This window comes from Sorex fumeus, unplaced genomic scaffold (genome assembly GCF_029834395.1).
Source record: "Sorex fumeus unplaced genomic scaffold, SorFum_2.1 ptg000037l, whole genome shotgun sequence".
NCBI classification, from domain to species: Eukaryota; Metazoa; Chordata; class Mammalia; order Eulipotyphla; family Soricidae; genus Sorex; species Sorex fumeus.
Window position 1 is genome coordinate 44,493,053 of NW_026606094.1, and position 288,358 is coordinate 44,781,410.

Sequence of the window (288,358 nt, forward strand, 5' to 3'; positions counted from 1 at the left end):
ACTGTGTCTGGCATAGCAAATACTCTCGGTAGCGGAGGAATCGAACTCGGGTCGGCCATGTTGGCCGCTTGTAAGGCGAGCGCCCTACCCGCTGTGCTATCGCTCCAGGACACTTGCATTGGTCGATCTTATTATCACAAGCCTGAAAATGCACAGTCCTTGCAAAAGGTGGCCTTTCTGTGCAAACAAGTCATTTTCTAAAAGGAGAGGACAATATGAAGGACTGAAGTTTGATCATCAAAAATGAGCACAATGAAAATAAATGATAATGAATAATGGGCATTAGAATTCAAACTACCAGATGTTTTAAAGAGACTGGGTGGCTGTTCTCAATTCTTTTTTGAACACCACATTACAAAAGAACTATTTTTAAAAATAAAAAAGGATTGAGGGAAAAGAAAAAAATAAAAAGAATATCTAAACCCTTGAACGACCCCCTGTTTGTTCTTGATAAACTTCAATCACATCTTCTTCCATTCCCAGTTCTTTTGGAGTGTGATTATCAGCAATTCTCTGACCTTCAAAGAGAAACCTGAGCGAATTCATTGGAATTCCCTGTCTTTGACAGTAAGATTCTTTTTGTTTTTTGAGATGTGTGGTCATTTTCATTTTAAAATGAATCTCAGTGCTATCCTGTCCAATAACTTTCAGCTTTATTTATTCTCCTTCCTTCTTATCCCCCAAGTCCTCAGTTGAAGGTTTTGCCTCCTGATCCGACATGCTTATGGTGGCTTGCCCTGGGGTCTCTGCAGAACAGTGGCCTCAGTAGGCAGGACCTTGCTCCGGGGTTTACAAGCCCATCTACTTGATTATTTTTTTAAAAATTAAAATTTTTTATTGAGGTCTCATGGTTAATAAAGATTTTAATAAAAGTATTTGGAATTTAGTGTTCCAGCTCCAAATCCACCAGTACCAGCATTGTTACACTAATGACCCAAGTTTCTCTCTTTCTCTCTACCCCACTCCTTAGCAGACACATTGAATACCTAAAATAGCTATATTATGAACAACCTTGTAAATCATGGTGTTTAAATAATTTTACTTTCTTAAAATTATTATAATTTGTGTCACTATGCTTGCAATAGTGATGACTCATGTTTCTGTTTGTTTGTTTGGGGGCCACACCTTGTGGTGCTTAGGAGTTACTCCTGGCTCCCGATGGTGCAGGTAAACATCTTGCCCACTGTACCATCTCTCTGGCCCCTGGCCCTCTTATGATTTTTAAGTCCTGGAGTGAGCTTAAGGAAAACTACTGGAATACTTACTAGGGAGGAGTTTGGCCAATAAGATAATGAGTAAGAATGTTAAATTATTCTGAAGTTTGCAAGTGTTTTACTCAGTGATAAGGCCATTTGGGTTTGCTGGTTGACATCTAAGTTTGGTTCTCATTCTTATACATAAATTTGCAAACACGTGTGCTCATTCCTCTGATTGATGCATTTCTAAGACATGGTTTTCTGTTTTCTTTTGAGAAAAAGGAAGCGTGAGTTGTAAAACTATTAACAGTCTAGGGAAATATTTATGTATTTTTAATTTTTTATTAATTCACCATGAGATAAACAGTAACAAAAATTTTATGTTTGAACTTCGATCATACGGTCGTCAAACACCCCTCCCTTCACCAGTGCACATTTTCCACGACCAAAATCCCCAGTGTTCCCTCCCACCTCCCATTCCACACCTTCCCCTGCCTGTGTGGCAGAAAATTTGAAAAATATTCTTTCTCTACTTTGGTTACCTTCAATATTTCAAGACCAGTCCTACCATCCCTCATACCTGCCAAAAATACAATTGCTAGACAATGTGTTTTGTATTGCTTGTTATGGATATAATATAATGTCTGGTGGCCGCAAGAGCAGCCACGGTCTCTAGGAATTCTAAAAATTTAATAATTAGGGTATGAAGAAATCGCTGCCACAAGTTGCTCGGGATCCTAGATTCCTGTGTGTGTCTCTGGATCATGGCCATGTGGGAGTTGGTGCTTCCTGCTGGCTTCTAGAAAATGGTGACTGCTGGAGCTCTTAGAGGGCAGGCGGTGGGATGGCGCCTGTCCCTGTCTGGATCGGCCCAGCAGAGAAGACCTGTTGCAAGGTACCGGGCCACCTCTGCCACAAGTTGCTTGGGTCTGAGATTTCTGTGTGTGTGTCTCTGGACTGTGGCCATGTGGGAGCTTAAGTCAATGATAGGCAGATGTTGCTTCACCTCTGTGTCCCATCTTGGCAGAGGGAAGGACGGCCCATTCCTCCCCTGTCCCTCGAGACTTGGGATTTACCGTCACCCTCGTGCTTCTGCTGGCTTCTAGAAAATGGCAACCACTGGAGCTCTTAGAGGGCAGGCAGTGGGATGGTGCCTACCCCTGTCTGGAGCGGCCCAGCAGAGAAAGCCGGTTGTAACATCCCAGGCTATCTCTGCCACAAGTTGCTCGGGTCCAAGATTTCTGTGTGTGTCCAAATTTATGTATATTTTACAAAGGATAAAGAAGAAAGTGTCACAATTAAAATTTTCCAAATTGAATTTTGAAAAAGAAAACGGGGTCTTTAGTCAGGGACTTATAGTCAAAAAGAAACATGCCCCAATTTAGAAAAGCTCAGGGTATTCTTTAAGACTGTCTAGGTCAAGAGTTAGAGTCAGAGCTTTGTGGATTCAGTAGGGCATGAGTGCTGAACAGGGGAAGCACTCCAATAGACTGAGAGAAGAGGGTGGAAAATTCCAATATCAATAAAACTAGCTAACACTCAACACTTGGCTTCTAAATCAAGCTTTTCCTCTATAAAGATCCCTGTCTAATCCCAGGGGAAAGACAGGGATATAATTAAATTGGGAACATCTTTTGTGTTAGAAAACAAAGAAGGGCATAAAGAATAATGGGTAGATGGCAAAAGGTCTTAAGGATAATTTGAATTTCATGAACCAAAACTTAGATAATTTAGACATTAAAATAGAGTAAGTAGAGATTTTAGTTCACTGAATAAAATAGGAAAACCATGAACTCACAAATAAATAAATAAAAATTTAGAGTAGAAACTCTGGAAAAAATAGCAAATTTATACCTCAGATTACCTTCCCACAAAATACCTACTAATGGCCAAAGGGAGAACTAACATTCTAGTAGAGAAACTTATTTGTCCCATTTCAGTGGCATATTTGTTTTTGATTTTTGGGTCACAGTTGGCAATACGCTGGGGGTTACTCCTGGCTCTGCAGTCAGAAATTACTTCTGAGGTGCTCAAGAGACCATATGGAACACCAGAGATCAAATCCAATTTGACTGTGTGCAAGGCAAACAACCTACCTTATTGTACTATCACTCGAGCCCCTCAGTGGCATTTTCAAGTCATTGAGGTGAATATCATTATTATAGGGCAAAGCAGAATCACACTCTGCTTGATGACTATAATGATAATATATTTCACTCCTGTGATTTCCTTGTCAACATGCATAACTTAAATCAGTTATTTTATAACACGGTACAAATGTGAATTGAGGAACATTCTATATATAAGTGACTTAAAAGGTCATAAATATATAAAAAGGCTGAAGAATGTTTCAGGACTAGACAAAACTAAAAGGTAGATGCTATTTTAAAGGTGATCTTTTTACTATAAAAGACATTGTTGAGACAACTGGTAAAAGCTGACCCAAGTATGAGGATTAAATAAAAACAATCAACATTGATATTGATGTCAGTGGACCAGTGGACCCCCAGATGACTAAGAGTTGGGATTGGTTGATGGTTTCTTTGAAATTAATTTGTTTGTCTTTGTTCCTGGTGGAGCTTCTCTCCGAGGCAAGTGTCCAACCTTCTCTGGTCTGTGCTGGTGCCAAGTAAAGATCTTATCAGGTCTTAGTTCTTGTCACAAGCCAGGTCCTGACATTCTTAGGGCCAGTTGGTTATTTTTTCCCAGGAATTCCATTGCCATGGGAACCCTTTTCTATCTACCTGCTTACCTCATTAACAACATTGACTTCCTGGTTTTGATGATGGATGGGGTAGTATTTTCTTGGATTGTGGTTACAATTTCCTTGAAGGGTTGCTGATCATCCTACTCAGAGTGTTCTTTTAAAAATTAAGACCTAGTGCTGAGGCAGTTGTATAGGCAGAGTTCTTGGCTTACATGGGACCAAACTGGGTTTGAATCCATATCCCCAATCCTCAGCACCGTTTAATGTTCTGCCAAGCTTTACCAGGAGTGATCCCTTGAATGCAGGACCAGGAATGAACCCTGAGCATAGCCAAGGTGTGGACAAAACAAGACAAAACAAAAAATCAAAAAAACAGATAAAATTTTATGTCCTAGTATTCCCTACTAATCTACAAGTTTATCATCTGTGGATTCCATGTTTGTTATTATTAACAATATTATTCTCCTAAGTCTACATCTTACCAATTTTTGGTTTTATGGCACTAATTTTTTTTTTTAGATTTACAATATTTTGTGCTTGGGTTTGATTATACAATGATCAGATACCCATCCCTCCACCAGTGCCCATTTTCCACCACCATGGATAGTATCCCCCCACCCCCATCCCCCCATCCTCCCCTGCCTCTGTGGCAGGGCAATCCCCTGTGTTCTCTCTCTCCTTTTGGGTGTTGTGGTCTGCAAAAGAGGCATTGAGTGGCAAACATGTTCAGTCCATAGTCTACTTTCGACATGCATCTCCCCTCCTGGGAGGATCCTCCAAACACCCTTTATTTGGTGTCCCCTTCTCTATCTGAGCTGCCCTTTCCTCTAGAAATGGCACTAATTTTTGACATACAGTTGTGTGTGAAATTGTATGTGATTGAAGTCTGAAATTCTTTTTACCCCTTTACTGGTAAATTTGAAATATTTTTGTATCTTTGGGTTATTTTTGCTTCCTCATATTAATTCCTGCCTCATATGTAATTTTTCTATGAGTTTGGTCATTTTTTCTACCTGCTTCAGAATCATTTAATATTCTTTGTTTTTTGTTTCTTTATTCAATGTATGTGCTTCAAAAGTTTTCTAGATTTTAGTTTGTCTTTTCATTTGCTTTGTGGTGATAGAGGTAAATTCTTAATTTCACGTGGTTAGTTACATTAATGATTTTTTTTCCTTTGGGTTTTTTCTTTGTGTGTCTTATTCAGAATATCCATTAAAAACCTTGGAGTTATAAATATTTTTCCATATTGTTTTACAAATAGTTTCTAGATTTTTCTTTTGCCACAATTGATTTATTTGTTGGGCATGAGTCCAACGGTTAACAAACCTTATCAGAAAGTGGATAGGGCATTTTTCACTGAGCAGAGAGCCAAGAGTTAGCCTTGAGCACCACAGGGTGTGACCTGAAAACAAAACAAAGCAAAAATTGATGTTTTTAGTATGCAAAGTGATACTGTACTTCAAGGATAAAAATATCCATTGGTCTTTTCTGGCTCCATAGTTTGCTTCTAATTGCAGAGACTACATGGGAAAAAAACTGATTTTGATAACTTCATAATAAATATCTTAAAGTCAAGTAGGGAAAGTCCTTCACTTTTAGTTTTTTAATGTCTTGGCTATCATTAGAATTTTATTCTTTGTGTATGTAAGATGTTTTAATCCAAATTCAAGGATTTTCCTTTTCAAAGGTTGATCAAATGAAAAAGAGAAGATAATATTCAGAGGGAAAATAAGGTCTAGCCACATTCAAACAAAGGAAGTGATATACATTCATTCCATAAATTTAAACTAAGTGTTAAATGGAAAGAAAAATCAATTTTCCAACAAATGAGAGGAAGCATCCATTTCACAAATCAAATAAGGAAAAGCGAGTAAACTAAATTCTGAAAAAATTGAAATACCCATAGATTTTGGACAAAAAAAAACAGGACAGTAGGCTACCAAGAGGGAAGATACGACACTTCAAACCCCTTCACTATCATCTTAATGTTTTCATCCCCTCCCTGTTCACAACAAAGTAGTAGAGAGATGGTAGAAAATCAGCTTCCTTCCTTCCTTCCTTCCTTCCTTCCTTCCTTCCTTCCTTCCTTCCTTCCTTCCTTCCTTCCTTCCTCCCTCTCTCCCTCCCTCCCTCCCTCCCTCCCTCCCTCCCTCCCTGCCTCCCTCTCTCTCTCTCTCTCTTCTTTCTTTCTTTCTTTCTTTCTTTCTTTCTTTCTTTCTTTCTTTCTTTCTTTCTTTCTTTGTCACATCAGGTGATATTCAGGGATTACTCTTGGCTCTATGCTCAGAATCATCCTGGTGGGATTTGGGGGACTATATTTGGTGCTGGGGGTCAAGACTTAGTTTGTTGTGTGAAAGGCAAGCCCTTCCCACTGTACTATCTCTCTGGCCTAAAAAAGTAAATTTTCTTAAATTAAAAAATATTCATTAGTGAAAGCCAAAAAAAAAATCAATAAGATTCTTGGTGCTAGAGACATCTTTCATGAATGAAAATATTTCATGGAGTGCCTAGCATTGCTTACTTTGATAGACACCTTTCAGAGTTTCCAGTATTCTTGACTAATGGCAAAGAACCACTTGATATTTGAAAAAGAGCCTTAGCAAAGATATCAAGTTCTGTGTCACTAGATCTTCATAATTAAGTGGTATATTATCATACTCAAGGAATCATGAGGTCAGAGGCTCTAGCACTCTGTTAGATGACGAACAGCAAATTCAGATTATATCTGAGCCATTCAAAGATCAAGTTTATTTACATAAATCGGTAATCAAATTTCTTTACATAACTAGAATTCCACATTATCTAGTTGCAGTTTTGCTTTTCTCTATCTCTGTCACTATTTTATAACATTATGGATATTACTAATGACCATTAGAGATTTTTGTTGTTCTTGATAGTGGTGGTACCAGGGATCAAATTCAGGACCTCACATATCTGAGGCATGTGCTCTACCACAGAATCACACCCCTAGACATTCTATGTCATATCTTGAAGGAGTGTGGAAACCATTAAGAATTTGAAGCTGTACAGGGGTAGGTGAAACCATTTTTTAAAGTTACCCTTCTTTGAATAAAGGCTGTCTATGGGTTTAGTGGGAAAGGGTGACTACAAAATGAGCAGCAGGCTTTGGAAAAAGGAGCCTAAGACTTTCTCCAGAGTGTGAATAAAGGGCCAGAGAAGATTCCGTCTTCTACTTCCTACATAGCAGAGGTGGGCCACAGGGGCAGGGCATGAGATAATTAATAATCAGGCTTGGAAATGCTCTGGTTCTCAGTAGATCATAAATTACGAGTTATGACCTGAACAAGACAAGTCCATTTGGGGATTGCAGGGAATGGGCCAGTGGTAAATTAACAAGAGGTAGCAAGTTCAATCTCTTGTGCTGCCCACATGTAGTAAGCACCAGCTCAGAATTTTTTTCTGTCTGGGATTCTATGTAGTGCAAAAGAGTGTGAGATCTCTAGAAGTCTATAGTCAGGCATGTGGGACCACTGCAACAAACGTCTATGACTCCTGGAGAGCACCACAACTAAAGATGTGCAAGAACTGTGTGAAAGCACTGGCCACAAACACAAGCACTGTAGCTAACAAAATGTGAGTGTAACCCCTAGCAAGCTCTGGGTCAAGTGCATGGACATCACAACCAAGAACATGTCAAGTCATTGCAACAACAGCAGTGAAGAAAATGGTAGGGGAAAAGAATCTAATGTACCCGTTTTGGGAGGTAACTTGGGTTGGAGGACAGGCGTCTACTGTTTACCAAGAAAGAGTAAGGTGTTTCTCTGACTCTTCATGATGACTCCAGCCAGGGAATTATGAGGCCACTTTTCAATCAGCACTGAAAATCACTGATGAAAAGAACATGTGAAGGCAAACAGAAGTAATCTTTGGATAGTCACTGTAAATTAGGCAAGCTGTACATGGAACTAGTATCTGCAAAATTTGGCCTTTTGAGGTGTTGGGAGAACCTGGACATAATTTCATAGCCAAGAGACAATGAATACATCTAAACAGAAACTCCAACAGAGACAACTTCAATATCACCACAGTGGAAATTTTGATTGGGAGCTGGGGGAAACTGTAGATCTGGCAAAGTAGGAATTTCTTAGGGCCTTACCTGCTGCACTATCTCCAGCTCAGTATGGAATACATCTTAGATGTAATCTACAAAATAAATCTGACTTCTGGTTTCAGTTTTGACACGTATAGGACTTGGACATAGTCTTTCCCATGCTTATAAAACTGTTGAAGGAAATGAAAGTCACTCTTATCAGGGACTGAGGTCACAGAGCAAACCACTACCTGAAATCTAGAGATGTAAGCAAATACAGAGAGAACCAGTTCATATCAGCTGACTTGGAGTAAAAGTGACATTTCACAGGTAGTTTTGACAAAGTGCTGGAGGGTGAGAGTGGAATAGCATGAAAATAAAACTCTTTGTCTTAAGAGGGCTGGGATGTTGATTAACTTTGCCTCTAGAAAACCCATAAGAAAGAACCAAGAAAATTCTGCCGTGAGTAAGAGCAGGAGGATCAAACCTCTTTTCCTCATTACCAAAAAATTAACAAACAAAACCAGGCACTTCAAACTGCAAAATTTATTAAAGGAGAATATAAGGCAGTGCAATAAAAATGGAGGAATTTTAAAGCCTACCAATGCTCATGTTTTCCTAAGACCCAGTGTGTTTATTTTCAGGGTTTCCAAAACAAATTGCCAGGATCTGTCATACTTAAATGTTGAAATTCAGTCTTATAATTATTGGAGTTTAGAGTTCAAAGTCCAGATATTGTCGAGAATTTATTACTAAGAGCTCTGAGAAAAAAACTATTTCATGTGTTTCTCCTAGATTTTTGTGGTATCAGGCATCTGTTGCCCTGTATATGGTGTCTCCTTATGTGTCACAGAACAGTATGTATTTCTGTTTCTTCATGTGGTCTTTTTTCATAATTTTATTATTTTTTCTTCTTATATTTATTTATTGAATCATTGTGGGAAAAGTTACTAAGTTTTCAGGTTTAAGTCTCAGTAATACAATGATCAAACACCTCTCCCTTCACCAGTACTCATTTTTCACCACCAAGAACCCCAATATACCCCCCTCCCACCCCTCCCTATGCCTGTGAGGCAGATGATTTCCACTTAACTCTTCTCTACATTGAATACATTCATTATTTCGACAAAAGAGGCACCATTATTGTTTAGAATTTCCCCCCCAACAATCAGACATGCTGAAAAGGCATTGTGAAATACTTTGTTTTCTATAGCTGGTTATGAGAATCATATAATCTTACGTGGCCACAATAGCAGCTTCAAATTTTGGATTTCTGCAAAAAGCCAGATAATTACGAGATTGGTTTCTGTGCATCTGGTGTTATGGCTATACTGGAGAGCTGCTCGTGGGGGGGGGGGGGGGGGGCAACTCGTGACCTAAGTAGGGCATGAAGGACGAGCCGGTACTACCCCCCTTCCCATGAGACTGCAGTTGCCCCGTCAATGCCGGCTCATACCTGGCTTTCCAGTAAGCTCTGAGGCAGCAGCCACCTTGCTGCAAGGTGGGATAAAGGTGGAAGGGAGCAACACTCTTTCCCTCCCAGGGAGGAATGGTGCCATAGTTTAACGCATGGTCCATTCACTTTTCTGCCACAAGCTGCCGGGCTCTAGATTAAGTCCTTTTGCCTCTGTAGCCATGGCCATGCCAGAGAGCTGCTTGTGGGGGGAAACTCGTGACCTCGGTAGGGCATGAAGGACGAGCCGATACCGCCCCCCTTCCCATGAGACTGCAGTTGTCCTGTCACCGCTGGCTCATACCTGGCTTTCCAAGAAGCTCTGAGGCGGTGGCCACTTTGTATGTGGTTCAGATGCATTTCTGCCAAAAGCCACTGGGTTTCGAGGTTTGTTTCTGAGTCTCTGGGATCATGGCCTTTAAGCAGCTTGATCAGAAGCCAGAGAGGCCATTTGTAGGCGGCGACTTGGGGTCTCACTGGGATGGGGAGGAAAGGGCTGGTTCCACCCCCATCTGGTGAGGCCCAGCATGTGTCGTCACTGCAGACCCAAACCTGACTGTCCAGTGGCCTCTGGAGGATGGTGGTCATCAGGCCACCATGGGGAACAAGCCAAGGCACGAAACTTATTCCCACCTAGAGTGGCCCAGTGCCAGTAATCTACTGCAGGAATAGGATGCATTTCTATCAAAAGCTTTGGTTCCGAGATTTGTTTCTGAGTCTCTGGGATCATGGCCGTTAAGCAGTTAGATCAGGAACCAGAGAGGCCATGCCTCCAATTATATAGCTGAGCCGGAGGTGGTTTGTGGGTGTATCTCCCACATACCTAACTTTTGGTCGTTTACTTTCTTGCTAAACTTTGCCCCAAGTTTTTGGGGTCTAGCCAAAGGCACAGCAGCAATTTTGGGCTATCTGAAAGCCTGACGGTGCCATCAGGCTGCTGATTCACTCACCTCACAGGTAAAAATTGACCTGCTGGGAGCATCATACCCACCATGTGGTCTTTTTTAAATAAAGAAACCAGTCCTATTAGAGTAAGGGGTCATCCGATTTCAGTATGACCTCACCATAATTAATACAATTTGCAAAGATGCAATTTCCAATAAGTCTTAGGGGTTTTAAGATTTCAGCATATGTAAGTGAAATGAGTCAGAAGGAGAGGGACATACATAGAAGGTCTGCACTCATTTGTGGAATATAAAACAGCATAATATGAGACTAACACTGAAGGAAAGTAGACACAAGGGCCAGGAACATTTCCCCATAGTTGGAAGCCTGTTTCATGAGCTGGAGGAGAAGGCAACTGGAATAGAGAAGGGATCACTAAGACAATGATGATTGGAGAAAATGTTCGGGATGAGAGATGTATGCTGAAAGTAGATATAGAACCAAATATGATAAACTCTCAGTATCTATATTGTAAACCATAATGCCCACAAGTTATACTGGGGACACAGGTAGTGGAGAATATGCACTGATTGAGGGATGCATGTGAATCCTGGAGAGTGGGAAGGCCAATTCAGCCCTTATCATAAACTAACAAATTAAAACAATATGGGGGCCAAGAAAGTAGTTCAAAGGACTGGAGCTCATGCCCTGCATGAGAGAGGCCCAGCTTCAAACTCCAGCATAGCATGTTTCTCTCAGCACTAACAAGAGGGATCCAGAGCACTGAGCTGGGAATTAGGTCATAAGAACTAATGGATGTGGCTCAAAAACAAAATCCAACATAGATTGATAGCGCTGTAGCACTGTCCTCCCATTGTTCATCGATTTGCTTGAGTGGGCACCAGTAATATCTCCATTGTGAGACTTGTTACTGTTTTTGGCATGTCCAATACATTATGGGTAGCTTGCCAGACTTTGCCGTGCAGGTGGGATACTCTCGGTAGCTTGCCAGGATCTCTGAGAGGGGTGGAGTCATCGAACCAAGGTCTGCTGCATGCAAGGGAAACGCCCTATCTACTGTGCTAAAACGGCGATTACAATATGATGTTTAAAAAGATAATAGAATATGAACAACTATGATCATAAATTTATGATCTTTTTTGTTTGTTTTGTGGTCACATTCAGCAGTGCTCCAGGAACCATGTGGTGCTGAGAAACCATCCTGGTTCCTAATTGTGAAACATGCTCTCCAGCCCTTTGAGTTAACTCCTCAGTCCTCATATTTATATTTACATAAAGTATCAGTTCCTTCCAAGACACAAATTATCAAAACTCAAATAAGAAGGAGCAACTTATCCTCAAAGGCCTATATATTTAAAGATATCAAGTCAATAAGTTACCTTCTATATAATACAAAGATGTTCTCATGATTTATTTCTACCAGACATTTACATAAGAAATATATTTATTGCAATCTCTTTCCAAAAATAGAAGTCAATGAAACACTTGAAAGAATTTATGAGTTTGTATAACCCTGATATCAAAACCAGTGAAAGACATATAGGAAAACTACTAAATTATCATTATTTAGTGAAAATCCTTCTAGGTATGGAAGTCTTAAAGTTCATCTCAACATTTGAAAACTAATGAAATATATCTCTTTGGCAACCTAGTTAACAGAAAGGGGTTACAGACAAAGCAAGGATAAAGAAATCAGGCCCCTTTATGATAGTTAAGAGAAATATAACAGAATAGAATCACACAGAGTAATATGGTACTAATTTTGAACTAAGAGTCCCCACCTAGTGACTTTTGTTTTCTCTGCAAATACAGACTTTATCTTACTTGAGTACTGTATATACAACATTATTTTCTAGGCACATAGGTTTGGTGGTTATGGGTTATGTTATTTTTGGTCTACTTTGCATGACTCTTAAGGTAGTTTATAAAAGGAGAAAAATTATTTTACTGTAACTAAAGGTAATTTTCTCTTCTTGGACAATATTTTTAAATGGTAGTATAATATATCATGCTTCAGATGCAGTTAATTATTCGAACATTAAAATCATTTAAAGTGCTAACTATTCTTACCAGTCTTTGCCTCATTTCCTAAACATGATATTACTGAATTAAAGAATATAAACATTTTAAAATTTCATAATACATATTGTTATATTACTCTTTAGAAATATATTTAGCTCATTTGATCGAACTTAACTGGGAAAATGTATTGAGTAATAAAAATGCTCATTTTAAACAGAGGACCATAGGTGGCACTAAAGGACCAGAAATACAACCATCTCAGAATCCTAGGTTGAAAGGAATTATAAGCAGACATTTTAGTCACATTCTTTTATAGCAACAGACTATAAACAATTCTAAAAAATAATCTTTCTATACTTATCATTATTTGTAATTCACCTTGTTTATACATTCTAAGATTTTATTCTTAATATTAGCTGCCCCTGATGCCTAAGAATTGGTAACATAAAATCCTTTTTTTTTTTGCACTTACTTTATCCTCTCATTAACAGAGTATATGTCATCTTGCATTTTCAAACTAGTCTTTGAACATTTCTTTTATCAAGAAGAATATATATATGCCATGAGAACAATAGGCAAAGAAATATTACAGGATTTTATCCTAAAATTTAACACTGTAACACCTTGGATGTGAATTGGTGGAACTTAATTTACTAAACTGAAGAGTAACCTTTAAATTTTTAGAGTGGAAATTGTGTTTTAAAAATTTTATAATGCCAAACTGATGTATCGTAATAGAGATAATTTTACATGTACCCACTGTCCACCGATTACATTGTTAGTGGGAGTTGTTCAACTATTCATGCCCTTTTTGTTACTTCTGCCCAAGACTTCTTGATTTCAATATACTTGAAACAGAGAAGCAAACAGGCTTTGCAATATGTCCACTTTTCTTAAAGACCAAATGGCTCCTACTGTAAAGGATGACACATGTTATTTATTTGTTTCAAATTTTGATTAAGGCACTGTGGTTTACAAAATTGCTAATGGTAGGGTTTGATGTATAAAACAGTCTAGCATCATGACCTCTATTGAAGTTCCCTTTTCCCTAAATCATTGTCTTAGAGATGACATATACTCTATTAGTTTTTATTTTATTTTAGTGAATCATAACAGATTTTATTGAATTAATCTTACAGATTTTATTGAATTAATCTTACTTAGGAAGATGTGAAGGGAGAGAAAGAGTGGAAATATGTGTTCAAGAGAGAAGAAGGGCTTAAAGAACAAGCCTACATATATAAGAGACTTAGAGACAAGAAGCGAGATACGTGTTCAAGTGAACAAGGGCCTGAGAGAGCAAGCTGACACGGAATTTAAGTACTTTGTTCCTTCATTTAGTTGGAATAACAACCTATACATTGGCATTCTCTCCATAACTTCCTTTAGTAACAACAGTTAAAATACTGTTAGTCACCTCAGGTTAGGGTTGAAGATGCCAGGGAGAGAGCAGAGAGATGGAAAGTAAAGATATGATGGAAAGCATTAATATCAGTCACTTTAAAAGTACTTCATTTAAAAAAATATTTCGTAAAATTTTAACCTCTTACTGCTTGCCCATCACAATCACAATATTCTAGATACAGAGAGCAAGAAAGAAGTGAGTCTGTCCATCAATACTAGTTTACTCTGGTCTAAACAAATGCCCACTACTCCAAGCCACATTGAACATACACACACACCTTCTTCATTTGGCCTTTTTTGTTTCTATAAAGATCAAACTGACACCTTTCCAAGAACAGCTTGGTATCAGAGATATGAGTTGTGATATTCGGTATCCAATTTTAGAAATGTCAAAAATACTACTTTATCTTTCTTTCTCTGTAAATAAAGGTTGCAACCTGTCCCATTACAAAGGAAAAATTGCCTGAGTAATATATGTTAAAACTTCGTATAGAGCAGTAAATTGATGTATATAGTTGATATATACTGAGAGACATAAATTCCTAGTTCTAGCTAATTGATTCTTGCTTTTAAAATATTGTTGGAGGTTAGGGGAGATAGCTCAAGGGACTGCAGTGCGTGATTTTCGTACAAGCCCAATGTTTGATCCCTGGTACCGTGTGGTCCAGAAGCACAACTGGGACAGACCTCTGAACAAGCAGTAAGTAGTCCCAAGTGTTCTCAGGTGTGGCTCAAGCAATGCAACAGAAACAAGCAAAGTGATTGAATCTAAAGATTTGTATCAAAGATAGAATACACACCTTCAATGTGTGTGGCCCTTGGTTCAAACCTTAGCATCAAACACATACAATGCACATACACACGTACCCTCCTTCCTGCTCCCCCAAACAATTTTTTCTAACTTCCTTCTACAAAGTGGAATTCTTCAGTTCATAAGTACTGAAGAAATTAAATAGTCTATGTTGACAACTGTTTTACTCCAGAGGGCTTTGAGGTTTTAGTTGGGAACACCAAGCAAACTCATAGCTTCATGAGCATCCTTCCCATGTCATTCCACAAAGCAAGCTTTGCTGGATTGGGCCCATAGTGGGGTGAGAGAGGCACAGAAATTTACCACTCATTGATGACTCTTTTGAAGGGGTGGAACAAACTTCTTTGAAGAAGAAACTTGATTTTTTAATCTAGAGTAGGAAAAATGTCTGAGTTATTCTGAGAGCTAAGAGAGAATAACATACTGAAATACCTAGCAACAGTTGGCTTGTTTCATATACATTTCTAATAAGAAATGAAGTGCACCCAGGATGATTTCCACTTCACTTTAGTCTTTGTGTTTCAATTCAATTCAATTCAATTCAATTCAATTCAATTCATTAACTTCTATCCATAAGAAGCAAGCCTCCTACACCCTGCTCTGGGCCACCCTCCTCTTCTGTCAGGAGATAACTTAGAGTGTGGGGTTCAAGCACAAGACCAGATGTTCTTTAGCCAGCACTGCCAGGCTCCAGGACATCATCAGGGATGGCTCTGGAGGTGACACCGAAAGATCCCAGCAGCATGGCCTGGTTGGCCAGAGCACTGAGCCTCTGTCTGACTGAGTCAGCAGAGTATGATCTGGAACGGTCCTGCCTCCTTAGCACTGATTTGGGGAAATTAAAATTTCCCCCAAACCCCTGCATAAAAGAAGCAGGATTATCTAATACTTTAACAATCTGCCAGTTAACTTGGAAGCAGGTAACCATCTAACAGGCCTCTCTTGACAACAGAAGCACCTCACCCCTATGCACCCTTATTTTTTTCATAAAAGTTCAGTTGGAGAAAGGGCCAGGCTATTGAATTAAACTTTCTACATACTTTGCTGTAGATGGACACTTATGAATTTAAGTGATGGAATTCTGTTTAGTGTCAGCTTGCTTCTGCTGCCTGAAAATAGGGCATTACTGTGAAATGGTTGCTCATGATCCAAAATAGTACAAAGAAGTGAGTTTTGCTTTTTAGTAATAGAAGTTAAAGTCCTCAGATTAATGAAAACAGGCACTAATTAATGAAAACAGTTACTAATGTAGGTCTTTGTTAAAAGTGAAGTAGTGTATTCAAACTTTCATCAGGCTGGGAGATCTGCATCTTACTTCTGAATCTTCTTTTTTATTTGACTCACCATGAGATACAGAGTTACAACCCTGATTATAATCTGGTTTCAGTCATATAGTGTTCCAACACCCATTCCTCCACCAGTGTAAATTTCCCCTCCACCAATGTGCCCAGTTTCCCTCCCGCCACCTCAACCCAGTCTCAGCCCCAGCCTGTCTCTATGGCAGGAACTTTCTCTCTCTCTCTCTCTCTCTCTCTCTCTCTCTCTCTCTCTCTCTCTCTCTCTCTCTCTTTCTCTCTCTCTCTCTCTCCCCTCTCTCCTCTCTCTCTCCCCTCTCTCCTCTCTCCTCTCTCCTCTCTCCTCTCTTCCTTCCCCTCCCCACCTCTCCTTTTAGGCATTATGGTTTGCAACACAGTAATAGTCATTTCTTCTTTTTTTCTTTTTCTTTTTTGCATTTTGGGTCACACCTAGCGATGCACAAGGGTTACTCCTGGGTCTGCACTTAGGAATTACTCCTGGCAGTGCTCAGAGGATCATATGGGATGCTGGAGATCAAACCCGGGTCAGCCACATGCAAGGCAAATGCCCTAACCGCTGTGCTATCGCTCCAGCTCTCAATAATAGTCATTTCTCTTTTTATCCTCTTTTAAAAATTTTATTGAATCACCGTGAAATAGTTATAAGCTTTCATATTTGGGTTACAATCACACAATGATCAAACACCAATCACTCCACCAGTGCACATTTCCCACCACCAATATCCCCAATATACGCTCACTTTTTCCACCTCCCACTGCCTCCATGGCAGACAATATTCCCCATACTCTCTCTCTACTTTTGGATATTATGGTTTGCAGTGCAGGTACTGGGAGGTTGTCATGTTTGATACTATATCTATTTTCGGCACACATCTCCCATCCTGAATGATTCCTCCAATTATCATTTTCTTAGTGATCCCTTCTCTGTTCCAGTTGTCCTTTCTTTGTCCGCTCATGAGGTAGGCTTCCAACTATGGAGCAGTCTTCCTGACCCTTATAACTACTGTCCTTGGGTGTCAATCTCATGTTATGTTATTTTATACTCCACAAGTGAGTGCTGTCCTTCTATATCTGTCCCTCTTTTTCTGACTCATTTCACATAGCATGATACTCTCCATGTCTATTCACTTATAAGCAAATTTCATGACTTCATCTCTCTTTTTTTTTAAAAATTTTTATTAGTGAAACACCATGAGGTACAGTTGTAGACTTACAAATTTTTGTGCTTGGGTTTCTATTAGAAAATGATCAAATAACCATCCCTCCACCTGCCCATTTTCCACCAACATGGATCCCAGTATCCCTCCCACCCCTATCCCCCCCATCCCACCCTGCCTCTGTAGTAGGGCATTCCCTTTTGTTCTCTTTTGTTCTCTCTCTCCTTTTGGGTGTTCTGGTCTGCAAAAGAGGCATTGAGTGGCAATCATGTTCGGTCCATAGTCTACTTTCAACAGACTTCATCTCTCTTAACAGCTGCATAGTATTCCATTATGTAGATGTACCAAAGTTTCTTTAACCAGTCATCTGTTCTCGGGTACTTAGATTGTTTCCAGATTTTGGCTATTGGGAACAGTACTGCAGTGAACATATAGGTACAGATGTCATTTCTATGTGCTTTTTGCACCCTTGGGATATATTCCCAGAAGTGGTATTATGAGGTCATATGGAAGCTCAATTTCTAGTTTTTAAAGGATTGTCTATATTGTTTTCCAAAAATGCTGGACCAGTCAGCATTCCCACCAATAGTGAAAGAGTGTCCCTTTATCCCCACATCCACACCAGCACTAATAGTTATTTCTTAAAGATCAAGGGATCCTTTGTCACCTCTCAATATATCTGCCAGACTAAATCTTTAGTCCTTTTTTTCTTTTTAAATTTTTTTTTCATAATCTCTGCAATGAGCTGCTCGGTTCTGAGATTCTCTTGTGTGTCTCTGGAGCATAACTGCTAAGGAGCTTAAATAACAGCCAGAGGCAGTTCATGGGCATGACCTCCAGGATTCCATAGGGACAGGGAGATGAGAAAGGCTGGCCCATTCCCTATCCCTTGAGGCCTGGAGTTTGCTGTCACTGCTCCTGGGCTTCTCATTGGGTTCTAGTCCCAATATTCCTAGGGGGCAGGTGAAGGGACAATGCCTACTCCAGTCTGAGGCGCCCTGCTGAAATACTTTGAGGGAAGAAATGAAAGAGTACTGTATATTGGATTTTTCATCTCCCCCCCCCCCCCCAAAGCTGGATGCACATTCTTCTCCAGTGCACAATGGGACATTCTCCAACATAGGCCACATGCTGGGCCATAAAACATGCTCTAAAAATTAAGAGAATGGTAATTGCATCAACTATTTTTACAGATCATGATGCATTGAAAATATAAGTGAATCACACACAGAAATGGAGAATCAAATCAAACACCTGGGAATTAAGCAGCTCTCTACTGAACTACCAATAGATTAGAGAGGAAATTAAAAGACTCCTTGAAAGAAATGAGAATGAGGACCCGAGCTACCAGAACTTGTGAGACACAGCAAAAGCAGTATTAAGAGAAAGTTTATAGTTCTTCTGCAAGCATTCATCAGGAAGGAAGAAAGGGTCCACATAAAAACTTAAACTCACAGATTAAAATCTTGGAAAATGGCCAACAAAAGGACCCCAAACCAGGAAGGAGGAAGGAAATAATAAAATAGAGACGAAAACAACAAATTGGAATCCCAAAAAGCTATTCAGAAAGAAGATGCAGCTCAGTGGTAAAGCACTTGCCCTGTGTATGTGAAGCCTCGCACCTTAACAAAAATAAGAATGTGGGTGTATATATGTATATGCACGTTTGTGTGCACATGTATATTTATATTTGTGTGTGGTGTTCTAAACCTCAGTTTGAGGAACTTAGGGCCATCCAAAGTAACTACTAAATATAAATTGACACCAATTGACATTGTCAGATTTTTATCTTTCAAGGATCTAGCTTGGGGCAGGAAGAAAGAAAATCAATGCTAGTAGAATGTGGTCTACAGCTCAATGAAGTAAAGGGGGGAGAGAAAGAAAATCAGAAGGAAAAGGACAAGAAGAATGGGAGAGAGAATAGGAATGTACAATAAATGAAATTTAGTCAACCATGTGATTTGTATTGTTAGGTCCACCTTATAGCATTGCTTCTTTTATTGTTTAAACATATTACATCAAGCTGAAAAAATTTCTTCATTGTTAATATGAAACGTCCGATTCAGGTTGTTAGGCATTCGAATGAATCAATGCTCTTGGCCAAGTTTGTGTTGACAAGGACACCGACGCCTCCAACACCTCTTTTATCGCATGTTCCGAGGAACAATTCTTCTCCGGTGTCGAAAACAGCATGGTGAGATTCGTGCCTTCTTGTCTCGGTCAGACCAATGATGTCGTACTTGATCATTCGCGCTTGTACCATCAGGTCCTCGATGGATGCATCTGATGCTAGCGTACGTGCATTGAAAGTACAGACGATCATTTTTGTCTTCCTTCGTTGTGGCAGCCTAGGTCGGCCTTGAGATTTTGTCGGCCTCTCCTTTCTCATCCTTCTCAGTGCTGCCATGTCGGTGAAGCCTTCAGGGTCAGGTGAATGAGACCAGTTGTAGTTACTGGTTTTGGCATATCGAATACACAGCGGATAGCTTGCCAGGCTCTTCCGTGCGGGCGGAATACTCTCGGTAGCTTGCCAGTCTTTCCGAGAGGTATAGAGGCTTTTGGGGTGGCCTCTAATCACCCTTGTAGGTGTTACCATATTTGAACCCTATCAAATATGGTACGACAATTCCAGAAGATGGGTATTTAGTGTCTTATGATGTGTCGCGCGGCCGCTTGCGGCCGCGCGGGTCCGGAAAGCGTCCTGGAGTGTGGCGACGGCTGGGTAGTGGAAGTAGTGTCGAGAGAGGAAATCTGCCAGTGGGGTATTTATCTGGGTAGGGTGGGTCTCCTGTGCACAATTCGATCCCTGGGTGGTTGATGGAAGCAGACAGGGCAGGGTAGGGTGGGGCTCCTGATTAGAATCCCTTTGTCACCTGTGGTGGTGGGAGCAAGCAGAGAAGCTCTGTCCCTGGGTCCGCCGAGCCTGGAGTCCAAGGTCTCAGAGAGTTCCACTTACCTTGTTCTGTGGGTCTTCAGTTGTGCGTGGGTCTCGGCCGGAGCTGCCGCGCGGGTCCGGAAAGCGTCCTGGAGTGTGGCGACGGCTGGGTAGTGGAAGTGAATAGATGTGGCTCACTGCCTGCAGTTTCTATCTTCGTTGTCTACGCACCAACATCTCATTATGATGAAAGAGAAATCGAGAAGTTCTACATGGAGCTAGAGAAGTTCTATAAAGAAGACCACACCTTCTACAAGATCATTGTGGGTGATTTTAATGCCAAGATAGGACCGAGAAGATCAGCTGAAGAACTTCACATCGGGACCCATGGCCTAGAATGGAACGAACAGGGTGAGAGACTGTCTGAGTTCATCATGTCGACCAAGACCATTCATGGTAACTCACAGTTCCAGAAGGCAGAATCTAAACGATGGACATGGGAGTCTCCCGGTGGACGATTCCACAACGAAATAGACCACATCATATTCAATCGACGGTTTTGCCTGACTGATGTCGCTGTTGTCCCAAAATTTCGAACGGGATCGGACCACCGTCTCCTTCGTGCAAAATTCTACTTCACAGAGCGGGGAGAAAGGGCTGCAAAGTTCAAAAAGAGAACTCCCAGAATGACCACCAACTGGGAACTCTTTGGTACTATTGCGGCAACATGGGAAGATGCCATTGTTGACAACATTGATGAGGAATACGATCGACTGGTTCAGCACCTCCATGAATGTGCGAGGAACGCCAAGAGAGAGATAGCCACAAAAAGTCGCCTATCTTCGAAAACTCTTGAGCTAATTCGCCAGCGTGGTTTGGCGCATGCCTCAGGCAACCGCAAGCTAACGTCCGAGCTTGCAAAGCAGTGCAGAGATGCGATCAAGGAAGACCTCAAAGAGAGAAGAGCAGAAGTACTGATAGATGCAGCAGAAGCCGGGAAAAGTATTCGTAACGCCCGCCTGTCCTTCGCCAACTATAAGACCAAGATGACTGCCCTCCGACGTCCTGATGGATCCATCACATCCTCCAGAACGGCAATGGAGAAGATTATCCATGACTTCTACTCAAATCTCTTCGATAGCCATGTCCACTTGCCGACATACCAAATTCCACAGGATGGGTATGTCGTTCCTAACGTTCTCCCTTCCGAAATCCGACACGCCATTTCGTTGGTAAAGAAGCAAACAGCACCCGGCCCAGACAAGGTCAGACCTGAACACCTGAAGAACCTGCCGTCAGTACTCATCAATACACTGGCTCGGCTCTTCACTCGCTACCTGTCTGAATGCAAGGTTCCGTCCCAATGGAAAACCAGCAGGACCGTACTACTGTTCAAGAAGGGAGACATCCATGACATTGGCAACTATCGCCCGATCTGCCTATTGTCTGTCATCTACAAGCTGTTCACTCGAGTCATCCTGAATAGGATTGGCAGAACACTAGATGAAGGACAACCATGCGAGCAAGCAGGGTTCCGCAAAGGATTCAGCACCATCGACCATATCCACACGGTAACCAAGCTCATTGAGGTTTCTCGGGAGTTCAAGATGCCGCTCTGCTTAACGTTCATTGATTTAAAGAAGGCCTTTGATTCTGTTGAGACGGAAGCGGTCATTGAAGCCCTAGCCAATCAGGGCATTCAAGCCCAATACATCAGGATCCTCCGTGAGCTGTATTGCGGATTCACTACCAGGATCTCACCATTCTACAAAGAAGTGATCGTTGATGTCAAGAGAGGGGTGCGGCAGGGTGATACCATTTCACCGAAACTCTTCAGTGCCACCCTCGAGAACATCATGCGACGACTGGAATGGGAAGGAATGGGAGTGAAGATAGATGGTCGGCAACTACACCACCTCCGCTTTGCTGATGACATTGTTTTAATAACACCAAACATCAGCCAAGCGGCACAAATGCTGGCCGACTTTGACCGTGAGTGTGGAAAGGTAGGACTACAGCTGAATCTTACGAAGACAATGTTTATGAGAAACAGCCTTGTTCCTGACGCCCCATTCGCTCTCAATGGAACGACCATCTCCGAATGCAACAGCTATGTGTACCTAGGTCGAGAGGTCAACGTGACAAATGACCTGGCACCCGAGCTGCGCAGGAGGAAGAGAGCGGCTTGGAACGCCTTCAAGAACGTCGAAGAAATAGCTAAGAGGACGAAGAACCTCCGGCTCCGGGCACATCTCTTTGATTCCACTGTTCTTCCTGCATTAACATATGCCTCAGAGACCTGGGCCCTACGCAAACAAGATGAGAACGCCATTCAGGTCTCCCAAAGAAGAATAGAAAGAGCTATGCTTGGAATAACACGTTTCACTCAAATGAGAGAACGAATCCGGAGTTCTGACATCCGTCGACGATCAAGGATCAGGGACGCTGTCTCATATGCCAAGGTGTCGAAAATCAGATGGGCTGGTCATGTAATGAGATTTAAAGACGACCGTTGGACTAGAGCTGTTACTGATTGGATTCCACGGGATGTCAAGAGACCGCGTGGCCGCCCACCTACCAGATGGTCAGACTTCTTTGTCAAGATCATGAACGATCGGTTTGAGGCCCTCCATGTTCCCGGAGCGAAGAGATGCCATTGGGCTACACTAGCACGCGACAGGGACAAATGGAGACGTTACTGGCGCCCGCTCGAGCAAATCGACGACTAACGGGAAGTTAAGTGATAAGTGATTAATATGAAAGTGCTGAAGCAACTGTACAGTAGGTAGGGCACTAGTCTTGAATGTAGCCAACCCAGGTTCAAGCCCTATATGGTCCTCTAGGCTTGCCAGGATTGATCCCAGAGCACAGACCCAAGAGTAAGTCCTGAGCACAGCTGGGTGTGGCTCCAAATAAAAAAAAATAATGACAGCAACAAAATGAATTGGTACTGGAGAGAGGGCACAAAGAATTGGAACACATGAGTTAAGCTCTGGGGTCAATTCTAGCACCACATCGTCCTTTGCAGGCTGCTGGGTGTAGCTTCCAAGTACTACTATATAAAGCCCCAAATAAGAAAGAAAAGAAGAAAGAAAGATTGTCTCCTCACTCACTAGTTCTTTTTCCCCCAGTGTTTTTAGCCACCAACAGTTAGTAAGTTTCCCATACAATATTTTGTTAGCATAAAAAATTCCATGTAAGTAATCTTATTATGAAATGAAATGGTGACATTGTTTTCAGCTAATAAAATGTGCAAAAAATTATCCAATATTATTGAAGTTAGATTTTTTCCTTACTTTTTAAATGTTTCAGAGTTCCTTAACTCAATTACATAAAACTGTTTCCCATTGGTTTTTAGGGTGAATTCTTTTTCCCTTTCTTACATAGATAATTTGAAAAGGAGAGAAAAAACCCAAAAATACAATGAAAAAGTTTGGATGTTTTACTGACATAATAGTTATTTAGCAGCACTGAACTGCATGTGTAATTACTTACTGGTGCTTATATTAAGTTGTGCTGCACAAAAGTGATAAGGGTATAAGTGAGGTGCAATGCTGAGCTCTCAAATGAGAAAACAAGCCTTTTATATCTAGTTCCTGGTTGAGTTATTTAAGCAGTGCCAGCAGCTTGGTTCAAAGATAGGCAACTTATAATGTGTCTGCAAAGAAGTTATAAATGTTTTTAATAAATTAATAAAATCAGAGGCCATGAAATTCAAAGAAATTAGAGAACTTGTTTGATCCTACCTTCTCATTATAGATTAATTAAGCAATCAGACTGGGCACCCAAAGTAGTTTTACATTATTACTAGCATTTTTCTAAAACCATTTCTAAGTTTGTACTCTAGTAACTGAATGTTGTTTTACTTATTTAAAATTATTTTAATAAGAGTTTTTAGATTACTAAAATTTGTGGTTACCAGAAGAGATACTACTAAGTCATGTTCTGGCAATGGCTGTGGTGACACATTTAGTTGCAGTCACCTCTAGGGACTGCACACTTTAGCTGTGGTACTCGATCATCTTGGTTGCAGTGTACAGAAAGCTCACATGTTCATTGTGATATCAGGAATAACAATGATAGTCCACAGAGCATGCACAGCTGTGCTGGGGATTGTTCTTGCGACCCCATGCCTGCAAGGCAGGCCCACAATAAACTGTCTCTGGATCCCTGCTCTATACTCTACTTTCTATTTGTTTTTCTTGTAGTGGAGACAATGTTAGAGCTCACCATATTATGGTCATATTGTACACTAGACACAGAACTTGTGTTGGGAAGTCATATGTGAAGGGAGGGGTGGCCTGTGAAGCCACAGCGGTCATTCTGTTCTCTGTTTCACTACCTTGGCGATAAGTGTCCCCACATGACTGGTGAAGCATGCTCTAGCGCTCTGCTGGTGGGTCCTTCTGCCAGAGAAGTCTCCCTCCGGATTGAGGGTGAGGTCGGGCCGAGGTCATGGTGGACTCACTGTGGTGTCAGCAGCACTGGCTATAGACAGAGCTCTGAGGGGCTTTTCCTTAAGTGACCATCTCCCTGGGGAGCGGAAGGAGGGTGGAAGGAAGGGTGGGTAGGTAGGGAGTTAGGAAATTAGGCAATGTGTGCATGCATGTAACAGTTGGTATGGTCTTCATTGGCAAGAGCTATTCCCACTTTTAAAACTATTTTTCTACATGATTTTTTTTCATCCTGTGTGATGGTGTAATCAAGCAGTCAGGACAGAAACATAGGAATTATTCATGATTTTCCCCTGTGTTTTACCTTCCACCTCCAGTCACTGAGTCCCTACAAGCTTTACCTTAAAATGTATATTTGGGGACTGGAGAGATAGTACAGTGGGTAGGACACTTGTCTTGCACATGGACAACTGGGGATTCTATCTTTGGCGCCTCAAACACTACCAGAATTTCTGATCCCAGAGTGTTGGGCTGGGAGTAAGCCCTGAGCACCACTTGGTATGGTCCCAGAACAACAATGACAACTACAACAGCAAACTCCTCAGAAAATGAAAATGCATATTTGCTCCACCTTCTTAAAGCTCATTCAGAGCTTCATTTTTATCTTTGTAATAGCAATATTGTCCAAAATTATTTTAAATTATTTCCAAGTTGCCTTAGCATATTCATCCAAACTAGAAATCTGATTTGATTACTCACCTGCTTTGAAGTCTCATTATTAGGTAATAAAAGCCAACATTCTTGGCTTGCAAGTTCATTTTCACAGTGACTCATATCCTGTGGCTCTTTCATTAATTTTTTTCAGCAGGCATTTATTTATGCAAATATGAGAGTCACTTGGAACATACCTTAAGCTTACAGTGATGCAGAGAATTTCCTTAATAAGTAAGTATTCTGTGCCACAGAGGCAGGGTGGGATGAGGGGAATGGGGGTGGGGAGGGATACTGGAATTTGTGGTGGTGGAAAATGGGCACTGGTGGAGGGATGGGTATTTGATCATTGTATAATTGAAACCCAAACAGAAAAATTTGTAAGTCTACAACTGTACCTCATGGTGTCTCACTAATAAATTTTTTTTAAAAAAGTAAATGAATTCATACAAAAAATAAGTATTCTGGTGAGGAGAACTGTAAGGAAATGCATGCTCACTTCTTTTCCCATTGACCATCCTCTACCTTACTTTCTGTTTTTTGTTTTTCTTTCTTTTAGCATTGCTGAAATCCTTCTGATAGATCTTATTGTTTCTTGCTTGTCTTTGTTCACTTTGTCCAGTTTTTTTCATTGAAATACTTCACATTTCATCATCTGGCTAGCTTCTTAATGTCCTTTGGGATTCATCTTGTCTTATACCAGGAAGTAAAGTAAAAAGTAAAGTAAAGGCCCTCCCATTGATCATCGATTTGCTCAAGCGGACCCAGGCTCTGCCGCGCGGGCGAGATACTCTCGGTAGTTTGCCAGGCTCTACGAGAGGGGCGGAGGAATCGAACTCGGGTCGGCCATGTTGGCTGCGTGCAAGGCAAACACCTTACCACTGTGCTATCGCTCCAGGGCTGGAGCGATAGCACAGTGGTAGGGCATTTACCTTCCACGCAGCCAACATATACCAGGAAATGTTCCTGAATTCTAGACTCAATGGGATTCCCTCATATAAGCATTCATAGCATACTCTGTATTCTTCTTTCATAGTATAATTTATGCTAGAATTATTACTAAATAATGTATAACTCTTTCTTACACTAGAGTGCAAAGTTTTAGGTGAGAAAACTGAGTTATATTTGATTCTTCACTTAAAATTTATGAAATATAATTAGTAAGAACATTAAGTATATATGGACTGACATGTCCAACAGAATTGATTTTCCAAGCATCAGGCACTTTGTATAATTTTAACAAATAATTTCCTGTATATTTCACATGTGTCTCTTTATGAATATTGCCTTGTCTTACTTGCTCCACCTCATGTATTACAGCCACTTAATGTGTCCTATTATGAAGCTATACTAATCTTACTGTGAATTTTAATGGTAATAAAGTTAGTGGACTACTCTTTACCCTTACATCCCTACACGTTGAGTAAAATCTTGAGCTTTCAGCTATGAGAAGTAATGAATTACTTTTACTCTTTGCACACTGAATTTTCACACGCATCAATACAGTCACTGTCACTGTCCTCCCGTTGTTCATCGATTTGCTCGAGCGGGTCCAGTAACGTCTCCATTGTGACGCTTGTTACTGTGTTTGGCATATAGAATACGTCATGGGGAGCTTGCCAGGCTTTGCCGTGCGGGCGAGATACTCTCCGAAGCTTGCCGGGCTCTCCCAGAGGGGCGGAAGACCTAACTCCAGTCGACCATGTTGGCCGCTTGCAAGGCAAATGCCCTACCCACTGTGGTATCGCTCCATTATTTATTTATATGTTTGGTTCATAATATAGTTATACCGGTATGACAAAGTTTTTTGTAGACATGCAATAAAAGTTCAGGAGAAGTCTGCTTAAAGTGCATCACTGCAGTGTAGGTTAAATCAGTTAAGTTAAAGGAATAAGGCACTGAGTGTACTTCCTCCTGATCTGATAGGAAAACTATAGTCCAAAAGTCTGAATCTCAACTTCTTCATCTGTATTTAATTATTTACTTACTTTAGTTTGGGGCCATTCCTAGTGGTGCTCAGGGATCACTACTGGCAGGATTTGGGGGACCATATGCAGTGCTAAGGATTAAACACAGCCTGTTACTGGGCCCGCTCGAGCAAATCGATGAACAATGGGAGGACAGTGCTACAGTGCTACAGTGCTACCTGCAAGACAAATGCCTTACCTGCTGTACTATCTCAACAGCCCATAAGCTTCTCCATCAAAGTGGATGGTGATAAAGGATCTCTGAGTAACAAATGAAGGTATTTTGTAAGTAATTAGGACAACATTTTACCAATAGAGATCAGTCTGATGGCTCTCCATTTTCTGAAGGACATAACAGTTTGCTAGGATTTCAATTATCAGGAAAGAAAAATAATTCTCATAATTTTCAATAGCCTCTGAGGATCCATTTTCTCTAAACTTGGTTATTTGAGACAATATTTTATTTGCTCCAGAGGCTGTGCCTTTATTACATACAAGAGGACTAGTCATTCAATTCACTATAAATCAAATAACAATTCATTTCTCTATTCAGCTGGTATATGCTGAGATGTTTAATATGAAGCAATGGGAAGAGCTGGTTGTGTCTGAGGGATCAGAAGCCACATCCTCTGGAAAAATAGTTATTGTAGAATTTAAGGAAGTGACTTTTTCCCAATCTCAAAAGTCCCTGTGGATATCATCTTATGCCACAGAGACCAAACTCATCAGAAAGAAGAAGAACCACCAGTGTTGGCGTGGATGCGGGGAGAAAGTGATTCTTATTCACTGCTGGTGTGAATGTCGAATGGTCCAATATTTCTAGAAACCAACATGGACATTCCTAAAAAAATCCAGGAATTGAGCTTTCATTTGACCCAGCAACCCCACTTCTTGGATTATAACCCAGAGCCCAAAAACAAAATGGAGTAAAGACATTTACTATCCTGTTTTTTGTAGCACTCTCCACAATAGTCAAACTTTGGAAAAAAGCCAAGTGTCCAAGACTAGATGACTGGTTAAAGAAACTATGGTACATATACACAAAGGAATATTACTCAGCCATAAAATAGGTAGAGCCATGAAATTTGCTGCTACATGGAGGGACCTGGAGAATGTCATGTTGAGTGAAGTTAGAGGGAAGGAGAGAGATCAACACAGAATGATCTTTCTCATATATGGGATGTAAATAAACAGAATGGTTGAATAATGAATACCCAAAGACAATGGAAACTAAGAACATAAGAACTGGTATTCAGTAGGAAACATGGCACTTAGCTGGGGGATAGTCGCTGATTAAAGGAAGTGTTCAACTGGGAGTAGGAGGTGGTGCTGAAAAATGATAAAGAGTTATGTATGAAATCCTATCAGTAAAAATACTATAATTCACAGTGTACCACACACATACATGCACACATAATCTCACATACACACATACACACAATATTAAGTGCCTCTCATAGAAGCGGACTAGTAGGTAGTGAGTGAGGTGGAGGGCATTAGTGGAGAGAAATGAACACTGATGAAGGGATCTGTGTGAAACATTGAGTGTCTAAAATCTAATCATGAACTTTTGTAACTTTGTAATTTTTTGGTGACTAAAAAGAAGTCTCTGTCATAAGTCCCTGGGCAGTATAGGTATGGGTCTGCTGTGGGGAAGAAAATGTCAGTTGGTGCTATTTATGACAATCAGTTGGGAAGTGGTCTTCCCTGCGAGTGTGTTTGAGACAATTATCAGGCACAAACCAAAAGTAGACAAATTGTTTGCTGGGGAGAGCAATAGTATTAGAAACTACTCAAGTTCCCAAGATAATGCTGTCAGAGCAAAAACTTGGGTGTACTCTATTCCAGGATGCCTGAGAAATAGTGGGGTACATTGGAATAGGCTTTGAATTTCAAGTAGTGGTATGCTTTAAAGGATTTCACTGCCACTCACTCCTGGTGACAGAGATTTTTAAATTTCTGTTTCTTCATTACTCCATCTGTAAAATGGGGATGTCTGTTCTAGCCCACAAGGTTCAATAAACTTAAAAGTTACCATGGTAATCACAATAAACTGTTTGGGAGATAAGAAAGGAGAAACTGTGTTAAATCCAATGGTTGTGTCAAATTTCTGTGTCTGTTTATGAGAATGAAAGCTCTTTTCTTCTCTGGCTCATGAAATTAAGACACACATAGATATACTTTAAAAACTGTGAGGTGAAGTTACAGACTTGCAAACTTTTGTGCTTACGTTTCAGTCATACAATGATTGAGTACCCATCCCTCCACCAGTGCCCATTCTCCACCATCAATGATCTCAGTATCCCTCCCACCACCCCCACCCCAGCCCCCTCACCCCACAACACCTCTGTGGCAGGGCATTCCCTTTTGCTCTCTATCTCCTTTTGGGTGTTGTGGTTTGAGTGGTTTGAAATATAGGTATTTAATGGTCATCATGTTTGGTCTATAGTCTACTTTCAGCATGCATCTATCATCTGAAGCAGGCCCTCTAAGCACCCTTTACTTGGTGGTTCCTTCTCTGTCTGAGCTGCCTTTTCCCCCAGCATGTGAGGCCGGCTTCCAACCCATGGAGCAATCCTCCTGGTACTCATCTCTACTATTCTTGGGTGTAAGTCTCCCATTCCACACAGGTATACTTAAACATAAAACTTAGAGGAATATATACAACACAGAAATTTACAGAGATACATAGCAATAAAGAAGCTGAAAATTAGAACTTATAAAAAAATCTTTAATAGTATGTAGTAAAATGTCTCCCTACATGTTATGTTCTATTTTACTTCCATTCTTTTATTTTGCCAAAATTTTCTAAGGTGCATGGTCTTTTTTTTGTTTGTTTTTTAAATTTATTTTCTTTTATTAGTGAATCACCTTGAGGTACAGTTACAGGCTTACAAACTTTCGTGCTTGTGTTTCAGTCATATAATAATCAAATACCCCTCCCTCCACCAGTGCCCATTTCCCATCACCATTGGTCCCAGCATCTCTCCCACCACCCCCACCCCGTCCCCTCCACCCTACCCCACCCCTGTGGCAGGGCATTCCCTCTTGCTCTCTCTCTCTTTTTGGGTGTTGTAGTTTTTTAAGGTGCATGGTCTCTATTTGATAACAGCTAAGATTATGTTTAGTAATAGGTAATTTTAGGCTGGTTTTGAAGATTATTTTGTTAAATAGTTGAATATCTGAGGTTTGGCTGATCACTTCCTTGGGAACCTTGATTAGTTTATGATATTTTTATCCCCATTTACTAAAAAGGCATCGAGTGATCCTGTGTCACACGCCAATGATGGCAAGAGTTAATTGGATTCTAGATCCTTTTTACATTTCTCCCTTCAGCAATTCCTTGCTGCTTTGACTGGAACCATGCTCAAGAGTCTGTGTATTTTTGTGTGTCAGAGCGACTCAGAAATGAGAGGAACTATAAGTGATTAAAAATGAACTTGAAAAAATGAAAGACATGTGTTTGCATTTTCTACGTGTTGTGGTAAGAAGCTCTGGAGAGATACATAAAATGGTCAAATCAAAAATCAAAAGAAAAACTAATACATGCGGCTATTTTGGTTTGTTCTTTTAAAATATTTTCTAGGGATCACCCCCATGGGAGTTGGTGGTGGCCTGGGGCAGTTCTCAATAATGCTCAGGCCAGGATGCAATGAAGTTCAGCCTGCAGGACTTGGGGCACACTGGGTGGTGTTTAAGGAGAGGTGGCAGGGTGGGGATGAGGGGTGAGGAGGCAACTGGGCTACCTCTGGTAGTGCTGGAGTGGGCTGCACACGGTGCTGGGGATTGAACTCAGGCTGCTGTACGTGCTAAGCATGTGCTCTATTATTTGAGCTATTCCCCTGAGACAGGTGAATTCTTTGTGAGTCATGTAAAGAGAAGGCTGTTTAGGATTGTGGTTCAGTGTTCTGGGGTTGGATCTAAGAAAGGGCACATAGATATTCAGCCACAGTTCCCTGCAGTTAGTACCTGTTCTCCAACTAAAAGGATGCAACAGCAAAGAAGCTGGGAGAGAAGAAATTCAAGAGATAGATAGGGAGATAGATGTAGATAGACCTGGAATACCAAAAAGCTGACCTGCTCATTCCTAGCCCTGCAATGGGATTGCAAACTTTCTTCAGCCCTGAAAGTTAAATTGGATTCAGCTTGGATATTTTTCCTTATATGCCTGTATGTACTGCATAATCTCTATGGTATGAATAATATAGATAAAGGGGAAGTCATCATACTGATTATCTATCTCATTTCTGCTTTCCTCGTGCCTTTGTAAACTCTCTTTGTTCCTTTTCCCTGTTTTCTTTAGCCACTTCAATTTGCAGGGTTATATTCTTATTGTTATCTTACTCATTTATATGTGCCACCATAAATAATTTCTGGAACTGAAAGGAGTTTGAATAAAAAATAAGCATGGAAAGTGCTATTAGGTTATTTCTAAGAGGAGAGAATTAGGTTATTTCCAAGAGGTGAGAGTACAAGTGATTTTCTTTTACCAACTTTATTGAGCTATAAGGACATAAGCATATCTTAAATCTACTTTCTCAATAGTTGTAATGTGAACCATTGGATGGTTCTAACCATTTTGCTTTGTTTTTACAGTGCAAATTGAGCCCAGGAATTCATGTTTGCAAGGCATGCACCGAGCCACAACCCGAACCTTCATTGTTCAGAATGTATTTCTAAGGTGGGATTGCAAGGTTGGACTGTTTGTCGCTAATGTTCTTGAAAATAAATATTCACTTAAATTTTTTTTTAAGACTTATAGGACTCACCAGTCTGTCTCTACTCCAGGAGTCTTATTTTATTTTAAAATGTTACCCTGAGCCAATTTGTCTACTGAATTCTCTTCAGGCCTCAGATAACTTCAGCATTTTTGCACCTCAGGCTCTTGATCAACTAATAGTTTTGGGTTTTTTGTGTTTTTGTTTTTTCCTGGAGGAAAATCCACTGTAGCTGAGAGTTTACTCCTGACTCTGTGCTCAGAGATCACTCTTGGTGGGACTCTGGTGACTAGATCATCCACATTCAATCAAGGCAAGCACCCTACACATTATCACTCTGGTTTCTCATTAATAGTTTTAAATACTATTATTTTTTACTCTAGCAATCATGGGCTGGAGCAATAGCACAGCGGTATGGCTTTTGCCTTGTGCCCAGCAGAGCCGGGTTCGATTCCTCCACCCATCTTGGAGAGCCCGGCAAGCTACTGAGAGCATCTCACCCGCAGGGCAAAGCCTGGCAAACTACCTATGATGTATTTGATATGCCAAACACAGTAATAAGTGTCACAATGGAGACATTACTGGGCCCACTGGAGCAAATCGATGAACAACGGGAGGACAGTGCTACAGTGTAGTGCTACTCTAGTAGTCATAGCTAATGATTGTTTTCTGAATCAGTTATTCTATTTGGGTGTTATAAGAAGTATTAGTACTTGGTCTGTAACTGTTTTACATATTATGAGAGAGATACCTTTCCCTGAATCAATATTTTAATAGAGCAAATTTTCAAACTTGAGAGAAAATAGGTCATGAGAGAGCAAGATTTTCACTTTAATAGTTCTCTATAATTCATACTTTATTGCATAAGGGAAATAAGAGCAAAAAAATAATCCAAATCTTCAATCTCACTTCATGTAAAATTTTTATTCTACAAGACAAATAATCAAGGTCATATAAATGCAAAACAAGAATAATTTATTTGACTCCAACTTCCCTTACAAAATAAAAATAAGACTTTAATAAGTCATCCCCCCTCAGCACTTCACAAATTTTTCAAAAATCCTAATTATGTTTGAAAACCATAGAGAAGGCATAGAGTTGTTTTGGTGACACCCAATCTAATTAATCTATGTAACAAACAGCAGGCAAGAAATTTGGAGATTAAAAAAAAATATATGTATATTTCTATCTTAACTGTCATGAGCATTTTATAAAACAGCTTGCTGAAAATTTTACAAACCTGAAGTTTCCACATTTGCTGCTTAGATAGCAGAATGATGTTGATGAAAGAGAAAATATAGATTAGAAGAAATTGTCACATTGTAGACAAAGTTGATACAAAAAGAGTAACTCGAATGCCCTGTGTTCTTTCTCCCAGTACTGTGATTGAGACTGTCCACTTCGGAATATTGTCCTACCACACAACTCGGTAGCATGGTAGATTGTGTGTATGCTGCAAAACTGCAGCTCTGATCCTTGAAAAGACACACTATTCTGCATGTTAAACAAGCAGTAAGTAAGAGGTATGAGGCTGAATTTCTTCACTGACTCCAGATGAATATACATTTCCACCTTTCTCTTCTCAGAGAATTCTTCATTATTTACTCTAATGCACTGCTATGCCCACAAATGGTCACCTGGCAAAGAGAGGTTATAAGATACATAAATTGTTTTATAGACTTCTAGTTCTACAGTTATAAGAAATAATTGAATTTCTTTTTGTAGCTGCAAATAATTTGAGTGTTGTTTGAGCTAGTACAAGAAAATTGCATGAATAAACCAGTAAGTATGAAAAGTAAGCAACTACTAAGTTCCGTAGATAATTTCCCGTTAAACCATTGAAACATTTCCTAACTTGCATGTCCTGTCCTTGAGGCTACAAATGGTGTTGGACTCAAAACAAACTGTCTAAGGAGAATTTAATAAAACCAACAAACAAGTATTTAAATATACATGTATATATAGCTATACGTTTAATCAACAAATAACTGGACCGAATACTAGAATATGAACAGAGTCCAATTTACCAATTTGCTCAACACCAGCTCTATTAGGTAACAAACACTTGAAACAACAAAGAAATCAGTACTACAATCGTCTAAGAGCCAAAGAAATGTTTTGGATGTCCTTTGTATGGCAAAAGCAATTGTGAAACAGGTAAAAGGAAGCAGTTTAGTTCCTATTCTTTAGCCAGCTTTGACACATTTACTTTGGGAATAACACATGGGAGGGATTCACTAACCACCTGTAACGCTGCATTATTCATGACATTGATCTTTGAATTTAATTGGACGCAGAGAATAAAACCATAGGCAATCAGGAGAGAAAAATGATCTCTGCATGTGTAGGCAATATTTACTCTACTGAGGCATATTTATTCTACTAAGTACCACTAGTCTTTCGTTAAAATAAGCAAACAGGAACCCACTAAGCTATGAAATCCTTAAAAGACTAAGTCTTTTTAAATCTCTATCCCTAGCACATGGTTAATGTCCTGGAAATGTTTGGGAATGGATTGTAAATAACAAATGCAAAACAGTTTCTGATGAAATAAAAAGAAAACATACTACTTATTTGTTTTTAAAATAGAGACTACGAAAGGGTCAATTAAAAATATTTCCCCCTTTTACCCCCTGTCTTCCTCCCCCACCTCAGGATAAGTTAAAAGACAAACTTTAAAGGGTTATTAGATGGAAAAGAGACAGTCTCTTTTTTTGTTGTTGTTGAAAAGATAAAGAAAAGAACAGATTCATAGAAGGAAGGCATCAACGGATGGAGTTAAAGGAGATGTAGTCGTTAGAAATCAGAGACACACAAAGAGAAAGGCCAAAGGGAGGTGACGGAGACAGAGATCAATGTCGTTGGACATGGTCTGTGTCCTTGGGTTGACTGCCCTTCTAGGGGGCACATCCTCAACAGCAGTTCTGAAAAGTCCTTTGTGTTCTTGATAATTTATCCTTTATTTCCAACCTTAAAACTTTATAAAGTTTTATATCCCCAGAAGTTCTAAAGATAATGCCCATGTTTAAAGCTGTATAGTTGTAGAGGGTAATTTTTTAAGGGATTTTTTTTTTACTCAGCAGAAGAATCTAGTCACTTTACTTTGTGTTCTGAAATTGTAGCTACCATGATCCACAGATTATAAAACCAGCATGTGTCTCATTACTGGGAAATTTAAAAGATAAACTATAAGATTTCATTTGGTTTGTTTGCTTTCTTTTGGGAAAACACATTCAGAAATAAGGAGACTAGAAAACCAAATGAACAACTGAAAAAAAATTTTAATTGAATATAGTCCTAGACCTAGGAAGTGCACATATTCTCAAATTTCTTTCTACTCTTTATATTTAACAACAAAACACTCTTTATGTTCCATTTGAAAAGTGAGCATGGTTAGAAGTCATTTCAAAGTTTTTTTTTCTAACTGCAAGGAATAATAACCACTCTTGTGTGTTCTGTTTAGTTAATAATAAATTAAATTACTTAAAATTTGGGGGTTTTTTGTTTGTTTTTTGGGCCTCATCCAAAAGTAGTGTTCAGAATTTACTTCTGGCTTTCTACAGACCAGAGAGTTAATACAAGGGTTAAGGCACTTGTCTTGCATGCAGTTAACCCCACCTCAATGCAGTGCCACAATGTCCCCTGGGATCTCCCAAGAGTGGTCCCTGACTTCAGAGTCAGGAGTGAGCTCTGAACATGGGTGTAACCCAACCCCAACCAAAATACTTTAAAAGTATTTTTCAAAAGCTATAAGAAGAGCTTATACTTCTATCAGGATATGTCCCCAATTTATCAGTGTCTCCTTTCTCCTGGGATCAAGGAATATCATGATGGGGGCTCCGAAGTTCTCTTACCACTTATTTGGCCCTTAAATGACTACATACCTCCCTTTCAGGACTGGGTCTCCTTCCCCTAAGACAACTTCTCAAGGATCCATTTACTTCTAGCTGTTATTTCTGGTATTTGCCCAGGGGTTGCATGAATTACTTTGCTGGAACTATTTTCTTTTGCCAGAGGGGGAAGTTCCTGTGTGCAGTCATTGATGTTCTTTTCAAAGTCAATAAATGACAAATAAAGAAATGATGGGAGATGATTTGTGGCAGTTTTGCCTGCAGGCAGCTGCAGTCTCCCGGAAGGGGAAAGTTCATTTAATGATTTCAGAAGGGTTCTGGCTTTGTTTCTCAAGGGCAGGGAAGGTAGGGAAGAGAAGGCGCAATCATGATGGGAGCCCAAGATTAGCAGGTAAGTGGTCTCCTTAAGTGGGTCTCACTCACCTCTGGTTTCACCCCTGTGGGTGTGAGGCCAACCTCCCTGCCTCACCAGGGTGCTATTCATTTGGGAACAGACTGCTTGAAATTTCTGAGTCTAGGCCCTTGATGCTGACTGCTACACACTACAAGGTCTATCTCCTAAATTGTAGGTCGAGGCTTCATGGGGATAATCCATTGAGTTTCTGGCAGTGATCACCTCTACTGCATTTCTGGATTCAGGAGTGGAAGTTTGAGAAGCCTTGTTATAGGAAACTTCCCTCTTTTCACCACCTACTACCACCTGGTCCTATTTGTAGTGGTGTATCATTTTGATTCTAAAACCACCACATTCACGGGAGAAATAAACAACACAATTGTAAGAAGTAATCTAAAGACCTTTATTTGTTCCAAGGTAAGAATTTCTTGTGGAAAAAGTTGGATGCTAGATTCTTACATCTTCACTGCTTTACATGTGCATGTCCCAAAAGATAGTTGTAGATGTTAATTTCGGAAAAGTGTGATCAAATCCTAAAGCGCTATAAATTTTTTTGTTTCAATTTTTCTTCTAAGCCCTTCAGTGATTTCTGGAATAAGCAGGGGCTGAGTGCTGAGTTTCTACAAAGTGGCATCAGCAAAATGCAAACTCATACTTACTCTGGATGGTCCTGCGGTTGGGCAGGGATGTGCTGAATAACTTCATAGATTGTGCCGTGCAAGTCTTGCCCTGATACACCATCTGAGACCGGAGAAGACCTACTTGACATCTGGAAATATGACACATTAAAAATTGGAGCAGAAAATTAGTCAACAGTATGTCCCCCATGTTGTATAGCTGAAAACAACTGAAAATGGTGATGACTAGAGAATTAGTAAGGTCTTTTTCCTACAGTGTACATATCTTCCTTGCTACAGTTCCCTGCACTTATGGTAGTTTATGCAGCAGCAGCATAGCTATGAGGTGAGAAGAGAACAGCTTGACAAAGCTAAAACTTTCTTTCTTCACCTAAGAAGAAAGTTGGCAGCACTGTGAAGAAAATATAACAGAAAGAAAACACACACGCACACACACACAGAGCAAAATAGGAGATATCAGGACAGCTTCAAATCAGAGAGCATATATAATTATCTTGTATATTACATCAGAACCTTTCTAGAATCTAATTGCCAATTACATGTAGGAGACTAATTGCCTGTCATTGCTTTTTCTATCCCGCTTCTGGAAGAGGTGCTAAATGGACATGAAATGTACAAGCAAAAGGAGGAAGAGTATTCCCTCTGTCCCTGTAGCCCAACAACCTAAGAGATCATTCTGATTTATAAAAACTCAAACAGGCCCAATTAATTTTCTTTCAACTTCAATTTGAAATCTTGGTTTCACCCTTTTCTGCTTTTGGCCTGCCACTAACCTGCACCTACAACTACCCCTCAGGCTTATTCCTCTACAGATCCTTCCACAGAGGCCCTGGTTCTCTTCCTCTTTATTCTCCTGCCATTGTAGCTGTTAACTGTAGCAAAGCCAATGAAGGATCTCAGCTGATTCCTCAGGAATTTTCGGAGTTCAAGAGAGTCATAATTCCAAATCAGCTTTTCTGCTTATTTCATAAATAAGCAGAGCGATTGGTAAGTGATCAAGACTCTCATTCCTGTGCCTCAAGTTCTTAAGGATTATAGCATTTGGAGAAAATGAAGGTCCTTTCAAAAAACACCCATAAAACTGAGTATTGATTTACTCAGTTGATTTACTTTACAAGGTTGACTTTGATGATTCTGCTATAGATCTTGTTCTATGTAAGATCCAAGAATTAGCTAAGAATTATGAAAAAAAATAAAGAGACACTTCTAGGGCTGGGGATGAGGCTCAGTGGTAAAGGATTTTCCCTGTGTGTGTCTCTAGCATCCCATGAAAAAGAAAGAAAGGAAGAAACACTTGACTTTAAAAATTCACTTCAATGTTTTTCATAAAGCTCTTCAATTTTCTGCTCTCCTCTTAGTCACACTTGTGGGGGGTGTAGGAGTGCTCTCTGTCACCATGAAGAGCTGTTTGAAATCACTGGTCCTACAAATACTTATTTTTGTTTTTTTTGTTGTGGATGAAATTGAACCAATTTGTCTGGGACTGAATAGATCATTGCAAAAGTTTTGTGGTGCAGTTCTGCTCTTTATTTGCAGTGATGTAGGATGGGTGCCACTGACTTACCCTTGAGAGGATGAAGTCCAGCCAATCTCCCTCCATTACTCACATGGTATTTATGAAAATAAAATCTGTGGCCAGAAAAGTTTATTGATGGAATTTACACATTGACTGCTCTGAATTTCTGAATAAGTGAGTACCCAATTCCTAACAGAAAATAGTTTAATTTTCTTGAACAATAAAAGAGAATATGAAAATTCTTGGAAGAAAGTAATTATTTACACCTCCATCCTCAAACTGACTGACAAGTCAAAGCAGAATAAGGAAACAGAGGGAAAATGGTCTTATGCAAATCTATAAAAAATGTTAACAAGTAGATAAGCACAGAGAAGCATTCTGTATGTCTGTGAAACAAAACTTATTGATTTAGGAGACTTTGTCTATCGGGCTGGAGCTATAGTACAGTGGGTAGGGTGCTTGCCTTGGTTCAGTCCCTGATACCCTATATGATCTCCCAAGCCTGCCAGAAGTGGTCTCTGACTACAGAGACTAACTTGTGTGAGGCTCTGGGTTTGATGACTGGTACCACACATTCAAAAATAAGACCATATCTTTGCAGACTAAAATGCAGTTTCAGCTGTATAAAGCACCCACTCTCACTGCATAGAACAATATCATCTGTCCAGTCTGGTCCTCCCGTTGTTCATCGATTTGCTCGAGCGGGCCCAGTAACGTCTCCATCATGAGACTTGTTGTTACTGTGTTTGGCATATTGAGTACGTCTCGGGTAGCTTGCCAGGCTCTGCCATGCGGGCGAGATACTCTCGGTAGCTTGCCGGGCTCTCCGAGAGGGGCGGAGGAATCGAACTTGAGTCGGCCATGTTGGCTACACTACCGCTGTGCTATCGCTCCAGCCCATCCAGAACAATATCATATACCTTCAGAATAATAAAAACAATTTAACTGCATACTTTGGGTTTATATGACAAATTTCTTCTGAAGATCATAAGGTACCTTCAAGGGTAGGGTATAATTAATTATCTTTGCAACGCCTTCTAATGATATGAGGAAGAAACAAAAGGAGAAACTGAAGAATGGAGAGAGTTTAGTAAAGCAACAGACTGCTCATCATCAAAGTGATGCAGAATTATTTAAATCAAATCCCTATTTATTTAGTCCTCTTGATATTCAACCTAGTTCTCTCCTCATTGAACTTAGCAGGTAGGGAATGTTTATAATTAGCATAACTTTCTAATAGTCTTATTTATAAAGGCTAAGGAAGATTCTATATCTCTCCAGATCCCACAAAGTCATTTCATAGAGGGCATGTACACATGGCCGAAGGGAATGTAGTCATTTGACTATACTCTCCATGTGCTTAAATGAACGCTTATTACACCTCATAGTGAAGCAGAACTCTAGTTCATGGCAACCAGTCATTAGAAAAACCAACCCTGGGAACACCAGATGCATCCGGAAAAGCAACAAATTCATATATCCCGAAGTCCTCCAGAGCATCTTCATGTCCTGAAATAGAAATCAAATACTACTTCAAATCAAATGCCTTGAATTGCTATTGATTTTCTTAAAAGTAATTTAGAATTTCCTAATCTCATCATTATGTGCTAAGATGAGAATTGATGAGAATTGATTCTGTACTGGGACAACGATTCTTAAAAATTGATATGGAAACAGTGTGTTATACATTCAAACAAACACATGTGTATGCTTGTTCTTTTATACCTTCCTTACTAGAATTCACCAGGTTCCAGTGGGGAATGAGGAGTAAGGGAAGAGCCAAGCAGTTCTTAACTACGGCACCTGACAGCTCTGAGATCACTAGTAATAAAAGCATCGTAGAATAACTGTTCTCCTGTTGTTCATAGATTTGCTCGAGTGGGCACCAGTAACATCTCCATTGTGAGACTTGTTGTTACTGGTTTGGGCATATCCAATACACCACGAGGAGCTTGCCAGGTTCTGCCATGCATGCGGGATACTCTCGGTAGCTTGCCGGGCTCTTCAAGTGAGACGAAGGAATCAAACCCTGGTCGGCCGTGTGCAAGGCAAACGCCTTATCTGCTGTGCTATTGCTTCAGCCCACCAGGAATAATAAGAACAAATAAATAACTATTGCAGCCCATATTTTCACACAAAATTGAAGTCACCTAAACTATCATCAGTAAAATGCAGTGTCAGGGCAGCTGGGAGGAACGAGATATTCTCTTGGGCTCTTTCCCGCTGTGACATTCTGTCTTTTGTGAAAGACCAGATAAGAAGATACATATTTATCAAGCACCTAGGGATCATATTAGGAATTCCACCTACATTATATTTAATTGCAATTAATTGAATTGAATTATATGAGCAATCCCTGGTGGAGTGAGGAGGGGGAAATAATTATCTTTAAGTTCACTGGTGAGGAAATTCATGTCAGAAATATAGTTAATTCTCCCAATGTGACATGGGGGAAGTAGTATATGTAGGAGCAAAGACCAGTTCTGTTTGACCCAAGATCTACACAAATGTCCCATTGTTAATTTACAACAATTCAGTAGGGACTTATTAGTAATAGTGATGAGGGAATACCCAGTCAGATTTCCCTTTCCTTTTCTTCTTGGGAATGAGTGTTTGGCATCTTATATAGTTAAGGCATTAACAAGGTTAGTGAACCCTATGTACTTCAAAGAATCAATGAATTATGATTTTGTAGAACTTAGTAATCGGTTTAGTTTTTTAAAATAAACTGATGAGCTTCAATTTTCTTTCTAAGAAATAGGAGTTAAAGGGATCTCTCAGGGGTTTCAGTTTGCACAACTTGTGGATTTACATAAAACCAATACAAAGGATAACACATAAAATAAAAATATTATTCACAGGAAAGGGGTAATTTGTAGCATATCAATGTTATTTTATGGGTGAAGCACACAATTGGTGTGTGGGAGCTGGATTCATTCGTTCTTTGGCTCTGCATTGTCCTTGAGAACCCCATATGTAGCCCCCAAACAAACACATCTCTGGATCACTTCTGCAGCTCATTTACAAACACCCACATACAAAGTCCCCCCAAATCAGTATTAGCATGAGATGCCTATTATATCAGTAGTGCATTATAGGAATTAACATAAGATATATTAATTAGTATACATCATTTTTATTATACCCTGCTCAATTTGGACATTACCTGAAAATGTTTGTGCTTTCCTGTATTCTGTTTCTGGCCTGAAAAGACAGATATGTATTCTTTTCAGTGATAACAACTGAGGAAAAGCATTCAAGGCAAAGTTATTTTCATAAACATAGCATTACCTGCTTCTTAGCTTCTGCTTTATAACTAAAATCAAGAAGAAAAAAAAACAGAGTGAGGTAATTTTTGGTACATAAGGAAACCATTCACTATTCTGTCACTGTTCTCCCGTTGTTCATCGATTTTCTCGCGTGGGCCCAGTAAGTCTCCATCATGAGACTTTGTTGTTACTGTGTTTGGCATATCGAATGTGTCATGGGGAGCTTGCCAGGCTCTGCTGTGTGGGCGAGATACTCTCGATAGCTTGCTGGGCTCTCTGAGAGGGGCGGAGGAATCAAACTCGGGTCGGCCATGTTGGCTACGTGCAAGGCAAACGCCCTATCCGCTGTACTATCGCTCTAGCCCTAGGAAACCATTACAATTTAAAAAAATTTTTGACCTACCTTTATATGGTTGATATTTTTTCCATAAGAAGAGGAGACACATAGAAATAATCAAAAACAGAGATATTCCAGTTATACTTGCTAAAGATGACAACGATTTCCCTTTCTGTGCAAGCTTCTCCAGTCCTAAATAAAAAAACAAATAAAATGTATTTTTAATGTTTTGAGTAAAGATCAGTAAATTAGTATACAATTTTATCTTCTTATGCACTATAATAAATGAGAAATCACTGCAAATATGTGCATTTGAAGAAGTATGTATATCTATCAATCGAAATATATGTACATATATATGTATGTATGTACATATGTATATTATGTAAAGAGGGCTAGATGAAGGAGAGATCTCCTTAAGATATTCAGATAGTCTACCTATTTTTTCTGAGCAGGTATTTCCAAGGTATGTCACTTTGGCATGTGGATTATTTCTCATTTCATATTAGCAAAACTGAGAATCTGTGGCTCACAAAACACTTTACCACTTCTTTATGTCAAAGAATGAAATTTGGAAGATTTACTCACAATTTAGTATTTTTATAAAAAATAATCAGACAAATCTATCTCTATGGCAAGGCACACACCTTATTCATCTTCATCATAGGAGTCAGCTTTTCATTGTCATGTGAGTTCTACTCCTCTTTCCTGGAAGGCCCAACCCTGTGCCATTCCTATGCCAGGATATATATCACTATCACTATCCTCCCGTTGTTCATCTATTTGCTCAAGCGGGCCCAGTAACATTGTGAAACTTGTTACTGCGCTTGGCATATCGAATGCGTCACGGGGAGCTTGCCAGGCTTTGCCGTGTGGGTGAGATACTCTCGGTAGCTTGCCAGGCTCTTTGAGAGGGGTGGAGGAATTGAACTCGGGTCAGCCATGTTGGCTGCGTGCAAGGCAAAAACGCCTTACCTGCTGTGCTATGGCTCCAGCATATATCTATATATCTATGTATATATACGTATATATGTACGTATATATGTGTGCATATATGCATATACATGTGTAAGTGTATATATGTATATATATACACTTTGCATTACTTCCTTTTTTATTCTATTTTAACACAAATTAATAACCATGGAAAGGTTAATACCAGTTCCATGTGTTTATGTGTATACACACACATATATATATATATATGGAGAGAAAGAGAGGGAAGAGCTTATTTAATCTAGAATCTTAGTTCATCTTGATTCACCAGACAAATGGAATCAAACTTGTTGTTTTTCCTTACTGTTCAGGCCAATGTTAATTTAACTGTTTTACCAGCACAAGAAAAATACAAAGGGATGGAGAAACATTTTTGTCTGTGCCTACAAGACCAATTGGAAGAAATGCATTTATTTCATAACACATGTTAAATTATCAATGGATACTTGTGATTGGAAATATGATAAGTTATGCAGGGTGATAGTGTATGCTTTATTAGTAAAAATAATGCCTGGTGTAGTAAATATCACACCAGACTTTAACAGTATTCACCACCACTGAATTTAGAGATTAGATTCAACTGCATAAAATATGGCCCAGGTGTTAGGTTGTTCTCTTTCTCCTTTCCTCCAATTCACTCTTTTAGACTGATTTAAGGATGCAAATTAGTTTTCTAAGGAGGTAATATATGATTAACAATGTGACCAGAGAAGTTTTTTATTTCAATTATACGCTACTAATTTTTGACCCTGAAAGTCAATTTAAATCCTAAAACAGAATATATGCATTATATTTTGTGAAAAAATTAGATTCCCTTCTTGTAACTAAAATTCACTTTAATTTCTTTCCTTTCCAGATATTATCGTACTAAACATAGCAACACAGCTAATAGCTAGCATCAGCTAAATCACCTAACTTTGCTCTAAAAGAGTTCATGATTCACAAAACTTACTGCATGATTCATGAAAATATTTTTTATTAAAAATTTCTATATATATTTAATTGAATCACCATGAGATCAGCCAGCCTGGCCGAGCTGGGTTCGATTCTTCCGCCCTTCTCGGAGAGCCTGGCAAGCTACCGAGAGTATCTGATTGCAAAGCCTGGCAAGGTACTTGTGATATATTTGATATGTCAAACACAGTAACAACAAGTCTCACGATGGAGACGTTACTGGGCCCACTTGAGCAAATTGATGAACAACGGGAGGACCATAACCGTGCCCGTGACACCATGAGATAGTTACAAAGCTTTCATGATTGAGTTTCAGTCATACAATGATCAAACAGCCATCTCTCCACCAGTGTACATTTTCCACCACCAAAGTCCTCAGTATCTGTCCTGCCACCCCCACCCCACTCCACTCTCTGCCTCTATGACAGGCATTTTTGTTTTCATTCTCTCTACTTTTGGGCATCATGGTTTGCAATAAAGTACTGAAAGGTCATCATGTTTGGTCCTTTGTCTACTTTCAGCACACATCTCCCTCCAAGCGATCCCTCCAATGTCTCCATCATTGACTTAGTGGTCCCTTCTCTTTCCCAACTGCCATTTCCTTCAGCACTTTAGGCAGACTTCCAAACCGTGGAGCAATCTTCCTGGCCCTTATCTCTGCTGGACTTAAGTGTTAGTCATATACTATATTATTTTATATTCCACAAATAAGTGCTGTCATTCTATGTCTGTCTTTCTCTTTCTGACTAATTTTCACTCAGCAGATCATGAAAATTCTAATATGAGATAATTTGTAATCCCCTATTATAGATGAGGAATCTGAGGTTTGCCCAGATTATTCAGATAATAAGAGGAAGTGCCAGGATATTGAAACTCTGCATGGCTTCCTTTTTGATTCTAGTTCAACACTACTTAATAACCATGGAAATGTTAGTACCAGTTCCTTATATTTAGAAACAGGTAGGAATTTCCTCCAACAAATGCAAATAACAAATTTTTCATATTATGTGAATCACTGTCACTGTCACTCTTCTCCCATTGTTCATCAATTTGCTTGAGTGGGCCCAGTAATGTCTCCATTGTGAAACTTGTTACTGTGTTTGGCATATTGAATATGTCACAGGTAGCTTGCCAGGCCTTACTGTGCGGGCGAGATACTCTCGGTAGCTTGCCGGGCTCTCCAAGAGGGGTGGAGGAATCGAACCTGGGTCTGCCGAGTTGGCAAGGCAAACGCCCTACCCGCTGTGCTATTGCTCCAGCCCATTATGTGAATCAGACATTGAAAATAAAATGGGACTCTAGAGAGACAGTACAATTGGTAAGATGCTTGCCTTTCATGCAACCAAGCAGAGCTTGATCCGTACTATCACATACGGTTGCCCAATTCCCACCAGGATTGATTCCTGAACCTGATCAGAGCCAGAACTAAGCCCTGAGCACCACTGGGTGTGGCCCAGCCCTCCCTCCCCTTAAAAACAATGAACCTGGCAGTTATCTATCTCTGTCTAGTTTAATGTGGGAGTGGAAGATATGGGACATCATTTCTTCAGCAGTGGAAAGCAGCCCAAAGATTTTTGGGGAGGTGAGAAACATGGACGCCTATCACTTCTGCAATAATATTCAACTTGTACCGTGTCATGGTCCATCATAAAACCTCTGCTGAGATTTTCAATTGCTGAGATAAGAAATAAATCTTATTATTTCCTCATTTCCATTGTAAATCATTATATCTTACCTAGAATGTTTCTATTACATAATGTAATGTGGCTTATGTATACCAAACTCTAATTAAAAACTCATGAAAATCGGGGCTGGAGTGATAGTACAGTGGGTAGGGCATTTGCCTTGCATGAAGAGACCCGGGTTCAATTCCCAGCATTCATGTGGTCGCCTGAGCACCGCCAGAAGTGATTCCTGAGTGCATGAGTGCATGTTTATGTGTTTGCATCATCGGGTGTGACCCCAAAAAGCAAAAACAAAAACAAAACAAAACAAAAAAAACTCATGGAAATCATGTTATCTCTTCTAATGTTCTATTATAATGCTCTTAACATTCCCCCTCAAGTCCTTAAGAATCAAATATAGATGTTTTTAATTATCAATCATTAACCACATCTGAAGAAACAATTATACTTTTTTAATATACTTTCAAAGAACTGTGCTATTAAAATTTTCCTGAAATAAGATTATAATGCCTGTGTGAAACTTATTGGTTTGGAACGTATTTCAAAATTAAATTCCTTTAAACTTCAGTGGAAAAGCTCTAAACAAGGTAACTTAAGATGAATATTGATGGCATTTTGGTGGCTTCGATTTCAACTAGAACTTGAGAAAACTTATTTGAAAGATTGTTTTTCTTCTCTTTTGGTTGATAAGTTATGTGATGTTCTCCCACTGTGAGGAAGCTGGTTGTTTATTTTGGAACCACCTCAGCTCTTAAGTCATCGCTTTGTGAGGTACAGTCGGATTTTTTCAAGCATTGCACTTCTGTTTCACCAGCTTGTTATTTCTAAAGAAGTGGTAACTTTGGGTGAGACACTTGACTTTAATTTTAAGTTGCATGTGCTGGATCCTGGCTTGGATCCTGGCTTGATCTCCAATAAAATATAGGCCCTTTAAGCACTGGTGACAGTGACTCCTGAGTACATGTCAAAAGTATCCCCTCAGCACCACTGGGTATGGCCCCAACACCCTCTTCTTATCTCACAAAGGGAATATCAGAATAGTCAGCTTTTAATTTGTGGCAACTAAGGGAATTAAAATAAAATTTATTATGTACATAAACACTGTACCTAATGTTATTCTAAAATTTAAAAAAGTATATGTACACAAAAATTACACATTTTATAATATAAAGGATGCATATCACATACTTAGAAATAATAATAAACCATGTAATGCTCTGTTGTTAAATCCATATAACTGGTTATTATGAAATAATTTTGCTGATTTTTGATGAATTCATATTTGAAGTTAATCTATGGATAAAATTCAACTGTTCTGAAAAAATTGATTTAAAAATAAACATTTGATAGCAGCAAGGAAATAGATCACAACACAGAATAACAACGTGTTGTTTTAACATGAAATCTGACTGACATTTGATAAGATAAAATTTAAACCGCAATAATATGCATTGGTATTTCATCAATTCATCAATGACATGAAGTTTTTGTAAGTTAGGGGTTCCAAGAAATGTAAGGGAAACTTTGGTACACCTACAAGATGGAGTACTATGTAGCTGTTAGAAAAGATGAAGTCATGAAATTTACATACAAATGGTACTACATGGAAAGTATCATGCTAAGCAAAATGAGTCAGAAAGAGAGGGATAGACATAGAAAGATTGCATTCATCTGGGGAACATAAAGTAATAAAATAAGAGACTAACACCCAAGAATAGCCGAGATAAAAACCAGGAGGTTTACTCCATGGCTTGGAGGCCAGCGACACATGCTAGGGGAAAAGGGAGCTCAGATAGAGAAGGGAGCACCAAATAAAGGGTGTTGGGAGGATCCTCCTAGGACAGGAGAAGCATGCTGAAAGTAGACTATAGACCAAATGTGATTGCCACTCAATGTCTCTTTTGCAAACCACAACACCCAAAAGGAGAGAGAGAACAAAAGGGAATCCCCTGCCACAGAGGCAGGGTGGGATGGAGGGCATGGGGGGTGGGAGGGATACTGGGACCTGTGGTGGTGGAAAGTGGGCATTGGTGGAGGGATGGATATTTGATCACTGTATAATTGAAATCCAAGCACAAAAATTTGTAAGTCTACAACTGTACCTCATGGTGTTTCATTAATAAAAAATTTTAAAAAAGAAAGAAATGCAAGGGAACCCAGAGGTTAATGATACTCAGCAACCAGAAAGATGGATGGTGATGCAGTGCTGCTTGGGTCCTGCTAGAAGTCATCTGGGCTACACCCAGTAGTGCTCCACGGCTCTTGTTTAGGCGCCACGGGGGGCTAAACAAGAGATGCACTCCAGCCCTTTGAGCAATCTCTCTGGCTCTGAAACAAAAAACATTTTTGCTGAAATGGGAAATAATTTTTGAGTACTGGAAGAGTATTTCCTCATTTTTCTAGAAGATTACTTTCTCATACTTTGGTTACCCAACAATATATAATAGCTACAGACACAATACACTTTAAAATCTAATCTGTATCATTTTATTCATTTCTTTTTTTTTTTTTTTGGTTCGGGCATGTCAAGTGGTACTCGGATCCTGGGAGTAAAGTGTGTACCTTAACCTTTGTACTATCTCTCTGGGGCCTTCATTACTGTGTTAAGTAGAGACAATTGGCAACTTCCTGTCATTTTAAAATGTACATAACTTAATTTAAAAGCAATATTTTCATTAAGTTCAAAATATTTCATCATTTTCGTGGACTGAAGTAATAGTATATCAGGTAGGGCACTTGCTTTGCACAAGGCTGACCCAGGTTCAATCTCTAGCATCCCGTATAGTCTCCTGAGCCTGCCAAAAGTGAACCCTGAGTTGCAGAACCAGGAGTAAGCCCTAAGCAGAGCCAAATGAGACCACCCTAAAAAAAATATCATTTCCATTGATAATTGTTATATGTCTTCTGGTTAATTTTGGAGCTTTTCAGAATTTTTGGGGAAGAGGCTGGCTTGCAGTGCTGGCAGGTTATACCCAGGGGGGCTCAGGAGGTCAGATGGAGTGAGTGATTGACCCCAGGGCCTCTGTTCATGCTAGGTTTGAGCTCCCCATGCCCAGTTTCTCAATTTCCTTTCTTTAATTAGTTTAATTCCACTTTAAAGTGTAATTTAATTTTAATCATTTGAAGTTAGCTGAAAATTTTTATAAAATGACCATATATATGGTGAGATTAAAACAAAGTTTAAAAAAAGCTGTTGAAAATTTCAAATAAGTCATATTGGTTTTTTCTATTAATATTTAAGTATTTTATTGCTTTTTCTATCAACAACTTAGAAAGATATGCTACAATCTTCTGCTGTGGTTTAGGATTTTTCTACTTTTCATTGAGTTTTTGTGATTTATTAGATATATCTTTGAGAGCTCTTTCTATGCTCATACAAATTCAACATTTTTATATCTTTATGCTGGGCTGGAGCGATAGCACAGCGGGTAGGGCGTTCGCCTTACACGCGGCCAACATGGCCGACCCGAGTTCGATTCCTCCGCCCCTCTCGGAGAGCCCGGCAAGCTACCGAGAGTATTCGATATGCCAGACACAGTAACAACAAAGTCTCCAATGGAGACGTTACTGGGCCCGCTCGAGCAAATCGACGATCAACGGGAGGGCCTTTACCTTTACCTACCTTTTATGCTGGATATGTATACACTTTGTATCACTTGTTGTTCCATTGTTCATCAATTTACTTGAGCAGGCACCAGTAACGTCTCCATTTGTCCCTGTCGTGTGATAGTGTAGCCCAATGGTGTATTGGGGGCTCTTTCAGTGTCAGGGGAATGAGACCTGTTATTGTTACTGTTTTTGGCATATCAAATACCTCACGGGTAGCTTGCTGGGCTCCTACTGTATGGGTAAGATGCTCTCAGTAGCTTGCCGGGCTTTCCAAGAGTGAGAAACTGCATCACTCTCTTCTGGGGGCTTTGTTTTATGGTCTCTGGATCTTAGCCATTGATAAGATGACATGGTGCCCAAGGCAGTTTGTGGGTGTGACTGCCAAGCTACTGGAAAATGGGGGATCTATTTGGAGGAGGCCCAGTCCCCATCCAAGCAGGCTTGGAGATCTCAGGCCCAGGTCCCACATACCTGGGTTCCTCTGCAGGTTGCTTCATGCATGAGGCTCATTTGAGCATGTGGAGAGTGGCCTTGAGCATGGCTGTGGCTGGGTTTTGGAGGTTTTCAGCTTCCAGGGCTCTGCTTGGGGTGGGGAGGGAAACTCAACCCGTCCCCCTCCAAGGGCCCTGATGAAGACAGTCTGGTGTGGGGGCAGGAGATTCTGCCGTATACACTTTATGTATATATATTTTTTTATTGTTTTGGGACCATACACAGTGGTACTCAGGGCTCACTCTTGGCTCTTTTTCAATAGTCACTCCTGACAGAGCTCAGGGGACCCTATGTGGTTCTGAGGACTGAATTTGGGTGGGCATGTGTAAGGAAAGCACCCTATCCCTTGTACTATTTCTCTGGCCCATTTTATTCTTTTGAAAAACAGAAATATATTGTTTTATTTCCACAAACCACTAACATAAATAATTCTAAATAAAGGAAGCTAAGTGCATCTCCCAAAGATTATATAAGACAGTATTGTGAAGCAGCTGTGGGTTTCCAAAAGAACTCTGACAAATGGGAGCTCAATTTTTAGTTTTTTGAGGAATGTTCACATTGTTTTCCAAAAAGGCTGGAACAGTCAGCATTCCCATCAACAACAAATGAAGGTCCTTTCCTCCCTGCATCTGGGCCAGCACTGGTTGTTCTTGTTCTTTTTAATCTGACCAGGCAATGCCACTACTGGGAATATACCCTGGGGGCCTAAAAACATACAGCAGAAATTCCATCTGCACTTATTTGTTCACTGCAGCATTATACACAACAGCCAGAATCTGGAAACAAAATGAGTACCCGTGAACAGATGACTGGAAAAAGAAACTATGGTGCATCTACACAATGGAATACTACATAACCACAAGGAAAAGTTAAGTCATGAAGTTTGCTTATAAATGGATAGACATGGAGAGTAGTATCATGAAGAGTATCACTCTGAAATGAATTAGAAGGAGAGAGAGAAACATAAAAAGAAACATAAAAATATTGCATTCATTTGTGGGATATTAAAAAAACATATTATGAGACTAATGTCCAAGAACAGAAGAATCAGAAACCAGGACTCTTCAATGGCTGGAAGTATGCCACAGTTGTGTGGGGGTGGGGGACAGTTAGAATAGACAAGGGACCACTATGACAATAATAGTTGGAAATGATCACTCTGGAAAAGAACTGAGTGCTGAAAGTAGGTAAAGGGATATACATGTATTGCATACCTGTATTGCAAACCATAATGTTCAAGGGGGTAAGATGGAGAGAGGGAGAGAGAAAGAGAGAGAGAGAGAGAGAGAGAGGGAGAGAGAAACAGAGAGAGGGACGAGAGGGAGAGAGAGAAACAGACAGAGAGGGATAGAGAGAGATAAAGAGAGGGAGAGAGATAGATAGGGAGAGAGATGGAGAGAGAGGGAGAAAGAGAGAAAAGAAAAGTGCTGTCATATATACAGGTGGGTGGGGAAGGTAGGAGGGAATCTGGGAACAATGAGGGTGGGAAATGTACACTGGTGAAGGGATGGATGTTGGAACATTATCTGATGGAAATTCAATCATGAACAACTTTGTAACTTCGATTAAATTTAAAAAAAGAAAAAAAAGCAAAAACATTAACTTTGACACGTGACCATCTATAGAAATTCTACTTTAATCTTTGTTTTTTTTTTTTCGCTTTTTGGGTCACACCTGGAGATGCACAGGGGTTACTCCTGGCTCATGCACTCAGGAATTACTCCCTGGGATGCTGGGAATCAAACCCGGGTCGGCTGTGTGCAAGGCAAATGCCCTACCTGCTGTGCTATCACTCCAGGCCTGAAATTCTACTTTATTCTTATGAAATATTCCTTTTCATTTAAAAGTACTTCTTGTCTTAAAGTTTTACCTAATCCTTATACTATCCATCTGATATTAATATCACTATACCTGATTTATTTGGGCTATTTGAATAATTTATTTGTTCACCTTATTAATTGTTTTCCTCTAGTATCTTTATATGTAAGATATACATAAGTATCAAATAATATTTTAAGCCTAGTCTCACAAATACTTGCCTTTTAGTGTGAATAGTTTATCCATTAAAATTCATGTAATTATTAATATGATTTATTTATATATATTTTGAAAAATATATTTTTAACTTTTTTCATTTATTATGTTGTGTTGGGGTTTGAGCCATACCCATCTGTGCTCAGGATTTACTCCTAACTCTCTGCTCTGGGGTCACTGTTGATACTGTTTGGGGAACTATCGCAGTGTCAGAGATTGAACGAAGGTTGTCCATATGCAAGGCAAGTAAGTATCTTATCCCTTTTACTATGTCTCTTGCATTTTCTTTTGGCCATATTCAGTGATGTTTGGGGCCTCCTAATAGTGCTTGGGATAATGCCACGGGGCAGACTGAGTCCAAAGCTGCTGTAGGCAAAGCATGTACTCCAGAACTTTGAGTTATCTCCCATGGTTTTGAGTCATTATCTTTCTGCCTTGCACGCAGCTGACCTGGCCGAACCCAGGTTTGATTCTTCCTCCTGTCGGAGAGCCTGGCAAGCTACTGAGAGTATCTCGCCCGCATGGCAAAGCCTGGCAAGCTACCCGTGACGTATTTGATATGCCAAACACAGTAACAAGTGTCACAATGGAGATGTTACTGGGTCTGCTCGAGCAAATCGATGAACAAAGGGAGGACAGTGATCTTTCTCTAATTGACCGGGATAGACACAGATTTTATTTCTGTCCTTTCCTCTCTACTTGCTTGTTTGTTATACAGTTTTCATTTGTCTTTTACACTTTAGAGATTAAAAAAAAAAAAACCTCATCAAAATCAATACCTGTACCTTTTCCAAAATGTCAGACTTAGTTTCATACGGGAATTGGGAAAGCTAAGATTATGGGATTCAAATCCATATATGGTGATTATTTCTGACTAAAATTCTATGCTTTTTCTACCTCTCCAGCCTGACCATTTTAAAAGAAATATAAACTCTTCCATTTGTTAATATTTAATCTATTCAGTTTTATCAGTGGGACTACCACAGATAAATCTAATCCTTTCTTTGCTTGATTCAACTTAACTTTTTAATACAATTTGCATCTTCTCTAAGAATTCTCTTATTCAGATTCAGCATCCCCAGATACAATTGTTGTTCTTTACACTGACATGTTATCTACTCTGTCATAGAGGGACAAGTTTGGAAGTTCTACAAAAGCTACTCAATTTACTTTTAAAATATAAATTTAGAAAGAACCAAACTATGGTATTGTTGTCAGTAAGATAATATAGAAGACTCTCTTGAGAAACCAGCAGGAATAGTAAAGCAAAGTAATAAAGAAAAACTGTTAAGAAATATTAAATAGTAGAATGACATTATATAATTTTGGTACCACTTTAGCATACAATTTGTCTATTTCCTCATTTTATATCTAATATTAATATCAAAATTAGCCAAGGGAATTTTCGGATATGCACAATTATATATGAGCATTATGTGATGTAAATGCAAATATACATTTGTTTCCCAGCAGTGTGGTATAAATAACACCAGTAATAATGATGAATATAAAGCATTATTTATGGGTACAGATAGTTTCAGAAAAACAAGTATTTGCTACAGTCAGTAAATTCTAGAATAGCAACCAGAACATTGGTATTTGTTTCTAACTTTGTTTTGTTTTGCTTTGTTTCTGTTAATTTATTGTCAAAGAATGGTTTTTGTAATTGGCAGATTGATTTCTATCTATCCAGTATTTTCTCCAACCGTTTCTAACACTTAACATGCTTTGATTCTTTTACTTTTTGGTAGATATATTGCCTTCCACAAAATTCAATAAGCTTGACAACTCAAACATGTACTTAGTGCTAATTTATCCCAGCTAAATCTCTACAAAACACATTGCCACGAGAAAAACTATGCTTTAATGTATAATCTCAGTGATTCCTTTCTTCCTTACACTTGTAAATGAAACCTATGGATGTGGCTCTGTAGTATGGAGCACATGCCTTGGTTTGTTCAGTGGCACCATAAGAAACACCTTGAAAACATGCCAATAATTATTATTTCATAATACTTATCCCAATGTCAAAGTTTCATCTGGAGTATATCTGTTCTTTTTCAGAAACTTCCATGATTTTGAGGTTAGACAGTAAGTTTAACATACTGTGTTTGGATGTCCCATAGTAGAAAACATACATTTCCCCTTTCCTTTTTTAGTCTCTTTTTATTGATATTTCATAAAATGACTGAATTTGCATTATTTTCCTACCCCTTCCTTTCCTCCTTCCCTCTCTCCCTTCCTTTCATTTTGGGTCTAACCCTGGCTGTATGTTTAGAGATCATTCTTGGCAGGCTAGAGGACCATATGGTGTGCTGAAGATCGAACCCGGGTAGGCCACGTGTAGAGAAAGTTCCCTACCTGCTGTACTATCTCTGGCCTCTTATTCTTTATTTCTTTAGACTCCTTCCTTATAGTGAGACTTTCTTTCTCCTTATGACCTCCATATGGCCTATATCAGTGAACCACCCTGTAATGAATGACCACTACCTGTCAGCTCCAAACTTTGGATATGGATTTTTGGATAAAGCATTCTTCCCTAAAAATGTTAAAATAAGGATTGTCCTTTTTCTCAGAACAAAATGTCTTTTGTTAGGCCTCCTTCTCCAGAACCTTCTAATACATCTCTATCCTCCAACACACAATTTGCCAGGTTTAGCGTTTGAAATTAGCTCCCTTTCATAAAATCAAAGTGCCCCGTACAGTGAGGATAAAGTTGAAGGGCACAGCTACTGTTGCCTCAGCTCTATGCAGGTATGTTTAGAAAAAAAACACCTAACACACCTACTTTAAAATAAGACAGTGGGGAAATTCTGGTCTAGTTGCCACCTTGAATGCAGCCAGATTCTGAATGTAATTTCAGATTTTAGCAGAAACTCCAGTGTTTCTTCTTTCAGAAAGTTTTCTCACTTTAACATATAGCATGCCATTCTCATTATTTAAACACGATTAACTCATCAACCAAAGCCCTAGTGCAAATGCTATTTGCCCCCTCCCTAGGCAAACAAATAAAATGAAACAACATATGAAGAGCAAATATGGGCAAGAGGTGTGGTATCCATGGTATCATAACGCTGTGGCTGGCGACTGTGCCCCAAGCAGGATAGCCATATGCTGCCAGCCAGCATGTCTTTTTCTCTAGATCAGAATAGAGCTCAGAGATATCTCCCATCCTATATTTTTTCTGAGTACAGCAGACGATTAATTTCCTTTTGAAAACAAAAGTGCCATACTTAGGAGCATGCTATTTTCACTCCCCAGCAAGGCCTCTCCTGGAGACATGATTATTCTGAGTTAGATATTCGTGGGTAAGTCACCTAGGTCTCAGGGTCTGGAAGAGAGTGCTATAGTTCTATCACAGTTATAATCTCTGGTGGCCCAAAAGAAATTTCTAATAGAAGATATGTGTACATTCATTTTTTCTTTTCTTGGTCATTTTCCTATTATCTTTATGAAAAGATATTCAATAAAAATTAAAAGTCACATATTTCTCAGGGCACAAAAAAATTAAACATATTTCTTTTATGTCAAATTTCAAACAGTGGCCAGGTGGCCACTGAAAATTTAATAAGTAATTCATCTGAATATTTTCATTGAATGTAAATATATGAGTTCTTAGTGCATTTTTTTTCATTATACATATGTATAATTTCATGTCACAAATGTAATTTAGACCCAGATACATTTTACAGTAGGAACAACTATATACAAGCAAGTTCCTGTGCATGGTTTCCTGAGAAGCATCAGTAATGATGCCTGAGGACTGAACTGGGAATAGCTTGTGAACATCAGCAGTATAGTCCAAAAATTAAATAAAAAAAGATAAAATTATTTGAATTTGTTATTTTTTGAAAACATAAGTATTATTTTTAGTCAAAGATGAATAATATCTCATTTTATGGCAGCATACACACTTATGGAAAAACTACAGCATAAAATAAGCACACCATCCTATATATGTGACATAACTTTTACTTCTTTTCTTCTCTCTTTTTTAATTTTTTTGGCTTTTTGGGTCACACTCGACAATGCAAGGGGGTTACTCCTGGCTTTGCACTCAGAAATTACTCCTGGCGGTGCCCAGGGGACCTTATGGGATGCTGGGAATTGAACCCGGTTGGGCCGTGTGCAAGGCAAATGTTCTACCTTCTGTTCTATCACTCCAGCCCCAGTGACATAACTTTTAGAAAGAATATAATCTACTGATGTTTTTTAGTCCAGGGAGTTAAGATTTTATATAATGGTAAGAACAAGGGCATTGATTTAAGATACTGTTTTATCATTTCCTAGTTGTATGACCTTGTTCATTGTCCATTTTCTTTAGGATATCTCTACAGAGATAAGGAAAGGCCAATTAATATCTCAAATTCAATATCGGAGATCACAGAGGTGTTAGGCACCATCTGGTCTTGTCTTACACAGACAAGAAAGCACAGCACTAATGGTTACATTCTCCAGCATTCCTTGAACTAAATGGAAGTCCCCAATAATATTTTTATTATTTCTTGACATTGTTAATTTCTTTTCATATTTCTGACCATGTTTCTTCTTTTTTGTTTATATTTCACACTGAATTGCTGGGATATTTTGGTCTTTCATATTCTTTGATTCATAAATGTGGGAATTTTTAGCGGGGGAGTTTCCAGGGATTAAACGCAAACATGCAAAGCATGTGCTCTATCACTGAGCTATATATCTGACTCTCCTTGTCTCAAAAACAAAGAGGCTCATTCATATCTTACAAGTTGACTTTGATTATACCAAAAAAAAAACTTGGTTAATATAATATGGGTCTCGGTTGCACCCTATGAGCAGCTCTCCAGCACGGCCATGGCCCCAGAAGCACACAGACCTAATTCGGAACCTAGCAGCTTTTGGCAGAAATGTGAATGGACTATGCATTAAGCTATAGCGCCATGCCCCCCCAGGAGGGAAAGGGTGTCTATCTCTTCCACCTCTGACCCCCCCCCCCCCCACGGCATGGTGGCCACCGCCTCAGAGCTTATTGAACAGCCAGGTATGAGCTGGCAGTGATGGGCAACTGTGGCCTCATGGGATGGAGAGCGGAATCAGCATATCCTTCCCGCCCTACTGAGACCACGAGTTGTCCCCCAAGAGTGGCTCTCGGGCACGGCCATGGACACAGAGGCACACAAACCAATCTTGGAACTCTGTGGCTTTTGGCAGAAATTCCTCCAGACTTAATTAGTAAAATATCAGAAATCCAAAATTGCAGGGCTGCTTTCATGGCCATGCAACATCGTATAGTCTTCATAACCAGCAATAAAAAACAAATTTTCAGCAGGTCTGATTGTTGGGGTAAAATTCCAAATAATAATGGTTCATCTTTTGTCAAAATAATGACTGTAATCAAAGTAGAGAGAGGGTTAAGTTGAAATCATCTGCCTCACAGGCACAGGGAAGGGTGGGATGGGGGGTATATTGGAGTTCTTGGTGGTGGAAAATATGCATTGGTGAAGGGATGGGTGTATTTTTATTTTTTTTCTTAAATTTTTATTAGGGAAACACCATGAGGTACAGTTGTAGACTTACAAATTTTTGTGTTTGGATTTCAGTTATACAATGATCAAATATCTATCCCTCCACCAGTGCCCATTCTCCACTACCACCAGTCCCAGTATCCCTTCCACGCCCCATCCCCCCATCCAACCCTACCTCTGTGGCAGGGCATTCCCTTTTGTTCTCTCTCTCCTTTTGTGTGCTGTGCTTTGCAAAAGAGACATTGAGTGGAAATCTTGTTCGGTCTACAGTCTACTCTCATAACTCATTTCCAATTCTGAGAGGAACCTTCCAACACCCTTTATTTGGTGCTCCCTTCTCTATCTGAGCTGCCTTTTCCCCTAGCGTGTGCGGCTGTCCTCAAAGCCATGGAGTAATCCTCCTGGTACTTATCTCGACTATTCTTGGGTGTTAGTCTCCTGTTTTGTTACTTTATGTTCCCCAGATGAATGCAGTCTTTCTATGTCTGTCCCTTTCTTTCTGACTCATTTCGTTTAGCATGATACTTTCCATGTAGTACCACTTGTATGTGAATTTCATTATTTCATCTTTTCTAACAGCTGCATAGTACTTCATTGTGTAGATGTACCAAAGCTTCTTTAACTAGTCATCTGTTCTTGGGTACTCAGGTTTTTTTCCAGATTCTAGCTATTGTAAAGAGTGCTGCAATGAACAAACAAGTGCAGATGTCACTTCGACTATACTTTTTTGCTTCTCTGGGATATATTCCCAGGAGTGGTACTGCTGGGTCAAATGGGAGTTCAATATCTAATTTTTTGAGGATAGTCCATATTTTCCAAAAGGGCTGAAGCAGTTGGCATTCCCACCTGCAGTGAAGGAGAGTCCCTTTCTTGTCACATCCGCGCCAACACTGGTTGCTTTTGTTCTTTTGGATGTGGGCCAGTCTCTGTGGTGTGAAACGATATTTCACTGTGGTTTTGATCTGCATCTCCCTGATGATAAATGATGTAGAGCATTTTCTCATGTGCCTTTTAGCCATTTGAATTTATTCTTCGAGAAAATTTCTGTTCATTTCGTTGCCCCATTTTTGATAGGGTTGGTTGTTTTCTTCTTGTGGAGTTCAACCAGTATTTTGTATATTCTTGATATCAACCCCTTGTCGGATGTGTATTCGGAGAATATCCTTTCCCATTCTGTAAACTGTCTATGTATTATGGTCACTGTTTCTTTTGAGGTGCAGAAGCTTCTTAGTTTAAGATAGTTCCATTTGTCTATCTCTGTTTTCACTTGCTTGGCCAGTGGCGTGACATCTTTGAAGATACCCTTAGCTTCAATGTCATGGAGGGTTTTGCCAACTTTTGTACCTTATGGATTCCGGTCTGATGTTGAGGTCTTTAATCCATTTTGATCTTACTTTTGTACTTGGTGTTAGGGACAGATCTGAGCTCACTTTTTTGCATGTAGCTGTCCAGTTTTGCCAGCACAATTTGTTAAAGAGGCCTTCCTTGCTCGACTTCACTTTTCTTGCCCCCTTATCGAAGAATAGATGATCATATGCTTGGAGGGGAGATGTCAGTATATTCGACCCTGTTCCATTGGTTTGCAGCTCTGCCTTTTTTCCAGTACCATGCTGTTTTAATTATTACTGCTTTGTAGTAGAGTTTGAAGTTAGGGAGGTTGATTCTTCCCATTTTCTTTTTCCCCAGAATTGCTTTAGCTATTCGTGGGGGCTTACTGTTCCATATAAATTTCAGGAGTGTTTGCTCCATTTCTTTGAAGAATGTCATGGGTATCATAACAGGGATCACATTGAATTTGTACAGTGCTTTGGGAAGTATTGCCATTTTGACAATGTTAATTCTCCCGATCCATAAACAGGGGATATTTTTCCATTTCCTTGTGTCCTCTTTTATTTCCTGAAGTAGCGTTTTGTAGTTTTCTTTGTACAGGTCCTTTACTTCCTTAGTTAAGCTGATTCGTAGGTACTTGATTTTCTGGGGCACAATTGTTTTCTTCATGACACTTTCTTCTCTTTCACTATTTGCATATATAAAAGCCATGGATTTTGGGGTATCGATTTTATAGCCTGCAACTTTACTATACAAGTCTATCATTTCTAGGACTTTCTTGGTAGAGGTTTTAGGTTTCTCTAAGTATAGTATCATATCATCTGCGAATAGTGAGAGCTTGATTTCTTCCTTTCCTACCTGGATGCCCTTAATATCTTTTTCTTGCCTAATCGCTATTGCAAGTACTTCCAGTACTATATTGAACAGCAGTGGAAAGAGTGGACATCCTTGTATCGTCCCTGATCTTAGAGGGAAGGCTCTCAGTTTTTCCCCATTGAGGATGATGTTTGCTGTAGGCTTGTGGTAGATGGTTTTAACTATATTGAGGAAAGTTCCCTCTATCCTCATTTTGGCGAGGGTTTTCATCATAAATGGGTGCTGGATCTTGTCAAATGCTTTCTCTGCATCTACTGATATGATCATATGATTTTTATCTTTTCTTTTGTTGATATGATGGATTATGTTGATTGATTTCTGAGTGTTAAACCATCCTGGCATCCCCGGGATGAATCCCTCTTGGTAATGGTGTATGATCTTTTTGATGAGTAGTTGAATTTTATTTGCTAGTATTTTATTGAGAATCTTCGCATAGGGATGGGTGTTTGATCATTGTATTACCAAGACTTAAACCTGAAAGCTTTGTAACTGTTCTCACGGTGATTCAATAAATAAATTAAAAAAATCTATATGTACAAAATAAAATACCTGAAAAATATATAATATGGGTCTCAAAGACAGGTGTACCATCCTTCTAAATTATTTCAAATTCCCCACGGATCTTAGCATAGATTGCTCTTCAAAGTGTATAGTCATTAAGCATTCAACTGGTGGTTATGAGAGATGTTAATTTATTCACTGTAGGTTGGTATACACATAGTTTGCACTTCAGATATTCATTAATTCAGATAACAAAAATAAGACACCAAACAGAACACGTCAATCATATTCTTTGCCACTTTGCAGTGGCTCGATTCAAAGTTCTGTAGACATATGGGGGTTGCAAATAGCTTCAAAAACCACAAAAAGATCACTGATGTTAACAATCCTGATTCCCTCTGAAAAATAAGCACCTGCTCTTCTTATTTACTATTACAACAAATGTCTGTCCTTGTACAGGTCAAGCAGGTTTTTGTGATTTGCAAAAGGCAATTATGTGACAAGAACGCTGTCGCTGTCTTTGGGTTTTGGTAATAAGATCTTCATCAAATATTGGGGGTTTCTGATATTATGGAAACATATCATGGCTAAATATTAAGCATAGGCAGTAGGATTGTTTCTTACTTGCCTATTTGTTGGCAGTGCTATATAATTCTACTTATTATAGCCATGTTTCCACTTTGAGTGAACATGGGGAATATAACAGCGAGGTTGCTAATAGATACTGTTAAAGGCTTAATTACATCTTGCTTTAAAATTATGTCTTTGTTAGCTACTGAGGTACAAAAAATATGAGGTTATGCATAGTAAAAAATATAGTAAACTACAAAGCAAAGGATGGTTACCTGCCTTTCACAGTCACAAGATTGTAAACACCTTGTTAGAGGATCTTATTTTTTTTCTGTATGGCATTCTCAGTGTCCACCTTAGTATCTGGTCTACAATGGGTGCCAAATAATAAATTAATGAATGTCCCCTATTTACATAACCTGAAATGTATGTATACTTTTGGGATCTACAAGTGAAATAAAGTATTGTCTATTAACCATATGAATATTCCCTCTCATCCATAATGTAAGTGAGAAAAATTTAAGACTTGTGCTGTTCAATATTAAGTAGTATAGATATCAGACATTAACTTAACTGTAGAAAGTTATATTCGACAGTACTCATCTAGGCAGTGTGGCATTTTCTTCACACATTCAAAAACTCACCATGTCACTATATAAATTACAATCAATTTAGGTGGTTTAGTAAGTAAAAATATAATTAGATTTAAGTACTTCTAGAAAGATCCCATTTATTATATACGTCTTCATCAAATTGTAGTTGTGAGAGCTTTTAATTCTCAATGTCTCTATAAGCGGTATTTAATAAACTTTAATGACTATAGAAAAACATCCACCTTAAAGATTTTCACACTTGCGCTTCCTAAGTGTAGAATTTCAGACCTACCTGTAGATCCTAATCCTTAACCAAAATACATTAGACCTGTCAGATGATTTTGATATATAGCGACCAAGAATCACCTACTGAAAAAATCTAATCTAAGACTCATAAGAATTTTATATATAATTGCCTCATTTACTCAATAATACATCTGATGTAGTGAGGTCGCAGTAGTGACTGCCTGATTTTGGAATTCCAAAGTTTTAACAATTAAACCTGGAGGAATTTCTGCCAAAACCTGCTGGGTTCTAAGATTTGTTCCCGAGTCTCTGGGATCATGGCCGTTAAGCAGCTTGTTCCAGAGCCAGAGAGGCCCTTTAGTGGCAGTGACTTGGGGTCTCATTGGGGTGAGGAGGAAAGTGCTGGCATGTCTCATCACTGCAGACCCAAACCCGACTGTCCATTGGCCTCTGGAGGATGGCAGTCATCAAGCCACCAAGGGGGAGCAGGCAGAGGTACAGCACCCTTTCTCCCCTAGAGTGGCCTGGCACCTGTATCCTATTGCGGGAACCGGACACATTTCTTCCAAAAGCCGCTGGGTTCCAAGATTTGTTTCTGAGTCTCTGGGATCATAGCCATTAAGCAGTTTGATCAGAAACTAGAGAGGCCTTGCCTCCAATTATGTAGCTGAGCCAGAGGTGATTTGTGGGTGTGTCTCCCACATACCTAACTTCTGGCCATTTACTTTCTTGGTAAACTTGGCCCCAAGTTGTTGGAGTCTGGCCAAAGGCACAGTAGCAATTTGGAGGTATCTGGAAGTCTGAAGGCACTATCAGGCTGCTGATTGTAAATAGAATTTTAAATAGTTATAAAGCATGATAATTTCCAGAATTTTTTTGCCACCATTTAAACATATTTTACATCACCTTTTATTTATTTATTTTATAATAATAATATATCAATATTGTTTTATTGACTGAGAGAGATGTAGCATGCTGCTATAAGATGTTAACATTTAAAAAGCTGGATGTGTAAATATTGAAATTTTGAAAGCATTTTCAGAATTACCCTAAAATATTTTACCCAATAAGATGTTATTTATGTCCTGACTTCTTAGAAGTATTTCTCTGTAAAATTAAATCCTATTCAAAATATCAGTTAATTTGCTCGAGCTCGAGCAGGCCCAGTAACGTCTCCATTGGAGACTTTGTTGTTACTGTGTCTGGCATATCCAATACTCTCGGTAGCTTGCCGGGCTCTCCGAGAGGGGCAGAGGAATCAAACTCGGGTCCGCCATGTTGGCTGCGTGCAAGGCAGACGCCCTACCCGCTGTGCTATCGCTCCAGCCCGATAAATACATTAAATATACCATTCAAATAAAACAAGCCTATTACTTGTTTCTATTTCCTCTGGAGAAGAATGATACATAGAGCACTTTTGTTAAGGTCACCCTTTAATAGTTGTTACTCTACGTTTAATTCTTTTCTTTTTTTATTTATTTTTTATTATTATTAGTGAAACACCATGAGGTACAGTTATAATTACATCACCTTTTAAACATTCAAGTGTTCCTAATTTTATTCCCATCATCATCATCATCATCAATTTTTGACAAAATGAGTAAGCTACAGACTCTTTATATTGGAAATATAGATTTTTGTTTGTTTGTTTTCTTTAACACTTCCTTTCCATGTAAAGACTTTTATCAAAATACGCTACATTTTAGTACTTGAAATCCTTATTTTAATTGACTAGGTTATCATGTTTTTATTACTAGATACATGCCTGCACGACAAAGCCTGGCAAGCTACCCGTGACATTTTCGATATGCCAAACAAAGTAACAAGTCTCACAATGGAGACGTTACTGGGCCCTCTCGAGCAAATCGATGACTAACGGGAGGACAGTGCTACTCAATAAAATATGTCAACCCCTTCTATATAATGGGGTCCATTCTAGGGAAGACTGTAAAGATTGAGGAAGAGAAAACATAAGTCGAGAAAAAAAATAATGGGCGATAACTGTTACAAACTGTTCCTCTCCCAGTTAAAAGCAATATGACAGACACTTCCTGTCAAACATGCCACAAGCTTTCCCCCAGGTCAAATTTTGCCTGTCTTTTTCTATATGCAAAAGTCAGTCCAGGAAGGACTTTCTAGTATTTAAAAACAATAGTAGAATAGAAGATGAACCAATAAAAGAAAAGGTGGAAGAAAAGATATTGGAAGAGAAGATGGGGGAAAAAGAGAGAAAAGAAGCAGAAATAAATTGAAAGGAGAATAAAAGAGAAAGGGAGAAGAGAATGGATGTAAGATACTGGAAGGAAGGAAGGACAACACACAAATCCTGTTAGGAGATGCAAGAGAAAAGGATCTGCATGACATTTAGCTTTTCTCACTAGGTTTTGACAATATATATGGGCATTATTTTAAACAATTAATTTGTCTAATGCAGAAAAGATTGCTGTGTGAGGCAGGGAGAAGATTTGATATGCTGATCTCTGAAGAATTTCTCTGATACTTAAAAATAAAGATATCTGTTTGGAGCAATAGCACAGCAGGTAGGGTGTTTGCCTTTCACACGACTGACTTGGGTTCGATTTCCAGCACCCTATATGGTCCTCCGAGCAAAACCAGGAGTAATCCCTAAGTGCAGAGCTAGGAGTAACCCATGAGCATTGCTGGGTGTGACCCCCCAAAAAAGCAAAAACAAAAAAATGAAGATATACAGAAGGTAACTGTGTGTACCATTGCAGATTTCTAATGAGATAGATTTGGAATGCAGCATTGTTATATAAAACTATGAAAGTGAAGGAAGTCTGTAGGAGAAAGAAATTATGCAGTAGAGATATAAGAACAGGTTCAGAAGGATGGAAACTTGGTGAGCATAAAATTTTTAGGTGGAGTGTACCAGACATTGTTGGATTGGTAAATTTTTTGACAGTAAATGATTTCTAGAGAATATCAAGTTGCTGACTTAAAATCTGAGTTTCTAAGATATAATCCCTCATGGAAATTTCCACCAATTGAATATGTTTAAATGATATAAAATGAAGGGACGTTTATAAAAGACAGTGAGAAGGGAAGTCAAACAGTAGTAGGAAAACCAGATTTCCAACTTATGGGAATATATTCATCTGATCTAATGTAAGAGTTATTTTTGTTTGTAAAATCAAATAATCAAGAATACATACTTATAATTAATATACTGGATTCTTCATGGTTCTGACAGTAAGCAATTAAATTCCCCTTACATTCTGGTTTTCTTTTTCTGACTCAAGTCATGGCATAGTTAACTCAGGAAAGTGAGTTTAATGGCATAGATCAACAAGTGCACAAGCTTTCTCCTTCTTCTACAAAGGTATAAAAGAAGAGCAGAATACATCATTAATCATCAGGGAGAGGAAATCAAAACAACAATGAAATATTATCTCACACCACTGAGACTGGCACGCATCCAAATGAATAAGAACAGCCAGTGCTGAAGCAGATATGGGGAGAAGGAACCCTCATTCATTTCTGGTTCAGCCTTTTTGGAAAACAATATGGACATTCCTCAAAAAATTAGAAATAGAGCTCCCATTTGACCCAGAAATACCACTTCTGGGACTATATAAGGGGGTCCAAAAAACACACAGCAGAAACACCATCTGTACTTTTATGTTCACTGCAGCACTATTCACAATAGCCAGAATATGGAAACAACCTGAGTGCCCGAGAACAGACCAATAGATAAAGAAACTATGGTACATCTACACAATGTGCATCTACACAATGAACAAACTTCACAGCTGTTAGGAAAAATGAGGTCACGAAATTTGCCTATAAATTGATGGACTTGGAGAGTATCATGCTGAGTGAAAAGAGTCAGAAGGAGAGGGATGGATATAGAATAACTGCATTCATTTGTGGGATATAAAAAAGTATGAAACTAATATCCTAGGGAAAATGGGTCAGAAAGACTGGTCAATGATTGGAAATTACACAAGGTTATGGGCAGTGGATAGTAGTTAAGAGAGGAATAGAGGAGGGTCCATTATGACAACATTAGTTGGAAATGATCACTCTGGACAAGAACTGAGTGTTGAAAGTAGGTAAAGGGATATACATGATAACCTTTAAGCATCTGTATTGCAAACCATAATGCCTAAAATGAAAGACAGAGAAAGTGAAAGACAGAAAGAGGGAGAGAGAGACAGAGACAGAGAGAAGAGCAGTGCCTGATAAAGAGGCAGGTGGGGGTGGAGGGTGGCTTGGGGAGGTGGAAGGGAAACCGAGGACATTGGTGCTGGGAAATTACACTGGTGGAGGGATGGATGTTGGAACATTGTAATACTGAAACCAATCATAGATTTGTAATGCTCTATCTCACAGTGATTCAATTAAATAAAAATTAAAATGAATGAATAAATAAATAAATAAAATGAGAGCAGAGCAAGACCAGCATGCATTTGAGTTTTACTGGACCTACCTATTATGTTGCACCTACCTGTTGAAGTGATGATGACTGTAAATTGGGTTTCATCTTTTCTTCCAGTTACATTGTTGTAAGCACAGCACACGTAGTCAACTGTCTTCTGGGCTACTTTCTCAGATGCAACTTCCAAATGAGGCCCGTACTTAATGAAATGTGTGGAATTGTCATTTCGTTGGATCCAAGAGTAGGTATTGGGAGGATAAGAATCAGCAGAACAATCAAATAAAATGGCTTCTCCACTGTCAATAGTAAAAACTTCACCTACTTTTAGTCCTTTATCAGAATTAACCCGAAGTCCATAAGGTCCATCTGCAATAATTGAAAAAAGAAACAAAAGGTCAACAGGTAATCATGAGGTTGTTTTTTGTTTTGTTTTGTTTTGAGAGAGTTTAGTGGCATTTATTTCTATGGAAGTTTTCATCTTAAACAGGCCTTAAATGGTCACTCTGAACAAGAACTCAGTGTTGAAAGTGGATCAAGGGCTATACATGCTAGCTTTGTAGTATCTGTATTGCAAATCATAATGCCCAAAATGAAAATGAAAGAGAAAGAGAGAGAGAGAGAGAGAGAGAGAGAGAGAGAGAAGAAGAAGAATAAGAAGAAGAAGAGAGAAGAGAGGTGCGGTATGGGCCATAGCGGCAGGCTGAGGCGAGATAGGGAGTTTGGGAAGTGGGAGGGAAACTGGGGATATTGGTGTTGGGAGTTGTACACTTGTGGAGGGATGGGTGTTTGAAAATTATATAACTGAAACTCAATCATAAGCAGCTTTGTAATGCTCTATCTCATGTGAATCAATAAAAAACATGAAATAAAGTGAAAATTCCACAAAACAAAATAAAAAAATAAACAGATCTTTATTTAAACTCCAGTAAAGGATAAGGACCATTGGTGGAGGCTTCTGGACACTGGTAAAAGGAATCGTGTTGGATAATTGTATGCCTGAAACCCCATCAATATCTTTGTAATTTTATAATTCACAGTGATTCAGTAAAAAAATTTAAATAGAATAAGAAGCTGAAATAATGAAGCCTAGAAGTGGTATATCATTGTTAAGACAATCATCATAAATGTATTGCTAAGCTTTTGAGTAATGTATTGATAAATCTGTATTCTTGTGAGATAAATTTTATCTTACTGAAATACAATTTTACCTGAAATTATTAAAACTAAATTATGAACATTATCTTATTTCTGACAAACACGTTTTGAGTAGTTAGGACTCAAAACTATTTATAAAACACATACTTCTGAATGAAACACAAATTTGTGTATAAAGGAGTGTTTCTGTATTTTTATCACACTTCTTATTGGGAGACTTTGGACCCCATCTGGCAGTATTCAGGGCGTATTCCTGTCAGGAGTGCCAGAAATCACTCCTGGTGGTGCAAGAAAGACCATATATGGAGCTTGAGATCAAACCTGTATCAGTTGCATGCAAGGCAAATATTTGAAACCCTATAATATGTATCAGGGTCAATGACACTTTTATAGTAAAATAATTTTAAAAATTCCTCTCTAATAGCCAAACTTAGAAATTCATTTGGCAAAAAAATTTATTATCATTAAAAAAATTCATTATCGAAAATACTGATTGTTTTTCTGTTTTTCTCATACTACGACTGCAGTATTTTACATAGCATCAGATTGCCAGCAGATAAAGCCATGTGTCCAATTGCTTTATTCAGAGATAGAGAGATTAAAAAATATTCCTAGCTAAATAAATACTTTTTCTCATTCAGTCTTATTCCTAATTGTATGATCAGAATTAAAATATATTCGATCTTTGATAAAGGAAGGCACTTTAAATGCAACGAGCACATTAAATCTTTAGAGGAACCATATAAGATGCTACTATTTCCTTTATCTGATTAAGGTAAAGAAATTTTAAAAATTGTTTCTTATGGGCTGGAGCGATAGCACAATGGGTAGGGTATTTGCCTTGCATGGTTGACCCAGGTTCGATTCCCAGCATCCCATATGGTCCCCTGAGCTCCGCCAGGAGTAATTTCTGAGTGCAGAGTCAGGAGTAATCCCTGTGAATCAACAGGCATGACCCAAAAAGAAAAAAAAGTGTTTGGTTATGTTCATATAGTTATTGACAGCAGAGCCAGTATTTTTTTAGAAGAACTTTTTTTTTTTTTTTTGCTTTTGGGTCACACCCGGAAATGCTCAGGGGTTACTCCTGGCTCTGCACTTAGGAATTACTCCTGACAGTGCTCAGGGGACCATATGTGATACTGAGAATTGAACCCGAGTCAGCCTCGTGCAAGGCATATGCCCTACCCACTGTGCTGTCACTCCAGCCCCAGAGCCAGTATGTATTTAATCATTTATATTACCTCTCTAAAAATATAAATATATAAGAAAATTTTTATAATAGCATAGTTTCTTGTTAACTATATTGTTACTATAAGTTGTCCAAATTACATATGTCTTTACACAGTTAAATGACCTATCAATAAATATTCATATGAAATATCAAATATAAATAACATTTTAGCTCATGAGAGAAAAATACATATATTATAGTTCCTGCTCTCAGTAATTTACAATTACAAGCCATAGATGGTTTGATCAGAAATAACCTAAAGGTTATGACATTTTTGGTAAAAGGGATTTTTATATATTTCTTATAGTACAGAGTAACATACTGATTAAAGAGTTGGATAAACAAGATGAATCCTGATTTGGTTAGTGTTTTGTTGTTATTTAGTAGTTAAACATTCATGTCCCATTTGTCAACCTTTACTATAAAAAGGTTCTCTATATCAGTGTTTCTCAATCTTTTTCTAACTGTGGCACCTTTCAAAATCTTGTTTCCTTCATGTGGTCCCTTGTCCTACTGGTTTGCATTCTAGTCTTGTTTTATTGTCTGCCCACCCACAACCCACCTCCATTTATTATTTTTTCACTTCTGGCCTCAGATAGAAATTAGTCTTAATTACTGATTGCCAAGGTTCACTCTACCTTCAAATCAATATGATACATGCCATGCTAAAGTTATTTTGGATACTGGGAAACCAATCTTAAATTTGCAGGTGATCAGAGTAGTTCTTTACTATGTCAGCATTCTCTGATCTACCCTTGATGAAAAAAAATTCTTGAAGGTATAACAAAAAATAAAGATGTGAAATTATAAAATTATCTTTCAGCTAGTGACACATTTAGCTACTTTATACATATTTGCTTCCTGAAAACTCAGCAAAACATGAAGGACACCTATTTATTTATATTAGTGTGCATATGTGAAATGATCCTATATTCAGGAAGCAAACGTAAAAGCAGTATATTTAAATCTGAAGTAATCAAAAACTGTAGATGAGAACTAAAGTGGAGGATCCCGAGATTGCACTAGAATGCTGTCACACTTTTCTCATATTTTCTTCTGTGAAATAGTCTTGGTGAAAAATAATCACTGGTTAAGATCTATATACTGTCAGGTAAAATCCTCTTTTCTGTATTCTCCTAAATAGTAAGCTGGTGATGGGAATGAAAAGCTGTTTTTACTCACTCAATCAAGATTAATATTGAGTGGTTCCTGTAGCTATAAGCTTGAGTACAGTGTACAGCAATAGGGTCTGTCCCTTCAAGTAGTCAGCATTAATATCAGAGTAGTACAGAAGACCACCAACTGTGGGGAACTAGTTATAGTTGATAGAAGACAATCAATTGGAAGAAACAGTGTCAGTTTGTGAAAAAAAATTAATCTGGAGGCCTTTCTGAGAACAGAGGAAGGCAGCATTGATAAAGAAAAGAAGAGTGGGTATACAAATGTAGCCATTCAGCTCAAGTTTCTGTCTTCCCAATGTTTTTTTTAGAATATGATTATAAAAGTTTCCTGATAATTTAACACACAAGAAAATGTATAATCCTCCTTAGAAATAAAGATGATATTATTCAAAACAATTTTGTGGAGCTAATTTAGAATTGCCTTCGATCCTTCTGACATGATTGAGTATTTTCGGAAGTAATATTTGCAGAATGCTACTTCTGTTTGCAGAAGAATTCCAGTCACTTAGAGTAAGAGTTAGTGAATAAGGCTGGCCACGTAATTTAATGGGGTGACTCTAGTTTAAAGTAAAATATGCCTTTAAAGAGAGAACTCTTATTGTCTTAGCTTCTCATCCTTTATGCTTAATTTGATTTTGCTATTCCTCCATGTTGGCTTTAATAATTGGCACAATCAGATCACTATATGAGCATCACTTCCAGTTCTTGGACCAAATACCTTGAAGCTTTTTAATACTTGCTTATCATACAGTTTATAAAAATTAATACATTTGTATCTGATCACAAGGGCTGGAGCGATAGCAGAGCGATCGGGCGTTTGCTTTGCACGCAGCCGGCTAGGCTGAGCCAGGTTCGATTCCTCCGCCCCTCTAGGAGAGCCCGGCAAGCTACCAAGAGTATCTCGCCTGCACGGCAAAGCCTGGCAAGCTACCTGTGATGTATTCGATGTGCCAAACACAGTAACAACAAGTCTCACAATGGAGACGTTACTGGGCCCGCTTGAGCAAATCGATGAACAACAGGAGGACAGTGACAGTGATCTGATTACATAAGATACGCATTTTCAGGGGTCTGAGGAATAGTGTAGTGGGTAATGTACTTGTGTTTCATGTGGCTGACCCAGGCTCAATCCCTGTACCACATATAGTCCTCTCTAACCTGCCAGGAGTGATCCCTGAGTAAAAAAGCAGGAGTAAGCCCTGAGAACTGCCAAGTATAGCCCCCTACACCCACACAAGTTCATGTCTAAACATTCTAAAATTCAAAGTGTACAAAGATAAAAATTCATTTGTCATTTTACTAGAGACCTGATATCCATGTCAGTGGAATATTTTTTCTAATCTCTTCCTTTCCCTCACTTTCTCACACAATGATCTCTCTTTTTAATCTAACTTTCACACTTCTTAGGATCTGTTCTCTTCTTACTACTCTATGATGTTATTTCCTTTCTCATTAGCACTCCAGGCTGACTATCCTTTTTACTCTGAAGCACAGCCTAGTACATTATTCACGTAGAACAGGCAATTCAATTGAAGACATTAGGAGTGATTCAACCAGTGTGGCCTCTGACATTGAAGATGAAAGCAGATGGATAATTGTATTTTGACTTTGGATTATAGTTCAGTTTCCTGCCTTTGGCAAAGAACTCCCAATAGAAATGAACTCTTTGCCTCAGGAATGGCTGTTAACTAAATGACTTGTAAAATCACATATCATCTGTTCTCTTTAACAATTTATAGCTGGGTGGAAACCATCCCTAAATTTCCATCATGGTGCTGCTTGCCACCCTGCTTGGGAGCAGATGGTAAGTATTTACTGTGAATGACCTTTTTTCCCTTTATTTTTTATCAGAGTACTTCCCTGCAGCAGTGCCATATGTTGCACACAAAATGCAGTGGTTATCAGGTTATTATTTACAACTGAAGCTGGAAGGCATATACATTGCATGAACTACAAGTAGATATTTGTCTGAATTACACACTTGACACTGTATTTTATCAAGATTAATACAAAATTATGACATATTAAATGCATAAATATATGGTCAGTCTTGATAGATGTTATATATTTTTATGTCCCCCCAAATATATTCCTACTTTTAAGAAGGAAATTGCCTTAGAAACAGCGCCTAAGAAAACAGAATAGGTGATTCATGCTGAAATTCTCAATTACAATATAACTCTCTATGGAGAAAAATTGGAATATGACATTCACTTGATCAATGAGGAACTTTTCTAAAGGTCAGGAAAAAATAAGGGCCGAATCATTATAACTAAGAAGCTGTTATGCTATAATGGGAAATTAACCTTTCTACAGCATCATCAAATAACACTGGAATCTGAAAGGCTTATGAAGAAAGCAGATCTGCTTCATTTTTGTTGAGTTCAAGAAATCTCTATTGAGTTCTTTCTTTATGTCAAGTACAGCCTAAGGGATTTAAAGATGAATGCAGAGCTTCTATTTAAGGTTGAGGCACTTACAAGAGACTCAGGAAAATATAATGTAGTAAGCACCAGGGCAAAAGGGGTATGGGTTGTTGCAGGAGCACAGAAAGACTCAGTGACAATGAAGAGGTGAGGCAAAGGTGGAGCCTTTCTAGAGAAGATACTGTGAAGACTAGGGTGTCAACCAGGAAAGAGGAGGAATGGGAATGAAAATGAAGTCACATATTCTACCAGTTACCCCAAGAGCAGATTGCAAGGAGTTATAGGATATGTTGATGCCACATCAGTTGAAAGGTAGATGGCAGGGGCAGCATGAAAGATAGTACAGTAAGTGGGGCATTTGCTTTGCACATGGATGCCTGAATTTGATCCTCAGCACCCTGAGCTCCACGAGGAGTAATTCCCGAGTGCAGAGCCAGGAGTTAGCTTTGAGCATCAACGGATATGGCTCCCTCTCAAAGAAATATAAATGAGAAATACTCATATTTTATCCGTTAGTGGGCTGGAGCAATAGCACAGTGGGTAGGGTATTTGCCTTGCACACAGTTGACCCGGGTTTGATTCCTCCGCCCCTCTCGAAGAGCCCAGCAGCTACCGAGAGTATCTCGCCTGCACAGAAAAGCCTAGCAAGCTACCTGGACTTATTTGATATGCCAAAAAAAAAAAAAAACAACCCAGTAACAATAAGTCTCACAATGGAGACATTACTGGTGCCTGCTTGAGCAAATCGATGAACAATGGGAGGACAGTGCTACAGTGTTATCTTTTAGTTAAACCTTAAAATTGAAAATAAAACAAAATGAAAGCAAACAATAAAACAGGGCTAAAATATCAATAACAATAAAGATTAATGAATTAATGAGTCTGGGTTGTGCTTCTATGCTATATGATAAGTAATAATTCTGTAGCACAAGGAAGACCACGATGTTTGGCTTTCTTTAGTCAAATCAAACTATGAATAAATAAATATACGACTATCAATGAGATAAGAGGTTAACGAAGACTTTTGTACTTGAATGTAAAACGATCAAGAAAATAATTATATATTCATCATTACCACTTAGTCATAATTAAATCTTTCTTAATTCATCTTAAAATGTGTAAATGGACCCACACTGCAAATTTCCTAATTACAATTCCTTCTACTATTGGTCATTAGTCTTTATTTGTGTGAAAGACTACTCCTCTCTGAGATTCCCGTATCACTGTCCTCCTGTTGTTCATCGATTTTCTCGAGCTGGCCCAGTAACGTCTCCATCCTGAGGCTTTGTTGTTACTGTGTTTGGCATATCGAGTACGTCTTTGACGTGTGGGTGAGATACTCTCTCAGTAGCTTGCCAGGCTCTCCAAGAGGGGTGGAGGAACCGAACTCGGGTCAGCCATGTTGGCTGCATGCAAGGCAAATGCCCTACCCACTGTGCTATTCCCATAGACTAAAAAAAATCTAAAGACGAATATTGTCTCTCTCTAAACAATATGCTCTGTAAAATCTTAATCACTAAAATTGGAATTTAGCATGGAAAGGCCATATGCAGGGACCTCTCCATAAATACTTATGTGATAAATGTGCGATCAGCCATGGGCAAGGCAAGCACCTTAATACATGTTCTATCACTCTCTCCAAGTCCTGAAACTAGGATATTTAATTTTTTCAACACAAAAAAGGAAGATATAGAAATTTAAATCATAATATGTTTTATTATTATATTTATTATATGTTTTATTATTATGTTTTATATTATGTTTAATACAATGTTTAATATATTAAACATATAATAAAAATAACAAAAATAATAATAAAATGAGCCTGACAAGCTACCTGTGACGTATTCGATATGCCAAACACAGTAACAACAAAGTCTCCAATGGAGAAGTTACTGGGCCCGCTCGAGCAAATTGATGATCAACAGAAGGACAGTGACAGTGGCAGTTATATTTTATACATGTCACACTGTTTATCACCCTATTCTGTCAAGATAATGAACCTGGGTATGAACTGACAGACTGTGAAAGATTCTGTTTTTACTTTGCTGGATTAAAATAAATTATATATCCAACAAAGGTAAAGGTAAAGGTAAAGGCCCTCCCGTTGATCGTCGATTTGCTCGAGCGGGCCCAGTAACGTCTCCATTGGAGACTTTGTTGTTACTGTGTCTGGCATATCGAATACTCTCGGTAGCTTGCCGGGCTCTCCGAGAGGGGCGGAGGAATCGAACTCGGGTCGGCCATGTTGGCCGCTTGTAAGGCGAACGCCCTACCCGCTGTGCTATCGCTCCAGCAAAGAGAACTAAAAATATAGTTGATGTGGGGCTGGAGAGATAGCACAGAGGGTAGGGTATTTGCCTTGCACACAGCGGATCCGGGTTTGATTCCCAGCATCCCATATGGTCCCCTAAGCACTGCCAGGAGTAATTCCTGAGTGCAGAGCCAGGAGTAACCCCTGTGCATTGCCCGGTATGACCCAAAAAGCAAATATGCATATATAAATATAGTTGACGGCAGAGCCTGGCAAACTACCCATGGCATATTTGATATGCCAAAAACAGTAACAACAAGTCTTACTTCGTGTTCCTGGAGCTAGCAGATGCCATTGGGTTACAATAGCATGTGACAGGGATGAATGGAGACGTTACTGGTGCCATTTGAGCAAATCGATGAACAATGGGAGGACAGTGCTACAGTGCATATCTAGTTGATGTTATTATATGCCTGTAGCACTTTAGCACTGTCCTCCCGTTGTTCATCGATTTGCTCGAGTGGCCCCAGTAATGTCTCCAATGTGAGACTTGTTACTGTATTTGGCATATCGAATACATCAAGGGTAGCTTGCCAGGCTTTGCTGTGCGGGTGAGATACTCTCGGTAGCTTGCCGGGCTCTCTAAGAGGGGTGGAGGAATTGAACTCAGGTAGTTCCGATTGGCCGCGCACAAGGCAAATGCCCTATTGCTGGGCTATCGCTCCAGTCTATTTTATGCCTATCTATCTATCTATCTATCTATCTATCTATCTATCTATCTATGGTTGATGTTATCATATGCCTATAATGGTGTATTTAATTTCACCCAGAATTTTTTCATTTAAGTCTATGGTTAGTACTTGAAGATCAATAAATAGATGGAAATACAGATCTACAAGTATAGGAGAGAATTCTAAGCCAAATTAATCTAGTGGTTATATTGTTTAGTTCTCCTACCCCAGAACAAAATCGCTCAATCAATATGTAAAATATTTTTCTATTTCTATATGACATTACTTTTACATTAAAAATACTTTCAAATTGCTCTAGATATGATTAATTACTTTATAGAGCCCCAAACTATTCAATTTTTTTTCTATATTTCTTGGTTTAATGCAAAATATCCTACTGTCCCTTTTTGCTTTCTGATATACATTTTTACTTGCATGACTTTTTTATTTTGTTTTGAGTTCAGACCTTACTGTTCTCAGGGTCTACTCTTGGCCTTGAGCTCAGGGTCATTCCTGATAAGCTTGGGGGACCATATGGGTTTCTGGGAATAGAATCGGGGTGGCTGTGTGCGAGGCAAACACCTTAACTGCTGTTCTATTTCTCCATATGACATTTTTGATGCATCCTGAAAATGTGTTCTCTTTACAAATATTTCTTGATTAGCCCAGATATATGCATGTGTCTTTATTTATAAATGATTCTTTAGTATTTTTTATAAGGACCTTTGCTTAGAAAGAAATTTTCCTCTTTCTTTTCCAAATTCAAAGAGGAATCAAAAGAGCTATGCTTGGAATATCACGATTCACTCAAATGAGAGATAGAATCCGGAGTTCTGATCTTCGTCAACGCTCAAGAATCAGGGACGCTGTCTCATTTGCCAAGACATCAACAATCAGATGGGCTGGACACATAATGAGGTTTACAGACAACCGCTGGACTAGAGCCATTACTGATTGGATTCCACGGGACATCAAAAGATCACGTGGACGCCCACCTACAAGATGGTCAGACTTCTTCGTCAAGATCCTGAATGATCGGTTTGAGACTCTGCATGTTCCTAGAATGAACAGATACCATTGGGCTACGCTAGCACGCAACCGGGATGAATGGAGACATTACTGGCACCTGCTCGAGTAAATCGATGAATAATGGGGATTAAGTGATTAAGTGATTAAGTGACTTTTCCAAATGATGAAAGGTTTTCAAAGCTCTTCACAATCTTACTTAAATGCAGCTGTCTATCTGTCCTTCAGTTCCCCTCATAGCAAAATCCTTTGTAAAATATTTTGAACTTTAATATACTTTTAGACTCCTATTGTTCCCAATTGACTAAAACAGCATTTCCAGACACTGTCATAACCATTGTTCAATCATAACCATTGTTCAAGGTTCATTTCAAATGTCATTTTCTTCAGTGAACCTTCTTTCCATCCAGAAGTAATGTTTTACTCCCTGAACTGACATAGGCTAATAGTAATATAGTGATAACAACAGCTAATATTCATATGATGCTTTCAACAAGAAAGCCACTCCTCCGAGCAATTTACTAAAAAAAACAAAATATTTCCTATCATAGATGAAGAAACAGAAGTACAAAGAGATAAGGTAGTAGATTTAGGATTTGAACTCAGTCTAGAGACTCCAGACTTCTTGTTCCTAGCTTCTATCTAATTTGTAAATTCCCCTGTGCTAACTATGAACATCTACATCATATATTTTATAGTGCATATCTCTATTCTACTAAAATATAATTTCCAGTTTCAAGATTGCATTTTCTTTTGCTTAATTTTGCTGTTGCACAAAAATTTATTGTATACCTATATGACTCTACTGTACTCCTCTTGTTAACATTCCCCTTTCAAATGCCCCTTATAGGAGTTGAATTCTATAATTAAGCTTATCCAGTTGGGAATACCTACATTTTGTAAGTATGATAATGCACTTTTTCCTCAGAGAGTTAATAATCATACACTTTTCAAGAGGGCTGTCTACATTAAAGAAAATAGAACACAGATATTGATAATTAAAAGCAGTTCAACTAAAATAAATTGAAGTTAACTTTAACCACAGCCATCTATTAAATTATTTTAACAATTCCCATTTTACATAGGGCTCAAAAAAGTCAAGGGATTTGCTTAGGGATAGTCACCGAACTAGTATCACACTTACCATCTGATTAGTCCTAAGTACTTGAACAGTAGGTATTGTAGACCTCTTCCAATATTATGTTGGTAGAACTGACAAATAAGCTAATGTGCATAATTATATTTACCAGGCTTAATTCTATGTTTATAAATTCTATCATCCAACAGTTGAAACCCCTATTCTCAAGTCACAGAAGAAAAGTTTTCTTTTGTAATGCTTCACTTTCCTTAGTAAGCTACTGTATGAACTCCAGGGCATCTGACAGAAGATGTCCCAATGTGATGTGTTACAGGTTCTTAAACAGCAGAGATATTGTTCCCTTTAACTCATTTCTCCCTTTTAAAGACATATGTCATGTCTAGAGACATTTTAGTTGTTAAAACTGAAGGGGTTGCTACTTTGCATATAGTGGATAAAGTCCAAGTATATTGGACAACCTCCACAAGAAAGAACTGTCCAGGACAAAATGTGGGTAGTATGGAAGTTAAGAAACTCTGCTTAAGCTAAAATTAGAGTGAAATGTTAAACATGGTGAAAAGGAGAGTAATGTAAACAACCAAAGAGAGGAACCGTGTTTGGTCTAGCAAATAATACTATGGTATGAACTGAAGAATTTGATGAAACTAGCTCTGTACATGAGGTTAAACCATAAAAGTAGCTACCACAAAAACAGAGTCATAGAAAATTGAAATTTAAAATAATGACAGAGTCCCCGGAGACCTCAATGCCTTACTGCAGAATAACTGTTTCTTCTGAAAGTAGTCTTGATGTATTGGTCCTCTAAAAATGGTACTTCAAGGCTCTTGAAATTGAGGTTCTGATTTTCCATTGAGAATAAGTTAACAAAATGGACTAAATCACAAAATGTGTCCTAAGAGGCCTTTAGTGGGCATATCAAATTGAACTTTAATGAACAGGCTTGTGGACATAGATCATATTTTATGACAAGACATTGCTAGGAAAAGTAATTACAATGAGTTGTGCACTAACAATAATGGTAAAAATCAAATAGCAAAAACTATCTGGTGGATCTTCTCAGTGAGCTTTGTGAAACTACCCAGAACAAAACTCATAATATATATACAATATTTTTTTAAACTTACAATATATTGTCGGTGTAACAATGTCACTTTCCATCTCACTGACAGGATTCTTCACCAGGCAACTGTAGTTCCCAATGTCTTCTTTGGTTACTGGAGAAATGTGAAGGGTATTGTTTTGTGGAGAAAAGGAGTTGGTAGCTCTGGTGTGGAGAGGCCTTCCATTTTTTAGCCACTTGTAGAGGAGTCGGGTGCCGCTTTCCACTAGACACATTAGGCTGATGTTTCCCACGTACTCCACAGCCCCAGAGGTGGGCTGAGACTGTATCACTGGTTTTGTGACAGGATCTGCAACATCAAAGGAGAACTGACTTTTTACACCATGGAATTAGATGGAATAATGGAATAATATGAGCTCTTTCGAATATTAAGTCGCATGCTTGGTTGCAGAACTTATATACTTTGTTATGATGCTTGCTGCAGATGGCATAATTGACTGAAATTTGCTCATACAAACTCAGGATATGTCAGAGATGACACGTCTTAATCTAGCACTGTGGTCCCAAGTGATAGTGCAACTGAGATTGCACTCAGCAAGGGGTGGTAGCAGTGGTGGAATTTGTAGCTTCATGCCTGCAATGTAGGCATTCTATCTCTGATATATTCTTGGGCCCTCTATTTTCAAAGTTTTATGACTTATAAAAACAACTAGAGCAATTGTAAAAAAAATTAAATGTCATTGGGAAAGTAAAGTGAAAAATATAAAATATATCATTTATAGCAGACACTGCTAAATTATAGAGCTCACTCTTTATTTTGGGGTCACACACAGCAGTGCTAGGGTTACTTTAGCTTGGCATTTGGAAGTAATTCCTGGTAGTACCTGGTATGCTGGAAATTGGAAACAGAGCTTTACTATGCAAAGTGTGTTTCCAGTCCTCTGAGATACCTCCCCAAACTAGACATTATTGTTAAAGGATTTTAAAAAATAACCTTTATAGATAATGTAATTAGTAGAAGAGAACTCCAGTTTCCTTTCTTCCTATTCATTGTGCTTTCCCAATACAAGACACAGAGAAATACATATGTATATACATTTATATATATTTATATAAAAATGCCAAAACACAGTAACAAGTCTCACGATGGAGATGTTACTGGGCCCGCTCGAGCAAATTGATGAACAATGGGAGAACCGTGACCATAACTTATATTTATAAACTTTATGCATGACAGAGCCTGGCAAGCTCCCCTTGGTGTATTCGATATGCCCAAAACAGTAACAAGAATGGGTCTCATTCCCCTGACCCTGAAAGAGCCTCAGATACAACAGCGTTGGGAAAGACGAGTAAGGAGAGACTGCTAAAATCTCAGGGCTGGGACTAATGGAGATGTTACTGGCACTCCCTCGAGCAAATCAATGAACAATGGGATGACAGTGATACAGTGACATTAAGGTAAAGGTAAAGGCCCTCCCGTTGTTCATCGATTTGCTCGAGTGGGCCCAGTAACGTCTCCATTGGAGATTTTGTTGTTACTGTGTTTGGCATATTGAATACCAAGCCACCCATGATGTATTCGTATGCCAAACACAGTGACATTATATTTATATATTAATATGTATTCATTTATGGGTGTATTTGGTGGTGATTAGGTCTTATTCTTGTCTCTGAACACAGATACCACTCTCGGTGGTGCTCAGGAGACTATATAGAATGCTGGGGATAGAACCTGGGTAAGCCATAAGCAAGGTAAATGCTTTACCCACCATATACTATTCTTTGGCCCAATAAGGTGCATTATTATAATAAAATCGACACGGTCGGGGAAGGGGAGCTAGCTCAAAGAGCTGGAGCACATGCTCTGAGTGTGCTCACTTGGTTGGATCTTTGCTACTACATGGTCTTTTGAGAACACAGGGAGCAATTCCCAGCGCCACCAGCTGTAGGCTAAAATCAAAACAAAAAATTATTCAACAATTCCTGCTTTAAAAAATTTTGAATAATGTCATAAATAGTAGTTGGTAAAGGTAAATGTGATTAATACAAATTTCAGTCAAACATCTGCAAAATATATACTTATGGGGAAACAAGAAAGTTTTTGAGAATCACATTATGAACATTTACTTTTCTTTTTATAGAAGTGAAAATTACACATTTCAATTGCTTTGAATTTTGTTACATTATGACATTATTACACTAAAGCCTACATTTCAACTTTGACTCAATCTGAAAATAACATCAAATGTATTATTTGGATTACATCACATTAAAGATAAGAAAGACAAACTCAATAGCAATTTCTGTTTTACCTTCAAGTAATAGGAAAAGAGTTTTATTTCATGAGTCTTTTACACAGTTGGCAGTTAATGATGTTTGTCAAATGAATACATTTCCAAGAGAGAGTAAATATTTCCTCCCCAAGTTTTAAGTCTAAAATAGTTTGGCAAAGGTGGGGATTATATGAGTATCCACAACCATTTTCAGAAACCCTTATTAATCTCTGAAAGTCCTAACGCTGTTTAATAAAGGTTAGTGACTGGCACAGTGAGCAAAACAAAGAGGACTTTAAATCTGGTGGTTTTTCTCTCCTGAATTTTAGAGAAAGTGGCACTCATTAATTTTTCATGTAAGATTACAGGACACCAAGAGGGAGATGTTACAGAAAGGACAGACTATTTGGCTCCAATATTTAGATTTTGCTTTTCTATCATGCTTATTAGAACTGACTCATCTTTGTATGTACATTTTGCATACAAACAGAAACGAACCATCAGCCTATAAAAGAAAGGGGGAAAAGAAAGTAAAGGAAAAAGAGGGATGGAAGGTAACTTGCAGAATGTCAAGGAGTTCTAATGCTCCAGGTTTTCTTAAGACAGGTGCAATCAGTTGGCCTGTTGACTTAATTTAGTCTTTTATCTTAACCTAGAACGAACAGAGAATTTTGAATAGCTTTTGTTTACGCTGTTAGGATTCAAGAAGGAAACAGGAGTTTATGTGGGAAAAAAAAAAGGCATATGCATCAAACATGTCTGTGAGTGTAAAGATATATGATTTGGGCAAAGTTAAAAAAACATGACATGTGGCCAAGTCTCACTGAGATGAACATATCTTTAGTTATTGGTACGCAGTATATGACTGAGGTCATATACTTGACTGAAATAATTTAGCTCAGATGTCAAAGTTTCCAGAGATTTTTTTAAAATGTAGGTCCTAAATTCTTATTAAAGGCATTTTGGGTTTTCATTTCCTTAAATAGATCCAATTTTACTACATGTTAACAAGCAATGAATATTCAATTAAGACTTTTGTGGAAATATCAAATACTATGCAGGAATATTTCATGAAATTACCCTTTAGAATGTTCTCTCACTTGTCTTCAGAAGCATCTGGCTCTACCTCCAATATCTTTATCCCTCACAGTTCTTTCTTTCTTTCTTTCTTTCTTTCTTTCTTTCTTTCTTTCTTTCTTTCTTCTCTTTCTCGCTCTCTTTTCTTTCTTTCCTTTCCCCTCCCTCCCTCCCTCCCTCCCTCCCTCCCTCCCTCCCTTCCTTCCTTCCCAATGTCATCAATTTATTTATTTTTTAAAATGTTATTTTATTAAAGCATTGTGAATTACAAACTTATTCATGATTGGGTTTTTGACATACAATGTTCTATCACCAATGCCATCACCAATGTCAACTTCCCCCTAACAACTTCCCCCTAACAACTGTGCCCAGATTCCTTCTCCTACACCCTCCCTCCTCCCCCAGCCCCACCTTCAGTCTCATTTATTTACTACACATAGAATTACTGAGCACCTTAATAAAAGGTTGGCAACAGGTTTTAGACACTGAAGACAAAGCAGCAAACAATACAATGTCACTGTTGCCATGGACCCTGTATTCTAGGCAAGAAAAAGATTGAATAAGCAAATAAAAATGCATAATGAAAAAAAGTAGAAATTAGCACTGTTAAAAGAATAAAGCAGAACTCAGAGAGTAGGTCACTCCCTCTTTGCATTGTGTGTACATGTGTGCTTGCATGTGTTATGTTTAGGGGGATGAGGTATATTTTATATCAGGTGATCAGGAAAGACTAAAAATAAATGATATAGTTTTTCCTAAGAGCTAAAGAAAGTAATGGAGGGGATAATGTTGATATTAATGATAGAAGGAAACTATATAATAAGCACATACAAAGGCCCAGGGGTAAGTGTTTTGAAAAGAAAATAAAAACAGTATGACCAGAATAGAGTATCTGGAGGGAAATCGGATCAGACTGCTGTGGGATAGCTAGGGATTCTGTGCTTGACCTTTTAGATAATTGGAATTTACTCTGTATGTCAGAAATTTGTAAGAGAATTATAAATTTCAGGTAGCAAAAGTAGATGCAGAGAGACTGACTGAGATGTTATTAGGATAGTTGAAACCAGAACTAATAATAAAGTGGATTAGAGTGTTATTTGAGTGGTGAGAAGTACTTGATCTTGGTCTATATTTTGAATAAAAAGCTGATAGTTTGGAGCACTATGGGTACTAGATGTGCTTGTGAGAAAAAAAAGGGTCAATGATGATTGAAGGTTTGGAGCTGATCAATTGAACTGGAAGTTACAAAAATACAGGGAAAGAGTTAAGCAGGTTTAGAGAAGAGAAATAAGGAGTTGGGCCTTAGGAATAGTATACTTAAGACATGTCACTTATATTCTTCAATATGAAAAATAAACATTGAAAATGATCTAACCCTACTCTCTTTGAGCGGGCATTTTCAACAGATTTGATTATTCTTTAAGTATGATTCATGAGCAAGTCTTATCCTCCCCCAGACAGCGAACCAAAATAGAAATCTTTGTATTATATAAATAAGTTTCTTTGTAAGGAGCATTCTAATATTGAGAGAAATAAGATTTTCTTCACTGCATTGTTTCAGCAAGTTTATACTTCATAGGTTCAAGAAAACAAAGAGCATTTAATTCTTCATTTTATCACCTTTACCTGGTGCCTTCCATATATATATATATATATATATATATATATATATATATGGATCATTTAATCCTCAGCAAGCTTCCTAAAACAGATGCCATTCATGTCATAAGACACTGAGGCTTTAAGGGCCAATCAATTCTTTTTCCAAAGCCTACAAAGCCAGAACACAGTAAATCTACCTATCAAGTTGTCAATCGCAACCATGTTCCCCAGCTGCCCAGTATGCGCAGAAAATACTCACCATCAACAGTGACCTGTATCTTCTGACTAGCTGAAAGAGTTCCATTTCCTTGGATGTTAACCTTTACGATGTAACTGCCTTCATCGGTGAAATTCAGTGTGTTGATGAGTAGAGAAGCATTGGGTGGCATCATAGTAAACTTGTTTAGATATTCCAAGTCGGGGACCACAGATTTGTTCACAGAGCTCAGTAAGTATTTGGGCATCGTGTGAGGTCTTTCAAACAGCCATATGATCTGGATGTCTGATGCTGGAGTGTGGAATCCATAGTGCACAGGGAGGTAGAGGGCCTGACCCCTGATGCCATGGACGGTATGTGATGGTACTGCCACTTTTAGCCCCAAGCAAGAGCCTGCTACAAAGGAAAAGAATGCTATGAGGACCTCAAGCCACATTTCAAAATATGCTGAGGAAATAGAGAGAACTGAATGGGATGATAGTCCTTTTCAAAGAGAGTGAGGCTCCTCAACACTGACCATTCTATTTATAATTATTTGCAGAACTAACCATTAATATCTGAAAACTTCTGCATTTAAAAACTTCACCCAATGACTACGGACTGCATGCCATCTTTAGAAGTAAAATAAAGAGGAAAAGCAGAAGTCATTGATTATGACTATTATAGAATGAAGCAAAATGGAAGAACTGGGAAAGATAAGTAGTAGTAAAGTCCAAAGAACTTTTGAGTGCAGTTGACATTGTAAGTGTATGGGTCTATGAGTCATAGTTTATTCAAAGAAGACAATATGACTTGAGAAACGCTAATGGGCTAACTTCAGCAATCTTTCTGTAAAGCTTTCTGAAATGTCATACAATTATATAATTGGATTTTTTTCACTCAGGCCAAAGTCTTTCCAAATGCAGATATCCCAAGGAGAGAATGATATTAGATCACTATCGGTTGTGAATAGTTCACCCTGCTTAGACGCAGGGATGTCGGTAGAATGTTTGAGGAAAAGTAAGAAGCAGCAGCAGTGGAACAGAGTGAAACAAGAGCAAAATAAGACATGAGGTCAGTAAGGTGAGCAGAGTTATACAGTATGAGGCATACTAAGGCAGTATCTTAGGACCATTGCAGAGACTCAGAATTTTATTTAGTGTGAGATGGGAATGCAACCAGAATTTTGTGAATACTGATAATATATATTTTTTCTTCTTTTAAAAAATGTGCACTCTAGATTCTATGAAAATGTTTCAAGCTGGAGTATGAAAAGGTTCATGGGTTACTCTGCTCATCAATAGCCACAATATGGAAACAACCCAAATTGACCAACTACAGATGAATGGATCAAAGAGTTGTGCTACACATATACAATAGAATACTCTGAAGATCCAAGAGAGAACAAAATCATGCAATTTTACATGATGTAACTAGAGGATATCATGCTGAGTGAGATCAATCAGAAGGAATGGCTCTCAGAATATCTCTCATCTTTGGGACTTAAAGATACACAGCAAAGTAGCAACAAAGGGCCAAAGACAACACAATGGGAGAACTGAGCCACAAAACTGAGTTTTGGGGTAAATTGAGAGGGGCATTTGGAATCTTGAATGAGGAAGTGGGGACACTGGTGTAAATATATATATATGTATATATATATATATATATATATATATGAAACCATCATTAACAATATTTTAAATTGAAAACAAAAACTAAAAGAAAAAAAGATGCAGGGAAACCACATAGAAGTTACTGCAATGACACAGCACAACATGGTCATATTCTATAATCAGGGTGGCAGTAAAAGACAAATTGTGAGAAGTCTGGAGGTGTTAGCAGAGTTGATTGACACACTGGGTGAGGAATTTAAGAAACAAAGGGTAGTAGAGAATAATTTCACGCTTGCTGACCTGAGCAAGTAGAACAAAGGAGATGTCCTTTAGTAGTAGATGGTAATTTAAGCAGAGGAAATACTATAGAGACAGCAGGTATTAGGGGAAGACCAAGAAACAGTTTTAAACACATTAATTTTAGATGCCCAATAGACATTGGATAGGCAATAGTCAAAGTATATACTGGGCATAGCAGGCTTATTAAAGTGGATTTAAGAGAGATGAGGGCCCTGCAGAGCCTTTGGTATATAGGATTCTTCTCAGTGGATAGCCATGGCTCCTGGCTGTCCATGTGTTTTAGTTCCACAGACTCACACTAGGTCTGTAAGGTTTCTTCCAAGTACTGGCATTGGAGATTTCCCCATCTTTAGCCTGATGTATGATATATATTTTTCAATTTTTTGAAGAAATTATATGTATCTATAGGGAAGAGAATTCTCCCTTGAACAGGCAATCATATTGCTAGAATCCTTATTAAGATTTCTCTTTGCTTTGAGGCCTTCATTTGAAAAGAAGGAAGCACAGTCTCAGTGTCATATAAAAATTTGAAACAGGGATATAATTTGAGGAATTAAATGTTAAGTATGTCAAATAGATAAGGAAAAAGGAAAGAATGGAAAGTGGGAGACAGTGAGTATGAACAACACACTTAGGGACACTATGAAGGGGAAGAAGAAACAGCATTTCTTCCTTTGAGTGAACGTTTAAACAGCATATTCATAGCTTCTGGAAGTGGTCCACTAGATGGATTAAGGTAAAGTAAAATTCTTGTGTAGGTGAGAAGAAATGAAAATTTTAGCACAAATGCAGGTATAGAATTTCAATTTTTCTCATATGCAACATAATTATCCTTTTATTTTCTTTTTATTGCTACTCAGAAGGGAGTGTTTAAGTTTTATCCAAACAATTTTATATTTGCTATTAAGGTGTCAAGGCGGGATGGGGATGGGAATTGACATCATTGCCTTAAGAGTTCACTTGAGGGGCAAGAGAGGTAGTGTGGTGGGTAGAACATTTGCCTTCCATGTACCAGACCTGGGTTTGATCCCTGGTACCACATATGGTCTCTGAGTCCCACAAGGAGTGATCTCTGAACACAGAAGTAATCGCTGCTCCAAAACAAAAACCAACCGACCAAGAAAACTCTGGGAAAAGGTGCATGGTTGCTAACATAAAACTGGACCAGTATGTTAGTGCCCAAAATGCCCACTGTCAGTTGTTATCTCTGATAATGGGCAGTTTGGTTAATAACTTACCCTTACCGCTCCATTTAATATTGGTCTCAGCTTAAACTCGAAGACACTGCTTGACTGTGATATGGATATTAGCCTAAATACAACATGGTTTTATAATTCTGTGGTCACTGCAGAAGTTCTTTTCTGAAATGGGGATGAACACTTTTTTTAATCTACCTTTTTTGTAGTTGGAGTTGAAAAATTAACAGATCATAATATTGTAAGAATGAGTGGAAATCAACTTAATTACTTGATTCTTATTGAGTGTTTGGAAAGTTGGTGAGTTTTAGGTTTTGAATCAAATGTTGACTCAATATGGAAAAGGTTGGAAAGTCTATAACTGTGGTTATGAGAAACAAATGTCATTTCATAAAATATTAAATGCAACACAAAGATTTCATTCCAGAGGAAAATGAAACTAGTAGAAAATAATATTTTACATGACACAGAAAAATTGTTTAAGGAGAGCGAACTAGATATTTGGCTATTTTAGAAATGGCATCACATAATAACACTTTAAATAATACAGTTCCATCAATATTTCTGAATAAATTCAATGTTTCTTGCACATCAAACAATATGTAATCACATCATATGTGACAGTGAGAGACACAGTAGCGATTTGCTCAGATTGCTTACACTAGTTTTATCAGATACATTATAGGTTGCAAGCTATAAGAATGTCAGCAAAGAATGAACTTTTCTCTATATAGTTCTCATCTCAGTCACCTAAAATCTTTCCATTATACAGGAAAGGCATGAACCTATTCACCTGATGCAATCTTTACATGCAATGAACTTTGAGAAGAAATGAATAATTAGATGTTTCTGTTACATTTTAGGAACACAAACTCTTCTGCCATTGCCATTGCTATACTTCTCATGGCAGTTAAGGTGAGTTGTGCTGTTAAAACAATAGTTTGCAAACGTAAAAAAAATAACCTTATTTGAGAGGTTTTCAAGAGCTCTTTCCTAGCTATACGAGAAAATCCAAGTTTCTAAAACTTCTGATATTAGACAGTCAACCTTGTATGAACAAACTTCAAGAGAATGCAGTTTAAGGAAATTTCAGTTTCCATTTGATATTTCATATACTCAAACTTGAATGAAAATCCAATTATATTATCACAACATTAATAATTTTGACTAAAAAAAGGAAAACTGCTAACTTTTTTTGTTTTACAAGGCATTACACTAATCTGGAGAAACACTGATAATACAACTAATTAGCACTGTCCTCCCATTGTTCATTGATTTGCTCAAGCGGGCCCAGTAACAGCTCCATTGTGAAACTTGTTGTTACTGTGTTTGGCATAGCGAATAAGGCACGGGTAGCTTGCCAGACTTTGCTGTGTGGGCAAGATACTCTCAATAGCTTGCTGGACTCTCGGAGAGGGGTAGAGGAATCGAACCTGGGTCGGCCCAGTAGGCTGCATGCAAGACAAATGCCCTACCCACTGTGCTATCGCTCCAGCCCTATACAACTAATTATCAGATATAAAAAAAAATAACTGGCAGGCTACCGAATGTAGCCTGCCCACACGGCAGAGTCTGGCAAACTCCCCGTGGCATACCAAATATGCCAAATACCAGTAACAATGATGGGTCTCATTCTCCCAAAGAGCCTTGAATATAATCTCAGGGCTAGGATGAAAGAGACGTTACTGGGGCCTGCTCGAGGCAATCGACGAATAACAGGATGATTTGTGATTTGATTTTGTGAAAAAAAAAATAGGCAACAGTCTTCTCTTTAGAGAGAGTCTCAAGCTGTGTAAGAGTAATTAAAAAGGAGTAGTAAGTGTTAAGAAACAATTGAAGTCATATTGTAAAATTTATCTCTAGTCCAACAACAAAAAACTCCCTAGACCAGTTTCATTGTGTTTAATATAAACATCAGACTTTACAAAGTGACCTCTAGTTGTAGCTGGAAATAGTTGACATTTACTTCCCCATTATCATATTTGATATTAGCAAACATAACACAACTATTGTTGACTAAAAATAAACCCTTGCATCATTAGAGAAAACAGACAAATAGTTATTATAAGATTTTAACCTGAATAAACTTTACAAACTGCATTTTTGGGCTTCAGATTTTTGGATTAAAAAAACCCAGAAATTCAATACAGATTTTCATATCATCAAAGGTCTTTGCAGCTCCCTACCAACAGAAAAAAAAGTACATTTGCAGAAGGAAGAAGGTTTCAAGGGGCAAAACTGTTTTAACTACTTATAAATATGCCTTTTCTCTAAAGTTAAATTCATCACATTAGCTTTTATTAAATTAATTTATTCATCTACTTTAGTTCAGTTGAGTTCCTGAAATGAAATGTTTCTAAGTTTCTCTCAAAACCAAATTGCAAAAACATTATTTTTAAAATAAGAGTATTGGTGTTACATTAAAACTATGGGAGGCACGGGGTATTTTTGAAGCCCAGAAAAATACACCAAGATAAAAAGTCAATTGTGGTGATTGCTTAACTTCTTTAAAAATAACAAATACATATGGAGGATGCCTGAATTTGATAATATTGTATTAATTACCCATGGTCAACTCATAAATGTTAAAAAATATGAACAGTACATTTCAAATATGGAATATGTACAACACTAGGATAAAAACCTTCATAATAAAAGCTGTAACAAACTATTTTAGGCAAAGAAATTATCTGAATTACTGAATATTAAAACAAATTTCTAATTTAGCAAGTTCTTAAAATTTAAAGAATAAGGTCTGTATTTAAACTTCTGTCTGTTAAATATACACTAAACTGGAAACTAAATAAGAATAGAACATTTGTTGAAAATATTTATGACAGATGTATAGTGGCAATGTAGAAAAGCTTTGTAAATCTACTTGAATGGGAGAAAGAGAGAAAATAATTAAAAGAAAAAAATTAATGGAACTAGCCATTAGGCAAAGAGAAATGCTAAAGGCATTTTGGAGGAAAAAACACATTATTTGAAACACATTTTTCTCTATTGCGTATAAAATCTTTTTGGACACTTGGGAACCTCAACCTCTTCTCTATTTCTTAGAACTAAGTAATTTAAGATAAAGCTGAGCTAATAATTTATAGCAATGTTTTGAATTAAAACAAATTTTTTACAAGTTGCATTGAATTTCACTATAAATTCATACTCTACAAAATATTTGTGAAAATAAATTGCATTAAGGACTATTGGATCTTTATATAACTGAAATTGATGAAGTTTTTGGAATGTCTTTATTCCAATGAGTGCTTTAACAATAATTGTTGCAGTAGGAAGAAAACAATAGCTATCTACTCATTTAACATCATTTCTGTTTAATGCTGTTGCCTCTTTGCTTTCAAGTGCATTGCTGAAAACTGTGCCTTTGAGTGACTTATCTGAGCCTAAGACAAATATTTGCCTTCTGCCCACAATCTGGAAAAAACACAAACAGCTAAAACAAAATTCAGGCAGTGACTTACCTAGGAGAAGGAGGTATATTTTGCATTGCCAGACCCCAGTTGTGCTGCTGAAGGGCTCCATCAAGACATCCTGCCCCATGTAATCAGTGTCCTGTTCGTAGTGGTAACTTGGTTCATGGACCTGCAGCTGCTGGTTTATTTGCTAGGGAAATTAGCAGTGAGGTAACAGACCCTATCCTGCCTTTGGCTTCTGTGATTTGAATACAGAATGAATGTGTATACAAAAGACACAGGGAGTGGGAACACCTGTTATACGCTCTGTAAGAATACTGGCTTAGGACTCTTAGAACAGCTTTTAGTGCTTATCAGAAATTGTCAGTATATTTTATGAATTATTCTTAGTTATCAACAATCACATGAGGGCGAACATAATTTTGGGAGAATGCAGAAAAACCGTTGGTTTTAATCATGGGAGATGATTAAAATGTTCTTAAAAACAAAATGTGGTTTTCTATCATGCAAAACTATGATTTTAAAACTGTATCTTTCTATGAAAATATCTCATATATCTATGGCGAGTAGTTATAAATTATCACGAATTTTTAAGTAGTATGCAAAACATAGAGCAAAAAGTTAAAATATATTTATTTCTAAGTCACTTTTTAATTGAAATGTCACTTTTCTTACAATGAATGTTTGCTATGGTTGAGCCTATGGATCCATGTTATTTTTAAATGCAAACCACAGGTGTGTTTCCAAGTGAAGCTGAATCATGGACCGTGTATAATTATAATGAAAAGCCTAATTCAACAGATATTATCAGAGGCCAGTTTCACAGCTGAAGCAAGGAGGAAGTTAACCAATAGTTCAAAGATCTTGCCTTTGCTGTCCTACTGGGCTAGAGCCTTTTGTGTTTTGGGGAAAAGAATGAAGCAGCATTTCTTGCACAAATAATTCTTTTTTTCTTTTTGGGTCACACCCGGTGATGCACTGGGGTTACTCCTGGCTCATGCACTCAGGAATTATTCCTGGTGGTGCTCAAGGGGCCATATGGGATGCTGGGAATCGAGCCCAGGTCAGCCACGTGCAAGGCAAAGGCCCTACTGTTGTGCTATCGCTCCAGCTCCCAACACAAATCATTTTTAATACTGATGACTCACTAAAGATAATTGGAGAGAGAGAGGGGGGAACGAAAGGGAAGGGGAGGGGAGGGGAGGGGAGGGGAGAGGAGAAGAGAGGAGGGGAGGGGAGGGGAAGGGAGAGGAGGGGAGGGGAGAGGAGAGGAGGGGAGAGGAGAGGAGAGGAGAGGAGGGGAGAGGAGAGGAGAGGAGGGGAGGGGAGAGGACAGGAGGGGAGGGGAGAGGAAAGGAGGGGAGAGGAGAGGAGAGGAGAGGAGGGGAGGGGAGAGGCGGGGAGAGGAGAGGAGAGGAGAGGAGAGGAGAGGAGAGGAGAGGAGAGGAGAGAAGAGAAGGGAAGGGAAGGGAAGGGAAGGGAAGGGAAGAGAAGAGAAGAGAAGAGAAGAGAAGAGAAGAGAAGAGAAGAGAAGAGAAGAGAAGAGAAGAGAAGAGAAGAGAAGTATTCTTCAAGTATCAAAGTGCAAAATGATAAGGGCCAGGGTGATAGTTCAAGCAGCGCATCACATGTATAACATGTGCCATGCCCTGAGTTTGATTCCTGGCACCACAATGTCCCCTGTCAATCCACAGTCCCCGAAGCATCCAGGGAGTGATTCTTGGGCTCCTAAGATCTCTAAGGGTGAAGAATGAGAGTCTGGAGACATAGAACAGCAGATAAGGAACGTGAGGGACTTGCCTTGCATGGTCAACACAGGTTGAATCCCTAACAGTGTGTATCCCCTCAGCACCACCAGGAGTAATCCCTGAGCAGGGAATCAGGCATAAGCTGAGCATAGCCAGGTGTGACAGTCTCCCCCGCCCATCCCGGACCTAAAAAAATGAGGGTCAAATATATGGCTTGCAAGAGGAAGATCCGGATTTGATACCAGACACTGCATTACTCCCAACCTTTGAACTGATCACAGAGCCAGAAGTTCCCAAACACAACTAGTGAGGTCCCCCAACTAACAACTATAGAGATATTTTCTAATCCAGTATGGGAAATACTTTTTGCATGCAGACACTCAACTCCTTCATTGGTAAGAAAAATAAGAGACTACAGAATAACCCTGAGATGTTTTCAGCGGTCACTTTATGATCCATGTTTCAGAAAAATGGCAATTAGCACCTCTACTCTTCACAAGTAATGAATGTGTACTCTCAGAGCTGTCTCTAAATCTTGCACATGTTTATTGAAACACTTATATAATTAGGTCCAATCAATTATATCGAATACTTATTCTTCCTCTGGACTTGTTGAACAGAGACTGGTTCTAGATAGACATTTATGAATCCTTAGATTCTCAGAGTTCACATCTTATATTTTGTTAAGTTGTTTCCCTAGAAATAAAGCCCAGATATTCTGTGGGACTTTTCTTCTGATACTTAGTTGATGCTCAGAAGTACGTATAAATTTTAATATGTATAGCAAAAAGCACACTTGGAAATTAATATAGAAGTTCTATAGTACAGGGCTCCCATCAAATCTTTAAAATCAATATTTATTGTCTTTACTCAGTGTTTTTAAAACAGAAGACCTCAAAAATCTGAAGTTTGTTAGCTCCTAAACAAAAAGGAGACAAAGTCAATGTAAGTTTTTTCTATCGTTAAATTTACTCAATTTAAAGGACTGATGTTTATTGATGGGCTGGAGCGATAGCACAGCGGGTAGGGAGTTTGTCTTGCATGCAGCCGACTGGGGTTCGATTCCTCCACTCCTCTCGGAGAGCCCGGCAAGCTACTGAGAGTATCGTGTCCGCACGGCAAAGCCTGGCAAGCTACCCCTGATGTATTCGATATGCCAAAAACAGTAACAACAAGTCTTACAATTTGCTGTGAGACGTTACTGGTGCCTGCTTGAGCAAATCGATGAACAACGGGAGGACAGTGCTACAGGGCAGTGCTACAGATGTTTATTGATATTTTTGTTGTAACTGCAATAAGTCATCTATTTTATGATTTATGTAATTAAAATTCTACAAATATTAAAAACTGAAGTGAATTATTGTTGTGATCTTTTAATGCCATAGAAAACATTAAAAAATAACATCTGAAATGACACATCGTGGGAAAGTGCTACCTGGCATTCTGAGGACAAACTGCCCTCTAGTGTCAGATAATAGGCATACTACATTTTTCTGATTTTTTTTTTTTTTTTTTTTTTTTTGCTTTTTGGGTCATAACCTGGTCTGCTCAGGGGTTACATCTGGCTTTGCACTCAGGAAACACTCCTGGTGGTTCTTCGGGGACCATATGGGATGTCAGGGACTTAATCCGGGTAGGCCGTGTGCAAGGCAAACGCCCTACCCTCTGTACCATCGCTCTGGCCCCTATCTTCCTGAATTGAGTATTTGGTTTTGGTTTTAGTGAAGTAAATTTAAAGAAATTTACTTAGAAAAATGTGAGAAGAAAGAGAAAGATATGTGTTCAAGAGATAACAAGATTCTCCAGAATGGGAAAAATGTCTGAGTGAGATTTTTAACACAGGAAGTCACACAGCAAAGTTAAAATTTAACTTCCAACTGTTGCCAGCTTTTACTTGATTGTTTAAAATGGTTAAAGTACATTATTATTGTAAGCACTATCCTACTATTGGGACCAGAGTGATAGTTCAGCGGGTAGGGCGGTTGCCTTGAACGAAGCCAGCCTGCGTTAGATCCCTGGCATCCCATATGGTCCCCTGAACACCGCCAGGAATAATTCCTGAGTGCACAGCCAGGAGCAACGCCTGAGCATCGCCAGGTGTCACCCAAAAAGCTACCTCTGTTCCCTTGCAAAAAAAAAAAAAAGAGAGAACTGTCCTACCATTGATATCTCATACTTCATCTGTAACCTACTGGGAAACTCTGCTCTACTCTGTTCAGGAACCTAATATTTTTCAACCTTAGTTATATTAACATTTAAAAAAAGGCCCTGATTAATTTAAGCAACCTATGTATATGGTGATTCAATTTTAAATATGCAAGGAATCACTGGGTGTTTGTATAGGGAGGTGAGGGTGGGGGGTGGGGGAAGGACACATTTTTTTTTCCATTTCCTAATTCACATTGTAGTCTATTTTTTATTTGCACAGCTGTAAGTTTGTCTTGCTTTGTATAGTCTACAGTCTGCTACATGCATTTCAAAACTCAGAAAAGTTCAGCTATTAACATCTTGGAGGAACCACATCTTTGTAATACTTTGGTATTTAGAGGATGATTAATAATTTATGTCCTAATCAAACCAGGATGTCAGTTTTTATTTATGCTTCCAGATATTTCTCCTGTTCGGCCATCTGAAACATTCCCTTTCCCAACTTCTCTGCTAATGCTTCTACTCTGAATCAGATCAAGTTATTCAATTCAGCATTGATGCTGCAATCCACAAAAATAGTTGGCATCCTTTTAGTAAGGGACCATCATCTAGCACCTAGTTTCTTACATGTGGGTTGCACTACATCGCAGGGTCACAAATATGAATGTGGAAGTCAGTGGTCTTTGAATGTACAATGATCAAAAGTATATTCAATATCAGCCTCTGAAATCCCAGGTGTTTCTGGCAGTGCTAATCCATGTTGCATTTCTCAGAGAAAAGGGGTTACAAGTGGAAAAAGTGCAAGAATTTTTGGTTCTAGCAAGCTCTTTCCTCAAGACATGTTGGCATGCCAAACACACTTTGCTGGCTTAGCACTAACTACCCTTGGGGAAGTATGGATGCCCTAAATACATCTTACCTGTTCTTACCTGTGTGTTTCTGAAAAGTGATAGTGAAGTATGTTCTGATCTTTTGTTGTGGTTGTTGTTTTGGAGTCATGCCAGCTGTGCTCAGGTCTTACTCCTGGCTTTGCATTCAGAGATTACTCCTGGCAGAGCTTCGGGGGACCATATGTAGTGCTGAGGATCAAACCTGATCAGCTGAGGGCAAGGCAAGCGCCCTACCACTGTACTATCTCTCTGGCTCATGTTTTGATCTTAAATAAAGAATCCATAAGAGAACAGTAAAAGTTTAAAAACCACACTTCTCTGGCAAATCTGCTCAGGTTTGAGAATCACTGGACTTGGATCACCCATATCATATGGCTGTTAGCTAGATTGGAAACTCCCTGAGGACTTATTACCATATCATTTAAACAGGGAATTGTATATTGTTACCTTGTGCCCAACAATCATAGTGAATTTAGTTTCATTTCTTATTCTAACGCTTGCTTCTTTTGATGCTTTTAAGGACTATTTTCACATGCACTTAAGATTAGAACAGATTCTAAATGAAACTAGAACTGCCTTCAAAAGCAACGGAAATTTCTTTAGAAGCATAGAAATAGCAGATTCAGAGGAGCATATAGAAAGCATATAATTTCAGAAGGAATCCTTAGGTACAGTGACAGAAGTATGCACAGGGTGGTTTTGTTGGAGCAGAGAACAGAGCAGAATTATGACTAAATATCTCATAAACACAATTTAAAATTTAAATTTAAAATTTAAAAATTGCACTGGCCCACACTTAGAAAACTGTAGGTGAAAGATTACCACTCAATTTTTTAAAATTAGTAAGATTTTGAGAGGTCAAATAATAAAATTTCAGAGGATCCAACCTTCATATTAGTGTCTTCAAATTTCCCTCTTTTACACTCGTTTTATTGTTTTGCCTTATCTGACAACTCCCATTCTTTTGTTTACCTATTATTTTTTTCATTAGCGTGCCATATTATAACATTTCTTAGTTATCTTAGATAATATTTTTGAAACGATGGATCTTTATTTCCTAATAAGTGTTCATTAAAAAATGTCATTGGTAAAAAACTTCAGGATTCGCCTTTAAAACTGTTACTTAAAACATCTGGACAATTGACCCTTCAGTTTCTACTGCACATCTGCAATTAGTTTGGGTAGCACGTCAATGTAGCACTGTCCTCCCGTTGTTCATCCATTTGCTCAAGTGGGTCCAGTAACGTCCCCTTGTGAGACTTGTTGTTACTGTGTTTGACATATCCAATATGTCACGGGTAGCTTGACAGGCTTTGCCGAGTGGGCGAGATGCTTGAACCCTGCTCCGCCGGGGCCGCCGCGCTCAAGGCAAACGCCCTGCCGCTGTGCTATCGCTGCAATAAGTTTAGACAAATTATTTAATTTCTCTGCACTTCAGTTTCCTCACCTTCTAATACAAATCATACCAGCTCCATAGGATATTATTGTTAGGTGAGACAAGACATATCTAGACTTTATGACTTCTTGACATGTATTTCACTTTTAATAAACACTTGCAATTTTCATGAGCTCTGGGCCACTTTTTCCCCTGGCATTTCTTCATAACTGGAAATTTCTTAAACTGAGCCTCAAATGACAACTCTATTACTTTCATCAATTTAATCAGTTAGAAGTTCAGCTTTAAAGAGATAAGCTCATAATTGGATGTTTCAACCTTGCTTTAGACTCAGTAAAAAAAGGCCAAAAAGTAAATCGGTGGAAATTTAAATCTATGGGGTTAGAATTTTTTTTTGTAACCTAAGGAAGAACGTCAAGACTGAGGAAGAACAATCGTGACCCTGGCCAGTCGCCTTTTGGATAACCTGAGCCATATCCTCAGGACGTCCTAGCCCGCCGCTTTTGCAGCCCCTCGAATTATCAGGTCACGGACCTCCCACGATAGATTTCCACTAGGCGTCAGTCTCCTGCGCTCTCGGCTCGGCCACTAGATAGGTGAAGAGTTTCTCAAACACACTTCCGGGGGTATCATGTCAGTCTGGTTTATACACAGTTGACTCCGTGTTTTTTCTTGTGCCAGCTCACCTAACAGTAACTTTCGACTGGTGGAAGCAGAGTTCCTGAAAGCAAAGATTCCTGCACAGAGCGGCCGATGGCCCTGATCCCTCGGCAGTGCACAGGTTGAATCGAAGCAGTCAGAATTTTGCTTGCTGGGAAATGTAGTTTTTGCCTGGCGTTCTCGTCTCCTTTGTAGGTACTCGGAAGACTACAATTCCCAGAATGCCTATCGCAAGAAAGGCTGACCCGGGCCGGCAGCTCCACGTGACCATTCACTATGGCTTCTCTGTATCGGCCCTGGGTATCTGGTGGTTTAGCGTGATTTGTTAGTTGTTTGCGGCAGGTTACCGCCTCCTCAAGGTTTCGGCATGCAAAAAATCAAATCTCTTATGACCCGACAGGTAAGTTGCAGGGGTTGAAGCAAAGATCATCTTTACGCTAAGAGAGATGCCGAAATGTTCTGTGCTGGGCCGTGGAGGATGAAGACCTGTTACTGAAGGTGGCAGGTGACAGTGGCACCAGGAAGCTGGGGTACACCCTGGAAAATTCACTTTAGTCTACCGATCTCCAGGGTAGTGGTATCCCGGGCACTCAGACAACGTTGATGAGGATTTTAGAGGCTACCTTTGTTACTTTTCTCCCCCTTTGCCATCTTTGTGTTGACAGTCCCTTTTAGGGTCTCCTATCGGTTACCTGTCATTTTTCAGTGGATGATTTAGATAAGCAGGGGATGACTGAGCATTAGAGATGGTTTGGAATGAGTGATAAAAAACTGAGCAAAACAAAACAAATTAAAAAAACCCGATAAATTTAAGAGAGTTGGTAGCTTAGAGGACTTTGAGAAAGTTCCAAAATCTTGTAACCTGACTTTCGGATGTGAAAATGATAATACTATTTATTTTGTTTGATCTCACAAATTCATGTGACTTATGATGTGGTTTATGTGTAAACGTTTATGATGTTTTGGGGAACATCAATAAGCCAATAATATTAGAAAAATTCTTGTGAAATGCTATGTTTAAATACTGTTATTGTAAAACAGTAGTCTTTTATTTATTACAGAATTATAATTTGTGAATGTAAACTTTGGCTATTTTCTGTCCCATTTTATTCAGATTAGGGACTTCCTAAGAATGCCTCAGCTTCCTTCACACATAGTAGAAAGTTCCTTCTATAGACTTTTCATGGCTTGCTTTATCTTTATTTTAACCCCTTTTCCTAGACTTGGTCACTCTTATTAGTATAGCACAGCGGGTAGGGCGTTTGCCTTACAAGCAGCCAACATGGCTGACCCGAGTTCGAGTTTAATATAAATGGAGGATAATTTGGAATTGTAGAGCAGTGTGGTTTGAGAACTTTGGAGAATGTGAGGATTATCTTTGAAAGAAATGTTTATTCATAAGGTGTTTTTGATTAAAAACTGAATCAATTCAACTTGAATTTTAATTGAAAATTTATAATTTGAGAAATATCTGAAGGTTACAGATTTTAGATTTCTGGCGAACATAAATAAATATTACATGATTACTTAGTGCTTGTCAAATTATATTGTTCATGTCACTAGCTATGAATCATACATGATTTAAGAAAATGGTTAGTAACATTTGACAATCACATTTGTTGAGTACTAGTGTTACATTTTATACTGTATCTTATCTGAGAGTGACTTTTCAGCCTGCTTTGTTCTTTGATGACTGGTAATCTTGAACAAGACACTTGACTTCTAAAGCATCTATCCTTAGATCTTAAAAATAGGAATAATAATATACACCTCATGGGCTTAGCCTGGTGGTGATGTTTGTAGGATATAATGAAGGGAAAGAGATAAAGGGCATAACACAGTTCCTGACCTTCTAAAGTTTTTTATTGTAGGAGTGCATCTCAGTGGCTAAATTAAATGATGGTAAAGCAGGAAGATTAGAACAGGATTTTGCAATGATTTAAGTAATAGATCATTTCTGACTACCTTTGATATCTTTAGCTTTTTAAAAAAAACAATTAGAAAGCTGGATTTGGACTTGTATCTCAGCTAACTTTGGTTCTCTCTCATGTTGCTTGCTAGGCATTTTAGTGTAGTCATATATTGGTTCATAGTTTTAAAACTATAGTTTTGTAATAATAAATGGGAGAGAAAAATTGTAAACTACTGATGCCAGTGATAATAAGCTTTAACTTCTAAATATACTAGATTTTAGTGAAAATGTTAGCTCTTTGGCTATTATCATTTGTTTATTGGACTTGAGCCGGAAAATCTATCCTTATTTGGATTAGTAATAACTATCAAGAACCCATATGATAAACTGACACTGTGTTTTATAAAAGTATAGAAGGAAATTAGAAGTTTTACATTTTTTTTGAGGGGGGAGGTTATGGGTCACACTGGCAGTGCCCAGGATACTTCCAACTCTGCTATTTCCAGTGCTGCTCAGGGGACCATGCAGTGCCAGGAATTGAGGTTTATTGTATAAAAGACAAGTACCTTAAGCCCTGTACTATTTCTTTGGTTCTTTACCCGCAGCATTTATTTCTAACGTTTTTATTTTTTGAGGGGGGGCGGATGGTGGGGTCATATCAGGTGTTGCTCTGGGCTTGCTCAGGTATCACTCCTGACAGTGCTTGGGAGACCATATGCAGTGCCTAGGATCATACTCAGATTGGCAGCATGCAAAGCAAAGGCCTTAACCACTGTATTCTCTCTCCAGCCCTTTTAAAGTTATTGTTGTATTGATCCCTGAGTGCAGAGCTAAGAGTAGGCCCTGAGCACCACTGATTGTCACCTCAAAACAAAGAACAGAAAGTTGTCATAATTATATGTTTACAACATGGCTTCCACATATTTGATTATTATTAATATACAGTTATCATTATCAAAACACAATTATGAACCCAGAAGATTTGGTAGTAGGGCATTGCTTAGAGTTATATTAAGAGTTTTGTATTTAATTTAGTCATCATGAAATTACAAAGTTATTCATAATTGAGTTTCAAGCATATGGTGTCTCAACACTGATCCCTTCACCAGTGTCCACTTCCCTCCACCAGTGCCCCTCTCACCCCAGTTTGCTGCCCACCCACTAATCTGCTTCTTTGAGAAATGCTTTTAAAATATATATGTAAGTTTTTGCATTGTAGTTTGCAGTACTGTTTTATATTTGGATTTTATTTAGTATTCTACTGATAAACCACATGTAGGAACATTACAAATACATATATACAAAGATTTTATTTGTTCTGTTTTGGGGTCACACCAGGCAGAGCTCAGCTTACTCCTGGTTCTGTGTTCAGGAAATCACTCCTACTAAGAGGACTGTATGTAGAGCTGGGATCAGTCAAGGTTGGTAGCATGCAAGGCAAGAGCTTTAAACTGTCATATTCAGCCCAACGAAGATTTTTTTAAATGAGACTAGGGAATGCTATTAATTAACATTTTTGTTCTCTAGGCAACAGAAGTTTTGATAAACTTAAGCTTTCCCTGAAACTTGGTTTGGAAAAGAATGGGGTAGGGTGGAGAGTGGGTTTTGTTAACACTCTTATTTAGATGAGATCAATTGTTCAGCTTTTTCTGTTGTGTTTTTTCAGTTTTTTTAACAAGTGTTTGTCCAGCATTATGTGCTAGGCACTGCTCTAAGATTCAACTGTGAACAAAATGGACAGCTGTATGGCAACTGTACAGATAAATGCCTGGGAGGAGAAGAGGAAAGGGACCTGGCCCTGGAGCAAAGTCAAGAATATCAAACAGGAAAAAGGGACTGGAGAGATAGCCAAAAAGACCAAACATGTGCATTGCATGCAGGAAGCCTCTTTTCTATAACTTTCCCTGCACGGTACCCTGAGCATCTCTCAGGATAGTAGCTGAGCACTGCCATGTGTGACCCATCACCCTTGCCCCCAAATAAAAGAGGACGGAGTTTTATTTTTATTATGGACCTTCCTTCCTTCCTTCCTTCCTTCCTTCCTTCCTTCCTTCCTTCCTTCCTTCCTTCCTTCCTTCCTTCCTTTCTTTTTTGGGTCACATCCGGTGATGCACAGGGGTTACTCCTGGTTCTGTACTCAGGAATTACCCTTGGTGGTACTCAGAGGATCATATGGGATGCTGGGAATCGAACCCGGGTTGCAAGCAAACGCCTACCTGCTTTACTATTTCTCCAGCCCCTCCCTCCCTCCCTCCCTTCCTTCCTTTGAATCACTATGAGATAGCCCATTATGAACCTGTGCATGATTGGCTTTCTGTAATACAGTGTTCCAACACCCATCCCTTCACTAGTATACATTTCCCAGCACAATGTCCTGAGTTTCCCTCCCACTAACCCCCAACTCCTCCCCCACCACAGCATGCCTCTATGGCAGGCACTTTTCTCTCCTCTCTCTCTCTGAGTTTTAAACTGGGTTATGTACTGCAGATGGGCCATATAAGATGAGTATGAGATCAAGACTTTGAGCAACAGAGAGGTCATTGTTGACCCACACCAGCTCTTTGCATGAAGTGGTAGGAGGAAAGGCCTCTTCAGGTAGGTTGAAAATAAATTAAGGATGAAGTGTAAATTTTTGAGTTTTGCTAAAAGTGAAAGGAAATGCAGATCATCATCATGCTCCTTTGTATCATTTAGACATGAGTTTCTTATAAATGGAAAGTGAGGATTCAGGTAGACCCAACAAAAGCAGTCTGAAATGTTAAGCAGATTGGAACAAAACAAATACAGACAGTTGTTAATTATGTCAAATTTTGTAAAAATGTAAACTAAGAAAAGTATCAAAATCAAATACAGCATCAAATCATGATTGTTAATGATTACAGAGAAAGTTTCAATATTAAGCAGAAATTCTAGAGCATGACCTTGACTTTCTGTTTCAGAGAGTGAAGATAAAAATGAAGGCTTAAGTATTTGTCAGAAATTTTTTAAATTGTTAATAAAAATTTCCAAGATACATAATCTTAAAATATAGGTGTCAGATATCCTTTGAGGCATCAATGTGATTTTTCCTTTCTTTTTGATAAAATAAAAATGAAATGATTACTGTGATCACCGCCGTGCTTAGGATAATGGCTAACACTTGAAGAATGGTAATCATGCTCCAAATGCTCTTTTTGGCCCCTCATATATATTATCTGCCTTCTTTATTACTTATAAAAGCCTCTTGAGTTATTGTCACTATCACTAAAATATTATGGTAAGTTGTCTAGGTACATTGTTCAAGGTTAGGTAGCCCATTCCTTGAATCTCTGAACTTCCTTAAAACATATTAGGGTGTCTGATTTTTATTGCTTATACTTTTTGGGGTCCTCTCCTTGATAGCACAGCGGTAGGGCGTTTGCCTTGCACGCAGCCAACATGGCCGACCCGAGTTCCATTCCTCTGCCCCTCTCGGAGAGCCCGGCAAGCTACTGAGAGTATTCGATATGCCAGACACAGTAACAACAAAGTCTCCAATGGAGACATTACTGGGCCCGCTCGAGCAAATCGATGATCAACGGGAGGGCCTTTACCTTTACCTTTTTGGGGATATGAGCACACATGCTGGTGCTCAGGGTATACACCTGTCTGTTCTCAGGGATTACTCCTGGTGGTGCTCAGGGGACCAACTCAGGTCAGTCACTTGCAAGGCTGATGTTTCCTTGCTATATTATCTCTTTGACACTTTTGCTCTTATTTTGTATTTCGTGGAAAGTTCTCATGTATTAATAGAAAGTTATAGTGCATGATGGAGGTAAGGACTTTATGGAGGTATTATCACTTACTTACATATTAGGTTTTTATACTCTGGGGAAAACAAAAATTACACATGATTTATTTCTCCAAGGATTTCAGTTGGATTGGTTAAAGGTTGCTATGCTTTAAAATATTTTAAAGGTATGGGAATTATGTTTTAAAAGTGTTTTGGGGACTTTATACTTTAGAATCAAAGTAAGTTTTATTTCACATGTATGGTGTGTGTGTGTGTATGTATGGGTGTATGTGTATATATGTGTGTGTGTGTGTGTGTGTGTGTCTTTATATAATGTATATAGAAGCTTTGTTCTCTAACCAAGTTGTGCTGCCTTCTCCACTTCTATGACTCTTGGTGAGAAATTGGGAAAGGAAGAACAGATGCATAGAGTATTTACGATGAGTGAAGAAATTAAGGTAGATGTTAAATCTCAGCATGATTTCCTTATTCCAGCAGACTTCCCTTGAAATTTCATTTCAAAGTTAATTGCATGTTCCCGTGAGCACAGCGTTCCAGTTAGTTGGAGATTGGAGCCAGACCAGAGACTTCTACCAAATAATTAATTCATTTCAGTGATAGTTGCTTCATTATTGGAACTTTGCTAGCCACTGGTATTAGGGGAAAATAACATTTGGTCTCATTTTTCTTGGGATTTAAATTTTGGAGGGGAAAAAGGGGGTATTATATATATATATATATATGTATGTATATATTTGAGTATATTTGAGACTTCCAATTTTGTTTGTTTTGGGGGCTATATCCAGTGGTGCTTAGGGCTTTCTCCTGTCTCTTTGCCCAGGGATCACTCCAGGTCTTGCTTATGGATTTATATGCAGTCGGTGCTGACTAAAACCAGGGTCAGCCACATGCAAGAAAAGTAGCTTATTTCCTGTCCTGACTTTCTGGAGCTCAATTCTCGCTTTTCTTCCAGAAATACCTGTTCATTAGATCTTTGGTGGAACGTGAGCATATTACTTTTTTTTTTTTTTTGGATACACTGACTATTCAGAGCTAACTCCTGGCTCTGTCCTCAGGGATCACTCCTGACAGTGCTTGAGGGACTGGACCCAGGTCAGCAACATGCAAGAAAAACTCCTACTCACTATACTATCTCTCTAGCCCTGTAGACATCTTACTTCTGAAAAGTCCATCGTTATTATTGATATAGATGATCCATTCACCATACTGAGTGTGTTCTTTAAGTGTAGAGAGAAGTTAATTTGGAAAGGGGGAGCAGTACTGGTTGTTTTAGGGCAGTCTTTAACTGTCAGTCCATGGAGCGGTACAGTCCAAAGGCATAGAGTTGATGAAAGCTACATTAGAGGATGGTATGTATGTATAAAAGAGAAGCTAACTAGAATTTTCTGTAATTAAGCCTATAATAAAAGGGGGCTTGGGGTGAGACAAATTTTGTTTTCATAAAAATTGAAGATAACATCATATTGTTTTTATAGCTGGCATGATAAAATACATGCCGCTGTAGTAAAGAAAAAGAAATGGGCTACTTTTTTGTTGTTTTAAATTTTTGGCCACACCTGACTGTGCTTAGGGCTTACTCCTATCTCGGTTCTTACGGATCACTTTGGGAGAGGTTATGGTATCTGGTATTGAACCTCAGTGGCTGCATGCCGTTCAAGTGCCCTACCCATTGTATTATCTCACTGGCCCTGCAAGTGCCACTCTTGAGTCTCAAGTATTCAGTCTAAGTGTCAACAGAAAATTTCTGTTATCAAGGACATTATTAAAGGGCACTCTGAGCCACCTGAAGTAAAAAATTAGACTGTAGCAGAAATCATGCCTTAAGTTTGCTTGCATGGACTTTTGGTGTCTGTTTTAGAGGGTCTTCCCTGGTTCACCATGTGCAAGGCAAGTGTGGCTTACCCCCTGTACTCTCTCTTCGGCCCCTTTAAAATATTTAAGTTGGTAACTTCTGTCTTGATAATTCCACAGTGTATAAGACTTTTAGAATTCCTCAGTTGAAGTGAATGTACAAGAATCAAAGAGTTATAAGGAACAGGTGAAAGTTGTGAAAACTGAGACTTGAGTTTCAGTTATGCAGTGTAAATTTGTTACACTGGTGAAACATAGTCTGATAAAATCTAGGAACTATTTATATATTAATTAAGCAATCAGTATTATTGTATAATCTGTGATAGACTCGGTTGGAATATCTGTCAATCTTTATACATGAGCCTTTTTACCAGGTGAACTTGGTAATGATGAATAGATACAGCTTTGTGCAATGTTTTTTGTTCCTTGTTCTGTGTGTGTGTGTGTGTGTGTGTGTGTGTGTGTGTGTGTGATTTCAAATCATGGTTAAGTTAGACTTCAACTAGCTAGAAAGATGCCATATAATGTATTTTAAAGTACCAAAAGTATGTCTAGTCTTGATAGGACTGAATACTTTCAGTCATAATTATTTTTAGAATTTATGTTTTATATGTTGGAAAGTAGAAGAAACACCTATTTTTTAAAATGTTAATTCTGAAAATTGGGGTATTGATATCTTTAGCGCAGTGGTTTCTTCAATGGCCAACTCATGGTATGGATTTCTCATTTAATAAGTATATTCTGTCATTTCGTATTTCTTTACCACAATTTAAACTTTCTCTTTTTTTTTCCCTTTTTTTCTTTAGGGCCTGAGAAGCCCTCCAGAGAACATCAGTGATCTCGGGGCCATTGAGAATCTTCGAGTTCCTGGCAAGGTATTGATCGTCTTATGGGAGCATGCCCTCACTTCTTTAAGAAAACAGTATTGCGGGGCTGGAATGTAGCACAGTGAGTAAGGCATTTGCCTTGCACACGGCCAACCCGGGTTTGATTCCTAGCATCCCATATGGTCCCCCGAGCACCACCAGGAGTAATTCCTGAGTGTAGAGCCAGAACTAACCCCTGAGCATCTCCGGGTGTGACCCAAAAAACAAAAAAGAAAAGAAAACAGTATTGCCTTTAGATGATCATTGATTCACGGAGTGTTTTCCTTCCCACAGGCAGATGGTTGTTATGATAAGCTAGGTAAATTTTTATAATGCAGTGGGCTTGGGGCTTGTTTTTGCTTCTATTACTCATTATGATGCAGTATGATTCATTTTAGCCAAGTAGAAAATACCAAACAGATAAATTTAGAGATTATTATTGTATCAGATTCTTAGCCTGGAGACAGTTACATATGAAATGCATTGATTTATCTGCTGTGATATGGAGAAATAAAATGAAATAATTGGCTTTCTGTGCTGTAACTCTCCAGTCAAAAATCCTGGCTAATTAGTATTTGGTATGGAGCAGAGTTTTGAAAAATTTGCTAAAGCCTAACTTATGCTACATTGTAGATAACTTAGAATTTAAGTCCATCATATTCATGTGAGCTTTTCAGTCTACAAATTTAATGGATGTAATTTGAAAGCTATCTGGCTTCTCCTCAGGAGAATTATTAACCAGTGTTAATAAGTTCCTGCTGCTTTTCATTCTGGGGTGTTGCCACTCCGAGCTGTTGCTGTGGATAGTGGCTCCATCACAGATCAAAGCCTGCACTTCTTAATGCCTGCTTTTGTGATTTTTCAGTTTGAGGAGCATATCTGCCACCACTGTTTGTTTCCTGTTTCTGGCTTTTTGATACACAGGGTTTGTTCTTTTTGATCCCTGCTCATAAAGTATCTGTAACGCTGCAGCATCAGCTCTTTAGGAGGGCAGTTTCTCATGTTTCTGGGGTCTGGCAGCCCTCATGAGTGAATCAGTGGATTCTGCTTTGCCTGTATTTTAGGTCAGACCCAAACAGATTCTTTAATCATGATAAAAAGATTTTAAACGACCCTTTTGTATGAAATATTTCAGACAAAAACCTTACCAAGAGCAACAAACAGTTGTTTGTAATGTTATAATTGGGAACAAAGAGATAAACATAATTTCTAGTGGAGAAATGATTCTGTCTTGCTGATTATTATGCATTATGAACACATCTTGAATTATATTGTTTTGAATTCTTTTTAGATGTTTCTGAATCAATATAAAATTAATGAATGAACCTCTTAAAAAAATAAAGCATACCTGAATAAGAACTCTCTGTTGTCTTTGAAGCTTTAGCTGTGCTGTGTTTTCCACTGTGGTATGCAGTGAATTTGTGATTTCTTTTTGTGGCCTTTTTTACTGACACCCCTTCCTCACCTCAGTGGTGGCCAGTGATTCTTTTGGGATTCTGAAAGTGGGTACAGAGGTTGGTCTGGTCCTATAAGATCAGCAAATGTTAGAGGTTCAGGTGAGGCTAAGCCTGGGCATTGGTCTCATTTTCACACACCTAAAAAGCTAAATAAAAACTTTCAAAAAGTTAAGAGCATAATGACTGTTAATAGTTTAAGCTTAAATGTAATCCTGCACCAAGGAAACCTGATTGATTTTTTGTGCTGTTTATCTTGTATCTTTGTTCTCTTGAAATATTGCAAATGCCAAAGGACCAGCACTCGCTGCAGTTTTCTCTCGTGGGTGGTTTTGAGATGAGCATTTCCGGTTCTAGTATAAAGGATGAGTAAGAGGAAAACATTAGGATGACGTCAAGTGGCTGTTGGTAGGTCAAAGATGGTCAAATATTGGCATATTTTGTATGATTCATCTCGCTAGAAAAAGAAGGTCAGTGAAGGATAATTGAAGAAGGGCACTAAATAAGCTTGATAATCAGAAAGCAGTCTTTTGTTTTGTTTTTTAATAAATGTAAATTCTGATTGGGGATTAATCTTGAAATCATCTGGTACAATTTCTGTCTTTTCTGGGCAAGATGACATTGAACCTCATTTTAAGTAAGTGCGTCAAATCCATGCCCTACAAATTTAGGCTTTTGTGGAGAAAGCATGATAGAAAAGTCATAGCAATTAGGTTTCTTTTCAGAACTTTTTGCAGAAAGGGAAACAGATATTTGGAAAAAAGCCCAAAGGGGCCAGAGAATTAGAGCAGGAGGTAAGATGCTTACCATGCGTGTACTGGACCCCAGGTTTTTTTTTTAAAATTATTATTTTTTTTTACAAAGCAGTTCATGATTGAATTTCAGTCATAAAGTATTCCAACACTCATCTCTCCACCAGTGTACATTTTCCAGCACCAGTGTCCCCAGTGGACCCCAGTTTAAATCCTCTGCATCAAATCTGGTCTCTTGAGCACCGCCAAGGGTGATTCCTTAGCACAAAACCAGAATAGTTTTGAAGACTGCCGGGGCCGCAGCCCTCAATGTAAAAGCCAAAAACAAAACAAAACAAAACAAAAACAAAAACAAAAATCAAGGAAAGAGAAAAGAAAACCTCATTAGTTCTGGACAAATCTTTGCTGCATTTTAGAATTACCAATACCCAAACCACCCCCCCCCCCCATTTTCCATTAAATCTCAGTGATGTGGGCTTCCCGCCTGTTATTGTTGAAAGATTTTCAGGTAACTGCAGTGTGGAGCTAAGTTTGGGAATGTTTGCCAAGTTGAAGATGTGAATACAAGAGTGGAGAGAGGGCAAATATAAGAACTATTCCAGAAACATTTTATTTTTTAAAAAAACTATTTTTTTTTACATATGAGGCGTTTATGATGACTAAAAGTTTTTTCTGTATAAAGAAAATTAAAAATTATGTTAGACTTACCCATTTATACAATGATGAGTAAAATTTGTTATCGTGCATAATATTGTTAACCATTTGGTTAACTTACTAAGATTGTGTTTGAGATAGTTTTTGAAACCTGATTAAAAAAATTTTTTTAGTACCATATAAATCTACACTTGGACTCCAAAGAAATACTTTTCTTTTAAATTAAAAAAATTATTAAAAATTACAAAAAAGAATCACAGTGAGATACACAGTTATAAAGTTATTCATGATTGGGTTTCAGTGCAAGTGTGAGAGAACAGCAGAGTTGACTGCAGAGAATAGAGGACACTCCACGTCTGTGTCAGGTGCACACAGTTGCCGTGCAGCTCAGAGTGGATTAGCAGCAGGTAAAGTGGGTTCAGCATCTTGGAGGGAGTACCCATAGGTTTAGTAGGTACGTGATGTAAAATTGGACTTTTGAGTGGAAATCCTGGGCAAAGAATACTGATGAAGAACAGAATATGAGGTTTTATTAAGAAACGGAGAAGTGTTAGAGAGATTTTTTTTTTAATGTCAGACTTTATAAGTGGGGTTTAAAAATTTTGTATTGATTGTTTTGGTTTTGGGGCCACCTCTGGTGGTGCTCAGGACCTTCTCCCATTTCTCAGTGCTTAGAAGTCACTCCTGGTGGTGCTCCTAGCAGCATGCAGTGCTGGGATTCAACCCGCAGCATGCCATGCATTCTGTCCTTTAACCCATCACCCTCATCCTGGGTGAGAACTGTGTTGGATATGGAAGGTAAAGAAATTGCGAAAAGTTTATAGACATTGAAATGAAAGGTTTTTGGTTTTTTTTTTTTTTTTTTTTTTTACTTTCAGAAGATCGTGTTTCTGCCAGTGAAGTGTTTCAAAACTAAAAGAAAAACAGTATTAATATTTTTTTTTATTGTTTTTGGGTCACACACAGTGGTGCTCAGGCCTTAGTCCTTACTTTACACACAGGAATCACTCCTGATGGTGCTCAGGGGACCATATGGGGTACCAGGGATTGAACCTGGGTCAATTGCTTGGAATGCAAGTGCATTACACATTTGTACTATCTCTCCGATCCCTGATGTTAAAATTCAATGCACTAAAAGTATACCATATTTTTCTCTACATACTTTGTTACGTATCTTTTCTTTAGATTAGACTTCAAATTAAAAAAAGCTTGATGTTTATTGTAGTTTTGTAATATTTTTAATGATAGTTTAAAAATATTTGAATGTCTATAATAGTATTCTTTTTGGTATCTTTTTCATAATAATAAATTTAGGAAAATACTTGTAAAATTATAATCATAAATGAAAGAAGTAAATAAAAGTTTGGCAAAGTATTCAGCACGAAATATTTCTTAATCATATGATTTTTAACATCCATTATTATCAGTAAATTTTAGGAATTAAAATATTTTAATTCATGATCATATGTGTGTGTGTGTAGAAAATTAGTTCTATTGAAAACACGTAGAGAGACATGATAGGAGAGAGAGAGAAAGAGAGAAAAAGAGAGAGATGGAAGGAGAGAGAAAAAAATGAAAGAACAAGAAAATGGGCTTCCTGAGAGTGGAAAAAGCTCACGATCTGTTTTTTCATTGTAAACATATACTTTAATACATTAAAAAAATTAATAAAATAATATTGATACCAAATAAACAAATAAAATATGGTTTGGGTAATTATTTTATATATAAAGCTATTAAAATATTTATCGCTTGTGTGTTGTAATACAGAATTAAAATGACACTTCAATCTAAAAGTCTATGAATTATTTGGCTGAAACCTTTCAAACAATATTATCACCACGGTTCCACTAGATGGCACTAACAGCCTGAAGAAAAGCTGTAGAAAATACAAAAAAAAAAAAAAGCTGGCTTTTATCTAAACCACAAAATACAAACTGGTGAACTGACTGTTTCAATGGATTATCATTGTTACTCTAATGGGACTTTAAGAAAATATGCCATTTCCCCATGTAATCAAACATCTGGCAATTCATTACAAACTTAAATGAAGTGTGTATGGTTTTAGGGTATCTGATCCTATTTCAATTAGAAACAAAAAATAATTTTTATTCAGTGATTTATGATTTTAATGACATAATTGAATGTTGAAAATTTCATTTTCATTCTTTTTAGTTATGTACAGATTTTGGTGGCTCTCAGTTATAGCTCTAGTGTATTTTAAAACTTTTTTAAAAAATAACACTGCTGTAGAATAGCTTCCCCCCCAATTTTAATAAACATTAAAAATGTTTATTTTTAAACATAAAATAGCTTTTATTTTTATGTTTGCTAATAAAATATAAGCATTAAAAAAATGTTGAGATTTGCTTTAGCAAATCCCCCAAATTCTTCCTCTTCTCCTGTATTATCTCTTAATTCAGAAATGGAAGTTGATTTGAATTTCATTTTTGATTTTACTGTAACTTATATGTGGGGTTTTGAAAGCTGAGCATTGAGAAATAGAAGAAGATTGTACTTTCTCTTTTTGTTTGGGTAAAATGTAATGTTCAGATTATGGCTTTTTGAGAACTATGGGTATAAAATTGGGTTAAATTATTTTCAGAATTAAAGAGCATATTGAGCTTAATGACAAGGAGAATTGTTGAGCTGTCATTCATAACTAACATTTTACACTTAAAAAAGTGAATAGAAGTCTTGAATGTGGGTTTCTGTTAGGTTATTGTTTTATATATAATTTGAAAATGGTGGTTAAATGCAACTTTCTCCCCCTTTAAACTTGTATGCATTTCTTTAAGAAATTAACTCTTTAGCTTGGAAATTATTTTATAAAATTAGAGCTTAGTTAGAAACCATAGATACACTGAATATTTTCTAATAGCTTCCATTGGAGGGCTCCAGTTGTTTTATAGACTGGAATCTCCCTTTCTCATAAAACCTCTGTTGAAAGGAAAAATCACTTGACTGAAAATAAAGGATGTTTACTTAAATTTCTATTATGATTTTTTAAATTTTTTCATAAAGTTACATTTATGATGTACATGTAGCTTTATCTCTGATCACAAAATAGAAAAAATAGACTTGGTATTGTGTTCAGCCTTACAGTGTATTGTTGTTTTTATAAAAGACAGTCTATGAAATATTGAATTACTTCTTTGTGATCTACCACTTTCTTAATATAATCTTGCTTGGTTTATTATGTTAAGAAAATATTGAATATGTATGCTAACTTTTTGATACAGCATCTTACACTGTGATGTGTGTTAAGATATTTTTTAGTAAAGGAAAGATAGGGTTTGAGTACAAATAAAAACATTTGTACTCAACATTTCTCGAGTCTCAGTTTTGCATTTTATTGCCGAGGCATACATGCAGACCCTCTGCATGTCTTTTTTTTCTCCCTTGGGGGACCAAACACTAACTGTTGTTGAATCTGCTTTCCCACTATACTGGTTTGGTTATGCTCTGCTTTATATTTCTCAAACTTAAAATTTCACCCAGTCTCTTATTTTCCAAATACCATGTCTCCTGTCAGGTGGGAAATCACTCCCCTTTTGTTGCTCTTTATCTTGTTTCTACCTCTCTATGTTCTTCCTGCTGTCAACATCGTTTATTCATCGGACCCAGCCTATTGCTTCAGCAGCTAGTTAAGGGAAGAGCTTTATTTCAGTCATTGTTGTTTCAGCATGACCCAGTATGGGAAATTTTTTGTAGTGTGATATATTTATTTAAATGTGAAATTGATGTATAGCTTGATTGGGGGAAGGTACGGCAACTCAGCTTTGAAACAACAGGCTCTTTCCTAATGACATTATAGAAGAGAGATTAATTTGTTCATTTTTGCCATCTGTCCTTTTGGGTTTAGACCTTTATTATTAAATGCATTACTTTAATTGTAGTTTTTCTCCAGCTTTAATTCTGGAGTGATTTTGACTTACTGTTCACTTATGTTTGGTGCTGTGGACTGTCATTAGCAGATAAGTTGTGCACATTTGATGTTCTGTAGTTTTGACAAATTGGTTTTGGTTTTTCAGGTTTCATAAAAAATACATGTCACTATCACTCATAGTGTATGTATATGTGTGACATGATTTATATTATAAAATTAAAGTTGAAGAAATTTATTAATAAAAGCAGTTTTAAAAACTGAAATAATTTTTCCCCAAACTTGGACATCTAAATACTCTTCTAATTTTTTAAAGCTACATTTTAGTATGGTCTAAAAAGTTCTGTTTGCTCTTTTGTCCCGCATATTTTGCCATTTAAATATTATGTTATTATTATTATTGTTTTCACATTATGGGGGAATGGACCTAAAGCCTTTTGTATGCAAGGTGTGTGCACTGCTGCTGAGACACATCCCTTGCCACTTTAAATTTTTTTTCTTAAAATCTTCTATTCACTTTGTTTATGCAAAATTTTGCTTCATACGTATAGATTGGTATGCAAAATTGGTTCTGATTTAGGTGAGGAATTATGTATTTTGATCTTTGATCCTGGAAAACTAGTTTCTATAATGACAAAATTATCAGTGTAATTGTATGAAAAGTATACAGTCTGTTCCAGTTTATTTTTCTAGTTTGGATTCAGAAGATATCTTTAGAATAATTTAACATTTATTGTTATTTCTAGTTAGAAAAAGAAAATGTTTTATTAAGAGTGAGCATAAAATTTTGACATCAAAACATCAAACTGTCTTTTTGTAAATACAGTTTACTGTGTAAATTAATTTTTATTTGGTTAGTTATTATTATCAACAGTACGGCTTGGTACCACGGACCATAGAAATGTAGAAAAATGAGCACTTTTAGTCCTCAAAAAGTGTATAATCTAATTGAGCAGGCATTAGTACTGACGATGAAACATTCAGAAAAGGATGAAATAGAAGCAGAAGTATTTTGGTTATTGCTGTTTTGATTTGGTTTGGAGATCACACCCAGCATTGTTCATGAATTTCTCCTGGCTCAAAGCTTAGGGATCACTCCTGGTGGGACTTGAGGGACCATATGGGATGCAGGATATTGAACCTGAGTTGGCTGCGTGCAAGGCAAGTTCCCTACCCTTTGTACTATCTTTTCAGCTCAGAAACAGAGTTTTAAAGCCTAAAAATGCAATTGGGTTATCACAAGGATCCCACAGTATATGAGATAGGACCACTGTGGATTGGTCAGGATTCTAATTAGAATGGAGTTTTGAGTGAGTTTGTTTATATGTTTTCACACAGGAGCCATACAGTTGTCTGAAAGCAAAAGAATATGTGATAGAGATAGTATTGCACATTTATTTTATATTGAGACTTTTGGATTGTGTGTGTGTGTGTGTGTGTGTGTGTGTAGTTTTTTTCTTTCTGTCTTTCTTCATTTTAGACCTCTCCTTAGTCCAGGATATTTACACTGAAACTGTCAAGCATTCTGTATCAGTTCTTTGAAATTATACAAGTTTGTCCTTTTGTGATATAATTGCTTAGTTCTTTAGGAAGGAATGGCATTTGACCTTTTATAAACAAGACAGATTGTACTCTTTTTACAGATTCATCACGCCTGTGAAATGTACGTTTGCGAGAGAGATTTATAAATGGTATCCTGTTTTCCTTTGGCATTCTTAATGACTTTAGATACTTGTTTCAATGTTGTTTTGTGCATGTGTGAGCACGCATGTGTGTGAATTTGCAAATGTCTGCTTACTTTTTAGGTAAAGAACGTTGGGATGTGGAGAGCCTTAGTAAGTTACTCAAGGTTAATAGCAGAGTTGAGGCTGAAATCTAATTGTCTTTTCTTTCAGACCAATCAGTTAGGTACTATGTACAGATATTCAATACTTACCATTTTTTCCCTTTTACATTTCAGATGAAAGACCTCAATATTGCTTTGATTTAAATTTTTGGCTTGGTTTTATAGCTGATGGTTTTCGATCTTAGCAGTTTTTGCAAATTTTTTTTCTTTACCCAGCTCTTTCAAATAATATTTTATTAATTTTATTTTTTATTACAGCACTGTGATTTACAAAACTTTTCGTAGTAGAGATTCAAGCATGTGATGCTCCAACACCAATCCCACATTTATTTATTTGCAGTGCTGTGGAATTCCTTGGAGATAAGGAATTGCCGTATCCCTTCTGACTCCTGAATTGTGTGGCACTTGAAGCTGCTATTTCAAGTGCTTGTGGACTTTTAGGGGAGATGGCAGGAATTTCTGACTCCTTTTTCCATTACTTGTGCCTTACTGTCATTTCAGTTATCCCCCACTCCCCCTGTTTTTGTTTGTTTGTTTTTTGAAGTAAAACAGATTTTAATTTGAAGGCTTTCTGGAAGGAAAAGGAGGAAGAGGTGTGAGTATGTGAGAGAGAGAGGGGCAGGGGGAAGAAATGTATCCAAGAGAGAACATGGGCTTCTCCAAAGACACAGAGAGACTTCCAGTTTTCTTTTATTGCTTTCTTTTTCTTTTTAAAAATTGAGCTACCATTGGTTTAGCAGCCTGTAAATGTTTCTAGGCTTCAGGGTACAGTGTTAAGGCATCATACTCACCACCGAAGTGGCACAGCCCTCTACCACAGTTCCCTAGGCCCTTTGAGCTTTTCATTTGATGGAGGAAAGTTGCCTGTGGATAGTCTAGCTGGGAAGCTTTCTCCTGTGTGGATTTTAACCCTGTTCTGTTCTTCTGTGATGTATTCCAGCTTCTAAACTGATTGGTGTGTCATAGATAAACTGCGAACAGGATCCCGATATTCTTTTTTTCTTCGTGGTGTCTAAGTGTATGCAGAATTACAAATGGTTGTATCAGTGACCTTTTTCATTTGTATATTTTCTAAGTTGAGCTTTAGAGCATACAGGCATTTTCCATACGGTTATTTATGCTATTTTGACTTTGATATGACCTTGCCTTTTTTTCCAATTTATTGAAACTTTAAATTTAAATAGCCAGTTATTCTCCAGAGTTTCAGATTTATTGCTCTAATATTTTCTTTCAGCACAAGTCTACTAAGAGGAGATAATTTTATAGTTAATAACTTTTCAAATTTAAAATATAAATTAAAGCCTAAGAGATACACAAGCTAGACTCTTTTTATAACCCAAAACGATGCCCTGCAGTAAAATAGTCTGGGGCATCTTTATTTGGAAAATATTGTCTACTACTTGACTGTGTAATGTTTGTATATTTAATAACTGCCAAGTTAGTGTCATTAAGAATTTTTGTCAGGTATTATTTAATGAGTGAAAAATGATTTTAAATGCTAGTTTCTTTTCATGTACTTTAATATATTTGAGATTTATTTGAATGAAAATACTTCATGGTAAAATTATATGTCTATTATATATAAATATATATTATATACTATATATGTATACGTATATTATATATAAATATATATTATATATATATAAAGGACTTGTTGGTCAAGCTCTTTTCTGTTCTGTATATCCATAGACCTTCCTTATTCTATATCACTGGAAGGAAGCGTTTTATCACCACAGAACTTTATGTTCATCATGAGACTATTAATTGCATGCAGTACACTTGAAAAGAAGCCTCATGAAACAGTACCTTTCTGAAGCCAGTGTTTCTTAACCAAGTAATGGGATTTTCAGCAGAAGAATGCTTGCAGCTTAGGGTTTCAGTGCTGAGACACAGGAGTTGTTGCGATGGTCTCTTGTCATTTGTGATGAGGCAGATTCTAGAAGGTTGTTCAGGGGAGGACATGCTTTTGTCTTATGTATGTACAAAGTTACGTAGTTACTTTGTTTTCCCTTTTATTTCATATAGCTATTTCTGTTTTGCATATAAGGTATTGAAAATAAAACATTTTTCAAACTGGCAATTTTTTTTTTCTCTAGTAGATAAGTTGTTTGAAGGTATTTGGTTGTTTCTTGAGGTTTTTTGTTTTTAAAATTTTTTTTTTTTGGTTTGTCTGTTTTTTTAATCAGTTTGTCTCCAAGGAAAATTGTTTGTATATGATAGGTGGTTATTAAATTCCATGTAGATAGAATTCTCATAGCTATAAGAACTATAATCATTATTTTTTTTTTCTTAAAGGAGGAATTTCGAGAACTTCGAGAACAACCCAGTGACCCTCAGGCTGACCAAGAACTAATTAATAGTATTGAACAGGTGTACTTTTCTACAGACTCATTTGATATTGTTAAATATGAATTGGAGGTAAATTTTTTTTCTGTATATTTAAAATATATTGTTCAGTGACTGAATGTGTAAATGAAATTTGAATGCCTTTTATGGGGGTTATATATTTTTGATATGGGCAGAGGTCTGTTATGATCATGGTAAAGGAACTGTCAGTTTTGCTGAAAGATGAGATTATTTCTTTAAGTGTAAAGTGATGGGCAACGCTAGGTATAACTTTCTGTACCTTTGTTGTCAACTCTTAGCATATAACAAATCAGTATGTTGCCTTTATCTTCTTTTATATTGACTAGACAAGTTTATAAAAACCACTGAGAATTTTAAGTCATAAGTAATATATTTATGTAATTAATTAGCCATGGTAAAACTCATACCATAATGTTTACAACAGTGGCATTTAAAATTAATAAAGAGGGGCTTGGGCAATAGCACAGTGGGTAGGGCGTTTGCCTTGCACGTGGCTGACCCAAGTTCAATTCCCAGCATCCCAAATGGTCCCCCGAGCATCTCCAGGAGTAATTTCTGAGTGCATGAGCCAGGAGTAACCCCTGTGCATCGCCGGGTGTGACCCAAACAGCAAAATAAATAAATAAATAAATTAATAAATAAAATTAATAAAGAATAAAAAAGAGTAATAGTTTCACATCAAACCAAATACAGTATGCATGCACTGTTGATATTTAGTTCATAAATACTGTCAGTCAGTTCCCAGCTCATTGTTTGTTTGGGGGGGAGGTTGTTTGTGTCATACTTAGGAGTGCTCAGGGCTTACTCCTGTATGGGCTTTTTTTTTTTCAATAAAAAATTTTTTATTTTTTTAATATTTTACCATCAGATTTTCTTTTTTTTTCTTTTATTGAATCACTGTGAGATATAGTTACAGAGCTGTCATGTTTGAGTTTCAGTCATACAATGATGAAACACCCATCCCTCCACCAGTGCACATCCTCCACCACCAATGTCCCCAGTATCTCCCCACCCCATCCCAACCCTCCCCCTGCCTCCATGGCAGACAATTTCCCCCATACTCTCTCTCTACTTTTGGGAATTATGGTTTGCAATATAGATACTGAGAGGCTATCAAGTTTGGTCCTTTATCTACTTTCAGCCCACATCTCCCATCCTGAACGATCCTCCAACCATTATTGACTTAATGATCCCCTCTCTGTTCCAGCTGTCTTCTTCCCCAGCTCATGAGGCAGGCTTCCAACTATGGAGTAATATTCCTGACCCTTGTATCTACTATCTTTGGATGTCAGTCTCCTATTGTGTTATTTTATATCCCACAAGTGAATGTAATTATTCTATATCTGTCCTTCTCTTTCTGACTCATTTTACTCCTGTATGGACTTTTGTGCTTAGATCTTAGAGGGAAAAGTAGAAAGACCAGAGGAATTGCTGGGGATGTGATATTACACCTTTGTGTCAGCACAGATTCATCAGATTCATAAAACAGAGGGGTACAGGTAAATGAAAGCTAAACATTATTTTTTTTCCTCATTTATGGATTTTTCTTTCTTTAGAAACTTCCTCCTGTCCTCAATTTACAAGAATTGGAGGAGTACAGAGACAAATTGAAAAAACAACAAGCAGCAGTAAGTTAAAAAATAAAAAAGTTGTTTTGACAGAATTGTAGATGAAACAGAGAGAGATATAATAGTTGAGATTTTATGGTTTAATATACAGTCATGTTAAGCAAATCTTGTTATTAAACACGATTGACTCCAATTATATATTCATATTAAAATTCAAGTATATTTACGTATGCACTTAAATACATTCATATTCAAATTAAAATGCCTATTCTGTTTCCTTTGCATTAGATAGTTTGCTGTTGTTTTGTTTGTTTTGGGGTCATATTTCATGGTTCTCAGGAACTATTCCTGGACTCTGTGCTGGGGTTCTCTTTTGGCAGGCCATCCACAGTGCTGGGGGTTGAACCTGGGTCTCCTGCCTGCAAAGCACTCTGCCTATCGAGCTCTCTCTCTGGCCCTCACATTCTCTCTCTGGAATTCTAAATGCGATCCAAGAATTTTGAACTTTTTCAAAATTCTTTCAGCTTCTAGAGTGCTTGTGGGCGCCTTGCCATATGTATATGACTTCCCAACCACCAGCTGTAAAAGAGTAAAAGTTCAAAACTCCGTATTAAAATAAAAGTAATTTTATATATGTGTACATATATGTGTATATAGGGCTAGAGCGATAGCACATCGGGTAGGGCGTTTGCCTTGCATGGCCAACATGGCCGACCCGAGTTCGATTCCTCCGCCCCTCTCGGAGAGCCCGGCAAGCTACCGAGAGTATTCCATATGCCAGACACAGTAACAACAAAGTCTCCAATGGAGACGTTACTGGGCCCGCTTGAGCAAATCGACGAACAACAGGAGGGCCTTTACCTTTTTTTACCTTGGGTCATGCTAAACAGTGTTCAGGGCTTATTCCTGGCTCTGTGCTCAGGAATCACTCCTAGAGGTGATTGGGGACTCAGTATTGCTAGGAATTTCACCACAGTCATATACAGGGCAAGTGCCTTTGCACCTGTTCTATCTTTTCACTCTGAAGTCAACGTTTAATTGTGTGATGTGATATTGACCAAGTCACTTGGCTTTAGTCTGGCTCAATCTCTCTCTTTTTTTGTTAATTGCTGGTTTAGGCCTGCGTTTTTGCTAATGTAAAATTCTGTAATTCCCTATTTTTTTTCACATTAGCCTGAATTTCTTATATAAAACTGCGAATCTACTGTAGATTATTAAATAATGGTAGTTTGTGGTTTGATTAATTCATTTTAATACTTAAGGAGTAATACTTGTATTTGAAATATGATTTTTGCCTGGCACCATATATGGCACATGAAGCATTGCCAGGGGTAAGCTCTGAGCATAGTTGGGTTTGGCCCCAAAAGTAAAAGTGAAAAGAGATACAATTTTTAATTTTTTTTGTTTTATAAAGAATTTCGCAATATTTGATTAAATTTAATATTCAAACACCAATCCCACCACCATTACACCTTTCCATCACCATATTTAAGATGCTTCCATACCGAACCCCAATCCCTGCCCCAAAGCAGAACCAAAATAATATATTTTGTATTGTTTGTTATGAAAAACCACTGAAAATGCTACAAAAAAGTATCCTTACAGGGAAGAATGTGAAGATTGTTGTATTTCATTCAGGGGCCATTAAAGCCCTCCTATAAGAGATCACTAACATGTGAGATACACACACACACAAACACACACACACACACACACACACACACATACACATGTGTCTAAAAAAATATTTCCCTCTAAGATTGGTTGCCTCCTACTTTGAACCCCATCAAATATGGTGCAGTACTCTTAGAGTATGGCGGGGGGGGAGAGGGTGAGGTATGAGGCATTTGTGGCCGTGTGGTCCAAGTTCACTTGTGGGTGTGGCTTGGTGGAGCATGTGGAGAGCGGCCGTGAGCATGGTGGTACTTGAGTTCTGGAAGTTTTCTGTTGCTTGGGCTGGGTCCCTTGGGACGGGGAGGGATCTCACCCGACCACCTTCAGGGTGCTTCGAGTGAAGCAGCCTGGTGCAGGGTGCTTCAAGTGAAGCAGCCTGGAGCAGGGTCCAGTGGCATGGTTATAGCAAGCATCATGTTATGCTCCCTTCTGAGAGAGAAGGATTTGCGATCTGGATGTGATGGCTAATGACGAGATTATCTGGCACCAGTCAGAGGTGGTTTATGGATGTGACCAATGAGTTTCTGGAGACAGGGGGATACAGGTGGAGGATCCCAGTTCTGTTGAACCCAGAGTTCTCAGTCACAAAGCCCCGCATACCTGGGTTTTCAATGGATTCACTCATGGGATACAAGTTTTTTTTGAGGGGGGCACAACTGATTATGCTCAGGGCTTAGTTCTAACTGAGCTTAGAACTCACTTAGAGTTAGCTTAGACCATTACTCCTTTCAGGGTCCAAGGAACCATAATGGGTGCTGTGGATCAAACCTGTGTCAGCACATTCGAGGTTAGTGTCCTGTCTGCTGTACTCTCTCTCCAGGTCTAAATTAGTTTTTAATAATATATCTGACAAATAAGGAAGATATGCTTCTCTTTTTTTAAACAAAATTATACCCAAAGTATCAGTATTTCTTTGGGGGTAACATTGGTTTTGTAGGGAAGACCCTGGGCACTAAAGGATTGTGTAGTGAAAATATGTTTTGCAGCTGGGAATGTGGCTCTGTGGTTAAGTGCATACCTTGCCCTGCATGCATGAGACCTGAGACCTACGTTTGATTCTAGGCACTGGGGGATTGGGGGGGGGGGGGGGGGGAGGTGTGCTTGTGCTTTTGGAGAATTGCATTTCAGTAGATGGTTACCTCTTCTACATTCTGTTGGCTTTAGCATGTTCCAATAGGTTCATAGCCATCTATGTGCATTGTATAGTAGGATTCTTTGGGAAATAAATCCTGTCACAAGGACAACAACTTTTGGAAGTTAATAAACCTGGCTTTGAATGCTGACTTTGCAGTTCACTAACTAGGATTGTGAGTGAGTTACTGTTATTTTAAGGTTGCTCCTGTGGAGGGTAAGGACGCCTGTAGTTCATCACAACAATTGTTATATATGCTAATTGAGAGAAAAAAGGAAAGTATTTTCAGTACCTGGCACAAAATCAGGCGAATAATAACTACATCATCTGTTTATTTTATTTTATTTTACTTAAATGTAGAAGTACTGCTATTCAGCCATTCATCATCTAATTTTTAAAAACCCACTTCAGTCAGATTGGGTGGGTTTCTCACTCTGCATGTTTATACATCTTTATACTTTTGTACTTGTCTATAACATCCTTATATCAATGGAAAGATTAATTTGATTTTAAGTTGGTGTGTAATATTTTGTTTTTACTTGGCTTGCAAATGGGAACTAATTATGTTTCTGAGCTAACATTCAACTAGTACCTTCCAAATTGTTATGATTATAACTAGTATACATTATTATTCATGGAACTGATTAAGAAAGAAGTATTTTATGTCTCCATTAATTCCAAGAAGCACATGTTCACTTGTTAGACTTGTAGAACTAAATTACTGTTTGTTTTCTCATGTACGGCAAAGGACCTAAAGGATACAAGAATGTCATTATTCAGATAATCTATACATTCAGTTGATTAAACATTTCTAAATATTCACACGTTCATCTTTTTATATCAAATCTGTACCCTTAAGGTTTGTTAGGTTTTTGGACTAGAGGATAGTACAGTGGGTAGGGCTCTGCCTTGCGGGCCATTGATCCAGTTCAGTCCATGACACTGCATATGGTCCCCTCTCCCCAAAGGACTGTTAGACTTTTACATATGTTAGTTAAATCATAAAATGATATTCGTATTAATATCATGAGTATAAATATATTAACAGTAATATAATGACCATTAATTTTCTGTTGAGAATAAAATATACTGTGCTCTATTTTATATTTCTTTCACTAATTTCAAGTCCAGAGACTTATGTGTAGTGACCTACATTACATGTCACTTATTACATGTCAGTAATATAAGTAATATTACTACTTATATTATAATATGCTTATAATGGAAATAATAAAGACTTAGATTACATGTCAGTATTTTCTACAGAAATTATTGGGAGAATCAATGAAATATCGCAACAACTTTAAATGTAAAATGTAGTAGGAAGCATAAGTTTTTTCTTTTACTTTGCTTGTTTTTGTAGGTCTCTAAAAAAGTAGCAGATTTAATCCTTGAAAAACAGCCTGCTTATGTAAAGGTACGATAATTTTTATTGTTAATAATAAAAGGTAAAGGTAAAAGACCCTCCCATTGATCATCAATTTGCTCGAGCGGGCCCAGTAACGTCTCCATTGGAGACTTTGTTGTTATTGTGTTTGGCATATCGAATACGTCACAGGGAGCTTGCCAGGCTCTGCCATGCGGGCGAGATACTCTCGTAATACTCTAGATACTCTGTTAATAATAAAATATAAAAAAATTTTATTGACATCTACCTAACACTTGAAATATTTTAATGTTTTCTTTTTATAGCTTTGTAACAGCATATATCTTTGTGTGTTTGTGTATGTGTGTGTGTGCATGTGTGCGTGTGCATGTTACCCTTTATCAAACTAAAGAAGTAGATTATTTCAGATTTTTAAGTAATATTTTTTTTTCATACTTTAGATGATCCAGTGAAAATTGGCTTTATTTACTTTTTAAGCACATAGATAACTGATAATGAAGCCTAATGGCGATGTATCAATATATCTTTAAAACTTGATTAAATTAGGGCTGAAGAGGTAATACAGCAGCTAGGGCACTTGCCTTGCATATAGATCACCCAGATTCAATCCCCAGCACTGCTAATAGTCCTCCTTGCCCACCAGGAATGATTCTTGAGCACAGAGCCAGGAGTGAGCTATGACCCTTGCCAGGTGTGGAGTCCACCAAAAAAAAAAAATAGAAAAGAAACTGTCTAGTTGAATCTGTGTTTTCACTGGAAAATCAGACTGTAAAATTCACTGAAATACCCAGCAGTGTTCAAATGAAGGTGTTCATTGTCACAAACTATCTTAGCTAACAAAAATTATATTTTTATCTTTGAAGTTCTATTGGCAGGGATATTTAAATAGATTTATTATTGGTATCTGTTTATGCCGATTTAGTACAGGTTGGGTCTAGATTTCCTTATAAGCAATAGTGAATAAATATTTTGTCACATGTCATTGCTGGAAATCAACCAAAAGTGCTCATATTAAATGGTTTTTTGAAAAATATGTCAACAATTTTCAATTCTCAGATTTTTGTTGCTAACTTTTTTTTCCCAAGCTGGCTTTTCTTTGAACCCAATAAAGTTTTTAAGGATCATGTTAATATAAAGGAAACTAAAGCGATAGCACAGCGGGTAGGGCGTTCACCTTACAAGCGGCCAACATGGCCGACCCAAGTTCGATTCCTCCGCCCCTCTCGGAGAGCCCGGCAAGCTACCGAGAGTATTCGATATGCCAGACACAGTAACAACAAAGTCTCCAATGGAGACGTTACTGGGCCCGCTCGAGCAAATCGATGATCAACGGGAGGGCCTTTACCTTTACCTTTTAAAAATTCCTTAAATATATGTATTTATTTATATATTTATATATTATATATTAATATACATATTTGAGGAATTTTATATGTATGAAATAACTTATGTTTAATCTTTCTATAGGAACTTGAAAGAGTTACTTCATTACAGACGGGTCTACAATTAGCTGCTGTTATCTGCACAAATGGGAGGAGGTATAGCATTTGGTGATATTTTTCTTTCTTAACTGACAAACATATTTAAGAAAAAAAATTATTATTCATTGATAATTTTTTTACTATAGTTTCTAGAATTCCAAATTGAAACTATGTCATGATACAAAAATGGTACTAATAGTGGGAATGTCTATGTAAAATTTTCGGTGTTTGTTTTGTATGCTTAAATTATTGCCTCAAATTTTCTTTGGTGGAGAATCATTTCTTTTTTTTCCAACTTATTGCTATAATCTTTGTAAAATGCAATAAAAATAAGTTACTAAGATAATAAAATATAGTTATATAAAATATAGTTCCTTAAGCTAGAAAGATAGTTCTAAGAGCAGAACTCATGGTTTGCATTTCGGAACTAATGGATCAGTCCTCACGCAGAATGATCCACCAAGCACTCTTTGCTGTGTGTGCATACAATTCCACCCTTCCACCAAAATACAGCTTCACTGCCTTAACCTTTTTTTTTTGTTTTGCTTTTTGTGTCACATCCAGTGATGCTCAGTGATTAGTCCTGGCCCTGCACTCAGGAATCACTCCTGGCAATGCTCGGGGGACCATTACATATATTTTTAAAAGGTGTCTCTTTTGTACTGTTCAGGCTCAGGAGCCCAGAGTCCATGCCAGGGAAAGTGCTTAGGATTGTGATGCTGGAGGTCAGCAGGGTTGACATGAGGGTGCCATGTGGTGTCAGGGATCAAACTTGGACCTTGGGCATGCAAGGCATGTGGTCCTCTCATTTGAGCTATATCTTTGGTTCTCATAGTTTCAGTTCTTTTTTTTCATATAAGATTTACCAATGTAGACTTATTTTGTTAGCATTCATTCTGAGTGTTTTTTAAAGCTTATTTTCAATTCCTGAAATTTTCTTGTTGTAAACCAGTAACAGATTGAGGATTGGTTCCAAACTACTCATATTTTGAGTAATTCTGGTTCAGATTGAGCTCTTGAGTAAATTTGCTAAATACTACACACAGTCATTATTTTTAAGAGTAATTGATGTCTAATTGTTCTTTATGGATAGTATTCTTCTTGTAATAGAAAATATTATTTACTGTTAAATTTACTTTTGCAGGCACTTGAATATTGCAAAGGAAGGCTTTACTCAAGCTAGTTTAGGCCTTCTTGCAAATCAAAGGAAACGTCAGTTGCTGATTGGACTCCTGAAGTCTCTGAGAACTATAAAAACACTGGTATATACAGGCCATTAAAAAAAATTGATACCTAATTTTATGGTTGAAACAGGTTTCACATTGATTTTTTTTTTTCAGCAAAGAACAGATGTCCGCTTAAGTGAAATGCTGGAGGTAGGTTAACATGGATTAGAAATTTGGTGATTCTATTAATATTAAATACGAAAAGTATAGTTAAAATATTCCATTGTGCATTGTGTATAGTGATACATGGTATAAAGAGCATTTTTAAACCTGTAAATTACTTGCTCTAGAGCATTTTTTTTTTCTTTTATTATTTTGTCATTTGGGCCGGAGCGATAGCACAGCGGGTAGGGCGTTCGCCTTACAAGCGGCCAACATGGCCGACCCGAGTTCGATTCCTCCGCCCCTCTCGGAGAGCCCGGCAAGCTACTGAGAGTATTCGATATGCCAGACACAGTAACAACAAAGTCTCCAATGGAGACAGACGTTACTGGGCCCGCTCGAGCAAATCGACGATCAACGGGAGGGCCTTTACCTTTTACCTTTTTATTTTGTCATTTGGGTCACACCTGATTACAGTGCTCAGTGATTACTTCTAGTTCTGAACTTGAGGGTTGCTCGTGATGGTACTTGTTGTACTAGGACTTGAACCTTGACCTCAAGAGTGCAAAGCATGCCCTCAGCCTGTTGAGCCTCTCTCCTGCCCTGTCACTTTTGTGACAGGGACGAATGGAGACGTTATAGCACCCACTCGAGCAAATCGATGAGCAATGACTGGGATGACAAGTGATACAAGTGATAATTCATTTGGAAAATTTCATTTTGGAAAATGTTTATAATAAAGTAAATATGTTAGCTTCAGTATCTTTGGATTGTATTTGCACCTAGAGAGCATTACATTTATCTTTCACATCTAAAGTCAGCAGTGATATATGGGCTATTTCATATTTCACTTGTTTGGCATCACCTATATTGGTTAGTTTATCTAAAATCAGTATTGATACATGGGCTATTTCATATTTTACTTTTTTGGTGTTGCCTATATTGGTTACTGTAAGCCATCTCTGTTCTCTTTGACACTTTTTTAGCCTTTTTTATCTACTGCTGTTAGTGAGGTCCATCAAAGCCTAATAGTATACATGTTTGACCATATTACTTGAGCTTTTTTTTTCTTTTTCTTTTTTTTTTTTTTTTTGTGAATTGAATCACCATTACAGGCTGTTCATGATTGAGTTTCAGTCATACAATGTTTCATTCATACAGTGTTCCAGCACCTATCCCTCCACAGCTTTCACACTACCAATGTCCCCAGTTTTCTTCCTGCCACCCCTCCCCAATACCCCGCCCCTACCACTTGAGCTTTTTTAGGTAGGTACTTTGTCATCATCTCATTACCATCAGTTATTTCAATCACATTTATTGAGTTTAAATATAAAAAGATATTTTATTGCTTTTTTATGATTGCCATGTTACTTTAGAACCATTACATACAGCTAAGTAAAGGTTTGAGAAATCTATGTAAAAAAATTCATTTGTCACTAAATTGTATTTTAGGTAGTAATATTACTCTTGAGGATATTTGTGACTCACTTTTTCTAGAATTTGTCTACAAATATTTCTTGATTTCTTACTGTTAGAACTGTCTACTTACAATTTTGATTATAAGTAGAGATTATAAGTTATGTTGCAATATTTGATATATAAGCTTATTAGCAGAAGACATATTAATTAACAGTTAACCACATACCCTGTGAGGCAGCTCCTAACTCCTTTAGGCTTTATCCACATGACATGGTCTTAGTTGTAACTATGTCTTTGAGGGAACAGAGTGTTTTTCCTATGAGAACATATTACAATTTTATTCTTTATTACCCATATTAAAGAAGATTAAAAATGTTCTAGTTCTGTAACTTTTGGAGAGCAAAGATGTGTTTGTCTGAAGCTTTAAGGAAAATAATGTTTCCAATTTCATGACTTCTGTTGTTATTTTAAGGAGGAAGACTATCCAGGAGCTATTCAGTTATGCCTGGAATGTCAGAAAGCTGCAAGCACTTTTAAACATTACAGTTGTATAAGGTAAATCATAGAAAATGTGTAAAACTGACTTAATTTTTAAGTTTTGTGTGTAGGCGTTATATAACATCCAGAGTTCATAAACATAGGAAATTAGTATTGTTTTCTCTGTTAGAACTGTTTTCCATAAATGGGCAGTACAAGAAAGTTATAAACATTTACCTATAAGGTCTAAAAAATTAAATACTTTAAAATCCAATTCTTTCTTTTTGGGGAAGTGACGGGTACCAGGGATTGAGCCCAAATATTGTTTGTGCTCTAAACTGAGCCACAATTCCAACCTTTTTTTCATGTTAAAAGAAAAAAGCTTTATTAAAGAAGTATCAGTTCATGTTCATGAAGGAGAAGTACTTTTATAAGTTCTACAACAAACAGATTTAAAATGATTAAAATAATGCTTCATAATGTTAGAAATGATTTGCTGATAAAAATGCAGTTATCTTTTCTTTGAAGTGAAGACTTAAATTTCTTGGCCTTTATTATTAACAATATTAAATAGTGTTTTTTTTCCCCCAGCACTCTCTATGTACCAGATTGGTCCTTGTTAGCTTTATTTTATTTATTTATTTTTTAACTTTATTGTCTTAAAAGTGATTAATTGATTGATTTTTGGGTAACATCTATGGGGATATGGCTAGAGAACTCATACTTGGGAGTCATGATATGTCTGGCATGAACTGGGCTCCAACATGCAAAATATACTTCTCAGCCCTTGAGCAAATTACCTGGTCCCAACTTCACTTAATTTTCATGAACACAACTACTAACTATTCCTTACACCAGTCCTATCAGTAAGTCTGAGATCATCTTCATTTTACAGATGAAAAGCATAGGGCAGAGTGAGATGATGTAGGTAGTTACTTGAGCTTGTCCAGAGTTGAATCCATGATATTTTCACTCCTTGTTGTGACCTCGTTGGTACTTTTTTAAATGTTCTTTCCAATCTGACAGATTCCATTTTTATAGCTAGTCGAGAAGAAAAAATTTGTCCATTTTCATTTCCATTGTATCTCTTGGGAGTTTTTCCTCCTTCACTCAACTTATAAACATTGAGAATGTTATTGCAGTTTGTTTCTGTTATTGCAGATGGTTCAAATATTTTTCATTCTTTTTGAAAATTTGACTTTATTTTAGGTAATATTAATGTTTGTAATACTTAAGGGATCATGGATTTAATGTATTAGATTGTTTTGTTTATTTATAAGCAGTGCGATGTAAAAGGGCTTTATGAATGGATTTTGGTCTGCTTAAAATGAAGCCTCTGCATTACTGGTGACAGTACCTTGGGGATGTGCTAATCCTCAGGTGTAATTCCCATCATTCCTCTCAAGCCTTCACAAATAAACACATGGTCTTAGAAAATAGTGTGCTTGCTGACCAAACTGTATTTGAAATTAAATCTTACCAGTCCTAAAAGATAGTTCCCTTACCTCTCCTGTATGGAAACTCAGGCAGTCAGTGACCATGATGTAGATACTACTTTTGAGTATCTGATAAATAAAAGGATTATGGTAAAACAATATATTAATGCAGGATTAAATTAAGTTTTTTCCTCTTAATATATTCTCATACCATGGGTTTTTGCTGATACAGACTAAGGGCTAGGCATTTTCCCTCTCAGAGATGCTTTTTAAATATTTATGGTATTGATTTCTTTAGCAACATGAATACTGAAATAGCACACTTTTTTTTTATTAGGACACACATAGTATGGTAGTGCCAGTGATGTCAGTTTCATCTATTTTGAAGAATTGTCACTATTAAAAACTCAGATGTCATTACAATTTTTTTTTTATTTAGTGACAGAATTAACTCTCGTATGTTGAAAATTTCTAACAGTGCCTTCTCAAACCTAAAAAGAACATAGACCTCATCATTTTATTTTATTTTGTGGTGATAAATCTGAATGAGAACACTTGTTTATGATTCGGTGAAAATAACTCAGGCAGTTATGATTATACTGAATGTTTATTACCTGCAAAGTGCTTTGCTCTGAAATTGGCTATGCAGTGATAAACCAAGCATAAGATAATCAGCTTTAAGGAAGCTGAGATTGAAGAAAGTACAAGTGGGATGGGACCTAAAAGAGAAGGAAGTTGAGCATATAGTGGGAACATTGGGATCAAAATCTTAGAGGATCAAGACTAAAGAGGATGGAAAGAGGGACAGAAGGAATTAGCTAAGCCAAGGAATGAGGGATTATGGGTAGGAAATTAGAGGTACCATGACAGAGTCTTTGTTACAGGAACACCTAGCAAAAGGACAACTGAAAAATAATCTAGTTGACTTACAGCAACAAAGAAATCGGAATAATACCTTATTGGGGACAGATTTAAGTATATGTGAAGAAATTTTCTTAAGTGGGTACATGTGGAATTGAGAGGGGAATATTTTAGCATTTGAAAATGAGAAAGTGAGAGATTGAAAGTAATATGAAAAACACAATATATTTTGTATTTTACAAGGAACAGGGATATAGTATGGAAATTTGTTGGCAAAATAATTTGGTGGAACAAGAAGTTTGGTAATTTGGTGGCAGAAAATTTGAGGGATAGATAGGTAATTTTTATGACACTTAATTTTTCCCATTTATTGCTATTTGAATTTTAGCTATTCTAAGGTAAATATTTTACTTATTTATTGGGGATAAATTGGGGACTAGGGATATAGTGATGGTGATAGGGGAGGTTGGAATAAATTATTTAGTTTTTAAATTTTATTGTTTTTTAAAGAATAGTTTACCATACCCAGTGTTCTTGGGGCATGGGTACTGTGTGGTGCTAGATAGAACTGGCATCAGTTAAAAGCAAAGCAAGTGCCTGCCTTAACTTCTTTACTGTTTCTCTGACTTCAAATTTTAGTCTTTTTAATGTTAACAAGAAGTAGCTATTTAAAAACTAGAAGGGAAGTGGCTACTAAGTACTTTTTCATTCATGTTTATAGTGATGTGTGGAAGTTTGACTAAAAATGTCTGAAATTCAAGAGATCTGTTACTGTTTCGTACAATATGCTTATTTATGTGATGTATGAAATAATAGGATGTATTTATTGTATTATCTGTGAATTTGTAAAAATACACAGGCATGCCCAAGATATTCTTTCTAATGAAGCTTTTCCTCAGGTTTCCTACAAAAACCTTCTGTGTTGTGTTTTTTTACTTGGTGATTTAGGGACTATAGATTGTTGTTGAGATTGTTTGGTGGAACTGTCAGCGCTTCTGCCAGCATCTTTTCTCTCTCATCTCTCATACTGCTGCTGTTGCCTCTGCTAGACACCATTCATCCCACCAACCCAGTCCCTTTGCCCTTCACTCTTTACTTTACTCTTTGTTTTGAGTTGGAAGAGTGAGAAATTTGTTCATTTCCTATGGAAAAGGTGAACTGAAATATAGCTAAAGTATTGGTCACCAGGTGGAACAGATTGCTACCACAAATATGAAAGGAGTTTTATTGTAACGTTATTTTGGGGGGGGTCTTTATTAAATAGATAGACTTTAAAATAAAACATTTATTATTGTTCTTTCTTTTGCTGTTTTCTCTGGTTTCTGGAGCACAATATAGTCTCTGTTCTTGAACTCTGTAGTTAAGCCTGATTCTTTAAACATCCATTTAATTTACCTTACATTTTGGAATGTAGCAAAAGGCATGGTTTAATCTTTGCTTGGACCAGATTGAATTAGAGTGAAAAATCATTTGACACTCTTGAGAATAGTAATTAATTTCCGACTGAATTTATGCTCACATTTTATCACTTAATAACTATTTGGTCTTAGGAACTGATTACACAGTATAGCTGAGAACTGATTCTTATGACTATAAAGGTAGTAAACACAGGACCCACATATTTGCTTCTGCATTAAGGGGCACTGCTCATTAATCTGGTAAGTCTCAAGTTATATTACTATATAATTTAATATGTGAAGTATCAAGTATGCAATGCACCCAGTTCAGTTAGTTGAAAAATGAGAGAAAACTGGTGCATCTCCAAGTACTTGTGTTTTTCCAAAGATATGTTGTTTCCTCATCTTTAATAAAAGATACTGTAAAATGAGTTTTGTTCACTTTTGTTACTGACAGAAAACAATTTCTCGTGATTTGACTTTCCTTGCGTTGATTGACAGAGTCATATAGTTGGGGTTTATTGAGGGAAGAACTGGAGAGAGTTTACGTTAAAGCAGGTCTGTGAATGAAGCTTTTAATTTCTTTTTCACTTCTCGTTTGTCAAAATTAGTTTCAAGAAGTTTTGTTTTTTCTAAGTCAAAACTCTTATATTTTATTTTATTTGAAAGAAACCTCTTGAGGGAACCCAAGAGCATTCTTGATTATATACTGAAAAGTTTCTTATTCAAACTAGTTTGTTGACTACTTTCACATAGATAGATGTATGTAGTTTCTCATAATCTTTAATTTTATTTCCAGAATGATATTTAGCAGTTAAATGAAAATTATTGGTTATAGAACTTCAAATTGTGAAGTAATCACTGTCACTGTCCTCCCGTTGTTCATCGATTTGCTCGAGCGGACCCAGTAATGTCTCCATTGTGACACTTGTTACTGTGCTTGGCATATTGAATACGTCACGGGGAGCTTGCCAGGCTTTGCCGTGTGGGCAAAATACTCTCGGTAGCTTGCCAGGCTCTCTGAGAGGGGCAGAGGAATCGAACTTGGGTCGGCCATGTTGGCTGTGTGCAAGGCAAACACTGTCCCGCTGTGCTATCGTTCCAGCCCTGAGAAGTAATAAACATAGCTTTTAGGTACCAAGATAATAGTTTTGGGGACTCCTTACTCCTACTCCCCACTTCTTCCTAGCAAATTCTATCTTTCATCTCTTACAGTAGGCTCAGACCTGGGGAACCCAGAAACCTGCCAGAAATAGTGTTTGATGAGTATTTCCCCCAGCTTGCCAAGTGTGATAGCAAGAACCAAGTTAAGTTCAAGATCCTTGGTTTTTTCCTCTGCACAGTTATTGATACCATAGATTCTGAAGCCATTTATACATATATATATATATGTATGCATACACACACGGGGGGCCTCGTCCTCGCCAGGGCCCCGTGGAGGGGAGTGGGTTGATTTTCCCTCTCCGCTCCAACCAGGGCTCCGACATCCGAGACCTCCAGAACCAGCCACCACCATGCTGAGACCACTCTCCATACGCATAAAGGTCAGCCGTATGTAGGCCACATGGCTTGTCCCCTGTTTTATCTCTTTGACCATCATTTCTTTATTTTGTTTTTGTTGTTATTTTTTGTGGTGCATACCTGGCAGTGCTCAAGGCTCAGGGATCATTCATGATGGGCTTGAGGGAACCATATGTGGTGTCAGGAGCCAATTCGAGGTTGACCATATGCAAGGCAAGTACCCTACCCACTGTATTATCATTCTGATCCCTGGCCCTCATTTCTTTAATTTGAATTTTATTTCCTCTGTCTCTCTCCCTTCCTCTCTCCCTTCTGCATAGAGTCAGTTCTTTTTTGAACTGTAAATTTTACCTAAAGGTACCTTTTTTAAAAAAGGTGGGACTAGAGAAATAGTACAGTTGGTAAGGCTCTTGCCTTGCACACACGTGACCTTAGGTTCAATCATCAGTGCCTGGTATGGTCCCCCGAGCTTGCCAGGAGTGATCCCAGAGCACAGAGCCAGGATAAGCCCTGAGCACAGTGGTTGTGGCCCCAAAACAAACATAAAAGGTAAAGGTTTCTCTTCTTGGGCCACTAGTCATTCTCTTCTCAAGGGTTAGCCACATTTACAGGTTGTAAAATTTCCCCTGGATTTTATTGTAATTTAAAGTGCAACATTGAAATATCTTTTTCCTGATTTTATTTCTTTGAGTAGTTTTCTATTGATCTGTTTATTCCCCACAATAAAATACCAGTAAGAGATAGGAATAGTATTCTTTTTTTTTTTTTAATTTTTATTAGTGAGACACGGTAGGGCATTTGACTTGTACGCAGCAACATGGCCGATCCGAGTTCAATTCCTCCTCCCCTCTCAGAGAGCCCGGCAAGCTACCGAGAGTATCTCGCCCGCACGGCAGAGCCTGGCAAGCTACCGGGATGTATTCGATATGCCAAACACAGCAACAACAAAGTCTCCAATGGAGATGTTACTGAGCCCACTCGAGCAAATCGATGAACAACGGGAGGACAGTGACAGGGACAGTGATTAGGGAGACACCATGACGTATAGTTGTAGACTTATAATTTTTTGAGCTTGGTTTCAATTATACAATGATCAAATACCCATCCCTCTACCAGTACCCATTTCCCACCACCACAGATCCCAGTATCCCGCCCTCCCCCCATCCCCTCCATCCCACCAAGCCTCTGTGGGCAAGGCATTCCCTTTTGTTCTCTCTCTCCTTTTGGGTGTTGTGGTTTGCAAAAGAGGCATTGAGTGGCAATCATGTTTGGTCCATAGTCTATTTTCAGCATGCTTCTCCCATCCTGGGAGGATCCTCCCAACACCCTTTATTTGGTGCTTCCTTCTCTATCTGAGCTGCCTTTTCCCCTAGCATGTGTGGCTGGCCTCCAAGCCATGGAGCAAAATTTCTGGTACTAATCTCAGCCATTCTTGTGTGTTAGTCTCCTATTTTGTTATTTTATGTTCCCCAGATGAATGCAATCTTTCTGTCTATCCTTCTTATTTTGAGTCATTTCGCTTAACATGATACTTTCCATGTAGTACCATTTGTATATAAAATTTCATAACTTCATCTTTTCTAACTGCTACATAGCACTCCATTGTGTAAATGTACCAAAGTTTCTTTAACCAGTCATCTGTTCTCAGGCACTCAGGTTTTTTTCCCAGATTCTGGCTATTGTAAACAGTGCTGCAGTGAAAAAACAATTGCAGATGTCACTTCGACTATACTTTTTTGCTTCTCTGGGATATATTCCCAGGAGTGGTATTGCTGGGTCAAATGGGAGCTCAATTTCTAATTTTTTGAGATCGTCCATACTGTTTTCCAAAAGGGCTGAACCAGTTGGCATTCCCACCAGCAGTGAAGAAGGGTCCCTTTCTTGCCACATCTGCGCCAGCACCAGTTGCTTTTGTTCTTGTGGATGTGGACCAGTCTCTGTGGTGTGAAATGATATCTCATTGTTTTGATCTGCATCTCCCTGATGATTAATGATGTGGAGCATTTTCTCATGTGCCTTTTAGCCATTCAGATTTCTTCTTTGAGAAAGTTTCTGTTCATTTCATTGTCCCATTTTTGGATGGGGTTGGATGTTTTCTTCTTGTGGAGCTCAACCAGTACTTTGGATATACAGTACTTTGGATATCCTTGATATCAACCCCTTGTCGGATGTGTATTCGGAGAATATCCTTTCCCATTCTGTAGACTGTCTTTGTATTTTGGCCACTGTTCCTTTTGAGGTGCAGAAGCTTCTTAGTTTAAGATAGTCCCATTTGTCTTTCTCTGTTTTCACTTGCTTGGCCAGTGGCGTGACATCTTTGAAGATACCATTAGCTTCAATGTCATGGAGGGTTTTGCCAACTTTTTCTTCAATGTACCTTATGGATTCCTGTCTGATGTTGAGGTCTTTAATCCACTTTGATCTTACTTTTGTACATGGCGTTGTGCAGAGATCTAAGCCCACTTTTTTGCATGTAGCTGTTCAGTTTTGCCAGCACAATTTGTTAAAGAGGCTTTCCTTACTCCACTTCACTTTTCTTGCCCCCTTTTCAAAGATTAGATAACCATATGCTTGGGGGGATATGTCAGTATATTCAACCCTGTTCCATTGGTCTACAGCTCTGCCTTTGTTCCAGTACCATGCTGTTTTAATTATTACTGCTTTGTAGTAGAGTTTGAAGGTAGGGAGGTTGATTCTTCCCATTTTCTTTTTCCCGAGAATTGCCTTAGCTATTTGTGGGGGATTATTGTTCCAAACAAATTTCAGGAGCGTTTGCTCCATTTTTTGAAGAATGTCATGGGTATCCTAATAGGGATCGCGTTGAATTTGTACAGTGCTTTGGGAAGTATTACCATTTTGACAATGTTAATTCTCCCTGTCCATGAACAGGGGATATTTTTCCATTTCCTGGTGTCCTCTTTTATTTCCTGAAGTAGTGTTTTGTAGTTTTCTTTGTACAGGTCCTTTACTTCCTTAGTTAAGCAGATTCCTAGGTACTTGATTTCTTACTTCTCTTTCTAGGTTTTGTTAGTCAAACTGTTGTTTTCACCTGGTCAATTTTATTACATTTTACTAAAATACAGTTTAACTTAACCTACTAGAAATCATACTTTATTACGATTATATATGTAGTCATTATCTGCTAAACTGAGTGATTGGACAACAGGTAAAATGATCATTTTTAAGGGAAAACCAAAGTCCTTTGGTGTTTTTTCAATTTTTGTTCAACATTGTTCATATTTCCTCCCCCCCCCTTTGGGGTTGGGCTCTCTGGCAGTGCTCAAGAAACCTAGGGATCCACTCCCAGTGATTCTGTACCAACTGGGCTGGTGTTTCAGTGGCATGATCACTGAAGGATGCAATGGTGCTCAGCCCTACAGTGCTGCGGGACCACTCGGACCACCGCACTAATGCCCAGGAAGCCTCCACCCTGATCACTGTACTATCTCCCAGACCCATTTTTATTTTTTTTTAATAAGCTCTGTTCAGCTTTTATTTTTGCATATTTCTTTGTTTTATTTGTCATGGTTATCTATTTGAACCTTTTAAAAAATATGGGCTACAAAAGAGGTAAAATTCTAGAAGTTGAGAACAAAAATTTAGACCATACATGTCACTTGATCATTGATCACTTGACATCCCGTTACTCATGGATTTGCTTGAGTGGGCACCAGTAACGTCTACATTTATCCCTGTCGTGTGCTAGTGTAGTCCAATGGCTTCTGCTCATTCTGGAACATGAAGAGCCTCAAACTGATTGTTCAGGGTCTTGACAAAGAAGTCTGACCATCTCGTAGGTGGGCGGCCATGCGATCTTTTAATGTCCTGTGGAATCTAGTCGACAACGGGTCTAGTCCAGTGGTCGTTTCCAAATCTCATTACGTGTCCAGCCCATCTGATTTTTGACACCTTGGCAAATGAGACGGCGTCCCTGATTCTTGATCGTTGACAGAGGTCGGAACTCCGGATTCTTTCTCATTTGAATATTCAAATACATGTCACGAAAAGAAAAATATTCTTTTTCTTAGAAACTAAAAATTATTACCCAAGTGTCTTTAATCTTCTGTTTTGTAGAAAAGAGTCATACTTTCCTTGTACCTTCTTATTTCCATCACTTGATCACTTGGCATCCCGTTACTCATCGATTTCCTCAAGTGGGTGCCAGTAATGTCTCTATTCGTCCCTGTCGTGTGCTAGTGTAGCCCAATGGGTTCTGCTCATTCAAGCAACACGAAGAGCATCAAACTGATCATTTATGATCTTGATGAAGAAGTCTCACCATCTGGTAGGTGGGCGGCCACGCGGTCTTTTGACATCCCGTGGAATCCAGTCAGTAACTGTTCTAGTCCCTCGGTCGTCTCTAAATCTCATTATGTGACCAGCCCATCTGATTTTTGACACCTTGGCAAAGGAGACAGCGTCCCTGATTCTTGATCACTGAAGGAGGTCGAAACTCTGGATGCTTTCTCTCATTTGAGTGAAATGTGATACCCCAAGCATAGCTCTTTCAATTCCTCTTTGGGAGACCCAAATAGCATTCTCATCCTGTTTGCTTAGGACCCAGGTCTCTGAGGCGTATGTTAATGCAGGAAGAAAAGTGGAATCAAAGAGATGTGCCTGGAGCTGGAGGTTCTTCATCCTCTTAGCTATTTCTTTGATGCTCTTGAAGGCATTCCAAGCCTCTGTCTTCCTCCTGCACAACTCAGGTGCCAGGTCATTTGTCATGTTGACTTCTCGACCTAGGTACACTTAACTGTTTCATTCAGACATAGTCTTTCCATTGAGAGCAAATGTAATGTTAGGAACGAGACTGTTTCTCATAAACATTGTCTTCATGAGATTCAGCTGTATTCCGACCTTTCCACATTCACGGTCAAAGTCAGCCAGCATTTGTGCCAATTGGCTAATGTTCAGTGTTATTAGAACGATGTCATCAGCAAAGTGGAGGTGGTGTAGTTGCCAGTCTTCTATCTTCACTCCCATTCCTTCCCATTCCAGCCATTGCATGACATTCTCGAGGGTGGCCTTGAAGAGTTTCAGTGAAATGGCATCACCCTGCCGAACCCCTCTCTTGACATGGATGATCACTTCTTTGTAGAATGGTGAGATCTGGTAGTGAATCTGTAATACAACTCACGGAGGATCCTGATGTATTGAGTTTGAATGCCCTGATTGGCTAGGGCTTCGATGACCGCTTCCATCTCAACAGAATCAAATGCCTTCTTTAAATCAATGAACGTTAGACACAGTGGCATATTGAACTCCCAAGAGACTTCAGTGAGCTTGGTTATCGTGTGGATATGGTCAATGTTGCTGAATCTTTTGCGGAACCTGGCTTGCTCGCATGGTTGTCCTTTCTAGTGTTCTGCCAATCCTATTTAGGATGACTCGAGTGAACAGCTTGTAGATGACAGACAACAGGCAGATTGAGTGATAGTTGCCAATGTCGTAGATGTCTCCCTTTTTGTACAGTAGTACAGTCCTGCTGGTTTTCCATTGGAATGGAACCTTGCATTCAGACAGGTAGTGTGTGAAGAGCCAAGCCAGTGTATTGATGAGTACTGACGACAGGTTCTTCAGGTGTTCAGGTCTGACTTTGTCTGGGCCAGGTCCTGTTCATTTCTTTACCGACAAAATGGGGTGTCAGATTTTGGAAGGGAGAACTTTGGGAATGACATATCCATCCTGTGGAATTTGGTATGTGAGCAGGTGGACGTGGCTATCAAAGAGATCTGAGTAGAAGTCATGGATAATCTTCTCCATTGCCCTTCTGGAAGATGTGATAGATCCATCAGGACGTCAGAGGGCAGTCATCTTGGTCTTGTAGTTGGCGAAGGACAGGTGGGCATTGTGAATGCTTTTCCCAGCTTCTGCCATATCTGCCAGCACTGCTGCTCTTCTCTTTTTGAGGTCTTCCTTTATCACTTCTCTGCACTGCTTTGGAAGTTTGGACGTTCACTTGTGGTTGCCTGAGACATGTGCCAACTAGGTTGGTGAATAAGCTCAAGAGTTTTCGAAGACAGGTGTTTTTTTGTGGCTATCTCTCTCTTGGCGTTCTTCACACAATCATGGAGGTGCTGAACCAGTCGATCGTTTTCCTCGTCAGTGTTGTCAACACTGGCATCTTCCCATGTTGCAGCAATAGTGCCAAAGAGCTCCCTATTGGTGGTTGTTCTGGGACTTCTCTTCTTAAACTTTGCAGCCCTTTCTTCCCACTCTGTGAAGTAGAAATTTGCACGAAGGAGACGGTGGTCCAATCCCATTTGGAAATTTTGGACAACAACGACATTGGTCAGGCAAAACCGTTGATTGAATATGATGTGGTCAATTTCGTTGTGGAACCATCCACTGGGAGACTCCCATGTCCAACGTTTAGATTTGGTCTTCTGGAACTGAGAGTTCCCATGGATGGTCTTGATAGACATGATGAACTCAGACAGTCTGTCACCCTGTTTGTTCCATTCTAGCCCATGAGTCCCGATGTGGAGTTCTTCAGCTCTTCTTCTCAGTCCTATCTTGGCATTGAAATCACTGACAATGATCTTGTAGAAGGTGTGGTCTTCTGCATAGAACTTCTCCAGCTCCATGTAGAACTTCTCAGTTTCTCCTTCATCATAATTGGATGTTGGTGCATAGACAACGAAGATAGAAACTGCTCACAGTGAGCCACATCTATTCAAGTGTAATCATCCTATTCGGGTTGTTAGGCATTCAAATGAATCAATGCTTATGGCCAAGTTCATGTTGACAAGGACACAGACAACACTGACGCCTTTTTTTTTTTTGCATGTTCTGAGGAACAGTTCTTCTCCAGTATCGAAAACGGCCTGATGTGATTGATGTCTTCTCATCTCGGTCAGAGCAATGATGTCGTATTTGATTGTTCACGCTTGTACCATCAGGTCCTCGATGGATACATCTGATGCCAGCATATGTGCATTGAAAGTGCAGACAGTCATTTTTGTCTTTCTTCGTTTTGGCCACCTAGTTCGGCTTTGAGATTTTATCAGCCTCTCCTTTCACATCCTTCTCAATGCTGCTGTATTGGTGGCTCCTTCAGGGTAAGGGGAATGAGACCCATTGTATTTACTGGTTTTGGCATATCGAATACGCAATGGATAGCTTGCCAGGCTCTGCCATGTGGACGGAATATTCTCGGTAGCTTGCAACGCTCTCTGAGAGGGATAGAGGCTTTTGTGGCAGCCTCTAATCGCCCTTGTAGGTGTTCCCATGGTTCAAACCATATTTGAATCTATCAAATATGGTGCAGCAATCCTGGAAGATGGGTATTAAGTGTCTTATGATGTGTCGCACAGCCGCAAAGCAGCCATGCGGTCCAAAAAGCATCCTGGAGTGTGGCAGCGGCTGGGTAGTGGAGGGAGTGGAGGTCTGCCTGTGAGGTATTTATCTGGTACCGGTAGGGTGGGTCTTCTTGCGTGATCCAATCCCTGGATCAGTGTTGGTTGGTGGAAGCAGACAGAGCAGGGTAGGGTGGGGCTCCTGGTTTTAATCCCTTCCTCACCTATGGTTGGTGGGAGCAGGCAGAGGATCTCTCCTCAGGTTCGGGGTTCGGGTTCGTTGAGCCTGGAGTTCAAGGTCTCAGAGTTTTGCTTATCTTGTTCTGTGGGGCTTCACTCGTCCTTGAGTTTCGGCCTGAGCATCTGAAAAGCCCTGGAGAGTGGCAGTGGCTGGGTAGTGGAGGTAGTGGTGGTTTCCATAAATGGTGGTTTTTCTTTAGCTGTTTTTAGTATTTTCTACTTTTTGCTTCATATAAAATTTCACCAGCCAGCTAGAAAAACCTGGATGCAGAGACAAGAACAATGTACTGAATGCTTATCTGCATGAGGTGTTGTGTTACTCATTATATCAAAACTTTTAAAGTGTATTTGTCATCCAAGTTTGTAATAATAGGCAGTGAATGTAGGACTGTGACATAATATCTGGTAATGAGCACAAAGTGTACAAACAAAAGACCATCAGATTGCTGTGGACTGCTGACTTCTGGCTCCCATGCAAAAGTGGGAGCTATTAATGTTAATAGAAGTGGAGCATTGGGTTCTGTGAGCTGGGGCAGCACTGACTGTACACTAATTCTAAATTAGTCTTAATGTTCTTTCACTAAAGCTTATTTTTTAGTTTTTCAAAACTGAATCATGGTGATGATGATTGGAGATTATGATGGGAACATTTGAATTTTTTTTAGGTGTTTTCTCAAGGAATAATACACTAATTACTTCTTAAATTTAACATTCACAAACTATTCTTCAGAGGACTTGGTAATATTTTTACCTTGTTCTGTGCCGGAGAGATAGTATAGTGGGTAGTGCACTTTGCATGTGGCCAAACCTAGTTCAATTTCCAGCACCCGATATTGTCCCCCAGGCACTGTCAGGAGTGATTCCTGAGCTCAGAGCTGGGAGTGATCCCTGAGAATCTCCAAGTGTGGCCCCCAAGAAACAAAAAATTTAAAACAAAATTTCTACTTTGTTCCTTTCCCTCCCTCACCTTGGGCTCCCAAGAGTTGCTCAGATATTGGGAGCCATTTTTGGTAATTATTTCTGTTTTTTAGATGAGAAAAATTGATGCGTTCTAAAATAAATGGCACACACAGGATTTAAATGTCGGTCTGTTGGAATGCAGAGTATGTTCTTAACCACTACTACCCCATACTGTCTCTTAATATAATAACTATTTATTCAGGGAAAATTCATGACTTTAATGCCAGTTTTTAATATTATGCACCCAAATTGAGTTTTGTACTGAGTAGAGTTAATTGTATTTTTTCTAAGCCTTTTTCTGATAGTTGCGTTTGTTTTATATTTCAGTTATTAATGTAAGTAAAATTATGAAATGTTTTTGAAAGTTACATGAATGCATTGGAAAGGCATACCATCTAGTTAAAAAAACATGGTCAGAGCCAGAAAGATAGTGTAGCATGTAATGCATTTGCCCCACATTTGCTTGGGTTTGATCTCTGGTACCCAAGATGGTCCCCTCGACACTGCCAGGAGTGATCCTTGGAGCATAGAATCAGGAGTAGGCCTGTGCACCACCAGATGTTGTTGCCCCAAAACCAACAGAAATTTTGAGAATTAAAAAAAAAGATTAAAAGAAATTCCTTCTGAACTTGTAGTTGAGACAGTTCATAAAAATGGAAGGATATAAGATAAAATCTAAAGTAATTTGGCATTCCAGTTGTTTTGTATTTTCTATGATTACATATTAGAGAAACTGAAACTTGAAATTGCAGTTTATCTATGAATTGGCTCATGTGAAACTAAATTAAAACTCCCATCAGACAAGAAAAACACATTGGTTCTAAAAAGTGGTGACTAAAGTATATTTCTACAATTTGAATTAAACATTCTCTAAACATATACATACACATATATGAATATTTCTGTTTGAATGTTGATCTGTTAATCAGCTAAAATGTCTCCTACTGAACCTGTAGGAAAGGATTGGCATGCTTTATCCTTTTCATTAATTATTATTAATGACCAGATCATTATTATTTTAAGCATAGAAGGTTATTAAGTCCTCTTTTGTAACTATTTAGATCTGTGTTTGTGACCTGAAAGCAGTTATACAAATTATGTAAAGAAATGTATGTTACTATGTTTACTAATAGTAAAACTATTTAGAAACATAGACTGCTGATTGGATTTTTCTTCTAGATTTTATCTCTTCTGTAGAATTACAAAGGTTGGGATGGAGGGGGGTGGTCACACATTGCTTGGGTGCTACTCCTGTGGCAAATAGGAGATCGCTCCTGACTGCTTAGGGCACTATGTGGTGTTGGGGTTTGAAGTTGGGACACTAGCATTCAAAGTACTCTCAGCTCTCTGAACCCTCTCTCTGTCCCAGGTCTAGCCTACTTGTATAGGAAACTGATGTCTAATGATTTTAGAGAGTTGATTTAAGTCATATGACTCATGGATAACATGTTGGGAAAAATCATTGATACTAATTACTCCTGTACAATCTTGCCTTTCTGTATGGTCAGATTTAAAGAAAATTTGATTTGATAGATTTATAAGCAACCTTTCTCAGAATCATTTGGCCCTAGGTCAACTCTTTAAAAGAAGTTAGTTGTTTATGGATACATTATCTTTGTTTTTATTTTTTGGGTCATGTATTGCAGTGCTCAGGGAAAACCAGGCCTCCAATATGCTAAACATGTGCTCTGCTGATAAGTTGAGCTATCTCTCTGGCCCCTGCATAACTTATCTTTAATATCTCCTGTAATGATAAAAATGCTCTGAAGAATTCTTTGATTTGTTTCACTCAGCTTGCAAATAGCCACTAATAGCTTTTAGCTTTTCATCATAGTAATTCTTTGGACCGTAATAAGTTTTGGACCATAATGTATCTTTTATTTATTCCAGTGTTTATAAATAGAACCTTTTAATGTATTTTAATTAATTGACTGAAATGACTTGAATTTATTTCCTGCATGATGGGGAGGGTTTTTTTTTTTAAATCTTCAGTTAAAATGCTCACTCCTTTATTACATTATATATATGTATATATTCATTAGTAGCAATTTGTCAAAGTTCAGTTGTAGATTTTGAAAGCATTTTTAATAAAATCAGAATTTTTGTTTATGCCCTTTGTAGTTAAAATATTCTACTTAGTCTTTATATTTCCAAGCTTGCCTTAAGTATTTAATCATGAAATAATAGAGGATAAAAATACCTGGATTTTCAGTATTAATAAACACTATAGTCTAGTCTCTTCATTAATTAAACTGAAGCCATTACTTTTAGCTTTGAACGATTTTGATATTTTTTCACCAAATTGAAATTATTGCCTGAAAGAATATTATTGTTCCACGTATTATTTTGTCCCCTTATCTTTCTCACTTCAGTCTTTGGGGAATGCCCCAGATCCAGTGTGAGAGAGGAAAGGGAGCATCAGCTCTGTTTGTCTTTTCTCTTGCTAATACAGCAATGGGTCCAGTACCCAGCATGGTTCTAAAACATTTCCTTTCCTTTCCAGCTACTTCTGTAATTTTACTTATTGAGTTAGAGAATAAGGGCTATAGTAATTATGGCAAATTCCTGCCATTATTGTTTGAATTAAAAGTTTAATGGCAGATGTTTATTACCATCCTGAGTGAGGTAGTGTGTTTAGTTAGTCCTGTGGAGTCACTAGAAAATCAGCTGGTCTCTGGTTGGGGAGATGGGAAACCTTCTCTTTACAGGGTGCTATAAACAGAACATTGATGAGTTGAATTTTTTTTTTAAATTGGTTTTTCAACATAACATGACACTGACATCTAAGGATAGTAGATATACAGGACAGGTAGATTGCTTCATAGCTGGAAGCCTGCCTCATGAGCAAAGGGGAGAAGACAGCTGGAATAGAGAAGGGATCACTAAGAAAATGATGGCTGGAGGAACCGGTTGGGATGGGAGATGTGTGCAGAAAGTAGATAAAGGACCAGACATGATAACCTCTCAGTGTCGGTATTGCAAACCATAATGCCCAAAAGTAGAGAGAGAGTATGGGAAATATCGTCTACCATGGAGGCAGGGCGAGGGTGGGAAAGGGGGAGTATACCGGGGATATTGGTGGTGGGGAATGTGCACTGGTAGAGGGATGGGTGTTTGATCATTGTGTGGTTGTAACCCAAATATGAAAGCTTGTAACTATCTCATGGTGATTCAATAAAATTTAAAAAAAAAAATTTTTTTTTTTAAAATTTGGAGGTTATACCTGGCTCTGTTTCTCAGGGTTCACTCTGGCAGTGCTCAGAGGGCATATGTAGTCCTAGTGATGAACCAGGGCTCATCCACGTGTAGGGCAAGTGCTGTTACTCCTGTATTATCTCCAGCCCCTGTAAACAGAACATTAAGGAAACTTCTGCCAGCAGTCAGCAAGAAAATCTTCCCAGGAAAGATGATCTGCAAATTGGGCCTGGACAGATAGATGTGCATTTCCAGTGAAAAAAGATGAGGGAAGGATTTTCTAGTTATTGTGAACACATGCAAGCACAGAGGGTGTGAAAATCTGGATTTTGGCAACACAAATAGTTGATTTATCTAAAACATAGGTGCTAAAAAATGTGAATGGGAAGTTAATTTTTATTTCAGTTACTCAGAGTTACAGACCATTCTAATTTGGGTATTTCCTCCAGAGCTACCTAAGACTTTAAAGCAGTGAATTTTGGGGCTGGAGTGATAGCACAGTGGGTAGGGCGTTTGCCTTGCACGTGGCCAACCCGGGTTCAGTTCCCAACATCCTATATGGTCCCCTGAGCACTGCCAGGAGTAATTCCTGAATGCAGAGCCAGGAGTAACCCCTGTGCAATGCCGGGTGTGATGAAAGAAAGAGAGAGAGAGAGAGAGAGAGAGAGAGAGAGAGAGAGAGAGAGAGAGAGAGAGAGAGCAAACAAGCAGTGAATTTAATGGGAGTTTAGTTTTGCTTCACTTTGGAGCTGTAAGCTCAGATGTCTTTAGAGGCCAAGCAAGTAACAGAAATATGAAATTGTCAGGTATCAGACCAAAAGAAATGATTAGGCCTCTAGACTTACTCTTTTCCTAAGGCCTTTCCACACATAAGCTATTTGAAAATCCTATAGCTGCCAAATCAAATGGAATATTGACCACTTTTAATCTGAAGTTAGACATACTCTCAAAGACACCTCTGATAGCTTTTTTTAGAGAACATTTTGCAGTGGTGTATATAGTAGGTATATGATATCTGGAAGATAAATGGTTGGGTGGCTGGATAGATGGATGCAGGGTTGAGTGTTATGTATGCTGAGATTCATTAGACTATTGAGATAATTAAAGCAAAAGTTGATAATGCCTGAGTTAGACACAAAAGAAAGGAGAAACAGGTGGCTGGTGAGTATAAAGAATATTGAAATAAAACTTAGCAGTGACACATAAAAGAGGAAGGAATTAAACATGAGATATTTTTCGCATTGGATTGAATGGGAACAATTCTGAGAGAAGATAATAAAAATTTTTGGTGAGTGAAGTAGAATGAGGAACTTATTCTTTTTTAATGCTGAGACACTGTTATAGGTGCAACCTTTAACTCTCATTCTTCTAAAATTAATCAAATAATCCTTTTTAGAGGATAGGAATTGCTCCAGAATCATTTAAAAGGAAAATTTCAGACCTAACTTGATGTATTTCTCCTCCAAGTATTGTGTCTGTGACTCTCTTCACGCATAAATACTCGTAAAAGTTTTTAATTTTACTCTGTTAATTGTTGACAAACACAGTTTTCTTCACTTTCACCTTTTGAAGGGGCCTGGGAACCCTAAAACTCACCCTCCACCAGTCAGCCAAAGGAAAGAAAAATAGGATGACTAGGATGCTCTGATTGATGTTGGAAACTGGCCAGCGCAAGAAGTGGGAAGCTCTCTGGATCAGGCCTTGGGTTTTTTATTTTACCATTTCACTTTGTTCCCAATTTTGGGCAGGAAGTCCTGGCACCAGGTGGATTTACGTCCTTAGGGTGAAAGGCAAATGGGACCCACTCCTGATTTGGTTTGGTTTGTTCTTTGGCCTATTTGGATTTTGAGATTCCACAGTCGAGGCTGCTTTGGTTCTGGGCAGTTTCTCTGTGTCGGGCTTCTGGAGTTCCCCAGGCAATCCCCTGGGATTGCATAGGCCTCCTCCCACACCTTCTGATGCCTCACTGAGTCCATTTATTCTCACTTGCATTTTTATTGATAGTTTTCTGAAAAATTGCTGTATGTGTTTGTCTACACTTATCGCTATGTCTATGTGTATCTATAACATTTCTCTGATGTTCTCTCTTCAACTTGAGTTTAAGGGCACTGTTAGAACAAATGCAAGAGGGGGCTGGAGCGATAGTAGGGCGTTTTCCTTGTACACGGCTGACCAGGTTCAATTCCCAGCATCGCATATGTTTCCCCAAGCACCGCCAGGAGCAATTCTTGAGTGCATGAGCCAGGAGTAATCCCTGTGCATCGCCGGGTGTGATGCAAAAAACAAAAAACAAGAACAAATGCAAGAAATCCAGTGTATATGTTAAATGTATATGCAATAAGAATATTTCTGTGGACATGCTACCTCAGGAGATTAGAAGGTCACCCCTCTATCACAATTTTCTCTGAGAACTTAATGCCAGCAGACATATTTTTGTTGGTCTGTTCTGTTGTATTTTTTTTCTCCCTTGAATTACTGGTATATTTTAATTTTTGTATGCTGTGGCTTCCCTCCCTATTTGCTTTAGTAGATGTACTAATTTTCTAAATAGGTAGGAAACAGATTTTCTTTGTTCAGCATTGAATTAACTGTTTCATTTGGTCTACTCTTAATATTTGTTGATGTATTTTTTAATAATTTCTTAATTCTTAAGAAAATGTTTTTAGCTGCAGGTGTATCTTAGTGTAGAAGCTCAATGAGGCACTGGCTTTAATTCCAGAGACTGCAAAAGAGAAAAGGGTTTTTATTTTGATTTTTTTTTTGTTTGTTGTGTGTATATGTGTGTGTGTATGTGGGTGTGTGTATGTGTATTGATCCACACTCTGTGGTGTGGTGCTCAGGGCTAACTTCTGGCCTTGAGCTCAGGGATCACTCATGGAGGGCTTAGAGGTAAATGTATACACAGTAAGAGTGTTTCTGGTGACATACTACCTCAGGAGAGAAAAAGGACATACTACCTCAGGAAAGAAAAAGGTTCACCCTTCTATCAGAATTTAAAAAGTGTGACGCTTAAAAAGTGTCAGTGATTGAACCTGTGTTGGCCACATGGAGGGCAAGTGCCCTACCCACTGTGCTATCACCTAGTCCCTGTTTACTTATTTTTATATTAACACCACTCTCTGTTGATTGCTGTTACTTTTATTATTTATTTATTTATTTATTTTGGATTTAGTGCCCACCTAGCTTTGCTTACTCCTGGCTCAGCATTCAGGGATCATTTGGTGGGCTCATGGGGCCACTTGGGGTGCCAAGGATTGAGTCTAGGTCAGTCAGGGACAACATAAATGTCTTGCCCATTATACAATCCTTCTGGCTCTGCTGTCACTTTTCACACGCCTTTTCTGACTTTCAGTGTCTGTCCCATACCATTGTTCTTCAAGATTCTCCTGACTATACTTGGCCCTTTGGGTTGTCACATACATCTTATAAATACCTTTTCAATTTCACCACAAAGGAAAATCTGCTGCAATTTTGATTGAAATTTTAGTTATTCTAGATTGTTTTGTTGAGAGCTAAACTATATTGAAGGTTAGCCTGGAGAGATAGTATTGAGGTTAAGGTAGTTGCTTTACACATGTCAGAACTGCATTTGATCTCTGAACATGATGTATGGTTTCCTGAGTAGCACCAGGAATGATCTCTGAGTACAGAGTGAGGAGTAAGTCTTTAGCCAAAACAAAGTGCATGGGATCTGAGAGTTAGTACTGTGAGTAAAGGCACTTGTCTTGTAATCGGCTAACCCTGGTTCAGTTCCTGGCACTGCATGTGGTCCCCCGAGCACAGAGCAAGGAGTAAGTCCTGAGTAGTGCCAGGTGTAGATCAAAAACAAACAAACCAAAAGAAAACTATACTGAAGGTTTTAATCTGTATACATGTTATATGTCTCTCTGTATTTAAGTTCTTTAGCTTTATTTTGTAATTAATGTATGTTTTTATTAGCTTTCGATCACGATCATCCTGTTGTTCGTTGATTTGCTCGAGCAGGCACCAGTAACATCTCCTTCTTCCTAGCCCTGAGATTAGGAGAATGAGACCCATCATTGTTACTGATATTTGGCATATTGAGTACAACACGGGAAGTTTGCCAGACTCTGCTGTGCGGGCAGGATACTTTTGGTAGCCTGCCAGGTTCTCCAAAGAAAAAATAAGATAAGATGTCACGCGGCCGGAGTGCGGCCGCACGCTTCCGGGAGCTGGATTTTATAGTCTCTGCATCTTGGTCGTTGATGGGACCAACCTGGTGCTGGCAGCAGTTGGTGGGTGTGATGCCTACCTACTGGAAAATGGGGGGGTCTGGTTGGAGAAGGCCCAGTCCCAATCCAAGTAGGCTTGGAGACCTCAGCCCCAGGACCCGCATGCCTGGGTTCCTCTGCCAATTTTTTCATTCATGAGGCCTGTCCAGATGTGTGGAGAGTATTAGCTTTATTAACTTTATTCCCAGATAATTGTTTTTTTTGAAAAGAAATTTTAAAATTTTATTTTATATGTTCTTCATACAGAAATTAATTTTATTTTTAAAATTTTACTTTTTGAAATTAAATTATATCATTAAATGTGTGATTTTGAATTCCTAAATTAAAATTATTTGTATACATATTCTTTAGGATGATTTTCCCATGTAATCCTATTGCTGATAGTAATGCTTCTGTTAAAGTTTTTCCCCAATTCTTTTCCTTTTATTTATTTTCCTTTATTGTTCCTATTGCATCTTGTTAGGATGAACTGCATGACTTACTGCTCATACTATTTATAGCAATAGGTAAATATTATACAGCTAGCATATATTTATTTAACACTTAGGTTGTTTCTTAGACATAGACATAACTAACTCTGTTCTATTTAATAGTGAGCTGAATTCAAAGCTGCAAGATACTTTAGAACAAATTGAGGTAAGAAGATCATATATAATGTGCATGGTCAAATTAATATTTTTTAATCTAATTTCATTGTCAATGATTTTGGAATTGTGATATCTATAAATGGTGTTTGAAAGTAATCTCCATATCCAGAAAGATCCCCAAACTGTAATTCATGGGTATCTTCTCATGTTAATTATAACCAAAATCTTTACAATGTATTGCTTTTTTGATTATTAACCACTCTTTCTTAGTTTATTCATTTGAATATATATATATATATGTATACACACACACACACACACACATGCACACACACATATTTTGGTTTTGGATTCACACCTGGTGCTGCTCAAGGCTTACTTCTGGCACTGAGCTCAGGGATCACTCCTGCTTTGGGCAACCATCTGTGGTGCTGGGGATTTAACTCAGGTCTGCTGTGTGCAAGGAAGCACCTTGCCCACTTGTACTATTTCTGACTCCAATTAAGAATAATTTTTTGGCCGATGATAATTCTCCAAAATTCCTAAGCCTCATATAATACCTCATAGAATTTTTTTAAAAATGTGGAAACTGGAGCCAGAGAGGTAGCTCAAAGAACTAAAGTATGTATTTAGCATGTGGGAGCCCGGGGTTTAATTCCTAGCACTGTATGGTCTCTGGACACTGCCAGAAACACCTCCTAGTGAGGAGTAAGCCAATAGTAGCCCCCAGGCCCTTCCTTATGTGGCCATTCCCTCCCTCCACTGTAGAAACTGGATATGTTATTGTGAGCATGGAATCTTCTCCTCCTTTACATATAGTCAGTGATCATTTCTTTCCTTGGCACTCTTTAGAAAATGGGGTATTCTCTTCAGTAAACGCAATAATAATAATTTATGTACACGAATATTTTAATTTCTTTTTTTTTAAGTAAGAGTACTTAATAAAAGTTGAGGCTGGATTTTCAAAATATTGTTTGTGTGGTATTTGATCACAAATAAAATTTTTTGCTTACTGTAAGAAAGCCAACTTATTTCCTAAACATTAAATCTGCTTTGAGGGGCTGGAGCAATAGCACAGCAGGTAGGGTGTTTGCCTCGCACGCGACTGACCCAGGTGTGATTTCCAGCATCCCATATTGTTCCCCAAGCACCGCCAAGAGTGATTCCTTAGTACATGAACCAGGAGTAACTCCTGTGCATTGCTGGATATAACCCAAAAAAGAAAAAAAAAATCTGCTTTGAAAAACCCTTCCATGTACAACCTCTTGAATAATTCAAGAGGAATTTTTTGTAGGCACGGATATGTAGTATAATTCTGACATATTGAAAATTATGTTAGAATAAGTCTTTGAAATATAAATTCATAGTTAATGTGTAGGTATACAAGCTTAAATCTCAAGGTATGTTTGAGATCAGTCTACTTTTTTTGAGTATTGCCTTTAGTGATTACAGAAAGAATGTCATTGTTTTTAAGTAGTTCTACAAAATTAGTTCATTTTAGCAAATGCTTGAGCAGATATAAAGTTAGTGTAAGTAGAATTTATATAGTAACTATTAGATTATTATATGTTCCTTGAAACAGTTGCCATGCTTTTAATACAACATATATTAATATCTCAGTAAACTTGATTCAAAGGTGAAATGCAGTTTATTCATAATCTCATTTAAATTCATTTTTGACTAATTTAGTGTGATAATAAATGTATTTAGATAAACATAGTCGCTTCCTTTTTTTTTTTTTTACGACCCAGGAACATAACTTCCAGCTAACAGATGTAAAGCATGCACTCTATCACTGAGCTACCCTGTACCCCAAAACATAATTTCTTAACCAACTCTTGCCTCCCTTTCAATTACATAGGAACAGTTGGATGTGGCTCTTTCCAAAATATGCAAGAATTTTGACATTAACCATTATACCAAGGTTCAACAAGCTTACCGACTTCTTGGAAAAACACAGGTTAGTTTTGAAAGGATTTTTTCCACCCTTAATTATGGCTTCTGTTGAGCTTTACCCCTGCTTAAAGTCTGAGAATTATTAATGTAGCTTCCATTTAGGACTTTGTTAGACAAGTAAAACTATTTATTATTATATTGACAGTAATAACATGGTTGTTTATATAAATTCAGAATGTATGTAATGTGATTGAAATATTACAGATGTTATTTTTCGAAATACGGTTGCTAGGCTTCTACAGCTTACTGTACTCTGTTGAGGACTATTACATTAATTTAGTGGGAGAAGGTGCATAATTTTTTATACATCAGTGTTTGGTCTTGAATGAGCACTTCTTAATTTGAACCTTCAAGTTTCTTAGATGAGCTAACATGATTTCCATAGCGTACATAAACTTTTGTGCATTGTGTACATTTGTCAACATAGCTTTATTGTGTTTATCACATTCTTCAAAGGGTCTTTTAACAGGAGAATGTCATAACTACTTCTCCGACGCATGGCTTTACATATTTCCCAAGGACTTCTTTGAAAATCTTGAAACAGGGCCTAAAGAGATAGTATAGGGTGCCTTGCACTTGGCCAACCTAGCTTTGATCCCCTAATATAAACATGTTTACAATATCTAAGCATGTTTTCCTTAAATGGTTTTTAGTCTTAGAAGACAAGAGCAGCAAACCTCATAAACTCTATTTGCATTTTAAAATTTATTTAAAAAAATGATAGTTTATTGTACTTCGGGCTGGAGCGATAGCACAGCGGGTAGGGCGTTTGCCTTGCACGCAGCCAATATGGCTGACTCGAGTTTGATTCCTCTGCCCCCTCAGAGAGCCCGGCAAGCTACTGAGAGTACCTCGCCTGCACGGCAAAGCCTGGCAAGCTACCCGAGACATATTCGATATGCCAAGCACAGTAACAATAAGTCTCACGATGGAGACATTACTGGGCCCACTCGAGCAAATCGATGAACAACAGGAGGACTATGACCATGATTGTACTTTATTATTTTTATGATCTAAGCTGTATGTATGAAAACAGTAAGACAATAAATAAATAAAAAATAAAGGATTATGATATGAGATGTCAGCACTTCTTTACAAGTGCCATAAAGAAATATATATTGATAGGAGTGGATAAAATGATGGGAAATCCTGAATTATATAAAACAGTTAGGGAAGACTTCTTTGAGAATGAGACCATTACGACGTACCCGGTATAGTGTAAGGGATGCTGTCTGTTGGCAGATCGTTTTCCAAGTTTTGGGAAAGAGCAGAATGACTTCAAGTCATAAATACAGAGCAGTGTTGACAATTTAGATTTATCCTTAGCGGTATAACATTGAGGCTAATGAAATTATTTTTTTGTATAATAAGCAGTACACTTTCAATTCTGAATAATAATTGATTTTCGTGCTGTAGATTCAATTGGTAGATTTTTTCCCTTTTTTCAATATGATGAAGTTTTATTTTAATACTATGAAAATTGGACTGTATGTTTCTTCTCTTTCTGTAGACGGCAATGGATCAACTTCATATGCACTTTACCCAAGCCATTCACAATACTGTGTTTCAAGTTGTTCTCGGCTATGTGGAGCTTTGTGCAGGAAACACAGATACAAAATTCCAAAAGCTGCAATATAAGGATCTCTGTACAGTATGTAGTAACTTAATTCCTATTTGTATGTCTTTATTTTTTGAATTGATTTGCTCTTTTCCTTAGCACCCATTATTTGAAGATGCTGTTTAAATTATTTGACAAAAGTTTTATTTTTTTTCTCTCATTATTGTTTTTCTAATAGATTGTTGACTCAGTCACAGAAATTGTCAAAGTTGATTAGATGGTACAGATTTAAAGAGTACTTTTGCTTTTGAATGGACTGTTGAAGTTATCTAGGCATCTTTTACTTTTCTATCTTAGAATCCTTTAATTGAAATCTCAGTTTTTAAATATGTGAGGAAAGGAATTGTTTCAACTTTATTTTCTTTTTTAAGTAACAAAACATTTTTCATTCTAGAGCCTGGCAAGCTACCGAGAGTATTCGATATGCCAGACACAGTAACAACAAAGTCTCCAATGGAGACGTTACTGGGCCTGCTCGAGCAAATCGACGATCAACGGGAGGGCCTTTACCTTTACCTTTTTTATTTAAGCATTGCGATTTATATTATGGTTAGTAATAGAGTTTCAGGCAGACAGTGTTCCAGCTGCACATCCACCATTAGTGTCAGTGTCCTTCCACCAGTGTCTCAAGGTCCCGTTCCACTCCTCCTTACTCCTCACCACCTTGGCAGTTGCAGTTATGTAGGCTATCTCTCAAGGTCTTTTACCATTGACTGCTTGTTAATTCTTATGTAAAGTAATCGATAATAATTATTGAGATGTACTCATATGAGAGCATATGTGGGCTTGGAGTAAGAATGAAGCAGCAGAGCCCTGGGCAGACACGTTTAATAGGTTACTGATTCTCAATTTGGAAGGGAGACAAAATAAATATTTGGGCAGTTGGTTTTCACTGTTTAGTTGCAGCATTTTGAAGGAAGTTCTTGATCATAGTTTAGAGTTTAGATATAAACTTGAAAAGTGAAATAATTGTTATGGCACCAGTCCATAGTTAGGAGAGATGGAATTTCTGTCATCAGGGAACAATTGTGCTCCTTTTAAATGGTAAGAGATTGGAAATGAAGAGGTACTTACTCTTCATCATAGTACTATTTGAATCAATATCCATTTGTTACTAAGTGGACTAGAATGGAATTCAACTTAAAGAAAATTCCTTTATAAAGAAATCTGGGACAAAAAGTGTTCTGTTTTTATTTATCTGGAAGCAGAACCTCAAACCTTTTAAAGCCAGTAGCAGCTTTTAAAGCCTTTTGAAATGTCCCTTGTCATCTGCCACCAATGTCCTGGGCTTAAAATTAAGTCTAGTTGACCTTGAGTTTCTTGAAGTTATTTTGCAATTAAAGGTACAGTTTTTTCTATTTTTCTATGATAGATAATGGGTTGGTTTTTTTTTTGTTTGTTTGTTTTTTTGTTTTTTTGCCTTTAGGGTCACACCTGGCAATGCACAGGGGTTGCTCCTGGCTTTTCATTCAGCAATTACTCCTGGCGGTGCTCAGGGGACCATATGGGATGCTGGAAATTGAACCCGGGTCGGCCACATGCGAGGCAAATGCCCTACCCGCTGTGCTATCACTCCAGCCCCTAGATCATGTTTTTGAGATGATGAAGTACAGTTCTTTTGGTAGTGTAGAGTTGTCTAATTTTCACATTTACCTTCAATGTATTGGGTTATAGTTTTTAGAACATTAGGCTCTTTAAAAACACTACACTATTTTAAAGTGTAAATTTCTGGTTATTACTTTGCAACAGAATTTTGAAATGATAGTTGAACCTCATTCATTTCTGGGAAGAATCACTTAAAGGGGTATGGTAATCATTTTACTTAGAAAATTAAACGTTGGACTGGAGCAATAGCACAGTGGGTAGGGCGTTTGCCTTGCACGCGGCCCACCCGAGTTCGATTCCCAGCATCTCATATGGCCCCCTGAGCATTGCCAGAAGTAGTTTCTGAGTGCATGAGACAGGAGTAACCCTTGTGCATCACCGGGTTTGACGCAAAAAGAAGAAAGAAAAGCTTTGAGGGCTGGATGTGACTCAGTGGTAGAGGACAGGCTTTTCATACATATGTAAAACCCTGACTTTTTTTGGCACTGCCAAAAAAAAAAAAGATTTGTTTATAATTTAATTTTTATTTTTGTGTATTTTACTTATTCTACAATAGTTTATAATATAAATAGATTGATAGACACCAAATAGAAGCTCTTTTTTTTTTTTTATTGAATCACCATGAGATACAGCTACAAAACCTTTCTGTTTGAGTTTCAGTCATACAATGATAGAACACCCATCCCTCCACCAGTGTACGTTTTCTACCACCCATGTCCCTAATATCCCCCTGCCTCGATGGTAGGCAGTTTTCCCCATACTCTCTCTTTACTTTTGGGCATTATGATTTGCAATGTAGATATTGAGAGGCTATCACGTTTGGTCTTTTATCTATTTTCAGCACACATCTCCCATCTTAAACAATCCCTCCAACTATCATTGACTTAGTGATCCCTTCTCTATTCCAGCTACCTTCTCCCCCAGCTCATGAGGCTGGCTTCCAGCTATGGAACAGTATTTCTGGCCCTTGTGTCTATTGTCCTTGGGTGTCATTCATCCTATTATGTTATTTTATATTCCACAAGTGAGTGCAGTACTTCTTTCTGACTCATTTCACTTAGCATACTCTCCATGACCATCTACTTATAAGCAAATTTCATGACTTCATCTCTCCTAATAGCTGCGTAGTATTCAATTGTGTAGATGTACCAAAGTTTCTTTAACCAGTCATCCATTCTTGGGCTCTTGGGTTGTTTCCAGATTCTGGCTATTGTGAATGTAATGAACATACAGGCTTAGATGTCATTTCTACTGTGCTTTTTTGCACCCTCGGGATATATTCCCAGAAGTTGTATTGTGTGGTCATATGGAAGCTCAATTTCTTATTTTTTTGCTCATATGTTATAGACACTCTTAAAAAAAAATGTTTCTACTACTAGTCTGGAAGGGCTTTAATTTTGTTTATTTTTATTTTATATTTTTGGGCCACACCCAGCGGTGCTCAGGGTTTATTCCTGGCTCTGTGCTCAGGAATCACTTCTAGTGGGTTCAGGGGAACATATGGGATGCTGGAGTTTGAACTCAGGTTAGCTGCACCCAAGGCAAGTGCCCTAGTCGCTGTACTATCATTCGGGCCCCCTGTTTGAAATTTCATTTTTTTATTGAAGTAAAATTGGTTTAGAGCATTTTATAAGTTTCAAATATATAACATCTTAAGTCAGCATCTCTGTATGTTATATTTTACCAAAAGAAGTCTCATTTTCATCCTTCATCAGACTGTTGACCCCTTTCATATGATTGACTTATTAAGTCACATTATGACTTAATACTTACTTTTTACTTACTTCTGATAACCACTGTTTTGTTATTATACTCTTAAAAGTTTTTTTGTTTTTTAAATTTGTTAGTTTCATGTCTATCAAATGTCACGAGTCATACAATGTTTATTTTTCTTGGACTTATTTCACTTGGTATAGTACCCTTTAGATTTGTCCATGTTGTTATGAAGAGCAGAATTTTATTTTTTTATCTTTTTAATGTTGGAACAATATTCCATATTTATTTTATCCATATGTTCTGAATCTTTCTCCACTTCTCTGACAGTGGGCACTTAAGTTGTTTTCAACTCTTGGCTATTGTGAATATTGCTGTAGTTAACATGAGGCTGATGCACATATATCTTTGAATTCACATGTTTATATTTTCAGGCAAATACCCAGAAGAAGAACAACTGAATTTTTTGGAATTTTTATGTTTAATTTTTAGAGAAATCCCCATTTTTCCAAATGGCTAGGGTTTCTTTTCTCTGCCTGCTTTTCAACACCTGTGTCTTGTGTTTTGGATTTGATAGCCTTTCTCACAAATAATGGAGCAATGCCATCTTTGATTTTCATTTCAGTAATGTCTATTTGAGTTTGAGTAGTTGAGCTGCTTAGTGCCGGGATACAGTAGTGATAGTAAGTTGCCCATACAGATTGAGTTTCTTTGGAAAGCTTATTTCTAGATGTTAATTGTTATTTTATGATAATAGAGCTGGCTAAGCTAGCAGAAGTTTTTCCAGCCGTGTTTTTCTTTGTTTGTTTGTTTGTTTTTTTTTCTGGTTGTTCCTTTCCAAATGAGTTCTGGTTTGGAAATTAGCTGAGTAACATAATAATACCTTGGGGGAAGAATGCAGTGTTCATCTTTGAGGAAAAAACAGTTTTTATTTCAGTATGTTTATTCACAGTGTCTAGTACTTTGGAGGTGTCTAGTAAATATTTCTTGAGTAAATCAAACTGTACTCTTTGACTCTTATTGGTGTGGTGATGACACATTTGAAATTTGATTAAATTAAGTAGGAGTGAAGGGAAGCCAGTATAGAGTATCTTATCTGTGTCAGGTCTGTTTATTGATGCCTCCTGTGCATATATATAGAAAGATAAATTAAACTTGAATGTTTTGTTCTTCCAAACTTTAAAAAATTTCATTCTCATAAATAATATATCTCGATGTTGAATTATAATGTCAGCTTATATTGACACTTAAAACAGTGTTGTCCTATTAAGACGTGTTCTTAAATTCTCGGGGTATGTTTTGTTGGAAAATTAATTTATTTTCTCTTATCAAAGAGTGTGAGAATAGAATTACTCTGATTGTTACTTCCCAAAGTGTGTAAAACTGCTTTCCTGCTGCGTTCTGGGCCCCACTGTATGAAAGTGGGGTTGGTGGTGATAGTAGCCTCAGGTGCAGTTGGGTGCTTATGTTTGTTTGCTTATAGATTGTTTTTTATTTGTTTGTTTGTTTTGCTTTTGAGGTCAAACCTGATTGTGCTTAGGGTTTATTACTTCTGGCTCTGCACTTAGGAATGACATCTGACATGGATCAGAACACCAGGGCTTGAACCCAGTTCTTCAAGCCAACTACCCTAGCTAATGAACTATTTTTCCTGCCCTAAAAAAAGTAGGGATACTGAATTTTTTTTTTTCTGGGAAGGGAACTGAAGGCCAAATAAGTTTGGGAATGTCCGCTAAAAAGGCTAAACTGCCAGGAAGTTCATGTGTATTAGCCACCGTGTTTTGTGTTCTTTATAAAATTATATGTTTTTTTATAAGAATTATTTTTATATTTTGGTTGACTCCTTAAAGTAGTCTATTATTTCAATACTTTTGCATCAGAGTCTTTATGGAATTACAATATAGACTATATAAATAGTTTAAATTAAGCAATTATTAATATATTTACTTTAAAATATATACATTTTGAATTCTGTAACTCATTAACTGTAGTAAAATACAGTAAAAAGAAAATAAAAGTACCCACTCATGCAAAGCTTTAGTATATAATAGGCAAATAGCTTTTCAAAATAGAATTATGCTATGTACAGTTTTACAGCACTTTTCCCTCCTTGCTATATTATAATCAATTTAATATTTTAGTAAATATTGTACCCATAAAACTTTTAATGGCTTGAGTGTATTTCAGTATAAGAGATCCTGTGGATTAATTAACCAGTTTCTTGTTCTTAGATTTTTTTGTTGTTGTTGTTGTTCCAGCTATATCATGAATAGCACTTTAGTAAATTTTATACAGCTGAATCTTTGTACACATCTTTAGTTATTTCTTTAAGAGAAATGAAATTGCATTGTCGAGTGCTTTGCATTTTTAAGGCTCTGGCTCACATTTTAAAATTGCCCTTTAGAAAGTGTGTTTCAATCTACAGTGCTTGCCAGCAGTGTCTGCTTTTATCCCTTTCACTATACACACTCATGCTGATTACTTTTTATTTATTAGCTTAATTGTCATCCCGGAAGCTACTATGTTGAGAATAATTTTTTTCAGGCATATTTAGGAATTAAAGGAAATTAAACTGGTCCATTTCATGAATTACTGAGATTGCTCTGATTGGTTTTGTTGTATAGTTAAGTGTATGGTGACTTTTCTTGTTGGAAGTTGTGGGTTTGGCTGTTTAGGCAAAGCGAATCTTTTTTGTTAAAAAGAGTGATATTTAGGGGCTGGAGCAATAGTACAGTGGGTAGGGTGTTTATCTTGCACGTGACCCATCTGGGTTCGATTCCCAGCATCCTATATGGTCCCCCTAGCACCGCCAGGAGTAATTCCTGAGTGCAAAGCCAGGAATAACAACCCCTGAGCATTGCCAGGTATGACCCAAAGAGAGGAGGGGAGGGGAGGGGAGAGGAAAGGAAGGAAAGGAAGAGGGAAGAATAATATTTACAGGTTTTCTCAGATCAGTTTTAGAATACTCTAAAGAATTCAGTTGTTGGCTGGGGAGATAATACAGATATTAAGACATTTGCCTTGCATGCTGCTGACCGTTATTCTATCCTCAGTACCGGGAATGGCCCCCTGAGCAGTGCTAGAAGTGATCCCCAAGCACCAAGCCAAGAGTAAGTTCTGAACATCACTGGGTGTGGGCCCAAAACCAAATAATAATTTTTTTAAAAAAAAATTCAGTTGCCATATTTACTTTTTCATATGTATCTGGAGCTTAACTAATTTGATAGAGGTATGTAGCTATTTCTAAATATGTAAAGTAAAAAAAAAGTTTCTGGTAGGAATTTTTATTTTTAAATTATTTCTAGCTTTGATAATTCTCTAAATTCAAAACTAAGGTGCTGAGGATGTGGCTCAGTGGTTAAGCACGTAATGTCTTATATTTGTGAGGTTATAGTACAACTCATGGCACTTAAAAGATAAAAGACAGCAAAATATATAGCTATCTCCCTCTTCTTTATTTTTTGACTTTTAAATATAATTTTTATTTTGGCGTCATGTAGAATGTCTTAGGCATATGATATTCCAATGCTGCACCCACCACTGTGATGCAGTGACCCTCCACCGTTGTCTCCAGGACCTCTCCCAGGCTCTGTGCTCCATCACTTCCGCAAACTCAGTTCTGCAGACCATCTCTCAGGCTTTTTAGTTAATAACTGGCCATTTTTAATTCCCTTACTATGATTCTTTATATTCTACATATTACTTTGGAGAGCTGGGAAGATAATACAGCAGGTAAAGCCTTTTACATAGTTGACCTGGGTTGGACCCCGAAACTCTCTGGTTCCCAGGATACTGCCATATGAGCCCAGAGCACAGATCCAGGGGTAAGCCGTAGCCTTCATTCTCTTGGTGGCATGAGAGGGATTTCTTATCACATGAAAAACCATGGTTGGTGAAACCTATTTGCTGTCCAATAAGACTTCTATACTATAGATTGCTGTTTTTTTTTTTTTTTTGTGAAGAGGTTCAAGAATTAGAGTTAAAGGACCAAACTGTTTTAAAGGGTACGTAACTGTCAACAGAAATCGAAAGTCAAAGAAACATTACTTATGATTAGGGAAATTTAAATAATTTAAAAAGTGCTACTTAGCTTAACATTACCTTCATTTATAACATAGCATATCTTTATTTATAGCACTGTAGCACTGTTCATCAATTTGCTCAAGTGGGCACCAGTAATGTCTCCATTGTGGGACTTGTTATTACTGTTTTTGGCATATCGAATACGCCATGGGAAGCTTGCCAGGCTCTGCTGTGCAGGTGGTATACTCTTGGTAGCTTGCCAGGCTCTTGAGAGGGACAGAGGAATCAAACCTGGGTCAGCTGCGTGCAAGGCAAACATATTAATGATACAGTTTATAAATGATAATTTTTTGTGTGTATGGCTAAGTTATATCCAATCTGTTACAAGTAAAAATTTTTTTAATTCAGGACTTTTATTGGTATTATAGATATCTAATAAGAACATAGAAATGGAATTATATATATTTTTATTTATGGATGATCATAAATCATCCATAAATAAAGAAATTTTATTTTTTTATGGGAGCAATAGCCCAGCGGGTAGTGCATTTGCCTTGCATGCGGCTGACCTAGCCAACCAGGTTCAATTCCTCCACCCCTCTCATAGAGCCCAGCAAGCTACCGAGATTATCTTCTCTGCATGGCAAAGCCTGGCAAGCTACCCGAGATGTATTCAATATGCCAAACACAATAACAACAAGTCCCACAATGGAGACATTACTGGACCCACTTGAGCAAATTGATGAACAACAGGAGGACAGTGCAGTGCTACAGTGTTATGGATGATTATAGTTTTTATTTAATTTTGTTTTTTGGGTCACACTTAGTGGTGCTCAGGATGTACTTCTGGCTGTATGCTCAGGGTTCACTCCTGATGGGGCTCGGAAGACCATATGAGGTGCTGAGAATGGAACTCGGTAGGCCACATGTAAGGCAAGCACCCTGCCTATTGTACTATCTCTCTAACCCCAGAGTCATAATTTTTTTTAGAGTCATAATTTTTAAAACTTCTGAGAGTTATTTGCTTTAGGTTATTTGCTTTACCCATTGGACTTGACTGGCCCCAGAATCATCGTTTCTAAAACTTCAGATAGACTCTGAGTTATTTGCTTTATCTCTCGGACTTAGCCACATGATGTGATATGGCTGGATCCTGACTTAGTAAGTTGTTAAGGCAGAACTCCAAGTCCAAACCAGTACCATCCACTCTGTTGTATAGTGCTCCTTCCTGAGTTCCTATGTTAAAACATTTTGTTTTTAAATTTTAGACAGTTTGGTCTTTCCAGAAGTAACGAGATTGGACACATCTTAAGTTGCTTGGCCCAGAGTTCATCCTTCCCAGAGATGTCATTTATCCCTGAGTCTAGTGCTGTTTTGACCTGCACCGTATTTCTAGAAGCTTTCTGATAAGCACTTTTTGGGGTTTTTTTTCCCTCATCTGTTTCTAGTGATATGAACTTACAGCACTAAAAGCATTTATCTAAAGAGACGTATAACACTTCGTTGTTTCTGAATTCCATCTATCAGTGTGGATATAGTGTGGTACTGGTGGGGCTTGTGTGGAGAGAGCTGGCTAGTGTCTCTGGGCGCTTTGGATCTGTGTGAGGATGACAGAACATCTGTTCACTTTGTGTTTGCTCAGCATGTGATTAGAGTGCTAAATCAAAGTAAAACAGGAGCATAATAATAATGTGAAGGATACTCCGAAGTATGTTGATTTTGGTGTTTTAATGTAAAAATCATCTTCCTAAATTTTTATAGGGACTGGGTAATAGATTCTTCTGATGACTATAAAAGCAAATTAATAACATTTAAAAGACTAAATATAGCAGCCTCTTCTTTTGATGGTTACTTTTAAATAGCTATGAGAAAAATGACTCTTGGGGACTGGGGATAAGACTCAAGTGGCCTTGAGTACTTGCTGATGTGAGGCTCTAGGTTTGATCTCTGGTTTCGTATGACCCCCTGAGTACCCCAGGAGCTTGTTCCTGGCACCTGAGCACAGCAGTGTGGACCCTCCACCCCACACTGAAGCAGCAACCACCAACAAACAACAGTAATTAACTTTTTTTTTCTTTCAAAAAAAAGAGGTAAAATCTTCTTTCTTCATTTCTGGATTTATACTATTCTTTAGAAGCAGCCTCTAGATTCTTGAGGATTTTTTTTTATTTCTGTTTCAATTTTTTACTTGAGATTGGTCTATTCAGGTTTTCTGTTTCCTCTTGGTTCACTCTTGGAAGTTCATTTCATTCTAAGAATTCATACCTATCTTTTAGGTTCTTAAACTTGGGGCATGAAAGTTGTTCATAATTAACTCTTTATATATATATTTTTATTTCTGAGGTTCCTGTTGTAATTTCTGTCTTGTGTCTGTCCTATTTATTTCTTTCTTTCTCTTCTTTTCTACTGAGTCTAGCTACATGTTTGTCAGTCTTGTTTCAAAGAACCAGCTCCTGGTTTTGTTTACCCTTTATATGCTCTTTTTTCTATATCATTTATTTCTGCTTTGGTTCTTATTATCTTCTACCTTCTACTGTGTTTGGGATTCATTTGTTGTTCTTATCTAATTTTTTTCTAGCAGAGATGTTAGACCATTGATTTGAGCCTTTTCTTTCTTCCTTGTTATTATTTTTCTTTCTGATATGTTCTTGAATAGCTATAAACTTTCTCCTTGGTACTGCTTTCACTCTTTCCCATAGATTCTGGTAGTTGGTGTCTCCTTTCTCATTTGCTCTGAGAAATACTTTGATTTCTTCTTTTTTCTCATTCACCTAATTGTTTATAGCATGTTATTTAGTTACCAGGTTTTTAATCTTTATTGCCACTTTGTTTTTATAATTGATTTCTACTTTTGTGGTCTGAAAGACACTTGGTATGATTTCTGTTTTTGTGCTTTTGGGCATGTTTGAATTGTGTCTCAGCATGTGATCTGTCCTGGAGAGTATGTACAATGGAAAGTATATTTAGTATTTTGGAGATATCTTTCTTCCTGATGTGTTCTTGAATAGCTATAAACTTTCTCCTTGGTACTGCTTTCACTCTTTCCCATAGATTCTGGTAGTTGGTGTCTCCTTTCTCATTTGCTCTGAGAAATACTTTGATTTCTTCTTTTTTCTCATTCACCTAATTGTTTATAGCATGTTATTTAGTTACCAGGTTTTTAATCTTTATTGCCACTTTGTTTTTATAATTGATTTCTACTTTTGTGGTCTGAAAGACACTTGGTATGATTTCTGTTTTTGTGCTTTTGGGCATGTTTGAATTGTGTCTCAGCATGTGATCTGTCCTGGAGAGTATGTACAATGGAAAGTATATTTAGTATTTTGGAGATATCTTTCTTCCTGATGTGTTCTTGAATAGCTATAAACTTTCTCCTTGGTACTGCTTTCACTCTTTCCCATAGATTCTGGTAGTTGAATGTTTGTTAGACCCAGTTCTTCCAACTCCTCATTTAGGGCTCTTGCTTCTTCATTGATATTTTCCCTGGTTGATCTGTCCAGTGGTGAAGGTGGTATATTTAACTCCTCCACCACTGTGGTGCTGCCATTGATGTATTTCTTCAGGTCGCATAGATGTTGCTATGTAAACTTTGCTGTCCTTTCATTTGGTGCATATGTGTTGATGAAAATTAAATCCTCAAGAACTCTTGATCCTTTAACCAGTATTTAATTCTTTCCTTGTCTTTATATCGTCTACTGTAGTTTGAATGCTATTGATCTAAAACCTGTATGGATGTCCCAGCTTTTTTCAGTCTTCCATTAGCCTTTATAATTGTCTTCCAGCCATTGACTTCAAGCTTGTGTTTATCATGGGAGATTAAATGTTTATCATGGCAGTTTTTATCATGGGAGTATTTATCATGGGAAGTGTATCATGGAAGTTTAAGTTACTTTCTGCTTTCTGGGGAGTGTTTTTCTGAATAACATGGCTTTGTTTTCTTCTTGCTTTACAATTTCCACTGAATAAATTGATACTGCTAGCTGTTAGTCAAAGAATGGCAGTGAAGAATACTTTAGAACACTTACAAAAGAAATATTTTGTAATTAAATTTCTGCTTTTTATCTGTATATACCTAATCTTGAAAAGATATCATATTGAATTCTTGGGGTATCTCACTTATGAGAACATTTTCTAAATTAATTGAAATCTTTTGTTACTATTATAGATATCTAATAAAACATAGAAATGCAATTATAATATAGTACTTCTTTGCTTTGGACTCCCTCACTTTAAATGAATCCACCCAGTTCCTTAATTGGGACTTATCTGAGTTGCAGTGTTAGGTAATTAGTAATTAATAAATGGATTAAACTAATGAGATGGTCTGATCTGAAAATTTCTACCATTGTTTTATGAACAGTGAAACTAAATCTATCTAGATTGGTTTGCTGTCTAAGACTATATGATAATTTTGGAGCTGCTGTGGATTGGCAACCTGAGTTTCTGCTTCTTGGCTAGAACTCTTGTTATGGATTACAATTGGGAACAATTTCTCTCTGAATAAAAGTTCTGTAGGCTTTAAGTATAGAAATTCAGGTTCTTTTCTTAAGTCAGGCTTTTACTTTTCTATTTCTTATGCAGTTTTTTTTTCCTTTTCTATTAGTTTCCTTGAATAGCTTTGGTTATAGTTGTGGTTTATATAATTGGGTTCTTATTTTTAGATTTGCAGGTGTTTTTGAAAATGAATGATAGATTACAGATTGCAAATGGTAATTATTTGTAAGGTGTTAAAAGCATGATAAACATTTGTTGTTATTACATGAGTTGGTTGTATGTTACAGTGAAAAGTGGCCTCTCGCGTCCAGTTTTCAAATTAAGTGGCTCAGTTTACTGCCAACATCGTCTTCAAGCACAAGGATTAGCATATTGGGGCATACTTTTATTGAAAACAGGTTTATAAATCTATCCTACCTTCAAATTATTTACTATGTCTTTACAGTTACTACATTTGTTTCTATTTAGAATATAGACAGAATCATTTGTAGAGTGATGCTGTGTTTCATAGTTTTATGTTTGTACATATTTGGTAATAATGCAGTTTTAATTTGTCAGGGAATTTTGTAGGCATGTGCAGTAGTTTAGGCACATGTAAATCAATTTATGTTTGAATCTGGTGAGAAAAATTTTCCTATAACTTTACTATATTGCCAACTTTTTTTGAAAACACTTTACATATCTCTTATAATTTCACATCTCTTATATCTCATCCAAAGCCACAAAATCTCAGCAAATACTCCAAAAATAACAAACAACCTCTTTTCCTTAAATAGGCATTAATATAGCTAGATAGTTGTTGGATAGAGAATAGAAAGCAGTAGTTCTAAGGTTTAATTTTCTGGTTTGTTAAACTGTGACAAGTATAATAAAAATTAATTGGCAAATTCTAAAAATTATTTGTACAGTCATAATTTTTCTTTGGGGGACAATATAATTAAAATGGTTTTCCTTTTCTCTCCCAGAAAGAATATTGAGATATAATTAGATTAAATTTATTTGCATAACATAAATATATATTTATGCAAAGTTGCACTTACAAAAGTGAGAAAATTGACTTGTAGGTAAATGATTGCTATATTGCAATTCTGAACTTCTTGTTTTTTTTTTTTTGCTGCCTGCTATTAAACTCACATCGGGAATCAGTGTTGATTTTCATCACGTGTGTGACATGAGATATATCGGGTACAATATGTAGTAAAATAAGACCAGGGGGAAAAAATCAAGCCTGGTTCATTGTAAACGTAGTAATAAGCATAATCATGAAAATTGAATGAAAAATTATTTCAAATTGTGATATAAGTTTAAAAAAATAATTTATATTCATTCTATGTGTAAATTTGGATAGCCTTTCTATTTCTAATGTAAATAGTTAGCTAAAGCCAGTATTTCCTATGGTCTGTTCTTAAAGTATGGAGAGATTCTTGGAAAGTACAATTTTTGGAGAAGCAACATATAAAGAAATCTACCTTACTATTTATTATTGATATCAACAGGAGTTGAATTTCTTTGGTATATTTCTGAGTCACAAAAAAAATCACCAAACTTATAAAGCCTCTAACCACCTTCTGACATTGAATAATAGTATTTTTCATTCATACTTTAATTCTTCAACCTGCTTATTCCCTGTAAGTGTCCTGATAGTCAGAACCTATTCCTGTTGCTCACCAGACTCTGGCCTGGACCCTCTATTGCAGAGTACTCAGACTAGGCCACTTTAGATAAGCCATTTAACCTAATGTACACGTCTGTGTGATATGGGAGAAATGCTGCACAGACATGGGGAGTACATCCACTTCAACACAGGAGTGTTTTTTTTTTTCTCTCTTTTTCTTTTTAAGTCATTGGCTATATAATGAAATGATTTTTGAGCTAGGCAGCATTACTTAAGCACCTGCTGTACTCAGAGAAGGGTTTCTCTCAGGGTCCTTCGTTTTATCTCTCACTCCACATCCTATAGGTAACTAAATTAGACCTTGTCTTCCCTGTTTATTTTTGTGAAAAGCATATGCATTAAAACTTTTCTGTTATTATTTATATATAATTAAAAATTACCACTACGGGAGTTTTCATAAATATATGTTTTAAGTGCATATAATCTGCTTATTGTTTTTCAGTTGCATAATACTTTTATATGTATGAATAGTAGTTTAGCAAGCTTATCTTGTGTTTGAACACAATATTTTGCAATTGTAAGTAATTCTCTGACAACCTCGTGCACACATATTTTACATTGTTAGAGATACATTTTCGAGATAAATTCCTGGAATGAGAAATTATTGGGTTGAAAGAGGGATTACATGTGTGGTTGCTAGTCTTGAATTTCCCTCTGTAGGTTGTATCATTTTGTTTTCCCACCAGAAATATTTGTGAATGCCTGTTTTCTTGTAGCCTTGCCATGAAAAGATAATAGTCTGTCTAACTTTATGATAACATTAGTGCTAAATGTTTAATATTAAATATGTAGCACTATAGCACTGTCCTCCCATTGTTCATCAATTTATTCGAGTGGGACCAGTAACATAGCCATTGTGAGACTTGTTACTGTGTTTGGCATATCGAATACATCACAGGTAGCTTCTCAAGCTTTGCTGTGCGGGTGAGATACTCTCAGTAGCTTGCCAGGCTCTCTGAGAGGGGCAGAGGAATCGAACTGGGGTTGGCCAGGTTGGCTGGGTGCAAGGCAAACGCCCTACCAGCTGTGGTATTGCTCCAGCCCTTATTTTACTAATTATCAGGTTGTACCAATAAAGCTGGATGTTAAGATTGATCATTACAATTTTATTTTGGGATTGATCAAAAATTCCTCGTCATTGGTTGTTCCCTTTAAATCGATCAGTGGAAAAAATTCTGAATTATCTCTATTTCTGGAGTGAAGTTGTATGATAAATTTAACATTTTACCTTGGTTAAATATGAAAGTAAGCATGATAATTTGAAATTCAACTCTTATTTTCTTCAGCATGTCACCCCAGATAGCTATATTCCATGTCTTGCTGACCTCTGCAAAGCACTGTGGGAAGTTATGCTCAGCTATTACAGGACTATGGAATGGCACGAAAAACATGACAATGAGGATACTACTTCTGCTTCTGGTATGAAATTATTTTGTTTTCATTTTAAAATCTGAACTATGCCAAAGAGAAAAGAGACATTGTGGTTTCAGATTTTTAGGGACCACAGTGACTTTGGTTAAATGTTCACTATAGTGACTTGGGCCTCGAAAGTGGTCTGCAGCACATGTAGAGGCACGACCTGACTTCAGTTCCTGAGCACTGCCAGGTATGGACCTGGTGGCTCCCACTGCTGGACAAAAGCATTGCCAGGAGTGGCCCTTCTGAAAATAATTTTATCAACATTTTGTGTAGCACTGCACTGGAGCACTGTCCTCCTGTTGTTCATAGATTTGCTAGAACAGGCCCAGTAACATCTCCATTGTGAGAGTTACTGTATCTTAACAATTCTGTCCATTGTGAGAATTGTTAACATACAGTAAACACAGTAACTCCATTGTGTTACTGTGTTTGGCATATTGAATACATCACAGGTAGCTTGCCAGGCTTTGCCATGTGCGTAAATACTCTCAGCAGCTTGTTGGGCTCTTTGAGAGGGGCAGAGGAATTGAACCTGGGTCGGCCGTGTCGGCTTCGTGCAAGGCAAATACCCTACACGCTGTGCTATCGCTCCAGCCCAACATTTTGCGTAATGTTTCAAAAATTAATTAAAGCACACTCAAGTTTTTTATATTACATGCAATTGATTTAGCTTTTTTTCTGTGGTATGGGAGTGGAGGAACACCCATAGCTTAGTCTTTGATTGAATACATGCTTTGAAAGTACAGAATATCTGTCTTGATTCCTCAGAAGTTTTTAAACGTAGACAGCAACAAGTGGAAAATCCTATTGGGAATTTTATTCTTTTAGAGAAATATTTGTGGGGGAGCATTTGTGTGATGTGGTAAACGATAGGAAACAAAGTAGAAAGCAAGACTCTGAGCCAAGAATCTTGACAAGACTTTCTACCCAACTCCTGTGTTATTCTCTTCCCCAGACTTCCTCTTAGAGCATGGTCTTTGCAGTTAGAGATACCAGGCTTCAGATTTTGACTGCCTTTACATAAGGTGATAATGTGAAGAGGTTACTTTAGCTTCTTCTTCCTCAGTTTGTCTTTAAAGTGATAAGTGAAAAACAACGTACACTCTGCTAAAAATCCTGTAAGATAAATAGATCTACTGCAGGGTCTCTGTAGGCTTAGAGAATATATTAAGTTTTTGTTTTTGTTATTTATACCATCAAAGAAAATGGATGAAGGAGATAATTATGATAGAATGTTCTTAAGCTCTTAAAAAAATCAAGTTAGATAAAGATTTCTTCATTGGGTTTACTTATTGGGATTCTAGTTTTCCACAAGTTTATCCTATTTCAAGCTCCTTTATTTCTGGCTGGGTGTGGAAATTGTTAAGATATTTTATCATCTCTTTTTCCACTTCAAATACATTATTTGGAGAGAAATCAAAGAAAATTTGACAACAAGATTAACAGATACTTGAGATGTAAACTAAAAGCTGAAGGGATTCTAGGTGTCATAGGCACTTCTCTGAAGGGTCTCATTCATACAAGAAGATAGGGCCCAAGAGATAGTACAGGGAGTCAAGGTTGCTTTATTCCCGGCAGCCAACCCAGCTCAGCCCCTGGCACCCTCTGGTTCCCCGAGTGTTTCTGGGAGGAACACCTGAGCTAGGAGAACCCTTGATTATCTGCCAGGTGTGGTCTCCAAACCAAAAAAAAAAACCAACCCCAACAATGATCGCAGAAAAATAAAAGTTACAGGACAGTAGATATTTATCACGGTGAAACTTACTTTATGCTAATGGCTAATATATGTTTTATGATGCTGATATATATGTATTCTATTGCAGTATTGAGACACATGTAAAACTCCATTTGAAGCGCATATACTTGGTCCTCTTTCCTAAAAATTCCTGACCTAGTCTATACTTTATAAGAAAATAAAGGATTCTGGTCAGCTGAAAATATCTAGATTTCTAAAGATTATTTATTGACCTGAAATTATCCCTTTCACATTCATATTAAGGAATAAAAGTTAGGGACTTAGTTATTTGAAAATTATTCTTCACTGAAAAGCTGAAACGATCTCTCAAGTTCTTTGTCTGCTGGTGTCCTAACCTGTCCCACTGTAAGATGAAACTGTAAAGCTAGCATGTAGGTGCCCTGCCCTAGGATGTCAGTTCCTGAACCAGACCAAATTGATAATAAAGCTTCAACTGTAAAAGTGGTCGTCAAATGTAGGATGTAGACTTGGGGTCTGGTCTACTCAAGGGCCTTTTATTGGTGAATCAGTTCAAACATGCTGTGTACCTGAGACAATATCCTCAGTTATTCTAGTTTTTCACACAATGACAGTAATCTTTGAAGTATAAATTTATGTATGGTGTTTCCATTATATCTAGGGTGGAATTTGTTTTGAGCCAGGCTATTAAGTTTACCTTTAAGTAGACATCATCAGAATATCTTGACTAGAAACAACTATTCTGAATCTTGAAAAATGCAAAGGCAATTCATTACTAGTTCACTGGATAGTTCTGCCATCTGTATTCTTGTTAACATTTGTATATTAGTTGGTAATTGAATTAATTAATTCTGTAATGAAGTATGCAAAATGAACCTTTAAGAATCCGGTCTCTAATATCAAACTATCCTAGTTGTAAAACCAATTCTAATCATGTATGACATGGATATTAAATGTCCCTTATATACTTAATATTTCATGGTCTAAGTTAATTTTCTTTGTCAAATAGATTTTATTTTAATGCCTTTTGACATTTGGTTATGTAAATATTGAGTGTATTTTCTGTTTTTTATATAAGCTTGTAGTATGTAGAATCCAAGTGTGTGAATTTTCTTGGAAAGCAAAACGTGAAACAAATCTAAATATGTATGCATCTTTTAATTTTAGAAGGGAGTAATCTGATGGGTACCGAAGAAACTAATTTTGATCGTGGCTACATAAAAAAGAAATTAGAACATGGACTTACACGAATATGGCAGGTTTGGTTTTTTAATTTTTTTTTAATAGAAAGGAAATAGTAACTTTCATGTCAAAGTTGATGTTAAATTCAATGTTTATACTCCTATGAATTTAACCAAATGTTCTTTTTTCTTTGGATTGTCTCATTTAATTAATTTCTGTAATTCTGTTGACATTTAGATTCTACTACAAGGGACAGTAGAAAAAATGTACTTTAATTTGAAAATGTACATTATAATGTTTATTTATTTCTGATTTTTTTTTTTTGCTTTTAGTGTCTTAGCAAATTTATGTTTTCCTAAAAATGCTTTCTTAGTAAGATACTGTTTGTTTTAATTTTATTTGTATATTTTCACTTTCCTTTTCTATTTAAATTTTCTGTTTAATTAAATTGAAAACATGCTTGGGTCAGAATCCCAAGTAGAGTGAGGTGGATTTTTTCTGAGTCAGTGACTGGTCCCTGGAGGGAATCTTATCTGTTCATTAGCTAACTGTATCTTCTGAAGATTTTGCAGTTTACCAGCTCAGTTGTCAGATTTTTAATTTGTTTGGATTAGAGAAATAGCTCAATGAGTTGAGCACATACTTTGCACACAGAAAACCCAGATTCATTTTGTGGCATTGCAAGATCCCTGAGCACTGCTGAGAATGAGCCCCAAATACCAATTGGTATGGCTCAAAACTAAGCAGATTATTGATTTATTAAAATTTTGTTCCTTTTTAGGAAATTGTATAATTTCCTTCTTGATTTTCTTTATTCTTTCTGGACTTTTTTGAACAATTTAGACACCTTAAACATTTTAGGATTTTTTTTCCCCCCTCCCCATGTTATGGTCTTTTGAAATATTTGATTTTTCACTGAGACTGGTTTTTAGTTTGGCAGTCTTCTCTAGAAACCTTTCTTTGAAAAAATATGTCTAGGAATATATATATTAAAAACAAATTTCTTCAAGAATCATAATATTCTTCTAATTTTTGATAACTTTAACTCTTTAAATTTATAATTTTTAAAAGAATTTAAATAATAGCTTTAAGAGTTTTAGTTTTTCTGACCATATTAATCTAATATTTCATTTGCTGTTATAAGCGTGAACCTACTTTTTACTGAATATTGTATATAATGGAAGGGCAGTTTCTTATATGAATTATATCTGATTTAATCTCCTAATAGACTGTAGTTGTACTGAGTTAAATTTATGGTATAATTTATGGTAATCCAATATTGGCCTGGCATTTTATGTCACTTGTTTTCAGTCAGTCAAGCAACCTTGACATTTTCTCTAATATTTGGAAATCCATTAAATTTGGCAAAGCATTTCATATAGGAATTTGGCCACTTCAATGTAAGTCACCATGCTTTTTAGTATAGATTATTATATTGTTGTTTTTGTTTTAGAAGATTTTTATCTCTGCCTTTCCCAAGTTCCCTCTGTATTTCCAACCCTACTTCCCAATCAATTCTAGAATAGACTGCATATTTTAGGAACTCACTGATTATTTAACTGAAACTATACTAATTGAACAATACAATTGTAAAACAAAAGCAAAAACTCTGAAAAGCAGAGTGTTATTAAGTGTTATGAAGTGTTTTAATAACACTTTTGCCAGTATTACCTGACATAAATTTAATTTTGTTGACAGCAGAATTTTACGAGTTCCATTATTTAGGATTTTGATAGTATTTATTCCACTGAAGTAAACATTCAGTATTGCAGGAATGTTAATGTGTTATTTGGGGGAACAGCTCTTGAATGCACTGGGAGTATTTTGTAATATATTCTATATGTACTGTAAAACATTTCTAACTTCTGACATCTCAAATTTCAAAGCACAGATGACTATGTGAAAATTTATAGTATTTATCAGAAATGTATCAGTTATAGAGATAATTAAAAATGATGATTAGAAAGCATAAGAAGATATTTAACCTTCTTGTAGGAAGGTGCAGTGAATAGAGGAGACTGAAGGCAGATAGGCCTGAGTTCAAGTCTTAAGTATGTCATGCACTGTGCATGAGGATTTCACAAATACTTGACTCTGTGTTGTCTCTAATATTAGAAGGGTAAAAAATGCCCACCCCTAGAACTACTGTATTTAAGTATAATATATAAATCTTAGTTTAAAATGTCTTATGCATTGATTTCTCTGTATTTACTAGTGTTCTTTTTAAAATAGTTTTTATATAAGAAATGATGAAATCATGCAGTGCATACCAACACAAATGAAACTGGAGTTATCATGTTAAGCGAAATAAGTTGGGGGAGAATAATTACTGGATAATCATCTGTAGTAGAGAGAGAGACACCTAACCAGGGAATAGACAGTATAAAACAATGACAAACCTTGCCCTTGGCATATAGAATATTAACAAATATGGGTGGATGGATGTGGGGGAAGATCTCACTGGAGGTGACATAAGGACACTGGTAGAAGGTCTGGGACATATTGGTGGTGGTGGAAGCAGTGATTTTGTACGTTGATATAAAAAACTTTAACACTATTGTGTCAACCTAAAATATAATAGTAAAATAAATAAATAATGATATAATTTCTAGTTTGCTTATAAATAATAGAATTTACAATTTGCTTATTAGTATAGTATCACAATTTCTACTTCATCTTTATAAAGCCTCATAAAATTATTTTGCCAGTTTATTATTTCTGATGGATTTTAGAATGTGTTCAGAAGAAACATTTTTGCTGTAATTTTGATTAGGATTTTATTGAATCTATGTTAATTTGAATGAGTTGATATCTTTGCACTGTTTATTCACTCAGTTGGTCCTTTGTTTATTGAAATTTTTTTATATCTAATTAGAATGGGTTCTTTTTTCCTATATCTCTGAAACTTCTTACTAAAATTATTTATAAATATATGTAATATTTATTTGAAATGGAGACTTTTCATATTAAGAACTACAGAAGCTTCACTGTATGAAAACTATTAATTTTAATGTATTATATGAAATCACAAAATTATCTGATTAATTCTAAGTGTTTTTTAGTTGATTAGATGGGATTTCTAACCTGCCAGGCAATAATAATAGCTTTCATCCTTATATCCTCTATTAGAATGTAATCTAGTATTACGTGTGTGTATATAAATGGTGATAATTGTGGTTTATTTTTAATATTTGATGTTTTTAATATTTGTTGTCTATTATATCTACCTATGTATGTTCACTATTGGTGCAAATTGTTATAGATATTCTTTTCATCAAGTTAAGAATGGATTACTCTCTAATATTAAGGTACAGTTATAGAAAAATTTTGTAAGATTATTTTCTATGTTTTTGATTTACTTTAATTTCTTTTTTTTTTTGTCTTATAGGATGTTCAGCTAAAAGTGAAAACCTATTTGCTTGGAACTGATTTGTCCATATTCAAATATGATGATTTCATCTTTGTTTTGGACATAATAAGCAGGTAGTATTTGAGATTTTCTTTTATTCTTTTGTTTTATTCTTTCAGCTGTGATAATGAAATCATAAATCTGTGAATTATCATGTAAATTTTTTTCACGGAAATGAAGATAATAGATATCCCTAGTCCATTTTTTGCTAGATTTGTCACGGTCCGGTCATGGTCCTCCCGTTGTTCATCAATTTGCTCGAGCGGGCCCAGTAACGTCTCCTTTGGAGACTTTGTTGCTACTGTTTTTGGCATATCGAATACATCATGGGTAGCTTGCCAGGCTCTGCCGTGTGGGCGAGATACTCTCGGCAGCTTGCCGGGCTCTCCGAGAGGGGGCGGAGGAATCGAACTCGGGTCGGCCATGTTGGCTGCGTGCAAGGCAAACGCCCTACCGCTGTGCTATCACTCCAGCCCGCTAGATTTGTGTATGTGTTAAATATTTCTGCCTTTAAATGTTTTTAAACTATACTGGGTTTGTGTTCTTTCCAATTTCTTCAACTATCAAAAATTTTTTGATTGTTATCTTTATAGGAAGTGAATATGGACTTCTTTTTTTTCTATCAGAATATTGCAGAAATACATATAAATTTTTTTTACAACTAGGTTGATGCAAGTTGGAGAAGAATTTTGTGGTAGCAAGTCTGAAGTTTTGCAAGAATCTATTAGAAAACAAAGTGTCAATTATTTTAAGAACTACCACAGGTAAGAATTCTAATTAAATGAGTAGATTAATGTAAATGATGAGAATACATTTATATAATGATTAATTCTGCCTAATATTGGTTTAAAAGTTACTTTTGAATTTGAAAAAATGTTTGTAAGTTTTTAGATGTTAAAGTTTTTTTTATTACAAAATTAGAATATTCTCATAAGTTTGAATATATTTGCTTTGATGTCACTCCAAACTGAACTATTTATTGAGCTAAATATTGAACCGCTTTTTCTAGTATGAAAGGTAAACGTTTTCTCAGCATTTATGAGAAAAATTTAGCCACTTAAAAAAAATTTAAATTCATGGGGCTGGAGCAATAGCACAGCAGGTAGGGCATTTGATTTGCATGCAGCCAACCCAGGTTCGATTCCCAGCATCCCATATAGTCCCCTGAGCACCGCCAGGGGTAATTACTGAGTGCAGAGCCAGGAGTAACCCCTGTGCATTGCCAGGTGTGACCCAAAAAAGCAAAAAAAAAAAAATTTTTTTTCAATTTATTTTTTAATTGAATCACAGTGAGATACAGTTAGAAGATTATTCATAATTAGGTTTCAGTTATATAATGTTCCAACATCCATCCCTTTACCAGTGTACATTTCTCACCACCTATGTCACCATTTTCCCTCCTGCTCTCCCTACCTCTGAGACAGGCATGCACACTCTTTCTCTCTCTTTCTTTCTTTCTTTCTCTCTCTCTCTCTTTCTTTCTTTCTCTCTCTCTCTCTCTCTCTCTCTCTCTCTCTCTCTCTCTCTCTCTCTCTCTCCCCAACCCCCCTGTATTGAAAGGTTATCATGTATATCCTTTTATCTACTTCAACACACAGTTCCTGTCCCAAGTGATCATTTCTAGTTATTATTGTCATACTGGTCCCTTCTCTCTCCTAACTGCCCTTTGTCCCCAACACACTTGTGGCTGGCTTTCCTTTGGTATATATTTACACAATGGAATACCATGCAGCTTTTAGGAAAAATGAAGTTATGAAATTTATAAATGGGTGGACATGGAGTGTATCATGCTGAGTGAAATGAGTCAGGAGAGGAACAGATATTTAATTACTTCATTCATTTGTGGGATATATAAAAAAAAAAGTATGAAACTAATATCCAAGGTCAGAAATTTAGCCACTTTTAATAATTTTTTTGATCAAATCCAGGTTGAATACAGATAACCTACCTGCTGTACAAGCTCTTCGCTATTTTTCTTAGCCTGCTATATGATATGAACTAGTAAGGAAACTAAATCAGTTGAGACTGCTTCAAAAGAAGAAAGCATGGTATAATAACAAACCTAGCAAAGTATTTATGTCTGGAGATATTCTCAACTACCAAACCTATTCAGGATAATTTATTGCATTGCTTTGCAAACCATTCACTCCTGATTTTGATACAGGGTCTTTAGAATTAGTTTTGGGAGTGAAAAAGTCAGGAAAGAATTTTCATGTAGCATTGTGATTGCCTTTGTCAAATAGCTTTGAGAGTGCTGTTAGACCTTTCTTGATAGAAGCTAGACTCACTGCTGTATCCCTTACATAGGTTTAATTTGAATTTAGTTACAGTTTTTTTTCTACAGTTTTACGTTTAAGAATTAAGCTTTGTTTGTGTTGTCAAAATGCTAAGAAAAGTTGAGAGTAAATGCCCTTTCTCTCCTTGTTTTGAGTATACATGTGGTCACAATATGTACATATGAAAAGAGATTACTGGGCATAAAACACTTCGTTAATTAGTAAAATTATTTAAATGTGAATTTTCTAATTATAAAACCTATCCACGTAAATTGTTTTGAAGGATTATTTAAACCAAACCTGTTCCAAAATAGAGCCTTTAATTTTCACTATTGAATGAAAAATGTTTTAAAAACTAAAAAAATTAAATGCTTAAACCTCAGGAAAACTGTGATAAGGGAAAACATGAAATCCTAGCATTGCCTTTATTTATAACTCCTTTTTATGCTAAAACTTAAGCCTGGCTTTAAAACAGAGGCCTGGCCTGTACACATTCTGTGTAACACGAGGAGAGTCCCTTTTAATCAGGGAGGGAAAGGGTAAAGAATTGCGTGGGATGGAAGTCTCCTTATCCTGTCAGAACAAATACATACTGGGTGTCTAATTCCCAAGGATTGTTTTATATTCAGCAAGACAGCTCAGAGACCTTTTAGTGTTCTTATTAACTGCAGAGTGTGTGCAGTGAAAAACCATGGATTTACTTAATTGTTTATATTTTACATTCTCCTCCACTTTTGACTGTCAGAGGTTTCTGCCCCCTGTGGTGAATATGTCTGGGGTTTGTTAGTCTCTGACCAGATAGAAACTCCTCATAGAAATTTATTCTCATAAAATTAGAGAATATAGAAGTGACTTACTTAAATATTTTCAAAATACTCAACCTCTTAATGTACATAATTACGAAATTTGTTTCCCACTGAAGAGGCTGTAAATACTGTGTTATTAGTCAAACTGGGAGATAGCGGGCTTGAATTCTTACCCTGTCTGCAAGCTGTCTGACATTGGACAAATCATTTAACCACTCTGGGCTGCTGTACAATTCACTCTAAAATGAGATTGGAACCCCAAATCTCTGTGCCTGGTGTTTGCAGATTTCACCCCTTTTTCTTACATTTTTATACATTGCAAGTGTTGTACTAGATTAAAAGTAAAGATTCAGTTCTTTTTAGTATTCTCATTATCTTAGATTTGAAAAAAGTGGCAGATTTAAAAAAATAGCTTATATCACTGCTATAATCATTATTTCTGTAATAGTTGTCATTTGGAAAATTGTAATTAAAGTCATTTTTTAACACAGATACTGACCATAAATGTGTTCAGAAGTAGGTTGGTGGGCAGCGAGGGTGGGAGGTGGGGCACAAAATTTACTAAAGTCACTACATTAGCCAGTGATGAATCTAGATCTAGAATGTTTCAATTTATTTTCCACCAAAGTATAATGTACAAATACTGAAAAACACTACAAGACAGTGAAGTATAGATCAGATGTATCTTAATTTTGCTAATAAAAGTGTTTAGATATAGTTGGAGTTTTTTTTAAGATTTTCTACTGACAAATAGAGCTCTGGAGAATAAAAAAGTTCTTGAGACATATTTATTCTGACTTTGAGACCACTTTAACAATTGGCTTGGATATGTAGCTATAATAGAACGGTGAAAATACTCTCCCCATCTCCCTCACTTCTCTCTCTCTCTCTCTCTCTCTCTCTCTCTCTCTCTCTCTCTCTGTGTCTCTCCCCCCCACCCCCCTTTTAGGCATGTATTTTGCAGTACAGGTACTGGAAAGTTATCATGTATATCCCTTTACCTACTTTCAATACTCAGTTCTTATCCAACGTGATAATTTCCAACTATTATTGTCATACTGGTCCCTTCTCTATCTTACCTACTCCCTGCCCCTACACACTTGTGGTAGATTTCAAGCATTGACCAGTCCTCCTGGCCCCTTTTTTCCTTCACCTTGGATATTAGTCTCATACTATTTTTTTTAAATATAACCACAAATGAGTTGTATATTCTATATCAATTCCTCTCCTGACTCATTTCGCCTAGCATGATACTCTTCATATTTACCCATTTATAGGCAAGTTTTATGACTTCAGTTTTCCCAACAGCTGTATTGTATTCCGTTGTGTATATGTGCTGTATTTTCTTTATCCAGTTACCTATTCTCGGGTACTCGGGTTGTTTCCAGCTTCTGGATATTGTGAATAGTGCTGCAATGAACATAGAAGTGCAGGCGGTGTTTCTGCTGTGTGGTTTTGGTCCCCCAGGGTATGTTCCCAGTAGTGGTATTTCTGGGTCAAATGGGAGCTCAATTTTTCAATGTCCATATTATTTTCCAAAAAAGGCTGGACCTGTTGTCATTCCCACCAACCATGAATGAGAATCCCTTCTCCCTGAATCTGTATTAGCACTGGTTGTTCTTGTTCTTTTTTTTTTTTAAATACCCATCCCTCCATCAGTGCCCATTTCCCACCACCATGGATCCCAGTATCCCTCCCACCCCCCATCCCCCCAACCCCCCCTGCCTCTGTGGCAGGGCATTCCCCTTTGTTCTCTCTCTCCTTTTGGGTGTTGTGGTTTGCAAAAGAGTTAAGCTTGATTTTCAGGGAGAAATGTTGGATGATTTACTTTCCATTGATCACTTTGTATATAAGGAGATGTTGCAGAAAAAATCGTGGTTCGGAAAAAATGTCCTGGTACCCTCATGCCAGAGCTATGCTTGTAGAAGCTGATGGTCACCGGGGTTCCATCTGGAAAAGGCAGGACAGCAGCACCTACCCCATTTGGAACCTCCCAGTGATATCGGCTCTGTTTGGGACCTGGAACATTCTACTGGAGCTGTGGGACCCTCCAGCCAGTTTTCTTCTTTGTTTGTTCTTCTTCTTTTGAATGTGTGCCAGTCTCTGTGGTGTGAAATGGTATCTTACTGTTGTTTTGATTTACATCTCCCTGGTAATTAGTGATGAAGAGTATTTTTTCATATGCCTTTTGGCCATTTGAATTTCTTCTTCTTTTTTTTTTTTTTTTTTTTTTTTTTTTTTTTGCTTTTTGGGTCACATCCGGCGATGCTCAGGGGTTACTCCTGGCTCATGCACTCAGGAATTGCTCCTGGCGATGCTCGGGGGACCATATGGGATGCTGGGAATCGAACCTGTGTTGGTCATGTTGGCTGCGTGCAAGGCAAACGCCCTACCCGCTGTGCTATTGCTCCAGCCCCTTGAATTTCTTCTTTTAGGAAGTTTCTGTTCATTTCTTCTCTCCATTTTTTGATGGGGTTGGATGATTTTAAGTTCTACCAGTACCTCCAATATCTTTGATAGTAACCTCTTATTAGATGAGTATTGGGTGAATAATTTTTCCCATTCCATGAACTGTCCCTGTATCTTGGTCACTGTTTCTTTTGAGGTTAAGAAACTTCTTAGTTTAATGTAGTTCCACTTGCTTGGTCAGTGATGTTTCATAGTTGAAGATTCCTTTAGTTTCAATGTCATGAAGGGTTTTGCCTGTTTTCTTCCATGTACTTATGAATTCAAGTCAGATGTTTAGGTCTTGAATCCTTTTTTTTTCCCTGAGAAAAAGAAACTTTATTTATTTATTATTTATTTATTTATTTATTTATTTATCTTCGGTCTTTGATCCTTTTTGACCTGACTCTTGTGCATAAAATTAGAGAGGTCTAATTTCATTTTTTTTCATGCAGCTTTTCAGTTTTCCCTGTACCATTTGTTAAAGAGTAGCTAATACAGTCCTTGAGAAAAAGAAGGGAAGCATCACCTTCCCCAACTTTAAACTGTACTACAAAGCGGTAGTAATTAAACCAGCATGGAATTGGAATAAAAACAGACCTTCAGACCAATGAAAGAGAGTTGGATATCTTACACATACTTTCAAATATCTGATCATTTAATCTTTGATAAGGGAGCAAAAAAATAAGCTCATTTTGCTTTTATTTCTGGACCAAATGATCTAATCATCTTTTCTTTTTTACAGTAGTGGGACTTATATATTTTATAGTAAGTTATCAGTAGTTTTAGCTTTAAATTTTATTTGAGTAAGAGTGATTTATAATACTACTAATAATGGGGTTTCTTGAATGCAGCATTTGAATACCACACTATCCATCTAGGGAGTGTTCACTTTCATCAGCCATTAGACAATGTCTCACTGTTCCCCACTCCGTTTCCCATCTCTCACCCTTGATGAATAAGTTCAGTAAACCAATTCTCATGCGTTGTTACCTTTGGTCATTTGTTGTTGTTCCCTAACCATATTCCTTTATGTCCCACAAAATAACAGAGGTCATTCTGTTTGTGTCTTCCTTCTTATAACTTTACACAACATGATATTCTTCACACTCATTCACATAGCACAAATTACAATAGTCCTTTCTTATAGCCCAGTGGTACTAGTTTCTTTATCCAGTCATCTCTTCTTGGACACTTGGATTGTTTCCAGATTTTGTCTATTGTGAATAGTGTTGCAAGGAACATAGGAGCACAAATCTCTTTTTGGAACAGAACAGAGTTTTTGGGCTCTTCTGCAGATGCCAAGAAGTGGAATTGCTAGGTTATATGGAAGCTGTATTTTTTTTGGAAATGTCTCCATATTATTTTCCAAAATAGATTCAGAAAGAGACTTTTTAATAGGGATATCTCCAGTGATATGAGGGCTATGGGCTCTGCAAAGTAGCTCTGCAGGGCGGGAGGGGGTGTTGTAATCCCGAACATTATGTGTAACTCTTCTTCTAACAAGTAATGAAAACCTAAGAGTAGGACAGGCATGGATTTTTTATTTCCTGGATTAACCAGAAGTATTTGTTTTTCTGGAACTTCTGGTATTATATCTTACCTATTCAGGAAAGACAGCCATTATGGTAAAGATAAAGATCGAGAGAGAGAGAGAGAGAGAGAGAGAGAGAGAGAGAGAGAGAGAGAGAGAGAGAGAGAGAGAGAGAGAAAGAGAGTGCAAATGAGGCATCACAGTGGGTAAGGCAGTTTCCTTGTGTGTGACCAACCTGGGTTTGATCTCTGGGACTATATATGGTTCCCATGAGCACCACCAGGAGTGATTCCTGAGCACAGTACAGTTGTACTATTGGTGTGGCCCCCAGACCAAAAACAAAAAGAAAAAAGAAAACAGTATATGAAAAAAAAGAAGAGTATGACATAAATGGTTAGTGCCATGTTAATATGTTAATGTCACGCTTGCAAATTTAACTCAGAAAATCCTGTGTGGAGATAAGTATTGAGATAAATATATTTGGAAATAACTATCACCTAATATTGTGTTTCTTTACTATGACTATGCAGTAAGGCACAAAGCATGTTAGTATATATGATCTCATAAAACATATAACACTACATGACACTACTCCCACTACCCAGCCGTCGCCACACTCCAGGACGCTTTCCAGACACATCATAAGACACTAAATACCCATCTTCCGGAATTGTCGTACCGTATTTGATAGGGTTCAAATATGGTAACACCTACAAGGATGATTAGAGGTCGCCCCAAAAGCCTCTATCCCTCTCGGAAAGACTGGCAAGCTACCGAGAGTATTCCGCCCGCACAGAAGAGCCTGGCAAGCTATCCATTGTGTATTCGATATGCCAAAACCAGTAACTACAACTGGTCTCATTCACCTGACCCTGAAGGCTTCACCGACATGGCAGCACTGAGAAGGATGAGAAAGGAGAGGCTGACAAAATCTCAAGGCCGACCTAGGCTGCCACAACGAAGGAAGACAAAAATGATCGTCTGTACTTTCAACGCATGTACGCTAGCATCAGGTGCATCCATCGAGGACCTGATGCTACAAGTGCGAATGATCAAGTACGACATCATTGGTCTGACCGAGACAAGAAGGCATGAATCTCACCATGCCGTTTTCGACACTGGAGAAGAATTGTTCCTCAGAACATGCAATAAAAGAGGTGTTGGAGGCGTCAGTGTCCTTATCAACACAAACTTGGCCAAGAGCATTGATTCATTCGAATGCCTAACAACCCGAATCGGACGTTTACATTTGAATAGATGTGGCTCACTGCCTGCAGTTTCTATCTTCGTTGTCTACGCACCAACATCTCATTATGATGAAAGAGAAATCGAGAAATTCTACATGGAACTAGAGAAGTTCTATAAAGACCACACCTTCTACAAGATCATTGTGGGTGATTTTAATGCCAAGATAGGACCGAGAAGATCAGCTGAAGAACTTCACATTGGGACCCATGGCCTAGAATGGAATGAACAGGGTGAGAGACTGTCTCAGTTCATCATGTCGACCAAGACCATTCATGGTAACTCAGAGTTCCAGAAGGCAGAATCTAAACGATGAACATGGGAGTCTCCCAGTGAACGATTCCACAACGAAATAGACCACATCATATTCAATCGACGGTTTTGCCTGACTGATGTCGCTGTTGTCCCAAAATTTCGAACGGGATTGGACCACCGTCTCCTTCGTGCAAAATTCTACTTCACAGAGCGTGGAGAAAGGGCTGCAAAGTTCAAAAAGAGAACTCCCAGAATGACCACCAACTGGGAACTCTTTGGTACTATTGCAGCAACATGGGAAGATGCCATTGTTGACAACATTGACGAGGAATACGATCGACTGGTTCAGCACCTCCATGAATGTGCGAGGAACGCCAAGAGATAGATAGCCACAAAAAATCGCCTATCTTGGAAAACTCGAGCTAATTCGCCAGCGTGGTTTGGTGCATGCCTCAGACAACAGCAAGCTAACATCTGAGCTCGCAAAGCAGTGCAGAGATGCGATCAAGGAAGACCTCAAAGAGAGAAGAGCAGAAGTACTGGTAGATGCGGCAGAAGCCAGGAAAAGTATTCGTAACGCCTGCCTGTCCTTCACCAACTACAAGACCAAGATGACTGCCCTCCGACGTCCTGATGGATCCATCACATCCTCCAGAAAGGCAATGGAGAAGATTATCCATGACTTCTACTCAAATCTCTTTGATAGCCATGTCCACTTGCCAACATACCAAATTCCACAGGATGGATATGTCGTTCCCAATGTTCTCTTCCGAAATCCGATACGCCATTTCGTCGGTAAAGAAACAAACAGCACCCGGCCCAGACAAAGTCAGACCTGAACACCTGAAGAACCTGCCGTCAGTACTCATCAATACACTGGCTTGGCTCTTCACTCGCTACCTGTCTGAATGCAAGGTTCCGTCCCAATGGAAAACCAGCAGGACCGTACTACTGTTCAAGAAGGGAGACATCCATGACATTGGCAACTATCGCCCGATCTGCCTATTGTCTGTCAACTACAAGTTGTTCACTCGAGTCATCCTAAATAGGATTGGCAGAACACTAGATGAAGGACAACCATGCGAGCAAGCCGGGTTCCGCAAAGGATTCAGCACCATCGACCATGTCCACACGATAACCAAGCTCATTGAGGTTTCTCGGGAGTTCAAGATGCCGCTCTGTCTACGTTCATTGATTTAAAGAAGGCCTTTGATTCTGTTGAGACGGAAGCAGTCATTGAAGCCCTAGCCAGTCAGGGCATTCAAGCCCAATACAACAGGATCCTCCGTGAGCTGTATTGCGGATTCACTACCAGGATCTCATCATTCGACAAAGAAGTGATCGTTGATGTCAAGAGAGGGGTGCGGCAGGGTGATACCATTTCACCGAAACTCTTCAGTGCCACCCTCGAGAACATCATGCGACGACTGAAATGGGAAGGAATGGGAGTGAAGATAGATGGTCGGCAACTACACCACCTCCGCTTTGCTGATGACATTGTTTTAATAACACCAAACATCAGCCAAGCGGCACAAATGCTGGCCGACTTTGACCGTGAGTGTGGAAAGGTAGGACTACAGCTGAATCTTACAAAGACAATGTTTATGAGAAACAGCCTCGTTCCTGACGCCCCATTCGCTCTCAACGGAACGACCATCTCCGAATGCAACAGCTATGTGTACCTAGGTCGAGAGGTCAACATGATAAATGACCTGGCACCCGAGCTGCGCAGGAGGAAGAGAGCGGCTTGGAACGCCTTCAAGAACGTCGAAGAAATAGCTAAGAGGACGAAGAACCTCCGGCTCCGAGCACATCTCTTTGATTCCACTGTTCTTCCTGCATTAACATATGCCTCAGAGACCTGGGCCCTACGCAAACAAGATGAGAACGCTATTCAGGTCTCCCAAAGAAGAATAGAAAGAACTATGCTTGGAATATCACGTTTCACTCAAATGAGAGAAAGAATCCGGAGTTCTGACATCCATCGACGATCAAGAATCAGAGACGCTGTCTCATTTGCCAAGGTGTCGAAAATCAGATGGGCTGGTCACATAATGAGATTTAAAGACGACCGCTGGACTAGAGCTGTTACCGACTGGATTCCACGGGATGTCAAAAGACCACGTGGCCGCCCACCCACCAGATGGTCAGACTTCTTCGTCAAGATCATGAACGATCGGTTTGAGGCCCTTCATGTTCCCGGAGCGAACAGATGCCATTGGGCTACACTAGCACGCGACAGGGACAAATGGAGACGTTACTGGTGCCCGCTCGAGCAAATCGATGGCTAACGGGAAGTTAAGTGATTAAGTGATTAAGTGAAAACATATAAAGTGTTTTTCTTTTTTTTTGGCATTGATATATAATTAGTTAAGGATTTTTCAAATATATGAGATGGTGAGTAGCTTTTAGTTTATTTCCTTAATAAAAATGTTTTTCATGTGCATTCATTATTTTTTCAACATAGTAATAATAAATATTAGAATTTTTTCTTATAAAGGTCATGTGATATTCATAAGTTACTGTGTTGCTCTAAATATGTTTTCAGAGCTCATTATGATCATGATGATAATCCTCACATTGATTATGTTTTACATTTTTTGGTTTCTGTATGATGTGCATTTTCTTCTTGCTTAATTAAAAAAAATTTTAGAACACGGCTTGATGAACTGAGAATGTTCCTGGAGAATGAGACCTGGGAGCTTTGTCCTGTTAAGTCAAATTTCAGTATTTTGCAACTTCATGTAAGTGTTTTTTAAGAACAAATAATCTGTGTTTAATTTATTTGCCTTTAAAAAAGTAGATACTTGGCTGTATTTATAATATAAATAATTAAGAAATCATGACTTTTATTTCTTAAAGATCAGTAGTTGCAAGTCTCTTAAGTGGTTTTAATGAATGTCAAACTATATTGTAGAATTTTATAAATTCTTTTCCTATGACAGAAAAACTTTGTCTAAAAAGAAATTATAATTAGAATAATATTTAATATATTTTTTATTTCATAGAAGACGCTTTTTTCTTTGTTTGCTTTATTAAGCAATATTTAAGTTTTGCAAAAATTAATCAACTGTATTTATTGTCTCTTATGAAATGGTTCATATTTTTATAATATTTTCATTTCTTAAAGAGACTAATAGTTGCATAGTTCATATTGTAAGTCATCAATTCACCTATAATAAGAAAATTCCTCAAAAGTAAAAATGGTAATTATAAAAAGTGCTCTGAACTAGTTTTTATTGGTACTTATAGAAATGTTTTATTTATTAGATGAGTTTTTTGAAATCTTATGCATAAGGAAATAATCCTGTTGCATAGAAAATAATGCAAGCAAATATCTGTATTTGATTTTTTCTCTTAGTTGGAACACATTATAGCTAAATATTTCTTGTGTATTAGTTTATTTTCTGCAAATACCACATGTCAAAATGTAATGCTTAAACTTCAGTTCATGTTGAGCAGTTCATTAGTGTTTAATTTTGCCTTTGGAAGGAATGGCTGGCTAGAAGCAATGTTTTCACTCTTAGTAAGTATAGGGAATACATAAGTCAGATTATTTTTTTAAAGGAAATAATTTTATTTATGTATTGCCAAATAAAAATAAAGCTCACTACTGGATATAGTCCCCAAAATATAATAATAATAATTGTTATTTTAAAATAATAATAATAATAATAATTATAAATCAACTCAGGGATTGAATTTAATAAGTCATTAATGTTCACTCATATTAGCATGTTAGAACTAAGCCATTTCCAGTACAATATTATTGACAAAGTAGGAAATTTTCAATATTTAAATATGTATGTATTTCTTTTTCTCCCAGACCCTAAATCCTAAGAGAAAGGAGAGACCAAGTATTATTTTCCTCTGTTACTTAGTGGCTAGCAAAGGTCTGGTAACAAAAGCAATATTTATAAATGACTTCTAAAACAAAAACTTTGTCCTACTAGGACTTTTGCTGCTATGTTAACATCTTTAGACCATAATGTTCAAATTTTTTAAATTATGTTTTAAAAAATTATTTCTGTGCTGTTTCATAAAATAAGTCAGAAGTAGCATGATATCAATAATACTTTTTTATATAATCAGTGATGACTTGTCTTTTGGAAACTTTTCAGTGTATCTATTCAGGTTTGTGCTTGCAGACAACCTGAAAACTGAGGATTGTTATTTTAAAAAATGCTATACATTTTTGTTGATAGAATATGTTTCTGTGAAGATAAGTGATGACTTCTCTTTTGGTAAACTTTTTAGTGATGTTTCACTAAAAAGTGATCTTCACAGAATATGTTTCTGTGAAGATAAGTGATGACGTCTCTTTTGGTAAACTTTTTAGTAAAGTTTTTGGTAAACTTTTTAGTAATTTTTCACCTATTCAGGTTTGTGCTTGCAGGCAACCTGAAAACTGAAGATTGTTATTTTAAAAAATGCTATACATTTTTGTTGATAGAATATGTTTCTGTACTTTGTTCCTTTTATGTACTTTTGTTACTTTTTTTAATATCTAGGAATTTAAATTTATGGAACAGTCTCGTTCTCCATCAGTTTCACCTAGTAAGCAGTCAGCCTCATCTACCTCAAAAACAGTTACTTTGTTTGAGCAGTACTGTAGTGGGGGAAATCCATTTGAAATTCCGTCCAACCATAAAGATGAAGAAACGGAAGATGTCCTGGCTTCTAATGGGGTATGTGATGTTTAAAAACATGCTGTATTACATAAATGAGATTTTCATATTGCTAAAGTCTTCTACGTGATCAATAAGGTAATTGGCTGGATTGACTTGTTCATTTGCGACCCATCTTCTTACCCATATACTTAGTTTATTGTTACATGTAGGGATAATGACTTTACAATAAGCATTACTGACTTTGCTTTTTTGAATGATAAAATTTGCTTTTATGTCTACTTTATTTACAATGTTATTAATCAAATAGTAGAATGTTTTGCTACTATATCTTTATTTATTAGATAGATGACCGCATGATCTATGCTCTTTTCTCAGCTCAACCCCTGGGTAACAAAGAGAATTACTTTGTTCCATGTCTCTTTCTCTAAAGAGAGTAATGTCTTGCTAACCTGCTTGGTAGGGAATCTTTTAGAATTTAGAATTATGGTGTATTAATTGTGTTTTGGGTTGTACAACAGAAAAATATAGCAGTAGTGGACTTTGAGGAAAAGATTTGAAGTCATATGAGTGAAGACCACTTTAGTAATTTATTACCTTTGTAGCCCTTCCCTTGATAAATTATTTTAAGTCTGTCATCCTCAGTTTCTAAATATTCACAGTAAGGGGAATTCTTATGTAACAGTTACGTACCAGCTGTTTTCACTATATTACTTTGGTTTTGAAATACGTAAAACCTCTGGTTTTTATGCTTTCCAGTATGACTTTAATTTTAGATTCGATGGAGATAGAGTTAAAGCTATTCAGGTTTGACAAAAATCTGTTGAATTAATATCTGTATTTTAACTAAATGGGAAGCCCACTCACCCCTAAAATATTATAAAGGAGGTATGTGCTTATAATAATGGATTTTAAATACTACTAGTGATTATAGCACAGTGGGTAAGGCATTTATTTACCTTTCACACAGCGGACCCAGGTTCGATTCCTCCATCCCTCTTGGATAGCCTGGCAAGCTACTGAGATTATCCTGCCCGCATAGAGGAACCTAGCAAGCTCCCTGTGGCGTATTCGATATGCCAAAAATAGTAACGACAAGTCTCACAATGGAGACGTTACTGGCGCCCTCTTGAGCAAATCAATGAACTGAGACAACAGTGCTACAGTGATATTTTTTTGCTTTAGTTTTGATTTTTTTTTTTTTTACTTTTTTGGGTCACACCTGGCAATGCACAGGGGTTACCCCTGGCTCTGCACTCAGGAATTACTCCTGGCAGTGCTCAGGGGACCATATGGGATGCTGGGAATCGAACCCCTGTTGGCCGCTTGCAAGGCAAACGCCCTACCTGCTGTGCTAGCGCTCCAGCCCCAGATATGTTTTTGAAGCTTTTTTGAAAGTATACCATTATTGTGCTTTATATGAAGCACAAGTTATTTCATAGTAAGCTATATTCAAAATAATGACTTAATGATTATGTGTGCTATTTTGCTTTTATGAAATAGACACATATTTCTCAAAGATGCACATAATGGGTACTAGTCTATTGGGAGTTGGGTGGGGGGAACAGTACTATCCATAAATGTAACTGAGAGGCACTTTTTTTGCTTAATGAAGATAGATTCTAGGGAGTTGTTAAGTACTTACTTTTCTGAAAAGAGGAAGTAGGGCAAATCAATTTGGAACCTCTGAAACAGATTAAACTCAAAGGAATTAAAAGGCATTTCAATGTGTGTTTGTGTGTGTGTGTGTGTGTGTGTGTGTGTGTGTGTGTAACAGGCCCAGGTATATGCTTTACCACTGAGCCATATACATGGCCCTGGTCTCCTAGTGTAAACAATAATATAAACTTCTGTGTGGTGATTTTGTTAAATCTCCTGGAGTGTTAAGTTCTCATTACTTGTGGCAATTATTTTCTATTAATTTACCATGAACTCTAATGTTCCTGGGGTAAATGTCAACTTGGGTTCATGTGAGCCTTTAGTAGCTACATTTTCTCCGCAAATCAGTGCCAAACCTTGGTTTATGTGTGTTTGTACTCAAAGACATCTATTGTAAGTCATGTTGATTCCATTGAACACATGACCAACAGCAGTATCTTCCTGGCTGATCATGCTTATGGAACACATGCCTCCCAGGACATGACAGTCACGTGCTTAGGAGCACCAGATACCACATTATCACTGTGCTTAGTGGTTATTAGTCTATGGTATGAAATCACATAGGGAGGACAAAATAAGTTTTTCTAAATAACTCTTAATTTTACAATAAGAAAGGTGCTTTTTAAAGTGTCACTGTCACTGTCATGCAGTTGTTCATCGATTTACTCGAGTGGGAGTGAGTAACATCTCTATTCCTCCCAGCCCTGAGATTTTAGCAGCCTCTTCTTACTCGTCTTTCCCAATGATTGGAGGCTTTTTCAGGGTCAGGGGAATGAGACCTGTTATTGTTACTGTTTTTGGCATATCAAATATGCCACGGGGAGCTTGCCAGGCTCTGCCCATGTGGACGGGATACTCTTGGAAGCTTACCGGGCTCTCCGAGAGGCATATATATATATATATATATATATATATATATATATATATATTTCTCTCTATGATTTGTTGCTTACTACCTGAACCATGATTACCACACATCAAATAATATGGTGTGTTAGTTATGGAAAATGGGTAGGAAGTGTCTTAGGATATCTTGGCCATGAAGTTCAGAAAGTGGCCTGGAGCATGGCGGCAGTTGGATAGTGGAGATTGGCTAGGTCCCTTGGAGTGGGGAGGGCTCTAACCCGCCCTCCTCTGGGACGCCCTGATTGAAAACAGCCTGGCGCATAGTCAGGTGGCATGGTTATGGGAGCCTCATTTTATGCTCCCTTCCAGGAGCAGCAGCTGAGAGGTAGCCATGAGTTCTGGAGGGTGGCCCGTGAGGAGGTTATCTGGCGCCCCCAGGGAGTAGCTTATGGATGTGACTCCTGGATCGCCAGAGACTGGGGAAGCAGGCAGAGGATCTCTGCTCCCCGGTCCCATTGAGCTCAGATTCTAAGGTCACAAATTTCCACATTACCTGGGTTCCGTGGGACTTCTCTCCTGTGTGAGGCTCGGTCCGAGTGTCCTGAAAGCAGCCTGGAGCATGGCGGTAGTTGGGTAGTGGAGGTCGTCTGCCAGAGCTGGGTCTCTTGGCGTGGGGAGGGCTCTCACCCGCCCCACTCTGGGTCACCCCGAGTGAAAACAGCCTAGCGTGGAGAAAGTGCTTTTTAGAATGAAAGAGCAAAAACATGAAGTTAGTGGACCACATTGTTTGCCCTCAGTTGGGATGGTCTTGCTGGAAAATTTTGGAAGACTCACTGGAAGCACTTAGCACAATCCTTGTCTCCTGCTCCGGAGTCATGTAATTTATTGGCACTAGTAATAACGATAATGATAACTGTCACTTCTTTTACTGCCATTCTCAGGCTGGCCATAGGTTAGAGTGTCATAAAGATGATGGTGATATTAGGAAGGACCCTTCCTCTCAAAACCAATTCCACTGCTTTGCCCTCACACTAAGTAATGACTAGGTGCTAAGTCTGATTTTCTGAACTGCCCTGGGATTTAAATCAAACCATAAGTAATTAGAATATCAACATGTGTGTTGTGCTTATTAAAGTGAACTAAGAGTTTTGAGTGACAGAGTAGGAGGACAGGGATGTGACTTGCAGTAGATCACTGTCATTGCTAGGCTGAGTTTGATTCCCTAGCATATTTCTCATAGAGTTCCTGAATTGGTTACTCAGTCTCTTTGTAATGAGCTAACTTGTTGGATGTAAGCATACTAATATCTCCTGGAGGAAAAGATATCTTTTAGTCAATTCTGTACATACTCCTTCCCTTTTCTAACACCTAGGGTGTTTATTTTTTCTATCCTTGCATTTTTTTAATATGAAAACTTAATTTTTTTAAAATAAAAGTTTTTATAAGTCTTGTGTTTATATTTTCTCTTTTATTTTTCCCTTGACTTGGATACATTACAATTATAAAGAAAATAAAAAGATGAGGTTTGTTTTTGGTTTTGGGGGGGTCACAATCAGTGGTTTTCAGGGGTTGTTCCCAGGTACTTGGGAGAATCATAGAATGTTGAGAATCAAACCTGAGCCTCCCACATACAAAGCATGAATTCCAGCCCTTTGAGATTCTCAATGGCCCAAGGATAATGTTTCTCTATGACAAAATTAAAGCTGTATTATTAAGAACCATCTTCTCTAAGCTACTGTTTAGGAAATCAGAAACTTGTATTCAGTGTAACGCCTCCAATAAATAGTGATTCTTTATATCCTTTGCTGAACATACTTTATTCTTTTTAGTATGAATCTGATGAACAAGAGAAAAGTGCCTATCAGGAATATGACAGTGATAGTGATGTTCCAGAGGAACTAAAACGAGATTATGTGGATGAGCAGACAGGAGATGCTCCTGTGAAAAGGTAATTGCTTTTAGTTTGTATGCTATTTTGCACTTGCACTTGATGTTGTGCAGTTTTAAGATTTCCTTTAAAACTTAAAGAAGAAACAAACTTTGGGCCTAGGAGATGGCTCGAAGCAGCTTTTGCATATGCAAGGCCCTGAGTTCAGTCACCACCACTGCATGTGCCCCAGCATCTCTGTGTGTGGTTTTGACAGCCCTGGAGCATCATCAGAAAAGCCAAAATTAAAATGTCAAGAATAAAGTAAAATGTGTAACTCTACAAGAAAAAGAAAAAATGGAAGTATGAGTTCATTATAATGTCATGTGACTGAAGTTAATATGTTTGTAAAAAATGATCTGGAGAATATCATGCTGAGTGAAGTTAGTCAGAGGGAGAGGGACAGATAACAGAATAATCTCTCTCATACGGGATATACAGAAGCCTAGCAAGAGAACAATGGCAATGCCCAAAGGCAACAGAAACTGAGAATTGGTCTTTAGGTGGGAAGCATATTACTGCAGAGAGTATGGGGAGCAATAGGATGGATGGCGGACACTGGGACTGTGGTAGAGGGAAGTTGTTACTCTGCTGGAGGCTGTGGGATTGGAATGTTTCATGCGTAAAACCTGCCATTATTAATATTGTAAGTCAGGGCACCTAAAAGAAAAAAATTTTAAAGACTTAAAATGAATGATTCTTAAAAGGCTTAAAATATAGCTTTTAGATAATAAGCATAATTAAAGAGCTCTTCATTTGGAGGGCTAGTGGTTTTTGCAGAAAAATAAACTCTTAGTTTTTAAAATCAGTTTTTTAAAGGTAACTTATTTTTCTTATAGATGATACAGATTTTTACACATGTATGATATTTATATCTGTCATCCATATGAACTAAGTAAAGTTATTTTCAAAAATCGTCATTAGATATATTTGGGGTGTATTTTGGCTAATAGAAATACCTTAAAATAATAGGATAGTTGCATTTTTGTTAGAGTTATGTACCCTTCTCACCTATCATAACTAAACTGTAAAATGTGAATTTTACAAAATAAACCAGTAATATTTTAATGTGAATTTCAAACTGAAGCCAGTCTGTTAATAGGGTACTACAAACAAGAATTATAAAATTTAACTTTAAGTGTTTCTTGACTTTATCAAATTTCTATTATTTCATAGCCAGTCTCCCTGCTTCCTTTCCCCTTCCCTTTGTTACCATTTTTGCAATGGCAGGAGGCCACATATACTTGGCTATATTGCTCACATATTTTGGTAGAGATGCTTACTGTAGGTCACACACTTGACTATAGTGAGCCAGAGATCATATACTTCATTACCAGGGATCCCAAGCAAAGCCCCTGGGGATTGTATTGAGGCATGTGGGGGTGATACTAGAGATTAAACTTTCAGCCTCACCGAGCCTTGACTTGCAGAGCAGGCATTTTTTTGCCATGGAGCTATCCTTAAGCCTCTTAATTCAGATTCTTAGGAAGAATTTTTTTTCCCATTTATAAGTTTGAAGTCAGTGTGCTTTGTACAATTGATGCATAATTTCTATAACATGTCTAATATGGGAAGAAGGATGTTTAAGTGTGATTTCTTTTAATGACTGTCTTAGAATGAAAAATATTACTGGTTTATTTTGCTTATTTTTCTTCCCTACTGGACTGTAAGTAATACATGGACAGAAGGATAATCTCTGTATTCCTACCAAGGCATAATAGGATTTTCTTTTTAACTGATTAGTGAATAAGGAATATAGCCTAAGCTGAAAACCTGATTTACTACTTTGACAACACTAATTGCTACTCTTTTTTTCCTATATTAAGTGTTTCAAGAGAAACTCTGAAAAGCAGGAAGAAATCAGATTATAGTCTAAATAAAGTGAACGCACCCATCTTAACAAATACAACACTGAATGTGATAAGACTTGTTGGTAAGTAACTTAAAAAAAGAAAAGCAAATGTCATTTCATCTATGTTTTGTTACCAATTGATTTTTACTTGCAGTTTTTATCCTATATTCTATTGTCCACTTCAGTGAAGGAGTAAGATAAATACCTTTATTTGTTCCAAAATGTGTAATACTGATATTATTGTTAGCTTTTTCCATTAACTATATAGTATTTGTGTCATCCAGTTTTTCTAAAATATCCCAATTAATCGAAATGTAACAAAAATTCTCAGAGTTAGAAACGCATGTAGGATCATGATAATGCCACTTTTACATTTACACAGTATTTTTGTGCTTAATTGTTTCCATTGATCTTCACAATCTTCCTGTCAGATAAGGCAGAGTGAAAAGTGAGTGTCTGGCATTTTCAGACATAAGGGTTCTAGAAACTAAATATTCTCTCTATAGGAAGTGTTGTTCTTAATACAGATAAGACCTTTATTGATGATTTTATTGGAAGAAACAGCATGAAGAAATGTTGTTTGAAGGATTTAAAAAAATTATTTCAACATCTTGTTGTCTTGGTCTTTATATCTCACAATTTTTATATAAATTATAGATATACCTTCTTCTATTAATAAAGGCATTTATACGAGCTAGTGATTTTTTTTCTCTGAAAACTTAGTGTTTTTTCTGTAAAGACATTGTATTCTGTTTACTGTGGTGATAATTCCATATTGCCTGCTATGGTAACTTTCAGCTCCAATGATATGGTCTGTGTTTTTGAAGAAAATTTCTATATTTTATTAGTGAATACAATAAAGTAGGTAGTGTTCTTTGGAAGACTTTTTTAAGGGAAAATAATAGAGAAGTAATAACAATTGAGAAAAGACAAGTTGTATATTTGCATAACAAAAATGGCAGATTTAAAAAATCTAATGGTCAGTTGTTTCAGAGAAATGAGTTCTTCCTTACTAACTTAACATATATGATCATTAGTTACTTTTCTGGAATATATAGAATCATATTGGAAGGGAGGGCGGAGATACAGTACAGCAGGTAAGGCACTTTCCTTGCACACGGCCACCCTGAGTTTGATCTCTGGCATCCCATATGGTCCTCCAGTGCTGCCTGGAGTAATTCCCGAATCCAGAGGCAGAAGTATCCCCTGAGCACCACTAGGTAATGCTCCAAAACAAATTTTAAAAACCCATGATCATTTGGAAGGGTTCTGAGAGATCATCTCATCTCAATTCCCATAAAATACAATTTATTTCTATAAAGCCTGTAAGATGTGTGGACATCTAGCTTATATTTTATATCTAATGATTACTGAAGCATGTTGTTTTGCAAGACTACTCATTCTGTGATTAGACTGATCTAATTTGTGGAAATATTTTTCTTATGGTAAACCAATTCTATATTTTTGTAACGCATCAGTTGCCCCAAGTTCTGCCCTTAAAAATCAGAAAGTAAATAAACTTAATCTGTTTGGTCACTTTGTAGACATGTGGTCATAACTGTCCTGTCTAACTCGTTCTTGAAATTCACTGTGTTCAGTTCCCTCCTGTGAACTGTTTCGTCATCCCTATTACCCTCCTTAACTTTCTGGATTCACTTAGTTTTAGTGACTGAACATACAGCTTGAGGTGTAGTTAAATGAAGTAATCTTTTGCTTATTTGTCTTGAGTAACAAACACAGACACACACCCAGACACACACACACACACACACACACACACACACACACACACACACACACACACCCCTTCCCAGCAGATTAGTGACTTATCCACAAAGGTTTATTGTGATATTTATTGCTCTTGATCTGTATTTCTGCTTTAAGTGTCTTCATTCTGAAATGGAGACTGAAAATAGAGTGTCATTTTGAACCATGGGAAGGAGAGCAAGAGCTTAAAAATGTCATGACTCTTAAGGATTCCACACTAATATCACTTTACTTCAACCCTTGACTTCCTCTTAGATGTTACTAAAGCATGTCAGACTTGGCTGTGAGGTAGAAGTATACTTCTCTTCAAAGGTATACTGCATTTCTCAAAAAGTAGACATGGATATAGAATTCTTTTACAGGAGGCCCCCAAGTTAGGGAAAGCATTACATTAACCATCTTTGTTATTGCTTTTAATTTTTTTTAAATTTCATTTTAGGCCCTCTAGTTTCTGTTACTTTGGGCATTTGTTGTTTCTTTGTATCTCAGATATTAGGGAGATCATCATTGTATATATCCCTTTCTATCTAAATTCACTAGCATAATATTCTCCAGACCCATACACGTTACAGCAAATTACATGGTTCCATCTAGTCTTATTAGCCCTATAGTATTCCTTGGTGTATATGTGCGATTGTTTTCTTTAACTAGTCACATGTCCTTGTACACCAGTCTGCTTTTAGATTTTTGGCAATTGTGAATAGTACTGCAATGAACATAAGAATGTAAATGTTTTTATCTAGTGTTTTTGGGCACTTGGGTTAGATGCTAAGAAGTGAAATTGCTGAATCATGTGGAAGCTAAATGCTTAGTTTTTTGTGAAATGTCCATATTGTTTTCCAAAGACATTGAGCCAGTTGACATTCCCACCCTGCCAGCACTGGTTTTTTTGGTCTTTGTAATTTGTGCCAGTTTCACTGGTGTGAGATATCTCATTGTTATTTTGATTTGTATTTCCCTGATGTTAAGTGATGCTGAGCATTTTTGTCACATAACTTTTGGCTGTCTCTCTTTTTTAAGGACGTGTTTGTTTATGTCTTCACATTTTTTTTGATGGAGTTGTTTGCTTTATATATCTAACACGTTAATGCTTTGTCAGATGAGTGGAGGACAAATATTTCCTCCCAGCATGTGGAGTGTCTTTTTATTCTGGTCATCATTTTTTTTTGGCAGAGCAGAAGATTTTTAGTTTGATTTAGTCCCATTTGTTTATCTTTGCTTCCATTTGCTGCCAGTGGTACAGAACCATTGAAGATGCCTCAAGCGATAGCACAGAGGTAGAGCGTTTGCCTTGCAAGCTTCCGGCCTGGCCAAGCAGGACTCTATTCCTCTGCCCCTTTCAGAGAGCCCGGCAGGCTACCGAGAGTATCTTGCCCACATGGCAAAGCCTGGCAAGCTACCCGTGGCGTATTCGATAAGCCAAATACAATAACAACAAAGTCTCACATTGGAGACATTACTGGCCCTGCTTGAGCAAATTGATGAACAACCGGAGGACAGTGACAGTGACAGTGCAATGGTCTGTGTCTTTCCCAAAACACTATACAAAGTCAATGTAGCCCTTACAAAAATACCTATGACATTTTTTAAAGACATTGATCAGATGCTGTTGAATGTTACATGGAATAATAAATAATAAATTTAATAAAATAAAATAATAAATAATAAAATAATAAAATCCCCAGAATAGCCAAAGCAATCCTAGGGAAATAGAATAATAGTGTAAAGTACAATTAGACTCTCAGACCAGTGAAATAGAGTGAGAGTCCAGAGACAGATCCTCAGGTATATGGATATTTGGTTTTTGACAGAGGAACTGAAAAGTATGAAATGGAGTAAGGAAAGCCTCCTCAACAGATGGCGTTGGAAAAACAGGTCAGTCATACGCAAAAAAATGAACTCAGATCCCTTTCTAATGCCTTGCACAAAAGTCAAACCAAAATGGATTAAAGACCTCAATATCAGACCTGAATCCATAAATTATATTGAACAGCAAGCATATTCAATATGCAAACACAGTAATAACAAGTCTCACAATGGACACGTTACTGAGCCCACTTGAGCAAATCCATAAACAACGGGAGGACAGTGTTACAGTTACCTGGTTTTAAAAGGACAAGCAATTGTATGATTATATTGCACTAAAAGGTAATTCAGTAGAATAAAATATAAAGCTAAAACAAAATTGAGGAGGACAAATTGGATTTTGTTATTTAAATGCAAACATTACACGCAACCCTACTGCAAGAACTCTTTTCTTCTTGAGATCACAAGGAAATGTAGAAACAATATATCTGGTCATTCTTATTATATAAGGAAGGGATATAATAATGATAGATATTGATGCCCTTTGGTGCAAAGTTCTGGAAAAAGTAACAAAAATTATTATGTAAAAATCATTGAGGGCAGAGAGATAGGAGAGCAGGTCACATGTTTGCGTTGTGCATGACCAACCCATGCACAACCCATGGTTACTACCACCCACCTCCCCCCCCCCCCCCCCCCCAGCCGGAGTGATTTCTGAGCCCAAGGGGAGCCAGGAGAAAACCCTAAGCTTTTCTGACTCAAATTAACCATTCATCTTCAAAACTTGATGTTCAAAGTGGAAAATGTTTTCTTACAAGATTCATGGAAATTGAGAAGAGCCATATTCTTAGAATTCTTTAATATGTCAGCCTTATAAAGGAGAGCAAACTGAATCAAACCTTACCCTGGACAGAGATTCAACAGTCTCCCCACCAGATTTTTTTTTTTTATTGGAGTTGCAATTAGGAAACATTATCTAGTATGCTAATTGAACTTTCATATTGTCCCATTTAGGACTGGGATTAGGTGCTGTCATTATTTCCCCAAGAGGATTTTATGCCTACCACTTTCATTCTCCCTGGGATGTCTTTATCTTCAGTTTGTACATATTCATAAAACAGAACTCTCTGGAACCTTTCACTAAGGGGTCTCCAGCTAATAAAAGCACTATTCCCTCTTCTGTTGTTACTGCATAGAGGTGTTTGAAGATTATAAACTGGCAAAGGTAATGCCTCTTATAGAGCAAAGGGGTACAGTTGTGTAAATAAGATAGATTAATTTTTTGGTGCCCGGAAAGATGAAGGAACTAATTATTCAGTACTTGGGAGAAACATTTTAGAACACTAAGGGCATATTGAAAATGTCTTTTTCAAGTAGTGTTTACTTGGCAGATAATTAGGAGAGATTAAACAAAAGATTGTTAATGAGGCTTCCCAGCCCCAGGTGGTACCTAAATCTGTTAGAAAGGCTCCAAGCCTGCCACAAGCCACAGTGCAGAGGACTAATCAGAATGCTTGCTTGCAAATGAAGAAAATTCTGTCAACCTGACAATTTCTTGTAGACAGAGGCAGCTAAACTTTAAAGAGTGTGTGAAATAATTCTAGTATTTGAGATTGTCTCTCCTCAGGGGACAGCTCTTCCTTGAGCTTGTGTGCTAGATCTGAGAGTAGAAGACAGGAGGCCAAAATCCATCCTTGTAAAAACTAACCTGCTAGCCAGGAGGCACCAGGGCAAGTCCCCCATCCCTCCGGATTCTTCTGAGGCTGGACAAAGGAACTGCAGATCAGTAGGAAGAAAAGCCAAAGTTTTATTACGTTAACATGAGAAAATGATGGGGTTGTAAATTCTTAGGGAAAATGGGGTGGTTTAAGACTTCTGACCTGTGCAAGGGAATCCGGAGATTGCACAAAAGGCCGGGGTGAGGAGTGGGGTGGGGGGGGGGGGGGGATGTTTCACATGATGGACTAGGAAGGCTGACGACATCATCTTTCAGGTGAAAGGAAGAGTGTCTTGAATAGAGAGGGCTTGTTCTCTGAGAAAACTTGTATTTGGTTGTGACCGTTCAAATTTACCTTCTAGGTCATTCAAAGAATTAGTGAAGGTATCTGCAAAAAGGGAGATAGGAGAGGGGTTGTGGGGAAGTGCCAGAGCTTCTCCTCAGCCTCTGTTGACACATGCTGGGAAAGGTCTTGCTCTGTACATGTTGAAAAAGAGCCTATTTGGCTGCTTCAGGAAAGATCAGTCTCACACAGCAAAATAATTAGCAGCTAGATAAAGTACTTGCTAGCACATGCATCAAGACTTACCATGAAACCAACATACGTTTATATGAGGAATATTTAGAGATACAAGCAATGTCTCTGATGGGAGGTGTGGTGGTGAAAAGAACACAGAAATGAGAGATTGGAGACTTGCTTCTGCAGCAATTTCCTCTTTCATATGGGACATTAATATTATGTTATCATTGAGTGTTTTGAATGGAAAGGTAATGACGGAAATGGCTCAAAATTAAAATACCCAAAGGTGTTATTAGACAATCACACCTAAATTTCCAAGGTTCCTTCCTCAGGGCAAACCAATAGCACAGCAGTAGGGTGTTTGCCTTGCTCACAACCAGCCCGGCCGAGCCCAGTTCGATTCCTCTGTCCCTCTTGGAGAGCCTGGCAAGCTACCGAGAGTATCTCACGCACACGGCAAAGCCTGGCAAGCTACCCGTGATGTATTCAATATGCCAAACACAGTAACAAGTCTCAAAATAGAGATGTTACTGGGCCCACTTGGGCAAATCGATGAACAACAGGAGGACAGTGTTTTTTAAAACATAAATATGACTTTGCTAATATATTTCTATATGTGGATCCTTGCCTTAATTTTTGTTTTTGCTAGTTTCAACACTGGAGATATATATCAAAGAATAGTATCTACTTATATAGATACTATTCTTCACCTGGTATAATCTCACTTTTTTTTACAATAAGGAAATAATGTATTTTAATTTCTAAATTAAGACACTGGTCTTCTGGTTCATATTGTAATTTATTGTCAGTGTAATAGATCCCCCTACTCCCCATACTTTGTTCCAAGTATTCTGGTAGCTGTTAGAAAACAAATCTCACAGAGTACATAGTTTGTGTTGTTAAGGAGCCCAAATTTTGAATGGGAAATAATGTACAAAGGAAAAGAAATGACCTTGTAGTGTTGTTAGTATAACTTAGCCGAAAAGAAACAGAGAGAAAAAAAAAGTAATTCATTTACCTGACTACATAGCAAATTAAAACAGCTGACTTACTTGCTGGAGGGCTAATACCCGAACTGAATTGGAAAGAGTAGTAGTTCACATAGATGAGGTATGTTAGTCAAGACATTCTAGGCAGATTGTAAAAACTTGGTATTTCACAAGAGCATCACGGTGGAACTGCTGCAAGTGGAAAAGCGTGAGGGTAAGATGTGGGAGAAAAGTGAGCAAGAACTAGATTTCAAAGACCTCTTTTGTTCTATGAAGCTTGAACTTGAACTCTAAGGATTTTAAAAGGGGAGAGAGACACAAGCAGGCTTGACTTTCGAAAATTAATTCTCTGGCCAGAGAGTGTAAAATGAATTGATATGGGACAAAGAGGGAAGTTTGTGGAGGTCTCTCCTGCTGCCCATTTTTGGTAGTCTCACGCCGCTTCCCCCACCCTGGGGAGGCCCAATGGCGATGGGCAGATGAAGGAAGGAATGAGGGTCAGACTGGATGGTGTCAGTTGCAGTTAATTCCATTCCCATCTCCATTCTCCTCTGATTCTCCTCCTGCTTCTTCCTCCCCCATGCTACTTCATTCTCCTCCTTGATCCCCCTTCATTCTTTTTCTGGCTCTGGAATCTGGATCCCTTTTTCCTGCCTCCAGACTCTGGATTCTGGATCCCCGGGCCCCTTCTTACCACCTACTTAAATCCCCAAGCAAGAGGGGTTGGGGCTTAGACATAGGTGTGGTCACAGTCGATAGGGGTAAAGTTCTTTCCCTCAGGGGATGCTTCTAGAACAGATACTCTTGGCAGGACATCCACCCAAGAGCAGAATTTCATGGGTCTGTTTCTCCTCTCCTTGTCCAACAAATGTATAAGCATTCATAATATTGATCATTTTGTATGGATACAGTAAGAGATACATTAGCACTGTAGCACTGTCCTCTCTTTGTTCATCGATTTGCTCGAGCAGGCACCAGTAACGTCTCCATTGTGAAACTTGTTGTTACTGTTTTTGGCATATTGGATATTCCACAGGGAGCTTGCCAAGCTCTGCCATGCGGGCGGGATACTCACGGTAACTTGCCGGGCTCTCCGAGAGGGACAGAGGAATCAAACCCGGGTCGGCTGGTGCAAGGCAAACCCCTTGTCCACTGTGCTGTCAAGATACATTAAGCTTATAGAATTGCTCTCCTGGGGTCATCTTGATCTCAGACTACAATGCTCAGACCAGATTTGTCTTTCCTATCCCTAGCAGAGTCCTAGTCTCGTTGTTACTTTTGGATCCTGACAGCATTTGTCCATGATCAAGCTCTTATAGTTAAGAATTGTGGCGCTTTGACCTGGCCCATTTCGATGCCAGGTTAGCTAACAGTTTGCCCTGAGTCCATTCAGTCCCTCCTTGGGACCCTCTTTTGGGGTGCTAGGAACTAAGGGCAATTGAGGCTTAAGTCGAAGAGGCAGATGCCTGGGAATGAATAATATTCGAAGCCAATTAAATCCTAAGTTACAAAAGCATAATATTATTCGTCCTCCTTTGTTTATACAAAAGGACACTGCTTTAAAGTAAACTATTCAAAAGATATAAAGAGAGGAGAAAGGCAATATTAGCTTACAATACAAGTTCAGTGTCCCAGAAGGATCTGACCTTACAAATTAACAGAGTCTGATTTGGGGGAAAAGCTGATTGGAGAAGAGAGCATAGAGAAGTAGTTACAGATAAACAAAGGACTAGAAGTGACTTGGGAGCACTGTGATGGGTGTAACCCGATAAACCTAAGCTCCTTATGACAAGGGAGAAAGGACAAATCATTGTTATCCTACAGAGGTCAAAAAATCTCAAAACACTGTGAAATAAAGCACACTTCTAAAATAACTCATAGGTGTTCCTATCTTTCAGATGTGTGTGTGTGTGTGTGTGTAGTGCAGATAGTGCACTAGGAGTGTGGTTTGCTGGATCATAATTTAATTTCATTTTATTTTCTGAAATACTATCCATGCTGTTTTCCATAGTGGCTATACAAATTCACATTTCTACTAACTTTTATTCCCATATCCTCAAAAACTCTTGTTTGTAATTTTTTATGGGGGTAGGTGGGGGAGGGGGGACATAGACCAGCCTCACTGGTGTGAGTTGGGACCTCATTGCAGTTTTTATTTCTAGTGTCCCATTAATAAGTGATGTTCCTTATAAAAGAGATACTTGTGTGTTTAACTTTGGAAAAATAACTTTTTAAAAATAACTGAAATTTATATTTTGAAATATAAATTAAATTGTAAAAGGTGTGAAAAATACTAAGTTGATAGCTGTATATACAACGTAGTATTTGTCCAAGAAGCATCATTCCTTAGAGCATGTTACAAGAAAATAATGGGAGATTTGAAAGCCTGGGCTATTTATTCAAACAACAGAATATAATTGGTATCTAGGGACTTAGTAACAGGCCTGTTCATTTCCACCCCTGATCTCTGTTGTTTAGTACTTTTCTTTAAACGTCTTGGGTCTGTTTCTATTTGTCTTTTTTTCTGGTTGCATACCAGAAAAGTATGATGACAGATGATTTGAATTCTTGTCAATTCATATATAACTTTATTTGCTCTGAAGGACAGTTTTACTGTGCACAGAACCATAGATTAATTTTGTTTTCTCACAACATGAAACCTCTACCATTCTATTCAGTTTGTTGTAGTGAAATTTTTTTTCTCTTTTCACTGAAGGCTATTGGTATTTTTTCCCTTGATGTTTTAAAATCGTTGATGTTTCTAGGTGTGCATTTATTTTTTCACTAAGTATGTTAGCCCTTTCAATCTCAAAGCTCATGTTTCTTAAACTGTGACTGAGTTTTACTATTTCTTTGATGATTTTTACTTCTTCCATCTCTTGTCAGGGCTTGGGGGACAATATGTGATACAAGGTATAGAATGGAGACTAGCTGCATACAAAGCAAGTGTCTTAATCCCTGCACTGTCTCTCCAGCCCCTTCTGGTCTTCTTTGATTAGATTTTCCACTACACAGTGTTTCCTGTATTCTATTTTTTAATATTGCATTTTTTCCTATTTTTCATATTCCTGAACCTCCTTTCCCCCTATTCCTCTAATTTCACATTTCTTAAAAATCATATTAAAGTCTTTGGTTTCAATTTTTTCCCTTGTTCTTCTATACAGGTTTTTTTAAATGTATAATACTTACAAATAATATTTTTTGTTTTATGTATGATATTTATAGCGAAAATAATTGTATATTTGAGACCAGAGAGATAGTGCAGATATTAAGGAGTTTGTCATGCAGGCAGTCAGTTTTGGGGTTTGATTCCCAGCACTGCATATAATTCCTCAAGTATCTCCAGGAGTAATTTCTGAGTGCAGAACCAGGAGTGAGTCCTTAGCAATGCTGGGTATGGCCCACAAACAAACAAACAAACAAAACCAAAAAAAAAATATTTTCCATTCACTCCTTATCCAGTTTTAACAATTACTAATGCTTAACATTTGTATAGTACATTTGAAATAGCATTTTTATTAATAAGGTTTTTGTCATCTTATTCCCATAAAAAGATACACAAAGATTTGTTATTTGATTTAGTCATGATCTCGTCACCCTAAAATATATTAATAATCACTTAATCACTTAACTTCCCGTTAGTCGTCGATTTGCTCGAGCAGGCGCCAGTAACGTCTCCATTTGTTATATTAACAAGCTTTTAAATTCTAAACTTTGGTTTTATCTTCTTGTCTGTAGATATTTTATATATTTAGAATAAATAAAATATTAGCACCTGACGGAGCAAAAAATGCAGAAGGTATATGTGTTCTTGGCAATATGAGAATATTAAGTAGTGATGTAGTGAAAATATGGGATGTTATGTAGTGATAAATGTTCTTTACCTCAGACACAAGATCTCACAGTGCTTGCATTCAGGGCAGCAGGAAATACCCAAAACATAATTTGGTAAAGCATTTTATAACTTTATAACTATAAATGAAAGGAATTTAGTTTTGATCTAATTTTCTTTCTTTCCAGGTAAATATATGCAGATGATGAACATTCTCAAACCAATTGCCTTTGATGTAATACATTTCATGTCTCAACTGTTTGATTATTACTTATATGCTATTTATACCTTTTTTGGTCGGAATGATTCGGTAAGTCAACTTTTGGATGGAAAGTTTATTTTTTTTTCTCTCTTCAAATTATATTTTTATTAAGATACCATGATTTTCAATGTTTTTATAATAGAGATTTCTCAGGTGTACTATGTTGCAGCATAAATCCCATGGCAGTGTGCTCTTATCTTCACTGTTATTGCTTGGTTCCTTCCATCCCGCAGCCTGTCCTTTGGTAGACACATGCAAAATTTATTTTATATCACTTATGGAGGGAGAGTTTCTTCTGTGAAACTTCGTTATAGCTATACAGTTGTCATTCTTTGTATTTAGTATGTAATATTATTTTGAAATTTATTAAAGCACTGTTGCACTGTAGCACTGTTGTCCCGTTGTTCATCAATTTCCTCAAGCAGGCACCAGTAACATCTCCATTGTGAGATTTGTTGTTACTGTTTTTGGCACTTTGAATATGCCATGGGGAACTTGCCAGGCTCTGCCATGTGGGCAGGGTACTCTCGGTCGCTTGCCGGGTTCTCCAGGAGGGACAGAGGAATTGAACCAGGTCGGCCACGTGCAAGGCAAAAGCCCTAACCACTGTGCTATCACTTCAGTCCAAAAAATTATTAAAATCCAACAAAATTATTGATAGCAACTTTGTCAGTTCCCTTATTTAGAGGTTCATCTTTAAGCTAAAATATGATATATATCAGTTGTTACTCAGAGTTTTAGTAGAAAAAAGTATCCCATTGCTTCAGACTTTTATAATATATATTATCAATGAAAAAGTTGTAGGTTACCCTGCTCAATTAAATCTGTCTCTGTGTAAATTCCTTCTCAGGAATGAAATATTTTAAGAATTAGTGATTTTGTTTTCTAGAAAGTGCCAGCGGGCCAGATAATTTAAGCAACCTCTGATATAGATTGTGGTGTTCATGCTAGTGTGAAGGTTAGGAAGATACAAAAGGAAACTATAAAAATTGAACACTGGTGAAGGGTCTGATGTTGGTACATTGTTTGCCTGGAATTCAATTAGGAATAACTTTGTAATTCACAGTAACTCAATAAAAAAATTTTAAAAAATAAAAATAAATTTCATTCACACCTCTATTTCTCCCAGAGCAGTAAGGGAGGTCCGCAGGTAGGGATATACGTGGAAAAACCTGCAGTTCTTAGGGTGTAGAGAGACTGAAAAGTGAAGTCGGGTAACTGGGAACACAGAATTGAGAAAGGAAAGTCAGAGAGGGGGCACAGAGCAGACTGAGCGCAGCCTGGTAGAGGACAGTAGACCTCACCAGAGACTGAAGCTGCTACTCAAAAGAACGATTTTTGTTCAATTCCAGCCAAGAAACTAACATACTGAAGACAAAGGAAACAGAATTTCTTTTTTTTTTTTTCAATTTTATTGAATCACCATGAGATTTGCTCGTGCGGGCCCGGTAACGTCTCCATTGGAGACTTTGTTGTTACTGTGTCTGGCACATCGAATACTCTCGGTAGCTTGCCGGGCTCTCCGAGAGGGGCGGAGGAATCGAACTCAGGTCGGCCATGTTGGCCGCTTGTAAGGCGAACGCCCTACCCGCTGTGCTATCGCTCCAGCCACCCTTCTCGGAGAGCCCGGCAAGCTACCGAGAGTATTCGATATGCCAGACACAGTAACAACAAAGTCTCCAATGGAGACGTTACTGGGCCCGCTCAAGCAAATCGACGATCAACGGGAGGGCCTTTACCTTTACCTTTACCATGAGATAGTTACAAGCTTTCATGTTTGGGTTATAATCACACAGTGATCAAACACCCATCCCTCCACCAGTGCACATTCCCCACCACCAATATCCCTGGAATACCCCTTCCCTTTCCCTCCTTCCCCCTGCCTTCATAGGAGATATGATTCCCCATACTTTCTCTCTACTTTTGGGCATTATGGTTTGCATTACAGACACTGATAGGTTATGATATTTGGTCCTTTATCTACTTTCTGCACATATCTCCAGCCATCATTTTCTTAGTGATCCCTTCTCTATTCCAGCTGCATTCTCCCCTTTGCTTATGAGGCAGACTTCCAGCTATGTTGCAATCTACCTGTCCCATGTATCTACTATCCTTAGGTGTCAGCCTCATGTTATGTTGTTTTATACTCCACAAATGAGTGCAGTGCTTCTATGTCTGTCCCTCTCTTTCTGACTCATTTTACTTATCATGATACTTTCCATGTCTATCCATTTATAAGCAAAGTTCATGACTTCATCTCTCCTGACAGCTGCATAGTATTCCATTGTGTAGCTGTACCAATTTCTTTAAACTAGTCTTCTGTTCTAGGGCGCTTAGGTTGTTTCCAGATTTTTTCTATTGTGAACAGTGCTGCAATGAACGTATAGGTACAGATGTCATTTCTACTGTGCTGTTTTGCATCTTCGGATTATATTCCTAGAAGTGTTATTGCGGGGTCAAATGGAAGCTGAATTTCTAGTTTTTGAAGGACTGTCCATATTGGGAAACAGTATTTCTTGAGGAAAATAGCAGTCTTCCTGAATCAAATTAATGATGGGAGTCCAACTTTACACAAGATACATTGAACCCAAATTATCTTCTTCTCCCTCTCCTTTTTTTTCTCTTATCCTTATGTTCCTCCTCCTCTTTTCTCCTTCTCCTTCTTCTCTTTCCCTTTCTCCCTCTTTTTTCTCCCTCTCCTTCTCCTTCCTCCTCCTTCTTTTTGTTATTGTTATTATTATTATATTTTCCCTCTTTCTCTCCCTCTTTCTCTTTTTCAACAATGGGATGTGGGATTCCAGGGATCAAACTGGCTCAGGCAAATGCCTTGCACTGTAGCACTGTTCTCCCATTGTTCATCGATTTGCTTGAGCAGGCACCAGTAACATCTCCATTGTGAGACTTCTTGTTACTGTTTTTGGCATATTGACTACACCAAGGGGAGCTTGCCAGGCTCTGCCATGCGGGCAGGATACTCTCGGTAACTTGCCGGACTCTCTGAGAGGAGGCAAATGCCTTATCCACTCTAATTTATTTCCAGTCCAAAGTCTTGGAAGTTTTAAATGCAATCTGGAAGCTATCTGAAGTCTTGATATTTGAGTGAGAGCTCATCAGATAGGTACTCAAAGTTTGGTTAATGTGAAGTTACAATACTTGCAAGATTTTGCGAGAACAGTTTAACTTGCCTTTTTCTCTTTCAGTTGGAATCAACAGGATTAGGTCTCAGTAGTAGTAGACTAAGAACAACTCTAAACAGAATACAAGAAAGCCTTATTGATCTGGTAAGTAATCAATTAGTATCTATTCTTTTGAACTGTATAAAATGAAAATCAGAAACGTTGTCATCTGCATATAAATGTGTACCTAAATGTATATGGTGTGGCCAAGTCTATGATATTCTCTCAGGTGCTTGTGGAAAATGAAATAGAGATTTGCATTTGATATGAGAGAAAATATATGTGAAAGAATATTATATTTGCTATCAACCCATTAAAAGAAAGCTTATGTGAAAAATTGTTGTCAGAGAATGACTGATAGAGAAAATGAGAAATAGACTTTAAAGAAGAGACGTTAGTGGGAAAAGAGAAGGAACAGCATTCAGATTATAGTTCAGAAGTTGAGCAAGGGTGCTGAGGTGCAAGAAAGCCTGGGCCTGAGTTTGTTGGACCTTTGTGAATGATTTCTGGTATATTCCAAAGAGTTGTATTGCTGAGAATCAAGACCTTTCTGAACGACTTGGAAATCCACAGAGGAGGTTTAGATTTAGTTGGTTCTGCAATTCTTGATTGTCGCATCACAGAAAGTAGTAAATGTTTTAAGAGGATAGCCTTGGTAACAAATAGAGCTAACTCTCTGTCATATTGGAGTTACTGTGAGCATTTAGAATAAGAAGAAAACATTTCCCCTGTGTTTAATTTTGACAGCCAGAGATTTTTGTGTTCTATTCCTGTTATCTGCATTAGACCCAGAATTCTCTGAATTTCTCTTTATTCCTTCACATACTCCACCAACCACTCATGCTCCTCTTTTCTGACAAGAAAAGAGACTTCTAATGCTACTAAGCTCAGCCGGCCTGGCCCTCATCTCTTCCTTCGGCTGCCCTTGGCCAACAGCCGTCCAGATCCAGACAGTGGCTCTAGGGCACCGAATGGGGTGGTGAGATAGAACTGTCCAGAGAGCCTGCAAACACACAACCTTCTGCGTGCATAGTTTTTTACAGCTGGCACGTACAGTTTTTTCCTGGGTGGGCACGTAGCAGTGTATTACAAGAAAGTTTATCCCATAAAAGAAATTTATGTTATGGAGGGCCTAGGTTCTCCCAAGCACATGTTCCCCTTGCTAGTCTCTCCATGGTCCATCTTGCAGCCCTGCTCTCTCTCTCCAGCTCTCTTGTCTCTCCAACTCCCTTGCAGTCTGGGCTGACACTCCACCCAGTCAGGTAGCCAAATCAACATAAGAAAGCCCTTCCTCGGGGTCCACCTAAAAAGTGATTCTAAAGCCCTTCCTGACTGCCTAAGGGCACAATACCTCCTAAGGTGTTTTTCTCTTTTCCTCAGTCCAATAAACTATCAACTATCAACTATTCCTGAGGCTATGCAGGAAGGACAGAACAGTGTTATCCTGCAGTGGTGCATAGTCTAGACCACACCTGGGACCAGACCAGGTAGTGCTCAGCTGTTAATACCAGCTTGGTGCTTAGGGACTAGCATCATGCCTGGGACTGACTCTGGGTCTCCTGTATGCAAATTAGTCTCTCTAGCCCTTTTAGCTCTCTATGGACCTAATGCGAGATCTTCATTTTCAGAGTCAAGACCCCTAGTTTGATCTCTCTAGTTTTTGTTTTGTGAGGGCTGGGGTAGGTTCTCTTATTTTTTAAATAGGGACCTCACTCAGCAGTATTTCAGGGAACCATTGCTTGGGATAGAACTCAGCCACATTGCTGGCTCCTTGGTTTCTGTTTTGTAAAATCCTTTGATAGTCAATGTTCCTGTAGTTACATGTGTTTCAATTTTGCCTTGCCCTACTATTTAAAATAAACTGGACCATAAGATATTGTTCTCTAGATATTAAGCCAGTGGTGTCTGATTTTTTTTCCTGGCTGAAGTTCTGAAAATTGAAGAGCCAAAATTTACCACTCTTATTTTTCAGTCATTCCTGTTCATTTCTAGGTTATGGTTGTAAAACATCTGTTCCAGGAGCTGATCTCCCGACATAGTTTAATGCTTTAGATTTTGCCCTATGGCATATGTTGAAATAGCATATAGCCATGCTAGGAAATAATGGACCTAAATTAAGGAAGTAATGGTCCCAAACGACCTGTTCTTGAAACCATGCTTCACCCTGTCTGCTGCTGCCAGTGTATCCAAAGCACTGCCTGACAAGTTGGGTGTTTATTGGATAATTTTTTAACACCAAATTGGTGTTCTGGTTATATTTAGAAACATGCTTAAAAAATGAAACAAAATGAAAAACAGATTTACCCCCACTCTCCAGTAATTAAATTGATGAATAGACCTCTTTTTGCATTGGCTCCTTTATGTACACATACATATATGGTGGGCTCGAAAGACCAAATGGGCTGCTGTGGATGGAACCTGCTTTGGTTGTGTGCAAGGCTCATATGCAAAGCATGTACCCTACCACTGTATGGTTGATCCTGCTATATATAGCACAGCGGTAGGGCGTTTACCTTGCATGCAAGCCAACATGGCCGACCCGAGTTCGATTCCTCTGCCCCTCTCGGAGAGCCCGGCAAGCTACCGAGAGTATCTCGCCCACACGGCAGAGCCTGGCAAGCTACCCTTGACGTACTCGATATGCTAAAACACAGTAGCAACAAGTCTCGTGATGGAGACGTTACTGGGCCCGCTTGAGAAAATTGATGAACAACGGGAGGACCGTGACCGTGACCAATGTATACGCACACATAGTTTATGTCTTTTTTCCTTAACCACGTCATATCACAGTTTGGATTAGAATATGTTGCAGAGTCAGTAGCCCTGACCTTTAACAGGACCTTTCTGAGGTCAGTACTCCCCTGGAGAACAGAGCTGTACAGCAATACTCAAAGGTTTTCTGAAGTTTCTTATTAGTTTTCCATGGCTTGCATGTTAAATTAGTACTCCTTCTAATAAGCATTGGTTTATTATTTTAGAAAATATATTTGTCCTTTACTAAACCTTGATATTCTTTTTTTTATAGCTGGGTATTAATTTTCTTCACTTCATTAATTTGCATTTACACTGGTAGGGAACATTAATTGATTTTTATTTTTTTGCTTTTCAATGCCTTCTCTGGTTATTAAAATAATTTATAGCTTAATCAATACAGAACCAACCAGATGGAAGTTAATATTTTTTCTTATGTTCTTCTACATATTAGTTAAAATTTTAATGCTCACTTTTGGATAATTTTATTTTCTCCTTGCATATCTTCTAAGTTTTAGATCAGTTTAAACAGTAGAAGACAAATTGAGTCATTATGGTCTTTAAAATGCCACCTGAAATCATATCGTGTAAGTTCAACATAAACTATGAAAAGTTGTTTGGCATATCAAAATACAAGAAAAATGATTGAAAGAGAAGAGTAGCAAGGAGCTGGTATAGAGGATGCCCAGTGATGAAGCTGTACTTGCTTTAAGTCCATTGCTTCACAAATCACAAATCACAAATCATCCTGTTATTCGTCGATTGCCTCGAGCAGGCCCCAGTAACGTCTCCTTCATCCTAGCCTTGAGATTATATTCAAGGCTCTTTAGGAGAATGAGACCCATCATTGTTACTGGTATTTGGCATATTGGGTACGCCACAGGGAGTTTGCCAGACTCTGCCGTGTGGGCAGGCTACATTCGGTAGCCTGCCAGTTTGTCCAAAGTAGGAATGAGATAATAAGATGTCATAATAAGATGTCTTGGCTGCGCGGTTCTGGGAGCTGGTTTTTATACTCTCTGAGTCTTGGCCGCTGATGGGATTACACGGCACCAGGGGGCCAGTTGGTGGGTGTGACCCCCGCCTACTGGAATTTGGAGGATCTGGGTGGAGGATGCTCGGCCCTGATCCGAGTAGACTTGGAGATCTCGGCCCCGGAACCCGCGAGACTTTGTCCCTCTGCCAGTACCTTCATGTGTGCGGAGAGTGGTCTCAGCATGGTGGTGGCTGGTCCTGGAGGTCTTTGGCTGCCGGAGCCCTGATCGGGGCGGGGAGGAAAGCTCAACCCGCTCCCCTCCAAGGGGTCCTGGCAAGCGAGGACAGTCAGGCGCGGGGGCAGGAGACTGCACTGTTCTCTTCCGGGAGCTGGTTTTTATAGTCTCTGAGTCTTGGCCGCTGATGGGATTACACGTGTAATCCCATTGCTTGACATTAACTCTTTAATAATAAAATCACTTGTAGTCACTTGTCATCCTGTTGTTAGTCGATTTGCTCGAACAGGCGCCAGTAATGTCTCCTTTCAACCCTCTCAAGTGCTAATGTTGCCTAATGATGTCTGCTCACTCCAGGAACATGAAGAGCATCAAATTGTTTGATGCTCAGGGTCTTGACAAAGAAGTCCAATCATCTCATAGGTGGGCGGCCAGGTGTTCTTTTGACGTCCCGTGGAATCCACTCGGTAACGGCTCTAGTCCAGTGGTCATCTCCAAATCGCATTACACATCTCGCCCTTCTGATTTTTGACACCTTGGCAAACAAGGCATCATCCCTGAATAATAAAAATTCATTTTGAACCTTTTCAGAGAAGTTCATAACTGTGAATTCTCTTTCTGTTAGACAATTGGTGGCATAAAAGCCCAAAAAATATGTGACTTTCACTCTGAGAATTAAAATTGATCAAGGTTTCATTTCTTAAGTCCTCAAAGGGTTTCATATCCTTTAGTTATTATACTGGCATAAATCTAAACACTGATCTGTTTAGCAGATTTTCCACTTAAGTGTGCAATAAGCTCATAACATTTATTTATATCAGCTTGACATTTTGTGACTCTTCAGGCATATTTTGCTAAATGTAAACATGGAACTTTAGCATTTAAAGCAGATAATTACCATAATTTTTATGCCTAAAATGCCAGTGTTAGCTGGGAACAGAAGAAAGCATCCTGATGAAAACCTTTTGAAGTGAGATCAGCAATTCCAGTGATCTCTGTGAGAATGTTTTTTCAAAAATGCTTTGAGTAAAGGGGGAACAGAACATCTTTGTACTGGAGGCAGGTAAGGAAGTAGTTTACCTAAAACCTTCTCGCCTCTTGTCACACCCAGGCTTCTTACTTTCTTACACCAAATTAATAAGTTAGTATCTTACATACCCTAAATTATAATTTATTATTTACGTTCAAAGAAACTTTAAGTTTTATGAATATCTTATATGTATATGTACATTTATTTAATTATAAACACTTATGGTGATAATCATAAAAGAATAAATTCAAAAGTACCTCTTCTGTTCTGCACATGTGGTAATCTTTACACTGTTTTGAGTTTGAACTTTTACAGTATCAGCAGAAACTTTATGTCAGTTTTAGTTTAATTGCAAATATTTTTAAAGACAAGTGATATACAAAATGTTCTAAAAGATATTTTAAAAGATAGATGGAGATAAATATAGAAGGACATTCCTTCTGTACTTGTGGAGTATAATTCTCTAGGTTTCTAAGTCATAAAATCATAGAAGGAAGCTTATATATGCTCATTTAGCCTGTAAAGGATTTGCTTTTACCAAATAGCCATCAGCTTCACATTGAACTGATCTTAACAAGGGAGCTCAGAACCATGTAAAGAAACATTTCCTGACTTATAATTCTGCCTGGTAGACTGTATTTGTTGTGAATTAGTCAAATCTATCTCTCAGGAACTATTTCTTATTTTACTCTATATGGGCCACTTTGGCTAGCCTGGTTCTCTTGTTCCCAGTTCCTTTATTAGTTTTTCTTATTTCAAAGATTCAAGTCTCCTCACCATTTCTTGGTTTGTTCAGAGAAAGATATTCACCCTTCAGAAGTACAAGAAAATGCACCGTGCTACAGAAGGTGCTGGAAGTAGACAGAAGGCAAGGATCAATGTGATGAGGGTAAGGATTCAGGGCAACTCAATAGTTGGAGAGCTAGTTCTATTAATTCATTCAACAAATATATATTTGAGTGTTGGATACATTGTGGTAGACCTCTAGTCCCTCTAGTGGGCAAGGCAGGTAAGGAATAAGTGAGTATCTAATTTAATATGAGATGAGCTATGATGAGAATTATTACAGAACTAGGTAAGATAAATATAAAGAAGAGAAAAGAGTATGGGTTTTAATTTGGGTTTAAGAAGAAACCCTTCTGAGTAGTTAATCTTGAAGCAGTCCCTGAGGATAATTGGAAAGTGAGTATACATAGGTAAGAATTCATCTAATCAAGCATTTATTTTATGCACCTTGGTTACATACTTTAAATATGATGGCAAGAACTATTCTGGGAGTTCAGAATACAATTTGGGGAGTGGGGGAAGAACCAGACAGAGCTCTCAGTCTATGTGGAACTTAATGTCTAGATTTATTTTTTTTCCAAGTAATTACAGTATAACATTATGTTTCAGACATCCATCAGGGAAAACCAACTTTTGTGTCTATTACATGAATGAAATTTTCTAGAAGAAAATATTTGGGGCAGATGTTTAAAGTTGAGGGAACAGAAAATGTAACAGACCTCCTGAAGTGGGAACATGTTTGACCTAATGCTGGAAGAGGAAGGACGCCAGCGTAACTGGAGTAAGATCTGAGGAAGGTCTGTGAGAGTTAGCCAGACAGAGCCTTTGGATTTTACTTGGAGGAAGATGGGAAGTCAGTGAAGAGTTTTTAGCAGGAACATTGAGATGCTTGAAAGTAATTATTTTAAAGGATCATCTTGGCTGCAATATGTTACAGTTAAGGATAGAGATGAGTTGACTTGCACAAGGGTGCCAATGGAAATAGTGAAACGTGGTCACATCCCATTTCTGTTTCGAAGATTACACCCATCAAGATTTGTCAATGGATTAGAAGTGCTGGATGACATGATAGGTTGCAAGTATGATAACCTAGTTTCTGTAAAATAGAGGTGTCATTATTGGAGCTAGACAAGACTTCTAATGAGTACAGGAGTTCATTTCATTTTATTAAATGCATTAAAAGGAAAGATGAGAACTCATGCACTTTTACTCTTTAGGGGTGGAGGTGGGCACACCCGCCTTTGCTCAGGGTTTGGTCCTAGCTCTGCACTCAGGGATCACCCCTTGTAAGCTTGAGGGACCATATTGGGTGCTGGGAATCAAACTCGAGCTGGCCATGTACAAGGCAAAAGCCTTACCCACTGCTCCAGCCCATTGTGCTAATTTTAAGCTAAAATGATTATTTTAAACTGTGGGATATAACCACTTGGGAATAAAATATAGATGAAAGGAGGGCCAGACTTATGAGTCCTCCACTGTATCTAGGTTAAAGAGAGGAAGACAAATGGGAAAGGGGACAAGGAAGTGGCCAGTGAAACAGGAGGAAAAAAATCAGGAGAGAATTTTGATCTAGGAACTAAGTGAAGCAAGTTTTCCAAGATTAGCTATGCAGGATGCTACTGATTTCTCAGGTAAACATGCATTCAGATTTCACTATTGGATTTATTCAATAGTATTGGATGGGACAAACTACTTCTGATTGGATTGGGCTTGACGAAGAATAAGAGAAGAAAAACTGAAGAATTTCTCTCATGTTTGTCATTGTTATTATCTTCACCAATTATACTAATTGAGAGTCTGCAAGTGCCAGGTGGCTCACCTAAGACTTGAAATACAAAAATGATGAAATTAGTCCCAGCTTCCTAGAACTTGATACTGGAAGTATGAGAGTTAGAAAATAACTCTGTTAAAATGATTTTTACAGACTTGCTTATGGTGAGATAATGAGAACATAAGTAAGATACTTGTGAAACAAAAACTAATTACTCATGTGATAATCATCCTCCCTGGAAGACTGAGAAACTTATAGAAAGGGATTGAATATGAATTCAGACTTTATGAAATGGAGAGAGAGCTAGATAGAAAAGAGAGCAGGTACGACTAATATCTCAGACAGGTAGAACAAGTATGATAATTCCTCAATGTCTGCAGTAGTTCTTGGAAACCGCCTTTAAGTGAAGTAATGTGTAATGAAATGGTCCTTAACTAGCATTGTTTTGTTTGATGTCTTTTTGTTCAGATGTTGATGTGAGGGAATAAAGCAATAACCTGTCTGACCCCAAACTTAATTCAAGGATAGGCTGTCATCTAATATGGCTAGACTTAGGGGCATAGACCATTGCTTCGGGATGAGGCTGGGAAGGTAGCTAATGTTAGCTTAAAGGAGAACTGTAAGAAATGAATTGTGAATTGTGACTTTGTATACTAGGGTGCTGCTTACTCACATCTCCATTTTAGGAAGATCACCCAGGTGCTTAGAAAAAGAAGCTCAATTACTGGGTAAAAATTGGAGTAGCGAAGGGAGAATACAGGTAGAGTCCTCTTTCTAGGTGCTTTTGAAAGTCTTATCAAGAATGTTCTAAATTCTGATGAAGCCATGAATGAGAAAAAACGAGAGAAGTATCTGTTTAGGAAGGAAGGAGTTGAGGTTGAAGGGGATCATAAATGATTTCAAGTTTTCTCATGTGGGCAGTCTCGTAGATAGTGATTAAGTAACTTCCAGAATAAAATTAGATAGCAGTGTATAATTTTGTACAAAGTACAAGATTAAATACAACATACTAAACTGTATTCATTTTTGGGGTTCTTTTCTTTCTTTCCTTTTTTTCTTCTTTTTTGGAACAGAGTAATCATTTTTCTTTTTGCTAGAAGGAACAAAGTAATGGAGTTGTGACATTGATTCACTTGCACAGTTCTCTGACTCTGATTCTCCCTATAGAAATAACATTTGCTCCCCCCAAAAAACTTTTCGATGCTAATTGAGTAACTAGAGATTAGAGCTAGATAATATCTTTGGTGGAAGGTCGGATTTTTTTTTAAAAAAAGTTGAAGGAAGGCCAGTTTCTAAGTTGAGTTTATTAAGTTTTACTTATTTTTAATATTAATTTTTATTTTTATTGAATCACTCTGAGATATTGCATTATAAAGCTGTTCTTAAGTTTTTTTTTTTTATTTATTTATTTTAAAAATCAGCTACCTTCTGAGACTTATGCAGTTGCTATCTTTTTAGTTCTTGTGGAAAGTAATAGGGATTTGTGACTATATAATAGCTTTAACAAATAATCTGTTTATATTAGATTTCTATATGTCCGATCTTTGTGCTTGAATTTACTTTGAAGACCTTTTAAAGCTACACATGCACACCTAGACACCCAGCTTTCTTGGATATCTTTTTCTTTTGTTACATTGGCCATCTTCTTATCCATAATTTGTCCACAGATATAACAGCACAATTGGTTCTGTTGCAGTCTTATTGGGACATTAGTCCCGCCTTAAGATTTTTTCAAGTTTACCTAGATTAAGTTATGGTTGTGAAATGGTTAATCACTTCATAGTATTTAATTTTTTCAATCTGGTTCCTCAGCATCAGCTATCTTTCTCTCAATTGCAAGTTCTTGTAACTTGTAACAAGAACATCTTGATGGTAAGAACATCTCACTACCATTTCTATGAAATGTGTGTCAATTTTAAATACTCCTTGTGTTGGTCAATTTTAGGAAATGTATAATTATCTCATGTCTAGTTGATGGTCTTATATAAGGCTAATTTTGTATGGTGCTTTTCACTTAGTATAAAAAAGAAAGCATCAACCGTTAGAAAATATAAAAGAGGAAAATGGTGAAACTAGAGGTAATTAATGTATGCTTAAGAGTATTTTAATTAGCATTCCAATTTTGTCATAATCAAGTGACTCGTTGCTTTTTAGATTTGCTGTTCAAGGCCATGTGTGTATTTGTGCGTTGTGTTTTCAGGAAATTTCAGCTGATCCTACTGCCACGCTTACAGCAGCAGAAGAGAGAAAGGAGAAGGTCCCAAGCCCACACCTCAGTCACCTTGTGGTTTTGACATCTGGGAATACATTGTATGGGTTGGCGGAAAGAGTCGTAGCCACAGAATCCTTGTAAGTTATTCAACTCAAACTTTGCCATGAACTATTTAAGAAAACATTTTGAACAACTAAGATTTCTAACTGCACTTCCCACTTCTGAATCTCATTGATTTTCAAGTACATCGTAAAATAGAAAATCTTTAATCTTTAATTACATGATCTCCGCTTTAAGTAGAACTTTAAGAAGGTATTATGATATATTTTATATTTTCCTATCAATAAATCATAGTGAATCTAGAGACACTCCAGTTACATTATCAATACATCAACTTTTTGACCTTTATAAACTAAATATATAATTAAACCATCCAAGTTTTTCCAGAAAATGTAATGCAACATAACTGAAAAAAATGTTGTGCACATTACAAAAATATAGAGAATAACTTTTCAGCTCAGCAGTTTTCCAGCAGAATGAGTCCCACTCAAGAAAACCAACCCCTTGACTAGAAGCTTACGTGTATTGTCTTAGCCAGATTACAGTTTTATGCATATTATTGTCACTGTCACTGTCCTCCCCGTTGTTCATCGATTTTTCTCGAGCAGGTCCAGTAACGTCTCCATTGGAGACTTGGAGACTTGTTACTGTGTTTGGCATATCAAATACATCACAGGTAGCTTGCCAGGCTTTTGCCGTGTGGGCGAGATACTCTCGGTAGCTTGCCAGGCTCTCCAAGAGGGGCAGAGGAATCTAACTTTGGTCGGCCATGTTGGCTGCATGCAAGGCAAACGCCCTACCACTGTGCTATCGCTCCAGCCCATGCATATTACAAAAGTTTGAATTACTTCTGAAAAGCATCAGATATTAAATATGTGAATTCAAGGGCTTGTTGTATTTAATTAAATGGAATCTTTGAAAGAAATTCTTTACAAAAATATGTCTCATTCTTTCTTCAGTCTTTTGTGTTTGGTGTGCTCATACCCTCTGGTCCCCAGATGATCTCCTTCCAAGTCATCATCCTTCCTCCTGATCTTACGGCGATAAGCTCAGCATTAATGTTTGTGTCCATTGTAAATGAGTGTGTCAAGTGGGAAATAGTTTTAATTTTTAAATATTCTTTTCCTAGGTCCTAAAGATTACTTATAAATGATAGTGATGGACTCTAAATCCTGTATTTGTTTACATGGTGGGTTGTTTATTTCCTCAAGGGTGTTCTTGGCTGAACAGTTTGAGTTCCTTCAGCCGCATCTGGATGCTGTGATGCCTGCAGTCAAAAAGCCCTTTCTTCAGCAGTTTTATTCCCAGGTCAGAGATGGTCTTGTCTATTGTTCGAACTGTAAGCAAACTAGTACTGACCCACTTTACTGAACTGTTTTTATTTTCTTTAGTGCTCAGCCTCCAAACTTTAGGAGAGCTGGATTGGAATCTTCCTTTATTCACTTGTGCATCACCAATTAAGCAAACACTTCATATAACTTGTAGTCTAGTGAGAATGTGCCAAAATTGTATTATTTTCTCAATAAATTATAAAGGGAAAGGGAAAGGAGATGGTCATTTAATATATGAAGGAGGACATGAACTGTGGCTAGGAAATGTTTGCCTGGAGGAAATGATATTTAAATTGGAACAGGTGTCGGATGTCAGGAATATATTCTAATCTAAGGAAATGACTTGTGTGAAGACTAGTAGGTAGGAGAGAACCTGGTGAACAGTGGAGGAAACTCACATTGTCAGAACAGGGAAGAGGGCTGGTGAGTGGAGGGGAATGGAGTAATAGGCAGAAACCACATTGATGACAGCTCCCTGGGGTTTTACTTTATTCTGGGAAGCCACTGAATGATTTGAGAAAAGTTAGTGGTGTGTTCAGGTGTGTGCTTTGGAAAGAATTTGGGGTGAGGGGGCTGTAATGAACTTTGGACAGCAAGCTAGTGGTAGAGAAACCAGTTTGGAGACTGTACAGTAATAGTGGAAAACCATCGATTCCTTGAGGTGAGGTAGTAGATGGGGAAATGGATCAAAATGAAAGAATGTGACAAATTTTGCTGTTCTGAAAATTTGTAGGTTTTTTGTTAATAGCTATAGTGTCTATGGCCCCCAAGGTAAGGAGGTAGATGTAGTGGGACACATGGACAGGGCTGGAAGGAAGAGGACAGTCTGGTGGAGGGTGTGATGCTGGACCATTGCATGAAACCCTACCATTACCAGTATTCAAAGTCACAGTGCCTAAAGGTTTGGTTTTTTTTTTTTTTTGATTATTTAAAACAATTATGTTTTGGGGTTGGAGAGATGGTATTGCAGGTAGGGCACTCACCTTACAGACAGCCAAGTCAGATTTGATCCCTGGCACCCCATATTGTCCCCCAAGCCCTGCTAGAAGTGTTCACTGAGCAGAGAGAATCAGGAAGAAACTCTGAGAACATCAGAGAATGATCTCAAAATAAAACCAACAGTGAAACAAAAAATACGTGTATATGCTTTGAGTAAGAACTTTACCCGCAAGATGATTCATTTAAATAAATCTTCAAATGTATGGTGTTTTATGTTCAGATATGCTGAATGTTAGAAACAGAAACAAAAATGTTCTTTATAATTTGATACCTTTAGTAAATATTTGCTTCCATTTCAGACGGTCTCAACTGCCAGTGAACTTCGCAAACCAATTTACTGGATTGTAGCTGGTAAAGCTATTGATTATGAACAAATGTTGCTTCTGATGACGAATGTGAAATGGGATGTGAAAGAAATTATGTCACAGCACAACATATATGTAGATGCATTGTTAAAGGCAAGTGCTCTAATAACATCTGTATTAGAGATGATTCTGCTGAAAGAACTATTCCTGTAATTGCAGTGACTCTAAAACAATGAGAGAGTCTAGAGGTAGGGCACTCACCTTGCACATGCCGGGTTTGATTCCCTGACATCCCATATGGTCCCCTGAGCATCGCTGGTGTGACCCAACCCTTCTCCCGCCAAAAGAATAAGTCATTACATAATACTTGTTGGAAATAAACTTAAAAAAAAAATAGTGAGATTGTAGTTTTTGCCACATTTCCAGCTTGGTGATTGAATTGGCTTGAAATAAACTTATTTCTTGATTGGGTTTCAGTCACACAATGTCCCAATACCCATCCCTTCACCATTGTAAATTTCCCACCAGTAATATTCCCCTATACCCCTCCAGTCTGCTCCATTGTGAGAGCTAGGGAAGAGGGTGTGGTTTAGTAGCAGTTTAGGACTCCTGTTCTGCAGTTCCACAAAGAGCTGTGGTGCAGGGTTTGAGTTGCTTCTAACCAATGCAGGGAATGTACTGTAGTGACTGGTGCTGCCTACAAAATTTGCAGTTGATTTTGCTTCAAGATGTCTGTGCTGTTTGGGCAGAAGTACAATACAGAGCTACACTATTCCATCATCTTTGGAGAAAAAGATTTCTATGTCTGGGAAAATATCTGCTGTGCTCCATCAGATGCAATGTGGGGGAGGACCAACTTTTGCTTTTTACCTCTGCTTTGCCCTTGGTGTGGTGACAGGTTTCTTTCCTGCCATGGTGAGAGGGTGATGGCCCACAAATGTATATCTGTAGTTCATAATCCTGGACAACTGCCTCCCAGTCAGGCTTTATGAGTGTCAAGCTTTAGAAGGCTGACACATGGGTTTTCAGCCCATAGCTTCCTCGTCCTGAAAGAGGGAAAGCTGCTTCTGCTGTGTGCAGCTGTCTTCTCTGCTCTCCGTTTCAACCATGGAAAGTCTGGAACTGGTCACTAGCTATTCCTCTGTGGGGTCATAATTGAGATTCTGCTTTTGTTTTGGACTTTGGTTGGATTTTATTTGGGGGACCCTATGTGGTCTCAAATGAGTCTCTTCTCCAAGTCTTAGCCCCACTTCCCATTCGAAATTTTCTATTTGAAAATTAGCCCATCTTAATAAGCATTGTGTACCTTTTTTTGTGTAAATGCAAGAAAACTATGTAAACCTTTTAAATTTATTTAAAATTTTGTCAAAGAAGAATCAATAGCATTTATTATGATAAATGGACTTATTTTGGTGATAATAGTTTAAAGAAACTAGGTACATTTATTGAACCGCCTGACTGCAGATGGCAACCATCTGCTACCATCATGTAATTGTTGTGATTGTCTAAACTATAGATATTTTAGCATAATACGACATGTTATAATAGTTACCATTAGGTAATAAAGATGTTTTTTCCCCCTCTGGGTAGTAAAAAGATATTTTGTCTTCTTTTTTCCTTTGCATTAAAAATGTCTAGCTATTAAATAACTTTTTAATCATTGAATTAATTTTCTTTGAAAAACACTAAGAGAATGATTCATCAGATTGCTGAATATAGCCATAAACTATAAATAATGTACTTCAAGTTGAATACTTACTAAACATTTTTAGAACTTAGTTTCTTAAAAATAATTTTAAAGCCATACTGTAGTATTGTTTTAATCTATATGTTATAGATTAAAGTACTGACAGAAAAATTTTGAAAAATTGTTATTGTTTAATCAGGTAGTAACAGTTGCTTCCATTTTGATGAAATGTAGCATATTCTATCTTACAAAATAATTTATATAATTTGCTAAATATTTATGAAAATCCTTTCTACTGAGTCCACATATCTTTGACATTATTTCATTTTGTTTTATTTGATTTGATTTTAAGTCTTCTCTAAATCTTCCTAGTCATTATCAATATGGTAGAGAAGTATGGTATTATAAGAATATTGACATATGGCCATGATTTTTGTCTTCTTAGGAATTTGAGCAGTTTAACAGAAGATTAAATGATGTTTCTAAAAGAGTGCGTATACCCTTGCCTGTGTCTAACATACTATGGGAACATTGTATACGACTGGCTAATAGAACTATTGTGGAAGGGTAAGGTTTTTCTTGGGTTTTCAAAAATGTTATCTGATGAATCGTATTAATAACATTGTATGTTATCACTTAATTACAGAACAGGGAAAGATAGTGATAAATAGCATGTGATTCCATATAATTCCGGTTTGACTTTGGAATATGATTACAGAGGAAACCTAAATCCTCATTGTACCTGCCTCTCTGTAAGCTTTCTTATTGGTGTTTCAGAACCTACTGGTAGATGAATGAGGAATGCAGTATCTACTGGTTACCCAAAAGTGAAAATATTGTTGTGATGACTGTACATGACATTTACTGGGCTTTCTTTGTCATTTATTGAACTGAGAATGTCTCAGTATTGATTGTGTCACTAAGTTTTAACATAAACTTTCTTACAGTTGTTAGTTACTGTTCTATTTCATCAGTGGAAAAACTTAGCCATAGCACAGAGGCTGCAGGAGATTAAATCACATTCTTGGTTCACTTAGTTTTTAAATACAGAGAAGCAGTTATAGGAACTCCTGATTTTCTGGTAGAAAAATCAATCATCATAACCACTGTGTCACTGTTAATAACACCATTATTGTTTCATTGCATGCAGTGTAAATCTTTTGTATGTAGAGTTTTTATGCCTATTAGTCAATCGTGGTTTCTGTTGTAGTGCTAGGCCTGTTGTATCAGTACTCAGAGACCAGGTTTACTCTGTCCATATCATATATAACGCAAATACAGACCAGTAATATACTTCAGGCAGCACTGAAAAACAAACTGCTAGTTTGGGGACCATTCACAGTGATCTAGAGTTGTGCATCAGTTGAATTATTACACTATTATATATCAGTTTTCTCTATTCTTATTTGTTATTTTTAAAAATACGTTAGAAAGTGGAAGTTTGATTGTGACACATTGAGGACAGTTCTAGAACTTTGTTTTGGGTGGTTTTTTTAAATTTTTTATTTTTGGTGCCAAACCAAGAGGTTCTCAGGGGTTGCTCCTGGCTCTACTTAGAATACAAGGCATTACTCCTGGCATTGCTTGGGATACCATACAGGGTGCTGGGGATTAAACCTAGTGCAGCTCCATGCAAGGCAAGTATCTTATCCACTGTACTCTCATGCCAGCCTCAGTCTTGGCACTTGTATTTATTCATACAGAACTATAAATCACAAAACACCTAAGTGTTGTCAGTCATTACTGAAAAGCATTTTTAATACTTTGTTTAATTAAAGAAATCAAAATAAATTATCTGAGTAAAAAACTTATTTTTTAAAAGCTTATTGGCTTTAAATAATAGAAGTTTTTCTTTACTTGCCCTTTTTTGGGGGGAGAAGTGCCTCCTTCATTTGGATCATATTTTCCATCTTTTATGTGATTGAAGGAATGAGAGAGTGACTTACGAGTAATAAATGTATTGTTAGGATTAATAACTAGTATACTATAATATTGTAACTACTGGTACAATTAGGACTCTTAGTGTTTCAGTAGTGTGGTGTGTCAGAATGTCTATAAAATGTCTTATTAAAACTATGTATATACTTTTTATACTTACTTTCTCTTAAATTTTCGTAGGTATGCTAAATATTCATGGAATTATTTAATTTTTTGTATTGAATAGTTATAATTTTGAACATTTTTTGACCTGAAGTTACTTTGGAATAATTATAATTTAATTGTATAAGTAATTCTTGGCACCCATTTCAATTGGAAAGAAGTTTAATTTTATTATAAGTGTCTATGTTCCTCAAATGTAGTCTTTAACAAAGATTTCTAAACCTTTGGCCTGCCACTTCCCTTTCTGAAAAAAAATTGCTTAGCACCCACCCCAGAAATACCTTCTTAAAAGGAATAAACAAATGCACTCCATGTCCTTGAAAACAGAACCACCCTTCTGAATCATTTCAGTATATCCCCCTAGCCCCAAGGAAGCAGTACTCCCCTACTCCCAGGGAAGCAATATCAGTGTTTGGGAAATACTGAGAGCAGCCAAGAAAATCAAATTTATTCAGCTTCTTTGCTTGGCAACTGAGGAAACTGGGGCATAGAAGATGATTGAGTGACAGGCCTGAACCTAGACATGACTGAAAGCTCATGTGCTCTCTCCTGTGACCCTCTCATTTCTTGAGAATACGTCCATACGTGGGTTATAGGAAAGTTATAAATATATAGAGTTTCCTCTTTCAAACACAGTCATTTATGAGGTATTTATTATTATTGTGTATCTCAGATATGCTAACGTCAAGAAATGCAGTAATGAGGGTCGTGCCTTGATGCAATTGGATTTTCAGCAGTTTTTAATGAAACTAGAGAAACTTACAGATATCAGACCTATTCCTGATAAAGAATTTGTGGAAACCTACATTAAAGCTTACTACCTTACTGAGAATGACATGGAGCGCTGGATCAAAGAGCACAGGGTGAGAACTGGAAATCAGCTAACTAAGCTTTTATTCCGTTATCTTTGTGCTGTTCTTGTGTGGTGTACTATATAATTCAAAATCATGAGAGTAAAATATGAAGAGACCTTTATATTTTTTAGTATAAACTAAGTAGACCAATTCTTTACCATTTATAGACTGTGTCTATACAGTGCTCTCTGCTTAATTAAATCCTTTTGACACCTTTGTGAACAGTAACAATAATTACCTGGGAATATAGGTGGAATCTAAAGTCTAGTTGTGTGTATGCTGCAATAGGAAACTGTGTTATTGAAGTTGGTTGATATCACCAGTTGAATGCAGCAACATAACAGTGATTCACAAGCTAAAGTCTATGACATAACTTAAAATTTCATAATTGTCAGCAGTAAATTGGTGATATCTTAAACCTACTGACATGTACTATTGATACTTATATATACTAATATTTAAATGACTAAGTTTAACTTTATCCTACATTAAATTTTATGTTAAGTAATAAGTGTGATTATATTTCCCTTAATGTAGATACATAGAAAAGTAGGGGAAAATTTTCTTAAATATTACTTAGAATGTTGAATTTTAGACCTAATTCACCTCATCTCTTATCAGCAAAGTATGCACAACATGGAGTGCTTTCTTGTGTAACTTTTACAGCTATATTGTATGTATGTGGATAGTTTTAATGAAAATATGAAGTGTCCAAATTATTACCAAATCTTGCTCCTTCAGTAACTCTGATGTTCAGACTTTCCTGCTCATGGCCCTCTCATGGGTGAAAGTTAAATTAGATTGTATTTTAACTTGACTGGAGAAGGAAATAGAAACTCTTTATATTTTCTTTAGCATGCTGCTCCTTTCTGGTTTAAACACTCTAGAACAATCAAATGAAAAATTAGCCTGAACCAGAGCATTGTTTTTGTGTAAATGTGCCCACTGATGCTCAGTTTCAGGTCTTTGGAAACAATGCAGAAAACTATATATTATTTTCATTGATTTTGACTAATGTACCAGAACTGAGAACAGTTTCACCACTTGTAATCCCACTTGACTGTAACATTTGAAAACCCAAATGCACAACCAGGTACTCGTTTTCAGCGGATAGCTAATAGAATGTAAGCTGAGAACACTTTGGGGCCCTTTACAGGAAGAGGCTGAGGGGGAAGCACAATTAGTTGAGGAGAAAAAGCTCTTATACTTATTATTTGATTTTTCATTTTTAGGATTTCAAGGTTTTTTTTTTTTTTCATTTGTTTTCTCGTTTGGGGACACATAAAGCAGTGCTCAGGAGCTATTCCACATACAAGGCAAGCGCCATAGCTCTGATATGATTTCTGCCAACCTGATATCTTTTTTTTAACATAGTGCACTCAAATTTTAACTATTTTAGAAGAACTTTAACCAAATGATAGTTATAATTTGGTTAAATTTCCTCAGCTATGTATGGGATGCTCCCCACACTAGTTTAGTCACGTTCCTGATGATATTGGCTCTTTACCAAGTGGTAACATGAGAGAATTTACCAGGTACTTAGAGAGGTTCTTAGAAATCAGAAACACAAACTCAAGCCGTTGTTCTTTCTCTCCCAATTTTTCTTCCTTCCTCTCTTCTTCTCTCATTCTTCCTTTCCTCTCTCTTCCTCTCTCTTCCTCTCCCTCTGTCTTCTTTTTTCTTGTTTTTTTTTTTTTTTTTTTTTTTTTTGCTTTTTGGGTCACACCTGGCGATGCACAGGGGTTACTCCTGGCTCTGCACTCAGGAGTCACTCCTGGCGGTGCTCAGGGGACCATATGGGACGCTGGGAATCGAACCCGGATCGGCCGCGTGCCAGGCAAACGCCCCACCCCTGTGCTATCGCTCCAGCCCCATCTTCTTTTTTCTTATTGTGAAAATATATAAAATTATGTGTTTATATTATAAATATGTACAAGTATATATATATATATATATAATGTATATATATATACTTGTCAACTATATATTTTGGAGCTATAGTTTTGTACCTCTTAGGAATGTATTTTGTCATACTGCACCCAATTTGAGGTATCAGCATCCCTCCATTCAATAGACTTCAGTCTATTGAATGCGTATTTTGAAATTACATTATCTTTATGCAGATCTCCAATAAAGACAGATTTCTTTTTCTTATTGGTAGATATTAATACAGCCATCTGAATACCTGCTTCCAAAACAAAATCAGTATGCAAAACTTTTTAATGAATCCTTAGGCATTCTTGAAAATTCAAGGAGCCGGAATATTTGGTAGTTAAAGATAGCTTTTAATTTTACTTTTTAACTGCCAATTATGAGATTTAAAAAATCAATAACTTTCATATCCTTGTTATTGTATTTATTTATTGTATCTTTAAAGAATTGTATTGTAGATGGAGATTGTTCTTTTAACCTAAAATGTTTGCAAAATATGAGTGTCAGAAATAATTATTCTCTAGCATTTAAAAAATTTGAAAAGGCAGTGTGTTTTGATAACTTAATAACAAAAACTGTCATAGAAACAAGCATAAAGTGTTTGCTTTTCATAGTAATACAAAGCATAGGCATGTCAGATTACCCTACCATATTAAAAAGATTCTTGTACTTCTTTTTTTCAAATGTTTACTACAGTACACTTGTTGCCTTAGTTCATTTTGTCTTTTATATCAACTATAATTTACTCTGCTTTTCACTGGTTTGTATCCACCATGATCTGATACTTGCTTTTTTATTGTCGTTGTTGTTGTTGCATTGATCAAAATACTTTTAAAGTATTTCAGTGTACTAAATTTAGATTTTTTTTTTGAACAGGAATATTCAACAAAGCAGCTGACAAATCTGGTGAATGTTTGCCTTGGATCCCATATCAATAAGAAAGCAAGACAAAAACTACTAGCAGCTATAGATGATATAGATAGGCCCAAGAGATAATGAATACAGCAACTCCTTTTCAATAGCGTTGTTCTCTCCATCCATATGACACAATAGCCAAATTTTCATGCACTCCTGACAAATGTTTAAAATTTTGTGCATGTTCTTTCAAACTGGAAAGTGGAAAACATTGAAGTTTGTGTGTTGTTCTCAAATGACTTTTATATGCTCTGGTCTCTTCAACTTTTGATTGCATTTATTGTAATTCTTTCCTGAATATTGCTTCATCTTAACTGTTTTTTTTTGTCACTGCAAGTCTACATTTTACAGTCACATGTACCAAGTATATAATTTACAGTCATATATACAAGTATATAATTAGAAGAAACAGTGACTATGCATCCATAGGCAGTTTATGGAGAATTTTTGGTTTTGACATTTTTCTACCCTCTGAACTTGGTTCTCAATAAGCATAATATAAGAGGTTTAATGTATAGTATCTTCTAATTATGAGCACTGCATGAGAACTAAAAAGTGTGTGTAAGCAAGATAGTTAAAATGAGTATGTTGTTTGTGTTTTTAAATGTCGAAGTTTATGTTAGGATTAAGTTGGTTATAACAAAGTGATTGATCATAAGTGATGAAATTTAATAAATATTATACATAATAATATCAGACTGCATTTTGACAATTTTTCATGGCAAGCAGATATCATAAGAAGATAAGGCAATGTGTTATGAATTTTAATGTTAATTATCTTTAACCTAAAACCAACAAGGAGAATTAATCCCATTTGGTATTAATTTTGAGTGCCTGAGTATTGTACACAAGAATAATTGTGAGTTTTCTTATTTTTAAAAATATGTGGCTTATTTCTCATATATGTTTTGCCCTCTTTGAAACAAATTTTGTCTTAAAACAGCAAAACATGGCTCCAGTGTCTCAGGGGTAGAACTCTTTGTGGTTGTGAAGTAGATGTATAGGACCATATAGTGGCTTTTCTTAAAATCTTTGTATCACTGGTATAAAATAATGTGTTTAGTCAGTGATTAAATCTGGAACCAGTTTGTTAATCTTTAGTAACTGGTACAGTTGCTATAAATCTTGCTTTGAAGTCAGACATCTTCTACCAATATATATGAAATAAAGGCCAGTTTTCCATTCATTCCTGTCAATTTAGGATTTTTTTTGCATGTTTTTTCTGACTGGAAAGTATAGTACCATTGAGGCCTGTAGTGTTGGTCTGAAGTTACTGGGCAGGACTTCAAAAATTATCAATAACTCATTGAACTGGATGTCAGGTCTGGTAAAGGCAACATATGACTTGGGGGAGGTGATTGGGAGACAGTTCATAATCAGCACACAGTGTAATGTGGGAGCTCTCTGAGAATAGGTGTGCAAGTGGGATTTTGTATGTCTGTTGTGACTTTGTTTTCAGTCTCTCACTTAGCCGTTCATCTACTGTTGATTTAATATTGACAGTAAGACTTTCCTCTTGGTGTCATTATGATCTACTTATGGCACTGAAGTGATGCTTTCAAAGTATATTCTGCCAGTAGCCATTATGTGTGCAGCCACTTGATGAGATAAAGTCAGTGCTTGTGTTTAAATGACACACTCTTCTGGTCACATACAGAGCTAATCAATCTCATTTATTTCTCAGTTGATTAGGAGCTGCTTCTTTTTGTGTTACATAGATTTTATGGTTGACTTTTTTTTGTTCATTTCTGCTTTAGTTCACTCGAAATAGTATGAACAGCAGGTCCCTGCTGATGAAGTGTTTTCTAGGGTGATAGAATTTGATAGAAAAGAATAACATCTCTGTTAGAAACTCAGCAATACAGTAGGACTGACCTTTCCACTAACCCATTTGCCTTCTCTTGTCTTCAAAACCTTTGCCTTCTCTTGTCTTCAGAATAAAAATAGTAATTTTTTTTAGTGCTTTAAAAACATTTGAGGGGTATTAAACGTTAACTTAATAAGTGCCGGTTAGTATCAAAATATCAGTGGGACCCTTGTATTGTGAAATTGCTTAATAATAAAGTGACCAAATATTTCTTGTATGTTGAGAAATTACCTAAGATGATGACCAGATATTTCTCAGTGATAACTGAATCAGCCACATAAAACTTTTTGTGAAGAAATTTTAAGATAAATAAAATTGAAAAACTTGGTAGTATAAATGAAATTATTTACATTCTGAAAACTTGGCTAGCATAAACATTTTTTTTCTATGACTGACTTTTCCGTAACTTTTCTATCAAAGCACCCTCCAGAGTCCAAGATTTTAAATCAAATTTATCAAGAATAAGTTATTCCGCAGTAAAAAAAAGATTTCTACATATACATCGTCTTGCATTGAAAAATTAAGTATTATATAGCGATTCAATTTGCTTCCGTTTGTAAAATCTGTAGTGATCTTACAAATTTACATTGACTGATAAGCTCATTTGCTCGAGTTGCAAAATAAAATAATGGGATTTATTTTGAAACCAGAATCTTATTTATTGTATCATATCTGTGGTTTTTCCTGTTTATTTGTTTTGCCTGAGTGCTGCAGGAGGGGTGGTGTTTGGGCTACACTTGGTAGTGCACAGGACCTGCTCTTAGCTGTGCTCAGGGAACCATTTCGTGCTAAGAACTGAACATGCAAAGTATGGGCTCAGCCTTCTGAGCCATCTCCTTAGTGTTAGATCTTTAAGCAAAATTTCCTTTGAAAACTTCTACTTAGCTTATTTAGGTTAAGTTAGATTAAATAGTTCTTTCTCTACCTGCCCACTGAAATTAAGTCTTGTAATTCAGTTGACTTTATGACTTCAAAGACATAGTTATTTTGCTATTTGAACCTTAAGAAGTCAAAGTGATCTGAAGAGTGAAATGAAGTGGTCTAAGGCCTCTTTCCTAGGGGATTTGTTGGCACACAGCAGAATGCATGCAATCCCTCAGTGGGACTCCATCTATTTTAATCGTGTCCATATTTGAGAGCAGATTTAATAGAGCTCAAGTCACATGTACCTTTTTTGGAAAGTGAAGATTAGTGCGTGCTCAAGAATGCTGGGGATAAAGAGAAAGGACAGTGAGTAGGGCACTTTTGGGCAGTCCAAGTTTCATCCCTGGCACCCACATGGTCCCCTAAGTCCCACCAAGAGTGGATCCCTTAGCACAGAACCAAGAGTAAGCCCTGAGCACTGCCAGATGTACCCTCTCCCTTCCCCCTGCCCAAAGAATCAGTGTCTAGGTGAGTGCTCTTAATTCTTGGCCAATCACCTAAAACAGTCTCTGCTGACTCTGAAATTCAGCTCTGATTCCTCTGTTTTGGCTGCCATGTTTGCTTCTAGGGAAATTCCAACATTATGTTCAGTTCTTCCTTGGATAGAGAGTTCTTTTCTTTCTATATCAAGACTGCCTACACAGTTCCAATATCTTTCCAGGGAGTTTATATTTAGGGCTATTGAGGGTACCAACTGGTAATAGAAATGTCCACCCTGTGCTGAGTCCCTTTACCCATTTCTTTTACCCACTTGGAATTTCCTATCCCCTTTTTGTGCTATTCTCTCCATGCTTTTTTCTCTCCTATAGTCACCCCAACTGAAGCCCCCTTTCTTTAATACCAGTTTTATATTTGGGGAAATAGAAGTGGTTTTTAAAATGAGTATTTTTATTCACATGTGTCAAAAGTTTCAACCTCTCTGCTGGTTGAAAAAGGGGAAAAAATGTTTCTTGAATATTAGTGAGAAGTAAGGAAAGCACATAGAAAATTAACACACATTATGGAGATATAGCTTTGCCATTTATCATTATCTTGATTGTCAGTAAAGTTCTCTCAGCTCTTTTAATAGAATTCTTTGTAGTTTTTAAGTTTAAGATTAAAAGTATATAATATTTTTCTAACCAGACTTATTTGTGTGTACACACACACACACACACACACACAACCACACACACACATACACCTATCCCCTCAACTTCACTGACTAAACAAATGTACTGCCTGGTATCTGTTTCTTCAGATAATGGGTTGGCTGTTTTAAAATTTATTTGGGCTGAGGTCCATCCTTACCTCTTCTGAGTCATTAATCTTTGAGACAAGCCTTGTTGCAAGGAAACTAACTGCCATTTTGTCACTGAGATTTAAGTATGTTGGTAATGAAATTCTTAATGAGATTATAATTAGCTCACACACAGGGACTGAGATTTGTCAGTATCTGACATACTTTTCTCAGTAAGGACTTATTCTTGATGTTTTAAAGTTCACTTATTGGAAACTGCTGTTAATGTTCCTTTTAGCAATCTTGCACTGGAAATCCAAGATAATCATTTTCATCAGACTTCTATTGATTACATTGAAAGTGCTAAAGGACAATGCTTTATTTTCCAAAGATGTTAATTTGGCCAGTATTTACCCATGAAAGGAGCTTGTCTTTTGAGTTGTTTTAGGCACCTAATTATTTTTTTCTTTTTTTAGTATGTTTTTCAATTCCATTTTCATTTTTTAAATTTAGTAGGGTAAATGTTGACAAGCAGTGTTTGGGTTAATTTTGCTTTGTAGAAGTTGATGCCTTTACTCTATTATCCAGTTGAAGTAAATTTTATCATCTCATAAATTGAAATTGTGTTTCATATGTACTTTTCTGATTTGCAGAGTAATTGAGATAATATCACATCTTAGTTGATATTCAGAATAAAATGCAAGAGATAAAATAATAAAGCCCTCTTTAGTTTTTCCTATGATACTTTAGTAAATTATAGTTTTATTTAATTTTAACCAAAATAGAAGTTTTGACCTATTAAAGGTCAAAATATTTCTCTTTTTGTTCCCAACTCTTCTTTGCTCTTTCAGCTTTTAATTTCATCCTCTGCAGAATATGAAGGGATCATAGTGGAATAAAATGATGATGGTATAGAAGACAGCATAAGTATGTGCATGGGAGTGGAAGAATGAACATAGTGGTTACAAACTTATTCCTCAAGATTCAGGGACAGATATAAATGATGTATTTATGGAATTTGAAATTGAGAGATGTTAGCCTTTCAGTGACAGCCTCACAGTAGAACTGTCACTTGGCAAGGTAGAGTTGGAGGGAAAGAAATTACTGAAAATAATGGAGCCCGCAGAAGAAAGACAGTAATCATCTCTTTGCCCTCATGTGGAGGATATGTAGTGAATCTGCATGGAGGAAGAGGAGGGCAATGGAAGACTGGTAATGTTAAGTGTCTTTAGGCAAATCTGAAGGCAAAGAACATCGTCCCAGACTTCAGTGAGTGAGTCCACAGGGAAGGCAGCACATGAACCCGGGAGGAGGGATACAGGACAAGGTGCTGAGAAGTTTCCAGAGTAAAAATCTAAGAGCTCTGAAGCTCGGAGATCACCTCCAAGTACAACCTTCCCCCAGAGGAAAAAAATCACAGATATCCATAATTTCTGGGTATTCACAGTACAAGATATCCAATAGGGCACTCCCAGCTGTCAGTATATCTTTTGAGAATTTCCGGTGACAGAAAACTCAGTTTCTCACAAGTTGTGATTACCAGAGATATTCCTGGATTTGAAACCTACCTCTTATGGAGCCAGCATTCACAGTCCCATATACTCTGCCACTTGATCATGTGAAATATGAAGCCTCTCTATCTCCCCTCATTGATGCTACCACAGCTTCATTGACTGAGGTAACTTGGCCATGTGCAGACAGTTACTCATTTTGAGATTGTTGCCAGATATATCTCTTAGTGTCCTTATTGCTGTTACTGGGGACTGGGAAGGCATGGCAGGGAGGTTTCCAAGAGGTGTTTAGGAGCTCAGGAACCACTCATAGTCAGCCTGTCCAAGGATGCTGTGCTGCACTGGTCCTCAGTGCCAGAGACCAAGAGGGCCTCCATAGTGGTATACAAGGGCCTCCTTAGATATACCCTGGCTGTGCTTGAGAGGCCATATAGTGCTAGCGATAGAATTCTGGCATCATATCCCCTGTACTTTTCTCTCTGGCTCTGTTTAGTGCTGTTTAAATCTGTCCTCTTTAGCATTTGTACAGTGAATTGTCTAACATGTCAATTTGAGATTTCACATAACTTTATTGTTTTATTACCTTATTCGAGTCTGTCTGGAATTTTTGTTTGTTTCATATTCTGTAGTTTCAGATTCTTGATAACCTTTCGATATCAATATTACAAAACACAATGCCCAAAAGGAAAGAGGGGGGAGGGGGGAGAGAGAGAGAGAGAGAGAGAGAGAGAGAGAGAGAGAGAGAGAGAGAGAGAGAGAGAGAAGCACCTACCATAGAGACAGGCTGGGGAGTGTGGGATGGTGGTGATGGTAGGGAACCTAGGGACAGTAGTGCTGGGAAATGTACACCGGTGAAGGGATGGGTATTGGAATATTGTATGACTGAGACCTAATCATGATCATCTTTGTAAGGGTCCATCTCACAGTGATTCAATAAAAAAAAAAAGTTAAAGAAAATAAAGAAAAGAAAAAAATTGACCATCCTGGAAGACACAGCCACATTTGCAACTTCATAGCATCTCAAACTCTACTACACTGATATTCCAGGAGTAACACACTAGATTAAATGGGATGTAATATAGAAGGCAAACCAATTGGTTAACAAAATATAAATTTAGAAGGCTTAACTTGTAACAACATCTTAGTAATCTCTTACACGAGGACATAATGGCTCCATGATGAGATACAACAATCTTCACTAACTTTCTTCTATGTAAACAGTTCTTGATTATTCTGTTAGCAAATAATCTATAATAAGTAATATAAAATAAATTATTGACAGTCTGTTGTGGGGCCAGTCTTAAGGGGTGGTTAGGAAAATTGGAGACAATGCTGGAGGGAAGGTGTAATGGTGGTGGAATTTGTGTCAGACCATTAAATGTAACAATCTTGAACAACTTTGTAAACCACAGTGTTTATATAAAATGTAAAGAGAAAATTAATAAAATTAAAAAAGAATACTAAACATGTCCAACTTTACTACCCAAGTGATAATAAGCTATTTCTTGTTGCTCCTCAATTAAAAATGTGAATGGGACAGAACTAAGGCAACTCCTTACATCAGAATACTTGAACAGGGGAAGATGCTTTGTCTTTGATCACTTTGCCCATGTTTTTCTCATTTTACCATATGTAATGGACTGGAGCAATAGCACAGAGGTAGGGCATTTGCCTTGCACGCAGCCAACATGGCCGACCCGAGTTCAATTCCTCCGTCCCTCTCAGAGAACCCGGCAAGCTACTGAGGTTATCTTGCCCGCACAGCAAAGCCCCGCAAGCTAACCGTGACGTATTTGATATGCCATACACAGTAATAACAAGTCTCACAATGGAGACGTTACTGGACCCGCTCGAGAAAATCGATGAACAACAGGAGGACAGTGCTGCAGTGCTACCATATGTAATATGAAATTTTATGAATTTTTTTTTAAACTAAAATATAAGTAACACCCGCAAAATAGAGTACAGAAGCACTTTGGTGTGATATCCTCACTTGAATCTACATAAGCTTTGCCCTTTAATTTTTATAAGCACATACAAAATTTGTTTTGCTTTTTTTGTTTGTTTGTTTGTTTGTTTTTGGGACATAGAACCTCCATGGTGGCCTTGGGAGTTGCTTAGGGCTTACTCCTTGCTCTGCACTCAGGAATCACTCCTGGAAGGGCCCCGGGGGGGGGAGCATGCATGGTACCTGGGATCAAACCCAGGTCAGACAGATGCAAGGCAAATGTCCTGCCCACTGTATTATCTCTCCAGCCCTCACAAACTATTTTTTTAATGTTCTTGAAATCAGTGAAGTATTCCATGAGTTTTTCATCAGATGTTTGCATGGGAAGCCTAATCACTTTTAATAAGTGAGAATCACAACGACGATCACGACCATCCTGTTGTTCGTTGATTGCCTCGAGCAGGCCCCAGTAACGTCTCCTTCGTCCTAGCCCTGAGATTTTTTTTAAAAGTGCCATATTCAATGCTCTTTCAGGGTTAGGAGAATGAGCCCCATCATTGTTACTGGTATTTGGCATATTGGGTATGCCACGGGGAGTGGCAGACTAATTAGTCACCTAATTCCAGTCTTCTCCCACTCTCGTGGCATATTGGGTATGCCACGGGGAGTGCCAGACTAATTAGTCACCTAATTCCAGTCTTCTCCCACTCTCATAATTAAGCAGAAATTTCTACTACTTTTCACATCTATTTTCTTTATAACCACAGGAGGAAGACTAAAACTTCTATTAAGTTTTGGAACGATAGCACAGCGGGTAGGGCGTTCGCCTTACAAGCGGCCAACATGGCCGACCCGAGTTCGATTCCTCCGCCCCTCTCGGAGAGCCCGGCAAGCTACCGAGAGTATTCGATATGCCAGACACAGTAACAACAAAGTCTCCAATGGAGACGTTACTGGGCCCGCTCGAGCAAATCGACGATCAACGGGAGGGCCTTTACCTTTACCTTACCTTTAAGTTTTGGAATGTATTGGAATATCTATCTTTGAGTTTCAGTTATTTTGTTTTTATTCTTCATTTACCAGTTAAAAGTATATTTCTTTTAAAAAGGGAAAACCCAATCAATATTACTCCAATTGCCTCAAGCAGTGATGTGTTTTCTCCTCCTACTTGGAGCACTTACCTTTGAGTTGTCCTGAGGCTTTTCTTATATCTCCATCATACTATACTTTAATTTCCTGACAGCTTCCTTGTCACTATCAATGTCACTGACCTCCCGTTGTTCATTGATTTGCTCGAGCAGGCCCAGTAATGTCTCCATTGTGAGACTTGTTACTGTGTTTGGCATGTCAAATACATCATGGGTAGCTTCCCAGGCTTTGCTGTGCAGGCGAAATATTCTCAGTAGCTTGCCGGGCTCTCCAAGGGGCGGAGGAATAAAACTTGGGTTGGCCAGGTTGGCCCCATGCAAGGCAAACGCCCTACCCGCTGTGCTTCAGCTTCCTTGTCACATTTAGTATTTGACTTTGGTTATGTACCTATTTCTCCTTTAATGTTTTGTACTGCTTACAGGAAGATGAACAAAATATTCCTTGTGCAAGTTTAGATGGCTGTCTCCTTCCTTAGAACTGCTGGAGACTTGCCTTTGACAAATTTTCTTTTTTTCTTTTTTTGAATTAAAACATTTTATTTGGAGGTTTTTTGAAGGTGTGGAGGGGGAGAGGTAGAGAGAGAGAGAGAGAGAGAGAGAGAGAGAGAGAGAGAGAGAGAGAGTAACACACTCAAGAGAGAATGCGGGTGGAAAGAGCCCCTACATATCCCAGCATTAAGCAGGAAGGCATGAAAGTACACATCTCAACAGGGGAGATGTGGGTGACACATGTGCTCGGGGGCCACATGTGTGTGGCCGCGTGGGCACAAGCAGCACATGGGCTCAGGCAGCATATGCGCTGACAAATTTTCTTTTAGAGCAAAATTTCTCTTTAGTCTCTTGACACAGGACTATTAACACAGTCCAGCGATGGTCCTCCTGACTGTTTCCTGAAACCTGTTCTCTTGAGGGAGACAGTACATAGCATAACAGTTAAGCAGTTATGTAACTTGGGCAAGTTACCTAAGTACCTTGAACTTCAATTTTTTCAACTGTAAATGTTTATTTTTTTTCCTTTTCAGATCACACCTGGCGATGCTCAGGGGTTACTCCTGGTTCTGCACTCAGAAATTACTCCTGGCGGTGCTTGGGGGACCATATGGGATGCTGGGAATTGAACCTGGGTCTAGCTGCATGCAAGGCAAATGCCCTAGCCTGCTGTGCTATCGCTCCAGCCCATCAACTGTAAATTTTAATAATAGAATAATATAGTGGAATAGTGAATAAAATGTATTCAATTTTTAATAAAGTGTTTGGGACAAGATAATATGTATACTAGAGTCTACTTTTTGCCCTGTTAGAGTGATTTCTAGGATTCTGCTTATATTCTTTAATTATTTTCATCAACTTTACCTTATTAATCCATTATCTATTTGGGGAAAAAATCAGGTTTAAAGACACTGCCTCCAGACTGGGTGTTGGGAGTTGCAGGACACTATTCACAATAGACCAGTGCAGTGTAATTTGTGCAGAGGATATACCTGGTCCTTGTACCTTCCATGGCTTTCCAAAGTATGAAACTAATAGCAAGGCAAGACAAAAATTCTTCTTTTGCCTTCCTTTTAGTATAATGAGCCTTATTGAAGGTGTCTTTAGAGTTGAGGTCAGTTTAATTGGAGGAAGTGAAAACCAAGCTTTAATTCCCAGAAGTAAAGCAATATGACCTGAGCTGGATGAAAGACATATATTTGAATCACAACCAGAGCGTGATTCAGTTCACTTCTCTTTCTCAGACAAGTTGCTTACTTCCCAGGTATACTTAATTACCACTTTTGCTCTCTTCAATCTCTCACATTCCATCTATTCAAGTGGAGATTAATGAGACACTGCATGTTCCTTCGGAAGTCCTTCAAAAGGATAATAATGATGTTAGCTGGCTTTTCTTCAAATATTTAGGATCCTCTAGAGAATATATGTCCTTTCAGGATACAAGAAAACCCCTAAGATATCTCTAAGGTGAATTACATTTGTCTGAGTTACATAATATATTCTAAATGCATTAAGCCTGCATAGGGATTCTAAGGGCTGGAGCAATAGCACAGCGGGAAGGGCATTTGCCTTACACGCAGCCAACATGGCTGACCCGCGTTTGATTCCTTGGCCCCTATTGGAGAGCCCAGCAAGCTATCGAGAGTATCTCACTCGCATGGCAAAGCCTGGCAAGCTACCCATTACGTATTCGATATGCCAAGCACAGTAACAAGTCTCACAACGTTATTGGACCTGCTCGAGCAAATTGATGAACAATGGGAGGATCGGATCCAGGGATTCTATTTGGACAGTCTTTCCACTTGCATGGAAATGTGGAAAGGTCCACCTAAAGTACAGTGTTCTTGATAGTCTCCAGTGCACCAGCTCAAAGGGGGGATGAATGAGAAATGCTGATCATGTTTTCATCTGCAATGTTCATTATGCATTTTGATACAAGTTGTGCTTTAGGATGTATTTTGAAAATAAGTCTTGATATATATAGTGATTTGAGATAGTAGTAACTCTAAACCAAAAGTTGGCTTTACTTTTTTTTCCATTTTCCTGGGTTTCTAGCTTAATAAATTGAAAAATAAGATGAGTTTTTATATGCTGTATAATTAATAGAACAAATAAGTAGCACAATCCTTCATATTCTAATCACTTATGAAGTCTTAAGATTTTTACAAAGCAGAACCAAACAATCTAAACTCCCTATGTGTTGACATGTTCCTAGAGCCTGTCCAGGTTTTTTGTCACTGAACCTCTTGCCAACAGAAGAAAATTAACCAACCTATAACTTCTGCTTTAGTTCAATTATGTATTGATTCTATCAATTACTTTTTGAAATTTAGATCCTCCCCATAGATAGATAGATTTCACTGACATTATTTTTAAATATTTTAGGAATTTTTGTGCTTTTATTCATGAAAATATTTGTAATTTTCTCTTTTTAACTGTATCATAGGATTTTTCTATCTAGGTAAAAAAACTTTATGAAACCAATTGAAAGGACACTCTCTTCTGTTTTCTGGAAGAGATTACTTAGAATTGGCGTTTATTCTTCAGTGATACAATCCAGACCTCGAGATTTCTTGTTTGAAAGATTTTAAATTACAAATGAAAAGTCCCTAATACATACAGGGCTATTCAAATCATCTATTTCATAGGAATGAGTTTTGGTAACTTGTATTTTTTGAGCATTTGCTTCATTTCACTCAACTGTTAGATTATTTTGTGCAGAATTATTTGCAATACTGCTGTATTCGTTCTTTGGTTACTACAAGGTTTATAGTGATATCCCGCTTCTATTCTAATTATTTTCGGTATTTTTTTTTATTTTTTCCCTTTTAAGACTTACTAGCAGTTTGTTTCTCTTACAAATATTTCTAGAGAATCACCTCTTTATTTCATTGATTGCTTTTTTGTCTTCAATGTTATTAATCTCTTATTTTATTATTTCTTTTATTGAAATGTTTTCTTTGGTCTTCTGAGAGAAAATATTTACAAATCACAACTGTGATTGCAGAATTGTGACTAGGATATATAAAGAATCACAAAACTTAGTAGGAAACAAAAATCTATTAAAAGCCCCGAAAATACAGGAACAAACCCAAAAATGATATATTAATTGCCAGTTAGCAAGAAAAAGTTGTTCAATTTCATTAGCTCTCAAATAATTGGAAACATAATTTATTGTATATCAATATTGTCCCAATCAAATTGTTAGGAAAGTTAAATGCATTCTTCTTTCCACTCACGAAAATATTAGGTTCAATTTTTGTTGTTTTCAGGGGACCTTCACTCTTCTAAGATCAGATGAGAAGTAGAGTCCATTTTGGCACATGGAAAAGGAAAAAGGCTAACTTTTGCCACTGAGACACTCTGCAGTTTCTCTTTAGCTCTTGAGCTTTCACATTCTGGTTCATTTGAAAGATAATATACTCACTGTTCTTTTCTACAAATTAAACACTAAAATCCAGACATCTTCACAAAGTATCTTGCAGCTCTATGGCCACCATCCATATGCAAGTTCCTTCACATTCCTGTTTGGAGTTTTACACAAAATTGTGACCTGAATGAAATTATCAGCTTTCACTTGTAAGGACGTTTCTCCCTTTATCCACCCTTGAAGTTCTTCATCTCTTAGAAATTCAGCTTTCTTGCCTAAGCCTTGATACCAAAAAAATATCTGCTGACCATTTGTCTTTTCAGTGTTAACAAATCATTAAGACTTTCTTAAGTAACTTGTTTTACTTCCATACATAATCACATTTGAAATTTCAGAGTATTGACTGAATAAAACTCAAAATGCATCTCCAAACCTTTTGGGGAGCAATATTTGTTGAAAAGGTATTTCAAAATCACTTGATCACTTAACATCCCATTACTCATCAATTTGCTTGAGCTGGCAACAGTAACATCTCTATTCTTCCCTGTTGCATGCTAGTGTAGTCCATTGGCATCTGCTCTTTCTGGGATCATGAAGAGCCTCAAATCGATCATTGAGGGTCTTGACAAAGAAGTCCGACCATCTCGTAGGTGGGCGGTAACGTGATCTTTTGACATTCCGTGGAATCCAGTCAGTAATGGCTCTCGTCCAGCGATCGTCTCTAAATCTTATTACATGTCCACCCCATCTGATTTTTGACACCTTGGCAAATGAGACAGCATCCCTGATTCTCAATTGTCGACTGAGGTCAGAACTTTGGATTCGTTCTCTCACTTGAATGAAGTGTGATACCCCAAGCATAGCTCTTTTGATACCTCTTTGGGAGACCCAAATAGCATTCTCATCCTGTTTGCGTAGGGCCCAGGTCTCTGAGGCATATGTTAATACAGGAAGAACAGAGGAATCAAAGAGATGTGCCTGGAGCCGGAACTTCTTCATCCTCTTAGCTATTTCTTTGACACTCTTGAAGGTATTCCAAGCTGCTTTCTCCCTCCTGCACAACTCAGGTGACAGGTCATGCATCATGTTGACCTCTTGACCCAGGTACACATAACTGTTGCATTCGGAGATGTTCGTTCCATTGAGAGCAATTGGAATGTCAGAACGAGACTGTTTCTCATAAACATTGTCTTCGTGAGATTCAGCTGTAATCCGACCTTTCCACACTCACGGTCAAAGTCGGCCAGCATTTGTGCTGCTTGGCTAATGTTTGGTGTTATTAGAACGATGTCATCAGTGAAGCTGAGGTGGTATAATTGCTGACCGTCTATCTTCACTCCCATTCCTCCCCATTCTGGTCGTCGCATGACATTCTCGAGGGTGGCACTGAAGAGTTTTAGTGAAATTGTATCACCCTGCTGAACCCCTCTCTTGACATGGATGATCACTTCCTTGTAGAATGGTGAGATCCTGGTAGTGAATCTGCAATACAACTCATGGAGAATCCCTATTTATTGAGTTTGAATGCCCTGTTTGGCTAGGGCTTCGATGACCACTTCAGTCTCTACCGAATCAAAGGCCTTCTTTAAATCAATGAACATTAGACAGAGTGGCATCTTGAACTCCCGAGAAACCTCAGTGAGCTTGGTTACCGTGTGGATATGGTCGATCATGCTGAATCCTTTTTGGAACCCGGCTTGCTCCCATGGTTGTACTTCATCTAGTGTTCTGCCAGTCCTATTCAGGATGACTTGAATGAACAGCTTGTAAATGACAGACAACAGGCAGATCAGGCGATAGTTGCCGTGTTATGGATGTCTCCCTTCTTGTACAATAAAACAGTCCTGCTGGTTTTCCATTGGGACGGAACCTTGCATTCAGACAGGTAGTGTGTGAATAGCCAAGCCAGTGTATTGATGAGTACTAATGGCAGGTTGTTCAAGTGTTCAGGTCTGACCTTGTCTGGACCGGGTACTGTTAACTTCTTTACCGAAGAAATGGTGTGTCGGATTTCGGAAGGGAGAACATTGGGAATGACATATTCATCCTGCAGAATTTGGTATGTGGGCAGGTGGATGTGGCTATCAAAGATATCCTAGTAGAAGTCATGGATAATCTTCTCCATTACCCTTCTGGAAGATGTGATAGATCCATCAGGACGTTGGAGGGCAGTCATCTTGGTCTTATTGTTGGCGAAGGACAGGTGGGCATTACGAATACTTTTCCTGGCTACTGCCGCATCTACCAGAACTTCTGCTCTTCTCTCTTTGAGGTCTTCCTTGATCGCATCTCTGCACTGTATTGCAAGCTTGTACATTTGCCTGAGGTTGCCTGAGGCTTGCACCAAGCCAGGTTGGCTAAGGAGTTCAAGATTTTTTGAAGACGGGCATCATTTTGCGCCTATGTCTCTCGGCATTTCTCACATAATCAGAAGACCCACTCTACTGGTACCAGATAAATACCTCATCCACAGACCTCCTCTACCTCCACTACCTCCACTACCCAGCCACTTCCACATTCCAGGACGCTTTCCAAATTCTCGGGCTGAGACTCACGCACAAGTGAAGCCCCACAGAACCAGGTAAGTGGAACTTGGTGACCTTGGACTCCTGGCTCAACGGAACCCAGGAACAGAGATCCTCTGCCTGCTCCCACCAATCTCTGGTGACGCAGGGATTAAACCCAGAAGCCCCACCCTACCCTGCCCTGTCTGCTTTTACCAATCTCAGGTGACCCAGGGATTACACATAGAAGACCCATTGTACCAGTACCAGATAAATACCTCATCAGCAGACTCCACTACCCAGCTGCTGCCATGCTCCAGGATGCTTTCTGGACACATCATAAGACACTTAATACTCATCTTCTAAGATTACGCACCATGAGCTGCCGGCTCGCGACCCTGGGACCTCCATCTTTCCCTGCAGGACCCCAGGTGTCCCCCAAGATGCCTGAAGAGAAGCAGTTTTGAACGTCTGCCCTGCCCTCTTCACTCCTGATGGCGGCGCCCATCTCATCCCAAACCCAGGGCTCTGTAGAGGCGTGGCCTCCTCAAAAGTGGGCGTGGCCTCAAAAGTGGGCGTGGCTTAATTTCCGGCGGGCGGACGTTCACGCAGCCGCAGGTTGTTTTCCCATACTAAGGAACCTAGTCCTCAAGGAATCTAGTTCCCAACCTACTCAGCAATATGAAGAAACAAAGAAAATCTCCAACACAAGGGGAGAAAAACGAAACAATCTAGACCATTCTGTCAATACAGCTCACCTAAGGGACCTCTCTGACATAGAATTCAGATACGAAGTCATCAAGATGTTCAATCAACTCAATGAAACAGTCAGACAGACAGCCAGTAACACCACAGAAAAAATCGACAAATTACGAGAAGAAATGAGGGTAGAAATGTCACGATTAAAAGACTCCATAGATGAAATGAGAAACTCAATTTCTTCTCTTAAAAATAGAATGACCACAGCTGAAGAGAGAATCAATGAGCTGGAAGATCAGCTGCAACAAGCCAACACGCAACAACAAACAGTGGCCAGCCCCAGAAGCACAATGACCTAATGCAGAACCCAGCAGCTTGGAGCAGAAAAGTGAAAGGACTATGCGTTAATCCAGGCAATCATTTCTGCCCAGAGGGGAAAGGGTGTTGCTCCCTTCCGCCCTCCTCCCTCTGGAAAGAAAGATGGCAGCCACATGGGAGCCTTGTGGACAGCAGGTATGAGCCGGGGGTGTGGGGGCGACTAAAACCTCATGGGAAGGGGGGCGTTCCGGTCCGTCCTTCACGCCCTACCGAGGTCACCAGTTGCCCCCCACGAGCGGCTCTCCAGCACAGCCACAGCCCCAGAAGCACAAGGACTTAATGCAGAACCCAGCAGCTTGGAGCAGAAAAGTGAACGGACTATGCATTGATCCAGGCCATCAAGTCTGCCAGAGGGGAAAGGGTGTTGCCCCATTCGCCCTCTCCTCTCTGGAAAGAAAGATGGTGGCCACATGGGAGCCTTGTGGACAGCAGGTATGAGCCGGGAGTGTGGGGGCGACTAAAACCTCATGGGAAGGGGGGCGTTTCGGTCCGCCCTTCACGCCCTACCGAGGCCACCAGTTGCCCCCACGAGCGGCTCTCCAGCACGGCCACAGCCCCAGAAGCACAATGACCTAATGCAGAACCCAGCAGCTTGGAGCAGAAAAGTGAAAGGACTATGCGTTAATCCAGGCAATCATTTCTGCCCAGAGGGGAAAGGGTGTTGCTCCCTTCCGCCCTCCTCCCTCTGGAAAGAAAGATGGCGGCCACATGGGAGCCTTGTGGACAGCAGGTATGAGCCGGGGGAGTGGGGGCGACTAAAACCTCATGGGTCGGGGGGCGTTCCGGTCCGTCCTTCACGCCCTACCGAGGTCACCAGTCACCCCCCGCGAGCGGCTCTCCAGCACGGCCATGGCCCCAGAAGCACAAGGACTTAATGCAGAACCCAGCAGCTTGGAGCAGAAAAGTGAACGGACTATGCGTTGATCCAGGCCATCAAGTCTGCCAGAGGGGAAAGGGTGTTGCCCCATTCGCCCTCTCCTCTCTGGAAAGAAAGATGGCGGCCACATGGGAGCCTTGTGGACAGCAGGTATGAGCCGGGAGTGTGGGGGTGACTAAAACCTCATGGGAAGGGGGGCGTTTCGCTCCGCCCTTCATGCCCTACCGAGGCCACCGGTTGCCCCCCGCGAGCGGCTCTCCAGCACGGCCACGACTCCAGAACACAGAAACCAATTTCTTAACTATCTGACTTTCAGTAGAAATACTTCCGGGGTCAATAGGTAAAATAGCAGAAATCCAAAACCAACATTTAATTCTTGAATCCAGCTGTAGAAAGCAAATCACTTCACAATGCTTTTTCAGCATGTCTGATTTGGGGGGGGGGGGTAAACTCTAAATAATAGTGGTGAATCTTATTGAAACAATGAATCTAATCAAAGCAGATAGTGTTAACTAGAATTCATCTGCCTCACAGGGACGGGGAGGGGTGGGGGGTGGGGTTTTATTGGGGTTCTTCAGGGTAAAAAATAAGTATTGGTAAAGGGAAATGTGTTTGATATTTACATGACTGAGACATAAACCTGAAAGCTTTGTAACCTTTCCCACAGTGATTCAATAAATAAATTAAAAAAAAAAAAACAGTGGCAAGGGACCTCAAAATGGCTCTACAGAGAATCAGAGTCCTAGCAGATGATTCCAAGAGGAACAATATTAGAATCATGGGACTACCTGAACCTCAGGGAAACAATCCCAACGAAAAAAACACTGTCAAACAAATCATTGCTGAAAACTTCCCAGAGCTGCACAATGCAGCCATTCAGGTTCAAGGAGCCCAAAGGGTGCCAGCTAAAAGAGACCCCAACAAAAACACTCCAAGACATATCATAGTTAGAATGATCGATACTGCTGATAGAGACACAATACTGCAAGCAGCAAGAGCAAAGAAGGAAATCACATACAAAGGAGCATCCCTTAGATTCACAGCAGACCTACCAGAGGAAACCCTACAAGCCCGAAGGCAGTGGCGAGATATAGTCAAAAAACTCACGGAAATGAATGCTTCCCCAAGAATACTCTACCCGGCTAAACTCTCCCTCAAAATCGAAGGAACAGTACACTATTTTCTAGATAAACAGCAGCTCAGGAACTTCATAGACTCAAAACCAAACCTAAAGCAAGGCCTAAAGGGGCTACTATAAGAAAAGACAAACCCTACAACCACAACACACCCGCACAGAAAGATGACACAAAACCCCATAACCATTCTCTCTCTCAATGTCAACGGTCTAAATTCACCAGTTAAGAGACACAGAGTGGCAAAATGGATACAGAGACAGAACCCAACATTCTGCTGCCTACAAGAAACTCACCTCAACAGCCAGAGCAAACACAGACTCAAAGTCAAAGGATGGAAAACAATCCTGCAAGCACACAACTCCCTCAAAAAAGCTGGGGTGGCCATACTAGTATCCGACAATATTAATTTCACCTTGAAAAAGATTAGAAGGGACAGTGAAGGCTATTTTCTCTTCATCAAGGGATACGTACAACAGGAAGAAATCACACTCTTAAATGTATACGCACTTAATGAGGGAACAGCTAAATATTTAAAACAACTGCTAACAGATTTTAAGGAGGACATCACTACCAACACAATAGTACTTGGAGACTTCAACATCGCCTTATCACCTCTGGATAGATCAACAAGAACAAAACCCAGCAAGGAATTATTGGCTTTGAAAGAAGTAATAGAAGAGAAAGGGCTTATGGACTTATACAGGGCTTTACACCCCAAAAAGAAAGAATACACATTCTTCTCTAGCGTACACGGAACATTTTCCAAAATAGACCATGTGCTAGGACACAAAACATACCTCAACAGAATTAAGAAGATAGAAATAGTATCAGCCATCTTTTCAGACCATGATGCACTGAGGATAGAAGTGAATCACACAAAGACACGGAGAACCAAATCAAACACCTGGAAATTAAACAACTCGATGCTGAACAATGAGTGGGTCAGGAACGAAGTCAAGGATGAAATCAAAAGATACCTGGAAACAAATGAGAATGAAGACACAAACTACCAGAACTTATGGGATGCAGCGAAAGCTGTATTAAGGGGAAAATTTTTAGCTCTGCAAGCATATCTTAAGTCGATAGAAACGATGCACATAAACAATTTTACCTCACAGCTCAAGACCTTAGAAAAGGATCAACAGAAAGAGCCTAAATCAGGCAGAAGGAAAGAGATCATAAAACTTAGAGCAGAAATCAACGACATGGAAAACAAAGAAACAATCCGAAAGATCAATGAAACCAAGAGCTGGTTCTTCGAGAAAATAAATAATATAAATAAACCACTAGCAACACTCACAAAGAAACAGAGAGAGAGAACCCTAATAAATCGAATCAGAAATAAGAATGGGGATATCACAACAGAAACTAAAGAAATTCAAGAGATCATCAGAGACTACTTTGAAAGTCTCTATGCCACGAAACACGAGAACCTGGAAGAAATGGATAAATTCCTGGATTCCTACCATCTCCCAAAGCTGAATCAAGAAGATATAGAGTACCTGAATAGACCTATTCACATCAAGGAAATTGAAACTGTAATCAAAAGTCTTCCCAAAAACAAAAGCCCAGGCCCAGACAGATTTACTAGCGAATTTTTCCAAACATTTAAAGAGGACCTATTGCCAATTCTTCTCAAGCTTTTCTAGGAAATTGAAAAAACAGAAACTCTCCCAAACAGCTTCTATGAAGCCCATATCTCTCTAATACCAAAAGGAAACAAAGACACCACAAGAAAAGAAAACTACAGGCCAATATCCCTGATGAACACGGATGCGAAGATTCTCAACAAAATACTAGCCAATAGAATACAACAACTCATCAAAAAGATCATACATCATGACCAAGTGGGATTCATCCCAGGGATGCAAGGATGGTTCAACATTCGGAAATCAATCAACATAATCCATCATATCAACAAAAGAAAAGATAAAAATCATATGATCATATCAATAGACACAGAGAAAGCTTTTGACAAGATCCAGCACCCATTCATGATGAAAACCCTTGCCAAAATGGGGATAGAGGGGACTTTCCTCAATATAGTTAAAGCCATCTACCACAAACCTACAGCAAACATCATCCTCAATGGGGAAAAACTAAGACCCTTCCCCCTAAGGTCAGGGACGAGACAAGGATGCCCACTCTCTCCACTACTGTTCAATATAGTACTGGAAGTACATGCAATAGCGATTAGGCAAGAAAAAGATATTAAGGGCATCCAGATAGGGAAAGAAGAAATTAAGCTCTCACTATTCACAGATGACATGATACTATACTTAAAGAACCCTAAAACCTCTACCAAGAAACTCCTAGAAACAATAGGCTTGTATGGTAAAGTGGCAGGCTATAAAATCAATGCCCAAAAATCCATGGCATTCCTATACGCAAATAGTGAAATAGAAGAAAGTGACATCAAGAAAACAATCCCATTCACAATTGTGCCCCAGAAAATCAAGTATCTAGGAATCAGCTTAACTAAGGAAGTAAAGGACCTGTACAAAGAAAACTACAAAACGCTACTTCAGGAAATAAAAGAGGACACGAGGAAATGGAAAAATATCCCCTGTTCATGGATGGGGAGAATCAACATCATCAAAATGGCAATACTTCCCAAAGCACTGTACAAATTCAATGCAATCCCCATAAGGATACCCATGACATTCTTCAAAGAAATGGAGCAAACACTCCTGAAATTTATATGGAACAATAAGCCCCCACGAATAGCTAAAGCAATTCTTGGGAAAAAGAAAATGGGAGGAATCAACCTCCCTAACTTCAAACTCTACTACAAGGCAGTAATAATCAAAACAGCATGGTACTGGAACAAAAGCAGAGCTGCAGACCAATGGAACAGAGTTGAATATACTGACATTTCCTCCCAAACATATAATCATCTAATTTTTGATAAGGGGGCAAGAAAAGTGAAATGGAGCAGGGAAAGCCTCTTCAATAAACTGTGCTGGCAAAATTGGACGGCTACATGCAAAAAAGTGGGCTCAGATCTCTGCCTAACACCATGCACAAAAGTAAGATCAAAATGGATTTATGACCTCAACATCAGACCAGAATCCATAATGTTTATTGAAGACAAAGTCGGCAAAACTCTCCATGATATTGAAGCTAATGGTATCTTCAAAGATGTCACGCCACTGGCCGAGCAAGTGAAAACAGAGATAGACAAATGGGACTATCTTAAACTAAGAAGCTTCTGTACCTCAAAAGAAACATTGACCAAAATACAAAGACAGCCTACAGAATGGGAAAGGATATTCACCAAGTACACATCCGACAAGGGGTTGATATCAAGGATATACAAGGTACTGGTTAAACTCCACAAGAAGAAATCACCCAACCCCATCAAAAAATGGGGCGAGGAAATGAACAGAAACTTTCGCAAAGAAGAAATTCGAATGGCAAAAAGGCACATGAGAAAATGCTCTACATCACTAATCATCAGAGAGATGCAGACCAAAACCACAATGAGATATCATTTCACACCACAGAGACTGGCCCACATCCACAAGAACAAAAGCAACCGGTGCTGGCACGGATGTGGCGAGAAAGGGACCCTCCTTCACTGCTGGTGGGAATGCCGGCTGGTCCAATCCTTTTGGAAAACAGTATGGACGATTCTCAAAAAATTAGAATTTGATCTGCCATTTGACCCAGCTATAGCACTCCTGGGAATATATCCCAGAGAGGCAAAAAGGTATAGTCGAAGTGACATCTGCAATTGTTTGTTCATTGCAGCACTCTTTACAATAGCCAGAATCTGGAAAAAACCTGAGTGCCCAAGAGCAGAGGACTGGTTAAAGAAACTTTGGTACATTTACGCAATGGAGTACTATGTAGCTGTTAGAAAAGATGAAGTTATGAAATTTACATACAAGTGGTACTACATGGAAAGTATCATGTTAAGCGAAATGAGTCAGAAAGAGCGGGATAGACACAGAAAGATTGCATTCATCTGGGGAACATAAAGCAACAAAAAGGGAGATTAACACCCAGGAATGGCTGAGATTAGGACCAGGAATTTTGCTCCATGAATGGAAGGCCAGCCACAGGCTCTAGGTGAAAAGGAAGCTCAGATAGAGAAGAGAGTACCAAATGAAGGGTGTTGTGAGGGCCCTCCCAGGGTGGGAGAAGCATGCTAAAAGTAGTCGATAGACCAAACATGATTGCCACTCAAAGCCTCTCTTGCAAAACACAGTACCCAAAAGAAGAGAGAGAGAACAAGGGGGAATACCCTGCCACAGAGGCAGGATGGGACGGGGGGGGGGGGGGGGATGAGGGTTGGGGGCGGGGATGCTGGGACCCGTGGGGATGGATGACGGGCACTGGTGGAGGGATGGGCACTTGATCATTGTATAACTGAAACCCAAGCACAAAATTTGTAAGCCTATAACTGTACCTCATGGTTTTTCACTAATAAAAAAAGAAAACAAAACAAAAAAAAAATATTAATCTTGAACTTACTAAAGGTGAACAGAAATCAATGGAGCATCCAGTTTAGATTATATAAATATAATAGAAATAAGTCAAATTAAAAATTTAGAAAAAAATTTAAATCATAGACTAAATTCTTAATGTTTCCACTCTATACAGTTGGATTAATGCCCAACTTGGTTTGATATCAAAATTAAAGAGTGCCAGTTATAAAATTAGGTTTATAACTGTCTTTCAACCCCATATTAATAAGCACTTAAAAGTAAATTTCATTGTTTTTCTTAATACTCTAATATTAAATTTTAAGTTTCTAAAAAAAAAGATTACGCACCATATTTGATGGGGTTCAAATGTGGTTTGAACCATGGGAACATATGCAAAGGTAATTAGAGATTGCCCTAAAAGTCTCTATCCCTCTCGGAGAGCCTTGTAAGCTACCAAGAATATCCCACCCCCTTGGCAGAGACTGGCAAGCTATCTGTGGCATATACGATATGCCAAAACCAGTCTCATTCCCCTGACCCTGGGTCTCATTCCACTGACCCTCAAAGAGCCACCAATATGGCAGCGTTAAAAAGGATGATAAAGGAGAGGCTGATAAAATCTCAAGGCCAAACTAGGCAGCCAAAATGAAGAAGGACAAAAAATGACTCTCTGTACTTTCAATCCATGTACAGTGGCAAGGAATGCATCCATCGAGGACCTGATGGTGCAAGTGTAAAAGATCAAGTATGACATCATTGGTCTGACCGAGACAAGAAAGCATCAATCACATCATGACGTTTTTGACACTGGAGAAGAACTGTTCCTTGGAACATGCGACAAAAGAGGCATGGGTGGTGTCGGTGTCCTTGTCAACAAGAACTTGGCCATGAGCATTGATTCATTCAAATGCCGAACAACCCGAATCGGATGACTACACTTGAATAGATGTAGCTCACTGCCGGCAGTTTCTTCGTTGTCTACACACCTACATCCAGTTATGATGAAGGAGAAATTGAGAAGTTCTACATGGAGCTGGAGAAGTTCTATAAAGAAGACCACACTTTCTACAAGATCACTGTTGGTGATTTTAATGCCAAGATCGGACCGAGAAGATCAGCCAAAGAACTCCACATCGGGACCCATGGCCTAGAATGGAACCAACAGGGTGAGAGACTGTCTGAGTTCATCAAATCGACCAAAACCATCTATGGTAACTCACAGTTCCAGAAGGCCGAATCTAAACATTGGACATGGGAGTCTCCCAGTGGACGGTTCCACAATAAAATTGACCACATCATATTCAATCAACGGTTTTGCCTGACCGATGTCGCTGTTGTCCCAAAATTCCAAACAGGGTCGGACCATCATCCCTTCGTGCAAAATTCTACTTCTCGGAGCGGGGAGAAAGGGCTGCAAAGTTTAAGAAGAGAACTCCCAGAATGACCACCAACTGGGAGCTCTTTGGCACTATTGCTGCAACAGCAACATGGGAAGATGCCGTCATTGACAATATTGATGAAGAATTCAATCGACTGCACCTCCATAATTGATTGATTTCTAAATATCTAAGTATATTATACAGTATCAGTAGATAATTGAGGGTTTCTGTCTATTACTACTGTTAATGTTTTGACAAAGGTTAATGACATTGTTTTAAGAGTTATCAGTTTCAGAATTTTCATTATTCAATTTGGGTAGAATTTACATCAGTATACACAGGACAGAATATGTCAACTATATTTGTCCTCTTTTATGTGTTGACATTTTGGCAATTTTGTGATTTGTACTTAAGCTAAAAAGCTGATTTGTATTTCAGCTAAAAAGTCAAAAGGCTTCTTCCAAAATGAATACTATAAAATTCTACACTACTTCTAGTTATTTGAGGTATCACAATTTTTTTTCTGAAGGTAACTCTTGGATAACTAAAGCTGTTTTTTCCTTCCTGAACAAAGTTGATAAGTTTTGTAATGTCAGGGTCAATCAAATAATAATTCACAGATCCAGATGACCTCTACATAGTTATTGCACAAAATTTTCTAAAGCATAATACACACACACACACACACACACAATGGAAAGATATGTAGATGGAGAGATGATTCAGTGTACTGAAACACATGAGTTTTGCTAGCAGAAGCTCTGTGCTTGACCCCTGATCCTACAGAGACTCACAAACCCTTCAAGGGAGCAATCTGAGCACAGATTAAGGAGTAGTATTGAACCCCCACCTCCCCATAAAAAAAGTAAATTTAGAACATAGGACTTTCAGTATTTCTTGTCACTACCCTTGACTTCTGAAAATGTACTTGGATTATACATCATTAATTTTGGGATGAGAAAGGCAAGTCTCTGTTATAGCTGTGACAGAGCCATGGAATACCTGGATATTTTGTCAAATATTATTCTGGGTGTAGCTGTCAGGTTATTTCTGGATAACTTGCATTTTAATGAGTAGGTTAAGAAAAGAAGATTGCTTTCCCAAATATGGGTGGTGGGATTCATTCAATTAGCTTGTGGCCTTAGTAGAAAAATAGGGCTTTGGGGGTATGGTGCTGCAAACAGGTCAACCTGTACCTGTGGGGTGAGTGTATAAGCATCCTGATAGTGCCTTCAGGCTTCCTGATACCCCAAAATTTCTGCTGTGCCTTTGGTCAGACCCCAACAACTTGGGGCCACGTATACCAAGAAATTAAATGGCCAAAAGCTACGTATGTGGGAGCCACACCCACAAACCACTCCGGCTCAACTATACGAGCTCATTTATGGGTCTTATTTCAGAGACTGGGCTGGAGCGATAGCACAGCAGGTAGGGCATTTCCCTTGCACGCAGCCAACATGGCCGACCCAATTTCGATTCCTCCACCCCTCTCGGAGAGCCTGGAAAGCTACTGAGAGTATCTTACCCGCAAGGCAAAGCCTTGCAAGCTACCCATGACATATTTGATATGCCAAATACAGTAACAACAAGTCTAAACACAGTAACAAAAAGTCTCACAATGGAGACATTACCAGGCTCGCTTGAGAAAATTGATGAACAACAGGAGGACAGTGACAGTGATTTTAGAGACCCATAGATAAATCTCAAAAGAGATCAAAACCCACAGTTAATCTTGGACCCACACATGGCTGAACAGACTGGGATAAATCAGAGGGGGCAGGTTGGCCTGGCGGTCCACCCAAGCAGAGCCACTAGCAGCCACTTGCTTCCACAATCCAAAATCACTGTCATAGCCCCGGCCTGGGGCTGGAGCAATAGCACAGCGGGTAGGGCATTTGCCTTGCACGTGGCCAACCTGGCCAACCCGGCCGACCCAAGTTTGATCCCTCTGCTCCTCTAAGAGAGCCCAACAAGCTACTGAGAGTATCTCACCCACACAGGAAAGGCTGGCAGGCTACCCCTGATGTATTTGATATGCCAAATACAGTAAAAAGTGTCATAATGGAGACGTTACTGGGCCTGCTCAAGCAAATAGATGAACAACGGGAGGACAGTAACAGTGACAGTGACAGTGACCCTCAGCCTGACTTCAGCATCTCAGGACAGACCTCACCAAGATATGATCTGCTGAAAATTCGGGTATGTGGGTTTTGCTACTGAAATCTCCAGGATCTCTCAGAGTTAGGGTGGGCTACCTCCCACCACTTCCCATACACGTGGAAGCACTGGCAGTCACCCCCATGCACCAACACCAGAGCCACCCTGTAATCTGATGAAAATTTTGTAAAGTGGATGTTAGCACACCAATAGCCCAGGCCTAGAGACACAGCGGCAAGTCCCAGAAGACATCACAGCGCGGGAGATCTCTCTGCGCTCTATACCGAGTCAGTTTCACTGGGGCACCCCACATGGAGCAGGTGCAGTCTTCCTGCCTACTCCAGATGGAATCCTGGTGATCAAGAGCTTCCACAAGAAAGACCCAGGTATGCATGTTTCAGGACTAAATCCCCAGGCCACAGAGGACCCACGCCGTCCCTCCCCAGGTCCTGGTCTGCCCAGCAGACTGGCTGTCATGCCCACAATGTGCCTCCGGGCACCATAATAGTGCACCAACAGCCCTGGCCCAGAGATTCCCAATTGAATCCCAAAATGAATTAGTACCACACAGAAATGTCTCTGGAACCCAAACATTTACAGTCTAGAAATTTATATTTACTGTCGTAGCCCACATGTGCTCATAATATTCAAAAATGACAACGGAAAATAAGTTATCTGGCGTCTGCCCCTGGTAGGCTTGAATGGTGGTGGGAAATTTTGAGCAAAACATAATGCCCAAAATTAGAGAGAGTGTAATGAGGAAATGTTCTGCCATAAGAGGCAGGGTGAAGACTGGGATATTGGGGAGGGGGGCAGAATATTGGTGGTGGAAAATGTTCACTGGTGGAGAGATGGGTGTTCCATCATTGTATGGCTGAATCTCAAACATAAAAGCTTTGTAACTCTATCTCACGTGATAAAAAAATAAGTAATGTGGAGTTCGTGCCCAATTCAATGAGATTAATCAATGGCTGAACAAATAGCAGTATTCCTACATTATTAAATTTTAAAAAAGGGGGGGCTGACTCTCTTAAATAGGGAATTCTTATTCTTCTTGCCTGCCTGAATTTAAACTGTAACATCAGTTTTTTCCTGCTTATGGACTAGAACTGAAGCATGTGTTTTTCTTGTCTCAAATCTGCAGAACTTCAGATTGAAATTACATTATTTGGTATTCTAGATGATGTCCAGCCTGCTGACTCAAGTTGGATATGGGGATTTACCAGTTCTCAAGCACAAGTGGGATTTGTATGATCATGAGTGATTATAACAAACAATAAAAATTTGATATACAATAGTTTATGTATATAAACTATTATTTCTGTTTCTCTGGAGAACCATAGCTAATACAATAAAATTTTAATTTTAGTTTTAATATGTATGCTAGGGCTGGAGCGATAGCACAGTGATAAGGCGTTTGCCTTGCAAGCTGCCAGCCTGGCCGAGCCGAGTTCGATTCCTCCGCCCTCTTGGAGAGCCTGGAAAGCTACCGAGAGTATTTCGCCTGCATGGCAAAGCCTGGCAAGCTACCCGTGATGTATTGGATATGCCAAACACAGTAACAATAAGTCTCACAATGAAGGCGTTACTGGGCCTGCTCGAGCAAACCGATGAACAACGGGAGGACATTGCTAGGACAGTGCTATGTATACTAGGTCCTTACAGAAGTATAAGTACTGTTTTTCTCCTGTTTCTCCTACGAGCTCAATAATAACATATGAGGTAAAGAACTTCAGGAAAAATAGGTGACTTCAGAACGGCTTTGCTTGACTAGAGAATCTGCTCTTTAGCTCCAGAAAATAGTTTCTAATCATAATAATACCAAAAATGTCCTATAACTGTATATAAGAAACAGCACATTTTTCTAATGCCAGAGGAAGCTTAATCCCATATATGAGTGGTTAAACTGTTCAGATCACCCACGTCTGTTTATATCACTATGCAGTCTTTCATATAGTCAGTTTGTAAGTAAAAAAAAAGCACAATGGTACTTGTTTGGAACTCATATCCTATATAGACCAGGTCCAGTGATCCCCAGCAGATGTGACATATTCCAAAGCAGATTTACAAGTTTGGAAGGAAGAGTGCTTTGCTCTTCCTTACTAAACATCCTAAAATACTCCCTGTATATTACTAATTACCAGATGACCTTCATAAGTCAGGGGACAGGGATGGAAAGAAGAGGGGAAAATAAAAACTACAGCATCTTCTAGATATACCCTTAGAGTAGGGGTGTGAAGTTCTTTTCCAAAAATATCTAATTCTTTTCCAGAGACTTCCTTTGTATCTTTCAGATGGTGAAGCAACACTTTTCATAGAATTCAGTGTTCAGAAGAGTACATACAAAGAACTCCATTATGCTAAATCTCAGGGCAGCCTGTGGTGAGATTTTCTTTCTTCCCCAACTTTAGGACTATTTCAGTTGATGTTCAGTTTATCCCCATTAGGTGAGACACCCATCTGAGTTAAAGACCATTCACTGCTAACTGGGCCATGCCTATTACCCCCTGCATGATTTGACCACTTTTCACACACCAGTATTGTTCAGGATGATTATGTGCAAATGGAAGCTACGAAATATTCAGGAAAGAATATCTTCAGCAAGAGATTGATTACCTTTCAGTCTTTAAAGTAAACTCCCTGGATCATGATAAAGTAAGCTAAGGAGAGAGCAGTGAATGTAGTGAATTTTTGTAGGAATTTGCAATTGCTTTTTCGGTGTACTTTAGACAGGCCTGCGCCAAACCCGCTGTCCACTATAATTACACAATCTCACAATTAGCTTTCAATGTCATGCTTTCTCATTATATATTTAGGCTAACAAGAATAGTAGCACAACTTTTGCAGTAGTATCTGCAGCAGTGTTTTTCATCAGAGCAATATGAAATTTGATTCAGATGCGTATATGACTTAGATACACATACATTATATGGAAACATATGTACATATGTATACATATATTAACCTTATAGGTCTCTGAGCCAAATATGTATATATAGATCTAAAACAATATATTAAAACTCTGGGGGAGAACCCCTTTCCATTCTTTTGTTGTGGTACTAGAGAGTGAACCCAGGTTTCACACAGTGGGCCACACCCCAGCCCCTAAAACAATAATCTTTTGGGGGAGGTAGGATTTGATCTACACCCAGCTTTTCCTGAGGCTTATTCCTAGCTCTCTGGTCAGTGTTGCACTGGAGACCATATGTGATGCTGAGGAGCTTACCAGGGTCAGCTGCATGCAAAGCAATATCCCCTGTAACATTTCTCTGACCCCTAAAAATAACATTTTCACATTATTACATTGATATTTTATTCAATAAGTCAGTCCAATAGTTCCCTAATGTCACTTATTGAGTGTGATGTGTATACTTCTCACTGAATTGTTAATGATCTGAATTTGTTTAGCACGGTCCAGCCGCTGTATCTATCACACACAATGCCAACTGCTCAACTGCTCATCTCTCAGAGTCTCTGCACTTGAAGTCTTCCCAGCTTTTCCCATTGCTGGTTCTTTCACATTAATCAAAGATCAGAGCAACTGTTACTTCCCAGAGATTCCTTCCTTCACATCCCCCCTACAGTTTTACCTAGGTTTTCCTATTGTAGCATCTTGTTTTTTGTGCTTTATTCAGAACATTTATCTCTATCAGAAAAGTTGTGGTTATTGCTGATTGTTTGTTTAAATCCCCTTGAATACAGGTGTTTTTGTTTGTTTGTTTGTTTGTTTGTTTTTTTAAGAAGGGCTTTGCCCCTCATGATCACTGCTGAACTCTCAGTGCTTAGTTGTCACCAAGTTTTTGGATATGTGTTTTGCAACCCTTGGAAACTAATACCAGAAAGTGGTTTTGTTCAAGTAATATTACGGGAGAATTGTCTTTGAACAACATTTTTTCTAGGTGGCCTTATATGTTGACATGTGATTTTATGATCCGTTCTTTGTGTTTGACATCATATTAAGTCAAACAGACAGGTCTAGTTGAACTATTCAACTTAACCAGACCTGCTTATAGAGACTATTGGGGCACATAGTTTGGAGGTAAAATTGATTCTGCTGAATAACGGATTTGTTTCTCAGTCTTTTTAATTTAAAGATTTTATAAATTGCTCTGTAAGAGTAATGATGGCCATAAGAAAGAGGATAGAGGGTTTCTGGATAGACATTTCTAAATATCTAAAATCTCTCTCTCTCTCTCTCTCTCTCTCTCTCAGTGAAGCAAGATAGTTTAAATGAAAGAAACTATTTAGAAAGATGTTAGGGAATGTATAATTTTAAAAAGATGTATAATGAACAACTTTGTACATTATGGTGTTTTTCAATAAAAAATAAAACAACAAAAAAGAAAGATGTGAGGAAAAAGAGAAATATTCTGTTCTCTCTCCTCTAGAGAGCAGAGGCTTGAAAAGGCCAACCTTGAATGGCTCTTAGGAGAAGGTTATATATACAGTTCCTCTGACCCTCTGACCGGTCTTGGCCTAGAGTTCTTTGCATACATAAAAATTAACCTGGGCATTGTCACAGGGAAAGTTGTATTGTTGATGGTCATAATCTCATCACCTCCTTTTGATTCTTCTGTAGCTTCTCTATTTCTGAGGGATACAACCTTCTCTGGGGGTAGCCTTGGATTTCTGCATCTGAATGGTTCTTTAGCTGTTCCATCTCCAAAGAGCTCAGGTTTTGCATATCAAAGATGCCTTTGAGCTACAGCTGAGCTATTTTTTAAGTTTTTTTTTTAATTTTTATTAGTGAAACACCATGAGGTACAGTTGTAGACTTACAAATTTTTGTGCTTGAATTTCAATTATACAATGATCAAATACCATCCCTTCACCAGTGCCCATTTTCCACCACCACGAGTCCCAGTATCCCTCCCACCCCCCATCCCCCCTTTCCTGCTCTGCCTCTGTGGCAGGGCATTCCCTTTTATTCTCTCTCTTCTTTTGGGTGTTGTGGTTTGCAAAAGAGGCATTCAGTAGCAATCAAGCCAGGAGCCTTCCTACCTATCTACTGGCCACATCTCCCACACCCTTATTATTTCACCCTGTTAAATTTTAAAGGCATACATGCTTGAAGGACTGGACCAATAGTCAGCGGGTAGGGCGTTTGCCTTGCAAGAAGCCCACACAGGTTGGATTTCTCCATCCCTCTCAGAGAGCCCAGCAATCTCCCTGTGGCATATTCGATATGCCAAAAACAGTAACAAGTCTCACAATGAAGACGTTACTGGTACCCACTTGAGCAAATTGATGAACAACGGGACAACAGTGCTACAGTGCAGTGCTACATGCATGAAGCTCTGTCTTTTGTAAAGTATTCATGATAACAAAAGGGTGCAGACCCTGCATATGTAAGGTAGTGAAATCTCATGCTATCTTAGTATTAATGGGGACCAGACAAGGGTTTATTGGGTTTCAGAGTTGTCAGTCTGAATGATAAATTAGAAAGATTAGACAGCTGTTTTTTGTTTGTTTTGATTTTAGGTCTCATTCAGTAATATTAAGGGCTTATTCCTGGCTCTGCACTCAGGGATCAGTCCTGGTGGGGCTCCAGGAACCACATGTAGTGCAGAGGATCTAACACAGATTGGTCACATGTAAGATAAACACCCAAATTGCTATATTATCCCTCCAGCCCCAGATTAGACAATTTTTTTAATTATTAGGCCCTGGAGGAGAAAAGCTTTTCCACAATATGTTATTTTGTTAAAAGTGCCTGACAAAGAGACAGGCAAGGGGTGGAGAATGGGGGGTTATGGGAGGGAACTTGGGAACACTGGTGCTGGGAAATGTACACTGGTGGAGGGATGGGTGTGGGAATACTGTATGACTAAAATCCAAACACGAACAGCTTTGTAATGGTAAAATAAAACAAAATAAAAGAAGAAAAGAAAATGGGCACAGGAAAAAATAAATAAAATATGCTCCATTGTACTTTCAAAGATCATTTGAATTAATATATTAGTTTATCATGATCACGATCATCCTGTTGTTCGTCAATTGCCTCAAGCAGGCACCAGTAAGGTCTCCTTCTTCCTAGCCCTGAGATTTTAAAAGAGCCATATTCAATTCTCTTTCAGGGCTAGGAGAATGAGACCTATCATTGTTACTGGTATTTGGCATATTGAGTACGACACGGGAAGTTTGCCAGACTCTGCCGTAAGGGCAGGATACTTTCGGTAGCCTGCTAGGTTCTCCAAAGTAAAAATGAAATAATAAGATGTCGTGAGGCCGCAAATGCGGCCACTCGCTTCCAGGAGCTGGGGAGGGAAACTCAACCCGCCCCCCTCCAAGGGGCCCAGGTGAGGACAACCAGGTGCAGGGGCCAGCTCCCAGAAGAGAACAGCGCAAGATCTCCTGCCCTGCACCTCCTCGCTCCGAGAAGAGCCCTGGCAGCCGAAGACCTCCAGAACCAGCCACAGCCATGCTGAGACTACTCTCCACATGTCTGGACAAGCCTCATGCATGACGGAACCGGCAGAGAAACCCAGGCATGCAGGTCTCGGGGCTGAGATCTCCAAGCCTGCTCGGATAGGGACTGGGCCTTCTCCACCCATATCCCCCATCTTCCAGTAGGTAGGTGTTACACCCACCAGCTGCTGCCGGCGCCAGGTGGTCCCATCAACGGACAAAGACCCAGAGACTATAAAACCCTATTAGTTAATATATACATTAAAATAAATCATACATCATATGATGATGGAAAAGAGCTGTTTGTCTAGAAAAAGTGATTTTTCTACTTCATTTCTCAGAGAATAACTGATATTATACTAGAAGAACTTTTGTCATTTTTCTGGAAGTCAAAGGAAAAAGGAAAATAGATTGTGACATAGATACCAAGTCTACTTTCAGGCTAGTCATAGAATTAAAGGTATCATTATCAGATTGATGTTGTTCCCTCTTATGAAACTTTATTTTACAAAGGCATAATGTACAAAGGTTTTAAGACCCAATGACTGCCATTGTTTTCTTATCACAACAATTTTTTGTTGCTGTTATTGATTGTCCTTTTTCCTTGTTTGACATCACATCCAATGGTGCTTGGAGACTACTCCTGACTGAGTGATTGCAGATCCATGGGCTGCCAGAAATCAAGTCAGTGCCTCACACAGATAAAGAGGTACTCTACTATTAAGCAATGTCCTGGCCCCATATCACAGCTTCTTATTTTTGATCTCTTTATGGTGACAAATCCTTTCTTGTAAATGATTATTGACTATTTACTTCTGCGAACATTGTGTAAAATATTTGATCTTGGGTAAACTTTGATTCTTTTGTCTTCTCTGATGCTTGAAAGACTAAGAAAGGATTTATTTGTATTGAGTTTTATTCCATAGAGGCTCATGGTTGGTCTTTTTATTTTTTTTATATTTACAGCTGTACATGAACTGTTTTCTTTTTTTTTTTTTAATTTATTTTTTATTAGTGAAACACCATGAGGTACAGTTGTAGATTTACAAATTTTTGTGCTTGGATTTCAGTCATACCATGATCAAATACCCATCCCTCCACCAGTGCCCATTTTCCACCACCAGGATAATATCCCTCCCCCCATCCCCCCCATCCCCCCCGCCACTGTGGGAGGGCATTCCCTTTTGTTCTCTCTCTCCTTTTGGGTGTTGTGATCATTGATGTTCATCAAAAGATGGCAAACATGTTCAGTCCAGTCTACTTTCAACCTGCATCTCCCCTCCTGGGAGGATCCTCCAAACACCCTCCATTTGGCGCTCCCTTCTCTATCTGAATTGTCTTTTCCCCTAGAATACCCGGCTGGCCTCTAAGCTATGGAGTAATCCTCCTGGTGTTGATCTCAGCTATTATTGGGTATTAATCTCATATTTTGTTATTTTATATCCCCCAGATGAATGCAATCTTTCTATGTCTATCCCGACCAGGGCTCTGGCAGCTGAAGACCTCCAGGACCAGCCACCACCATGCTGAGACCACTCTCCGCACACATGAAGGTACTGGCAGAGGGACAAATCCACGCGGGTTCCGGGGCCGAGATCTCCAAGCCTACTCGGATTGGAGTTGAGCATCCTCCACCCAGATCCTCCAAATTCCAGTAGGCGGGGGTCACACCCACCACCTGGCCCCCTGGCGCTGTCAACGGCCAAGACTCAGAGACTATAAAATCCAGCTCCCGGAACCTTATCAGGACATCTTTTTTATGACATCTTATTATCTCATTCCTACTTTGGACAAACTTGCAGGCTGTCGAATGTAGCCTGTCCACAGGGCAGAGTCTGGCAAACTCCCCGTGGCGTACCAAATATGCCAAATACCAGTAACAATGATGGGTCTCATTCTCCTAAAGAGCCTTGAATATAATCTCAGGGCTAGGATGAAAGAGACGTTACTGGGGCCTGCTCAAGGCAATCGACGAATAAAAGGATAATGAAATGAAATGAAAAATGAAATCTCATATTTTGTTATTTTATATCCCCCAGATGAATGCAATATTTCTATATCTATCCCTCTCTTTCTGACTCATTTCGCTTAGCATGATACTTTCCATATTGTACCACTTGTATGTAAATTTCATGACTTCATCTTTTCTAAGAGCTACATAGTACTCCATTGTGTAGATGTACCAAAGTTTCTTTAACCAGTCATATATTCTTGGGCACTCAGGTTTCTTCCAGTTTCTGGCTACTGTAAAGAGTGCTGCAATGGACCACAACACCCAAAAGGAGAGAGAGAGAACACAGGGGATTGCCCTGCCACAGAGACAGGAGGAGATGGGGGGATGGGGGTGGGAGGATATTATCCATGGTGGTGGAAAATGGGCACTGATGGAGGGATGGGTATCTGATCATTGTATAATCGAAACCCAAGCACAAAAAATTGTAAATCTACAACTGTAAAAAAAAAAGAAAGAAAAAAAATCCAAAACTCTATTAAAAAAAAAACTTCTGAAAAAAAAAAAGAATACTATTAAATTTGAAACCACAAAAAAAAAAAGAGTGCTGCAATGAACAAACAAGTGCAGATGTCACTTCGGCTACACATTTTTGCCTCTCTGGGATATATTCCCAGGAGTGGTATCCCTGGGTCAAATGGGAGTTCAATTTCTAATTTTTTGAGGAACGTCCATACTGTTTTCCAAAAGGGCTAAACCAGTCGGCATTCCCACCAACAGTGAAGGCATGTCCCTTTCTTGCCACATCCGCGCCAGCTTCGGTTGCTTTTGTTCTTTTGAATGTGGGCCAGTCTCTGAGGTGTGAGATGGTATCTCATTGTGGTTTTGATCTGCATCTCCCTGATGATTAATGATGTAGAGCATTTTCTCATGTGCTTTTTTGCCATTCGGATTTCTTCTTTGAGAAAGTTTCTGTTCATTTTATTGCCCCATTTTTGGATGGGGTTGGATGTTTTCTTCTTGTGGAGTTCAACCAGTACTTTGTATATCCTTGATATCAACCCCTTGTCGGATGTGTATTGGGTGAATATTCTTTCCCATTCTATAGACTTTCTTTGTATTTTGGTCACTGTTTCTTTGGAGGTACAGAAGCTTCTTAGTTTAAGATAGTCCCATTTATCTATCTCTGTTTTCACTTGCTCGGCCAGTGGCATGTCATCTTTGAAAATACCATTAGCCTCAATGTCATGGAGGGTTTTGCCAACTTCGTCTTCAATGTACCTTATGGTTTCTGGTCTAATGTTGAGGTCTTTAATCCATTTTGATCTTACCTTTGTACATGGTGTTAGGCAGTGTTCTGAGCCCACTTTTTTTGCATGTAGCCGCCCAATGATGCCAGCACAATTTGTTAAAGAGGCTTTCCTTACTCCACTTCACATTTCTTGCATCTTTATCAAAGATTAGATGATCATATGATTGAGGGGAGATGTCAGTGTATTCCACTCTGTTCCATTGGTCTGCAGTTCTGCCTTTGTTCCAGTACCATGCTGTTTTGATTATTACCGCTTTGTAGTAAAGTTTGAAGTTAGGGAGGTTGATTCCTCCCATTTTCTTTTTCCCAAGAATTGCTTTAGCTATTCGTGGGGGCTTATTGTTCCATATAAATTTCAGGAGTGTTTGCTCCATTTTATTGAAGAATGTCATGGGTATCCTTATAGGGATTGCATTGAATCTAAACAATGCTTTCGGTAGTATTGCCATTTTGACAATGTTAAGTCTCCCGACCCATGAGCAGGGGATATCTTTCCACTTCCTCATGTCCTCTTTTATTTCCTGAAGTAGCGTTTTGTAGTTTTCTTTGTACAGGTCCTTTACTTCCTTAGTTAAGCTGATTCCTAGGTACTTGATTTTCTGGGGCACAATTGTGAACAGGATTGATTTTTTCATGTAGCTTTCTTCTCTCTCACTGTTTGCGTATAAGAAAGCCATGGACTTTTGGGTATTGATTTTATAGCCTGCAACTTTACTATACGAGTCTATTGTTTCTAGGAGATTTTTGGTGGAGGTTATTGGTTTCTCTAAGTATAGTATCATATCATCTGCAAATAGTGAGAGCTTGATTTCTTCCTTTCCTACCTGAATGCCCTTATTATCTTTTTCTTGCCTAATTGCTATTGCAAATACTTCCAGTACTATATTGAACAGCAGTGGAGAGAGTGGGCATCCTTGTCTCATCCCTGATCTTAGAGGGAAGGCTCTCAGTTTTTCCCCAATGAGGATGATGCTTGCTGTGGCTTGTGGTAGATGGCTTTAACTATGTTGAGGAAAGTCCCCTCTATACCCATTTTGGCTAGGGTTTTCATCATAAAGGGGTGCTGGATCTTGTCAAGTGCTTTCTCTGCATCTATTCATATGATCATATGCTTTTTATCTTTTCTTTTGTTGATATGATGGATTATGTTGATTGATTTCCAAATTTTAAACCGTCCTTGCATCCCTGGGATGAATCCTACTTGGTCATGGCATATGATCTTTTTGATGAGTAGTTGGATTCCATTTGCTAGTAGTTTGTTGAGGATCTTTGCATCTGTGTTCATCAGGGATATCAGCCTGTAGTTCTCTTTCTTTGTGTTATCTCTGTCTGCTTTTGGTATCAGTGTGATATTTGCTTCGTAGAAACTGTTCGGAAGTGTATTTGATATTTCAATTTCGTGGAAAAGCTTAAAGAGGATTGGGAGTAAGTCTTCTTTAAAGATTTGGAAGAATTCACTGGTGAATTCATCCGGGCCAGGGCTTTTGTGCTTGGGGAGACTTTTTTTTTTTTCAATAACAAATATTTTAATTACTCAGATGATGAAAAAGTATATACAACTGTTAACATCACATTTTTTAAATTCTGATTCTATTTTTTTATTTATTTTTATTTTATTTATTTATTTATTTATTTATTTATTTTTTATTAGTGAAACACCGTGAGGTACAGTTGTAGATTTACAAATTTTTGTGCTTGGATTTCAGTCATACCATGATCAAATACCCATCCCTCCACCAGTGCCCATTTTCCACCACCAGGATAATATCCCTCACCCCATCTGCCCCATCCCCCCCTGCCACTGTGGGAGGGCATTCCCTTTTGTTCTCTCTCTGCTTTTGGGTGTTGTGATCAGCAAAAGAGGCATTGAGTGGCAAACATGTTCAGTCCAGTCTACTTTCAACCTGCATCTCCCCTCCTGGGAGGATCCTCCAAACACCCTCCATTTGGTGCTCCCTTTTCTATCTGAACTGTCCTTTCCCCTAGAATACCCGGCTGGCCTCTAAGCTATGGAGTAATCCTCCTGCTGTTGATCCCAGTTATTCTTGGGTATTAATCTCATATATTGTTATTTTATATTCACCAGATGAATGCAATCTTTCTATGTCTATCCCTCTCTTTCTGACTCATTTCGCTTAGCATGATACTTTCCATATTGTACCACTTGTATGTAAATTTCATGACTTCATCTTTTCTAAGAGCTACATAGTACTCCATTGTGTAGATGTACCAAAGTTTCTTTAACCAGTCATCTGTTCTTGGGCACTCAGGTCTCTTCCAGTTTCTGGCTACTGTAAAGAGTGCTGCAATGAACAAACAAGTGCAGATGTCACTTCGGCTACACATTTTTGCCTCTCTGGGATATATTCCCAGGAGTGGTATCGCTGGGTCAAATGGGAGCTCAATTTCTAATTTTTTGAGGAACGTCCATACTGTTTTCCAAAAGGGCTAAACCAGTCGGCATTCCCACCAACAGTGAAGGCATGTCCCTTTCTTGCCACATCCGCGCCAGCTTCGGTTGCTTTTGTTCTTTTGAATGTGGGCCAGTCTCTGAGGTGTGAGATGGTATCTCATTGTGGTTTTGATCTGCATCTCCCTGATGATTAATGATGTAGAGCATTTTCTCCTCTGCTTTTTCCCATTCGGATTTCTTCTTTGAGAAAGTTTCTGTTCATTTCATTGCCCCATTTTTGGATGGGGTTGGATGTTTTCTTCTTGTGGAATTCAACCAGAATTTTGTATATCCTTGATATCAACCCCTTGTCAGATGTGTATTCGGTGAATATTCTTTCCCATTCTGTAGACTGTCTTTGTATTTTCGTCACTGTTTCTTTGGAGGTACAGAAGCTTCTTAGTTTAAGATAGTCCCATTTATCTATCTCTGTTTTCACTTGCTCGGCCCGTGGCATGTCATCTTTGAAAATACCATTAGCCTCAATGTCATGGAGGGTTTTGCCAACTTCGTCTTCAATGTACCTTATGGTTTCTGGTCTGATGTTGAGGTCTTTAATCCATTTTGATCTTACCTTTGTACATGGTGCTAGGCAGAGTTCTGAGCCCATTTTTTTGCATGTAGCCGCCCAGTGATGCCAGCACAATTTGTTAAAGAGGCTTTCCTTACTCCACTTCACATTTCTTGCACCTTTATCAAAGATTAGATGATCATATGATTGAGGGGAGATGTCAGTGTATTCCACTCTGTTCCATTGGTCTGCAGTTCTGCCTTTGTTCCAGTACCATGCTGTTTTGATTATTACCGCTTTTTAGTAAAGTTTGAAGTTAGGGAGGTTGATTCCTCCCATTTTCTTCTTCCCAGGAATTGCTTTAGCTATTCGTGGGGGCTTATTGTTCCATATAAATTTCAGGAGTGTTTGCTCCATTTCTTTGAAGAATGTCATGGGTATCCTTATAGGAATTGCATTGAATCTATACAATGCTTTCAGTAGTATTGCCATTTTGACAGTGTTAAGTCTCCCGACCCATGAGCAGGGGATGTCTTTCCATTTCCTCATGTCCTCTTTTAATTCCTGAGGTAGCATTTTGTAGTTTTCTTTGTACAGGTCCTTTACTTCCTTAGTTAAGCTGATTCCGAGGTACTTGATTTTCTGGGGCACAATTGTGAATGGGATTGGTTTTTTTTTTTCATGTAGCTTTCTTCTCTCTCACTGTTTGCATATAGGAAAGCCATGGACTTTTGGGTATTGATTTTATAGCCTGCAACTATACTATACAAGTCTATTGTTTCTAGGAGTTTTTTGTTGGAGGTTATTGGTTTCTCTAAGTATAGTATCATATCATCTGCAAATAGTGAGAGCTTGATTTCTTCCTTTCCTACCTGAATGCCCTTAATATCTTTTTCTTGCCTAATTGCTATTGCAAGTAATTCCAGTACTATATCGAATAGCAGTGGAGAGAGTGGGCATCCTTGTCTCGTCCCTGATCTTAGAGGGAAGGCTCTCAGTTTTTCCCCATTGAGGATGATGCTTGCTGTAGGCTTGTGGTAGATGGCTTTAACTATGTTGAGGAAAGTCCCCTCTATACCCATTTTGGCTAGGGTTTTCATCATAAAGGGGTGCTGGATCTTGTCAAATGCTTTCTCTGCATCTATTGATATGATCATATGCTTTTTATCTTTTCTTACCTTTACCTTTACCTTGTTGATATGATGGATTATGTTGATTGATTTCCAAATGTTAAACCATCCTTGCATCCCTGGGATGAATCCTAATTGGTCATGGCGTATGATCTTTTTGATGAGTAGTTGGATTCTATTTGCTAATAGTTTGTTGAGGATCTTTGCATCTGTGTTCATCAGGGATATCGGCCTGTGGTTCTCTTTCTTTGTGTTATCTCTGTCTGCTTTTGGTATTAGTGTGATATTTGCTTTGTAGAAACTGTTCGGAAGTGTATTTGATATTTCAATTTCGTGGAAAAGCTTAAAGAGGATTGGGAGTAAGTCTTCTTTAAAGATTTGGAAGAATTCACTGGTGAATTCATCCGGGCCAGGGCTTTTGTGCTTGGGGAGATTTTTATTACCATTTCAATTTCCTTGATGGTGATAGGTCTGTTCACGTATTCCAGGTCTTCTTGGTTCAGCCTTGGGAGTCTGTAGGAGTCTAGGAATTTATCCATTTCCTCGAGGTTTTGATGTTACGTGGCATTAAGCTTCTCAAAGTATTCCCTGAGGATCCTTTGAATTTCTGTAGTTTCTGTTGTAATGACCCCTTTTTCATTTCTGATTCGGTTTATTAGGGTTTTCTCTCTCCCTTTCTTTGTGAGTTTTGCTAGGGACTTATCGATCTTGTTAATTTTCTCAAAGAACCAGCTCTTGGTTTCATTGATCTTTCGGATTGTTTTTTGGGTTTCCATCTCGTTAATCTCTGCTCTGAGTTTTATTATTTCCTTCCTCCTGTTCAGGTTGTGCTCCTTTTGTTGGTCCTTCTCCAAGCTCTTAAGCTGTGAGGTTAGTTTATTTATGTGGGCTTGCTCCTCCTTTCTGAGGAATGCTTGTAGAGCTATAAACTTTCCTCTTAAGACAGCTTTTGCTGTGTCCCATAAGTTTTGGTAACTTGTGTCCTCATTTTCATTCGTTTCTAGGAATCTTTTGATTTCCTCTTTGATTTCCATTCTAAGCCACTCGTTGTTCAATAGCGCACTGTTTAATTTCCAGGTGTTTGATTTAGTTTTCTGTTTTTGTGTGTGATTTACTTCTAATTTAAGCGCATTGTGGTCTGAGAAGATTGTTGATACAATCTCTATCTTCTTAATTTTATGGAGGCATGTTTTGTGGCTCAGCATGTGGTCTATCTTGGAGAATGTTCCATGTACGCTTGAGAAGAATGTGTATTCAGCCTTTTGAGGATGAAGTGTCCTGTATATATCTACTAAGTCCCTTTCTTCCATTGTTTCCCTCAGATGAAATATGTCCTTGCTAAGCTTGAGTCTGGTTGATCTATCCAGAGGTGACAAAGCAGTGTTGAAGTCTCCCACTAGTATTATTTTGCTATTGATGTCTTTTTCCAAATCTATGAGTAGTTGTTTTAAGTACTTTGCTGGTCTCTCATTAGGTGCATATACATTTATTATTGTAAGTTCTTCCTGTTGTACAGATTCTTTGATCAATAGGAAATGACCTTCACTGTCTCTTATGACCTTCTTCTCTCTGAAATCGATGTGGTCTGATATTAGGATGGCTACCCAAGCTTTTTTCTGGGAGCTGTTTGCCTGTAGGATTGTTTTCCAGCCTTTGACTCTGAATCTGTGTTTGCTTTGACTATTGAGATGTGTTTCTTGCAGGCAGCAGAATGCTGGGTTCAATTTTCTAATCCATCCTGCCACTCTATGTCTTTTAATTGGTGCGTTTAGCCCATTGACATTGAGAGAGATTATTGTTATGGGATTTTGTCCCATTGTTCTGTTGAAATTTGGTGTATTTGAGGGGCCTTTCCTGCCTCAAAGTAGCCCATTTAGTTGTTCTTGTAACCATGGTTTTGATTCTATGAAGTTCCTGAGCTGTTGTTTGTCTGTGAAACTGTGTGTTGTTCCTTCTATTATGAATGAGAGTCTCGCTGGGTAAAGTATTTTTGGAGAGGCATTTATTTCATTGAGTTTTTTCACTATGTCCCACCACTGTTTTCGGGTAATGAGGGTTTCATCAGAAAAATCAGCTGTGAATTTTAAGGATGCTCCTTTGTAAGAGATTTCTGTCTTCGATCTTGCAGCTTTCAGAATTTTGTCTCTGTCTAAGGTTTTGGTCATTTTGATCAGGATGTGTCTTGGGGTATTTTTATTTGGATTTCTTCTAGCCTGGTACCCTTCGGGCCTCCTGGATGTGGTCACAAGTTTTCTTCAGCTCTGGGAACGTTGTAGCAATGATGTCTTTGACAGTTTCTTCTTCATCAAGGTTTTCTTCCTGTCCCTCTGGGACTCCAATAATTCTTATGTTACCCCTCTTGGTTTCGTCACGGTCTTCTCTTGCCATCTGTTCTCGAACTGTGAGTCTCTTTTCCATTTTCTGCTCTTTTCTGGCAAGTCTCTGAACTTGATATTCGAGCTCACTGATTCTGTTCTCAGCCGCTGTTACTCTGCTGCTGAGGCCTTCCACTGAGGTTTTCAATTCGGCTACCAGTTTTTTCAGGTTCGACATTTCCGATTGCGTTTTCCTCATTTCTGCCTTCAAATCCTCTTGTCTTTTATTGGCATTGCTTTCCATTGTTTCTTTTAGTTCCCTAAGCATCCTAAGTAGCTCCCTTCTGAATTCCTTGTCAGAGAGTTTGTCTAACACTATAGTACTGTTGGTGTCTTCTGGGCTAGCCTCGTGAATAAGAAAGTTTGGTGGGCTTTTGCGTTGCTTTACCATTGTGACTAGTGTGGTTTGGTCCTTCACGGTCACTGTTACTATTCTGGTTGAGTGAGAAGAGACTGCCAGGAGCCGTTCAGCTTTGTTGCTGCTAGATGGGCCTGTTCTACCTTTCTGAGTCTGACCTTCTTCTCAATCAGGCGTTATTCTTTGTTTTATAACTGACATTGAGTGAAACTTTTGGCGGAGGTGCTATTTACTACTGAGCTTGTACAGCTATTTTCAAACAGGACTTTTGTTGGAAATGGAGTAGGCGAGTGGGATGTTGTTGAATTGTAGTAGAGAGGTGAGAAATTTTTGGTTGGTATTAGGTGACAAGTTGATGAAAAAGATGAAAGGATGAAGGTCCAAATTGCTTGAAGTGAGTGATATATCTGAGGCCAGGAAGAAGGCCACGCCCACTCTGGGAGGCCACGCCCACTTCTTAGAGGCCACGCCCCTAGCCAGTCCCAGGCCACTCCCTCCCAGGATCCTGGATGTGGCGGGGGGGGGGGGGGGGGGGGGAGGGGTGATGGACTGCTGGGTGGGCCGGTTCCGGAGCTGGATGTGGGGCGGTGTCTGCGCTGTCCTCTGGTGGGGATTGGTGGGCGGGCGGCACGGTTGGTGTCAGGGGCCGGCCTCGGCTGGGTTCCTCCAACCCACCTGGATGGGGGGGGCCGATGGACTGCTGGGCAGGCCGGTCCCGGAGGTGGACGCGCGGCGGGGTCCGCACATGAGCTGTTTTCTTATTCTTAAAGAAATCACCGAGAATCCTTTTTTTAAAAAAAAATTGAATCATTCAGAGATACAGTTATAATGCTTTCATGTTTGAGTTTCAGTCATGCAATGATCTAACACCCATCTCTCCGCCAATGTATATTTCTACCACCAGTGTCCCCAGTGTCCCCCCCATTCCACCCCTCTCCCTGCCTCTATGGCAGACAATTTCCCTCTTATTCTCTCTTCACTTTTGGACATTACGGTTTGCAATAAAGATACTGAGAGGCCATCATGTTTGATCCTTTGCCTATTTTCAATACACATTTCTAGATAATACTCTTTGAAATTTTAATATTCTCTGAAAAATTAGTTTTATTGATTACTTCACATTACTTAAAGATTCTAAAATTAAGTGAGACTCTAGAATTCAAATGTCCTGGAATAGAATAATTACTCTTGATTTGATAGTCTTGCGAGCATTTTTTTTACAAAGAAATCAAAGACTACATAAATTACAAGGCACTTTATTATTTGGATACTGTGTCAAAGCAAAAGGTTAATTATAATGCCTTTAATCTTGTTTTCAGAAAGCAATATGTAGAAACTGGCTACTTAAAAATATTTAATTTGACACTAAATAAGATGATTTCTAATAGGGTAGACTTAAAAAATTTTACTTTTTGTAAAAGGTAAAAGGTAAAGGCCCTCCTGTTGTTCATTGATTTGCTCGAGTGGGCCCAGTAACGTCTCCATTGGAGACTTTGTTGTTATTGTGTCTGGCATATCGAATACATCACGGGGAGCTTGCCAGGCTCTTCCGTGCGGGCGAAATACTCTCAGTAGCTTGCCGGGCTCTCTGAGAGGGGCAGAGGAATCGAACTCGGGTCAGCCATGTTGGCTGCGTGCAAGGCAAATGCCCCACCGCTGTGCTATCGCTCCAGCAAAATAATTAAAATTTTTTCACATATAAGTTTGCTCATGTTTAGATAGAAAATTATTTATTGAAAATTGAAAAGTTAAGCTATCTAAATGATACTGATGTTGGTGGGCCCCACAGGTGACTTATGTGAAACAGGGAGGAAAAGGATAGTCACTTTCTCCACAACCATCTCTGCCACCCTGGACCCAGGGTTGCTGGGTTCTTGTCTCACAGAAAAGAATTTCAGGAGTAGACAAGCAATGAAGTAAATAGATTTAATTTGGAGTTTTTTTTAAGATGTGGAGGGGGAGAGAGTGAGAGTAACGCACTCAAGAGAGAAAACGGACTTCTCCAAGGGTGGAGAGAGCCTCTACACATATACCAGAGTTAGACACGAAAGCATGCAAGTACACATCTGAAGAGGGGAGATATGGGCGATACATGTGGTCAGCCACCACATGTGCTCTGCTGCCTGGACACAAGCAGCAAATGGACTCCGGCAGCATATGCGCGCCCTTCCTTTGTTCAAGGTGGCCTTTATAGGGTACCTTTCCTGGCCTTTTGTTCCTGAAGGAGCTTCTTTGAGTCTGTTGCTGGAGCCTGGCGAGGGTCTTATCAGGCCTTAATTCCTGTTTTCTGCAGGGCTGGCTTTCGCCACTGCCTTGGGAGAAAGCCTTCCCTGTCTACTTGCCTACACCAATATGAATAAGATACTCTTAAAATGAAAGAAAATCCAGAGTAGTTTCAGCAATAACTTTTTGTTTGGTTGCTGTTCAAGTCACTGTGTGAGGAACGAGGCCCTGAACCAGATGAACGCTGTCTTTCCTAGATTAAGAATGTGAGGAACAGGCCTAGATAGCCTTTTCAGATCCTCTTTATAGGAACCCGCATTGCAAAATAACTTGTTTTTCTGCCCCTGATCAAGGAACTCGGATACAGATGCCCCGAGTTGCAAGTCACAAGAAGGGTGGGGGTCAGACCAGATAACCAGATGTCTCTCACAAGACCCAGGACTGCCCTAAAATCCAGGATGTTCCTAAGCACTGACGCAAACGCTGATCTTTAGGCTAAGGAATGATGTACTTTTAAATGGATTGATTAGGAAAGTATGTGTTATTACAAATCTATTGGCTATGAAATGCGCAGGCTCTGCTATAATGGCCAGTGAAGGCCTATATAAGATCTCCTTTGGAGAAGCTCAGGGTCTTGCCCAACCTGCTAGAACTGCATATCCGCGTAGGCAGCTCAACCCTGGCAAACTAGTCTTAAAATAGACCTTGCTTGCTGTTTGCAATCTCCGGAGTCTCTTTGTCATTAAAGGGAGATTTCGATCAGCATCCTAACAACTGGGTTGGAGAGTCATTGCTAGGGCCTGAGGATGTGGAGATTCGCACTAAATGCAGCAGGACTCCAGGGCCTTAACAAGTGGTGCTGATGACTGTGGAGCAGGGCAAAGGGCACTAGAGCAGGAAAAACCCGACCTTGCAAAGCGGCCCTGAAGTGAAACCTCGCAAGAGGGAGTAACTCGGCAAAGTTAGCAAAACAGGGTGGCTGCACCATGTGTCCAGTCTTGAGCTTCACATATGCCTAAAATGTAGAAACTATTGAAGTCGGTGGGCTCCACAGGTGATTTATGTGAGGCGGGGAGGAGAAAGACGGTCACTTTCTCCCCAACCGCTTCTGCCACCAGGGACCCAGGGTTACGGGGTTCTTGTCTCACCTTGCAGAAAGGAATTTCAGGAGAAGACAAGCAGTGAAATAAATAGATTTTATTTGGAGGATTTTTAGGGTGTGGAGGGGGAGAGAGTGAAAAAGTAATGTACTCAAGAGAGAACACGGGCTTATCCAAGGGCGGAGAGAGCCCCTACACACATTCTAGCATTAGACAGAAAAGCATGAAAGTACACATCTCAAGAGGGGAGATGCGGGTGACACATGTGCTCAGCCCACATGTGCTCGGTCACGTGAGTGCAAGTACCACATAAACTCAGGCAGCATATGTGCGCCCTTCCTTTGTTCAAGGTGGTCTTTATAGGGTTTCTCCAACCTGCCCCCAGGTGGACCCATTGCTAAGGAGATTACTAGGGGGGTTGGGAAAGGTTATGGTCTTCTTTGAAATTCCTTTCCTGGCCTTTTGTTCCTGCAGGGTCTGTTGCTGGAGCCAGGTGAGGGTCTTATTAAGCCTTAGTTTCTGTTTTCCTATTTTCTGCAGGGCTGGCTTTTGTCATTGCCTTGGAAGGGGGCCTTCCCTGTCTACCTGCCTACATAACTATCACGCATTAAGCAAGTCATCCTAACTACAACTATAGCCTTGAAAGGGATTGGACTCAGGGATAAAGCAGAGAGGAAAAAGTGATAGGCCAGTAGTGTTACTTTTTATGTCGTTGGACCTCCTGTAAGCCAAGACTCTATAAGAATGTATGTATTCGGTAATAAAGTGAGCTGTGATCAACTGCTTCCAAAGGGGTTTATTTGCGCACTTGGCCTCCTTCACCCCAAGGCCAGGCTCATTCCCGGACCCGTTGTGCAACGTGTCCAAGCATGTTGGGGATAAATGTTCCCCAACAGACGACCTCCAGGGCTACATCTTAAACGATGACACCAAGGAGGCCATAAACTGCTAAAAATCAAAAGTAGGCAGGACACATGCCTTGGGGTCTAATCCCTGTACTACCTCTCTACCACCAGACATAACTTTTGAACTAGAAAAATAGCCAGGGTTGGAAATGCAACCAACATCATTAGTCACAGTCACGGTCCTCCCGTAGTTCATCGATTTGCTCAAGCGGGCCCAGTAATGTCTCCATCATGAGACCAGTTGTTACTGTGTTTGGAATATCGAATACATCACGGGTAGCTTGCCAGGCTCTGCCGTGCGGGCGAGATACTCTCAGTAGCTTGCCGGGCTCTCCGAGAGAGGCGGAGAAATCGAACTCGGGTCGAACATGTTGGCCGCTTGTAAGGCAAACGCCCTACCACTGTGCTATCGCTCCAGCCCAACATCATTAGTAAAATGAATATTACATTTAAATCTTAAATAAGAGATGGACTTTACAAAAAATAGTAAAAGTGCACAATCCAAAGAATTCCATCATAATTCTGAGAGGCAAATGTCTTTCTATTTCTCTTCTGTGAGTAATGTATTCAGTCTTGACAATCTCATTACATGAGAAATGTAGCAAAATGGAAGTAGCAGAGGTGAGGAATGACCTTGAAAATCTAATTCACGGTAGGAGATATAGCCAGTGCTCTGTGGAAAGATCAGACAAGTCCGTTAAGCAGTCCCTGAGGGGTATTCAGGGTTGCAGTCAGAAGGGGCAGCTAGGAGGAAGCAGTGTAGTAAAGCTAGTCTCATGGAAGGAGATGGGAACACCACAGTGGTGTGTGGGGAGGATAAGACTCAATAAGCAGTTGAACTCACAAGTATGTGTGAAGAATTGTTAAAAGAAAAAATGAGGCCTAAGAATTTATTTGAACAAAGATTAATATTTATATTGGGAACAATATAGAGTAACAAGAACAAGAAACTTCGATTTATATTGGAAGGCACTGTAACTTAAAGTGATTAACAGTGCTCTGCAGACATGTACCAGAGGAAAGATTTACATAAAAATTGTGAAAAAGTAAAAGAAATTATTTGATTGGATACGATTTAAAGAATGTGAAGCAGTAAAAGAAATTATCTGGTTGGATATGATTTAAAACCTAGTTGACTGTCACTTGTTATCCTTAGTCTCTTGATTTTATACACCATCTCCAACACTGTTTTTGGATATAGCTATATTACCAAGTATGAAGTGAATAGGTTAATATAGGAGAGATTTTAAGATGAAGAAAAAGTATTTTTAACTCTCTTTATTTTCCCTCCTCTAGCTACAGGTAATATAATGTGAGTATTAATATAATTTTATTGAGTGTGAGAAATAGTGCTAAATAAGTATTTACTCAAAGAATATCCTGATTAAACCCTCTAAAATTAGTGTATAATTATAAAACAAATATAAAAATACAAATGATAGCTGGTACTAGAGGACAAGCTTTAATATTTATTTGTTTTCTTAGGTCTGGCAGAACTCCTGCACTCAGCGATCACTCCTGCCAAGCTCAGGAGATCAGATGTGGTACCAAGTATTAAATCCAGGTCAGCTGTGTGCAAGGCAAGTGTCCTACCTGCTGTATTATTTTTCTGGTTCCCCCAGGAGAGGACAGTCTTAAAGTTGAGGTAATATTTGGATTAAATATTAAAAGCTATAACCAATTTATAAACAATTTCAGTCATAGTTTTAAAAACGTTTTATTTTCAATTTTTGAGGAAAAGGTGTTTCTCTCTAGGCTGGGGATGTGGCTCAGCAGTAGCTGACTTGCCATGCTTGTGTAAGGCTCAGGATTTTTTTTTCTGGTTCCACCAGGAAGAAAAATCAATGGAAAATGTATAGTCCACTATCAGCCCAAAGAAAGAGAAACAGTTGACAGAATTTTTGAAGTGTTGATTGTATCTGTGAGCATTTCACACATTGTTTTCTCCTGAAACAGAGCATTCTGTAATTTGAAATTTTCTACTGTTTGCCTGGTCCCGGAAATTTCAACAAGAGTAAGGTGAGAATGAAATTTGGGGAGCTTACGAGTATTTCAGGGTTGGAGAGGTGACTCAGAGGGCTGAGCAGAAACTCGACATGCTGCAGGCTCAGATTTGATCTCTTGTATTGCAAGTGACTAGTGACTCCCAGATGCAGAGTCAGAATCAGGATTACCCCTTAAGCACTGCCCAAACAACAACAATAAAATGAATGGATTAGCTAGGACAGAGAAAAGAAATATGCAGCGTTTATCTTCAACACTGATTATGTATTTCCTGTATACTCTGTGGGGTGGGTAATTGAAAGTTTAATTAGTGTCTGACTGGCTCCACTTATGTATACTCCACTTTGAGGCAGGTATGCCCTTCTCTCTCTAAATTTTCTTGCACACTACAGGGACACTGTCACTGTCCACTGTTTCCTTAACGTGGCCGACCTGGCTTCAATTCTTCCCTTCCTCTCAGAGAGCCCTGCAAGCTACCGAGAGTATCCCACCCACACGGCAGAGCCTGGTAAGCTCCCCTGACATATTCAATATGCCACACACAGTAACAACAAGTCTCACAATGGAGACGTTACTGGTGCCCGCTCAAGCAAATCGATGAACAATGGGAGGACAGTGCTATTACAGGGACACATTTATTTTTTAATTTGGGATAGTTTTGATACAGATTGCATATAAATGACCCATTCTTGGCTCAAATTGTTTACAAAACATTGCCCTTACATTCTTTTTTTTTAATTCTTAAAAAAATGTGAATTATAAAGTTGTATGTAATAGAGTTTTTTCAGGCATGCAATGTTACAACACCAATCCCACCACCCTTGTGACCTTCCCTCCACCAATGTCTCAGGTTTCCCTCCCATACCCCAGCCTACTTCCTTAGCAGGCGTGTAACAAATTTATCTTGCTATGCTTGCTCCAAGAACCTCTTTTGGTAGGTGTGTCATATCTTCATATCTAGCAGTCAGGGCTTCTTCCTGGCTCTGCACTAAGGGATTACTCCCTACGGTGCTCAGAGGACCATCTGGGGTTCCCAGGAACAAACCTGGACTGGCTGCATGCAAGGCAAGCATCCTACCTGCTGTACTATCACTTGGGTTGCCCACACATTATTTCAGAGTCACAATCCATTTTTCTAACACCTGCTTTTCCAAAAGCTGAAGGATATGCTGCTCCACAGATAGGGAAAGTGAGGTCATTGGGACATTGAGTACTCACTGAGTACTGGGAAGCAACAGCAAAGGAGATACAATAGTTGATCATACGGAGGGTGGAAGTTTGAATGTCTTAAGAAGAAGGAAATCTGAGTATTTAAAGAGCATAAAGAAGAGTTTGTCTGAACACTTGCTTTGCTAGGTTTGGGAAGAGGTCTGAGTTTAATCTGTAGTCAAAAACAATTTTCCTGGCTTCCATTGATGGACTGTCGATTTTTGACCATTTGTTAAAATGTTCAATCATTTTTTTTGACAGCTAAAAAACCCAGGTAAAGCCAACTACCGAGGAATCTTATCTGCCTTAATTAAACAGTTACAATTTCTGAACATTGTCAGGTTTATCTTTGAAAGCAGTGGTAAATCTGAGAATATTTTCCCCCTTGAGAAGTAAGGCAGACACGAGTTTACAGGCAAATTAAATTAAAAAAAGATCATCTCCCATAAGCCCAAAGAGATTTTCCATTATAATGGTCCAGCTGCTTGCTGTCATACATATTAATAATACAGCAATAAATATTTACATTTTCCACTAAAAACACACACAGCTAAGCCCAGTAGAACAGTCTGGAATCAATGAAAATATACAGGTAGCCCATTAATATATTAAGTGCCACAGGAGACCTAAAATGTTTCTATAGAAATATTTAACTACATTTTTTTAAAAGTGCCATTTAGACAACACTGGGCAGTATTCTGCTGCTATCCTGGCTTGGTGCTTGGGGTCTCTTGGCAGGACTCCATGGACCAAGCCAGGAGTCTCCCAGGACTACATGGATAAAATATGTGGATTACACATGCAGAGCATGTATTCCAGCCTCTGAGACATCAGCCAGGCCTTCTCTCATCCTTCACTGAAAAATTATTCTATAATTGCCATTGCAAACTATGAAAGTATCAAAATATATTCAGGACCTCAGAGCTCAAGGTATCACCAACTATATTCGACCAGGATCTCCAAATAGAGTGGGAGAAAACAGGGAGTTGAGAGGTAGAAAGCAAAACAGAGACAGCAGCTCTATTCTCCCTTGGATTCACACAGCTCACACTTCATGAGAGTAGTTTTTTCTAATTTCTCTTTTCCTTAAATAATTACTTCACTTCAAACCCTTTACACTTCCCCCCATACTAAGTACAGAAATAGAAAGAACTCATTCTAAGCTTGTTTATGTTACTATTTAATGTTGGAAACATTTTCACTTTAATTTCAAAATTGAAAAGTGATAGTAAAATGTCAGAGGAAATTTTTGACTTTTTGGATCACACCCAGTGATGCTTAGGAATTACTCCTGGCTCTGCACTCAGGAAGTACTCTTGGCAGTGCTTAGGGACCATATAATATGCCGGGGATTGAACTCAGGTACCTCATGTGCAAGGAAAATGCCTTCCCAACTATATTATCATTTTGGCCCTGAGGAGATGTTTGGACAGGAAATCTTATGATTTTCAGTTTTAGTTTCTGCAAAGGGGTATGTCTGAATGTCTTCTTCCATGAGCCTTAGTTTCAAAACCCCAGAAAAACACAAAGATAAGGAAACTGAATTAAAGACATCTAAAGGGAGCTGGAGAGAGAGTACAGGGGTTAAAGCACTTGCTTTGCATGTGACCCACCCCAATTCAACTGCAAGTGCTGATATGGTGTTGGTGCAGGAGGCAAGCAAAAGAATATATCTTAAAGATGTTTTAAACAACTAAAGAACAGTGGACACATATTGAAAGTGTTTTGCAAATGAAATATTTGGTAACCTCATTTCAGATGAATTTATGTGAATTCAAGTATAGATTGTGTTTCAGGATCAGTACAAAGGGTAGGGCACTTGCCCTGCTCTTGGCTGACCTGGGTTTGATCCCTGATATTCCATATGATTTGCTGAGCACCACTAGGAGTAATTCATGAGTGCAGAGCCAGGAGTAACCGCTGAGCATTACTGGGTGTGTTCCCAAATAAACAACAACAATAAAAAAGAAACAAATATAGATTGTGTTTCATTGGAAAATACCCATTTTCTATTAATTTCTGACTATATGAAGACAATCAGAATCAATTTCCTAGTTTCACTATTTAGAAGACTCCTTGCCTGTAACCATAAAGCCGCCAGTATGATTGTCCCCATTTTCTCCACATCTCTCCAAATTCCTATATTGTCTAGTATAGTACTATTTTTTAGCCACTAGTAGCCATGCAAACATTTGCCAAACTGAGTAAAACTTGCCCCAAATTCCTAATAAAAGAAATTTAACATCTGCATTTTTTTCTGAGAGAATTAATAAATTTAGTTTATTTTTTTCCCCTCATTAGACTTTTTTTTTAATGGCTTCAAAATTCTGTGACAGAGTTTTGGTCAAGTTGTTTCCATTATAAAGCACTGATTTTAAAAACCAGTAACTTAAACTGCCACAAACAAAAAACAACCAAATGGTCCACAAAACATTTGTCTTTCCTTCTGAAGGTTTTATGATTCATTGTTATCATTGATCAGTCTTTTACTATTAAACTTAAATGGTCAATTGAGACAAAAAGTTCTGAGACCAATCTTCCACCACTGCTTATGATTGGGGCGGCAGGTCACTTGATCACTTGACATCCTGTCACTCATCAGTTTGCTTGAGCAGGCACCAGTAATGTCTCCATTCGTTCCTGTCACGTGCTTGTGTAACCCAATGGTGTCTGCTTGCTTCAGGAACATGAAGAGCTTAAAACCATTTGTTCAGGGTCTTGACGAAGAAGTCTGACCATCTCATAGGTGGGTGGCCACACGATCTTTTGACGTCCCTTAGAATCCAGTCAGTAACAGCTCTAGTCCACTGGTCATCTCAAAATCGCATTACGTGTTCAGCCCAGCTGATTTTCGACACCTTGGCAAATGAGACAGTGCCCCTGATTCTTGATTGTTGACTGAGGTCGGAACTCCAGATTCTTTCTTCACTTGAGTGAAGCGTGATACCCCAAGCATAGCTCTTTCGATTCCTCTTTGGAAGAACCAAATAGCATTCTCATTCTGTTTTCGTAGGGCCCAGGTCTCTGAGGCATGTGTTAATACAGAAAGAACAGTGGAATTGAAGAGATGCACCTGGAACTGGAACTTCTTCGTCCTCTTAGCTATTTCTTTGATCCTCTTGAAGGTGTTCCAAGCCACTCTCTTCCTTCTGCGCAACTCAGATGCCAGGTCAATCGTGGACTCCATTTTGCTAACACAATCAGCTGTTTCATATCCAGTATGTAAGCCAGAAGACCATGCTCACGGGACTAGCTTTTCTTGGAAGTACTGGCCTCAATCTCACACACATCAACAGCAACAAACTGGACAGCACAGTCAGCCAGAAATCATGTTTTTGATAATCTGTGTCCTGGGGTACCAAATGATGGTCAGGTAGTACTTGCTGGTCTTGAACTTCCAAAGGAGATATCAAAGATGATATCAGGTTCATATTCAGCATATTCATGACCCAGGCATACTTTTCCATCTCAGCAGCCTCCTTTTCTGAGTTTCTTGATGATTCTTTCATCAGTAAAACCACATTTGCAGAATATGTGGTCTTGCTGGAGTCTACCTGTCCCATGATGACAAAGTTGATGTGAATCTTTCCCGTTTCCATTTTGGCTTAAATTTAGCTGTGTTTTTCATGACACTTGTGTTCTGGCAGCAAAACCCATTCTGAGAAAAAGGAAATTTAGTTTATTCTTCAAAATTCTTTCAACTAGCATTTAACATTACTTAAGTAGAAAGTTTTGTGGACTCCAAAGTTGCTTGTCGTTGTATTGTTTTCTTACATGGAACAGTTAGAAAACAGCTTGATAGTGCCTTCTTGATTTATGGTACAGGTTTACTGTGCAGTCTTCTAATTTTGTAGGTCACTGTCACTGTCACTGTCCTCCCGTTGTTCATTGATTTTCTCAAGCGGGCCCATTAACGTCTCTATCATGAGATTTGTTGTTACTGTGTTTGGCATATCGAATACATCACGGGTAGCTTGCCAGGCTTTGCCGTGCAGGCGAGACACTCTCGGTAGCTTGCCGGACTTTCCGAGAGGGGCGGAGGAATCGAATTCGGGTCGGCCATGTTAGCTGTGTGCAAGGCAAATGCCCTACCCACTGTGCTATCGCTCCAGCCCAAGTTTGTAGGTAGTAATATAGACGTTCAAAGAATTAGATAAAATATGAATGTGACTTTCCTTTTTAAAATTGTTTGACTCTCCCTTTTAGTTTTATAATAATGGAAAAAAATCTTAACAGATTTTTGAAAGATGGTTATCCTGTAACTTTATAGCTTTAGATTGGGTGGCATAGCTTTATTTCTATTTTTTTACTTGTGTTTTAGTCTGATATGCTGTGTCCACTTGAGTCATGCATGCTAAAAGATTCACAAAGAATTAATAAGTATTTGAAATGAGTCCAACTGATAAGAAAATGAATTTATTTTTGTAAAGAGTTACCAGAATCTGTTCAGAAGTCTCAGAATTTCATTTTCTTCTTTTGATTTTTATTCATTCTGAAAAATTCCTTGAATTTTGATGTAATGTAAGGAGAGTGAGTGAGAATTTCTGGCCTTCTCTTCAGACTGGCTAAATTTCCTTTGAGTTAGTTGATTTTTGTAATTGTCACTGGAAATAAGAATATCTGCTCCCTCCTTGTCAGAGTTCTTCTTGCCACCCACTGCTTATGTTCCTTAGACAAGTTACCAGCTGAGCTTTTATTGTACAGTCTATATATTTGGAATAATATCTTCTTTGATATGATATTTCAGGGATGTAAAATAATGTCTATAAAGTATAAAGTATAGCAAGGGACCAAAGCAAAACCTTATTTAGCACTACTGAAGAAACATTCCTGATTTCCTTGATGAAGCATGTTCCTTCTTTAAAAACACCTTTCTCTTTAAAAACACCAACATCCGCTCTTAGAAGACTGAATGCTGTTAGTGAGCCCCACTCTTCCTAAATGTGTTCAGAAACAGCAGCCTTAATATTGCCTGGTTGATAATACACTTGATTGAAACGTAGATTTTTAGGTCTCAACTCTAAACCTGTTGAATAATAGCAATCTGTATGCTAATAAGTCCCATGTAATGTGTAAACACATTAAAGTTTAAGAAGTATTAAGACAAGTACACCTGCCTAACAAGAGTTTGCTCCTTACTTATTTGACACTGATTGCTGGATTTTCATAATTGCATAATTTAGTTAAATATCAAAGAAAGGTAAAAGTGTGACAAGAGAGGGAGGGCAGAGAGATAGTACAGGGGTTAATGTGCTTGCATGCACTTGGGGTTAACTCTGGTTGAGGCCCTAGCATTTTATCTGGTGATACATACACTATGAGGGTTGATCCCTGAGCACAGAGCTAGCAGTGAGCTCTGAGCACAGCTGGGAGTGACCCATTCTCCCCTCCCAAAATAAGTGTGAGAAGAGAGAGGCTGCTTTATTTGATTTTATTTTTAATCAGATAGTTTATTATTGATTCATCTTTGGTTTTCAAGTTTATGAAATTGGAATCATCTTCCTTCACACCTTGGTATGTGTCTGATTCTCCCCACATCTGTCACCAAAGTCCCAATGCCTTTCATCACCAACAATTCTTGAAATTCTTATTTAAGTTTAAATATTATGGTTTAGGTCACATGTTGGCAAAAGTGTTAAAGTTTGTGGTTTTGTTGTTTGTTCTGGGCAATGCCTGGCTAACACTAAGACTTTGAACATATTGTGAGTGCCAAAATAATTTATATGTTGTACTGATAGTTTGGAATTTGATAATGATTCTCTCTATATACTTGTCTCTATAAATGTAGATATCAACAATTATTTCTGGAACTTTACATTGAATCTGAACTGATTTTTACGAACTATTTAACAAATCCAAACTGAACACAAATGGGCTCATTCAGAATGCAGGAAATTTATCTATATGTTTAGTATAGTTGTATAGTACCTATCTATACTACCAAACAAGTAGATGAGCAGGCTTAGAAATGTGTTTCCTCCCACTTTTACTAGATTTATGCATGTGTGTGTGGTGTGTGTGTGCACACGTGCATGCACATATAGTGATCACAATAGATTATACATGCTAAAGTGTTCATTCTATCACTGAATTACTTGCTTGGCCCATTCTACTAGTTAGGAATAGCCAATGGAAAGGAATACTTACTTATGCATCTATCAAAATTGCCAAAAAGCATCTATCACAATTTTTCACTTAAAAGCAAACTGATGAATTAAAAGTAGAAATTAGGGCCAGAGGGATAGTGTGGTGGGTAAGTTGTTTGCCTTGCATGTTAGAACTTTAGCACTGCATATGGTCCCCTGAGCTCCTCTAGGAATAGTCCCTGAGGGCAAAGCTAGTAGTAAGCCCTAAACATTGCGGGCTTTGACTCCTTCCCCTAAAAAGAGAAAAAGAATTGAAGTGAAAAGGCTGTATTTGAGTGTGTGCTCTGTCATTCAGTTTTGACTATGACATTCGGAAACTGGTGATCACAGTATCTCACAGAAACTTGGGAGGGAATAAGGAAGCTGATTCACAGGCCTCTGATATGAATCAGTAACGTAATTATACTTATTATCTAAATTGATTTCAGAATTCTGTGAATTAGATATTGCTCTATAATTGATGAGATTACTCTATAATTAATGAGAAATATAATACAAGTATTAAGTTGCAGAAAAAACTGCACAAGATTCTTTTTAAAAAAAATTGATTTAGTTTTATAATGCTGTTCATAATTTACTACATCCAATATTCCACACCAATCCCACCACCAGTGTACCTTCCCACCACCATTATTTACAATTTCCCCAACCACCCTCAAGCCTGCCCCTATAGCAGGACCTGAATAATTTATTTTGTATTGCTTGTTATAATTCGATTAAAATGATCAAAAATATTTCCTTAGAAGTGTGTGAATATTGTTTTATCTCACCCTGGAGCTATTAATCCTTTGTGGATGATATTACTAACATGTTGTTACAAGGTAAGCCCTGTGTGTTTATATTTACTTAATGGAGGTTGGTTGCCTTCTACTTTACGTCCCTTCTAATGTGATGTGCTACTTCTGATTCATCAGTAGTATAGAGTGTGAGATGTCACAGGGATGTGATTGCGGCCACATGTTCCAGGAATTCAAAATCCTATTTTTTGAATAGGATATTACAGCTGGAGTTAATTTTTTTCCAGAAAGGTTTACATTCAATTAAAGTAAATTTTAAAATAGAAACATCAACAATTTGAAAAATATGAAAGTATCCCACTGGAAAAGTCATTTAATCTTAATTGTACTTTCTTGTAAGAAAAATCAATAAATTCTATGGGGGCATGGTGCCACCAATAAGTCAACCTGTACCTGTGAGGTGAATGCATCTGCAACCTGATGTTGCCTTCAGGCTTCCTGATACTGCAAAATTACCCATGTGCCTTTGGCCGAACCACAAAAACTTGGGACCAAGTTTACCAAGAAATAAAACAGTCAATAGTTAGGTATGTGGGAGCCACGCACATACCACCTCTGTTTCAGCTATACTGTATATTGTATGACTGTATCACTATCATCACATTGTTCATCGATTTACTCAAGCAGGCACCAGTAACGTCTCCATTTGTCCAGCCATGAGATTTTAGCTGCTTCTCCTTACTTGCCTTTCCCAACGAGTATTGGAGGCTTTCTCAGGTCAGGGGAATGAGACCCACTATTGTTACTGTTTTTGGTATATTGAATATGCCACGGGTAGCTTGTCAGACTCTGCTATGCTCAGTTACAGAAGCTCATTTATTGGACTTATTTCAGAGACCCATTGATATATCATTGAAAGAGATCAAAAGCCACAGTTAATCTTGGACCTGCACATGGCTGAGCAGACTGGGCTAAATCAGAGGGGGGCTGGTTGGCCTGGTGCCCCTCCCAAGCAGATCCCACAGCAACCACTTGCTTCCACAATCCAAAATTGCTGTCGTACACCTGACCTGACTCCACTGTCTCACGATGGACCTCACCAAGATATAATTTGTTGAAAATTCTGGTATGGGGATTTTGTGACTGAAATCTCCAGGCTTTCTTGGAGTTGACCGAGGCTACCTCCCTCACTTTCCAATATTCATGGAAGCACTGGCAGTTACCCCCATTAACCAACTTAAGCGCCACCCTGTAAGCTCTACTATTGGCCTTGCTGCAGAGACCCATAAATAAATCTCGAAAGAGATCAAATACTGCAGTTAAGCTCAAACCTGCACATGGCTGAACAGATCAGGGTAAATCAGAGTTGGGCATGTTGACCTGTGGCCGTCCAAACAGAGCCCTTGGAAGCTGCTTTCTTTCACACTCCAAAATCGCCTCCATACACCTGAATTTGATTCACCCATGACAGACTTAGATGTTTTCCTTTATTCTTGTTGTTTTTCTTCCATAAATGTGTTGTCTCAGCCACTGTTTACCTTATAAGGAGAATATTTTCCAAACTTAGCTGTATCATCTCCCTCATCTTAGACTTTGATATTTTTGGTGACTTTTTAAAAAAAATGGGATCATCTACCAGTACTGGTAAGGCCTAGGGTCACTTGGATTATGTTTGGTCCAACAGTGGGGGATTAACATTGATTCTGGGAGGGTGATGTGTGAAGCAGGGCCTGGCACACACTAGGCACATATTCTCCCACTTAAGCTATCTGGCACTGTTGGTGACTTTTAAAAATTCTTTCAGTGTAGATCAGTTTTTTAGAATTTATTGATTTTTTTTAAATGTAGGATTACTGTTATTTATTTAGTCGTTGATTAAGCTTACTGAATTGGGTATGGACTTCACATTATTTTTTATTTTGTAACACTGTATCACTGTTGTCCGGTTGTTCATCTATTTGCTTGAGTGAGCATCAGTAACATCTCCATTGTGAGACTTATTTTTACTGTTTTTGGCATATCCAATATGCCACGGGGAGCTTGCCAGGCTCTGCCATGTGGTTGGGATTTTTTTTAATTGGATATCCATGAGAGAGACCACTACAAAGCTGCTCATAATTGGGTTTCAGTCATACAATGATCCAGCACCCATCCCTCCACCAGTGTACTTTTCCTACCACCAATGGCCCCTGTTTCCCCAGTACCATTCCCCAAACCCCCACCCCTCACCCCCCACCCCCAGCCTCCCTCTATTGGAGGCACTTTCCTTCTTGCTCTCTCTCTCCTTTTCCTTTTGTGCATTATGGTTTGTAATACAGGTGCTAAGAGTTCATGGTATTTGTTCAGGGCATTCGATAATTTTATCAGCACTATAGTACTGGAGTAGCTTTTCTTTATATCTATATCTATCTATCTATATATATATATTTAATCTGTGAGATAGGGTTTCAGTCATACAATGATCCAACGACCATCATTCCACCAGTGTACATTTCGTATCACCAACATACCCTGTTTCCCTCCACCATACCCTAATCACCCAGCCTGCCTCTAGGGCAGGCACTTTTCTTCTTTCTCTCTCTTCTTTTGTGCATCATGGTTTGCAATACAGGTACAAAAGGGTCATCATTTTTGTTCAGGGCATTCAGTATTTTTTATCAGGAAGATAAGGCTAGGGTAGCTTGTTTAACTGGGTGGTAGCTTTGGGGTATGGACATAACTGCTGAGGCTTCCAAAAGTACAGAAAAAAAACTGGGTATTTCAGTCACAAAATCTGCATCCCTGAATTTTCAATAGATTATATCTCGGTAAGGTCTGTCCGGAGATGGTGAAGTCCAGCTGGGGCAGTTATTTTGGATTGTGAAAACAAGTGGCTGCCAGGGAATCTGCTTGGGAGGAGAACAGGCTAACTCATCCACCTCTGATTTATCCTGGTCTGTTGAGCCTTTTGCCAGTCTGAAATTAACTGCAGCTTTTGATCTCTTTCGAGATTTATTTATGAGTTTCTGAAGGCCATGAGCTTGTATAGCTGAGTCAGAGGTGGTTTGATCCCACATACCTAACTCTTGGCTGTTTAATTTCTCAAAAAATTTAGTCCTGAGTTGTTTTGGTTTGGCCAAAGGCACATGGGAAATTCTGCAGTATCAGAAAACCTAAAGGCACCATTAGCCTGCTGATGCACTCGCCCCATGGTTACAGGTTGACCTGCTGGTGGCACTGCACTCCCTGGAGTTAAACTTTTAACCTTATGGGGATGGAATGCCCCAGACAACAGACCTGGCACAGGGTCCAGAAGCATCTCTGCAGCTTGTTGATTTCTTTTGAGATTTACTTATGAATTAGTTCACGGGAGTGACTGCCAGACTTCCAGAAGAATAGGGAGATGGGATGAAGTAGCCCATCTCCGATTCCGTGAAAGCATGGAAATTTCAGCCACAAAACTGGCATACTTGAGTTTTTCCACAAATCAATTTCTGGGCGAGGCTTGTTCAGAGCAGTAGAGTCCAATCATGAGCATGGCATAAATTGTGGATGGTATAGGCTTCTGGCTACTGAGACTCCATGACTCTATCCAGTTCTAGAAAGTGTATTTTTTTTTTTTGTGGGGAGAGGATACTGGAGATAGAAATTAGGGTCTCATAAAACCAAACTTTTGTTTAGGATTAAGAAGCATCTCGTGTGTGTGTGTGTGTGTGTGTGTGTGTGTGTGTGTGGTGTGTGTGTTTGGGGGGGGGGCAGAGAGGAGCCCATTGACAATCATATTATCTTCAAGTACATAGTGACATTGGGATAGAACTCTACTGAAACTTAAGGAAATGAGGAACTGATATTAGAATACATTGTAAACAGGCAGTTATTGTTTCCATTTGTTTCTTTTTCTCTCTCTCCTGACCCAACAAGTTTTTTTGTTTTTCTTCCGTATTGTCCATTTATACATATTTTTTCCTAGAAATTTCACTGCCTCACCTAAGTTTTAAAATTTATTAGTGTGGGTTGCAGTTTGAATGTGTATGTACATGTTGGCATTAAAGTGTCATTATTATTTTTATCATTTTTGGTGATTAATTGCAGTTTTTCAATGAGCATCTTCCCTCTTTTTTTCATTACTTGGTTTCACTAGACATCTTTAACTTTGATCATTTTTTTAAAAATTTTATTTATTAATTTATTGAATCACTGTGGGAAAGGTTACAAAGCTTTCAGGTTTAGGTCTCAGTCATGCAAATATCAAACACATTTCCCTTTACCAATACTTATTTTTTACCATGAAGAACCCCAATAAAACCCCACCCCTCACCCCTCCCAGTCCCTGTGAGGCAGATGAATTCTAGTTAACACTATCTGCTTTGATTAGATTTATTGTTTCAATAAAAGATTCACCACTATTATTTAGAGTTTACCCCCCCCCCCCCAATCAGACATGCTGAAAAAGCATTGTGAAGTGATTTGCTTTCTACAGCTGGGTTCAAGAATTAAATGTTGGTTTTGGATTTCTGCTATTTTACCTATTGACCCTGGAAGTATTTCTACTGAAAGTCAGATAGTTAAGAAATTGGTTTCTGTGTTCTGGAGTCGTGGCCGTGCTGGAGAGTCACTCGTGGGGGGCAACTGGTGGCCTCGGTAGGACGTGAAGGGCGGACCGAAACGCCCCCCTTCCCATGAGGTTTTAGTCGCCCCCACACCCCCGGCTCATACCTGCTGTCCACAAGGCTCCCATGCGGCCGCCATCTTTCTTTCCAGAGAGGAGAGGGCGAATGGGGCAACACCCTTTCCCCTCCGGCAGACTTGATGGCCTGGATTAACCCATGGTCCGTTCACTTTTCTGCTCCAAGCTGCTGGGTTCTGCATTAAGTCCTTGTGCTTCTGGGGCTGTGGCTGTGCTGGAGAGCCGCTCGCGGGGGGCAACTGGTGACCTCGGTAGAGCGTGAAGGACGGACCAGAATGCCCCCCGACCCATGAGGTTTTAGTCGCCCCCACACCCCCGGCTCATACCTGCTGTTCACAAGGCTCCCATGCGGCCGCCATCTTTCTTTCCAGAGAGGAGAGGGCGAATGGGGCAACATCCTTTCCCCTCTGGACAGACATGATGGCCTGGATTAACGCATAGTCCTTTCACTTTTCTGCTCCAAGCTGCCGGGTTCTGCATTAAGTCCTTGTGCTTCTGGGGCCGTGGCTGTGCTGGAGAGCCGCTCGTGGGGGGCAACTGGTGACCTTGGTAGGGCGTGAAGGACGGACCGGAACGCCCCCCTTCCCATGAGGTTTTAGTCGCCCCCACACCCCCGGCTCATACCTGCTGTCCACAAGGCTCCCCTGTGGCCACCATTCTTCTTTCCAGAGAAGAGAGGGCGAATGGGGCAACACCCTTTCCCCTCCGGGCAGACATGATGGCCTGGATTAACACATAGTCCGTTTTCTTTTCTGCTCCAAGCTGCTGGTTTCTGCATTAAGTCCTTGTG

At 38.4% G+C, this 288,358-nt stretch overlaps 2 protein-coding genes and 1 pseudogene across 3 annotated transcripts; 1 reads left to right on the forward strand and 2 right to left on the reverse strand.

Annotated features, from left to right (window-relative positions):
- Positions 1 to 262: 262 nt before the first annotated feature.
- LOC130027710 (small ubiquitin-related modifier 1-like) lies at positions 263 to 772 on the reverse strand (annotated as a pseudogene).
- Positions 773 to 32,903: 32,131 nt separating this feature from the next.
- Positions 32,904 to 89,487, reverse strand: HEPACAM2 (HEPACAM family member 2). 2 transcript variants are annotated; one of them, XM_056118537.1, is made up of 10 exons: positions 89,378 to 89,487; positions 82,853 to 83,206; positions 77,706 to 77,990; positions 65,548 to 65,844; positions 41,760 to 41,885; positions 41,379 to 41,403; positions 41,254 to 41,291; positions 39,523 to 39,596; positions 36,593 to 36,702; positions 32,904 to 33,325 (listed from the first exon to the last, which is right to left on the reverse strand). In XM_056118537.1, exons 1-10 carry the CDS (start codon positions 89,454 to 89,456, stop codon positions 33,322 to 33,324), a joined length of 1,392 nt encoding a protein of 463 aa, XP_055974512.1. In that variant the 5' UTR covers positions 89,457 to 89,487; the 3' UTR covers positions 32,904 to 33,321. The 2 variants fall into 2 exon arrangements, with proteins under 2 accessions (XP_055974512.1, XP_055974514.1); XM_056118539.1 differs by lacking the exon at positions 32,904 to 33,325 and having other exon boundaries at positions 36,589 to 36,702.
- Positions 89,488 to 96,437: 6,950 nt separating this feature from the next.
- Positions 96,438 to 227,228, forward strand: VPS50 (VPS50 subunit of EARP/GARPII complex). Its single transcript, XM_056118362.1, has 28 exons — positions 96,438 to 96,571; positions 104,513 to 104,581; positions 115,463 to 115,585; positions 117,091 to 117,162; positions 121,272 to 121,325; positions 122,763 to 122,833; positions 123,921 to 124,038; positions 124,117 to 124,152; positions 125,996 to 126,078; positions 147,755 to 147,797; positions 149,610 to 149,708; positions 151,215 to 151,355; positions 166,119 to 166,251; positions 169,133 to 169,224; positions 172,536 to 172,630; positions 173,222 to 173,320; positions 183,771 to 183,861; positions 185,629 to 185,805; positions 190,080 to 190,198; positions 192,004 to 192,110; positions 202,849 to 202,970; positions 206,123 to 206,203; positions 215,848 to 215,996; positions 217,131 to 217,227; positions 218,549 to 218,707; positions 220,687 to 220,808; positions 223,015 to 223,204; positions 226,004 to 227,228. Exons 1-28 carry the CDS (start codon positions 96,539 to 96,541, stop codon positions 226,121 to 226,123), a joined length of 2,895 nt encoding a protein of 964 aa, XP_055974337.1. The 5' UTR covers positions 96,438 to 96,538; the 3' UTR covers positions 226,124 to 227,228.
- Positions 227,229 to 288,358: the final 61,130 nt, after the last annotated feature.

Coding starts and splice junctions, on each gene's coding strand:
- HEPACAM2 (XM_056118537.1), bottom strand. CDS start 89,456: ATGGGGCAGGATGTCTTGATGGAGCCCTTCAGCAGCACAACTGGGGTC. Junction 83,207..89,377: donor AATATACCTCCTTCTCCTAG/GTAAGTCACTGC, acceptor TTTCCTTTGTAG/CAGGCTCTTGCTTGGGGCTA. Junction 39,597..41,253: donor GAAAGCACAAACATTTTCAG/GTAATGTCCAAA, acceptor TTTCTATTTCAG/GACATGAAGATGCTCTGGAG.
- VPS50 (XM_056118362.1), top strand. CDS start 96,539: ATGCAAAAAATCAAATCTCTTATGACCCGACAG. Junction 124,039..124,116: donor TGAGAACTATAAAAACACTG/GTATATACAGGC, acceptor TTTTTTTTTCAG/CAAAGAACAGATGTCCGCTT. Junction 149,709..151,214: donor GACTTCTTGGAAAAACACAG/GTTAGTTTTGAA, acceptor CTCTTTCTGTAG/ACGGCAATGGATCAACTTCA.